Here is a 288,358-nt window from a genome sequence, read left to right as displayed (position 1 = left end):
GTTCACTTTTTGGTGTGGAGCACAGAGCTGTTGATGTCTCTTTGCACTCTGAAGACGCCTATGATTATAAAGTGCCACATTGTCTACCACATTGCCTTAAAAATTCTACTATTTTCACATAGAGAGGAAAAAGAAGAAGCTTGTTCTGAGACTGGTGAGGAGTTACATGGTGAGAAGGCACATCCTCACAGGCAGCATATCTGTGTGTTCCAGCATGAGTTTGTTTGGTCTACTGGAACCACTAATATCTGTGCTCCTAGGATAGTATATCAGTCTTGAGCTGTGTTTGTCACATTAGCTATGCAGTGTATTTCTTTATCACCTGAAAAGCAGTTTTCTGATGTAGAGACTGGACCAAAAAAAGGCTACCTCTTCCCATGACAAAGAGTTATATTAGTTTCAAGATGTTTCCTATTCCACCTGTCTAGAAACCTGCAAATTTACCTCCAAAAATTTAAAATATTTCTTTGCCAGCTCTGCTCCCCAGTGGTTATAAAACTCATCTAAGAGGAAAAAGCCCAGCTTCAATTCTCTACTCCATCCTGCTGCAGTGCCACACTTAGACCCAAGTTACTAATTTCTTGTCAGCCAGTGAACAGCTTCTCAGTGGTTCAAGTGGCAGCCACTGGGTGCTCTGGTTGTGCTCAGAAATCTCACCCAGAGCATGAATAGTTTTGCTGTGAAATGTTTCCATTTGGGGGAATCATCATGAAGAGCTGTGTTGTCACAACAATCTGCTGGCGCCTGACAAGCGACCAAGGAGCTCTTACACAAATGCCTGCAGGAGTGTGCAGGTAGGGACAGTGTCTAGTGCTGATAAACATATTCTCCTGTAAATCACACAGCAAGCTGATTAACTCTCTGAACCTACAGTGCTTGGAGTGCCCTCAGCCTCCTCTCAAGTCAAGGATAAATGGGTGCTGCCTCCACTGGGGGGACACCAGTCTGTGACTACTGATCTCTGCTCTTTGTAAATGCAAAAATAGCTGCAGGACAGTAGCTGTGGGAAAGCCACCTGAAGGTCAAGGAGTGCCTGTGGCCATACAGGCCTTCAGCCACATCCACGTTCAGCCAGGAGCTGAATCCGCCTGAAACTATAAGAGCTCTTCCTGAGCAGCACTCAAGAGCAAGATCCTGTCTCAGCTACTCAGTATTATTGTCTCCACACTGACAATTATTTTTTCTCCATTGAAACAACAGAGTCAATTGTAATGCCAAGGAGAAAAAGCACTTCTGAATGAGGCAAGGGGAAAATTACTGGACTTTAAAATTTTATTTCTTGTTCATTGAACTGGAATTCAAAATCAATCTCGGGTAGGAAGTGTTTGTATTACTAGCTGTTGTGCAATGTGGGTTTTGACATCTATTTATTAGTACTCACATGAAAATATGAGTTTCTCCTTGCAAGAGACACACAGGAAAAATCACAGGTCTACTAGGTGCTTTTTATTAAAAAAAAATTACTGCAAATATTACATATCTGAAATACATTAAAGGGAAATTTGACTTTCCCAGACTGAGTATTTAATTCTATTTTGCACAAAATTTTGAATTTACATCTCCTGTCAATAGAGGAGAAAAAGGTGGTTTAGGAATGGCAAAGCCCAGCTGGCAGTGTGACGAACATAGAGGAGACAGACGCTTCCCAAACTTGTTCCTCAGATTTTAATTTTAAGTTACTGTACCCTTAAGAGAAACAAAAAATCATTGGTTCCTGCACTAATGCTGCTCAATAGCTACCATGCAACTAGAAAAGATATGTAACTCCACTTGCTAACATGTATAGTTAGAAGAAACCCTGAATTTAGACAGCCCAAAGTCAAGCCAAGATATTGTCCTGAGTGTGGGCATTGCTGCCTTGGTAAATAGAAACTGAGACTTTTGATAACCAGGAATATTGCTAAAGTAATAAAGTTCATGGAAGCTGCAACCAGAGAGAATTTAGATACAGAATAATTAACCATGAAATTATGATCTCAGCCAAGAAAGAAGTGCCAAGATTCATTCAACTAATTTCAGAGGCTTTTTTTTCGTGGTCATTATAAAGACAGATAGGAGAAAAATGATCTTATCTTTTATTTCTCCTCCCACTGTGCAAGAGAGTGACTGCCATTATTTTTTTTAAGCTGATTCATCTGAAATTACATTCATTGGTAAAAAGATAAGACAGTTTAGGGTATAAAAAAGAAATAACAAGCCTAATTTCGTGGATGTCAGCTGTTGACAGCAATATCACAGGGACTTGTGCACAAAGATCAACGACTGGAAAGTGCCATCAGCTGTTGGCAGGGAGGCAGGTACAGCATGACATCCCTGTGACACTGCTTACCTCACGGTTGAGCCTGACTCAACTTCTGCAGAACCACCTGGAAATTTTCAGGACTTTGAATCGACCTTGATTTTTAAATTTTCATTATTTTTTGCCATCTATGTTGATCTGAAAATCACTGTGAAAAGGACTCTGTGATTAGACCTGTGGAAGCTGAACATGTGTGTGGGTGCTCCAAACTATTCACAGTGGCCGTGGGCTGGAATACAAGAGTGGGTGAAGTTTTTGCAGCAGAGGAAAAAGCATTTTAAAAATGGCAAATAACTTAAATAGACACCAAACCATCTTTGAACATTTTTTTTTTGTTTCCTGAGAAATGCATTTCAGCTTTTTATTTTGTGAAATATCTATCTTATAGATTATAATTCTTTTTCACGGCTGAATCTTATAAAGTTTAAATTAAATATGATAACACAGAAATTAAAAAGGGGGACTAGATGGAAAATCTGGGGAGGCACAAAACCACTGTGCAGTTGGTAAGAGTCAATAACAACAAAAAATAAAAGCTGGTTGACCCAGAATTGACATGTCCAAGAGCAAGAGCAGAGGCAAAGCCTGCTCTGGAGGAAAAAAAAAAAAGGAGACAAAGTCAAAGGCTGATCTATAGCTACTCCATGAAGAGGCTGTGGATAGCCTTAGGATAATAAGGGTATAAGCATTTAAGACTGAGATCAACACGCAGATGTTACTTGTTGAGGACAGAAGCTTACAAGTATAGATAGACTTTAAATATTTGTTGATATAGAACTTGGGATTTTTTACAAGAGCATGGCAAATCATGCTTAATAAACTCTGTCTCATTTGCAGTTAAATTCTGTCTCCAACTTGAAAGAAAAGAGTGTGTCTTTCACAGAATCATCAAGGGTGGAAGAAACCTTCAAGATCTTCAAGAACTGTCAGCCCAACACCACAACAATCACCTCTAAACTGTATCTCCACGTGCCACATCCAGACTCCTCTTCCAGAGACAGTGACGCCACCATCTCCCCAGGCAAGTTATTCCAATGTCTGACTGCTCTTCTAGTGAATATTTTTTTTCTTAATACATAATCCGAACCTTCCCTGACACAATTGAAGGCCATTTCCCCTCATCCTTCCAATTGAGACATGAGAGAAGAGCCTGAGCCCCACCTTCCTACAGCCTCCTTTCAGGTAATTGTAGAGCACAATCCAGTTTCCCCTGAGCCTCCTTTTCTCCAGGATGAACAATCCCAGCTCCCCTAGCTGCTCTTCACAGGACTTGTGCTCCAGACCCTTCACCAGCTCCATTGCCCTTCTCTGGATGCACACCAGCACCTCAGTGTCCTTTTTGCAGTGAGGGGCCCAAAGAACACAGTATTCAAGGTGGGACTTCACCAGCCCTTAGGGAATTTCTAAACAGAAGAGAGAAGAAAACTGCCTGCAGCTTCTGAGTGCTGTATACATTTGTGAAGCTCCAAGACATTTTGATTTTAATAAGTGATAATGGAACATGAATACAGAACATTTGCGGACCATAACTTTACCGTGACCAGAGCCTTTCCCCACTGTTTATAATTCAGGGGAAAAGACAAAATTAATCTGGTAGGGGGAAAAAATATGTACCATGTGGAATTATAATAGGGTTAGACACAAGAAGCCTTGGTTTGTGTAGCTCCCTGGATGACACACCTGGAGGCCTGGTGCTGGGAAGAGCTTTTCCAACATGCAGCTTGTGTTGGATAAATTTTGAGCTTGGTGTTCAGCAGACAAAGTGCTGTGCAGTGCTGGGAAGCTCCAGGCTGAGCTGAAGCTCCTCCAAGCTGAGGCTGAGCTCATCTGGATGCTCATTTTGTCATGGACTGGGGTGAAGGAGGCTAGCCCAAAAATCTATAAGATGCCTCGTGGGCTGGGAACTGTGATTCCTCAGGGCAGGGAGCCCACAGCAAACTGCACCCACCAGCCAAGATGACATCAGGACAAACCTACACGTGTTCTGCCACAGAATCACAAAATGGGTGTGGGACCCTCCGCACAGCCCTCACAGCCAGCAGGACCTCTGCCATCACATCCCAGTGCTCCTGCAGCCTGGATGGGTCAGTTCCTGCAGGACACTGCAAGTGGCACCCGAGTGCAGCTACCTTCAGAAAGGAAAGGCCATGGGGAAAAAAAAGGAATAAAATATTAATATAAATTGATTTTGATCAATTTTTAATATGATGAGGCCAATGAATTGAAGGCCAAATCTACTTTTATTAGAAAATGGAATTACAGTATTTTGTAAAATGAAACCAAAGCTGGGATTTTGAAGAGTAGGGATTTTTTTCTGAGCTCTACTCCAGCAGCAATACTGTGAGTCACTCATTTCAGCGAATAATAGCCCTGTGTTCCACTCCTTGGTGCTTTCACATAATTTACATTAATTTGTGAATGCAGGTCTCTTGTACTGGATAAGCTGCTTTTCAAGGTGACATACAGCCATTGTGGCTTCGCACAGAATCTGTGACAATTAGGAGATTTTCTATTTTACCCACTTTCATTCTGGGAACACTAAATATGGCAAATCAAGATAAAATATTGACCTGTCTGTGAAAATAAATGTGATTCAGTTTGAAGAATAGGGTGTTTTTCACACATGAAGAACATTACATCCCCTTTTTTAAACAGTATTTTGCAGGCCCAGGGTTAATGTGCAGTTCGAATTTGTCCCTGCTGGCAAAGGGTTTGTCAACGTACAATATATTTTCCTTCAGGTCCAGAAGACATTAATATCTTTTCCTTCAAACTGTAAGGTATATGTTAGAATAAATAAGTGACTGTTTTAGGAAGAGAGAAGCTAGTAAGTTAGAAGGACTGATGCTCTAGCAGCAACTTTTTATTATTTTTTGGGTTTTTTCTACTTGATTAGCTAGAATCAGGGAAATTGGACAAACAGATTAAATCAGAACCTATAATTTCTATTGCACGCCAGCTGCAAGAGAGAGGTCTTTTTTTTTTTTTTTGGTCTTACAGGTAATATTGTTTAAAACATCTATGTTAAAAAAGAAAAGAAAAAAAAAGAAACAACAAAAAAGCACAGGAAGACTTTGTTTGGCTTAGACATCTGTGTTATAAAACCAGGCAAAAAGCTTTGATTATGCAGCTCTTATTGAAAACACCATGGCACATACACCAACTTTCATCATGAGAGGAAAGAACAGAGATCAGACTCTGAATTTTCCAACATACAATGGTGCTTTTTCCAAACCCTAAAAGATAGTGTTTGGCCTTTGAACAAAAACAGTAGGAACCCCATCCTCTAAATATGCTTCAGTTTTCTTTAAAGCTATAAAGCATAAATGGGGCCTCCAGAAATTAAGTCAGATGGGAGCTGCATGGTAGCAATGAAGGGACGTGGGTGCAAACCTCCGCAAGTAGCTCAGAGCAAGTTCATGAAGTTTCCACAAACCTGTGGCTGTCAGGCGTGATTGCTCACCCTTTGTCTTATTCTGCACTGATGAACTTCCTACTTTATTTAATCTTTTAATTTGAACTAGAAATAATCATATGCAGACTTGTGTATGCATATGCCTGGTGTCTTAGAGTCTGCCAAGCAAGCTGCTGCTGATATATTCCCTGAAAATGGCAGGGCCCCTCCAGCTGCTTCCTCCATCCCCATACCCATAAGGGTGCATGCCCTTGGCCAGCAGCTGCTGCTGAGGCTGGGGCAGTGACTGGAAAAGCTGGGCCACAGGTTTGGAATGTGTTTTTTATAGCTTTTAAATCTTGTATCATTTTTTGATGTCAGTGGGAGTGGAGAGAGGGACATTCAAGACTGGCACCAAAATATACTCAGGATTGGCTGTGCTTTGTTATTTTATGTTTTGTGCTTTCTCAAGCTGCTGTTCATTTGTGTTTCCCTTTGAGTACTGCCTTTTGATGGGCTTCACTCAGGATCTTATGCTGGCTGGCTTGTTAATTTGTTTATCACAAAAATGTTTGCTGCAGTGGAGACTTCTGGCTGCTGAGATTCCACCAACCCACTGCGGCTCTGAGCAGCACTACCTGTGGCACTTGGCGTCTTTCTAAAGGTAATCTTTGGTTGTACAGTTTTTCCAGCTAAGTAGTACACTTGGTAGTTTATATGTACTGCTCGTCCAAGAGGCACAGACATCTTTGAAAAATAGTCAGATTTCTTCTTAGACAACTGGTTTATTTTGATTTCAATTGGAACTTAGGCTCTGAAGTAGTGCTAACATTGAACTGAACTTCTTGGTAGCTTTTAGCTTCCTTTCCCTAATTGTCTTAAAGCTCTGTTGCAGCCAGGAGCAGGGTCAGACCTAAAATGTGGAGAAGCTGCTGAGAGCATTTACAGACCCTCAGGGCTCTTGTCTGCCTAAGCCCCTGGGGTACCGATACCAAGCTGGGCACCACCCAGTCACTTTACAGCAGGAGTTGAAAGTCTTGCCAGTCCACTTTTGTGGTCCTGAGCAGACTCAGCAACTGGCTCCTTATGCATCTGCTCTGGGCATTGTCTCTGCTCCTTTCTCCTCCCTGCCTAGGATTAAAAGCTGCATGAGAGCAAAATTTACCTTAGTATTTCAAGACAGTATCTGTGCTTCTCTGACTCTGTTCCCTCAGGGAAACTCCCTGCCACCAACAAGTCCTCATGTATTGCCCTGTGCCTATGTGGGTAGGGAGACTGACCCAGGGCACCCAAAATAAAGATTGTATTCCAGCATGGCTCCCCATGCAGTTTGCTACCAGGCTACAAAAGATCTCCACTTATTTTTTTTCAGAAATATATGAATAAATTTCCCACATTTATTCCTTACCTTGATTTCTTTTCTTACTCAGGCAGTCAGTGTGTGGCTTAGCTCTTATATCCCAGTTGGCAAGGGTTTTGTTTGATGTTGTTGTTAATTTTGCAGGATTGGAAAGTGCTCCTGTGAAGGACACTGTCTGAATGAGCAGTTCTGTTATTTATTAGTGCTCACACATTTGCACACAGATCATGAAGGACAAGATGATTTCTGTCGAAGTCAGGAAAAGACAGCATGGGTATCATTTGTTCAGGCAGAAAGTAACCTTGAAAGTACCAGCAGAGAATGAAGTTGCCTCACCAGATGGGGAATAGTAGGGAAATTTGCTGTATTGAGCAGGAGTAAGCAGGATTTAGTGAATTAATAGAGAGGGGAATAAATTTCTATCTTAAGGCCATGTTGTGGTTGTATATCTCTGCTTTCAAGGCTTTGTCCTTTCCTAGAGTCAGCATAAATATTCTGCTTTTATATAAACACAGCCAGTATAACTTACATAAGAATTTTGGTCTAGGAATTGTACAACTATTATAAGCGTGTGTGTTCAGTATTTATAGTATTCTATATTTGTACATACATATTATTGTAACTATATATAGAATGCTTCATTGCAATTTTACAAATTGTTTGTGTTATAAGCCCAAAATAGAATCAAGTTGTAGTAGTTTATATTTTAACAGGTACATTCTCATTATTAGGAGTAGAATAAATCTCCTGCTCATTAGCAGTAAGGCATTAGTTAGGGCACAGCTCCAGATGCAGGACATTTTGTTATTTTGCATCTCTTTGAAGAGTAAAAACTTTTATAAAAGCACTTTTTTAAGTTTCAAAAGGTTCTGATTCGGACAAGTTAAAAACTCTTGGTTAAATTGAAACATTTTGTTTTCATATATATGATGTGGGTTTTATTTTGACATTATAGAAATATAGAGAATTTGATTAAATTGGAATGCATTATGTCAACTTTATATTTCCTGTATAATGACAGTATTATGTTGGTTCCAGACTTTTCATTTAATCAGATTTAAATGTGATTCTATTCTGTCTCATGGGAATACCAGTGTGTCTGTTTTTATGTCCTGGTTCTAGCCAAGCAAACAGAACCCAGAAAAATCAAAATTTCCTAATGGTGCCAGAACTGATTTTCACTGACCCAAATTCTCTTATACTGAGGTCCAATTTTATGAAAAACAGGCTAATAATTCTCCTAATTTCCGTGGGGTTTGCATTCAGTGTAGCAAGTGCCACACCCCTACCAATGTCCTATGACACAAAATAAGTGCAGAATGAGACTGACTTGGCAGGGTGGGTAGCAGGGGGGTGTGAGCAGCCCTGCAGGGTACAAAAGAAGCAGGCCTGGAGAGATACTCTCAGAATCACAAATTAGTTTTTCCATACTGGATCAAAATACCACAGTTCAGGAGTTTTTTTCTCCTTCTTCTTTTCTCAGGCCTCAAGGCTTGGGAGAGATATTTTGGCAGCCATCTGAACAGGTAGGGGAAAGAGAAACAATAGTTAGCAACTGGCTGCAGAGAGTCACTTGTAAAACAGAAATATAAAAGAGCTAGCTTGGATTTTCCCCCTTCCTAATTAGGTGATTTGTGACTATATTCTTATCAGTGACCTTGTTAATGCATCTGTAACCATTCTCATTAGCTTCTGAGTTATCCTTGGGATTTGTCTAATGAGAGTATGCACTATCAGGACTTCAGATGCATTGCATAGTTGGCCTTACTGGCATTGTAATTTGCAGAGAGAACAGTCTGTGTGGAACTGACTAGGAGAGAAGAAATGGGCTATGTGAAATAGATGCATCCATTGATCCCCATAACATATTTTGACATTTTCTAATTCATCAATAAACCTAAACGACTGACTCATATTCAATCTGCCATCAACACATGGTACAGATGGACCTCTGGAGAATCTCTCTGCATTACCCATTTGCAGCTCTTTACATGCTTGCAGCCCCAGCTGCAATGAGTTGAAATTTGCAATGAACTGATCTAATACAGGTCTAAAATAGTATCTTGTGGCCATAAGGGCCTATTACAACATACAAAGGCACTGCACTAAGGTGAGCTGTTGCTGATGCCCTTACCGAGTACCACAGCAACATACCCTGAGCTGTGCAATGTGCTGTGCCCTGTGCTGTGCCTGGCTGCCAAGCACATCTTGGAGGTATCTCACCCAGGTGTGTCACTCTGGTCATAGACTGTCTTCTCCAATCTTCTCTTGTGGTGTCATCTTGGGAAAACAGGAAGCAGTGATGCCAGCACCACAGGCAGCAACAACGACACTGTTGGATGCCAGACACATCGTCTTCTCCTTCACACCATTCTCAAAATGCTAAACTGTTTGACTTGTCACACTGCTCATTCTGCAGACAGCATGATGACCTTTCCACTAATGACAGCTTTTTCTATTTGCTTCAAACCTGATAGAGCTGCTGCTCTCCATGGGTTCTATGTTGGCAGTGTTACTTATATACCTCGGCCATTTCCACTCCATTGTGATTATTGAACATGGACTCTAATGTTATGAATCCATCCTGGTGCCAAGCAGCAGCTCTTTGTGCTACCTGGGGCAGCTGGGGAGGGGGAAATTTTTCTGTGTCAGAGGACAAGGTTAGAAGTAATGGCAAGGCAGCTCAGCCTTGAATTAATGAAAGTGCACTTGCTTGCTTGATCTGCAGCCAAGTTACTCCCAGCCTGAAGCAAAAGTGAGGCATGGAATGGGCACATGTCAATGAAGAAAGTTCATCTGCAAGCTGAGGATTATAGATGGAAAAATAAAACAAAAACAAACCCACAAAAAACCAAACAAAACCAACCAACCAAACAATCAAACAAAACGACAAAAACAAAACTAAAAAAACCTTTTCCCTGGATATATCTCTCTTTTTTTTGCCACCTCTTTTTCTCTTTCCTTCCATAAAGATCTTGAAATTGGCAACTTCCAATGGAAATAGCACACCATACTTCAACCAGAGCCCTGAAAGTGTATGACACACTACTGCACACTTAGCTCTTCCCATTCTTACTATGCAAATTGGCTTCTTTCTTTTGCTTTGGGTAGTTTCATGTTCATTTAATCCCAGGAGAGATAGCTGGGTCTTTCATTATGAATACATTAGCTGTATTCTTCTCCCTCTTCGTGTCAGTTTTTTTCTCTTCGTCATCAGATTCCACAGCTCCATTCCCGAATTTAACATACTCTCATCTATTATTATTAAAAAAATATCTCATTCTGAAAGTGCTGAGGCTATTCTCCCTACATTTGTAGTTCCAGAAAAGACATGCTCCAAGGGCTGGACTATTTTCAAAGTGATACATCCCCACTCTGGGACAGAGGGTTGCAGGAAGAAGCACTCCAACCTGCCTTGTGGGAATGGATTGCCTTTAGACCTTGCATTCAGACATCAGAAGGCAAGAAGAAAAAATCTTCTAGCTGCTTTTCCCCCAAGCTGGAGCACAGGGAGCAGGGCCAAAAAGCAGATTACCTCATATATGAACAAACAAGGACCAAGACCACATCATGCATCCCAGAGGTACAGTCAGTTCCTCATACACAGTCATCTTGCTCAGGGTTTGCGGCCAAGCCAAGGTGCAGCCAGCAAGTTTGGTGTTGGCAGCCGTGTATGGTACCTCCAGAGGGTAATCTAGGGCCCTAAATGTACTGTCAGGCTGTTACAAATGCTAGTTATTAGAGTGTTAGCTACATGACCACAATTGGTTCAGCTTCTCCTTTGTCTTGAGCAGGCAGTTTACCAGCTAAGCTTCCCCTGATGCCACTGTGAATTGGTTGCCCGTTGAGATTTCATGTGCAGAGAAGGAAACAGACTCCAAAATGCTCCAGGACCTGTATTCTGTGTCGTGCTTAAATTGGATTTTGGTTGCTGTGTGCCTTTTACAACTTGGATTAGAGGCATTTGCAGTTGAACATTTCCTCTGTTACAGTGTCTATGTTCCTGCCTTCCATGTGCTGTAGGGAGTGGAGGAGGAGGAGGGGAAGGATGAGCAGCAAAACTGCAGCAGCCCTGAGGAGCACAGCAATGCCAGTGCCAGCAGGCAGAGAGGGGCCGACATGCAGAGAGACCAATTGAGCCATGCTGAGCCAAGGGCTCACTTCAGCTGAAGAGAGCCAGATACAAACTTTGCTTCCCAATAAGTGCCTTTGCCTTATGCTTTCATAGCTGCTAAATAAGGGTACTCTGGCAGAGCCATTAAAGCCAGGGAGGTTTATGACTTTCAGCAGGGTTGCACACAGCTTTGACTCAAAATATATCCTTTGGCTGTGATCTTAAAACCAGTTGTATCCGTGAGAAGAGATACAATACTTTGTCTTTTTAAAAAACATATTGAAGACAGAGGCACTCAGGCAACTTTGGGGCTAAACCCCCTCATAAGAAGTGGAATGTGGTACTCAGATAAATGGCTGAAACAAAGAATTGCCATTATCTTGCCTGTAAGGTGTTAATAAGGATTCTCTCGATCATTTCAAACTGTAAGAGTTATGTAGGAAAGGTATGTCTTTATGGTGCCAGTAAAATACTGACTGCAGCCAAAAAAAGATCTGGGTATGAACACTGATTTAAAGAGAGACAGTACTGTAGTAGACACGTTTTTTAAAATTGGACTGCATTTGCTTTAGCAGGTGCAGCAGTAATGGAGCCCTGAGGGTTCTGCTTGCTTGATTTGTTCTACATGTTTTTTCTGCTGGGGAGGTATATATGAGGGAGTTGGGACCTGGAGTATTGTTGTGGGGACTTATAAAAATTATTGTTATTTCACAGATTAGCTCAGATATCATTCTGCTCACTGTGTCCTCTGTTCTTTTGGTAGAGTTGTGTATGTCAATTAACTGAAATTTCATGTGAGCTGTGTGTGCATGTCTTGTTTTTCCAATGGTCTCATCAAACCATCTGTGTTTGACCAATGGAAAGAATATTCCTCATGGAAAGCAAAGCTATATGCCAAAGCAACATGCTCATGATATTTAGTTTGGGGATCCTTCCATCAAATATATTACACTGACATGAATTTACAAAGATCTTTACCAAAAATACATACTTTCAAACCATGCTTTCAAGTCCTACCAGGAATTATGAGAGAACAACACGCATGTGAGACTTCTTTTTCTGTAACTGTTGTAATTTTATGCCTAAGAAAAAGGGATTCTCTTTTCTCTGGACACACTATTTTTCCTATTTAAGGAACAAAAGACGTATTATCAGTATTTCATTTCTTCTATCTTCTAAAAAACTCCATTAATACTTATCTCTCCACATTTCCCCTGAAACAACTGGGTTATGGAATGTTTAATAGCTTTATCTTCTTTAGTTAATTCCCTGTGATTTAGATAATTCCCAGTCTGACAGTGCCTTGAACTTTTTACAACATTCCTCATTGGAGGATCCCAGAGTTCTTTAGCAGCAAGTCTAAATACAACTTCCTATTACCTTGACTAAAAAAAGGAAAAGTAAGAAAAATTTGCATGAGGAAGAAACAAGTGACAAAAGCTAAGGAAAAGGCTGAGGTACATTATGCTTTTTTTCCCTCCATCTTCAATAGTAAGGCCATTGTTCTCTGGATACACAGTCCCCTGAGCTGGGAGGTAAATGGAGAGCAGAATGAAGCATAATCCAAGGAGAAATGGTCAGTTACCTGTCATGAGACGTAGGCACACATAAGTCTATGGGGCCAGATGGGATCCACCTGATGGTATGAAGGGAGCTGGTGGGTGTGCTCACTGAGCCACTTGCCATCATTTACCAGCAGTCCTGGCTAGTTGGTGAGATCCCAGTTGACAGGATGTGAGGAAATGTGACAGCCTTCCACAAGAAGGTTCAAAGCAGAATTCAGGGAACTCCATGCCTGGGGAAGATCATGGAGCAGGCAATAAGTGGGTGCCATCATGTGGCACATGTAAGACAACCAGGGGATGAGGTCCAGCCCAAAAGGATTTATGAAAGGCAGGTCCTGCTTGACCAACCTGATCTCCTTCTGTGATAAGGTGATCTACCTAGTGCATGAGAAAGGTTATGGATTTTTTACCCAGACTTTAATAAAGCCCTTGACACCCTTTCCCACTGCATTGTCCTGGAGAAACTGTCTGTGCATGGCTTGGACAGGTGCACTGTTCACTGGGTTAAAAACTGTCTGGATAATAGGGCCCAGAGGATAATTGGGCCCAGAGAGCAGTGCTGAATGGTGAAACATCAGTGGGTCACCAGTGCTGCTCCCTAGGACTGAGTATTGGGCCTGGTCCTGTTTAATGCTTTTATCCATGATCTGGATGAGGGCATTGAGTACACCCTCAGACAGTTTGCAGACTGCCTGGATTGGATAGGAGTGCTGATTTGCTGTCCAGGGAAGAGATCGAGTCAACATACCTGGAGGTATGCAAAAGAATGTAGATATGGTGCTGAGAGACATTGTTTAAAGCCATGTGCTTGATTTCAGGTTGAACTCACTGATTTTAAATGTTGTTTCCAATCTTAGTGACCCTATGAATCTCTGAAAAATTGTATCTTTTGAAGATCAGGAAGCCAAGGGGCTTGTTCAGTTCTGTTCTGCAGACTTCAGCTGTTCAAGTCTACAAAGGGACAATCTCTTCTTGTGAGTACATTATCTTCTTTCTTTGCTCCCATTAATGGTATTTTCAACCTAGTCAGTCCATCATTTGAGATAAAGCAGGCTTTGGAGAGCTTCTAACATGCCCCTGCCTGCAGTCTGATTAATCAAGCTTTGCGATTCTGAGTGAGAAGTTATGCAGTGCAAGCTTCTGCTACATGGAGCCGGTAATCAAACTTTCCATCTCCTGCAATCCCTTGCAGAAAAGACTCACAGAAGTTTGGGGTTCCCTTCACAAAATTTGCTAGTAAATTAGCTGGCTACATAGGGTGATAAACCAGCAAATCTCAAGCAGATGTATTCACATGAATCTACCATAATAATTAGCCAAAAAAGGGAATTAGATCAGAAGCAGGTGTGCATTTTCTGCACTTACTAGTTAAAAAATCATGAACCAAAAATCTCTGAACACTTTTTTATATGCCCCCAATGAGTCTCAGACATCTCCTCAGATGTGATTTTTACCCTTCTAACCAGTATAGATCTTGAAACATTACTTAGGGACATGCAAGTTATAGGCACTGGAAATTTCCCTCTTCTGAAGTATGAACTTCTGTAGGCTACCAGCAATTATGCTTGGTTCTGCTGGACAGTGAGACACAACCTCAACAGGAAGGTAAAAAGGATGTTTTGTGATGCCAGTTAACTGCAGCCTGGCAGTAGAGGTTCTTCTCCCCAGTTCACTGATAAAGCATTTGTAAATTAAATTGCAGTCTTAAGCACAAACTTACCTTAAACTGAAACTGGCTTTTGAGTTGGAGACCAGTGCGCTGAGATGCAACATGGCAGACAAGTTAAATCCAAGCCAATTTGCTTGTCCGTGATTGGTAATGGTCCAACCTACAGTCCAGACAGTATAACTGGATAATAATCCCTGTTTCCCTGATTCCAAACCAAGCCAGTATTGGAAAGAGTGAAACAAGAGCATAGAGTGATATCCAGGACTCCACATTATTGGGCAAAACTAGGAACAAGCTGAGGATGCCAAGATATTTGTGGCAAGCCACTATGTTTTGGTGAGTCAAGGCAGGCAGTCCTTTCCGTATCAAAAATGTAATGAAAGCTGATTTATTTTTCAGGTAACAGAAGACTCTGTTGGATACTGGACTGTAGTCTCTGCCTGGTTTCATAGCTGTGTCCTCCTTAATTAGCAGTATGTGTTGAATTAACATTTTAGGAATTCACAGAGGAATAATTAATATGCTAATGTTGTTGGTAATAATCTACATAAAAGCTTTATGACAAGTTTGTCGGTTTAGATGGGACAGAAAAACTAAAAAGAATCAAATAAGCGGTTCCTTCTCTTCAGTAAAAGATATCTGTAATAACAGTGCTATGGCAAATGAGTCTTTATAACCACCAGCAATAAAGCAAGGAAGGACATCAGATTAGTAAACTTTCAGTAGAAGAGTAGCTGCAGGGTTTTTTTACAGCCATCTTCATTGGAGAGAATTGCAAGAAGAGGAGAAGTAGCAGAGTGTGAATGGTAGAAAGTGTACAGATCCTGAAGGCAGGAGATGGTCTTCTCCTTCTGCAAGGACCATTGCCTGAAAGCTAGAGGGTATCTGCAGTCAGGCCCGGAGGTGATGCTTTCTCTGCATTGCCTTCGCTGGGTGGATTTAGCCTGAATCAGGGGTCACCATCTCTGAAAGTGAGATCCTCTCTCCCATGTTGCACTGTTTCATTATATCTCAGAGCCATAGCACCAGAGGGACAGTGGAAATTCACAGTCCATAGGGTACACAGACTTCTAAAGTCTATAAACCAGGAGTACTAGTGAACATGAACTATGGAGAAGGATGTAGCTGGAAGAGAAAAAAAACCTGAGAACATATTTCACTAGAATTAAGTAGCATTGTCCCAGGACCTCACTCAAGAGTAAGGACATGTGCATATTAAAAGAAACAAAATATATTTCTCCACTCTAAATGCTCACCTTGCAACATCCAATGGCATTTACCCCCCACGCAGAAAGGGGGATGTTAAAAGCAGTGACAAGCTGCTGTTCACTCCTCCAGAGACAGATGAATATTTCCAACCTAGTTTTGTAAATCAAAATCATCCAGGCATAGTCCTAACTGCATTTGCCCATGTGTCTCAACAGTAATCCAGCCAAGCCTCCTCATTCAGGTTTACACAGGGGGAAGGTCCCCAGGGATAAGCTATAGGGAGTGCAAGTTAAACAGGCTTGAAATCCTTAGAGAGAAAGCTTTGCAACAATGAAAACCTATTCAAAATGATAGGTGTTGCTTTCCTACTCAATACATGTTTATTAAAAAAAAATTACATAGTCAGATGCTGTAAATATAAATCACTGCTTTAGTACTCATTTAATAAAAAATAAACCAGTGCAGATATTCCGCTGGGAAAGCTAGGGAATGGTTTTCAAGATCCCCAAAGCCAAGAAATTCTCCTCTGCTTCATTTAAGAAGTAATAGTTATTTGTATTTGCTCTTGGAGGCAGAGGCATCAAATCAGAAGGGAATTAGGAGGACTCCATCTTCCAGGACTCAGGGGGATTCTGCATATGCTGCACAGAATAAACTCAAATTCAGCAGTTTGTAAGTGTTGTTTTGTGTTGTTTTCTGGCTTCACCCTGCCTTGACTGAGACACAGCTATCTTTGCAAATGGCACTCTGGGTTCTGTGCCAGGCAACAGTAATGGTAATGACAGGTCTCACTGCAAAGGCATGGTAACGTTAATCAAAAAGCAGATGACGAGTTCCTAAACTCTTTTTAAGCTGAGTTGTGCGTGTGAGGCCGCTGAGTGGCTGTTTTGCATTATGAGTGTTAATGACAGGGAAGGTCAGCAAGGGAGAGCAAGCTGATATCCTCTATAAAGACAGAATACTGTGTTAGAGCCATGCAATACAATGCTCCATCTCTTTCCACCTACTACTCTCTTCAGCTGGATTTCAGCTGTTGACAACACTAAGTAAAACCAATGGAAGTGTGTATTGGGTGTAGGTGACAAGGTGTTACCAGCACAGATGGGCCTGTTGTCTGTTGTTAAAAACACAGTAAGAAGCAGCCAGTGACTGCCCTGTGTCAGACACAGCCATGTCTGCATTGGACCCAGCTGATCCCAGCAGCCAGTGATGGGCACATCACGGACAGCTCAACTCTTTGCACTGCCTGGGGTGGGATGATGAGGAATCAGGTACAAAGGAGTGAAGCTGAGCCTAGGAAAAATGCAGGGTTTGGGTAGAGAGAAAGGGTTGTTTTCATTTTTTTTTCTTTGTTTCTCACTACTCAAATCTATTTTAATTGGAAATAAATTAGCTTGATTATCCACAGCTGTCTTTGCCTGTGATGGCAGCTGGCAAGCAATCTCCTTGTCTTTACCTCAACCTCCCAGGATTTTCATCTTTTTTTTTTTCTCCCGTGACCCTGTTGAAAAGGAGGAGCAAGAGAGTCTCTGGGTGGATGCCTGGCTGCTGGCCAAGGTTAACATAAGTGAATATCCAAGTGGTTTATTTACTTCTCATTTCAGTCTTAAACCTGACACTGTCTCCCTAGTCCATACTTCATGTTTTACCCTGGTCTCCACTGCCAGTTTTTTAGCAGTGCTGCCTCTGAGCTAGGAGGAATTGGATTTCTCAGAACTGTGTGGAGAGGTGGAATAATCTGGTCTGCCAGATTAAAGAATACATGGGAAGGAGGATAATTTTGACACAGCTGGTATTGTCATCAAATATAATTGGTATCACCAAAAATTGTTTTTCGAAATCACATGGAACACTTTTATATGGACTTATTCAGTTTCTATGTTTGGTATTCCTGGCTACATTTATTCCACTGATTCTGCATTATAATGCATTTGCACGTAATAGGTACACCTATTCTTTCTTTTTCTCTGAAAGGTCTCCATTATTAGCAATAGCTTCCTGTAAGGTATCATGTTTCTGTGGCTGGTTCATTGAAGTGCCTTTGCCAATATAGTATTTATCAAAATAGCAAATCAAGACATACTCTGAGAAAATTATATTAAGTAAATGGCAGACCCATTTCCCTGAGAGGACCTTTTTGGAAAGACTTTATTGCTGGAAATTTAGAAAAAGGTTTTAATGTATAAGCTGTTAGCTGCTTGCGTCTCCTCCCGTTTAGTTACTTTGACATGCATCCTAGAATTCCTGCTGCAGAGAAAAGTGAGAACCAGATTCTATGTCCAGGCAATTTATTGTGAAAGTTTGTAGTTGTATAGATAGTCACTCTCTGAGTGCAAATCGATTGCCAGAATCAGCTCCTGACCATCATCATTTAAGTATGGTGTGTTTTTAAGGTTTACCTCAGGAATAAATGACTGTACTGGGTAAATCTATGGCACGATAAGAGTAACATTAAGATGTACTCATCTAGGAAGGGAAGAGGAATAAGACAAACCTTGGGTAAATATTTACCCCAAGGAATGATTGATTTTATTATTAGACAGAGGAATTAGAGAAGGGTTAGCATATTGAGTTTCTACCTACATATTCCAAAAATGGGTGAGGCACATCCATTAGTATGTGGGCACCAAGATATTTTTTCCTTTACATCCTAGCATAGATGTTGTATGATTAAATGTTAGTGACGTACAAATTACAAAGCTGACCAGATGGTTAGGCTAGGCAGGTAACTAAGTGATTGAGCCATGTTCAGTGCTGTATCCTGCCAAATTCACTTGATAGACACTACAAAAATACCTTCTCTTACAAATAATCTGGCATTGCAAAGTGCTTCTGCTTCTGACTGAGCTGTGCATGTTTACTTCTCTACCTACATCTACGGAGCTACTGAAGTGAATGGTGTTTCATCAGCCGTGGAGTCTTTCTCACTCTTTGGGAATAATTTGTATAACATTAGATCTCCCTGTGCATAGCCAAGGGTTTCTACTATGGATTTGGAGTCTACAGAAGTGTAGCATAAGTTATGTCCTGGCTTTCTGTACAGGTGATTTTTTACAGACAGGCTGTCTCTTTGTTACACAGGCTGTCTTTCATACTGCAAATGGAAGCACCTGGAAAACTCAAATTGAAACTTTCAGCAGACTAATATGAGAAAAAAAGAAGACGGTTGGAGAAAAATAAAAAAAAATAAATTACAATTTACTTCTTGGAGTGACCCAAAGCCTTGATCATACTGATGGGCCAAAGTCACTTCTGTGGGTAATTCTTACACTATACCATATAGAGGTGAACTTTATCCATTACATGAAATGGGATATATTTGGCAAATGACTTTTACTCTTTTCTTTGAAAAATGGTGCACTATGAATAATCATGCCATCCTAATTCCTTGTTATCCTTACTTTAGCAATGATTATTTGGAATGTTTATTTGGGATGTTTTTATTTACTGACTTTCTTACAGAAGTACCTAGCAGACCAACATCAATCAGCAGTGTCATCTTTCCTCATAGCTTAAAGATGGGCTGAAAAGCCTTCTGGGGCTCCTACAGGCATTGAAGTTCTGTGTCAGGATTATAATTGTGGCAGAAGAGTTCCTTGTAGGCCAGATCTATTGACAAGTGTAAAACGCAAATTCTTTTTCAAGTAAAATGGCTGAACAATCAAGGGTAGTGTAAAGCATCTCACCACACTGGAATGCCAGGCACCACTCTCAGAGCTGATGAGGAATCCATATCTTCTCACAATACAGGGAGGCTGAGACTTTAAATATGCATTCACATGGCACCTGTGTGTGAGCTGAGCCACTTTACCCAGCTGGACGTGCCTCCCAGCCCTGGAACAAACAGATGCAAAACTTATTAATTCAATAGAGTTTAACTACGGACCTGAGCCCTGTGTCTCTTCTCAAAGAAGTCCATGTTGTTCAGGATCTTTTCACAATTCCATCTTCTCTACTGGTAAATAAGGAAAAACATGGAAGTCTAGAAGTTGCCCAACCCTCCACATATCTTTGTCACCTTCTAATAGTCTGGAAAACCTTAAAATCATAAGAAGCTTGCTGGGATGACCATTTTTAACAAACAGCCATCACTGTTGCTCACTAAAAGTGATTTGCATCTCAAGAAATAAAAAGTAAACTTTCAGTTTATGGATGAGTTTTTTTTAAATTAAATACTTCATATCATTCCAGGAATGCAAGATCCATTTTCGTTTCCTCATTCAAGGTCTAATCGACACTTGCAGAGACAGCATTGTGTTATTTGTGTTTGTATAGATGTGAGTGCATCTTCCTTAACTAATGGGCTGGAAGGTTTTATTCTGTTGTATTTAAAGTTGCTATTAGTGGTTATAATGAAGTTAGCAAGGTAAAGAACTTTGGACTTTCCCAAAGTATAAGGAGAGGGCTTGATTGCCTTTAAAGAGTGAGACTTCAGTTGCAACTTGTGGAAACACCAGGATTCAGGATAAAAGTGCAGCACAGAAGGGCTTATTTGCAATATTTGTCTTGCTTAAACCAGAAGATGCCTCTAATATAATTTCAAACTTCCTGAAATGAGTGTCCAGTCTAACCAAATTTTCTCTCCTACAGTAGTTTCAGTTAACAATTCTTCCTTCTGGTCTCAAGCAGCTGACAGTACCTGTCTTTGTGGAACACAGATAGAGTATAGAGACTAAAGGGGACCAGGGCAAGTAACTTATGGTTAGGTGCTGATATTTCAAACATCTGTAAGTCCAAGTGGGAAGCCCAAAACCAGAGACAGGCTTCTGAAAGAAAATTACTGGAAACAAATGTACTTTGAGTAACACAGAAAGCATTGCCTATTTCTTACATTGGAAGTAAGTTCTAGAAAGAAAGAAACAAGTAGCTGAGTAAAGTGCACTCTACAAGGCTTGGCCCCTTTTCCCACACAGATCCCGGATCATTTTAGGTATTACAAACCACCTGGTCCTCAGCTGTTTCCCCAGACTTGTGGGGGTCTCCTGAGGTTTGAGTCATGTCCTGCTAGTCTTGATAGATGGATAGTCCCATCTCTATTCAAGATGCTCTGTACCATCTGAAAAGGCAATAGGAGCCCATGTTTAAGCAATTGAAATGCATCTGCTGTATATTTTGTTAGCAAACTACCTCTTTTCCAATAGCTACAGTTCTGGGAGTCTGCGGTGTAGAATAGGAGATACACCAATTGTGTTTGAAACACAGACCCAGATGAGGCTTACAAATGACAGGCCATGGAGTATTTTGAAAGCTTCTATTATTCCAGCTCTTCAAGGAAGATGCAAACATTTTTTTTTTTTTTTTTAGACACAGGGAGCTTCTCTTTAGTTTCTGTGTCAACAGGAGATTTCTCCACAATAGTAATTGAAATCCCAGATATAGCTGCACTTTGTATTCATGTTTAGTAAGGAATTTAGGCTGTGAAGTGGAACTGCATGTAATAGTGTCTGTGCATCAGCCAGAAAAAGCCATATTGCAGCAGGATGCTGAAAATGTTATATAGTGAACAGAAAAATACAGGAAACAACATACCTCCACCACCCTTCTTAACACCCTGTCTTTCTTGATCAGTGATAGTAAATCCTCAGACATTCTGAAACCTGCAAAAGCATAAAAGAAGCAACAAGTGGTATTATCCTTTGAAGAAATTCAAAATAGGCTGTTTTCCTCTCTCAAATGCAGGAAAGAGAAGTGGTGGTTTCTTTTTCCAAGTTGCACCTTATATAGCTTGTCTTTTCTGAGACCAAACTTGCTTAAATTATTTTATAGGCAAGCTCTGCCTGCATGCAGACCTCCAAGGGTCATGATCAGCAAAGCAGAATCCAGCTGGGAGGTGTGTAGTCAGTGATGTTTCCCAGGGATCAATACTGGCTCCAGTCTTATTCAAGTTGTTTATCGATGACCTGGACAAAGGTAAGAATGTACCCTGAGCACGTTTGCTGATGGCACAAAACTGGGGAAGAGTGGCTGATGTGCCGGAAGGCTGAGATGCCATTCAGGACCTTGGGAGGATGGAAAACTGGGTGAAGAGAAACTTGAAGAGGTTCAGGAAGGGCCAGTGCAGGGTTCTGGGGAGGAATAACCCCAAGTCCAGCACAGGCTGGGGTGTGACCTTCTGGAGAGAAGCTCTGCAGAGAAGGAGCTGGGAGCCTTGCTGGGTGACAAGATGACAATGAGGCAGCAGTGCCCTTGTGGCCAGGAGGGCCAGTGGGATCCTGGGGTGCATTGGGAAGAGTGTGGCCAGAAGGTCAAGAGAGGTGATCCTGTCCCTCTACTCAGCCCTAGTGAGGCCACCTCTGGAGTGCTGTGTCCGGTTCTGGGCTCCTCAGCACAAAAAAGACAGGGAGAGGAGAGGGTCCAGTGAAGGCCACAAAGATGATTTGGAGTCTGGAGCACCTCTCTAATGAGGAGAGACTGAGGGAATTGGGGATGTTTAGTCTGGACAAGAGAAGACTTAGATGGGATCTCATTAGTGTATATAAATATCTCAGTGAGTAAAAACTGCTTTATGCTGGGTGGCACAGCACTGGAACAGTCTGCCAGGGAGGTCATATAGTCTCCTTCTTTGAAGACATTCAAAAGTCACCTGGACACATTCCCGTGTAAACTGCTCCAGGAGACCCTGCATTATCAGGGGGGTTGGACTGGATGATCTCCAGAGGGCCCTTCAAACCCTGCCAATTCTGTGATACTGTGATTTCAAAGAGAAAAAGAAGTTCACATTAAGTGACACGGGGAGTTGAGAGAAGAATAAAAGGAAAACAAAAATTATGAGACAGCTAAAACTGGAGAAAGAAGTAGCTCTGGAAGTTCACACCTGAAGCTTATATGTACTTTGGTTATACCAACACACAGACACAGGTTCCTGATCTGATGAGATGAGATGTCAGCAGAGGAAGCAAACAGAAAACTTCAGAGACTTGCTAGCAAAACCACAGGCATTGTTAAAAAAAGAAAACAAATCCAGACCTGCTATTTATCAAAAAGGGCAAGCCCATGCAGGGACTTGTCTTATATCTTGTCTTATAAAGATTGCCCTAAAATTAAAAATGTTTCTGAAATAGGAAAAGTGTCATCTACTAGTCTGTGCCAGTAAGATGTGTGGTAAAACATGTGGCTTTTCCTTATCCATCAGCTTTGCAAAGGCTGCTTCTCCAGGGTCTCCATCTGCCTTCTTCCTGCATGTCAGTCACAACCAACACCAATGGAGACACAGAGATGACACTGCAGAGGGGTCTGTGCCTCCTGATCATCCACAGTAACTCATGTTGCAGTATCAATGAATGCCAGAGCTGCCTGTGAGGAGCACACTGCAGTTCTCCTGCCCTGCAGCTGAGATGTTCTTCAGGGCTAAGCAGCAAATTGCTGCAGTTCCTCATACCAGTCACTTGGGAGCATAAGCACACATTAACACAGAGAAGTGTTAAATCTGTTGGGTTGCAGGTGATTCCAGTGTGTATCACCAGGATGCCTTCAGCATGGGAATGAAGGACAATTTTGCATTTCTGAAAGGAGCAAACCAAACCATGGATCCAATCAACCCAGAGCTATGAACGATTTGGGAGGTCTAGACACAGATTAGTGCTTAACAATTTGCCAGTTTCTAACCACTCTCCAATATCTTCTTAATTGTTTTTTTTTTTTTTTTTCCTTTTGTTTTCATTTAACCACGTGTCAAAGCACTGAAGCAGCTTGTTACTCTGCTATGGTTGCCAGCTGCTCAAGCATATATGGGACAGAAGCAGTTTTGGTGCTTGGATAGGAAAATATTGTTGGCTGTATCGGATACCAGCAGATGGCAATTTCCCTCTTTCTGTCATCACATAAGACGTTTTCAGTGAGTTGTTTCAGCCAAAAAATGAAAACCAACCATGTGTTTTAAGTAACCTGAGTTTGTTTTGACCAAACTTGACTCTCTTTTCCTGTTCTCCTTAGCCATCCTTACATCATTTCAGTTCCCAAGGAACTGGACATGGCTTCAGCCCCCACTAAGCACAGGTTATTTGGGGACAATACTGACAGCCACCTGGCAAGACCATGGTCACGTGTAGGTTCCCTGCGATTTGCCCTGTTTCCCTGTGCTTGTTTCCGTTTCTCTTTCAGTTTGGTGAAAAAAACCTTCTTACATTATTTATTCCTTCAGCAAGCAGCATTGTCTGCATGTCCTCTGCTGAGTCAGAAAATAGCAATATATAAGGTGACTGTACACAAGAGACAGTGCTAAAGGGCCATGATGCTTGCCAAGTAGAGAACTACAATGGGAGGAGGAGAGGGGCTGTCAGCCCCCGTGCACATAACAAAACCTTTTGTTGCATGACTGCAGTTCTATTCCCAGGAAACTGTGGCACACACGAGATGACAGTACCTAGTTTATGGGTAAACATAAATTTTTGTTGTTCTTTTATCATTTAATGGGCTATTTACCAAGTGCTGTACATGAAATGAGTTATTCTTTGTTTTGCGGGCCCTTATGCAGCACTTGACAAACACTTTTATTTGCCATGGTCCTTTGGTCAGAGAGGGCCCATCCTGAGTGATGCACTTTGCAGTAGTGACCCCACAGTTCATGGCCATTAAAAAAGAGCTTGGCTTGTCTTCTTCAGCAGACACAGGGAGAGAAACCAGCCCTGAGGATTTCATTCAGGAACTGTGGCCTTGAGATGGACTGGGACAGAGAGGACCACTCTCCCTGCTGCATGGCTTGCTTTGAAGGTTTCCTGCAAACTGTTTTTTATCACAGATTAGAAGCTGGCTATTAAAAGCAGCAGCTCCACAGACTGGTCCATCCCGCAGCAGAGTTCTTTGAAAAACACACGAGATGTGATAGAGACAAATCAGCAATCAGGTACATAGAAGTGAGTTAGGGAAGTGAATTACTTTTAAATTTCTCTGGTGATTTCAGTGTTAGCACAGATAAGCTTTGGTATTTCACATTGAAAGCTTTTGTTTGTTTGTTTGTTTGTTTGTTTGAATGTACAGATTAGTTCTAGCCTTTTATTTGTTACCTCATTCTAGGAGGTCTATTATATCATGTCTTAGGTTTTTAAAATATGAATGGGAAAACGCGAGGCTGTTTCTCTTCCCCCTCACCACTGAGGGATAAAACAAGGTCCTACTCACAAACATGACTCATTCAAATCCATGTGCCACAGCACTGGGCCTTAAACACAATGTCTTGGGTCTAAGTTATTAACTGAAGCCAAGGAAATGCCTCTCTGGGAAGGTGTAGGGCCATTACAACTTTTTGAGTGGGCCATCTTGTATTAGGTCAGCAATAGGGTAGGACACCCAGCAGTGAGGCAGTAGCACAGCAGCACCTGATCTGCAGCAGGATACCTGTGAAAATTGCTGCCCGTGCTGGTCACTAAAGTGAGTGAAATCCTCCAGACTAGAAGCTATGAGATCTGAGAATGGCCCAACTGATAAGTCACTCAAAAATGTCATTGCATGTTATTTCCCCTCATTTCCTTTCTTCAAGTCATTTTCTTTTCTCTCATTTAATGTTGACTGGAATAAAGAAAAGTGTTCTGTAAACATTTTGTCACATCAGACTTCAGTTTTTGCTGTAAATTTTAGTTCTAGTCATTTTTTTTCGTGATTAGTATGATTTGAAACCAGTATTTTCTTTCTGTAAAACTGATTTTTTTTCCTTCAAAGAAAGTTTCATCATTTTTCTTCTCTTTTATCCCTCTCTATGCACAGCTCTTTTCCAGTCACCCTGACAACAGCAAGGCTAAATACTGAGTATCAAAAGGCAACCTTTTTCATATTACACTGTGAAAAGTCCTCTCATGTAGCTGGAATGATTACTGTCAGGCTGATTATTGCCTGATGACCATATTGTTCTGTGTCTAACAAAAAAAAAATACAAGTAGTCTGCTACGGGCTTTCCCCTTTATGACTCCACTCAGGACACAGTTGTCATTGATGATGTTGTGCTAGCATTGAAGGGATCTGACTTGTCAAGATTTATACTTTGAAATGATTGGATTTTTCTGAGGTTTTAGCTAGATTAATGTTTTTTCACTTTCTGGCATATGGTCCTTAATTATCCCTTTCTTTCCCTTTTTCCATATGCTATGGATACATGTGGCAACTTAAGGCAAGAAAACTTAAGTTGGCAATCCATGCTGTATTCCCCATAAGTAATAAATGTCAGTCCAGACCTAGAAGAACTAAACCCATCTGTTTGATGTATGATCGGGTCGGGTTTTTTTAATCTGTGACAGAATATCCACCCAAATATGAGTAAAATAGAAATTAGGCAGTTGGATTTCTATAAATAAGACCATCCACAGTAATGGTAAATATTCAATATCACTATATTGCTATTTTATGTCGGTATATGCTTAAAATAGCAAGGCTCTCAAGACTAAACATTATACAACACCAGCAACATACACAGGATTTTGGGAAGTTACCTTTCTGCATGTAAGGAGACAAGTAATATGAGAAAAAAGTGAGAAATAATTTCCTATCTAATTTCATTTATTTCTTTAAGTCAGTTGTTTATTTGACAAAAAATAGATACTATCAATGTATAGGAATGCAGCCAAACATGCATTTAATTGCCAAAGAAGAGAAGGTTGCCTGTTTCTAGGGGAACATTATAAATGTTTGCATGAGATCAATAATGGGTTTTGAACATCTGCTTTACATTAGAAGTATGTGTGTGCAAACACACCCCCTCCTCTATTGACTTTCACAGCCTTTCTAAAAGGTATCTGAATATTCACCAGTATAGTAAGGGGGGTTTCTAGAGAAAGGCCACTTCTTTAGAAACCTTAGTCCCATTGGATTTCCAGAGATTTGGGTGGGCATTCCCCTAGCCATCTCCTGGGTAGCAGAGGTGCCAGGCTGTGAGTGAGTCACTGAAGGTGCCGGGCACACCACGCTCTGCCCTGCTGAGGTGCACCCTGTCATGCCAGCACAGCACAAAGGCTTCACAGGACCCCAGAACCCGCGACACCGTCCCATTCCTGGACAAAGAATGACCTCTTCTTTGCCCCTGGTGGCACACCCAAATCCCTGACCCTGCGCTGTCACCAGGACACCCTGTGACACAGCAGGAGACGGGACAGTGGCAATTAAGAAGAAGCAGGCCCTGTGGAGCTGTGGACCATCATCTCCTGGAGCCTCCTGAGGGCCTGGCCACCTCTCCAGTGCAGCAGCACTCTGTATTCAGGGCCAAGCCTTGTTGATGGCAGCTGCGTGGGGAGGGACAGACGTGTCCCCCGGTCCCTCTCTGACTAACCCCGGCAGCTGACGGAGGTTTGGCAATTGGGGAGCGGCGGCTGACTCACCGTGGTGCCGGGAGCGCTGGGGGAAACATGCCAGGGACAACTCAGGGTGATGGATTTTGGACCCAGCCGCTTCTCCCTGTGCCCCCGACAGTAAACCTCAGCAGCACGTCCCAGCCAGCCAGAGTGGTTTTATTACTGGTACTTATATTTTTAGAGCTTGTTCCATGACAAAGCACCAAGTCTTAACCCCCACAAACAATGCATGATTAATATGCCAGGCAGGGCAGACTGCAATAAAATTACTGCTTTTTCAGTTTGAAGATCCCAATTTACTGAGTGAAGTACCTGCTACTGAGATCCCTGGTATTCCCATCTGGACTGAGGCAGGATAACATAACCACAGAATATTTATTCTGAGTTGGAAGAAAACCACAAGGATCATCAAATCCAGTTCTGGAGTGAATGGCCCATATGGGGATCAAACCCCCAACACCAGCACTATTAGCATTGTGCTCTAACCAACTGAGCTAAGCAACAAACTCCTGAGAGAGAAAGAAAAAGTTTAGGAACTTTGATAAGAATTAATCAACTAAACAGAAAAACAACTGGAAAGGAGGTCTTTATGGCACACCAACTTTTCCCACTATTTTCTTAGGGTTCCAATGGGACTGCTGATACAGCTACACACAAAATTAGGCAAGACCAGAGTTTTGTACATGCACTAGAACAGAGATCTGATCAAGCACTATGTTTCTTCTGTATTTAAAACACAACTCATTTCTTTAGCCCTCCCCTCAGTACTTGAGTCTCTGAAACCAAACAGATTGCTGTCGTTTTCTTTTTAAAACCCAGACAGTTTCCTCTGTGTTTCTTGCTCATTTTGGCAGGAGTGTACATGCTACAGCATGACCTTAGTACAGGCCTTTCCTGCTGTTTTTGGGGAGGGGGTTATGTGTGTTTCCCTGGGACTTATGGAACACTGATGTCTTATAGGGGACCAATGCAGACTTTTCTATATCATTATAGGATAAACATATTATGATGATTTTCACAGCCGAGTAAAAGAATAAGAAGTGTGGCATCTCAAGAACTTAGAGCTCTTCATGTTCCCTCAAAAAACTTAAGCTGAAACTTCACCTGGGAAAATGAGATTGAAGGTGAACTGAGTAGGATGATTTTCTGATTCCACAAAGAAAATTTTACATGTATTATGCATTCCCCAAGCACCGAACGTGAAGCTTTGACAGTTTCTGTTAGAATTTTAGTTCATTTCTTCTGCCTTATCTTGTAATGGTGAGGGTATCTTCATTTGTTTATTCAAATAATCACTGAAACATGTACCGAGCAAAAAAAATAAATGTCTAGATTTAAATTCTGTTGTACCAATTCCGGTTTTTTTCTGTGAAAACTGTAAACAAAAGCTGACACAGCATTAATAAGCTACTGTCAGTGTAATTAATATGAAGAGGAGACACATTTCCCAAAGGAATGCCTAATCCTTTTCATTTCTATTTATCACAGCAGCTTACTAGTAAACAAATCTGTGTTTATTTTACTTCATGTAACCTATGCACTGTTATTTCCAAAACAGGGCTCACTCCAGCAAAGTCTTGCTACCATAGCTACCAGGCTACCTATACTTATAGCACGAGCTGTGTCCTCTTGTTTGCTTCTGCAGGGGGGAGTTAATCTGTGTGAGCACAAAGGAGCAAAGCCTCTGTATCTTACACGACTGAAAGAGTAAACATTTCTTTAATGTGGCAGATCACTTAAAGAATTGAGAGTAATCTCAAGATGCTTTATGATATTATTAGTAATAGCATATAAGTTTGAAACATAGGAATGTCTAATCACAGCAATCAGTGTGATTATACCTGGACATTGCTGTCCTGCTGTATGCCATGGCTTTTTGTGCAGTTAAATAACAACTGTGGGGTTGGGAAAGGGATTTTTTTTTACAACCTGAGGACTTTCATGCTGTTGCAAGAATTCTGGAGTCAGTAACACATGTCAGTCAAACCCAGCTTTTGCCTCAGTAGAGATAAGGAAGCTTAAGCAGCAAGGCTGGGAGGAGCCCTTCAGGCACCTGTGGGTACAAGGGTGGGTAATCAGTGCTCATGTGTCTTGATACTCAGCTGCAGCCTCTGCTAGCAACCTCTGAATCAGATGTGGCTGCCATTTCCCTCAGTTCAAGGGGCTAAGAATGAGAAAATTTAATGGAAAATGAAGGGTGTTTATCTGGTCATAGAATAATGGTGCTACTTATAAACACTGAAGCAGACACAGAAAGTTTAACAGCAGTATATTATAAAAAAATTTAAATGCAGACTGCTTAGACAGATTTTTTTTTTTAATATAGAAAGTCATTTTTATCAAAAAAATTGATCTGCCTACCAGTCATTCTAGATATATTCAAAATGCAATTGTAAATATATTAGATTGAGATAGTGTCTGGTATTTCCAAAATGCAATACAGGGCACAGAGCCAGTGAATTGCAGGGTTTTTATGAGGATGCAGTGCCTGCAACTAATGGATGGTCAAATCTTTTGAAGTGCTGTTCTGCCTAGAGGAGAATCACTCTCAGCCTGGCTGGGGAGGCAACAGTTTCATCTCAAGTAATTTCATACCACAAAATCATTGTGGTTATCTGCTCAAACAGTGATGTTCTTCATTCAGGTCTTTTGTTTAGAGTCTGCTATGCTGACATTACTGAAGTTAAAATTATACATATTAATTAGTAGTGTTCCATTATGTCCCATTCCAAAAGCCTGAAAGTAACAGTGATGTAATAGTTACTCATGGACTTGATTCTGCATCTGCTAAAACCCTCAGGAATCAGTAAGAGCCTGGCAGTACTGGTAGTAGAAAGAGGAAACCAGTGCCTGTGGCACCATGAACAAGCACTGTGTATCTTCTTATCACTGCACACTGCAACCTCAACTCACCCCATGGCTATCAATCTGCCAGGAAAACAGCCAGAAGGTTGAATACTACGAAGCAGCTTGTGTTAGGTGACTAATTTTTCATCTTACCAACCTGTCACACGCTGTCCATGTTTATTTCCAATACTTACTCCATCCACTATCCCAAACATGATTCATTAAGGTTAACGATTATTCTGTCTTCATGCATCAGTCATTCTAAGCTGCATTAAAGTTCAACTCCAGTGTATTTAAGGACTTATCATTAATTAAATACAGCTTGTGCTGAGATTTGTAAATGTAAAGTACTATCTAAAGACTATTAATAATTGTCACAGCCTTCTTAAAGTTATATGAGTAGATCCATATTTTGTCCCATCTGCCATCCTTGGTGGGAATACAATTTCCCCATCAAATTTTATCTGTAGAGAGATGGATGTGGGTCCTCCAGAGCAATTTGTTTCAGACATCTGTGTTCAGTTCAAGCTCAGTGTTGCACCATGTAGTCCCTCTCTCTGCCTGATGCCCCTTCCTCTGTGGATGCTCAGCAATAGTGTGCATCCTCTCAGGGAGCTAAGATTTTGCCCCCAGCTTCCTGGAAACATCAAGTGCCCTTTATCAGGGACTGAGTGTTTTCTGTGCTGTAATTGTGGCTTCAGATGTGATTTTGCCCTGCAAGATGTGGCAAAATCTCATCTGAAGAGGCAGTGTGGGGTAATTCTTCTGCTTCTTCTGTGGTCCATTTGCAAATATTCAGTCAGTCCAAATGTCTCATCTTGCTTGGACTGGACTTTGCAAACACTTGCCTGCTAGTGAAAAAGAGCAAAGATAACTGAACAACAGAGAATTCCCTCGGGGAAAAGTAGTGGTGGAGAAGAGACCAAACCTAAAGCTCATTTATAGACCATTTCTGTACTTCAGCCACAAGGTCTGCACTTGAGGATTTATTGAGATGAGACACACACTTCGGCTTTAATGATATATGTGGAGGAGCATAGCACTGTATTCCAAAGCCTTTATGATTTCTGTGGAGGTCTTATTTCTGGAAATGTTACTGCAAGGTTGAAGGACACAGTGTTGGGCAAGTCAGAGCTGCAGATTTTCACAAGTGACTGACAGAGGGTAAGATTTTGTATTTTCTTGTCAAAAAATGCAGTACTTTAAAAAACTTTAGGTCTTCAGGAAGAATGCTTCCTCCAGGGAACACTTAATTTTGCTGCGGGCTGGCAGGACACGCCCCATTTCTACCCCTTTTCCTGCTCATATTGTCCACTGGAGTGGGGAACAGACTTACACCAGGGAAGCAGACTTACTGCACGGAAGACAGTTCCACACAAAAGGCCTTAGTGGCAGATGAGTTTGCAAAGGACTAACCAGCACTAAAAACTAGGGGGAAAATGGACATTCTCAAATTTGGTTTTTCTGTTCCAAATCTTATTCCGTCGCATGTTGATGATTTGTTCAACAGTTGATGATCAGATAAGAGTGGTAAAGTTTCCTCCTCACTTGAGGAGAGTTTGGTGAAACTTTGTTTCTATGTTCAGTATTAAAATCTCTCAAATATCAGACTGCTGATCTCTGTCAGCCTTTAAAGGTTGACCCAAATTATGTCTACCAATCTGCAGGAGAATGGTAAACATCTTCTCATCAGTAACTACTGTTACTGAAATAAACCCCCAGCACTGGATACCAGATAAAAATGCACTGAGTGATTAATTGATTCAATTTACAGGATGTATAAAACCAGTTTGATCATGGGATTATTAAATATTACAAGAGTGGCATTTGCCTCTCTTGTACATTTTAGGTATATGTGCCTGTTTCAGTGAGGAATAGGCAGATTCACTTCTTAAGTAGGAAAAAATTGCCTCCTTCTGCTGTATATGGCATAAAACATAAAATATATTTGCTTCCATTTCCTGCACTGCAGGAACCTGAGCAAGAACTTTTTATGTTGTTCAACTCAAGAATAAGCATCTTATGTTTATACACATCCTAATCTTTAATTAATTCAATAAAAACCATTGACATTAAAATTTAAGTATCCTATGAGTGTTAAAATGAAGGTGAATAGTCATCTTGAGTAGCTCGTTTCAAATCCAATCTTAATGAGCCAAATACTGTTAGCAGACCTTATACTGATTTTTGGTTTTTTGAATTTTATTCTCACACGGCTGAAATAATTCTCACACTGCTGAAACAGTACATATATTCAGTAGAATAAATAAACTTTTAATGACATCTAAAGCCTCCATAGATCTTGTGAAACAATATTCAAGCACATTTAGCTTTATATTGCCACAGCTAAACTTATACCTGAATGGAAGCAGGTGATGAGACAACAGAGAAATATAATTGCTGCCACTGAGAAAGTGTTTAAGATACAAACATGGTAAGTGAAATAGTTTTGACAGATAGGAAAAATGAAATGTGGATCTACCATCAGGAAAGATAAAATATACAGTAAACAACATTTTGAGAATAGTAGAATGTAATAATCAAGTTTTAATGTGGTCTATTTGCACATTTTTCATTCTTATTTTTATTACAGACTTGCTTATGACTTAGCTTCCAGGCTATTCTTCTTCAAAATCCAGACAAACCACTTCAGAGTATTTTATAATAAATATGTCTGGGAAAAGTCTTCTGTGAACAAGTTCGTTTAAAAATATTCTTCACCAAGTATATTTGTTTTGGTTGGTTTTTACTCGTCACTTCTCAAAGCCCTGAGGAGTTCTTTAACACTTTTTTAGCTAGTGCATTTTCTCTTTCAGCAATTCATTTCTTTGTGACATAGGTATGTGTGTTTGTGGGAGTGTGCAGAGGATAAATTCTATGCACCAAAAACACTTTAAAAAGAGAAGCAAAAAGTTAATCAATTCAAATGTTCAATAGAAATGAAAAAAATTAATGCCACCCTTCCTAAAAATGTGCAATGAAAACTCAATGAATTTGCATGTAGAGATATGTTTTCTCTCTTTTTTTACTTTACCGCCACTAGTTTATAACACATCTTCTTTCTTCAGATCTATCCACAGAAGCCTTTTTCAAGTCTCATTATTTGCTTTTTATCCCCTACTTGCTCAATGAATCCCATCCAATCTTTATCTAATCTTTATGCTCTACCCCACTCTTTTCTTGGTTCTGGGACATCAGTCCTCATCTCCTGTCTACCTCCTATTCCTCCAGTTCAACAGTAAATATTTCTCTTATATCTGTCACTGTTTCTGTCCTAGGATTTCATCCCTCCAGATTATTTCTTATTATATCCTTCCTGCTTAACAAAACATTGCCAAACATTCCTGATGCTCCTGCCCCATCTCTTTCAGCTTCTCCTCCTACCTCTGTGACCAGGTACCCCCTCAGTTGTTGTGTCTTGACTTCTGCAAGTCTATCACTTGTCCCATCTTCACCTTAATAGCAACATTTCCTGCCAGGATTGTCCAGGGTACATGGAGAACTTGGAGCTTGGAGCAGACATGTGGGACAGAATGGAAAGCAAGACTTTACAATTGGTCTTGTGGAGCAGCCTTTATAACAGGAAATGGGGCAGAAATTGTATATTTATAAATTAATTTTTATAAATATTTTACTATAATGTTTCGATTGCCTCCATTTTCTTGCTGCTTGGAATAACATCACGCTGTATGTGTGCTCACTGGTTAAAAAAGAGATGGATGTTTTTGAAGGGATTTGAAATGCAGGTTGAGCACATAGGTATGTACACACAAATATGTGCATGTGCTTAGGTTAACCCTGATTTATTATCTTAAGGAAGAATTCAGTGGTTTAGATGTGAGTTTTTATGATTCATTCACAGGCTTTTTATTTATTCATGTAGTTTTACTCTACACCCTTAAGCTATCCCAGATATTTTATATGACAGTACTTAATTGTGTTCATCCACCAGAAATGCTGATTGAAAATTAAAATGTTCCTACTCATTTCTTTCTGGGGATTTGCACATTGAAGATTAATAGATTCATTTTTATTACGTACATGAAAGAAACAGGACTTGATAAGATGGTGAAATCATTAAATCGATAGTTTCATAACTAGAAAGTCTACCTGAAACAGTGAGTTTGAACTTTGATGGATGTTCCACTTCAGCCATGATCAGCTCACTAGCAGTCCTAGTACTTGAGCTTTATCTTCATTATTGGTTTAATGAACTGAAAAAAAAAGAGGACCGAGCTAAGTGCATGTAAACCTTCCATGAAAGTATGCTGAAACTCATTATAAGTGAGGTAAATTCATTAAGCAGGGGGTAAACTGCCTTTCACAGCAGATGAGGTCCATTTCTGCATTTTCCTGGGAAAGGAAGAATGGAGGAGAAATGAGGGATCCCACAACATAGCTCATTGGAAGAGTAGGTGAAGGATGTTTTCATTTCAGCATATCCCACTGCAATATGTTGGTGCCTATCTAGCGAAGTGAACAGATGGCCAGGCTGTCCTTTGTCCTCTTTCTCCTGTCCTGAGGCTGGCCTCAAGGAGTGGTGGCAGCAGTCTCTTTCTTATTGCCTATCCCCTCCAGCTCCTCTCTGGAGAGGTGAGGTTTGCACTCCCTTTCCTTACAGAAGCAGACCAAGGGGTTTGAGGGGCAAAGCCAGAGCTGAAACCCCTCGAGAAGAAAAGTCCTTTCAGGGTGTGAGTGCCCTACTCTTGCCCTGGGCTACCTGACAGCAAGCACTCCTCTGCTGCTGTCATCCTCCATGAGGTAAAGAAGGGAAGAGAAAAATTAGACTGGGCCTGAGGTCCGTAGGCCTCCCTGTTTTATCCTGGCTAAGGGAAATCACATCCCATTTTCAGTCTCAAAGAGAAATATTCATCCACCTTTCTTTCTCTGCCAAAGCTCAAGGGGACAAGCTATGACTGGGAGGGAAGACTAGAGAGGCACTGCCTAGAAGGCAAGTATATCAAAGAAATATGGTCTAAATTCATGATTTACTGAATATCTGGGGTCCTCTGAGCACCTTGATGTGGCATTTCCACTTTGTGCTATAACCCATCCTGTTCATAGAAGGTCAGACTGGGGGAAAGGAGAAATATTTGTTATGGCTTTACATTTAACCCTGGGGACAGCATGCCTTGGACCTTGAAAGGCAACAGTAGATTTTTTGCTTTTGCACTAACCCTCTCCTAGCTGGGAAATTAATGTTGGGTACCTTCAGCTGCTAATGAATCTATTTCTGCCTGAAATAAAAGGAAAAGGAGGTAATGGCCAATTTTTCTGGGCAAATGCCAGTCTAAAGGCTGGGTTCAGTATGTTGGGTATGCAATAAATGCTTGTGAAACACTTACCCTGGAAATAAATTCGCTCCCAGACATCATGTGTTTGCAAGTGTTTCAGTGCCTCACATTCTGAGACACAGGCATGTACCATCTTCTTGTGCCAAACCAGAAATATTGGTAGATAAATAGAAAGGATCATGGTTTTTTTTGGATTTCTTTAGCCCAGTTGCATAATATTAATTATTACAGTCTTACATTAAGAGATTTTTTAAGAAGAAATATACTTTGTTCATGAGATTAGGTTAATATGTATGAAATGTCTTTTTTTTGCTGCAATGTGTTCTCCTGCTGGCCACAAGCAAATAAAATTGGGAAGAGGAAACCCCCTTCTGATTTATAGGATCAAAATAGAGAACAATGTGGAAAACTGAATATGTTTTCAGATTTTATGGTTTGTCCCTTACTCCAGCACTGGGACTAGAAGAGCTGCACCACATAGAAGTGAAGAAATGGGTTTGGTGGCTTCATTAGGAATTGCACCCAACTACACAGAGTGAGTATGACACCTAATTGCAAGTGTTAAATGTTTTAGAATTCAGTGCATCACTCTTCTCTCTAAACACGTACATCATAGCCATGAAAAAGTGATGTTAGTCATAAGTTCAAGCCTCGTGCCCAACATTCCCCAACTGGCAAGCCTTTAATTACATTAACATTCACATTTGCTTGCTCCCATGTTCCTAAAATGAAGATTAATTTTCATCATGTCAAAGTTCTGAATGTCATAGGATCTCTGCAGTCATCATTCACAATACTTGCCAGGAAGCAATAGTGAAAGCAATTCCAGCTGTTGGTAAGGAAGGCTGGAGGTTGATGAGGACTAATTACACAATCATTTGAGAAGAAATATGTAGTGCTAACCCACTCCTTGATATGTATAACTTTGTTAATGCCTTGCTTAAATTTTGAAGTAGCAATGTGATTTCTACAATTTGCAATGCATGCTTTGTTCCTAGTTAGTGTCTGTAGGCAGTAGAATTGTTGGGGACATATAGTAGGTAGAGATGGTAAGTTGCTATAAATTGAAAAAAATATTTGAAAGTTCTGAGTTACGAGTAAGATGGTGTTCTGTGTTATAATTTGGGTGGAGGGGCATTCATGATTTATGTTAGCAATAAAGAAAAGAACTTATAATAATGTAGCTGCTTTATTAATGTAGTTATTAATTTATTCTTTATTACGCATATGAAGAGAGACGAATTATCTCATAAACATCCTTTCCTAAAAACTGTGCACTAAGCAAATGGCAAACAAGGCTGTGGTTGCAGCAGCAGGTAGGAATAGGAAAATTGTGGTTGTGGATTCTGCATTGCTGTTATGGCTTTCAACCTTTTTATTTGACTGCAGCTGCTTTCCTGTTTCTCCTTGTGTCTGGTAGAAGATGTATTACAGCAAAGCTTAGCAAGCTCCTGAAGCTGAAGTGACAGCAGAAGAGCAGGACAGGTAACAGAAAGCTTAACAACTTCTACAACAGCTCCACACGTTGGGGCACAAAAAGCATCTGAGCTGCTGATGCTCAGACTTCTTCCCTGGTGAAATCCTTCTGGAATATGGGTAGTTGGGGGTTTTTGAGAGGTTTTTTGTCTGTTTGTTTGGGGTTTTTTGTTGATTTTGGGGTTTGTTTGTTTGTGTTTGGTTTTGTTTTTGTTTGGTTTTGTTTTTGGTTTTGAAGGCTTTTGTGATGTCTTAAACACCCAATCTTTCCATGAGGAGAGGGCTAAAGAGGTCATGTTCTGTCAAGGCTTGGATGTGATTTCAGTTGTTCCAAAGCAAGGTTAGGCAGATAGGAACTGTCCCTGTGGTTGTATGAAAGCTCAAGTAGCCCAGGCAGCCTTCACCCCACTGAATTACTGAATTGGGATAATTCAGTATCTGAATTATGAATTCATTATCCCATGAAACTGCCCTGCACTGGCCTTTGTCCTGAGATGACAGAAAAGCAATTCAGCTACTAAATTACCTCGCCCAGATGTGCTCCAGATGAGGAGAAAGGTGCTGCAGGCCGTTCTCATGGGGCTGCTTGCACACATTAACTGAGTCCCTTGTGAAGGGAGGGTCATGGTCCCTATGCTTGTTTTGAGTGACCCTTTGCCAGGACTAAACTCCCTCCCACAAGTTCTTTCCCCTGGGGGGTGAATGCTGGGCAGAGATGCCACACAAGGAAGTCAGAAAGCAGCACGCTGAGGAATTGGAAAGACATGGCTCTGGTCTGAAGTTGGGCAGTAGAAGGGCAGAAATTAAATGTGCTTGTGGATTAGCACTTGAGAAGGAGATGGTTTGATTTCCTTCAAATATAATAATTTAACATCACATTTCCTAAGTGTGGCTGAGACTTCACCTACTGTTCTTTCCCACACTGAAAATTTCAAAGGCAAAACCACAAGATAGCTGATTTTGAGACACCAAGCTAAACCAACTCCCATTTATTGAAAGTTGAGTTCAGTGCTAATGTGCTGCTGTTGCACTTTGTTGCTCTGCCATGACATCTTCTGCCTTTGCAGCAGACTCCCACTAGACAATGCAGGAGTGCTCACTGCAGAAAGGAGATCTGTGCTACTCCTGCAGTGCATCACCTACTTTGTGCTATTAGCAGTTTGAAAGCTTCCAGTATGATTCCTCTCTGTATTTGACCAGACAGCAGGGGCTGTTCTCTCAGCCTGGCAGCCTGGCTATTGCTCTGCACCACACAAGTCCCAGTCAGAAGGAATCCCTCCCCTGCCTCCTGTTTTCTTGCCCTTTTACTTGCATTACTGCAAGTCAGGCAGAGGCACCTGAAACCACAAGTGGGAAGAGGGAATAGGACATGATTTTCAACAACAATGAACTCCTAGATCAGATTGAAGTGACATAGAAATGGCACTCTCCAGAGCAATACAAAGTTATTCCCAGACCCTTAGCAGAAGTGGTCCATTGAGGTCTGACTTTTTTTTCCAGGGAGGTCACATCCGAACAACATGAAATTAAGTTTTTATCTTTCCATTAGTGGTAAAAAGCTGGTTTATGACTGATTCACAAACTGTCTTTTATCAAGTATGTTCTGCTCATGCCTAACCAAAGTACCCAGTGTTTGATTGCCTCCACAGCACTGCAGATCCTGTTACTCTCAGGCGCTGCTCAGCAGGTGGGTATGAATAGAGTTCTTCCCAGTCCCATCTGAAATTCAACAATTCCCATGCCCAGAGGATTTGCTAGGCCTTCCCTGATCAGAGCTGGCTGTCAAAGACCACTGCTGGACTAAATTACTCTGTGCTGGAAGCAATCTCAGCTGCTGGCTGAGGATAATTTTGTGGTGCTTGCAAGGAGGAGGGGTTTTTATAGGGCAGACACGTATTTTGAACACATGGACAAAGCAGAGAGGGAGATAGTACAAGAGACACCATAAAATCATGTATTTGTTAGTCAATTAAGGAGTAATTGATTACTTTCAAGAAGAGCAATCAAACCATTTTAGGAGCATTTGTTTTCAAATTGCTTGTATCTGGCAATCAGATGGAATAATAGTTCTGTGTGGGGGCATGACTGACAGACTGACTTGCATTACAAGTTGCTGGAATAGCATAAATGTTTAATCTAGGCTTAGTTTACCTATGCTAAAACTGTGAAATAGGTGCTGACTTGTGCAATCAGTGGCAAGCACTACATACTGGTTAGACACAAACCCCCTGTACCTCAGGAGATGCACTGAAACTGAAATGGGTTTTCATTTTCCCCTCATGAAAAGGCAACAGTCTACTTGAGACAGATCTGCCCAGGTTCTCCTACGATTTCCCAGAAATGCACTTATCTCATCCCTGGAGAGTGTTTTAAGGAAATATATTTACTTAAAATGTATGCAAAGGATTTCCAAAATGTAGATAAATTATGAAATGCTCAGTAACACAAACTGGGAGAGATGGTTGCAGTATCTTTTGTATATTTTCTAAGGCATTTGGGATTCAAATACATACCTGGTGAAGTTTGCAGAGGTATCACAGTGAGCTGAAACCTGCAGAAACAAATTACAAGCTATTTAGATATTTCAGAAAATCCTCTTAAATGCATAATCATTTGCATTAGGAACCCAGTGCTTCCAGAAATCTTGCCCACTTCTCATATCTGCAAATGCCTATACAATACAGGAACACAGCTCCAAGGGAAATGAATTTACTGTAAACCAAGTCCTTCTCATAAGTGATTTGGATGAGCAGAATGAGATTTAGAATTTGAACCACTGCTGGTAAATAATTGAGCTCCAGACTTCAGGATAATGAAATGTTTTTGAAATCTTCCAGCCCATCCCTGTTTACAAGAACATTTTCAAAAATTATTTTTATATTTTTAAAAAAATCACTACATCTTTTCCTTTGCAAAAGGATCAATATTACAATAATTGCATAAATGAGACCTTGATGGTGAATGCAAATACAAAGCCACTTAAAGTGATTTTTGCTCCACTTGATTGTATTGGTTTGTTAAATTCATTACTGGTTTGCAATATTTTGGCTTAATTTCTCTCTCTTCAGTTACTGTGGCATCAAAAGGTTCCCCTCCCCTACCACAAAATCATTAGCATTCTCCTAAAACAACCGTTGTACAATCTCTACCCCAAAATTAATGTCTAGTGACAGATAATAGCAAAGAGTAGTTAGTTAGCAATTCTTTTAAATGTGGCTTGGAACACTGACTGCTGAGCCAAGCCTTCAGCTTCTAGGCCTGAAGCCATAGAGATACAGATTTCTTTGCCTCTAACAGCTGGTGAGCACTGTGCAAGACAACTACTGAAGGGATCTTCTTCTTCTGAAAGATTTCTTGCTTGTTATGCTGTGAAGTTGTCAGAAAGGTCTGCAGAATCATAGAATGGTTTGGGTTGGAAGGATCTCAAAGATGTTCTATTACCAGCCCTGTGCTGATGCCTTGAGAAGGCTGACCTGGAACAGAGGCTAGACAGAACTAAGAGAATAAAGTAGGTGTTTATTAAAAGGCCTTTAAGGATACACCTTGGGCAGGACAAGAACCTGGCCAGGGCTACACCCAAGGCAGACCCAAAATGGTCACAAAAACGGATGACCGGTCATGAGGTCTCACACTTTTGTAAGTTTTGGTCCATTTGCATATTGAGATTAATTGTCTAGTTACAGCTTCAGATTATGTAGTCCCATCCTTCTTGTTTCTCTCTTCAGTCCCCCATTGTTTATGCTTTTGGGCCTGAAAACTTGTAACAGATGTCCTTGGTGTCCGTCTGGAAAAGGATTTGTTTTGTCCACCTACTCTGTGAAGAGAGCTTATAACATTTATTATGAGGCTCAGATAGGTTCTACATACCTAGGCAGCATAGAATCTGGAAAACATGAAAACTAAAACCTAAGGCATCACTGCCATAAACATGTCTGCCACTCACTAGAGCACGGTGCTCAAAGCCCCATCCCGTCTGCCTTTGAACACTGCCAAGGATGGGACATCCACAACTTCTCTGGGCAACCTGTCCAGTGTCACCACTGCCAAAGGCTTTGCACAACTCCATGTCATTTGGTTTAGTAACTTAACTAATTGCAATAGGGAATAAAATCCTGGATTTCTCCTGGTCTTTTGTGATGATCCAGGATGGCCCTGAAGCTGAAGGTGGCACTGGGCTGACTCTCTTAGTGAGTTTCAGATCTAGCAGGATCCTCTCTGGTGCTGCAGAGAGTATCAGAAGTGGTGAGTTAATTTGGTGAGGCCCTTTCTGCTCAGCCACCAGCCAAAGCCAAACAAGCATTAAGGGGGATGGACAGCAGAGGCAGATGGTACTGCCTGAGTTAAAGGGACAGCTTTAGCTAGTGTGCCTCTAACACTGGGACTACACCATTCCCAACCCAAACTGGCCTAAGCACAGCAGAAACTGAGGAAAAGTGGGGTACAACACATTCGTGCATTGCATGTTCACCCTAATTGCAGAGGAGACAAGTCCATAGGCCTTTCTTGCTTGTTAGACTTTTAATTTATCATTTCTCATCAAAGGCTCCTCCTACCTGTCAGGTCCTCACTAGTGTTCATACAAAGAATTACTTTAGCCTTGTCTGACAGTAAATATGAGGATGAGATGTTTTTCTGCTGCAGGGATGCCTCAGACTAACCTGTTTGTGTTTACTTGTTTGAAGAAAGGAGGGACCCAATCTTAGCTGAAATGTTGGCCATTTCTAAAAGCAAGACAGAAATTTTGGAAACTTTCTCTAAAAATCTGTCATGTTAGTTCTTGTGGACCAGCTTAGTCCTGTTCACAGTGTTTGAGAGGATTTTTAATGCCTAACCTGCACAGGACTAGAGAAAAACCACTAGGTTTTTTCTAGGTGATAGGATTCTGATGTGGAGAACCACACCACCTGCATGGAACATGCCAGCAATGGTGTCACATAAGGCTTCCATCTAGAAGGTGACTTTGTGCTGTTCAGCATGACTTCACTTCTTGGCTAACTCTCCAGTTTTGCTTTGCTCTTTGATTAATGCTAAGCCATAATGACTGGTGTCTGGCTTTTTCCTCTTAGTCTTGCTTTTGCTGACTAAATGTCCAGAAGAAATGTTTCCTCCTTATTTTACCTTACTGCATTATACTCAGCCAGATGTCCTGGTTTCAGCTGGGATAGAGTTAATTTTTTTCCTCAGCAGTAGCTGCCTCAGAGCTGTGTCTTGGGTTTAGCATGAGAATAATATTGGTAGCACATTGATAACTTCTTTGTTGCTTAGCAGTGCTTAGCCTGAGTCAAGGACTATTCAGCATTCCATGGTCAGCCAGTGAGGAGGTGCACAAGAAGTTGGGAGGAACTACTTCTGATGATGGCTGATCCAAATTTCCAGAGGGATATTCTATACCATAGGACATCATTCCCAGTATATAAACTGAGGGGGTACTTGGAGGGGCTGATCATTGCTGGGGGACAGGGTCTGGCATCAGTCAGCACGTGGTAAGCAACAGTATCATGCATCAGCTGTGCTTCTTGGGGTTTATTCCTCTCTCTTCTTGTTACCTCTGTTTTCATGACATTATGATGATGATGATGAGGGTGATGATTTTTTTTTTTCATTTATTAAACTGGGTTCTTATCTCAGCTCACAGGGTTTATCCCTTTTCAAAAAAATTCTCTTCCCCATCCTACTGGAAAAAGAGCAGGGGTGGGGAATGAGAGAGCATGTTCTTAGTTGCCAGCTGGGGTTAAACTATTTAAAGTCTGATATCAGCTCAATACCTTTCCTAGAAGTCATAGAAGTGTCACTCAAGAGAGAACTGGTGGGTAAAAGTCTAGTGACACCCCATTCTAAAGTGTTGTAGACAGGGCATTTCACAGTGAGATGCCTTTGTAGTCTTTGTGCAATGCGGGTAAGTTACTCCTCTGCCTGCCTAGGTAATGGCAGCTTTGAAGTAATACAGCCCTCTCAAGGGAGACAGAAGTTTGTTTCTCTTATTTTAGTACAAATTTCCAATGTAAGTATGTTTTGTTTAGTGTAAAGTTTAACTTTTTTTTTTTTTTTTGAAGAGAAGAGATTGACACATCTTCACACCATCAAGCCTATATCTGAATTTTGTCGTGCTGAGGCTTCGTGGCACTGAAGTGTATTATCTGAATCTTGAAGATAAAAACTTGATAAAAAAAGGCAGCCTGTAGTGTAGGAAGGACACAGAAATGGAGAGTAAGAGTTGGAAAGTTACACAATAAAGAACTTTAATTTCAAAATCTCAGCTGACCTCATAGAGTGATACCATACTGCACTACTTAAAATAGTTTGCACAGAACAGGGGAGAAAATCTGATGTAAAATCCATTGTCAGTAAAGGGTTACCCTTAAAACTGTATTTTAAACTTGATTTCTGAGATAATTGCAAAACTAAAAGCGTCTATTTTTAATAGCATTCCTCCTACCAAAGAAATCCCTAAAGAATGGAAAGTAGTACCTGTTTATAGGCAAGATTGGTGCTTTTTGCAGTTATGCTGCATGCAAAAACTGCTACATAAAGATTACTCATGTCTCAGGAATTGATACCTATTTGCAATGCCTCTGTGGCCTCTGAAGGTCTCCAAAGAGACACAAAGCATTACAGCAGAATTACCAAAATGCCCTCAAATTTCTCGGCATGAGAGAAAGAAAAATATTAGATTATTCTCTGCTATGTCTGACTTATAACTTATCAGACAATAGTACGTGATTTTATTATGAAGTGCTGATTGTGAGCCAATCAAGCTGTATTATGCTGTACTGGGTGCTGGCATGTATAAGAAACTGCAGAAAAGATTCAGGATAAAGGAATGCAAACAGACATGCAAAAACAAGAGAGAAAGAGCAACGGAGCACAGAGAAACAAAATATATACAGCAGCAATTTCTAGGAATCTGCCCATCCTACAGACTTTGTAAGAGAGAATATCTTGCCACCTGTGAGGCCTGAGCCAGTGCATGTCTCTGGGTCACACTGAAAGCTGTGGCATTAAAAATCAGGCACTAGATGATTCTGTTTTTTCTATTAAGATGTAATTTTGTCAGTTAAAAGAAAACCAACCTAACCTGATTTTCCTGGGCACCTGCTGTTTTCATGGCCAGTGGCATCCTGACCTGTATCAGAAGCAGCAGGACCAGGGAAATGATTCTTCCCCTGTACTCAGCACTCAAATCCTGTCTTCTGGTTTGGGCCCTTCCCTGCAGGAAAAACATTGAAGTGCCAGAGTGTGTCCAGGGAAAGGCAACAAAGATGCTGAAGGGTCTGGAGCACATGTCTGATGGAGGTGGCTGAGGGAGTTGGGGTTCTTCAGCCTGGAGAAAAGGAAGATCAAGGGGACCTTATTGCTCTATAACTACCTGAAAGAAGGTTGTGGTCAGGTGGGGATCAGTCTCTTCTCTCCTATCTCAAGTGAAAGGATGAGAGGAAGTGGCCTCAAGTTGTGGCAGAACAGGTTTAGAATAAATATTAAGGAAAAATTCTTCACAGGAGAGTTTCTCAAGCATTGGCACAGGCTGCCCAAGGAAGAGGTTGAGTGACCATCCCTGGAGGTGTTTAGAAGGCATGTAGATATGGCACCAAGGAACATGGTACAGTGACATGGACTTGGCAGAACTGGGTTAATGGTTGAACTTGATGACTTTAGAAATCTCTTCCAAACTCAACAATTCTATTATTCCTCTGCACTAGGATTCATGTTGGAGGTGAATGCAAGGTGGAATGATGCCCAGCCACCGCCCCAGGAGCTACTGTATGCCAGCTAAGGCAGCAGAACAGTAAGCACCTCTGCCCCCATCTGCTGCAGTTTGTTGCTAAAAATATGTGAACAAGCTGAAATCAGGAGTGGTTTTGAACCGCTGGAGCTCAGGGAAAGTGGCACTGCCTCTGTCACTGGGACAGTAATGTCTAGTGGTGGTACCAATACAGCATTAAATCACAATGATCAGAAGGCAGAACCTTAATTTTCATGTGTTATACAACACAGGCACTGGGCTGAGCCCCACAGAGATCATTAGGACTGACCAGGTTGGGGTCAGGGTATGAGAAGAACACCCCAAGGTATTGTAACTAGGTTGGAAACCAAACCCCTCAGGACAGGAGCACACTGACACACACATATATTCTCCTTGCATGCTATGTGGATGTGCTGGCTTTGCCAATGAACTCTGGTCGGGAAGCCCATGCCAAGGGAAAGCAGGCAGACACAGCACAGGTTACCTGGCTGAGTGGCAAGTGCTATGCTGCTCCTGAAAGTGCCCTGCAGTCCTGTAGCAACTTCTGTTCATTTTGTTCATTTACTCTGTATTAGGCTATTAAAGTAGTGCTGCTGCCTGTAAGCAGCTGTGTATTACCACACAGATAACCTCTGAGTGTAGCTGGCATAGCAACAGAGCAGTCAGCAGGATACAGCAACAGCTGCAACAGATTAGAGAGACAGACAAGAGGGAACTGTGCTGAAGTCTTGGTTTCTTCTCCATTAGGTGCTCTAGGCAGCCACAACCCTCACAGCAAATGTGGCTGTGCTACTTGCCCTATATTTCTCCAAAACCACAAGCTGATTTTAAAGCCAGCATTTGGGAAACAACTTGTGCTCATGTGAGATTGAAAGAAACAGTAGTTTGTGCATTCGTGAATAGCAATGGCAGAGGAAAGGGTGCATGTATGCTCTGAACTGTCTTTTTCTTTTTCTTACTCTAACAGATATTAATAATTCTCTACTTGGGAAAACAAAGGAGCAAACTCTCCCAAACTGCATAGCATGGCAGTTCTAGAAGAATACTGTCTTCATGGATGGTTCTTGAACAACCCCTGGAGAACTGCGTGAGAGAGGCAGTTCTTGCAGTATATCTGAGGACAGGGTGGGAAACCTCACAAAAGATGCACTGTGCCCCCTTGATTGTGATGTGCAAAGTCTCATGGGGCTTCAGACCCTTACACCAGTGGGGTGGTCACAAATATTCTCAGCATGAAGCTGCTTATCTGTGGAGCTGTTCAATCTCTTAGTCAGCAGCACTGAAATGCTGCTTCTGCAGTCAGCTCCAAAGTGAGATTAGCAATCTGGTATGTATTGTATCCAGATGCTTTAGCACAAACTCCTCTTTTCTGTCTTCTGAAGAGGAGAGCTGAATGGAGTTACTTCATGGCACATTTTTCTGAGCTAAGAATTACCTTCAGCTTTGTTACTTTGACATTGAGTCTTTCTCTTGTGTGAGACATTTTCCAGCAACAAACAGCCAAGTGCTCCCTATGCATGAAGAAAGTAGGGCTGTGTTCCTTCCACCTACAAGCCCAAATGATTTTCATTTAATGATTCTAGGTGGACCTTAAAACAAGGACAATTTTGGAGGTAAAAATCAGCGTACAACTTCTGTTATGAAGACAGGCAAATCTCTAGCTGAATTATTTTATCATCCACAGAATATATCAATTTCTTGCAGCACAATATCTCCATCAGGGAAGAGATCTGAGGTCAACTCAGCTTAACCAGGCTGTCTTTGCCCTGGAAGCAACCGAATGGTGGTAATTCATCTCCAGCTGCTGTGGTGGAAACAAGGAGTCCTTTCATAACCTGCAGAGCTTTGCACATATATCTTCTACATATGCCTGACTCTCCTTTAGAGTCAGGTTTCTTTATATTGCTGCAATTTCCTTGCAGAGAACTTAAATTTCACTTTTAAGGTAGTACTGAGCTGCCAGAGAGGCCCCGGAGATTGGTAGCAACAGGACCAAAAGCTAAACGTGACCTTTGCAGAACCTAATTTATGAGAACCTCTCTGCCTCTGAGGAGAGACTTGCATGCCTGTTCTTCCTATACTGTTGAGTTACTAGCACTAGTTACTGGCCTGACTGGGGCGCTGGAAGTCACCTGCAATCAGCCAAATTTTCATCCTACTGCAGCAGTCAAGTGAGGCAATGCCTTAGGCACTTATCAAGGGCTACAGGGCAGAAGCTCCATCCACCATCTAAAACATTATTATGGAGGAAGATGCCACCTTATATCCATGTCTTATTAAAGAAAACTCGGACAGAGTAGAAGTTTCTCAATGGTAAGGTTTTGTTTGGTTTGGAATGTTTGCTTATTTTTGCAGCTTCTGCATAAAATCCAGTGGCAGCCTTGAGATTCCTCATGAATCAAAGGCACCTTCTCAGCTGAATGCCCCATTGACACTACAGACATTTGCATCCTCCCTGTTCTGATTAAACTCTTTTCCAGCAAGATGGCACAGCTTCCACAGGGAGATGCACCCTGCTGACTTGTTGGAAGCTGAATCTCCAACAGCAGTTGTCCCACTGCTAAGAAAACACTGCACCTTTGAAGGGTCTAGGGACATGGAAACTGAGAGCGCAACAGCTGCCATCACTGTTCCAAATGTCAGCAGCTGGACCTTGTTCTGTGCCCTGTCCCATCAGTCCAGCAGGCTCAGGCAATGATTACTGCAGGCAGCTTACCCCTTTCCATGGACAGAAGTGCCCTCATCTCCTGAATTGTACTGAGTTGTACAAAGCACATATTTGAGTTGTGCAAAGCACATGATCACTTAGCCCAGCTGGGAGAGGGACCACTTATTGCATGGGACAATGCCCAGCAATGTGCAGGTTTTCAGTCAGTCACAGTGGATCTAGGCACCTTTAAGGCAGTGACAGTCAAGCTGTGAGAGATATCATTCTGTCTGTTGCTGGAATTTTGCTGAAGCCTAAGTCTATTTTCATTTGTTGGATAAACTGCAAACCCAGTCCCACCAAAAGAACTGCAAACCCCGTCCATGCTCCATTTTGGACAAGCATGTATCAAAACACTGTCTTGTGAGTAGTCAGAATTTTAAGTGAAATGTCTTCACAAAAGACGAGTGAGTGGCAGACTGCATGCCTATGTACCAAAGCAGTGGAAGTGCCCTGTAGGCATAGCTTAAAAAGAGCTACACCACTTGCCCTCCACCAAATAATTGCTGAATGCACATAATCAGGTATTCTTCATTTTCTGTTGTGAGATTTCCCTGGTTTAATTTTATCTTTGCTGTTGAAACCTATTAAAAGAAAATGATGGAGCAAGCAACTGGAACTTATAGGTGCAATGTTCACTTGTTTCCATAATCACAAGAAAATAAAGTCAGATGGATCATGTAATTGAAAAATTTAGAAAATTTGAGCACCATCTCAAGCAATGTTTGCCTAATGAACGTAAGACACTGTTGATAACAATATTTCTTGTTGCTGGTACTTTATCATGTGATGGGGACTGCATTATGTAGCTCTAATTCTGGTTTGTGTTTTTTAATATACTTTAAGTGAAGAAAAGAAGATCTCAGAGCTCTTAATGAGTGTACTTTTTGCTAATAGGTAGAAGGAAGGGGAAGGAAATAGCTTTGGGAAAAAGAAAAAAAAATTAACATCTTTTATTAGAATAGGAAGAGAGTAAGGGGGTCTTTCATGGAATGATATATTTGGACCTTCCATGTCCTTTTCCACCAGTCACACAGATCTCTGTGTAACCAACCCAGCTGCACAAGAAAAGCACTCCCAGTCTTGAAATCCAGTTTCAAATACTTATTAGTGAGAACATATTCAGGGACTGTTGCTTTTCAAAAGGCAGTCTTACATATATTTTCACAATTGTATCATCTTTTGGTAATACTCCTGCAGACCTAGGGCTCTCATATGAATGCAGATGTCCGAGGACATTTTCATGCATAAAGTATGCATAAGCTTCTAATTTATGCCTTTGGGTTGATATAAGTGAGAAACTGAAGCAAAAAATCTTTGTTTGAATTTCTTAATAAGGTTCAGAGGGATTTTAGTTATAAATGGCATTGTGAATGTAAAACAAAAAAAACCCAAAACTTGTTCTTTTTGAGGAGCTTCTTTGTCACTGGTATGAACTGTACCACAGGGGGTAGATACACAGAAGTGGAAAATTCATAGTACATTGCCCTCTCTGCTGGAACTATTGTTTTTCATTATATAAATAACTGAAATGAAATGTTGAAGGATGGGGTGAGTAGAGAAGGATATCTTTTTCTTTTAATGTAATCCTTTTTCCTCTAGTGCCTGTTACACATCAAAACTATGTAGGTTAAAATCCTTTCTGAATCTTTTCCCAGAAACATCAATGAGAACTTGCTTTTAAGTGCTTTGGCCACCCCAGCTGTGGAATAAAGCAGAAGTTTGCTGCAATTCATATGCTCTAACTTCTTATGCTAATTAATCCCAACCCCAAACAAAGCTGAGGGGAGAGGGAGGGGGAGAAGCAATGAGATAATAGAACTAATGCTTATGTAATTAGGGAAGAATATTCCTCAGTGGTTAGCAGGGTGAGCATACAGCTCGTTTTTATCTCCTCTGCATGTCCCTTTTTGCTTCTCTGTTTTATCTATCTTCTCATTTCTTCCAGGAATCCTGGATGGAGGAGCAAAGCACAAGGTAAACCCTATGCCCCTATAGGAATACTTCATTATGCTTATGGTATGGGAGGATACATGCATATCTCAGTCAGGAAACTCCTAGCCACAAAGCTGTTTTGATACAAATAAATGTGTGAATGATCAAACCCAACCATGTCTGTGAGTCTTCCCTGGGAAGGAAAAATGAAATGCCTGTATTTACTGTATTTTTTCACTTTTACAGACCCAAGTGACCCTGAAGGTGAAATCACAAGTGACAGCACAAGCCTAGGAGATCAAACTAATGTTCCCATACCTCAGGGAGACTCCTCAACACCCTGTCTTCATGGTAATCCCATCCTGATCTCCTTCCTTCCTCCACCCTTTATGTAGGCATTTAAGGGTGTTTAGGTAGCTTATGAACACTCAGGCGATAAAATATAACTGTAAAAGCTTTCTATACTGGGATTGTTACAGTTCTTTCTCATTGTAAACTTATCCAAGGCACTGTATCTTGTGTAATATATCTCACCTGGTTAAAAAATGTGGTGACACCCTGTGGGAATGAAGGGCCACTTGTCTTAAGGATGTAGGAAACCTGGACACCAGAATTTAAAATAAATCATAGTAGAAGTGTGTAGCAATTTGAATTTTGAGTACTTCCTTTTGAATCAGACAATCCAAGACAGAAATCTAATCAGGCTTTCTTGATGCTGTGTAGCCAGGATACACTCTAACTGGAAAGGCCCTACCCTAAAAACTCCAGTGCAGACTCAGTGTCCTCGGCCCGTGAGGGTGGTGCCTGGAGCACAGGATCCCAACCACAGCTACTGGCACTGCAGCACAGCACTTGAAAACGAATTGGAGCAGGTCTCTTCTGCATAGCTCTGCTCAGCCCTGATGTGCTACCCCCATCACAGCAGATGGAAACAAGAACTAATGCTGAATTGAAGAAGCAAGTGGAGAGAAGTGATTTTTGCTGTGCAATTTTTGGGAGCACAGCACACCTTGTTTCTTCTATCTTGCAAGTGACAGACAAGACATTTTCAAATATAATGGACTTCAAATGTCAGGTGTCATCAAGAGTGAGACTGTGAATGCAAATGAACTGTTGTGATAAGTGCAATCTAAATACCAAAACCAAATTACAGCTTCCCTGTCATGGCAGTTCTGCTGTGTGAGGGGAAAGCAGCACAAAATCCTGGGATGTGAGCAGAGGATGTGCATTTTCTCACTGTATTTGGGGCACAGGCACCTCTTGAATCCTGAGGTGATTAACCAAGAAATGAGGGAAAGCTGTGACAAAAAGTGCAGGGCAGTTGAACTGGATACAAAAAAAAAAAACCCAAGAAACTTTCTGATGTTTTCTTTTATTACTGCTTCTGTCTTCCATCTGAAGGACAAATAGGCGGTTCCAAATCTTGTAAGAGGAGGTCTGCTAGAGAAGAAAGCTATCTGGTCCTTCATGTCTGTCCTGGTTTAGAGCAAATTTGGGAGGAAACTTTCGAAGGGGCCTCTCTAGAAAGCAGATTCAAGTGGCCTCTCCCCATATTGGTTTGGAGAAGAGTGGAAAAAAAACTGTTTATTTAACAAGCAAAGTAGTCACAAGCATAAAAAAATGAATAATATTAAACAATAAAACCTCTCACTGTTCTGAAGAGATGGCAAATTTAGAAAGTCCTTGTCTTGGGGTGTAGCGCGGCTCACTCAGTCTCTTATCAGTCCCTCCAGTGCTGCAAAATGCCATCCTGGGCCCTGGTGGGCCACAGGTGTGAGATCCCAGTGCTCTTCTGGGTTTTCAGTCCAGAGCAGGCTGATCAGTTCCAAGAAAAATAAAAGTTCCATAGTCCAAGGAACTTCTCTGCCTCAGCTAACTAAAATCTAACTAAAAGCAAAGGAGATGTCTGTCCTGCTGTCTGTCCGTGCTGCAGATAACACAGTCCATGAGAAGAATGCAGGGGAGCAAGGGCAGTCTCTGCAAACAAACTGCACGCTTCTTTTTTTCCCCCCCTTCACTCTCTGAACCAGTCTTAAAGGTGCAGAATTTAATATCCAGCATAAACAGAACACTAAGTCACCCTAGGACAATATCCAGTCTATTCCCTGGTATCTGCCTATTTCTTTTGGGCATCACTGAATTACTCAAATTGTGATCTGGAGACCTACCTTCTCCTCTACTACCAATCTGAAATTACTAGTACTTTATTTTACTTTAGAAAGACAATCTTTCACGAGAGCTGCGATGAAGATTTTAAATTATTCAACCACTCTATGCAAATAATAACTAATTTTTGCAATGCCCTGGTGAGATAGGCAATTACATGTTATCCTTTCTGACAGGCAGAGACATCAAGTTTGAATTGGACCTAGACCAGAGGAGATTTTTGAACTCAGTTTTCCTGGGCTGAGGTGAAATTTTGAAAAAAGCTCTAGTTTGATCAGATGCAGGTTTTCGTTTTCCATTTTTGTCTGATCAAGACACCAGGCTTGGAAGAATATCCCTTGGCTGAGTTGCCAGAATATGTTCATAAATGATTCACTTGAACCTTTTGCAGTCAAAAATGACACTGAGAGTACCATGGAAATGAATTTTTGAGGGTAGATGAGTCACCTAGGTTTCATTGCAAGTAATGACAAAAGCTGGTTCTGTTACTCACATGAGTTTTATCATCATTGCCTAAAATGCTTTTGCTGTATAGTGATCTGGCTGGATTGCTCCAGCTACCTTTCCAGTTTAGGGTCCTGTCACAGCTGAGGAAGTGTGGTTTGGTTGTGCTAAAACTGTGTAAACCTAAACAGCACCCATGTTAGGTGTCAGCCCTCAGTAATCCAGAACTGGCTTGTGGTCTGAAACAGGTTTTGTATCTCTCCCAGAATCTGCCACCTACAACAGCTCAATTATCTTAGGAATGACTCACTGAGTTCTTGTGGCAGTGAGCTCCTGTCCTAATTAAGGGAATAACCACCTGAGCTCCTTCCTTGCACAGCTTTCCTGCTCCCCTTTTATCTTCTCTCTGCCATTCCGTAACTTACTTCGCTGTGACCTGTCCCCAGCTGTTTGTGCCCATGTTAACCTTCCCCAGTCATCACATTTACATGCTCAACATCACTCTGAACCCACTCGGCATTATTTTAGGTGACCAGAAGGGTGCACAGAGCCCCAGGAGCAGCAATGAGGGTTACAGGGCAGCAGCACTATGAAAAAAGCACTGTTCTTCTCCACAATGACAACTTGCTCAGCTGCTGATCTTTAGGCCACAGGTGGGCTCTCACTGGAGATGTCAGATTGTAGTTGCTGGTGAAGACCATCAGCCATGCTGTTTGATCTCTGAGTACCCTGGGATAGCCACAGGGCTCATCCCTGAGCACATCCTACTCTGACATTCAGTTACAACTATCTACCACTATCCTCTTTAGCTTCACAAAGTTCTGAGGACATATGGAAACTAATGTAACTTGTCCTGCACAGCACAATATCTGGGTCCTGTAAAGTATTCCTAGCCCTAGCCTCACAAGAATTCCAGCACTATAGGACTCTTGAATATTTCTGAAAAACACTATTTGCATTTCTTTACGGAAATTACAGTTTTTATGTGTTTTGAATGTGCATTTTTTTAAAAAACAGTATTTTCTAATGAAGTGATATACAGACTGACAGCAAATCTTTGCCTCAAACACTCTGTAAGAGATGTATCTACCCTGATTTTTTTTAGAGAAGAATATGAGGCACAGCAGGATGAAGTTATTTGATGAAAATCACTCAAGTCTGCTATGATAAATAAGAATTTAAATGAGAACTGTGATACCCTGATTTTCTGATATGCTGTTCTTTAAGTCACTCAGTAGTCATGCCATAGTTCTGTTTGCTTATTTTAAATACAGTGTTTAGAAAGCAAAAATTAACTTCTCTGTTTATGCACGTACAAGTTGGCATGACATGTATCTCCTTAGACTTTAGTTCCATGTTAATACACTTAGAAAACTTCCACTACCTGTTATCTGGTCAGGCATATCACAGGAACTGTGATTTTTGCTACAATACAGGGTAGGATTTATGTTCACAGACTGTGTACAGTTGGACATGCTCTTGCTTTAGCATCTTTCATTCTAGATCTCTAAAATGGAGGATGGAGACTTCCACTCCAGTATAGCAAGGTTTTTTCCCCTATTCTAAAAATACAAACACAATACCGTTTCAGATGACAGTCTTATAAAACAGATCTAAGCCATTCTCTATTTTTGTTCTTTTCATTTCCCATTTTCAAAATGGGATCCAGGATCTGTTTCTGATGCAACTACCAACAAGCCAATGCAGTTAAATATTAATTTTCAAATTCAACAGATCACATGCATGATTATAATAATTCAGGGCTTTAGAAGCATATTGAAGAGAGGATCTTGAGAGAGGCACCACATAGGAGAACAGAACTCATTTATCTGGTTTTGCTGCATCCACCTCAACACAAATGGTGATTTAATAAGCACTCTTTGCTCCGGCTGGCTGGATTCAGTGTTCACCACAGGTGCTATTTACCTCTGAAATGCATGGTGACTACCAATCAGGCTCAGGGAGAGGCACATTTTTTCAATAATTAATTGGTGTCTGAACATGTCAGCAGCTCATGCCATACCTAAGTCTGGTAATGCTAACACTGAAAACAAAGGTTCAGTTCATAAGTTCAGAGGACTTAGCTAAGACAAGCAGGAGCACATCAACCAAATGCATTATTGACAGGTTAGACAAGGGATCATTATCTCTTGGAAGGTGTTTGTCCCCAGTACCGCAGGTTCTTTCTATTAATGAGTTTACTCATCTTGTTTTCAAAAGCATTGTCTCACATGTGCTACCAACACCTGGGCATCCCTGTGAGTTCACTTTCTAAAAGAGCTCTCTCTGGACATATGTCCCAGGGCCACCTGTGATATTAGGAGCATCAGATGTGGGGAAGGATTACAGAGTCCTCATTCTCATTGTCAGCAGCTTTTATTCTGGTCAGACGATAAACGGAAAGCAGGACAAAAAATTGCTGTGAGTAATGAGCAGCAAAAAGGGAGAGATCTGAAATATTATGGAAGAGACAGAAATCTCATTTCAAGCAGATTTATAAAAGATAGTTACACTGTTCAAGTTTGATAGGTCCAGGCTTGTGCAGGGGTACCTCAGCAGAATGTGGTATTCTTGTGGCTTTAGCTATTTACACAGATTTAACCTGGCTTGGTCCTGAAAAACTGGGGAGCTTTGCTTTTTCTTTAAAATTTGGGAGTCTGAAATTTCCATTCTGAACAGACTGAGAAGAAAATCACCTTGCTTAGAAAAGAGAACATAGACAAGAGAGTCCAAACAATAACCCAGAAATTACTCTGTGGAGAGAAATCAGCTGAATGTGATGGTCACAGGAGAAAATCTGCCTGATTGAGCAGCTTCTTGGACAAACAGATTTATGGAGAAATAGCTTTGCTTCCCAAATCAAACTACCATGTTTTATATATTTAGCCAAATAACTGCCAGCTTAAAAGGAGAGGTAAGAATTTCAGTTTGTGCCTCATGAATCTCAGGAGAACGCTTTAATCATTAAGTACTGGTTGGTGTGAATCTCAGTTACTTTCACCTCCCAGAATCAATCCTGGGCTTAGTAAGCCTTCTGGATCAATAAACCAAGTTAATTGAACCTTTTCATGGAAAAGTTCTGTTTCACCTTACCAACATTTTCTCTTGGGAAAGACAAAATAGCTCCATATCAGTATCACTTCATATATTGTGCATGAAAATGCTATCTATTTTAGCAGCCTATTTAACTAGAGATGATTTGGGTAGACCACAGTACTTTTTTCCAATTACTTTTTCTGATTTTGCTTAGATGCTATACACAAGGGGTGGCTGAGAAAATCTTTTTGCTATATTTCTCCTCTAGAGAGATTTGTTTTTTCCAACTCTGAGCTGCTGCTGAATTCAGATGAGCATCAAAGCCTAGAAAACACTGAAATTTTGTCATTACAAGAGAAAGATCATCTAGTAAAAAAACCCAGCCTGAAATATAGATAATCTCTCAAAATAACTATGTAGTGGCCTGATGAGTGCACCTGACTTAGCATGGCATTGGAAAATGACAAGCAGGAACAGATAGTGTCATCACTCTGTCATAAGTGACCCTACTTTGTTGCGAGCTCTGTTTTAGCGTGGTTTTGTCACATCAACCAAACAACACACTGGATGCTTTCTAACACAAAAATAAAAGTAAGGACAACCTAAATGTAATGATGGGTCTTGAAGTGGCATTCATCAATAATATGTAGGACACCTGAAAAGATGACTTCCCACCACAAATACAAAGTTTTCCCTTCTATTTATGTTTTTAATTATGGTGACCAGAAGACGGTTCCATGATCTAAAGGAAGATCATGGATCTTCTTGGGCATAATGGGAATAATAGCCGGTGGGTGCAGGTTATAAGAAACATGAGAAAGAAGAGAGGAAAATAACTGAGAAAAATAGTAGAACTTTTTAAGCAGTCAAAGTGCAAGTAGCCCTGGAAGAATAGTAAAAGTAATAAAGAACTGCAGAAATACAGAGATGTAGGCTTTGGAGTAAGCACTAAAATCCTCTTTGTCTAAAGCAGATAAAGTGCTTTAGACAGTAAAGAAGACAGTATTTCACAATATCTTTGCAGCTCTTGGTCTCAGATCTCAGGAGCAGAAGGAAGACATTCATTCACATATAAAATGAATGCAGCTGAAGGGAATGTAGTAAATAAGGAACTACTCAGCCTTGTGGAGGGATTGCTGGTCAGGAACCAAAATAAATTAAAATAGACTATCCACCACCTATGCAAGAATAGAAGTTAGGATTATTTCTTACATAGAAGTCAAGACTCAGATATTTCAACTCTGCAGCTGTGGCAAATGATGCAGAATTCGAATGTGCTGGTAGAAAAACTATTGTCAATTGCCAACCATGTCAAAGCTTTCTGTCTCCCCTTCTCTTTCATGAATTGTTCCTAATTAGACTACATTTCAAATGTGGTTACTATTTAATAAGAATCTTCAAAAGAAAAGAGACCTAAATTGACAAAGATTGTAAAAAAATGCCTAATTTCTTTGGGTTTAATCCTTTGTGACAAATAACCTGATGTTTTCTCAAATTTCATAACTTATTTTAGAAAAGTTAATTGTCTGAGAATGAGTATGTGCAGACAAACAAGAAGACAAAGTTTGGTATAAAGGCACTCACACCCAGTCAAGCTTTCATTCTCAGCCCCTCAGAGAAGGTACATTAGTGCAGGAAAATAAGCAAATCTTATGGTAACCAGAGTCCATTACTGAGCTGTAAGTATTTATCACATGTCCCTTTTTGCACACTTTCTCAATAATGCAAGTGCAGAGCTACCTTCTAACCTTGTATTTGCTCTGGAAAAGATGATGTTTTCAGTGCTCTTGCTGCCCATATAAGAATTGTTTAAATTTCTTCAAGCAGGTGTGGATTATTGACTAAAGTTCACAGAACAGTGAAAAGAAGCCATTTCCCCTGGAGACACTTTGATCAAAGGAAGCCCATGAGATATAATGATTAGGGTCACAGAAGAGGGACAGCTTCTGTCACAGGAACACACCTTAACGCAAGTGGATTTACAAGAATAAGGAGGAGAGGAGAGCAGGAAAAAAGGTAAGGTACATGACAGGAGTTAATTTTAACTGCCAATGTAAGAAGTGGCAGGGAAGAGCAGGACATCCGTGAGAAGTCAGAGAAGCCTGGAACAAACATGGTGAACTGGCAAGGTAGAGAAGAAGACAAGCACAGAAAGTTAATTGAATGCTTTGAAGTTATATTGAATATTAGATAAAGGGAAATTACTCTGTGAGCCTAAAATTATCCACAAAGTGAAATGAAAAAATCAGTGATGGGAAAGGAAAATCCTGATGCAGCTCAAATATCTGAGGAATAAAGAAGGGAAGTCAGTAGAAAAGGCCACAAGTTCCAAAAATTCATGTTCACACATGTTTCTTTGGGTATATTGGGTTTTTTCCTTCTTTCTAAAAAATCTAGATGGGGAGGGCTGTTACTATTTCACAATTCAATGTTTCTAGACTCCACCTTGGCCAAAGGTGCCGGGATCCTCCAGATTCCTGACACTGCTGAGAGCCCCATTGGTGGCACCACGTGGGAAGTTGACGTTTGCACCCCTGCTACCAAAACCTTGACACATAAACCCACCAGTGACTTGCATGGCTACTGTGCACCAGTGCAGCTGATGCAACACTTCCAGAAAACGAGAACTGGAGCCCAGCCAGCAGCAGCTCCACAGCACATGTGCTTTATTAGGTCCTAAGGGCAGTCAAGGTGGCAACTGGGAGGGCTTTGATCACAAGTAAAACAGAAGAAAAGGAGGAAGCAGGTATTACCTCATCTGTATTTGCAGCACTCTGACATTACTGCTTATATAACAATTGGGATAAAATCCAAAAGCATCACAGAGTGCATGTGTGTCACTCTCTGCCCCAAGTGGTGGGGCACAGTAATTAGGATTCTTCAAGCAACTCAAGATTTTGACTTGTTAACTTGGCTTGCAGGGGCAGGCAGTTGAGTGTTAGAGAAATTATGATGGCAAATACAGGAAGAGAAAAACACACATTAGTCATAAGGTAAGACAAATTATGTCTGTCAACTTGACGCTTTTCTTTACTTTCTTAAATATATATGTGTATACATAGATACATAAGTAACCTCTGAAATGCATGCTTAGTTATAATTCAACAATTTGTAAGAAAGTTTCTTCCCTGCATGTTTTATTCCCAAGACAAGAGAAAAGAAGTGGAAACAAAACTGTTCTCAATACAAATCTGATCAGCCCCTTCAGTTTCTTTGTTATGATAATTGGTAATTACAGGGGGAAAAAAAAATCTTCATTTAACATGAAGATTCCTTCAAATGCCTTCCCTACACATGATCTATCACATCCCACTTATGGATGACATCTCTACTGAAGGTTAGACCAGGTCACATGAACTCTCCGAACAGCTACCAGCCACTGCTCTCTGCTCCTCCATTCCCCAGCACCTAGGGAAGCAACCTGGTACTAGGGCAGCACCAAGATCTGGGTGTTTGAAATGGGCAGCTGTGTGAGATACTACATTTCCCTCCCTGTTTCGCCCAGTGGATGGGAATTTACATGGTGTACATTTTGGCTTTGGGCCCAAATCAGAAGCTTAAAGAGGATTAACCTCATTCTGAGCAGAATCACTGCCTAGTCATCCTCTGATTGGGCCAGACAGATCCTTGCTCGCTGAGGATGACTGTGGCTACAGGCATCTGGTGCTGGGTCACTGCACACCCACCCTCATGAACTGAACCTTTCAGCAAAACCTACCCAGCTTCGTGCCCATCTGCTGCACTACACCGGGATGCATCCGGAGAGATGACAGGTGAGCCCCATCCTTCGAAGGCAGCTTCTGTGCATGTCACAGAAACACAGTGTCACAGAGACACAGCACCACAGAATCACAGCACCACAGAATTACAGAATAGTCTGATTGGAAGGGACCCACGAAGATCATCAATTCCAGTGCCAGTACAGGAATCAGGCCATTGATCTTGGTGTTACTAGCACCCCTAAAAGGCACTCAGTTTCTGAGGACTTTTTGACCCGTGCTAGGTTATGGCACTCACACTAATCACCAAACTCAGACTTGGATTTCATAACCAGTTTCTGTTTACATCCTGGTTTGAACCCTTGGTCTGGGTTACCAGGTTCACTGTGGGCTTCCTGCCACAGGTCCTGACGCTGTCTCAGCCTGGAGGAGAGTTTTCCTGGCAGTCTGTGGTAGATCAGCTTTGCTCCCAGCAATGTGGGGGAACTGCTCTGACGAGTCCCCGGGGCTCTGGTGGCACTGGGGAGGGTGATGGCAAATGGCAAAACTCTGACTAAGGACAGTTAGACCCATTTTCCAGCTGCTTGATTATCCTGTTGCCTTCCTGCCCTTGTCCCCTTGCCCACACACAAGCACACCTGCAGGTCTGCACACACACCCACACCCACACCCACACACCAGAGCAGACTTTCTGAGTTCAGAGTTCTGCTATGCACAACTCGCAGTTACTCGATTTTTTTTCCTGAAGCAAACACGTGACATCTGTGATGGAGAGATCAGATCTGGATAAATTAGATGTAATATCAGGCAGCTTTCAGAGCAGAACTCAACATTTTTAACTCGTCCTGGAAAAGAGGAAAATATTAATATTTCAGAAAAGTATTTGCTAACACTGCTGAAAGGAGCTGCAATTTGATTCAAGGGTAGCCTTGTCTCTGTCTCTTTCTGAATGCTTTTGGGAGCTTGCTTTCTAGTCTTGATGAGATACATGTGCTTATGTATGCCCATTTTACACTGCTGTGCTCCTGTGGATTTTTCTGAAGTATTATAAAAAAAAGGAAACAAAGAAAAAGCCATTGATGTGAAAGAAATTTCCAGCTGAATCTGGCTGCTTGACAGTGTGTACAGGTGTGCTAAAATAAATACACAGCCTCTCAGAAAATGTAAAACAGGGATTTAAACAGTCTGTGGTACGCTGCAAACAAATCTGCCAACAGGTAATGAGCGAAAAATGTTTGTGACTACTGAACCTCAAACAAATATATTCCACTGTTATCCAGGGAATGTGTGAACTCAAATGTAGTCACAGATTGTACAATACAATTTTATGGGACGTTGTCTTTATGCATAACACCTTTAAATGTAAAGGTAGAAGGAACTGACTGTGTGTATTCAGGAAAATATACCTAGCATGCCACACCAACGGGAGGTCCTATTGTTTGGAACAAAGCAAAATCAGCTTCAAACCTTGTTTCCATTAAGAAGCTGAGCAGTATTGTATATAGATAATGCAAGAAAAGCTGACAAAATCTGTTGTCTGGGCTTTCTGGCTTGCAGCAAGCACTTCTTTGTCATTTATTGGTAATTTCTCAGTGTAATGGAGTTAAACTGGAATTACATTGGTATTATCACCAACGATTTTCAATCTGGTTTGCTTTATGAGACTTTTAAAGAGTTGTTTTGGTGTTCCTATTACTTCTTTCCTTTATCGTAAAGCCAGTTACAGGATTGCCCTCTCTCACTATAGATTTTGTATACGCCGTGTTTGTATAAATATGTTTCATCAGAACAAAGTAATGACTTGTGCTAAATGAACTCACGTGGGAACTTCTTCAAATGTGCACTGCCCATGAAAATACACCGTCTACATTAAAAATAATGTTTATGCCACAGAACCACAGCAGTTTTAAACTCTGAGTCACATGTTCCCCATTTTTTAAGCTCTTGTTCATTTGAGCCCCAGATCAGAGAAACCATCACCTGTAAACCCGAGAGCTGATTCCATTGGCACTGAACCTGGCCAAGGTTTTTGCTGGAGCCAAGGCACCCACTGTGGATGGGGAGCTCCCAAGAAGGACATAAGTATTTTCCACAGAAATAAACCTGAGGTGTTTCAGCTGCAGTTAAGAAACCAGAAGGGTTGTGCAAGTAATTGCCAACGAGGACCTTTCCTTGGGAACCCGATTTCCATGTCTTTGTCGCCTTCCTCTGTCCAGGGCTCTACTGGATACCCTGTCATTCCTGTATTTTTTTGAAATACCAAGAGCTCAGCCAACTCTGAAGGGGCAAGTTGCTGTGCTGTGCCCTGCCTGCAGAGGTCCAGAGGTGCTGGGCAGGCACCTTCTGCCTGTGCCCTTCAGCTCATAGGAATGCTGACAGCAGCTCTGGGGCATTTGGAATGCAATGTGTGCCCCCAAACTTCCCTCCAAGAATTCCCTGCTGCCCTTGACAGCAGCCCCATTTCTGTGCCTTTGCTCCCTGGATTTCCCTGTTGCAACACACCAGCCTCAATCCCTGTCGGCCTCAGCCACGTTATCTGTGCCAAGGTTTATGATGTTCTTAAGGTATAAACAAATGTCATGCATTAAATCATTACTTTTATAGACTCATTTAGTGAAAAATCACATTCACACTTCATTTACCAGATCCCAAATCTCCAGAGTAATCAGGATCATTTGTTCCTAACCAGGAGGATACAACTGAGAACAGCAATGGAGGACAGCTGCCAGGGGTATCCAGGTGGATCTTAAAGCCAGCTTACAGGTCAATAAATACAGGTATATTCATTACAGCTGTACCCAGAGGCTGCACGGAGATGAGCTCATGATTGCAGACCATAAAGCTTTCTAATGTTATTCGAGAAGGGTAACACTGCAATCGATGTTTCTCTGCACCGTGAAGGCGTGCTGTAATGAACGACAGAAGAAATCTCTACGCTTTTGCTCAGAGACACCTCGCACCTTCTAAATGGCTTCTGAACAGGTGAAGTAAACCATCTCATGCCAACAAGAGCAGAGTTAATACACACAACAGTATTTGTTTAGCTCAGGAGACTGGAATTGGAGGTGAACAAAGCAACAGCAGAGTTTGCTGGGAACCTGAATGTCTTTTATAAGGAGAATCCTGCCATTTTATACAAGGGGGAAAAAAATCCTTGTAAAGATATAAGAAAATTCAAATTTTGCATTACCCAGAATTTCTGGGTAATATTTCTGGGAAATATTGACTTGGTACTTAATACTTGGTACTTAATAATTTTTTCACGAGTCATGTGTGAGCGATTAATTTCAACATGATAAAGACCTTTCTCTTTCTTTACATTTGTGGTTAGTTTCATTTACAGCTATGACATATGAAATGTAATGTAAATTCCCATAAATCATTCAGTGAGACTTTCTTCTGCCTCGACATTGTGACTTGTTGCAAACAGTGTCTACTTAAGAAATTATCACATTCCCAAAGGCTGTACAGCAAGAGTTACACTTGGGGCTTTCTGTGTAGTTTATAGCCAGAAAGGAATCCTGCACTTGTTAGGTCGCAGTTTGGAGGGTCAGATTATTTCTCAGTTGGAGCACATCTTGGGAGAGATAGGAAAGAGTTATTGGAAAACCCTCTGTCCTCTTCATTTTTATCAGCATTAATTTGCAGCTTCCTTGGTCCCTCTTGATTCTATATTTTCTCTTTAATGAGCATGGGGAGAACTGGTCTGTTATGAAATACCAGTAAGCTACTGATGAAAGTATATCAATATGGATAGGTTTAAGCAAGACAGCAAGAAAAGCTCAAGTTCTACTCCCACTCTTCCCATATCTTAAAATCATAAGAAATTTGACAGCACTGTCACTGGAACTAAAAAGTAACTTGGTTTCTGTGAGAGGAATGAGGCCAGGCTGTACATAGGGCTGGCATATCCCAATACATTAAAAAAATGGCCAAAAAACCCAACAAAATCATTCCTGCCACACAGCTTACAAAATCTAGGTCTCTGTTGGAAATGCAGTACTAGTGAGATGCATCAGAAAACATCTCAGCAAATGAGTTTGCTATGCAGAATTCACTATATTTCCTATTCAATTGATTTCAAGTGTCTCACAATGGATACTGGTATGTTACAAAAATACATTTTATTTTTATTTCTTTATACAAACATACACAAATATATTTTTATGTCTGTGTTTATAGAAACTAAATTTAGAGTTCTGACAATATTTCATTGCATTTTTGCCCTTCATCCCTCTAATTTTAGATCCATGTTGGGATTTCTCTGAGTTTACCTTTGGGTTACTTGCCTACCATGGGGCTGGGATGCTGTTTGAGATGTTCTGTGATCTCCCACCTGGCCTCCACTGGCTGGCCCAGGGATTAGCCAGTGCTGTGCAAACTCCTCTGCAACCTGAGGGTGCCCAAAATGTGCCTAAAGAGCTGAATCCCAGTTTGCAACTCTTCCACTAAAGGAAATGGAGGGAGAGAAGCCTGAGATGCTGACATGGAAATTCATGTTTCTAACTATTGCTGCCTACATTGCTGCTCTTGCAGCCTGGCAGCTTCTTTTTAAGAGCTGCTGCAGGATGGATTTGCTTTTTCCCTCTGATTACACTGCTGTTAGAGCTGCCTGGCAGGAGCTTCAGCCCTTCTGTTTCCTGACTGAGTGTGTTTGTGTGGGGTTGGATTAAGTGAGGCTCCCTGTGGGAATGGCTTCTATGTGTTCTTGGTTCCCTTCCCAGCCTGGTTTCTCTCCATGCTGCAGACACTGAGATCCAGGTGCTGAGGGGTGGAATTATACACCCTGCAATCTATGCAGAGCAGGATTTAGGAAGTTTAATGAGGGCAAAGAGCCTTGTCTCTCCAGCTGTGCTGTTGCCTGTGCAGGAAAAGCTGTTCTGGTTGCCCAGAGCCCACCACTCAGGATGACTCCCCAGTCCTAACCCATCTCCAGCACCTTGCGTTTTTCACTTGTCTCCCTTCCCATTTGCTGCTCAGGATGAAGCTGCATTTTGTTCACCTAATTTGAGAAAGCCTAATGCTTTGGAAACACTTGTGTGCCAGAATGACATGGCCCTTTGCATTTACTTAAGAGGTAATTAGCACTGGCTCAGGCAGAAAGGTCCAAACATTTTGGGGACAGAAATGGTGTATGAACCACGGGACTTGTCAAGCTGGTTATTAACCTCTTCTCACACTTCTGCTATTTCCTGAGTCCAGTGATGAGGCATCCCAGTGATGCTAGTGCTCCTTTCCAAACAGGAAAATCCATCTTATCCTGCTCAGAAGGGGATTATTTTGTGCCCTGAAACATGAAACCTTAATTCCTCCTACAACCACATTTCATTTCTGTGAACAGTTGAGCCTTCTTCGATATTTTTTGAACCTGGAAAAAAAAGGAGAATTATTAGAAGTAAAATATGTTATTAAATGAGAGCTGACATGTGTCAGGCTTATTGATGGGAACTTGCATAAAATGTGATATTACTTCATTCCTACCTTAATTGAAGATATTTTCAGCCTAAGTGATGTGTAACTGCTCGGCGATTTAGTTCTCTTTTATGAATAATTATATTACTTGTATTCTCTCTGGGTACTTCCATTGATACATAGGATAAGTGTCTCTCAGAATAGCCTGTAAAGGGGTCAGGCAGATCTCACTTCATTGACTCCTTTTGAAAATTGCATATTTTGCCTTCTTAAGATCAATGGTTTAATTAATAAACACAATGAGAAACCTTTCAAATGAGAGGAATATTCCCTCTGCTTATGATCTAATTCCCTGGACACCCACTTACTAAAGATTTGACAGGAGTAACATGAAGCTCCAGCATTCACTATGTGGTTCATTTTTTATCAAACAAGACAGAAAGAATGAAGCCTTGTCTGTGTTTGAAAGCTGTATCATGTTTCTGCCATTTCTTTAGGCACTCTTATAGAAACCTTTCAGTTCTCCCTTTCTCATCTTCTGCAGGCTATTGTATTAGCAGCATCTTTGCAGTGATTAACAAAATAATGGTGATTTTTGCATGAAGCATAGGAAAAGCCTCATTCTTACCAGTGTACTCATGAAATAACCAACTTCAAAAGTGATGAAAACAGAAATAAAATATAAACACTTCAGAAAATAAAGAAATCTTCAAGAGCTATATTTAATATTAAACACCACACAGAAAATTTCCCAGGCAACAGGCCAAGCTGAGATTAACTGGATCTTCTTTAAGAGGTGTTTGTAATGTAAATTTAAAACCAAATAATAAAAACCACTTTGACCAACTTTTACATTATTGCCACAATCTTCACCTAGACCTAATAAAATAATAGACAGGAAAGTTGCCAGTATCCAAGCCAGGAGAATGCAAATGCCATATTCTGCAGCTCACTGATAGCAGGTGGAGAGCTGAATCTAGCAGCACTGCTTCAAAGCTTTCCCAGGAAATAATTGAAGACTTAATGGTTTTAAAGTTCCAAGATATGTCTAATGCCAAGTTGTTGTTTAAATTAATTTACCTAGCAAAGGATCTACGCATAGGTCTGGAAGATGCTTACCTCTGTGTGTGTGTTTGCAGCTCTGCAGCGATGATGTGTAGAACAAGAAATGCAGTGGGGCATGGATCTTGTCCCAGGCCACTGGGGTAAGCTGGGTCAGAAGTTGGTTCTGGATAAGGTGAAAAATCCACCTTTAGACTACAGTGTTCCTTTGATATCATTTATTTGCTGCCAACTGGGTCTGCTTCCAAGGCAAACTTTGGAGGGCATCTTTCTTCAAAATGCCTTAGAAGACTCAGACTTTCCTGGGGCAAAGAAGCAATGGCTTTTGTTTAAGGCATTTCTGTGTGATGTTGGTGTTTCAGTAACAGCTAGCTAAGTTGGCTTCTGTCAGCTTGAAGTAGAGAAGAGAGGGAGGTCAGCCAGGAAAGCCATGACAGGACAAGTACAGGAACCTCCCTCTCTGTCCCATTTCTCAGAGTACTGAGGGGCAGCCCTTGAAATGATGAGGCAGCCTACTTTTAACACAAAAAGCAATGCTATTCCACACCACTTCTAATCGAAATGTGGCCTTCATCACCATGGTATGTGCACCTGCATTACCTGAGGCCAAGGTTTTCATGTGCTCCCCTTGTTTCTGCTCACTTGCCATTACCCAGGTAAACTTCATTTGCACCACCTCTAGGTATCTGCATTACATTTGGCATGATTCTCCACCTTTGCTCATCATCCCTTTTGGCCCCAAGACTTGCTGTAACCTTGTCTTCCCTTCTACAGGTCAAGCTCGAAGTATGCTGAAGGGTTACTGCAAAGTTTTCATAGGGCCAAGGGCAAAATAGAACTTGCCTTGTGGATAAATAGGAATTTTCAGCCCTCAGGTTTCTGAATTAAAATACGTGGCCTCAAAAGGCTGTAAGATACGTTAGTGAAAAGCGCTGTGTGGAAAAATGTTTAAGAGTCTTACAGCATGAAAAGGGGAAAGAGAAACTCCAACCAGCCTGGTCTTGCAAAGGGTTTAATCCTTCTTTATAAATTAGCCTCTTTGTACCAATGAAACATGTTTGATCAGATTCCAAATCATGGTAGTGATTTGTGCCAGCTGGGAAGCTGAAGAGTAGAAGAATGTTGGATATTTAAATATTTTACCAGCCATTCATCTGGGTTAATATTATATTAGCAGCAAATATGCCTTTCTGCTAAGGAGTCTACAACTACTGCTCACCATGCTGAGGTATGAGTACCTTTGCCTTGCACAAAGGCAGTATGAAAGATAAGAGTTGGGGGAACAGTTGGTGCCACTGATTTATATTTCTAAGAAATTTCTAATTTCTTTGGGTGCACCAAATGCATCCATACCAATGAGTGTTTGTGTTCTCTGTGCCTTGATTTGCAAGCCTGAGTCTCAGAGTTTAGCATTTTTTCCATTCCCATTGCCTTCTGCAGTACACAGTTAGCACTGTGTAGCTGCATCATCCAAACCATACCAGATCCCTGGGTCTGTCTGATCAGGATGGCAGCTGGCAGGTCAGTAGGACAGAGAAGATTGCAGCATTCTCTATTAAAACTGCTCTAACCTAGTTCTGACGACTTGGTTGCCAGTGGGACAGGCCTGCCCATGACCTGTCCTCCCCAGCAGATGTGTCATGGTTGGGGTCATTGGCCTTCCCTTCTGCAGTCAGCTGTGGCAAGAGCACCGCCAGGTCTCTGGCAAGAGCAGGCATAGATATTGTCACCCAACCTGATGCCTTAAGCTTTAGCTTTCATATTTGCAGATTCTGTGCTGCTTAGGTGTAGATGTGAGCCTCATATTAAGTGTTATAAGCTCTCTTCACAGAGTAGGTAGACAAAACAAATCTTTTTCTGCTGAGGACCGAGGACAACTTTCAGCTCAACAGCATAAGCAGTGGTGGACTGAAGAGAGAAAACAAGGAGGATGGGATCTCACAACCTGAGGCTATAATTGGAGAATTAAACCCCAATATGCAAATGGACCAAAACTTATAAAAATGTAAGATCTCGTGACCAGTCAGCCATTTTGTGACCATTCTTAGTCCACCCTGGGTGTAGCCCTGGTCCGGCTCCTGTCCTGCCCAAGGTGGATCCTGGAGGCCTTTCAATAAACACCTGCTTTATACCCTGGCTGTATCCAGTCTCTGTTTCAGGTCAGCCATCCCAAGGCATCAAACCAGATGTAGGATCTTGGAAGATGGTTAGTTCAGGGCTCAGAGTGCAACAGCTAGAGCAGGATGCAGGAGCAGACTCTGTCCTGTGCTGCCACCTGATCTGGCCATGAGCAGCCATGTTCAGCATAGAAATATCTGCGTAGATAATGATTTAAAAAAAACCCAAGGCAGTTTCTCTGAGCCTCTGGAAAGGGTATCAGTGAAGTGGCAGTACAGAGGTGAGCTTGTAGGCTGGGAGCATGGGGAAGCTGCAATGTTAATTAAACCATCGACATGAAAAATTGATGTATTAAAGTATTGATATATTAGAGTGAACTTGGTGGGAATTTACCCGATTGCGTAATGCTACCAAGTCCTGAAAGTTTATTTTTTATGCATATCTAGCTAAAAAATTACACACAGTCTTGCTGGTTGGTCAGTTCATAGTGGACTATTTATTCTACCAAAAATACTAAAATTATTTTTCTCCCAGTATTTTGGTTGAGTTGTTGTGCCAGGGAATACCTGGAACTCACATTAAATTTAGTATTTGTGGAGAGGATAGAAGTAACTAGGACCACCCTGCTTTGTATTCTTCCTCCATATTCTTTCATACTATATGTCTTACTAAATTAATTTAAAAATTGGGGAGCCCTCCAGTGGCTAAAATTATAGACTCTAAACTACCAGTGTATTAAAGAAGTATCCAAACATTTAATGGTGTCATTCCACTTCACAAAAATTCATACAATTTTATTATCAAACATAACAAAATGTTATCTTTCTCTGAAGACACAATTTTTGAAAGGTCAATCTAGTCAATTACCTGTGGAGATACTTGAGGAAAAATTTCCCTAAATGTTTTCTTTTTAGAAAATATCCACAAAAACAACATATCAAATATCAACTTCAAGCTCTTAGAGATTTCCTTTCAAAGCTTAACACCAAGAATTTAAGAATGTTTTCCATTTGGTAATACAATTGTTCTCCACTGCTCCGACTCTTACTTGGTATTCTGCTTTTTATAAAAAAACCAAAACAAAACAAACAGGCCAACCATCTTCTGTGTGTGAGGGGGAAGTCATGATTCTTGGCTCTGACAATCTTTATATTGATTCCTTAAAAGTCTGTATATTGCAGGTTTATCCAGAAAATCTGCCAACACGGTGTTCTGTTAAAAGAAGAGAGAAAAGTAACCCAGATTTGCAGTCCAGCTGAGGTAAACAAAAAGTGTTGAGGGACTCTGCTCTGGATCCTCCTTGATCTCACTTCTAAAATGCTCATTGATTTCCATGAGAGGAGATTTGGACTAAAAATCCGTGGGGAGATGTTGCAAAGAAAAATACAATTTTTGTCCTTAAGGTAGTAACTATCTCCTACTACATGCTTTGGATTTCTGTTAGATCATGGAATGAATAACAGAGGGAACATAAGTAAGACTCTTATAAATGAGGAAATTTGGGATAATTTCATATGTCTCATTGCAACAAATTGGAAACCCAATGCAAAGCCCATTTAAGTCAACAGCCTTTGGCTTGGGCCCTTGGAGAAGGATAAATGGACCAAAGTAAGAAAAATGCTAAATCTCCCTTTGAGATGGGAGACAATCTTTGCATGGGAGGTGACTGCTGAACTGCTGGCTGGCTTTGGCATTGAGTGGGATGGTGATACCCAGCCCAAAGCCTGAGCTCAGTCATCTGTGGCCTGTTGTCAGCTGCACAGCAGCCATGAAGCACACCAGTCTGGTCACCAGCCCAGACGGAGACTCCTGCCCTCTAATAAGCTGTGAGCTGATGTTGCTGACTTGAAAGACCTCATAGTTTGGGGTTTTTTCCCCTTCCTCTCAAATATTGCAACAGTTCTCCATCCCCTTGCATGCTGCTCCATGGCCAAGAGGTGATCACAGCTCTTTGTAGGCTGTCTGGGACAATATCCCAGAGCCTGCACAGTGTCACAGGACAGCCAGTGGCAGTTCCATCACACAGGCTTATCTCAGGGTACAATCACCGACCTTGGCACTTCTGGGCTCCAGGGAATGACAGCCACTGTGAGAAAGCTGGAGCATCAGTTTCAGCCTGATGGAAACACCTGATTTCCAAGGATGAGGACGGCCAAATTCTGCACTGCACCGTGACCACTGCCCTGGAAGCATTGGCTGCTGCTGTTGGTGAAGGGCAATCCCAAATCTACCTCCTGACTGCCCAAGCACTATAAGTCCAAGAGATGAAGGTGCATAGTACATCCATCATCTGCAGAGGCATGAAAATAGCATGGGGTGCCTCCAAATTGAAAAAGGTCTGTGTCAAGAGCTGTCAAAAGCTGTGGTTGCCACAGGGATAATTGGTTTGTGCCAGCTGCAGTTGATGGGTACCAAGCTGATGAAAAGAGACAGGATAATATGCCTTCTGTTGTTTAATTAAGGATTTTCTAAATCTGTATAAACGGAAAGCTCTGGATGTTGAAAACCACCCAAATGCACCCCAATATTTGTAGCAATGACAGAATGCTGGGGAAACAGAGTTCCTCCTAAAAAGTGCATGCACTCCAAAAATGGAATCCCCGTGCAGGAACAGGCCATTTGGCCATGCTCTTGCCCTTTATTTCCCACTGAATTGCTCCCTTCAGATTAATGCTTTTCAGAATGTTCCCTTATCACAGGGGCTGCAATCTTTACTTAATACCCTGAGAGAGGGATATCTTGGGTTATTTTGCAAAGTGCAAGTGACTGAAATATGACAGGAAACAGTTAACATGATCCCAAAATTTCTGGCTCCTGGCCCAATATCTGTTCTACAAGCATTTCAAAGAAGGTGATTAATAGCATGTCAGAGAGCTGTGCTGTATACCAAACACTACTTGAAGGACTGTAAATAGATAAAACTGAACAATCAACAACTGTATACTGAAATAAGGCCAGCTACCCAAAGGGTTCTGAGAATCTCAGTTGTGATTTCTACTTTTATTGTTGTTAATGGTAGGTATCAAGAGGAGATGAATAGCTCTCAAATTAAATTTGCAGCTAATCTCATAGTAGGAGGCAAAAACTCTATCATAGAGGCAGCAGCCTTATCTGGAGGATAAAGTAATAAAATCCAACCTGAGCAACACAAGCTAATGCACCCAGAAGAAATGAAGAAACACGTGTAGCTGTTTGATGGGGCTGGAGGTGTTTAGAAAGTGGCAATGCTGGAAAAGTGCTGGGTGAGATGATATGCAGCAAAGCCATGAAACTTGCTGTAAGCTCCCAGGGTGGCATGGCAATTAGGCTGGGCAGCCTGTAAAAGCAAAGCTCATTGCTGTGAGTCTGGGCAACATGAAAAGGATGACATTCATTTCACAGGACTGGCGTGCTGGGGGAAAAAAGATTACTGTTATGACATCAAGAATTAAATTTGTGGGGAAAAGGCTGGTGCTCTCAGAAGTGTTTATCCTTCAAGCACCTCCCTCTCTGAATTCTCTCCCCAGCTTGCCCAGTTTTGCAGGGATCTGCTCCTGCAATCAACTCTGAACCAGGGAGAGCAGGAGAGGCACAACTGTCCTCCCCTGCCAAAATCACTGCTGGGGGCTGGCTAGTGCCCTGTAGCCTAGCTGTGCTCTGGTTCTCAACCACAGAGTCAGTTGGCATCTTCAGAAAAGTGACTAGTATTGGATAAAAGACTGGTCTCAGCAACAGAGGTAGTGCTGGCATTTCATAAATGTACCATTGCTCCCCAAAGGGCACATCTGTCCTCATCCCAAAAATAAGAGGATGGTAAAAAATTCAGAGATGGGTTAATCATGAAATTAAAAAGTGTGGAATGGCTTTTACACCAGCAGCAGCCACAGAGAACAAAACTGTCCAGCCCAGGAAAGGACATGTCTAGGGACTGATATGCTCTAGGTCCACCAAGTATCACGGAAGGATGGGTAGGGAGCGACTGTTGGCTGTCTCACATGAGTTTGATGTCCCACCAGAGGGTGGCTAGGGCAGAACAGAGACAGGACCAAAACCAACTGCGTGAATTCACAAATATCCACTACAGCTTCTAAGTACCAGAATAACTCTACTGGATCAGGAGCTTCAAATTATCAAAGCCTGGGAGATTATTCCGGGAAAACAGACCTAACCTGTTCTTGCACTCTTGCTTGCTTGTCCACTATGACTGGTCAAAGACTCAATGCTGGGTCAAATTGGCAAATAGTCTGACTCAGGATGGCCACTCTCATGTCTCCAACGGTGTGTACGTGCCACAGGTTTCCCTGTGTATTTCCTCTTGCCATAGCTCAAGAGCTGCACCAGGCCAACCCTGATGTCTCAATTCTCTCTGTATTTATTGTGGCAGTGGATATATGATCAAGCTACACATTTCTGTGCCTTCAGTAACCATCTCTTTCAGTGGTCATTATCTTCTCCAAGGCAGGACAGGAAACAACAGAGAGAAGAATCTAAACTGGGGAAGAGGGATTTTCAAAATCTTCCTGAGAAGTGATTTTTAGGTTTCTACACTGAAGTCACTTTTACCACTTTCAGACCTGGTTGGTGGTACATTTGGCTGTAGTTCTCACAGTCCCAGACTTTGCCAGGGCAAAGCAAGCAACAGCTGGATCAGTCTTCAGGGATCTCTCCACAGCTTCCAGGTGATGAGTTGCTTCAGGTCCTAGACACTCATCTTTGTCTTAAAGAAATGTCTCTTGCAGCAGCTCATCATGTACCAACCACAAAATCCCCCATCCTCAAAGCAAACATACACTGACTGCTCACTGCCACCCTGATCAGGGTATCAGGTTATGACCACTTGCCTCTGCCAGGTCCACAGGGCTTGGATAGAGCCCTTGTTACCTTACAGGTAGAATTGGCAGCTCTCCAGAGTATGCACTGCACGTTCAGCTTCTCCATTTCGGCCCTGAAATACAATCCGGCTGCTTCTGAAGAATGTAAAAGTAATCAATAATAGGTTAAACTGCACATTTTCTCCAGGCACTGGGTCTCCTTACATGTAATAAGTGTTTATGAACTGAGAAAGACATCCTAAATTTACAGAAATGCTTTGGTAATCTGAAGCTAGATTTTTTTTTTTTTTTTGATGCCTGTATGCTCTGTGATACCAATTTTATTGTGCTTAGGGGATAAATTTTTACTCACCAACACAGATGTAGATGGGTTTGCTTTTATCACATTTGAAAACAGGAGGCTATTCCACCCCCCCCCCCCCCACCTTCTTACACTACTATTTCTTAATGATGTGCTTTTGTCAGTGAAGATGAGTTGGTAAAGACATGAGGATTACACTCAGATTCAGCTGTATTTGTAGTTTAAACATGCAGGAAATGAGATGAGGGGAGGAAGAGCTTATGCTAATCCAGACAAATGGAAGAGCTTGTTTTCACATGGTTTATTTGAAGTCACAATAAATTCTGTTTATAACCAGATGCATCTGCAAAGCTGGAGCTGCCAAAATGTATATGCTTACCTGTGGTTATACAACTACTCTAGGGGTTTTAATGAACTGCCATGGGGATGCTTAAATCATGTGCTGTATATCCAAAGCACAATATAATTTATTAGACAATTAATCCACAAAGCCCTTCTTTTAATTCATTCAGGTGGGCAAATGAAGGTAGAAACATAGAAATGACCAGCCTATGGCCCCACAGAAAACCTGCCCAGAGCTGGGATAACAGTATGGGAATCTGGTGTTACCCTCCCAGGCCCCAACTCCTCCCAGGGCTATGGAGAGCCTGTACCTTGATGTCCCAAATGAGTAATTAAGCAGCATGAACAGTGTGTCTCCCAGTTCCAAAGGAGACAGTGCTTTACAGAGGAAAACAGTGCTTCCTGGGCAGCTAATTAATCACCCCTCTCATCTTTGAAAGGCAGTGTTGGCCTTCTTCCACACCACAGAAAATCTGCTCATACGTCCCTTGGGCTTGGCTATTTCTGGGAGGTGATGCTGGCTCGCTATGCCAACTGCTCCATCAGCCTTACTCATAGCTCATCCCAGGTGAATGGGATAGCTGGTCTTGGAACCATCAAGGAGATGAAGGACACAGAGCCTCTCTGCCCTGAGAAAAAGATCTGACTTTTCTAGTGGTGAGGCTGGCCAGAGCAGTGCTTCTTCAAGTGGAATTGACTGGTTCAAGCCAATTTCATCCTTCATGCACAAGGTAGAATAAAGCAGAATAAAGGTAGAATAAAGAAGGAAACACCTTGCTAGGCTTTGGTGGGGTGTCATTCTTTAACTGGTGAGCTGCTTCCAGTCAGACTCCACAGATGCTGTCCAGATCTACAGAAAGAGGACACACCCTGGAAAGATACCAACCTTTCCAATCGGTCTAACGAGGTCTGTGAAGAATTAGAGAGGGCAGCTCATGGGTGGTTTCCACTGCTCTTTGGAAAGCCACCCCAGCACAAGACACCAAAATGACACTATGCATGTGTCTCTCAGGTAGCCATTCAAACTGTGGCTCCCAAGTCCTTTTTCTGAACAGAAAGTGTATCATCTTCTCCATCAACATGTGTGTAAAACTGATTGCTTCTCTAAGAAATAGAGACATATTTGGGATTTTTGGAAACTTTCTATCCACTTTTGTTTCTATTCCTTCCCTTAACTCCGTTAAAACAGGCCTGCTTGCCTATATTTGCAATGCTGAAGAAGGTGTTAGGACATTGCCAATGTTCAATATTTTTGTTGAAACCATCTTGAGAAAATAATTTTTAATTAAACACATTTACTATTTCTCATCTCTGTATAATCTGTCTGATTTCCCAGCTCCTCAAAATGACAAAAAACATTTGTCTGTTCATAGATGCTGGCCCAAAGCCCATCACACCCACAGGCTGTAGTTTTATGATATGAAATGTTTGCCTAATTCAACGTACCATGGAATTATAACCTTAGTTTAAGGAAGAAAAAAAAAAATAAAAATCTGTTACATAAGCAATCCCACCAGAACATGGAATTAAAGGACAAATTCCAATCTAGGCAACTCAGAGGAGTGGACATGTATTTACTCACTGAGATTACCTTTTATCAAATGGTAAAATACCACAGAGAGAGGTGCTGATATGAAAATAAAACACAGATCGCTGGAACTAAAGCTCAACCTCTCCAGAGAATACCAGAAAATACCTCTGCCTATGCTTTCTAGCACTTGCTCTTAGCAGGTACCCTGCACAGCAAGGGGGCAAAAAAATACCCCACAAAGTGTCACAGCACCTTATTTTGCGAGACGCAAAATGTTCCAGGTAGATGTTAAATGACCCCAGCTCTTGATTTCAGTGAAAGCTAAACATGCTTTGCTATGCCACCAGGCAAGGCAGGAGAAGGAGGAGGATGTGCTCAGAACTTTCATCAAGAAGCTTTACACATGCCAGCTTTCTTCTCCTACGGATGGGATGAGACACAGGCAGTATTTCTTGGTGAGTTGTGTGTGTTTCTGCAAATCACTTTCATCACGTTGCAGCAATTCCAACAGATAACATGACATTTTTTTCCCCTTGTGCATGACACCTTTCTCCCCTTTCCTTTATAAAGCACACATTTGTGTCTTGTAGCTTTAGGAATATAATCATCACTCAGTCACATGGCTCAGTACAACATTATGTTTCTTACATCTTACCTAATAATGCTCAAACACTTCTTTCCATCACTGTATGTACTTTGTATTTACTGATACCACAAACTGCTCACAAACAACAGATGAACTGTTTCTGCAGCCTTCCTTTCCCCTAAAATTGATGCAGCAACTTCATTTTGAATACTATTTCCCAAACTTGCATTTTTCAGGATTGCCACACTCTGCTACTCAGCATGCCCTGACATGCTCCTGCCTTGATGATGCTGAGCAGCACAAAGGCCAGTCCCTTATCACACATCTCCCTCCCCTAGGGAGTCAGAGGCCAGGTGCTCCTCTGCCTGTCCCACCAGCAGAGCCTGATCCAAAGGCAGTGTCAAACTCCTGCCCAGGAATGTGCCACAAGGGCTGGATGTCTGCAACTGTCATTCTCCAGGAAGGCACAGGGCCCTATTTTTGCTGTTCCCCCTTGCATGGGATAAATAAAAGTTCATTGAGGGTGAGAAAGAACACAAGACTGAATTTGCCTCTGTACAGCCATGGTTACAGATGGTGAGCTTGTGCACAAGCAGGCAGGAGCTGAGATGTGCTCAGGAGAAAGGAGCACAGAGCATCCCCTCTCCCCACGGAAATGCTGAGACCAAACTGGCCATGGGCTACCTGTGATCTCTTCTGTCTTCCAGCTGGTGCTTAGCAATGCCACGGAAAGATGGACAGCACTCCCAGGAGATGCATGAGTGCCCCAAGTTGCCTCTCCCCATGTGTTACAGCCTGCAGAGGTGAGAGACATTGGCCTAAGTTGTCTTGAGCAGGGAGCAGACTCTTGTCATCTGTACGGTGAGCTGGCTGATAACACATAACACCATAATAATTTGAAAATACCAAAGAGAGGAAAACACAAGAATTTTAAGGATTAGTCTCCAGGGGACAGTAAAGACTTGCATATTTGTAAGAGAGAAGTAGCTCCCGGTACTCTCCCCGGAGATGGACATGCTTAAGGGACAACCTACCCTCAGTGTTTTCTTTGGGCCGCTTGCAAGTTCCCATGTTGGCTTGCTGATTGCTCTGACACCCTGCAGCTCCAGCACAGGTCCCCAAGCCAACCTGGGCACTACCCTGCCTGGAGCACGGACCTTTTAAAATGTGAATGACCACAGCTGCCACTCAGAGAGGATCCTAAAGTAGAGAAGAGCAGCTGACCACACAGAGATGAGCACGGGTCACGGATCCTGACCCCATGGGGCTGGCAGCTAGCACAGACAGGATGCTGCCTGGCTTTGGCCCACTTGTGCTGCCCATTTTCCAGCCTGTGGTGAGCGCAGCTGTGAGTGGGTGGCCCTGCCAGCAGCAGCAGCAAGGCGTTACACAGAAAGAGCCCATGAGCCATGCAATAGGATGTACCCTGCTGAAGGAGGAGAAATCACTGTCTCAGGTCTTTTTTCCACCTTAGCCAGCCAGTGAGTGGTGACTGCTTGGCCAGCAAGAGGCCAGGAGGGTGGTGCTTTCTGGGAGAAGGGGAAGCCCAAGCATGCAGCCAGGATGGGGTGAAGGCCTGCCCTTGGCAAAGGGTGCAGGCTAATGAGAAACAGATCCAATTTAGCAGGTCTGGTGTCTGCCACGGAGCGTGCACTGCAAGATCAGGCACTGTGTTCTGCCTCATGCAACAGCTGGCCAGAGGGCTCCTCTCTCTGCTGAGCTGCTGCTGGTGCTCCTCTTTGCTCCTGCATGGCTTCCTTCACAAACCTTATCAAGAACATACACAGCTTATGCAGTGGGTAATCAACTAATTCCCAAAGACAATTCCTGAGCCGAAACAAATTAGCTATGCTGCTACCTTTATCGCTGATTAACTTCAAGAGAGTCCATATTTTTGTCGTCTGAGGTTTGCAGGCAAAGTAGCATTGCTAGCTAGATCAACTGGTACAGTTTGAAAAGTAGCCAAAGTTTGGGACATATGGTTTCTTTTTTAGGTCTGGAGTGGAAGGACCAGAACTAATACATTTCTTTGCAGCACAATTGAATCAAAGGAGTTTCTTCTCTTGTTTTGACAAAACTTCATTTTCGCACCTGATTTTCACATCAAATAAATATCAGAAAAAAACCAACCCACAATGCTATTAGTTTTCACTAGAAATGGAATAAACATAGTCAAAAGAAACATACACAACTACCATGTATTTTGCAACAAAGACTGTGTACTTGTGACAGAAAAAAGTTCATGTTCCAGACTGGAATCAGTTAATGAAAGCTCCTTGTTCAAGGAACATGAACTCATACACTTATAACCATTTTAAGGACTATTTACCTATTAAAATCTATTGGACTATTGAAATCAGAAGTGATATAGATCCAAATGACCTTAGAATGGCTCCTTTTTACAGAGAAAAGAAAACCTGGGGTTGTCACAGTGAAGTTCTTCCTTTTCTAACTTGATTAACAATAATGATTGCAAACACTCTACTCCTTTGCATACTCTTCTTCATCGGCTTTTGCAAGGAGCAAAGCAAAAGTGACCAAGAATACTAACTCTGCATCCTAAAAGTTCAAGAGATCTGTTACCAGGTACTCCAGGTTGAACTGTAAGGGCTCCAAGCAGCTCTGGGAGAGGGATCAGAAATGCAATTGATTCTCACCCACTGCTGTAAATTCATTGTTTCTCTCCTGTCAGTCACTGTCAGAGGTAGTGTAGGAGAATGACTGAGAAGCAGATGGCTCCATCTAATAAATTTTGCAGGCTCATTTTTAAACAAGTGAGGCAGTCAGCACTGACAGTGCTTCACAAAAACCCTTCTGCCTGTCCCAATGTCAGCAGCAGCACTGAAAATGGGCTGCATGTCCCTGCTGGTTAGTAGGCTGGTCCTGCTGGGACTGGCAATAGCCTGTTTATCAGTTCCCTCAGCAGTGGCACAAGTTTCTGTCTCTCTAGCAGACGTCTCCTGGGGGTGGGGAGCTGAGTAGAAACCTGGTAGATGGAATGAAGTAGGAATACATTCTTATGTAAGGAGGACATTTTTTACAATGATGGTGGTGAAACACTGGAACAGGTTGCCCAGAGAGGTGGTTGATAGCCCATCCCTGGGAACATTTAAGGACAGGTTGTACCAGGCTCTGAGCAACCTGATTTGAAAATGTCCTTGCTCATTGAAGGGTGCTTGGACTAGGGGACTTTTAAAGGTCTCTTCCAACCCAAACTATTGTATAATTCTGATGCTATGATTCTATGACTCTTCAAACCACCAGCTTGCACCTATTTTGATGCTCACTGATACAATGGTGTGTAGGATTGTCAAGTCCTCTTCAGTACGCATGAGCAAGGAGGACTAATTGGTAGATGGTGCTGCTGGTGGTTTTGCTATTCTCAGTGGGACTCCTTTTCACTTCCTCACATCTCCAGCAGCTATTTTCAGCACCAGGTCAGCTTGGCCCGAGCTAAATGCTGAATATGCCTTCAGTAGCTCTTCCAAGCAATGGTACTTTAGCACTTGTATACTCTCACATATGCATTATCTGTGTAGGCAAAAATTAATACAGAGACTCTCTTTGCAGCTGTGCCAAGCACCTTTTCTCTGAGGGGAATGCAGCAAATCAATTCTTGTTGTTGTCAGTAGGATCAGGGAGGCGGGGGGGAGAAATTGGTCTTCATGGATTCCTGTAAGTGAAATATTTAACATATTCTGAAGCCATAAGTTAGTTTTCTCACATATCTCCCATTTTGCAGAGAAAGTAGTAGTGCATGCATATTCATGAGTATATGAAATTGATGGGGAATAATTATGCTATTCCGGGTAGTAGTAAAAATGGTTTCATTTTAGTCACTTTTAGCCTGAGAACCTCTGTGGAAATAGTTGCTCAAATATTTAGAAAATAGATTCCTAAAGAATAGAGGATTCCCAAAGTTTCTGTGTATCGCAACAGTCTCCCCTTTAAGAAGGTCAGCAGAAAGTGGATTCAATTGTCTTTATATTTTTATTTAACATGTTCTATTTTAAATAGAATCTAAAATTTACACTCAGTGGTATAGACAGAACGTTTAATTATATAGCAGACCTTACATACATGTAATAGTTTGTACTTTTCTGACAAAACTTGCACTGAAGCAGGTAAATGATTATTACACTTGTTTTACCTCAGGTCAGAAAGTCCCAAGCAGTTTTGTGTTTTGGGCTACTAAAGATGTGTTGCAGTACACTTGCCAGAATAACAAGGCAGCTGTCTTGCAGGACTTCACAGTTATTCATGGGGAAAAGGAAACATTTCAAAGAATGCTAACCAAGAAAACTGCTGCAGAGAAAAATCACTTCAAGATTTTGTCTTCAGTTCACATTGCAATTATATGAAAATTTTGATTGATATTTAAGCAATAGCTTCCTGACGAAATCTAAAATTTTCTTGGTTTAGTCTCTGTGTATATTCTTGTATAAAAGCAAACCATTTGGCTGAGTAATCTTAAAAAGCTATTTTCGGTATGTATAACTAACCACAACTTGCAAATCTTACATATAAAAATGCACCTCAGCATTTCAAACATCATTTGAATACCATCCAACATATAATCACTTCCAGGTTGCAGAATGTTCCCATGCAGTGCTAAAGGCTTTAAACAGAGAAACTTTGCTGTGAAAAACATGGCTATGTTTCCACCTGATTGGAAAGCTCATGCTCAAAGAGAGGAAGTCCAATTCACTGGCAGACAAAGCAACACTCTTGGTACAAATATAGCATCTCTCATTTTCCTAGAGAAGCCTAGACTGGTGTCAGATCTAATGGCTATAGACATAATTAATGCAAATTATGCACTGCTGACAGAAGACAGAGTTTCTAGACCACGTGTTCATTGTTGATCTCTGCTTTTTCATGCTGCAGCTATTTGGGGAAATACTAAGTATCCACTAAAAATGTCCTTTATATCATGTCATTTGTTTCTGAGCTTTCCTGTTAAAGATCAAAGGCAGATGATACCTCTCACCATCCAATAGGGATGAAATAGATGGCAATTTTAGGACATGGAAAGGGAAGACAGAGAAACCATCTTCCTCAGACTTCATTTTTTGGAACCTATTATAGTGGATTGGACACTATAATAGTGTCACAAAAGTTGTTTTGTGATAGATACCTCTACTGACAACTGACTCCCCATGCACTCTTTCCTCACACTGAGGAAGAGAATCTATAACTTCAATGACCAAAACTGCCTAATACATCCTGCATGCCCCAGCACTCTGGAGTTACAGATATAAGCACTTTCTTACATAAGTCTTCTTTCCTAACTGAAAACATTTCACCACAGATATGAAAATAATGTACATTCAAACTAATAATTTTAATAAAATAGCAGTGGGGTTCAAACCATTCTGTGTTCTCTTATAACATGTACAAAATGCCTCAGTTTTTGTGGAGAGACAATTAAGATATGCCACTGTATAATCTGCTTTCTTTCAATATACATCTTATGGACTAAGAGTTCACTTCATTACTGGTTATGGAACCATGGGATGATATATGAAAACTCTGGGAACTGGAACATTTCCAGCCTTATCCCAAGCAGAAGGCACAGGGGCTTTCCTGTTTCTTTCGTGTGTTTTTCCTACAGCAGGTATTTGGTCTATGAAAACAGAGCAGGGCATGAAAGCAGGCATGTAGGCCTTCTTCCAAGATTCAAGAAATTGGGTCTATTATTGTGGTTTCAGCACATGCAGAATATTTAATTATGCTCACAGAAATTCAGATACTCAATCCTGGCTCCAGGAGAAATATGCATCAAGGTCCTGATCCAATTTAGGGATGTGAGCAATTTTATCCTTGCAGATGATTCTATTGAAATGAGGGGAAGTTCTCTGCTGCTGCACTTTCTAGCAGCTGGTGATGTGCTTTTTGGATTCGAGCCCTTGAATATTATTTGAAACATGTTGTGATGCATTGACTTGTGGTGGGTTATACATTACTGTGCATGGACTCCCACTGACTTCGAGGAGTCTGCTCACAGTGCCAGGACACACTCAGAAGTCAAAACCTGGCCTTAGGCACAACATGTATCAACTCATCAAAAATTCATTTTGAGCTCTGTTTGGGGAAAGCCCTTTGCACCTCAGTGGGTGACAGCCATCAGTGTGTTTAGTGCTGCTTTCTAGGTATCCTTGATGCAGGAGAGAGAAAATTCATCAACTCTTCCTCTGAGGCTACATGAATCACCAAGAGCTCTGGCACAGCATTTCTCACAAGTCACTATGTTTTCTGCTCCCACCTCTCAGGGTTGCAGACTTTGGGGTTCCTACAAGCATGTCACCCTGCCCTTTTATGAGCTTTAGTGAAGTTATTTCTGTGTTTCAGTTCATTTTGGGCTCTGGAACGAGATGCCAGGGACAGCAGGATGAACCTTCTAGCACAAATAAGATCCTCACAGCTAAATTTAGGGGAAACTCCACAATACTCTACTGATTTTTTTCTTCTCAGTACTTAATAAAATTTCACTTCACTCTAGAAGTGTAACAGAATGATAGGATTGCATGTCCAATTTCCCAGGATGTCATTCCTAAACATCAAAGGCCTGCTTTTAAAAAGACACAGGTTCCCCTTGACCATTTTGTCCAAAGAGGATAGGTGCACAAAACCAGGTAAGAACTTTTGTATTGAATTTTAATGAAATACTAGTGATTATATGGCTGGTTCACTGCAGAACTGTGAACACTAAACAATGATGCTGTGTTTACAAATGCAGGAACTTCATCCTACTGAGTTATTTCTCAGCTTCTTCCAAGTATAGACAGGTATTTTTCACATCAGACATTTTCACAAAGAAATCAGGTGAGTGTTCAAAACAAGGATAGCAGAAACCAAGCAAAATATTTCCGTTGGTGAGGGAGGAGAGAAAAAGGAGCATGAGAATAAGACCCTCTGATTGCATCTTACTTATCTTGGTGAGAAATAAAAGAGTGCAGTCCCATGCCTAAGACTGAGTTATAAATAATTGTGGCTTTTGGCCTCGAGTGAAGCAGACCATATGTCTACACTGCAGCCACCCCAGGTCGCATGAGGAAACCTGAGTTAGGCTCGAGCTCTCTCCCAGGCCTGCCTTGGCAGCAGGGACATCAGTGCAAATCCACCTCTCCCATCAGCCAGCTCCTTTGGCAGCATCACTGTGGCACCTATGGTCTAAGCAGTGCCTAAGCCAGCTCATGGCTTTGTCTCTCTGATCCCCCAAAAGGTGTAGAAACAGTGAAAACAGGAAGAAAAAAGAGGGGGGTGGGGGAAAGGAACAGTGAAAGTTACAGAAGTCAGTATTCTCCAGAACAATTCATGACAGCTCCTCTGCATTAACCATTGAGCCACAGCTCAGGAGTGACTCCCTTTGCTTCCCAGGGATCTCAGACCTTTGATACAATCAGCCTTCCCTGCTTCATTCCTCCCTTCAAGCATGGCAGAGCTGGCTGCCCTAAGTGCTGTCCTCCTGCTGGTGCAGGGCAGATCAGCCGAAACCTGAGGGGGAGAGGAAAGACAGCGACAGCAACAAGGAACTCACCAGGGAGGAGTGAGCAGAGCACATTCTGGATGACTCACAGCGGGGTTTCAGTGCTCACTGGGAAATGTGGCCGCTGATTACTACGCTTTCGTTTGCAGTCTGAGGTGTAGGAGGCATGGACGCAATATGCATGAGCAAGTGGCAGTGTCTGAAGGCTGAACCACTACAGCCTTAGCATCGTACCCCTCTGTGTTTCATCCCATGGGAAGGATCCTTCATCAGCTTCCTGCCAGAAGATACCAGTGGCAGGATATCCTGGCATCGCTTTTGGCACACCCCCTTATCAGTTACATCCAGCTCCTCACTCTGCTGTCCATTGATCTCTGGGACACTCCATTTCTGGACTTCTGTCAACACTACATTTCTGTTGGTTGCCAGACAAAGGAATACTCCATATCCATGGAGTAAGTCAGTCTGTCTGGGAGGTGGGTGAAGTAACTCCTGCCCACTGTACAAAGCAAACACAGCAGAATATTTCACAGCTATGCCATACAGTTACAGGCACAACCAGATAAATGTTGCTCCAACACAGGATTATGGTGTGGTTTGTCACAACAAAGCCCAATGAGAGCCATGTTACCTCCCTCATTTGCATGGCACACACAGTTCCTGGCTTTGGTGTACGTATAATTAGTGAGAAGTGATTCAGGTGAAGTTTAGATCCTGCACTACGCATTTTTCTTCCCCCTTCCCCCAAGTCAGGGAAGTAAATATAGAAATCATTTCACGAGAAAACTTGAGTATTATGTTTCTATAAAAGAATTTCAAGAAAGTAACAGGTGACTAATATTACTGATGTAGCAAGAATATAATAGGCGAATTTCAGCAGTAAATCTCAATCACGTTACCTATGCCTTAGGGTATTAAGACGTGATGCAGACTTGAGAACTTTAGAGACCTCTGATCTGTGTTCCATTACAGAGACAGGAAAATACTGTCTCATAAAAACAAGGGGGGAAATGAAATAGCACTGGCATTTTTAAAAAGGTTGGTGAATTCTGTCACATTAAAAAATATATATTTTTATTATATTTCTGATGTAATCAGGGGCTTTCAGCTTGAGATGTTGACAGAGTGTTACTGTAATAAAATCCATACTGAAAAATTTCCATGGTCTCTTCTTTTAAAATTTAATTTAATTCTTTTTTCTTTAACAGCAGAGCTTTAAACAAAAGAAAAAAAATCTGGAAGTAGCCACAGGTGAAACAACACACTACTTTCTAGGACACCAGTCCAACTGGTTCCAACTGGATATAAGGAAAAACAAATCATCAGGAGGAAAATTAGGCATTAGAGCAGGTTGCCCAGGGTCATTGTGCAATCTCCATCCTTGGAGATTTTCAAGACACAACTGGGTAAAACACTGAGTACCCTGGTCTGATTTCAGAGCTAACCCTGCTTTGAGTAAGAAGTGGGACTAGAGACATCCTGAGGTACCTTTTGACCCAAATATTTTATGCTCAGCTGAGTAGCAGGTAATGATTCTGCTTTGTGGTGAAGCATTTTTTTAACATGTAGAATGGGGGTTTTCCTTTCTTATTAGGAAAAATAAAGCCTTCTGAATATTTACATGAAAATGGAAGGTGTAGGAGTGTCAGCTGCACACATCTGAGCCTTCTGGCTAGGGTGGTGGCTCAAAAGGTGGGAGACCCAGCTTCACATCTCTGCTGCATGACTCAAGAGTAGAAGTTCGCCCCCTGCACCACTCCAGATGGGTTGCCAATGTCACACCATTTGGATCTGTGTTTGCCTCAACTTGCTCATAGACGTCCTTGATATGCTTGTGGTCACCACTATGTTTTTGGCTCAACAAGGCAGCATGGTTTGGGGATTAAGTCCTGAGCCCTCTGGAATCCAGCAGCGGTCAAAGGTGGTACAGTGCCTGCTGTGGCTTGGCCCAGCCTCAGACTGCTCTAAATTGTTTGTGGCCCCTCTTTGTTCACAGAGCAGCCCTCTGAGACTCCACAATAGTCCAAGAAAGGTCATGTTGCTGATTTTTCTCCTTCTTAGCTCATGCTTGTCACAGCCAAGTTCTGCAAGGTGAGTTCGGGATACCAAGTGCCAGCACCCAGATCCCAGACCAGTCTCCTTTATCACCTTACAGACACTATAAAGAGATTGCAAAGGAGCCCTAGGGGGAGTGTGGTGTTTTCAGCATCTCTGAGAGCCCATTCAGTGTCCTCAGAGGCTGGCTATGCTGCACAGAGCCGAAAGTTCCCAATCCTGCTCCTAATACTGTCTCCTTCTGTGCCCTCAAGCACAGCATTTCACCTCTCTGTTGCAAGTTTTTCATCTGTAAAATTGGGATAATGACATTTTGCTAACTCACAGGACTGCTGTGAACTTTAATTAAGGTATGTTTTGTAAGATGCTGTAATGAGGGAAAGCACTAAGAACAAGTAGATTATTTAGTTAAGCCGGCTGATGTGGTGCTGCCAGACTTGCCTGAGTAACTCAGGATCTGTATGTACACACTGGAGATTGCTCATCTGTACACCTTCAAAGATAAGAATTGTAGGGCTTGAGTCTTGGGCAGGCAGGATTCATTTCGGGAGTGCCTCCTCCGAAGAATGGTGTGCAGCACTTGCCGAGAGTGACGGAATGGGTCAGACTGCAGGGACCACAGAGGGTCATCTGGTCCAACCTCCCTGCTCAAGCAGTGTCATCCTAGAGAACGTGGCACAGGACGTTTCAGATGGGTTTTCAATATCTTCAGTGAGAGAGACTCCGCAGCATCTCTGGAGAATCTGTTCCAGTGCTTGGTCACCCACACATGAAAGAGGTTCCTTATGTTCAGGTGGAACTTCCTCTGTTCCTCTGTCTGTTACCTCTTCTCCTATTGCTCAGCACCATTGAGAAGAGCCTGGATCCATCCCCATTACACCCTCCCTTCAGATAATCAGAGACATTGATGAAATCCCCTCTTAAATTCACTTCCCACTTTCTTTTTCTTTATTCTGTAGATGGTAAACAACTTTGATTTACTAAGATCCACCTTAAAATGGAGTACAAATCCAGATGGTAGGATAGTCTGTGATACCAAGGATTGAATGCACAATATACTTTCTAATGCTCTCTTTCTGTGAACAGGGATAGCCACAGGAATGTACAGATTAAAGGAAGGAAGCCAAAGAATTTCTGTACTGCAGTGGCAGGTATTATAAGGTGACAGCATTGCATCCAAACGCCTTTTCCTTAGCATGTGAACAGGAGTTTTGTGATGGAGTTGCTCTGTTTTGCTGCCACCAGGGTCTGCTGCCACAAACCCTCCTCTGCCATGGGCTATAGCTTGCATAAGGTGGCTGAGGGAAGCAAGCGGTGTGTGCACAGGGTGGTGCAGGGAGATAGAAGGGATTGCCCTGCCTGCTCATGCACTCACACTTCATGTTACTATTTTCTCTATGCTGGATAGCCAGACAGCAAGGCTTAGGGAATCTGGCAGCACTCAGCAGAGGAGTGACTATCACATAAACCTATGCAATCCCAGTGTCTCACAGGTATGTGTCCATCTGGACACTGTCTTTCATTTTGCACCTTACAGCACACAGCAGGTGATAACCATAATCCTCGCATCTTTCTTCCTTTGATACGTCCTGGGCCAGGAAAGAATTAACTGCTGTAAGCTACACTGAACAATTGAGCAAGTGAATGGAGAAAGGCAGCACCAAGACAGGGAGCACTGGGACCCAAGCTGTGCCTCTGGTCCCTCAGAGTGCTCTCTGAGTCTGGCACAGTCAAAAGGACAATGTGGGGACATCGTGCCTCTCAGTGGAGATCTTTCACTGTCCTTCTTCTACACCTGTAGAGGTAGGTGTCACCACAGCCCTGCCCAAGGAACATGGCCCTACTCTGCTCCCTCCCTGCTCACATGCTGCCTGGTTGCATCCCTTGCATGAGAAAAGACCAGTCCCTCCAGTCAATTCGTTTGGAGCAGTGGTGGGCTCTGGGACTCCATGTTCTTTTCCGAGGAAGATTTAATCTGTCTGGCTCTTAATACCACCCTGTTGCTCTTTGATCAAAGATTATTTAAGCTATTATTGAAATATTGTGCTCAGACTTCAATTATGGCTGGTATTCACAGAAACAATGCTCCTCACTAGCTGAGCAAATAATGTCGAGCTGTTTGTTTTAGACAGAATTCCACATATTCACTTTATGTTACTTTCACACTGCTGGTCATGAACAATGACACTTGTCCAGGGCTACAAATAATTACTGGGAATCATATTTCAGCAACATTTCCAGGAAGCTTCTACAGTGAAAATTCATTTGTAGCACTTCCAATTCCTAGGCATCTCTTTAAGAATCAGACATCTGATTGGCTATGGGGTTTTGTATTCTGATGAGCGCCAGACTTCCTTACTGTGTTTCCATTCTTTATATTTTAACCATGTTTGCTTGCAAAATGTCATCTAAAATATAAAAACATCTAAATCAGTTTGTCTTTTGTCAGATATGGAAGATTATTGTCTGTAATGATCAGCAGCCACTAACTGGCTGAATCCATGCTGTTTGTTGGCTAGTTCTACTATGGACACCTTGGCTCCCGGGTATTCGCAAACTTGAACATTAGCACAGTATCTTTTTTATTGCAAGATTGTTTGGAGTTGCAAATACAGAGTCAGAGAAATGACCACAGACCAAGACTAAATGTTTGATGTTCCTACTTAGTTTAGATACCTGATATGGCATATATATCCATGTATTTTCAAAGCAGAGTTACTTAGTCCAATCGCAAAATCCAAGCTATTAATGTGAGCTATAGATCAGGCTTATGAAATTAGTAGATGCTACTGACAATCCTGGAACTTTGCCAAAAAAAAGTTTCTGTCAAGGTGGTCGTTCTTTTAATTTGTTGGTTTTTTATTTTTTTCCAAGTGCTCCTGAGAATCATAGAATCATCATAGAATCATCGGATAGTTTGAGTGTGAAGGGACCTTAAAGATCATCTAGAACAATCCCCCTGCCATGGCAAGGACACCTTCCACTACAACAGGTGGTGGCTCAAAGCCCCGTCCAAGCTGGCCTTGAACACTTTCAGAGATGGTACACCCTGCTCTCCTTTTTTGTTTGTTTATTTGTTTAAATAAAGATTTCATAAAGTTGTTTCCAAGCTGTATTTTGGAACAATTAGTGCCCTTCAACTGCTGCCCCACTAAACTGAGAGAATTTGCATTGTTGAGATTCATCATGCATTTGAAAACTGTTGTATGGCAAGTATAATAATCCAAATTATTGTTTGCTAATCCAATTAGGCATTTTAATTAAACTGTGCAAAGTTCAGTGCTGCTGTGAGGTTTTCTATCTGCCTCTTGGTTCATTTTATTTTATAATTTTAAGGTGTTATCAGATGACAGAGCTCTAGCTCAGAAAAACAAAGGTGAGGTGTCTGCATATCGGCATATTGAGTGGGTAGCTCTCACTCTTTCCTGAACAGTAAAGTCAGATAAAATTGCAGATCCCATCATTAGCAAAGGCATCCCGTCCATTCCTCTACCACTGGCTCACTCCTGGCTGTATATTTCCCTCTGTTTCCTTGAGACCATCACCTAGACTTCAAATCTGCTCAGAATACTCTTATGAGATTTGGGTCCAAACTGATGTGAAAGATTTGTTACATAAACTAGCAAAGCCCAGAAATAGACTGAGGGAGTGCACATGAACTCTGTTAATTCCACCTAAAAAAGGCAAACTAAAGAATACCTAAGCTGGAGTTGCTTTGTACTTGACAAAAGAGCCCTATTGTTTAAGCACACCCTTCTTTCCACAACAGGTCTTGTTATATCTATGCTCATTCTTCTGGAACAGAAGGAAGAGGACAATGATAACTCCTCTGGGGCCAGATATGGGAATCTTTCCCTTCATATGAGAAAGAGTGACCCACACAATACTCTTTTCTTCCTAAGCAAAGCTGGAGGGAGGCAGAAAACCAACCTTCCCAAGTGGAGGGGTCTGATGAGCTGTTACATCCCACTGTGCTGCTTTCAGGGTCAGCACAAGCTTTGAGCTAGCAACCAACTCTGCCCCATGAGTGTAATCTTTCCTTTTCCCTATGCACAAATAGTGCTGATTCGGAACCAACAAAAAGTGCTGACCATCCTCTTAGGCAAGCAATGTAACAATGACTACTCCTCTGCTTGTAGATAGGAGATCAGATCCGTCCTCCACTGGGCGGATGGAAACAAAAGCAGTACAACTCACTACAAGCATAGGAGTAGGACATCTTTCCTGACATTTCTCAGGATTCTCAGGAGGAAGACTATCAGAGCTTTAACTATGCTCCATGCTTCTACAACAACACCGGTTTGACAAGAAAAAGAATAGAAAAGCAGCCCTGTATTTCTTTAATTTCATTACATGGAGCTTTATTCTTTTCTTTGCCAAGATTGTATTATCAGAATAATTCATTTGATTTTTAATTATTTTAAACACTAATTCTTTTATTTTGATTTATTTTCAGTTTGAGTGATCTTATACCTCCAAAAGTCTCCTCCAAATCTGTTTCAGGAAGACTAGAAAGGGCCATTTTCCTGCTGTGATGTAGGATGTTAGACAACTCTGCTGCTTGATGGGTGAAGAACCAGGTTCTATGCTGCAAATGGGCTTCTCATCAACTGCTGATTGTGGTTTGTAAAATTATACATTAGCTGACAGCCGAGATCTGTAATTGTGCTATTAAAATTATGACTGCCAAAGGAGGCAGTAGGAAGATTCCAGGCACAAGATTCCAGCAGGCCATCACTCTTGTTAGGATGATCATTAGCACTGTCCTGCATCAGCATTTAGGATGTGCTTTACCTGGGGCTGGACTTCAAGGCCACTCACTGCCACCAGCAGCCCAGCTATCCGTCTGTCCCCATGTATTCCTGCTGTGGGGTTGGTGTAACACAGGTTGCAGTATCTGCTTAGTCAGTGGCTTTACTTCATACTAAAGGTTATTTAAGAAGTGGAGTGTGGCTGTCCCCCTGCTCACCCCTTTCCCCCACCTCCAGCAGAAGCAGCTGGAGAGCTCTTCTCACCCTTTCTGATGCATCCTCTGAATCTCAGAACTGGAGGCACTACCCCTCCACAGCTCCCAGCTGGCTGGGCAAAACTCTAGTTTGGGATTGCAGCCAGGTTTATCTTATCTTATCTGCAGAGGTTTTTGCCTGAAACCAGGCCTGAAGGGTTTTCAGTCCTCACAAGTGAGGGGGATTTTTTTGTCTGGCTTTCACCACAGAAGGCTACACTGCTCTGGGTTTCATTCTTTTTAGGTAAACAACTCTCTAGTCTGTGTAGATGTGCCTCCAGGGCAGTATAGATACATTTTAGGAACTGAATAAATACCTCAGCTACACATTTGATCTTGGCAAGCAGGGAGTGAGTTATTTCACCATGCAGGATGAAGTTGGCCTTTGTAACATAGGTAGTTAAGAGATAACTTTCCAGAGATACACTTCTGTTCTAACTTATACATGGCAGTGTTCTTTTCTGGGCTATCTGAAGCCTCTGAAGTAATTTCTTTCTATCCAATGTGCTTTTAAAATTCATAGTTTTCACCTTTAAAAACCCCTGAATTTTCATGACTGGGTCAAAGAAAGCATAAAATGCATGCTAGTTTCAGAGTTTGGGGGAAGGGTGGTAAACATGACAGCCAGAGAGACACAGGGTGACACTAGGCACTAGGCATTGGCTGGGTACAGTTCCATTTATTCTGTTGCTCTTGGAAAATAAAATGGGATTACCCTTCTCCCCATGCCTAAGTGGGTGTTTCACAGAAACTGTCTGACTGGCTGAGGGGGCCGGCAACATTCATCCAAAACACAATTTTCTGAGAAGCTGGTCTTTGAAAGAACGTGTGCATCAACAAGTAAACACCTTCTCCATCCTACTTCATTTATTTTTTTTAACCTGAGAGGTGAGTCCTTCTCCCACAGGGAAAGAACCCTTGGTAAATTCCAGCTTGGGAGCCCAGCCACTCCTAATATTAGCTTGCGCCATTATGCAAATGCAGCCCTGGTGTTCCCACAGTCTGGGGAGCGACCCAATCCCAGCTTCCCACAGCATCCAGCAGCTGCCTACAGCCTGGGCTCTGCCCCCATTGAAGACTGCAGCATTTGTCTGCACTTCTGTTCTGACTTGGGTCTTGCCAGCTTCTGTCACCCAGTGTACTTGTTGCAGCTCTGTGCTTGAGAGTCTTCCTCTGCTCCAGTTTTCAAAGTTTTCAAATGCAATAAAACATAAACTGCTGAAAATACACAACTGCAGCTGCTAACATTTAAGAAGGATTGTGAAAGCAAGATTTCAATCATAATGCTTTATCTCAATGCTTACATGTAAACCTAATCCAGTAACTTTTTGTTCACCTTTTCTGGATAATTGTATAAACCTGCTTAGCAGTTTCAAAAGACATTGAAAAACCACAAAACACTGGGTTTTTGGTTTTGGTTATTTTTTTTTTTTTTTTCATTTTTAAATTTAATCTCCCAGCAAAGCCTGAGAAAACATTAGACCTCCTGACAAAATGTAAGCAGTCAGTTTCTCCACACTCACAAGCTATTCTAGTAGTGCAATGAAATGCTTTTTCACTCAGGTTAAGCAAACTATATTGATTCCATTTCTCCACTAGCCTGGACAGAGTGGAACTCTAATGTTACAGGGTTCCAAGCTGATAGCTGCAAGTGTTTGGCTCAATTGTTCTGGGATACGTTTCAGGCCCTGGCTGAGATGGTAACACGTTGATATGCCCCTTTGGAGAACCAGGTCCAGAAGAGTTGAAATCTCCTTTCTTCCCACCTCTCTTGAAAAGACCCCCTCACCTCCCCGCAGCACAGGGGGAAAGCAGTCAGTACCCCTCACTCTGTCACTGATTCTCTTGCATCACGAAAGGCAACTTCAATGAACAAATGTTTAGAGCCCAGTCTATTCTCCCATTTAATTTTGCACATCTATGATGGTGAGAATACTTAAACATACAAACAGAGAATACTTATGGTTGCCTGCCTGTTAGCACAATTTTTTTACGCCTGCCTCTAAAAGTGTAAACATGGGAATCAAACATCTGTTGTGCTTTCAGCAGGAAAAGAGATTACAGTGAGGTACAACTACTAACATTCTTTATTTCTGTCTCAGATTTTTTTTTAATTGCTAAGAGTTTTAACACAATGATCTTATACACAATATAAAAGAACGTACATTTAAATAGGCTTACAATTATTTTCACTACATCTTAATAATTTGAATGACACATGCCTTACTCTTTTATGAGCTGCCAGGGTAAAAAAATCCCATCTAGCCCAGCAAAATTCTCTCTGCATGGCTTCACACCAAGGAACAGGAAAGGAACACGTCACGAATCTCCAGTCTTCACCTGAAGTTGGCCAGTGACTTTCAAGTCTGGAAGCGGTCCTATTGTCAGGGTGTAAGACAGACATTCTCTGTGCTGAAAATGTTAGAAGTGTTCATACATTCAAACTTGTAAAGGAGTCAGAATCATGCCATTGCTTTTGAAAGAAATCTGCATCCAGTCAACTGAGTTCAGGTGTGGCTGAAGGCACAGCAAGTATTTTTGACAAAATAACTATGGGGATTTTTGTTCACATAAAAATGATGCTGTGTAAATTTATTTCTTCATTTCAGGCAGAATTCTCTGTATCAGTTTTTTTTTTTTTTTAGAATGACTTGATTTTTAGACAAATTTCTTCTGCGTTGTCACTTGGACTACACTTAAGGGAAATTGAGCTAAACAAAGAAATAGTTGTTTCCATCTCCTCAGCAATGTGTTGTAATATTGCCAAAGTTATCAAATTTTCTTTTGAAAATATAAAATCATTCTTTATAATTAAGCCTTAGGATACAAAAAAGGAAACTTATGATATTAATAATTTATATTTTTTTAAACTTCTCTGGCTCAAGATGTAGTAGCCAGCACTTTGCTGTGTGTTACTATGCAGCCCTGTCTTCTGAGCAGAAGTAGTCCTTCATGTTGTCATTTTAGAGGAAACATATCATTCTGCAGCACTGACTTTAGAAAGATGAGAAAAGTAAATTTATATCTCTGCATGCTTGGGATTCACTGTGTTTCCTCGTGATAAGTCTGATGGATACAAATTTTCTCCCAGTGATATAAGGAGGATCTTTCTTATCTTTCTGCATACTCCAGCCAGTCTACATGACTTGACTTTTGTTTTTGGGAAAGGGATTCTGAAAACCTGCCAGAAGTTTTTCCCAGTGATTCCAGCTGGTAAATTGTCATAGGCATGGGAATATCTCAAGATAAAGATGATATGAACCCTCTTTTCTCCCCTTCAGCACCATCACAACCCTTTCTGTGGTCTAAGTGTCTCTCCACCTTACACTGCCATCATCTGACAGATGATGCAGAGAGACTAAAAATACTGTTAAATAAAAACATCTTAATGTGACAAGAGAAAGAGAACGGACTCAGACAAACGCTGGAGTGTCCCGATGCCATGACTGCAAGGTGGCATAGGACAGTGTGTGCACAGCACAGTGCCTTGCAATAAAAAGAGGAAAATGCTGGGCAAGAAGGAGCCTCTGTTGATAGTACATGTACATTATTAATATCTGATGGAGGAAGGGAAGGAGAGAAGAAGGATTCAGAATAGATTTCCTTCAGGTGGTGCTGCAGTTCTTATGAAATGAAAACCCCCCAAACTCAATAGGAAAGTAGCACGTAAGGAAACTTAAGTGATCAAGTAGATATTAAGTTACAAAATCTCTAAAAGATTTTTTTCTCCAGGTCACATATTATGAAGAGATATTGCTTTCCAATCTTATCATAGATTTTTTTTTTTTAACTGGGATAAATTTGCATTTGTGACTGACAATCTATCTAGGAAGCTGAAGTCCATATACACCCAAGAGGGTCCATTAGAAAATAGATGGTGTTATCTCATTCAATACTCACATTATCAGACAGATAGATAACATCTTAATTAATATTTATTTCACATCTTAGAATGAGCTGTTTGCTGTTTAGGAAAATGCAGTTTCTAAAAAACGAGAGTTACATTTCTACTTTATGAAACAACTTCATAGTATGTCAACAAATTGAGTGCACATCCATGAGATTTCAGCAAAACCTCTGCTATCTAATGTAAGATTAGAAATAAAAACAGAAATTTGAAAAAAAAATATTTAAACTATTGGCACTGATGGTTCAGTCTTTCAGTTTGGATTTTTCCTTCTTGTTTTCTTGTTACTGGTAGGCACAGGACAAATAAACTGATTCAGCAGCTTTAACAGTGGCTTCATCTTTTTCTTTTTTGTTGCTTTTCCCTTTTTGCTCCCTCAGAAATACTTTTATTGACTCATCTCTCCATTTACTGACTAGTTTGCCTCCAACAAGTTCCTCCTCTTGAAGTCCATTCCCCTGGCTGCATCCTGTCCCTCGTTCCCTCAAAGAGTTCAACAGGTGAAGAGCTGAAGTCTCCAAATGAGGAGAGGATCTCCCTTCTGCCACCAGCGTAACATCCAGGCAGTGGAGTACCCAGAGGATCTGACTTAACTTCTTTTAATTAACCAAATCTAATATGATGCTTGTTCATTATAACCCCCACCTTTGTTTTATTGCTCAGTTGATTTTTAGTGTATTTTGAAGGTTTCCAGCAGTTCTCATAAGTGGTTCATTGCCCATCAGACCCATACAAGGCATCATTCAGCATTGCAGTGCCAGTCAAAAGGTATTTCTGTTGCAAATTTTTGGCCTTGTTAATTCATGCACAGGACAAGAAGCCATGGATATCTATTTTCAGTGGAGATATAATTAAAAGATGCATAATTATGGTTAGAAAATATTCCTAGAAAAAATTCCTCTTTTGGCATGTGATGTTTGCTCCTAGGTAACATTCTGAGTAGTCTTCTAGGTTCACCAAAGATTAATATCAAAACTGTTCACCAGTGGAAAGATTCCTCAATTTTTCAGCTGAGCATCTCTTATCTTTGCAATTTAACAAAGCATTGACAACTTTTTCATTAATGCTTTAAATCTGATCATAATTTTGAGTTTAAATAATATTCAATTTTATTTCTATGCATTGAAGTCAGTACAAACCTGATAAAAATCTCACTAAAGGAAAGAAAATATGATTAAGTCATATTAAACCTGATTATTAGATGGACGGGAACCATTGTAAAGTGTTCACTCATCAAGAAATATTTTGTAGATTTTCTGTAGATTTTCTAATGGAAAGGTTTTTGTTCTTACATGTTTATGAACAAACCTCTCTGGATATACAAGAACAGCTCTTTGAGTGGACACATTTATTCTTCCGTGAAGTATTATTTTATTTATTCTGATTAAAAAAAGGAATTTTGCTTCTGTATATATGGATTTACATGAACAGCAATAGCTGCCAAAATTCATGCCTACTGAAACACTGATATTCCAAATGGAGAACTATTAATTTTTTTTTTTTTTTAATGGAGGACTTTTGACACACTTGGAGTAGAACATGAAAAAGGAAAGTCCTGACTACCTGTGATCATGTGGTACCTTTTGCAGGAATTCATCCACCAGCTCCAGCATCATGGCCCTATGATTTGTGTAACTTTTTGCCTATTCAAACACATATTTCCACTGCAATTGTATGAGAGACATTTTTAGTATTTTCCTCTGCTGTTAAACAGCTGCTGCCTTTTAGTGTTGGTAAAATACTTCTACATATAGTTTTCCTTTTTTTTAAATTGAAATGCTTTGTGATTTCTCTAGCTGAGAGATGGACTAGAAATGCAAATTATCCTTAGCCACATAACTCAGAATTACCTTTGTATTTTACTCTAAATCCGTATCTGGATATATAAAAATCCTGAAAACCAGCGACATTAGATCTGCTCATATAACTGACATGCTTTTGGGGAAAATAAACAGATAGAACTGCTAGCTGCTGCATGAATGCTGTAATGGAATGAGTGCTAATGCTGAAAAGTATCTCCCTTAATTAAATTTTTAATATAAAAATTTAATATAATTTATGTGCTTAGAAAAAAAGCCACAGAAAATTAATATCCAAAAGCTCGAGTGAATTTATGTCACAACTCCTCAAGTTTCTTTTTTTGCCCAGTTTTATTAACATAGACATTTGAGTTTGCACCGATACTTGGTCTTTGAATCTGTTAATATAAGTTTCCTCCAAGTAATGACTGTAACAAAACATACCCTGGCAGAACCTTGCAAAATATAAGCCTGTTTAAGTTACTCAGTAAAGACAACATTTCTTCAAAAATGCAGAAAAAGAAACTCTAGCTGCATGTAAATTAAATTTAGAACACTCCTTTGCATAGAGTGGAAGTCAGGCAGGCCAGGAAAAATCCATAAATGTGACTGCAGTGATAGCAAGTAAAACAAGAAAGAAGTCTCTGATGTCCAGGCAGCACATGCATGCCCTGTGCAGGAGAAGTCTCTTCACAGAACTGTCAATGACTTTGCTTCCCCATCCCCATGACATGGTTACCTCCATTTCCAAGCTTTCCAAAAGCTTCCAGAAAAGATTTGAACAAAACCAAAACACTGAATGAAAGAGCAAAAATGAAGTGCCTATCAAACTTTTATGTAATTATTTAGCGACAAGCAGCAACAGGGGCTCCAATGGTTAGAGATTTCCCATCTTGCTGCTGCTTTACCAATGTCAGGAAGGATTTTGGCAAATGCCCATTTACACACTGCTCGGCACCATGGCAAAGCCATGGGTTAGACTGGTTACATGCATGGATTGCTACCAGAACTTCAATACAGTTTAGGAAAAATGGTTTGCCTAGGTCACCACCTTTCCTAATCAAATCATGGGAGTAATCAGATCATGGCTTCCAGCGGAGACTGGAGTACCCCTTGGGAGGTCAATGTTGCAGTGGAAAGCTATTTTGATAAAGATTTAAAGAAAATGCCCTTAACTGCAGTACAGATGAGGACCACGGCAGCTTCAGCTTGTGTCTCTCACTGGAAAGCAAGCAAGTAGCAGGCACTCTGAGGAGGGACTGCAGGACAGGTGCCAGCAAACCAACCCCCTTCAGGTCCTGTCCATCTGAAAATGAAGAGAGGATGTAGATGGGTGAAACATATATGCACAAATCTGAATATAAATGCTAGTCTAAATACTTCTCAAGGCATCCTCAGTACCACTGTTGCTCAAGGTTTTTGTTTCACAGCTAAAGATAGCTCTGCTGGTAACATGAGACAAAATAACGGTGGAATTGTTTTACTCCAAGAGAGGCTGGGTACTAAGGAACCAGCTTTATTTCCTCCCACCACCAGCTCCTTCTAAAAGATCCTTTACTGTGAGCATTGCCTTGTATTTCTTAACATGAGCCTTAATAGGACCTCAGCATCTCTGTGGCAGTTCTGTAAATGCAGGACTGCCTCTGGGGTATGGCCATCGGTCTGTATCAGGTGTGCTGCTAATGTAAGTCAAACAAGCCCACGTTTATGCATTTTAAAATACCAGGCTTCTGTTTCCATGACAGAAGTTGAAAGAAACAAAGGGCTGAAGTCTCACAGCTTCAGAGTGAAAAAGACTTTCAGCACGGCAAAAGATTTGCTCGTTTTTGTGCTAGTCCTGTCCCAAGTGATGCAAGACCTCTCTTCCACTCCACTCTCCTTTGCACTAGAATTGCTGTAGCTCCCTCAAGAGAAAAGAGTATTTCTGGTGAATTTCCAATCTTAAGATAATTTGTGCTGCTTGTGGTATGCAAATGAGCTTCATGGGACTGGGATATCAACACACTGTTCAAAGCAGTGAAAGAACCCCAAGGTATGCCGCACCGATCAGGATCTGAAAGAAAATTGAAATTCTGCTCCTAATTCAAGGGAAAAAAAAGCGGAAGAAACCCCCATAATCTGTAATAAGTGTAATAAGACTTTTGATTGTGAACATTAGCAGGCAGAGATTAGCACCTTTCCACTCTGTTTCTATAAAAGCTCTTTTATGCAGCCATAAAGTGCAGAAGGGCTGCGGGTAGATCTCTGCCAAAGATCACGCAGTTTTAGTGACGGTCTTGGCTGATGAGGCACTTCAAGAGCTGATCCAGGGCATTGAAGGAACATGGAAAAGGATGCAGAAGCAGCAGGCAGTTACCTAATACTATCAAGTCTCAATAAAAAATGACAAGCTGAGACATTTTGGCAGGCTTTCTGAATACCTAATAGGACAATGCTTGTGTAAACGGGCCTGGAAGTGAGGTTAAGAGAAATAAATTCACAGCAGAAAAAAACCCACTCCAACCCACACTTTAGAAGCAGCAAATTATTTCAGTTCAAAGCTCTTCAGATCACATCTGACCATAGGGGGACAGAATTAGCCTCACTGATTGTTTCTGCAAGACATGATTCATAAATCCAATATTTTATACGTAGCAATTCAGCAAAAACGCTCCCACCCGAGCCAGAATACATAAATATTTAACTTTTTGGCAGAGCGACCCTGACAGTATTTGTACTTATGGATTTGCCGTGACAGATAAACAAACCCGTACTCCTTCCTCACAGCTACAGAAGGGAAAGGGATGAAAACCTCGGGACGGCGGTGAGGGTCTGGTTTTTCTACGGGGCCAAGTTCCCACAGCGGATTCCTTAAACCACCAGACCGCGCTGATGGCAAACGCGGGGGCATTCCCACGCACCGGGCAGACGTGTCTGTGCACGGGATGTAGGCGGCGGCGGGAGAGGCGGTGCGGTGCCTTCCTCCTCCTCCTCCTCCTCCCGGCGGGATCCAGCCGGAGGGCCACCCTCACCACAGGCGAGACCCGTCCTTCCGCCCAGTTCTCCATCCCCTCGTTGTCTTTTTTTATTTCCAAGCAACTTCTCCCGTCCCTCTCCCGCCCGTCCGAAGGGGCGGAAGCGGCAGACGGGCGCGGGGCGGGGGCAGCGCGGCGAGCTCGGCGCGGAGCAGGGGCGGCCCGGCCGGGGAAAGAGGCTCCACGGCCCCGCCGCCTCTCTCCCCTCGCCGGCACGGGGGCGAGGGGCCGCCGTCGCGCAGGCACCGCCCCAGCGCCCGCCGAGCCGGGGCAGTTTCTGCAGGAGAGGAGCGGCGCGGCTCGGCCGGGCTCGGCTGATCCCCCCGTCCTCCCCCGCAGGTGGCGGCGCGCCGCCCGCCTCAGCGGCTCCCCCTGGCCGCCGCGCCGCTCGCACACCCCGGTGCGCGGCGGGAGGGGCCGCGTCCCGCCCCGCCCCGCCGTGCCGCTGCCGGGCGGCGCTGCAGAGGGCGGAGCGGGCGGCGCGGCCGGCGCCCGGCGCGGGCCGGCTCCCGGCGGGCGGCGCTGCTGCGTTGCTCTGGGAGGCGCCGCGGGGCCGGGCGCGGAGCTGCGGGCTCGGGGGTGTGAGCGGCCGGGCAGGGCGCCCCCAGGATGCTGCGGTTCCTGCGCAGGACCTTTGGCCGGCGGTCGATGCAGCGCTACGGGCGAGGAGCCGGGCGCGGAGCCGGGCGAGGTGGGCTCGGCGGCGAGGGGGACGAGCGGGACGGGGGGCTGCGAGGAGCGGCCGCCGCCGCCGTCGGCTCGGGAGGCTTCCCCTCCTCGCCGCTCCCCGGAGGGGTCGTGCACAGCGCCGGAGCGCCCGTCCACATCCCGGCGGCCGGCGGCAGCAAGCCGGTGCTGCAGTGCCGCGTCCTTCTCCTGGACGGGACCGAAGTCAACGTGGAGCTGCCGGTGAGTAGCGTGCGCTTACCTCTGCCGCCTGCAAAACGGCGCCTGCAGCTACCCTCTCCCCTCCTCCGCATCGTCCCCCCCTCCCTGGCGACGGGCACCTGCGAGTGCCCCCCCCCGGCCGCACAACAGGCGCCGTTCGCCGGGAGAGCCTCGCTAGTTTCGTCCTTCCCTCCGCGGGCGCCCTCCCCGCCCGCATGCACCTGCTGCCAGGTGCGCGGCGCGCCTCCCCGCCATGACCGCCGCCCGCCCCCGTCCTGCCGGCGGGAGCCGTCTGCCCTTCTTCCCTCTCCCCGGAGCCGGCGGGGAGGTGGGCACCCTCTCTCCTCCTCCCCTGCGCGGCCGAAAACAGCCCCTTGCAGCGCTGCCCTCCGCGGCGCCTCTCCCCGCGGTGCGGGCGCTACCTGCGCCTTTCCCCGGCCGCTGCTGGGGGGCTGCCCGCTGAGCCCGCCCGACGGCACCGCCGGCTGCGGGGGCATCGCGGCGTGCCAGGCGGGGCGGAACGGAGCCTCTGCGGGGCAGAGTGCCTTTGGCCTCGCTGCCCCGCGGCTGGCAGCCCCCGGCCCCGCAGCACCTGTGGCGCCGCGGGGACAGCGAGGCGCGGCCGCGCTGCCCCCGCCGCGCCGGGGTCTCCGGGGGTCGCCGCCTCCTTCTTCTCCTTAGCTCTCGTTTCCCAGCGCCCCCGCTGCCGGGGCGGGCGGAAGGGCGCTCCGGGATGCCCGAGGCGCTCTCCCCGTCCCGTGGAGTCCGTGTGCGGGGCCGGGGTCAGGGCTGAGCCCGGGCGGCTCCGGGGGTACAGCCAGAGCCGGGCCGCGGGTGCGGGGACGGGGCTCAACTTTCTCCCCTGCCGCCGGTGTGCAGGAGGAATGAGGAAGGGACGGTGCTGGCCTGCGGGGCTGTGCGTGTGTTGTTTGTGCCTGCTCGCTGGGCTTGGTCCACCTTTGTAGGTGTTTCAGCGTCCCCAAAGCCCGTTGTGTATCCTTATAGCTCTCTCAAAGGTAGCTGCAAGGTGTGTATCCGTAATTCGCAGTTTTGGTTTTTTCGTTCCTCACAGCTGCTAAATACTCACTGCCCATCCTTTTTTGCTGACCTTTTACCTCCCTCTTGAAACGCAAGTTTCCCATGAAATAGTATGGAAGCTTATCATGTTTGAAGAACATTTAATCTTCTTTCCATTTCAACCTAACCAGTCACCAGCCATTAAGCTTGGTCTCCAAAAACAGGTGGGAGAACTTAGTAACAGGGAACGTAACAACCTGAGAAATTGTGCACTACTTTAATCTCCAGCAGTATAAAAGAGAGGTTTTTTTCAGAGTAGACTCTTGTTAGGTGCCTTTCGTATTAGCTGTCATCTGTGTATATTGGCATCATTTCACTAAAACAGAGAATTTGGCAACCCTATTGTTTCTGCTTAAAAGAAACAGAAGAGATTGAGTAAGACTCTTACAAGTGAATACAGAAGCATGTGAACGGAGCCACCTAGAGATACTTGCTGCAGCATTATCAGGCCTCCCTTGCCTACAGACTACATCGCACATTTCCAGATATTTGAAATGCTAATGTATTTCCTCTCCTCACATCTCCTTCACAACTTGCTGCTCTCCTCCTAGCATCTCAGCACAAATCTTTTATAAAGCACACTTGATGATTGTTATCAGTGTGCTGAGGGTTTACTTATAGAGGTCTGTGTCAATACGCTTGGTAAATATTTTGTTTCAAGTTATACTCTGATTTATCAAAGGTCAGATTTTGCTGTAGAGACTGTTTAAGATGGTCTGAGGATTCGTAGGATCAGAAATTGAGGTAATGACACTCTTAGTCCTTGAGTACTGAAAACATAGACATATCTGCTTGGCCCAGTAAAGAAGCTGTGGAGCGTTCTTGCTTGAGCTGACCTCCAAATGAAGCTTAGACTTGCCAGTGCTCTCAGAACCTGAGCTGCACATCTGATGGTTGTAGCTTAGCTGTCCGAAGACAGAGTAAGTAGTTGGCGCTTTTTTTTTTTTTTTTTTTTTTTTTCCCCCGCACACAAATCCCTAGACTGATGGAGGACTTTGGAGCATGTAATAGCTGTCAGTGTTTTGAGGATTAAAAACTGTTCTGTTGAGTTACATATCTGTTCCTCATGTTTTTTTCCTTTCTTTCACGGAAAGTAACACCCACACTGAGAGTTAGAAAAACTGAAAGAGGCATTGCACCATTTATAGAAGTTGATCAGTAAAGTTTCTCTGAGCTTTGCAGGTCTAGATTTTATGGGAATAGGGCGTGAAACAGAGCATGCTTTAATACTCAAGAACTGAGGTATGGGACTGGTTAAGCTGAATGAATTGAGTAGCATCTCTTAAAAAAAAAGTGTATGATGCCTTCTTTCATTTCAGCTTAAATTTTATCAAAAGGGGGGAGTGTGGGCTTCATCCCCAATGAGCAGCTTACTCATGAAGTCAAGTACAGAGATGATTGCAGAAGATTTCACTATGCTGCTGATTGTATTTGCAAGCGCTTATTTCAGGAGATACTGGCATCTATAAAATGTGCTCTTCATGCTGACATTGCACCCCTCTTGCCTTTGTAGTTGAAAAACAAACTTGTTGATATTAGAACACAATACTCTTGCAACTACAACTTCTTAGGCTATCTCTAAGACTTTGGAAGTAATTGGAAGGTTTATTTGATTTCAAAGACTACGGGGTCTATTTGCTTGTGTGGAGGAATCACAGAAAAGATATGACTGGAGGAAAACTAGCTATATACACAGAAAAAAGGTTCAGGGTGGTGTTGTGGTGTTTTTTGTTTTGTTTTGTTTTGTTTTGTTTTTAGTTATTGTTTCATTTTTTTAATATTCCAATAAAACTGAAACCCTGAAACTTTTGCCCAAGTTAAGCATATCATGTTCTGCCACAGTGCTTTCTTATAGGTGAGGGCTGTTGGAAGAATAAATCCTACATTAGTAAGTTGATAACTGTCTTTGTGGTTGATGTTATATTTCCTGTGGTAGTGGCTGTATCAGAAAGTACATGTCAGTTTATGGTGGTAACAGATGCAGAGATCTATCCTGATCTCCAAGTTCTTCCTTAGCTCCTTCTTCTCAAGACTGTGTAGCAGCAGTGAACTAACTAAAGTCATCTTACTTCTTTATCTGCGCTTCCACACCCTCTTTCTAGTGGGGCATTTGCACTTTATTCTTTTTACTGTATGTTCTCTGCCCTTGGACTACCCCATCTGCTAGCCTACCCTTCTACGTGCTGTGTACTCTTTCATTCGTAGGTGTTCTCTGGCTTTCACAAACTTGTTTTGTACCCAGCTGCCCCCACACAAATGTCAACAGAAGATTATTCTGAGCGCTGCAGATACCCCTGGATAATGGTATCTATACTCAGCTTCTTGCATGAAATTTCAAGGATTGCTTAATGATGCTGGCTTTTTTTTTCTTCACTCTTAAGGCAGTAATACTTTAGAAGTATTCTTTCTAAACAGAATAATGCACTGGATGGCTTTTTAAACCCACAAGCTCCTCAGGGCCCTGTATTGAATGTGAGATGCTATTAAGGTTGGATCTGTTATACAGGAGTGAGTGGCAGTTGACCAATTCTGTTGCTGTGGGGTGATTTCCCATGGGAAGGGGAACATAAATGGTGTCATTACTTCTTCTTGACCTGACACCACGTGTCTGCACATCTGAAATCCAGTGATGAGAAGTGACGCAAGGAGAAAAACACTTCCATTAGAAACCATCCCTCCTCCCTCACACAGAGCTGTCTGTGTATTTCTTTTAACCATTGGGAACCTGTTTAGTATCTTTTGTGTTGCACTCTCACACAGGAGGCTATTACTTGGTCAGAGTTTGCAGCTTGGTTGTAGGTAGATGGAAGGCCACTTGCTCACTGTTGCCAAAACAATCCTGCCTCTGTTTTTCTGGAGGACTCGTGACTTTAATGAAAGAAAAACAGGTTGCAGGTGATGCTGTGTTCTTACAGGAGGAATGCAAGGAGAGAGCATTGACATTTAGGCATCAGTGATAGTGCCTGCTAGTTAATACATAGATGGCTCTCTAATAAAGCCAAAAAGCCAAATTTTTTTTTTTCTTAACTCTAAAGCGTGATGGCTGACATTTCTAAAAACTGAGTCTTTGATTTTTAATTAGGTGCATCTTATGAAAGCTTAAAGGGCAGGTATGAAAGATGACTATTCGGTGGGATTGTCCAGAGTGGCAGGAATTAATGTCACTTAATGCTGTTGAAAACGGTATTTTCTGATAAATTGTGGGAGGGAAGGAGGAGAATGAACATTTGTAGCGCATTCTTGGCTTTCTGTAGTCTTAAGTGGGATAAAAAGAGAAGCAAATGGTAAGCTTCCTCCACTGTGAAAATCCTCATCCTGCAAAGCAGATCTAAGATACCTTACGTTTTTTTATGATGTGAATCCACAGCAGTCAACATGTTGTCTGTTATAAATACTTATTTCTAAAAATCTTCTTGCTCTGATAAATTCCTCTGCTACTGTGAACACCATTACAAAGGCTTGTGTGATGTATTAGAAGTATGTAATGTTTAAGGATCAAATTAATCAAGAACTCAAATATAACTCTTCAAATCTGTGAATTATTTTCACAGATGAATGGTTTTTGCATTATTTCTTGCCTTCTTTTTTGGTGTATCTGTTTTAATAATTGTTTTGGCTGCTATGGAAACACTTCAGGATAGGAATAGTAAATGTTCTTCAATACTGTTTTCTAATCTCTGATGTGCTATGTGTTGTATTCTTTTCTTATTGGGGCAACATGAACATTGCTGCATGGCCCCTATGCTTACATCCAATATAAATGTTAATTTAACTCTTGAGCAGCCATCTCAGTTTTATTGATTAGTGTGTTTGACTTGATAAAGTTATAAATATCAGGAGGGAAGTACAACTCATTTTTTCTTTCTTTCATATCATACAAGACTTCCAAATAATGTTTCATGAATATTAACTCTAGAGAAATGCACTAATATGCATGTAGACACTTGGATTCGGGTTATGCTCTGGAGTTTCCTAACTAAGGAGGAGTTACACACACATTCACCACCCATCAACAGATATATTGCATCACACAGGTAATGGATTTTTAATAAATTCTTTAAAGCTTTTATCACTTATAAAATTTGTAATATGCCTTCTTTATGCAGAAGTTACTTTTGAACAGCATAAAATTAGAGTACACGTTGAAAAATGTTAAAAGCATCTTTGCAACACTGGAAGAGGAAAGGTCTCTCATGTTCACGAGCTCCTGTGAGTACCAGCACTCGTAATTTCCTTCATAAACTGATCAGGCTCTGTTGGTAGAAGAGGTGGGATATTTTTGCTTCTCCAGTTCACGTTGAGATGCCTTTTGAGTACCTTACAGCTTTGATTAAGCAGCTGCAGCTAGAACTCAATGTGTTGTCTACTGGTAATAACCTTTAATTATGTTATCCCTGTTCCATATGCCTTGATGCATTGCTGCAGCGTGTACTGAAGGTGTGTGAAAGGCATTCACAGTACAGTCACATACAGAATCAGGAACATGCAGAGCCCCAGAGAGAGAGAAGTGAGATGGGGTGGCTGCAGCCATGCTTCAGAAATGCAAGATGTTAGGCTCTTGAGAGAGAAGAGGGAATATTTGGCCCCTGATGTGCTTGCCCCAGTAAATCTACAGCAGATAAAAGAAACATAGTAGAAAAGGGAGTACCTAGTAGAAAAAGGAGACAAAAAAACCAGCGTTTTGGCGTAGGTAAGAGAAATTCTGCTTGTGAGTTCCATTAGTTATTAGTGAAAACCAATACAAGTTTTCAGTGTAATACGGATAGACAGGATGACAGGAGTGCTGCTGCAAAGAGCTGACAGCCAGGGAAAGGGAGAAAGCCGGTGATGAGAGCAGCGTAATGTAAAAGCAAGAGCAGAGCACCTGGTACTAATTCTCTGATGGAGAGCTTATGTGTTTGGAGAGATGAGGTGAAGATAAGATTGTTGTAAGCATTCCTTCAGAAGCCTTCTGCAGTGGACTAGAAGATAGTTCTGCTTAGGAGAGTAACCATGTGAAATGTCAGTGTGGCTCTCGTTTATTAGCACCAAAATGCATTTCATAGCAGGTGTTTGCACTGGGCTTACCTGTACAATAGCAAACCTTGGGGAAACTTTGAAGATCACCATGGATTTGAGAGGAGAGGGTCTATAAGAAGGAAACTTACAGAACAGTTTGACGACAGAGGAACTTTTTTGTCAACAGTGTACATCTAATATTTTTTGGGGTTTGTTCCAGTGGTTCTGTTCTAGCCTGTAGTGCTGGGTGGCAAGCCTGTAGCTTCAGGCTCTTAGTAGGAGTCCTGAAGAAGAAAAAGAACATCTGGCCATGTAAAAAGTTCCTATGAGGCAAGAAATAGGAGCACAGAGACTTTGGAAGTGCTGTACATGTGTAGGAGCAAGCAGAGGACTAGAAGATGGTACAGGAAGAAAAAAGGTGAAGGGGCTATATATATAAAACTATACATAAAGTAAGGGATGTATTGTTCATCTGTTTATTTTCTGAAACAGAAAGGGGACAGCTATCTCTCTACTGCTTCTCTGCACGTGCTTTGTTTTCATGCACTTCCTTGTGCTCCTCTTTGTATTTCCCCATAGAAAAGAAAATATCTTTTCTATGTAACTTTCTCTGAGAGGCTGGCCTTGTTTAGTGTCTCACCTTCTTCAAGCGTAAGTCCGTTTTGCAATTTAGGGCTTCTGTTGTTAAATTCCCAACCATTTCAACTCTCCCTTTGCATTTGCAGTGTCCTCCTTAAGCAATTATCTATACTTTTCTGTGTGGATATCGTCTGTATTGCTAGCACAATACCTAATGAATTTTCATTTTAATAAGAGCAGATTCCTTTTAATTTTCTGGGTTTTCCTTTACTGGACTCTGTTTTCCCAGTCTGTAAAAGTAGTTTTATTTTCCTCCTAGGAGCAGCCAGCTACACAAGCTGTGAGGGATCTCTTCTGGTAGGCACTTGAAAGAGCATTAGAGATCTGCTTTCTTCTAGTTTGGGGCTTGAGCGTAGTTCTCTGTCCTGTTCCCTCTTACTAGTTTAGAAAATTTCTAGGGTTTTCTGCAGTTGTCAGAAACTTGGAACGCTCCTCAGTCCTGTTCCTTCCCCAGGAAAATTCAATTTCCCTGCTGTGTCCATGAGTCTGTGGCTGGCTCAGCAGCTCATTTAGCTGGCTTGCCTCACTGAGGTGCCCTGTCTGCCAAGGCACAAATGCAGGTGGGAGAGAGCTTGTTGGGAACATCTGTAGAGCTGGCATGAGGGAAACACCAGGAGCTATCGGTGAAATAATTAATTCAAAGGGTAAACCTCCATACTTTAAGAATGTATGGTTTCACATGGGACAATAAAAATGGACCCGAATACTCAAATGATGCGGACAGGAGGTGAAGAGAGGAAGGGAGAGCATGCACATCATTGAGTTTGCAGGCTCTTTGCAAAGTAAATAGGAGGATAGGGATAAGTACAAATAATTTCTTTTTTTTTTTGCTAGAAGGATGAACTCGGCAGCTGCTAGCAGTATGTGCAGTGTTTCTGGGTTAGTGTTTTAAATACTTGAGAAACAGGGGGAGTTTAGTACTTGTTTAGTGCACTGTAGACTATGGTAAATGTTCTTTTATTTTTTCTGCGTTGGAAATAAAAGGGTTGGAAGGTAATTAAGTGTTTAGAGTGACCATCTGCTCTTCATTTGACTTACTATTTCCATTTATTTCTATGCATCAATTTAAATGTGTCCTGGACCATTAGCTATATTGTGATGAGATTATTTTGAAATATTTGTTGAAGCTACAGACTCAGACTCTGGCTATGAAGCATGAAAAATATTAAGAGTTAATTCATGTTGGCTGTTTGGTTTTGATCTGTTCAGATTCAGATTGTTTCCCTTCCTTGTTGTTATGGAACCACAGATAGTTTATCCAAACAAATACCAAATGCTGCCTTTTTTTTACCGTCCCCCCCCTCCCTTTTTTTTTTCTTCAAGTATGCTAACAAACACATTGAATTTTTTTGTATTTCATTGTCTTAATACGTGTGGTACAGTTTGTATGATAAGAGACTGGAAATAGTAATAGAAGAACCAGTGAAATCTTTGTGAAATATTACAAATAACTCTACACAAATATGTGGAGAATGTTGGTTCTTTCTTCTGAAGAACTTCACTTTATATAAACATAGTGGTATCAAATATACAGTTAGAAAAGCAGTTATTTCCTAGGACAACTTATGAGTGAACTTTTGTGACTGTTCGAAAATAATGTTTTTCTCAGTAGTTCCTTGTAGCACTAGTAATCGATTGTATGTATTATTTGTATTGGTGTGTTACATATGTATATATATCTAAAATAAATGTAGGCTTGAGAGGATTTTTTAGAATGTAGCAGTCTTGACTGGGAAAGCACCTGTTTCTTTTTTATCCTCAACTGAGACTAAACAAGGATACTGTGTCCCATTTTTAAGTTTCAAGTTTCGTGTTTTGTGCATTTCACTGTGGGGCATTGTAGGTTATGTATTGGATGATGGACAATTTCAGTTTTCTTTGTTAAGCTTTAACATTATCCCAGGTTCTGAACAAATTCTCAGTCTAATTTTGATAAATAATGTTAACAGGCTGACTGCGTCACATCTCTCTTGTTGGTATGAGGTGCAAACATTACCTGCTTTAACTGTGCAAGTGAATATTTTCCAAATTTTCTGAGAAGAGCAGCAGTCCTATGAAACTTTTTCCTTCTTCTCCCTTGTTTCCATCCAGAATTGGATTTCCATCCAGAATCTGTCATTTAAACAAATCTCTTTCATACCTCGTTAGCGGTTCCTGGATCTATGATAATGGTATGATTTTAGGTTAAGAGCTTACATTTATGTAAAAAGACCAAACTCAAGAACTCGTAAGCAGGTCTGAGGACACCAGTGTTGACTGCAATCATTGTGTTGCAATAAAGATCACTATTCAGCAGAGATGCTGATTCTCAGTGTGGAGGTTTTATATTCAAGCTACTCACTGAGTAGAAATTCTTCCCGAATAATGAACCTTCCATGAGTGCTTTGCTTTGAGAGATGATGAATGATGAGTCTGTTATCTCTTTGAATTAAGCAAGTAAGTGAAGAGCAGTGGTGTTCTTCAAAGTAGGTCGTATCACTGGGAAGGGCAGCACCCTGCGAGTATAAAGTCCAGTGGGCAGCATCCACTTTTCTCTCACTTTTTGGTCCTTGGATGCCGATGTGAATTGATGTGAATTCAGCCATCCTGCTGTAGCTCTGTGGAGGAAGGAGCCGGTTTAATAGTGTAACAATATAACTTTGTTGTGCGAAAGACTTAATTTCTTTTCCTCCCTCTTCCTGCTGTTTCATGATACTGCCTTTGATTTAGTTTCTTTCCCTGCTGTTCGGCAGTGGAGAGAGGGTGGCAGGAAATGTTCTTCTTTGTGGCTGGCACCCCGTTTCCCTGAGGAGGAGCATTCCCAGCCCTGCAGTCAGCCCACGAGTCTCGTGTGCCAAGGCCAGGCTGTGAGCTCAGGTTGGGAATACCCAGCTGCAGGGCAGCTCCATGGGCGCCCGGCATCCCTCTGGCACTATTCATTCTGCATGCAGCTCTCAGCAGCGCACTGCAGTTTTAGTCTTGACTTCCAGTTAATTAGATGTTCATTTTGATGGGTTTTCTTTTTAATGGGGGAACCTGCTTACTGAGACAGCAGAGACCACTGATTCCTTTTACAGAGGCCAGTGAAGCCATTAAATGTTGACTGTAGCACTTTTCCCTTTCTCCTTTAAGCTGTTTGCTTAAGCTGTTTTCAGCCTATATGTGTGCTCTGTCTCCCTTCATTCCCTTCTTCTCATGCAATGATATTTCACATTTGGCTTTTCTCTGTTCAATGAACTGCTTCAAAACTTATAAAATCAAACCCCTTGTTTTTAGGTATGAAAATCGGTAAGCCTTTCAGGCATCAAAACTCAAACTGTTGCAAACAGAAGGCACATGGAGAGGAATTTTTCTTTTAATTAAAGGGGTCAAGCTCGTGAAAGGTATATAGTGTATTTTTGGGGGTTAATCTATGAGGAAATAATCTAAACAACAATATTTTATATAGTATTCCAAAACATAGACTGGAAAACAAGATGAAGTTATTTACCCACTGCCTTCATCTTTTCCCTTAAATGCTCTGAGCCATCCCCTCTTTTGTTGGTATTACTTACAATTGGGTATTTTTCCCCCTGTGTAGCATGTTGATGTGCTATATGCATTAAAATTTATCCTGTAGTAAAACTTTTCTAATGTGTTATTTCTGACTTTAGAAAATAAAGATGTTTACTTTAAAGATGGAAAAATGAGGAAGGAGTTGAAGCATTTGTCTGTATATTAGCAAAAAAATAGGCCTAAGTCGATGACTGCATTTCTCAGAAGGGAGTGGGAATAGAAAAATTCAGTGCTGTGAAACAAAAACAAGAGGGTTTTGTTTGCTGCTACTGAAATTTGCCAGCAGATATTCTCATTTTACAGTTCATGTGCTTGGGTTTTGATGTATTTTCACATTAAACACCCAGTATATTTTGATCAGTGATTTGATCATAAAGCGTATTTTGTTAAAAAAAAAAAAAAAAAAAAAAAAAAAGGTTCATCTGTTCCAGCAAACATTTTGCTTTAATAACATTGTTATGGTCAGGAAAGCATACCATGATTTCATCCTCCTACATGTTATTGTATTAGCTACTTATAAAATGGTTTCTTCTTGAAGAATTTCATCTCTTTGACAAAGCAAAGCAAATCATCTGATAGCATTTCCAGCATGATCAGAATCTTGAAAAATTGTCAAACAAAGCAGAAAGATATGCTCTTTCATAAATAGAAAATACTGTTCATCCAAATTCTGTTTCAGAAAGCAGATTTTTCCCTGTAAAAGCTGCCAGTTTCTCAGCATTTGTATAATGCCAGGAGGGGAGAACTTTCCCAGCTGTTTCAGTAAGCTGCATGCTGGAAGCTTTCTAGGAAGAGAAAATAGTCTGAAGAACCTCTGTGTGCCACCTCTGTGTGAGCTTGCTGTGACTTTCAGGAGCTGTTGAGAGTGGGAAAGCTGCAGTGCAAGTGCTGGCTTGAAGGATAGCCCCCAAAATTAACTTTGTTTCTTTTGCATTCTGTAAGGCGCCTTACTGTTTACTGAAATCAAAAGTTACTTCTTAATTTAGGGCGGATAGAGCTTTTACATAATACCAAAATTTTCAGTAAGGTGTTTGGAAAAGTTGTTTCTTGCAAGCTACAGGGCGAACAACTGGTTAGGTTGTGAGAGAGATAGGGAAACATTTAAACAATATGAATTCCTCTTTATTGCGTCTGCACTAACCTCATTAACAAGATAAGGCTGTCAAGACTGGAGCAGCATTAAATGACTTGTGGGAGCCAGCAAATATAGATCCTATGAAAAGCCTCAGGCCTGAGGAGCTCTCCCTTCAGACAACAACTCACTGAGCAGTGCTACCTGCTTTCCTTGCACAAGTTTTGGATTAGACTCCAAGACCCTGTATATAGGAAGAAAGCTTTTCTCCCAGTTTTCCTTTTGAGCCTTAGAAACGACTGTTTTTTTTGTTTTGTACTGGTTTCTTGAATGGTGCAGTCATCTGTCTTCATTGCAGAGCTGATACAGGTGAGGTGGAGGGCAAAGTTCCTTTGTTTGTGTTGTCTTGTGCATGATGTGAAAGTGCATGTTGTTGACTGACCCTGTGTGATCCAACTCCAGTTTGTGGTGCTGAAAAAGTGTTGCTGAAAGCAAAACATGAATTCAGTGCAGTTCTGGAGGGACAAAATGTGACCACTTCCTCTGCTTCCAAGACTGTTGGGTGCTTTGCTTGGGAAGTATCTTCTGTGAAATGCCAAACTTGGGTAATCTCTGCCTCTGCACAGATGCAGTGGAAGCTCCCTGAGAGGTGGACCAGGGTGTGGGAGGCTGGGTGTAGGTAGGGATGATGTTCTAGGAGATCCAGAGAGACCTTACTGCTCCATAGGTGCCTGAAAGGAAGGTGTAGACAGGTGGGGGTCAGTCTCTTCTTCTGGGTAACAAGTGGTAGGACAAGAGAAAATGGCCTCAGGATTGTGCCAGGAGATGTTTAGATTTGATGTTAGGAAACCTCTCTTCGCTGAAAGGATTGTCAGTGTTGTAATGGGCTGCCTGGGGAGGTGGTGGAATCACCATCCCAGGAAGTGTTCAAAGAATGCGTAGATGTGATGCTTAGATACGTGTGCTAGTGGTGGACCTGGCAATGCTAGGTTACTGTTGGGACTTGATCTCAGAGGTCTTTTCCAACCTTCATGACTCTGTGGTTTTACAATGAAAATAAACTATTTGGAGTATACTTCTGTTTCTGTCTTGTGCATGGATATAACCCGCAGTACTAATAAACTTGGGGTGGTTTTACTGCTAAAGGATGGGTTATAAATGCAGAAGTGGAACCATAGACAAGCCTGCAGCTTTGGTTTCAGATCTAAATTAATTTATGGTGTTACTTGAAGTGCTTTTTGTATCTCAAAAGCCATTGTGAGGCTGCTGGTTCCTGGTGGCAGTAAGAAATGGAATTTATGTTTGAAGTAGTTAGGATTTATGATGCACATTTTCCTTTTGTGCTGGAATAGGGAAGGGAGACTGCTCTTAAGGCCTGATTAAAAGATTACAAACTTACGTATATTAACAGAACTCTTTGTTTTTACAAATAATTATTTTTCAAAGGTAATTATTAGAAACAAATATGTGCAGACAATCACTGATTATTGTTACCTGCTTTTCCTTCCACCCCACTCACCCCAATAAACCTGTCTACTTCCCCACCACTTCTGACCAAGCTGCTGCATTTGCTAAGAAGATTTACTTTGCATTTGTGGTTAGCAGATGTTCCAGCTGTCTCTGTTTTCATTTTTTTTTCCTTTTAACATCTTTTGTTAAGACTGGTAGGATGATGTTAAATGGAAGTCAACTGACAATTCTCCTAGTCATCGTTTCTTCTGTCACTCTTTATACTGGAGGGAGTCATGTGAATGGCTTGTAAATAAATGGGATCTGAAATGTAGATTTGTTTCAGGTCGGAAGGGGTCATTGTGAACGCTGAATCTGCTCCCCTTCCCTAATCAGCCTCTAGAACTCCTTCCAAGACTATGTTTTAAGGCTGTCACTTTTTTTACCATCAGTGCTCTCCTTGGATCTCATTAGCTTATCTATCTTTGAGTCTTTAATGAGAAGCAGTTACTTATTCATGTTGCATGTGGACTTGTCAGTATAATAATTGGTCTTTTATTGTAGCTGATATTTTTATGGTCCCTGTTATCTCCCATCTTGGTACTTGAGCAGGCAGGCAACAAAAAGTCACGGAACTATGAAGAAAAATATTCTCCATATGCAGGTATGTGAAATTCATACACATGTCACCTCTTAGTCTTGTCTTTGTCTAAGTAGATAAAAACAAAATTTATTTACAGATGCTTTTCAGGCTCAGAAATATTGTTTATAGCTTTTTTCTGACTTTGTGAGTAATGTGCATACATTTTAGCTGAGCGCAGCAATGTTGTGTTATAATGGTTTGCTGAATGTTACATGAAATGGCATTGCTTCTTACCTAATGTTCCTTTGTTTGTTTTCTTGGCTGTAACGTTACACTGAGAGGTCACAGTCCATTGTTTTTCTGTTGTTATACCAGGGTTCTTGCAGTGCTGCTGAAAGTCAGGGCACTGTCTTTGACCTAGTGAGTGTGGGTGAAACTCACGTTCCTTTCTGTGTGACCTGTGATTTCACTGAATTCAGCAACAGTGTGTTGATGCAGTTCTGCATCCCCAGGATTTGCAAATCAGTATGTACAACCAGCAAGACCCATCATCTCCTGCTACTGTGCCAGTTTTGTTCAGCAGGAGTAATTTTATTAGTTCCCTCCCAGGGCAAACTGGTGAGTGACTGTGAGCAGAACACTTCAGGGTTACGCTGACAGTGCTGCTGGCTGCTTTCCTTCTTTCCTTTCGTGATTAATTTTTTTTTAAAAAATCTGCCTCTTGTGAACTACACACATCTATTTTAGGAACTCTTGTGCTTGCTTCTGTCAGACTCATCAGCTGTGTTTTGAGAGTATGGGTGCTTTGTGGTCACTTTAATTTGAAACAGTTCTTGGCTTCTCATCCCATCATGGTGCTGTAGACAGACACCTGCCCTTTCAGCTGTTTGTGGGGCTGTGCTGAAAGCCAGGTCAGGGATCAGACCCAGGGATGTTTCATTGTGGGGGAAAAAAAAAAAAAAAAAAGACATTTGCAGCACTGAATGTCAGAAATTTGTTAAAAGTATGGCATAAGTAAAAGGCCAAGCAGTAGACAGAGGGCACAGGAGCTCTTTGAAGTGAAAGTTCTGCAACAGCCCATGTTGCTGAGTTGGGCCATGAGCCTCTAAATAATTTCTTCAGGAATGGATTGATTCATTGTACTTGGTGCTCTCATAGCTTGGTCATGTGAATGCTTGTCTGCCCCACCAAAGTAAGACAGGTTAGTGTGGAGACAAAATAAGTGCTTGGTTGCTGCAGTCATGTTGTTCAGTGACAAAAATTGAGGCAAATAGCTCAAGCTAGATCTGCAAGAGCTCATCTGCACCGAAGTCAGAGATCTTGCAGAAATTTATCTAAGGTTTCTTACTCCTGTAATCAAATAACAGTGTAGTTTTATGGAGGAAGAAGTTAAACTTGTTTTATGAGACAATTTTCTTGAGATCATGATGAGTGGTATAATTTATGCTGCTGTTATCTAATCCATTGCTGACTGGACTCAGCTGTCTCTAGTTTTTGTTTTCAGGGAGCTAGAGTTGATAAGAATAACAAAGCTAATGCTGGGATTTTTAAAGAAAGGCACCTTTGTCTAGGCTTCACCAGTGGAGTTTCAAATGGAAACAGGACTGAAGAAGTGTTAGGGTTGTTAGTCAATCTGGATATCCTGTGATGGATTGCATCCCTTATCCCTTTAAGGTTTGCTGCAGGTGTGGTGGAAGAAAACTATGCTGTTCAGGGAAAATGACTGCTGCATTGAGCAGAGCCTGGATTCCTAATCTATCAAGGATCCATAAAATTCAAGTGGTCTGAGTTTAATTGTAGATCTCTATTTGTAGATATTCCAGAAATGGGTCTTACTACTACAAATTCAGTAATTCTTTATTGTGAATAAATGTCAGTTAAATTATATCTTTCCATTTCTAATGGCTCAATTATTTTTAGTTTAGTCTCTTACTTGGAAAATAAGACTATGGATGAATTTGACTTCATGTTACATTTTCCAAATTAACCTTTTAAGGTTTACTATTAAATTACTGCATTTATGGAAGGGAGGTTTGTTTAAGAGCATGATCTAAATCAATGCTTTTTAAGAAGCAGGTGGAAGATTATTTGTCTTAAAAGAACAAATGGATGGCTCTGAATCATGCTGAAAGTGTTCCAATGGAAAATATGCTCTTACTTCCAAGTACACTAGTTACATTAGAACAGCAGGTTTCTACTAGAATGACAACTATTTTAAACATTTGAATAAACATACTACTTTTTTTTTTTTTTTTTTTTTTTTTTTTTTTTTTTAAATTGGGGGGAAAAAAACCCAGAAAAAAAATTTTGCTTCAGGATTTTCTTTCTTATGACTAAGTAGTTGTGTTCTTTTGATGGCTTAGGGGATAAATCCCGTTTTCAAAATGCTAAAGAAAACAGAGTTCCCAGGCCATCTGGTGCTTCTTTGTGTACATGCATGCCTGCATCCATTTACAGTCAGGGCTGTTGTGCTGCAGCTTCAGGGTGAGGGAGATCAACTTGGATCTGGGAAACTTCAAAAGTGATGCTGACCAGAGCTGGGAAGTGTTGGTTTTAGTGTCCATGGGGGAAGGTTTCCAATTTAATATCTGATTTTTAAAAACTATTATTTGTTTACTTTAAGGTGCAGGCATTTGCTACTCCTCTTGTCATACTTCCAAAGCATCTTTGGAGGTGTTATACTGTCTGGCTAGTAAGGTGACAATGTCTCTTATCCCCATCTGGACAGGAGACTTGAGGCTCTGATAAACTGCTGCAGAAAAGATTACCAGAGATTGCCTTTATCTGTCTCGCTGTGTGGCTAAACTGACAGAAGGGTCTGCTGAATAACATGACATGAGTTTAAACCATGAGAGACACTGAGGTAAAGGTGTATGTGTGGTGTTGTGCAGGAAATGATGACCTCCAGCAGAGTCATGGGACTATGTGGGTTTGGTAGAGTACAAATGTATTCAACAGCTTCTGTAAGGCTGCCCTGTCAGGCTTCTTGGTATGGTTCTGGATTGCTCTTTCTGCACCCACAATATTCCTCTGTGCAGATTTTTGTCTGGAAAGCCCCTGCAAACTATTGCCATTGTATTTTGGGAGTAAATGTTTGAGTTCTATACTGGCCAAAAGAGGATCTGAAACACTGCTGGAGGGATAAATGAGATTGTTAAAGTCTGGATACTTAAGGCGTATTCTGTAGATGCAAAACCCCTTGGCTCTGTGAGACTGAGGAAACAAGTTTAGCTGTAGTGCCTCTTTATTTGGACTTTGTTCTAGAAGCAGAATTTCACCTTACACAAATACTGGGAGCTGAGTAAAGGTATTGCAGTGTTACAGTACAAAGTTCTTTTTGCTTTTACATTCTTTATTGAATTGAGGTGACTGTCTTGTGATAACCTTGAAGGGTAGAAGATACGAGCTTTACTTGTGGAACACCCAATAAGCCTAAATTAAAAGCACCTCTTTTTGCATGAAACCAGCAGCATAGAATTTGTTTAAAAACAATGATAAAGCGTAGACAATGGTGATAATTTGCTAAATACGAATTGATCTGTGCTGCGCGAATCTAGACAGATTATAGGTATTATAGTTACTTATTAGTGACTTGTTACACACTTGAAATCACAGAAAAACAAATGTTTTTCATGAATTTTTTTAATTGCTGGATAAAATTTGTTTTGAAGTTCCCCCATCCCAAGTACTTTAGATTAACAGGGTGAAAGAGGGAGGTTGTGGAGGCAGTTTCAAATTTATGGAGTTACGACCTCTGATTTCTTTGAGACTCTTGTTAAACATGTCTGCTGATTCTGAGAGGGAGAGAGAACCAATTTTCCTGTGAAAAATGTATCAGGACAGAACTTGAGACTTTGAACCTGTTACCTGTTAGACTTCTTTTCTTATATAAGTTTATGACATGTCTAAACACACAAATTACTAGTTCACTGTCAGTGTAAAACAAACCAAACCCAGCTAAGTTTAAATGTGATATTCATATGTTGTGCATCATCTCAAATGCTCTAATATACTTTCTTTATAGTTTTGCCAGTCACGATGAAATTAGTATGTGCTTGTAAATTGGCAGACTTCTGTTAAATTGTTTCCACCCTTAACTGCTAGATTTATGGTTTTCTCACTGTTGTCTCTAGTTTTTTTTTTGTTTTTTTTTTTTTTTTTTTTTTTTTTTTTTTTTTTTTTTTCCTCCACGTGTTTCTGATCAGTACTTAGAAGATGTGGATGTTCTGCTTTTGCGATATATAAATACCTAAGGATCTGCCTGGTGATCACTGCAGCTTTCTCCCAACTTCATGCTGCTGATAGCGAAGGCATCTATTTTACCATGATAATCCTTTCCCATCTCATTCAATTGCCTTGGCCAATATATCAAAGATTGTACATGAATGTGCCCAGTGCTGTAGCTGAATTTTGGTGTTATTGTGCCTTTAACTGAAATTACTTGTCTCCCCCAAGGATTGTCCTTCTCAGGCCGTTCCTGTGCACTTTGTTTCATCCTCTGAATCTGAAATACTCTGTTCTTGGTGTGCCAGGCTCACAGCATATTGTTTTCCAGCCTGGTGGACAGCATGTATACTTGCGTAAGTGCTGTGGGTCATGAGTTAGTCAAGAGGTAATTATCTTCTCACATCTGCAGAAGCCTTTCTCTTTTCTCTTGATGCTTTGTTTTGAGCTTCATCTTTTGTTGGAAATGTTTCAAGGCTAGAACTTGTTTATTATGATGGGAAGTGTGGTTTTGGTGCTTGATGAGAGTGTGTTGAAGTCTTTACCACTTGTGTCTTTATTTAGATTTTGAGCAGTCTCCCTCCTTCAAAAAGTAAAGCAGTAGTGGAAGTCTCATTTCTTTGGAAGGCATACCTGGTGGCTGTCATCTGTAAAAGTATGTCTAATGAATAAGGTGTGAAAGTGATGCTGCCAATCTCAGACTGCTAATGTCATTTTAACAATAAGCGAAGTAGGACTATTGTATTTATTTTGATTAGGTGAGGAGGAATGTTGTAAACTGGCTTTTTTGGAGACCTTATAAAGGAAGTATTCCTCAGACAGTCAAACAGAGACCTTTATGATGCTCTGGAGTTCGCTGCTTCAGTGGGCAGAATTTATTTAACCTGTAGGAAAAGATTTGACAAGTTATTCTGCTTAGGCCTTCTAGTGAATAAGACCATGTCTTGTAGCTCAGTAAAAAATCACAGTCAAAAGATGGGTTAAACTGGTTTTTATAACCTTAGTGATATTTGGATTTAGTTAAATGGAATGTTAAGCATTAACACATGAAAAGATTATTAGCAAAATACTGAAGTTAGAAACTGAAGAGCTTATAGCAGTCCATTTGACTTGCATTTTTCTAAACAATGATGAACTCATATTTTTGTGTTAAAGGAGAAATTGCATTAACTATTGCAAGCCTGTGTAATTTATCATAATTTGTTTATAATAGGAAGAAGGAATGTAACAAGCCATGCAATTCAGCATAATCATTATTCTTTTTGACCTGCTGAATTTGCATGCTCATGTAACAGTTTTGACAAAAATAGTGGGTCTTCAGTTTGCTGCACATTTTTAAGGAAAAAAAAATCAACCAGAGATTGTCAAGTACAGGGTTTTCCTCACCTTTAATAATTTGAAAGCATTTGCTAACTTGCATAGAAATAGGTGCAAATATGAGATGATATGAATTGAGAAAGGGCTGGGGCTTTTTATCCCAATACACTTGGTATATTTGAATAAAATTGACTGCATTTCTCATTGATCTTAAGCTCATAGAATGAAGTAACTTGGTAGTTTTACTTTAATAGTGCTGAAGTGCACCTGGTTGTTCAAGAAAACTTCATTATGTATGCTTTGTGACTCTAATGATCTTTGTTTTGAGTAACTGTGACTCATATGGGGATGGGCTATGGTGACAAACCAAACTCATGACACTTAACAATTTTTGGATTTTGCTTCCTGAAGCTGTTGTTCTCTTCACATAATTTTTTGATGATTGTTGCCTGACTTCCCATCTCAATTGTATGTTAGTTCACTCTGCGCTTGCTTTGGGCAAAGGAAACTCAAAGTACAGCTCTGGGACCCAAAGATCTAGCGAGTGATAAAAACTTATAAATCAGTAGATAAATTTACTGGCAAGAGTACTTGGCACAGTGTTGGGAAAACTGCCATCTTGATGTAAAAGCAAACCTGAACTTGGGAAGATAAATAATGAGCTTATCAAGACAATAAAAAAATACCTGTTGCCTTTGTTCTTTCAGCATTGAGGATGTACTTGTTTAGTTTGAGGAGAGAAATGGAGGAAAAAAGAAGAGGTTTGTGGGTAAAGTCAGAATTGTATTCCTGAAGAAAATGTTTTTTTTATAAAATAGGGGAAAACCTGTATGTTGTCATTAGGATAATAATCTTCTATGGTCAAGTAGTAGTCAAATGACTGCTGGTTATTACAGAGTTTCTGTTGTAGAAAACCAAAGGATTTTTTTCTTTGTATAAATTAGGTTGAACTGTCATGCTTGCATTTTTTAGTGTTGGATTTTTTTTTCCTTAAAATTTTTATGCTGACATAGTTTTTAAAATCAGGGTTAACATAAGGTTTCTGGAAACTAATGAGACTGAAGCCTCTGCTGTGGAAGGTGTGGTGTAAAGGTTGAGAACCTTGTGTTAATTTAAAAAGTCACATGAATAAAAGAGCCGTAGAATTGAGAGGAAGGGCAAAGGCAGTAAGAATGTGACTTTGTTGCTGGCTCTGTCATGTGCACACCTTGAGCTGCTCCAGATCACAAGCTCTCTTTGTTGATAGTCATCACCTTTACATGTCTGCCAGCGTCACAGAATGGAGTAGAACTCCTGCTTCCTTACTGTACACACTGAATGTGCATGCACTGTGCTAATAACAAATGTAGGCAAGGTACACATCTGTAACATATTCCAATCCTAATTCTTGCTTTCTCCCTCCTGCCCTTGATGTTATTTATAGTAATAAATGCTTTACAAACTCTTTGTGCAATTTAAAGGTCTAGCAAACATAAAGCACAGATTATGATGTTATTTTGTTGAGAAACTGAGATGACTGTGCCATCTTTCTTCTCAAATTAAGAATTCTGGCAGCCGGAAATGAGCAAGAAGTATTCAGTAGGGTGCAATATCTGAAAAAGATCATTACTTTAAAAATACGGTTCTCCCAGAGTAATTTGGAAAAGTAGAGGAGCTTATCGAGCAAACAGCAATCACTAAATGCTGTTATTTATGTTGTCCATTTAGCATGGGTGCCAATTTTCAGATAAAGGAAGTCGATGGGACTAGATTCAGGTCAACAGAGTTGGTATTATTCCTGATGTTTAAGGGATTATGTTCTTTTAGTTCATGTTATTAGAAGCTTTTTGCCAGAAAAATGCATGAAAGATGAAATGAATCAACAGTATGAACTCTATTCAGTAGCTAAAACACCCTTGGCCACAATATTTATGTGTTAAAGTTGAATGCTTGTCTACTTTGCACAGGTCTTCAAAAGTAATTAGCATGTATATATTGCTGCATAGTAGTTTAAACAACAGTCATTTAAAAGGCTTCACTAAACCTAAAAAATGCCAGGCTCGAGGAAGCCATGTGTATGTGTGGTTGCTGGAGCGATTTGTCATTTGAATTGAGAATGAAGCCCCTATTGAAAGCAAATGAACTAGGAAAGAACTGATCCAGCTGTATTGTAAATGAGCCTTAGAAATGAATATAAGGCCAGTGTTCATTCATACTGAAAATTGTAAGATAGCTGCCTGTAACACTGGAAGGGTGTTTAACTGTTGCAGGATGATTTTATTTTCCCTATGGGTGTGATGTAAGGAGGTGGGAGGCGGGGGAATGGGGAGAGAAAAGCACTGAAGGCAAAGTTGTAGTGTGTCCCCTTAATTAAGGGCCCTAAGCAAGATGATATGGTGACATACTATCAGTCTTGGTACTAAATGTGAACTGTCTAAGTACTTATTTAAATAGGGGCTTGTGCTAAAAGTATGTCGTTGCTAATGTCAGTGAATTGTAGTAATTTGTAACTGGGTATTTTACCTGCATGGATCCATTTTTTATGATGTACACTTCAGGCATACTGAGATTGTATTCTTTTTGTCCAGTAGCGTCACAGATATAGCCTGTATATTCTTGCATTTACCTGAAGCCATGTTTCAGATCATGTTTCATTCCGGATCTTTGTCCCAGAAAGCCATTTGACTCCACAACACTGTGCTCGAAACTCAGGGAGGCACAACTGCAGTTTTTTGGAAAGAACCAGAGTAAGATGAGTATTTTTCAGTTTATTGTAGTGCCAACAAGCTGAGACCTGCTTATTCCAGTGCTCCACCCTTGTAAGGAGACAAGTAGGCAGCGCAAACAGTGATATCTCAATAGGCCTTTCACCTGCCCAGAGCAAACATTGATCGGGTAGACACTCTTGGCAGATGATACGTAGCCAGCTATGATGAATTCATCCTTCATAGTTCAGATTTGGTGCAGATCTGTTTTTCAATACAGAAAATATCATGCTTTGAAGCAGGTGTAAAACTTCAGATTGCCATTTATTTTTTTTCTCTGTATTCTCTATGCTTCTTTTTAAGCATGGTTTGCAGGGTGAGGATTTGAGAAAGCAAGAGGGTCAGTGCAGATCTAGCAGTCAACAGCATTTAGATACCCCTCAGATTTTCTGTCTTCCATTTAAGAAACTGGGGTTTTTTTAAAGAAAATAGGAGTGGTCCATCATGCACCACAAACCTTTTGCAAGGCTGCATTATTGATAAAAAGTACGTGGTTTTCACCTGAGCTAATTTCTTACATCTCATTATTTTAAAAATTCTAGTGGTGTGTTTTATGTTAGCCATAGTTCCTGTGTTTTAAACAATTTTGCTTTTGCAGTGTTACAGCCTATATCATAAGCCATTTTTTGAGCTCTGCTAATGTACTGCCTTCAGATGATTCTTGAAGCTTACTCCCTGAATCACATCACTCTGAATACCTAGACCAGCCCAACTGTGTCTGCTTTAGTTAACTTGAGCTAAGGTGCTACTGTGGTCCTCCTACCTACTTTTCCTACTCCAGTTGCTTAGCACATTGGGTTTTTTCAGCTAAACCGTAATATTAGTTCTGCTTACTTTTCCCAGAGTCACATTTACACCTGGAAGATCTTTAGGTCTATTAGTTTTGCTGGTGGGGAAAAAATAAGGACTTTGTTCCTGGTTTGCCCAAGGAGACCTCTAGGTAACAGAGATGCTCTTTTCCACTTCAAAAAGAAGTCCTGGCAGCTTCTGTCTGTGTGAAAAAGTATTTGTGTATTGGATGTCTGTAGGGCTGCTGCTTCATCCTGGGTGTTCCTTTCCCTGAAATAATTCAGCAGGTGCCCAGTTCTTTTGTTCTTATTTAGGTGGCTAAAGGTAGCTAAGACTCCGATTCTTATCTTGCAGACTTTGAGGATTTACTTTTTTGTTGCCACAAGTGGGATGAGAGCAGGCAGAATATGAGGGGATGAGGGAGCAGATCTCACACAACCTGTGGTTGTTCAGACTCTTTGTGAACCCGTGGTTCGGAGTTTTACTTGTCTTGCATTCTTCCTCAGCCCCCATCGTTGATGATGAGATGAGGCATTAGCCAGGAAAATGGGACAGGAGAGTCTAAACTGACTTTCCATAGGAACTGCACACATCTGGGGTTATTGGGAACTTCTAGAGTCTATGCTCTGCACAGGTGAGCAGTCTCCATGCACTGTGCCAGTTGGTACACACTGAAGTCTGAGGTGCTTGCCTGAGAGATCTGGAATCCACAGGGATGTATTTTCCTTATAGAAGACCAAGTTACTGAATCACAGAACCGTTTAGGTTCGAAAAGAGCCTTAAAGGGAAGTAATGCTGGAAAGTTTTTTCCTTTGTGCAAACTAGAACCATACCCTGGCCTTCCCAAGAGTGAGAGAGGGCCAAGCAGAAGCTCAGAGACATCCTCAACAGAGGAATGTTACTGGGCACTGAAATGAAAATGAGGGTTTCATTCCTTTGTCTACTGCCTGCCTTCTCATAAACATAGAAATTGCAGCTAAATTTCACAATTGTAACCTTTGGTGTAAGCCTTTTCTTGTCATATTGTAATCTGCTATTGTATGATAATTAGCCATCCAGAAGATAAGAGAAGCACATAATGATTTTTATGCTAATTCTCCTGTAGACTTAATTTTATTTTCTAGCTAACTGTGTAGTTACAGTACCTGTATAACATGCCATGAACAATATCTCCTAGGAAGAGGAAAAGAAGAAAATCAGCAGCACTGTCAACACAAATTGATATGTTGATTGCAGATATCTTTACAACCCTGCCTGGTCATCACAAAAAGACCTTTGGCAAGAACTTTTATATTTGCCAAGTTACCATCCTTGCCTGTGATATGGTTTCAGAACCTGCATGTGTACTTCAGGGAAGATTTTGCTCTTTTTCAAACTAAGGTACAGATTTCTAGTGGTGTTCTACTTCTGTTGTAGTCTGACAAAGCTCCTGTACATTTGCTCTGCATTTGTGCTGTTTTCTACTTAAAAAAGCTAAACACTTCTGTCCCTTTTTAATCTATTGCCATATAAAGAAAATTCTGCTGAAAGCACCCAGAAATGTTTTTGTTTGCTTTTGCTAGTGCATGCCTCAGTCTTGTTGTGTATAACAGGTATGTGTGTCTTGTTGTTCAGTTGCTGAATGAAAAGGTAAAAAAATTAACATTCCCTTGGACAGATAATCAGTTTTCTTGGAATAGCTGGTTAAATAAATGAGAGACTGTCTTACCCTTTCTTCCCCTCAGAAAAGGGCTGAATTAACAGATGTTTTTGAAGCAGCCTTTGGGTATTCTGAATCTTAATTTAAACGTGAATGAGGCTGGAATGTTGTTTGTTCTTGTATGTGTTTGCAATTTGAAAAAATTGCAAAACACTAGCTTTTGCTAGTGTTTTGATTGGTCTCTTTTTCTAGTCTTAAATGACATACATATCAAGAGAGATTGCTTTTTTTTTTTTTTTTTTTTTTTATGTAACTGCACAGAAAACTCAAATTTGATTAATATCTTGTTGTACCTCTCCTCCAAGATGTTAAGGAGTTATACCCTTAGGATAATGGACCCTTAATCCTATCTACAGAAACCTTTACATGTTGTCAGTTGATTTTCTGAATATAGTAAATATTTCCCTGAAAGCTGATAACATTTTAAAAAAGAAAAATAAAACCCAGGCTCTTTTGGTTGAGCTTTTTTTCTTCTTTCATATAGGAGAATGGATCAATGAGACAATTAGAGCTGTAGGAGCAATGACATAAAATATGTTTTTCCCAAAAACAAGGGCATGGAACACATTTCTGCCAGTAAAGATGTGAAAATCCCAGATAGGAGAGAATTTCAAAGTTTCAGTAAGTTAAAGCATTTTGGGTATGTAGAAACCAGCCTAATTGCTTGCAATAAAGCAGCAGTGCTTCAGGTGAAAGCTGAACCTGCGTTCCTGGATTATCTGATGTGTGTTATCAAGAACTGTTCCTCATATGTTGGAGGAAATATGAACTCCGTGCTATTAAATAGCCTTGAATAAAGCAAGCTTCTACCAGTCATAGCTTGCTTGTTGCAGAGTGCAATACAGAGGAGAAACTTGTGTAGAAAGAATCATTGCAAACCATCTCTTCATCTGAGTTTTGGGTGTTGAAACAGCTGACTGGTAACTGAGAGTTTGCTTCTGTACTTGGAAGCAAAGAGAAATGGGCAATGACCCCCAGTAAAGAACACTCTTATTAGCAATATTATTGGGAACAAATTCAGTTTTTTATAAACTGTGTTTCCAGTGAAATTACTTGGACTTTGTGCAGGCTTAATTTAAAGCAATGTCATCCTCTGCACATTGTTTACATCTCAAAACTTCACAGACAGCTGTTTAACAAATTGAAAAAACAAGGGACTGAAGCAGTAACAGGATCTAGGGAAGTCTGCCTCCCAGCTCTGAGTTATTTCTGTTGATTGCTGCCTTGATTGTTGTTGTTTGGGCTTTTGTTTTGTTTTGGTTTTTGTTTGTTTTGCCTTTTTTTTTATAATTTATTTGTTCTTTATTTTAACCTGAAGTACAGCTGAAGGTTATGTGCCTTGGAGGGTGGTGCCGTGTGCCTGAATTTCACTTCATTTTAGTTGGGTGCACACTCCTTTGGGCTGCTTTGTGAATACAAACCTCTGTGTATGTGTGTTTCTCCTTAATCTTGATGGCATTTGTTTTGTTCTGTTTGATCTTGGCATGCACATATATTAGCCCCTGGTAGAGATGAGTCACATCTGAGACATGGTATACATGTGCAGTGCTGTTTATCAAGCAGTAATTTCAGACTTCATTTAAATGTATTTCCTTTAGCTTGAAGGTGTGTGCTCCTTGAAGAACAGGCTTGACAAGGTCTTGAAGTGTAAGTAAGTAGCAAGGCAAATGTGATCTCTATGGAGTTTATAGCTCTGAATAGTTGTTGAATTGTTGGAGGAAGATTTGATAGAAGATGGGAAAATATGGAAGAATATAGGGAATAGAGAGAGTATAAAATAAGACAGTTGGGAAAGAGGTTGCTTGAATCAGTCTTGAAAGGAAGAATATAAAGTTTTGCTTTTCCGTTCCTGTCCCTTAGCAAGGGTAAGTGCCAAGTGCTGCACCAAGGGAGGAGCAAACGCAGGCATCAGCAGATGCTGGTTGGAGGAAAGCTGCTGGAAAGCAGCTTTGCACAAAAAGGCCCTGGGGGTCCTGGTGGACAGCAAGTGGAGCCTGAGCCAGCAGTGTGCCCTTGCCACAAAGGGGGCAGATGGCATCCTGGCCCACGCTAGATGGAGTGTCACCAGCTGATCCTTCCCTTCTGCTCTGCGCTGGTGATGCCACACCTGGAGTGCTGGGCCCAGTTCTGGGCTCCCCAGTACAAGAGAGACACAGAGAGAGTTGAATTAAGGGCTGCTAAAGTGATTAAGAGACTGGAGCATTTCACAGGAGGAAAGGCTGACAGAGCCGGGAATATTTAACCTCTACAAGGGAAATCTTAAGGGGTGGGTGGGAAGACACGCAGATGACACACAGAACTTACCGGTGTTTAAATACCTAAAGGGTGGGTGCAAAGATGGAGACAGGCTCTCTACAGTGGCACCCAGTGACAGGACCAGCTGTAATGGGCAGAGACTGAAACACAGGAGGCTCCATCTGAACATAGGAAAAGTTTTTTTTACTATAAGAACGACCAAGAATTAGAATAAGTTGTTCAGAAAGGTCATGGAGTCTCCATCCATGGATGGAGAAGCAGTTTGGACACAGTCCAGGACAGAGCTCTATAGCTGGCCCTGTTACACCTTCAGAGGTCACTTCCAGCCTCAACCATTCTGATTTCCATTTCTAGCATTGGCAGTTGTTAAAAAGAAAGAACAGATTTACTCTGAAGATATCATGGACCTAGTACTGCAAAGCCACTTTGTCCCACAGAAATGCGAGTGATACTGTTCACTTGCCCAGGATAATGGGGCGGGTCAAGTCTCTCTGGAGTATTTGTCAGTCCAGTTCTTGCAAATTGTCAAAGGCAAGAGATCCCACAAGATCCTTACGTATCTTCCTCCTTTGTTTTAGTGTTCTATTAAAACTTTTTTCTAGTCCAAATAAGCTCAGCTGCAAGTTGAAACTTTCTTTTTCCATGTAGAACATCAATGATTGCTGTCCTCTTCATAAAACACTTGGGTGTATTGAAGGAGTGAATATGAGGTTGGGGTGTGTTCTCAGATAGTAGCATTTTTGAGACAAACATCCAAGCAGCCTTGTTTTGTTCTATATAAGCCACATTTGCTAAAACTATTGTCCTTGCAGTTCTCTCTTGGGTACTTTCTGCTCTTTCTGTCAGCAGTTTTAAACATAGTGCTCCAAACTGAATATGGGATTCCAGTTGTGGTCTTTTATTAGCACCGAGGAACTGCTTTCCAGAGACCTCACTGATAACACTCCTGCTAGAAATCTGACCTGCTTCTTCAGGCAACAGTCTAGTATTGACTGCATGCAGCTTTTAATCCACTGTGAGCACCCCATTCTCTCTGCTCTACTGCTTTCTTGATTTTATCTTCTTTGTATGGTATCTTATGTCTAATGGATTTTTTTTTTTTTTTTGGTTAGTGTTGAAACCTCTTTTGGTTGATGGTTTCTTTACTAGTGCTGCTTTGATTTTCTTGGTTTAATCTTTAAAAAAAAAGATCTTGGTGCAGAATTGTTTTAGACACTTTCACCTAAGTTATTTGACCTATGTCTTGATAATATCTATAAATTTTAAAAGCATAACTGTTCTGTCATCCAAGCCAGCAATTAAAACCATTGGAAAGAATCACATCCAGGAAATAACATAAAATGTCCATCTCCTGGTTGTTTAGCTGCTCTCTTGTGAGTACAGTTAAACAAGGATATGAGTCCCCACATCACTGTACTTTAGACTACATTTCTCTATCTTGTTTAAGAGTGTATTTAGGAAAATTTATGTTTTGAGAACACATTAAAATAGGTTAATACTTCACCTGTGGTTTTCCTTTCAATCTTTGGGTTAATTGCTCTGCTGGAATAGAATGGGAAAGGTTTGCCATTGTATAACATCTGTCTTAGTCCTCCTCTCAGATATGTCTTCTGTGCTTTGACTTTTAAGTGGGAGATCTGGATCCCCGTGGAACCCTTGAAAGTAAAACTTCCTGTGAAAATTCTTGAAATGCCCTTGTCTGAGGGAAAGAAAAAAACAACAAAGTAGCACAACATCACCTATGAACTTGTCCCGTGAAGAGAAGCCAACTATTTTACATTGAAACCTGAAATACTGAGAATTTGCAAAACCAGCACATTCTAACTGTGGAAAGAGGGCTGTCCTCTCCTGTTCTGATACAGGCCACAAGCAGGACAAAATAGCACAAGAGGATTTGGCTTTTTATTTAAGTAAGTAGGATTGAAGAAATAGTATATAAATAGGGTCCTAGCTTGTAAATGCATTTGACTTCATACTATTTGCTATACCATTTTCTAGAGAAATCAACCACCCTCTGAGGTATACTGAGAAAAAAACCTTAAATTTTAGAAATATGTCTCCAGGATCTATGTTCTAAGTGAATGTGGTACCTGAATTGTATATTCAGAAGGATTTTTTCTTGTGGTTTTTTAATGGGAATTTACTTGCTGGAGATAGAATCCAATAGTGTGGAAGAGCTTACTTAAACTGCTATCTTGGAGTGGACAGTTTTATGTTTTGGGAGTTTTTCCCTTTATATTTTTCTTACTGAGGCCCCACTGTCTTATTATAAGGATTTATTTTGGATATTGCTCTTTTCCACTTCAGTGGTAACTTTTCTCATATAATGATTGGTTATGAAAGCAGCTTTGCTCTTCTGGTATCATATATTGACAAAAGAAAATAAATAGCTGACTTTTCCATTTTAAAAGTAGAAGTTTGGGGGAAAAAAAGGCACATGGAAAATTGGTTTGCATCAGCAGTGCAAAGCTTATTTCTGACTGCAGCCTGCTTGACAGTGGAGCTGGTTCAGGGTCCTTGACCAATCTACACCTCTGTGAGGAGAAAGCCAGCCATCTACCACAGAGATCTCTGAGCATTGTTCTCTTGGCTGCTGGTCAGTGCAGTATTTTTATTAGCCTTTATACTCTTGTCAGAAAGGGATCAGGAACTGAAAGAGTGCTCCCCCCTCTCTTAAGGGTGGAGAGATACTGTGGTCTGTGTTCTCATGTGTATTGTGTTGCAACATACTGACTGTTGCTTCTGTGCTTTTAAATACAGAAGAACTTTCACAATGCTGGAAATGCCTTCAGATGCTTTCTTCTGTCAGTAAATATAGATATTAACTCTGATTTTTTTTCACAGAAAAACCTTGAAGATTCTTAATGCTGAGAGGAATTTTCTTCCCTCTTTGAATTCAGTTTCTTTTCTTTGGTGTCATGTTACATTTAGAGGCCATGCTGAATTGTCATAAGGTGATACTTTGTAAGCTACTGAAATGTAAAAGCCTGAAGTTATAAAACCTGTGGAAGTTATACTCCAGTGGAAGAAAAAATGATCTGGTATATAAAGAGGGAAAGTCTCTGTTTAAAGCTTGTGTCTTCACAGGAACTTAAACAGAAAAATGCTTAAAACTAGAGGATATTCTTGTTGTTAGAGACCTTTCTAGATGCTTTTAGTTCATAGTCATGTGGGTTGTTCCAAGCTCTTACTCAAAGCAGAGTCAAAACTGAATTTAGACTATTTTTTTTAATTCCGACTGAGGGTATTGTATCATCTTGGAAACAGTGATGAACATGCTACAACTGCTCTGGGAAACTCAAAAGAAAAAGGTTCTCAGGACATCTAACTGGAATCTTTTCTGTTTTGATTTGTCGTGTTGTCTCACCATGCATCTCAGCAGAGACCCTTGTTCTGTCTTTGCAGTTACTTCTACTTAGCTCTCAGATTGCTCTTCTGTTCTCCAAACCTTCTTTCCTCTGGGCTAAACAATCCCAGCTCCTCCAGCCATTCTTCATGGGGAAAGTGCTGCCCTTTGCAGAACCTGCTTCACTTACCAGTGTCATTCTTGTACTTGTCCTAAAACTGGCTGCCTTCTCCCAGATATGATATAAGAAGCAACGAGTAAAGAGGATTAGTGAGTTCACTCAGTCTACTTGTAATGCTCCTGTTGCTACAGTCCAGCGTGTTTGTTGCCTTCCTTGTTACCAGGGCACGCTGCTGGTTTGCCTCAGGGTATCAGGTCCTTTCCAGCAGAGCTGCTCCCAGCTAATGAGACCCCAGCCTGTACCACTGCAGGGGGTTAGTCTGTCCCAACCGCAGAACTTTCTATTTGCCCATGTTTGAATTTCGTGAGAAATGTTGCTCTTGGCCCATTCTGCACTTGAGTGTGACTATACCCCCACTGTTCACTCTGTTCCAAATATCGGTGAGGATGCATTCTGGTTGAGGAGCTCTACTTGTAACTGCCCTCCAGGTGTAGTTTGGACTGATAACTTCTGCCTTTTGAGCCAAATGGTCCAGCCAGTGTTACATCCACTAGTGTAACTATCAATAGATAGATAGTAACTATCTATTGATATGTTAACTATCAATACAAAGACCTGGATTCAAGGGTGCTGTCAGATACGATGTTGAAAGTTCTTCAGTCAAAGTGAGTAACTTTTCTCCCTTCTCATTCACAGATTTAGTCACTCCATCACAGTGGTCAATTGTGTTACTCAAGCAGATTTATCCTCAGTAAATACATGCTAGTGTTTTTCTCCATCATCTGCTTTGTGTGCCCTATAATATTGTGATTAATGCTTTCTGAAAACAACTAAAAGTCTCCTGCCCATTGTCATCACAGTGGGTTTCAGCCATCCAGACATCTGCTAAAAAGGCCTCAAAACTGTGGGCAGATGATGTTGGAGGTTCCTAGAAGTTGTAGCTGATTAATTCCTAGCAGATGGGGCTAATGGTCTGTTTGCCTTACAACAAGGATGAAAGAGACTGGTAGATCTTGAGTGATCATGAGATGACTGACTTCAGGGTTTGGAGGAAGCTGGGCAGTAAAATTAGGCCTGTAGACTGGGCTGTTGAATATCTGAGAGTTGGTTAAATTAGAATCCCTGGCAGAGGTGTTTAATAAAGGACTTAGAAAAGGAAATTTAAAAATCTGAGCTGTTGGACAGCTCAAGAAAACAGCATCTCAGTTTCCAGGAATATCAGGATTTTGAACTGAAAAGCCCACTTGACTGAACAAGAGACTTGTTTATGAACAAAAAATCAGAGAAAAAGGACATTTAAGAAGTGGAAACATGGGCAAGCAAGAAGAGTATGAAAGCATTACTCAGGTATTTAAGGATGAAAAATGAAAGGCCAAAGCCCAGCAGAGTTAGGGCTAATGAAGATTAACAGGAATTGTTTCTACATGTATAGCAGTAGATTAGGGAAAAATTACGGGAAAAGGCTAATCATATGCTCATCTGCAAAAAAACTACAGCAAAACTCTGAAAGTAATAGCCTAGTCAGCCTTATTTCCATGCCTGGAAGGATCATGGCTTGTTTCCACATCGGTTAAGTTTGTAAATACATGGTCAAGAATTTACTGCTTAATAGTGTGCATTTAACGGGAGTGTGCTTACTCAATTGCCTTCTGTGGTGAAATGTCTGTCTGTATGAATGACAGAAGTGTCACCTTCTGAGGTTACTGAGGTTTTGAATAATGCCACCAACTGCATTCCCATTTAGAACTCTAAGGAAGTGTGGGCTGGATGAACAAGCTGCTTAATGGGTTGAGAATCAGCTGGACCATTATCAATAGCTCAGCATCCAGCTGGCAGCTGACTGAATGCAGTACGCCAGGGGTTGGTTCTGGGGTCCATATTTTTCAATATGTAGTGATTTGGATGATATATATTTGCAAATTACACTGAATCAGTGGGAGTGGCTGACACGACATATGGCAAAACATAAATCCCAGAGGATCCTGAGAGACTTAAGGCTTGGGCCATCAAAAGCTTCATGAAGTAGAACACGAAGTGCAAAGCTGTGCACCTGATGCATAACAATACCGTGAATCAGTACAGCTGGGAACTGATGGGCCAAGTGGCAGCTCTGCTCATAAGAACTGAGGATTATGGTTTAAAGCAAGTTAAATATGAGCCAGTAGTGTGCCATCATTGTCAGTAAATCTGGTGCTGTGCTTCATTAGGAATATAGCCAGCAGATTATGGGAAATCATTGTTGCTCGGTCTTTGGCGCTGAGGATCTTCTACTGGGAGCATTCCTTTTGGGCCCCCTAGAAAAGTAAATGTCAGGAAACTGCAGATGTTTCAGTGGCTGGTTGTCAGGATGGTCTGCATGACCTGCAAGGGGAAGCTGAGGGGAGTGAGCCTTGTCTGGTGTAGAGTAAGGTACTAACAGTCTGCAGCTACTTGAAGGGCATTTACAAAGATGCTGGAGCCAAGCTTGTCTTGGTAGTCACAGATGATGTAACAAGACCAAAGACCAGTTTTCAGCTTGAGAGGTTGACAGTGAACATTATGAAAAGTTACTCCACGGGGAAGGTAGTGTAGCACTAGTACAGGTTATCTCGAGATGCCATGAGATCTCTCCCCATAGAAATTTTCAGGAGGTGGGTGGATGGATATCCATTCATCTATCTATATTGTGTTTAAATATGCAAGGCAAAGGATATGCTGAAGCCTCCTGCTCTTTGATAGTTTTACATTATTTCACTGCTTTTCTTTTATTTTTCTTGAGAGTGTGTAGGTATAGCTGTGAAATGCCTCTGGATTCAATGGAGATGCTTTAACATGCCCTAGCAGCAAGGTTTGCAGTTAATGAATGTACCTCCAATGTGTAGGGAAAGAGATGGGAAAAGAAAGAGCCACAGTTGTGTCCCTTTAAACAAGAATGCTTTGTTCCAACATTGGCACCAAAAGTCTCTTGGGCTTTGTTCTAGGGAAACATGGTGATATTTCAGACTTCAAGATTGCTGTCTGACTTTTTTTTCTGTCGAGGGAGGGGAAGTCTAGGCAGAGTTCTACTAGGCAAGTTTTGTTGGTTTTTATTTTTAGGCAAGTTCTGTTGTTTTTTATTTTTATCTTTGCCATAATGATGAGACATTCCCTCCTAGTAATGGAATTCTAATAGAGCTTTTGGGGAACCCTTAGTATCCTTGTAGGCTTTGTTGATTCCAATCAGCCTCTTGACTGAAATGGGGCTGAGAAAGTGAGATCTTAAGTGTGCCAGGGCATCTTCATATGTGCACCCATGCACACTCTGCTCTGGGAAGCTGGGAGTTTCTTGGGAGCAGTTGGCTCTTGAGCTCCTTGTACTTCACTAAATCAACATCTCTTCCACAAGGGCTTTCTCTCACTCGTGGATGGCAATTCAAATTCAGCATGGCAGGAAGCAAGAAACTTGAACGCAGTAGAGAGCTTGAGAATTTAGATATGTTTATTAATCCCTATCTGTGGCTAGTAAAGACAAGGTGTATTCACACCAGAACACTGAGTTTACTCTGTGAGAATAAACATTGAACTGCTGCAGCAACATAGTCTAAGTCTGTGCCTACTATGTTTAATGTGAAATAATCCTCTATTCTCACTAGGACAATACTGATTATCCACCTACCTTCATCACAGTTGCTGCTTAATTGTTACCTTTCAGAAGTAGGATGCCATACCTCTACACTTGATAGTGTTTTCTGGAACTGACAGTAATTTTGTAAAAATCTTTAAGTCTAGCTCCTCTGTAGTGGGGAGATGTGGTGAACTGGAAGCATAATATCTGAGAGAGTTGCTCAGGAGTTTGTGTTTGAAAGCTGTAGCATGGTAGTGGGTTGTGTGAAGCTGTGTTTCCTTTCTCCTAATTTGAGGCACTGGCACTTCAGAGTTTGTTACACAATTTTCTGGATCTGTTTGTCTGGGCAATGTGTTGCTTGAGCAATCCTAGGCTGTTGATGCAGAGCCTTCTATCATCTGATTGCCCAATTCTTTTCCCTCCTGTACCTTGATTCTTGCATTGCAGTGAATTCTTCAGTACAATTATTTACACATACAATAATTTTGTTGATTTTGGAAAAATTGTGTGTAAATGTATTTTCTGCTTAGCTTTTCTAATGACATCCACTTCCCCTCTGGGCCCTCCAGTTTTGATTTTTACATTAGTTTTTGTAATTGAAGTTCTTAAGTTCTCTAAATTCTCTGAGAACTTAAAATAGCTGTATTGGGCAAAAAGTTAGCAGAATGACTCCGTACAGGTCTTGTAGCTGTGCAAGTCCTAAAGATGATGTTAATGGTGCCAACCAGGCATAATTAAGGTCGGGTTGTGCTGGGCGTTGCAGGATCACGCAGCAAGATAAATTTATGACGTTAAAATGGTCTTGTAAGGCTCAGTATGTATACCACCTATAAGAGAATGGTGTTTGTTGTTGTATTAGTGCTGGTAATCTCTATAGGTTCCTAGTAGATGACCACCAGCTGATCTCCTGCCTTTTCGCACATTGTCTCTTCTCGAGGTTGAATTTTTCAATTGTACCTCCTGTATTTCAAAATTTACATCTGCTTCTGTGGTTCTTGTTCCTTTCTTTTTTATTTTATTGCTGCCTTCTCTTGACTCTTCAATGTTGCACATAGTTGCGGCCTTCACTTTTTCTGGTCCAAGTCTTTCTCCTCTGCTTCACTGCAATGACTTTGATCCTTTGGTTTCTGGATCAGTAGTGTACAAGGTGTTAGATGTGCAGTCCAGGATGCTTTCTTTGTCAGCTAGCTGATCTGCCTACCATGTTTAATACAGAAAAAAACCCTCCTTTTGTGTTAATACTGTGATATTATATGGACAAAATATTACTTGACTCCACTAACCCCTACCCTGTCTGAAAACATCAAAATAAGATTTCATGTGTTTATAGAGATGCTGCAAAAAGAATACAGGATCTATAGCTGGGCTGCTGTGAAGTACAAAAATACAGATGCCATCTAAAGCTGTTGAGAAAAATTAAGATGTGATTTTAGTGCATGATAAAAGTATGGTATGTGATGTCTGTTCCATTACGTAGTGTTACATGTGCACCAGCTTGTTCTGACATGTAAATAAGGCAGTACTGGTTTCCCTTGTGAAGTGTTGTAAATAGTGCAGCATACCTGCTGATACCTTCCAAAGGGAGGAAGATGTTTGCAATTTTTGTAAATCCTCATGTCTAAGTATAATTCAAATGAGTGAAAAACACCACTAAGTACATACTACAGTGAGCTCTTACTCATCTTGATGGGTTATGTTCAGAACTACTTGTAGTCGTTTGGAGGTTTTTTAAGGGATTTTTTTTTTTTTTTTAATTTCAAGCAATGTCTTTGGTTTGCCCTTTAAGCCCTTTTTAGTGTTTGTTGACTCAGTCTCACTATGCAGTGGAAAATGATCTGTTTAACCTAGTTTTTAGTATTTAGACTAAACTCCATAAGCAACTTTGACATAGTAGTTCTAGCAGAGTTGTTCTGCTGTGGTTACCACGCAGACTTCCTATTCTGAAATGGGTGCTGAGCTTACTGAAGTGCAGAAATTACTCCAGAACAAATTGCTTGTGGCACAACCTCTCCATGAGGGAAGTGGAGTGTCAGGTTTCCTTACTTACTGTGAAAGCATCCACCTGTATCCTGACAGTAAACAGGCTGTAACTCTTCCTTCATCTGTGTATCCTTCCAGCGTCTTGAAGACAACTGGTGACCCTCTGGAAGATGATTTTTTTTAGTATTGACTGTTGGTTTAAAGCAAATTGGTTAGGCATATATATATCCTAAAATAGTTGTTTGATCTTATGTCCTGGGAACCAGATGTATTATGCCAATGGATTATTTTTTTTTTTAATGCTTGTTTTGAGTAGTTAGGCTTCCATTTTTCATGCAGTTATATTTGACTAAGGCTTCAGAGGAGAATAACAAAGATAATTGTTCGAGTTTGACGTCTACCCTTGTGCTTCAGCAAATCTTACAATTTAGTACTGACCCTAGGTCATGGTTTATCCTGAAAATTCAAAACAACCAGCAGCTTTAACAGTGATGAAAACTAGAAGATAACTGAAACATAACTTGAGAAAATGCTTTGCTTCTAAATGCTTCATGTAAACAAAATGGCATTAATTCAGTAAGTGTTACACACAACTTCAGGAAAGGTTTGTTACCAACAAACTGTCAATCTTATGTCTGTTCATTTGCAGGAAACTTAAATTAGGGGGTGAGAGAAAGTGGGAACATTTATGACTCACATGGATTGGGAGATAATAAATCTAAACCTGTGTTTACATTTAAAATAACATAAAGCTTTAAAATGGTTTCGAACTGTTAAATATTTGTAATATTGTAGTTTGTAAATTTTGTGTCTTCATGATTCACTGGGGAAAATTAATTCACTGGGAGTGAGAGAATAGCGCAGGCTGAAGAAGGATGGTTTCCAACACATGAGATTTCACAGCCCCTGGATGTTGTGAAAATGAAGCTGGAAAGCATTTGGCATTGCTTGCAGGCAGGTGTGTGTTCCCTGCTGACTCCCTGTGGCCCATGGAGTCTTGGCACTTCCCTTGGCGTGGAATGTCTGAGCAGAAAGCAGAGAGTGCTCTCGCATCGACATAAACTGTATTGCGTTGATCGATTGTGTTTGTATCAGTACATATATTGCATCTATTATAAGGACGGCTTTTAATTCAATGCCCTGAGTTATTGAATGATGAGTGTGGAATTATTTCCTCCTCTGAAAGTTGGGAGTGGGGAGGGAAGATGAGAGAGACAGACAAAAGAGACAGCCTAGTTCTCAGAGACTGAAAGAGTTTTTTATCCCTTGTTGAGGACGTGAATTCAGTGATTTTTTTGTCAGTAGAAAGAGTATTGCCTTTCAGTAATGATGAGTATGGCAGATCTAAGATAACCTTGTCTCGAGCTAGTACAGCAAGACTCTACCCTCCTCCTGAGCCTAGCTATTTTGACTTTCATACTGATGACCCAGTAATCTCTATGTGATGTATGAGAAGCCTACATACCAAGGTCAAGACAGTAGAGCAGAAGAGGGTAAACATATGTATTAGATTTATATGGCAGGGTTTGGTGTCAGGGAGGCTGCAGGGATGGCCTCTGTGAGAAGATGCAGAAGCTGGCCTCATGTCAGATGGAGCCAGTTCCAGCAAGTTTCAAGATGAAGTTGCCACTGGCCAAATCTGAGTCCATCAGCAGTGTTGGAGCACCTCTGTGATAACATATCTAAGAAGGTGAGAAAAGCTCTACACAGCAGCTGTGAGAGGAGTGAGAAAACTGTGAAAGAAACACCCCTGCAGACACCAAGGTCACTGGGGGAGGAGGGGCAGGAGGTGCTTCAGCTGCCGGAGCACAAATTCCCCTGCAGCCTGTGGTGAAAAGCAGGTTGAGGTAGGCTCATGGCCCTCTTACAGCCCATGGAGGTCCATGGGGGAGCAGAGATCCACCTTCAGTCCATGGAGGACACAAAGGAGGAGCAAATGGATGTCCAGAGGAGACTGTGCCCCTATGGAGAGAGGAGCCCATGCTGGAGCAGTCTGTTCCTGAAAGACTCTGCTCTATGGAATGATCCCATGCTGGAGCCAGTCCTGAAGAACTGTAGACCGTGAGAACATTGCACTCTGGAGAAGTCAGTGAAGGACTTTATCCCATGGGGCTGGACCCTATCCTGAAACAGGAGCAGTGGAGGAAGAGGAAGGAGCAGTGAAGAGATACTATCCATTTTCCCCAGTGCCATTTAGTGAGGGAAGAGGTCTGTGAGAAGAGTCTGGGGTGAAGTTGAGCCTAGGAAGAAACTAGTGGGGAAAACGTGTTTAGTTCTGATTTTGTGTCTCCCTATCCTGCTGTTGTTAACTGGCAGTGAGATTAATTAATCTTCTCCCATGTTTTGCCAATTACAGTAGTGATCTTTCTGTACTTTTGTCAGCCTGATAGGATTTATGATCCAGCCTTGTAACACTGTTGTAGCTCTTTCCTCATCTCTGGCTTGTCAGTGTCCTTGTGTACTGCCTTCATGCAGTTCACCTGCACACCCTAGCTTGGTGTCTTCTGAAAAGTGATGTGTTCCATGTCTTCCTCCATATGATAGATACAGGTGTTGAACAAGATAGGTTCCAGGATAGATGCCTAAGGGAATTATCATTGCAGCATGTCTCCAGGTAATGTTCAAACCACTACCCACTTCCCTTTGAGGCCAGTGGTCTAGACATCAATAATCGACCTATCTAGAGTGTAGTGCCCCTGTCTGGATGTGGGGATGCTGTGGGAGACCATGCTGAAAGCCTAACAATCAAGATAAACAACTTTTGTTGGTCTTACATCCAAGATGATAAAAAGGCATAATTATAAGATCGTCACTGTGTGTGATTGGTGAGTGAGCATTCAGCTTATCACTCTCTTCATCTAAATTGCTTGTTTTCCCCCAACATATGGTATTTTCTATACAGAGAGATGAAAGACAGGTCTCTCTTAGTGTACAGACTCTCTGGCTGTATCAACAGTCATATGTGCTTTGTTGCTCAGCCTGGATAAACTTCTCAACATGCTGTCTCTTTCAGAATTGGCACAGCTGAACAAGTGAGTTGACACTTGTTCTTCCTGCATCATCGGTGTGGTGTTGTATTTGGTTGCACTTAAAAGCTCTGCTGGCTACACACATATGACTTTGAAGTTATCTGAGTTGCTGGTGTCATCTAAAAGCTGTCAGGCAGCAAAGTTGTCTCTACAGCCTGAGTCTGGCTTGCAGAACTTTGCTCGGACAGAAGAGCTTGCTCTTGACTCTGTCCAGTCTGTAATTTTGGCCATGAGAAACACTGCTCATATTAATAATGTCTCCAGGATAGCAATGTATTCCCCGACATTGGACAGTTTAAAGATTGACCTGGGTGGGTGCTGGGCCATCTTGTCAAGACTGCTTTTGCCAAATGGGGTTGCACCAGATGACCCTTGAGGTCCCTTCCAACCTGGTATGCTATGTTTTTATGATTAGTTGTAGAAAACAGAATTAGGGCAACAAAATATGATCTTCCAATGAATTAGTGACTTTTTAGACTGTCATAGTGCTTGGTATTAATGCTGGTAGTTTAAGTTCTGTAGGATATTTAATTGAAGTATTGCAAGTTTGTGGGAGTTCTCTGCTCTTGCTTTCGCTTTCATTGTGAAATAAAGTACTTCTGAGATAAAGGGACTTCCCAATTTTGTTTGCTTTATAAATGAAGGTTTTTGTTAATGTCTGCAAGGAACTGATGATACAGTCTTTGCTGGAGCAATCCAAGAGTGGTTTCATTTTTAAGTAGTTCATTATCCCTCTAACTGAAACTTATTCTGTGATGTGGCTTTGTGTTGCAGGGACTTTTGGATACTTATTCATACTATGAGTATATCCTTAGTGACTATTTTTTTTTTCAGTGACCTGAAATAAAAATATTAAAAGCTTCACTTTAAAAAAATCACGTTGTTATTTTAAAGAGCTGAGGTGGTAGCAGTTCAGCCATGTGTGACTGGCCAATTTGGAGTGTTAGGTCTTGATCTGTCTTGAGATTCAGACTCTAAGAAAAAAATTTGCAGACATTGTCAAGTGTAGCAAAATATCTGTTGAGGTAAAATGCCCAGGTGAAAAGAACTGGCCACAAGGAATGCCCCATTAACCTGGCACAGTAAACTGGGAGTGTCACCAGTTTAATGAATTCTGCTGAATCTCTGGCAGTCAGTACAGCAATGGCAAAGTTTCTCTATGTTTGTGGGGTGGTCTGAATTAAACATGCAAGCTCCTATTGAGATGCTGTTAATAAACTCTTACAATAAGCCAACTGAAAAGCTGATACTGCATTTTTTTTACTCCTTTATGTTACTTGGGTTTAATTTCCATTAGAGTTTTTTGGTTCTGTTTTATTTCCCCTTGACATGCAAATGTCCAGAATCTGTTTCATAGCATGGAGCAGGCAGGGTAGCCAAGCCTCAATGTGAGGACAAAAGTAAAACCTTCTAAAAGACTAAAAGCTGCAGCGTGCTTCAAATGGATTTTCAAATCAAACCATATGTGGGGCAGCTCTCTAGCTATTGCAAGTCTGTGTATACTCTCTGGAATGTATGTACATTTACCTTTGATCACGTGTTTTCATTTATGTTTTTGCCTTAAAATTTCTGAAGGCTGCCTTTTAAAGTACATTCAGAGTACACCCCCTCCAAGTAGGCAGCAAAAACTGCAGCATGAAAGGAACCTGACAGGGAAGAAGCCTGACACTTGTGCAGATTAGTGGTTCTTCTTTTCTCTCTTCTTTGAAAACATCACTTTTCCAGAATCTGTTGAATACTGTGCTTTTCTGCATACTGACTCTGGGGTCAGAGGTCTTCATCTTTTGGAATGAAGATAAGGAGAACGTTCTGCTGCCATCCCTGTTTCAGTACAATAAGGTGGTCACTTGTCCTTCAGATCTGAATATTTTTAAGAGAGCAAGGAGCTAAATTCTTCTTTGATTGATGAGAATTTATCTTCTCTTGTAATTCCTTTGCAGTAATGAGAAAATTAGAGTGCTAAACTTCGTTATAATAAACCTAGGTCTGCCATTGGTTTTAACTGAGCAGTAGCATCATCTGAGACAGGTGCTTTCTATTAGCTTGAACTGCTGTTTATTCTTTTTTATAATTGTTCTAATGAAGTTTTTTAATAAAAACCACATGGCTTTTCCTCTTGCATATTCTGTCTTTCTTGAAGTGTAATTTGTAGTGATTGTCTTTAATTGCATATACTTGTCTAATTATGCTAGTGTTTAAAAATAATCCCGTCTTCCTGGTTGTCCACTAAATGAAATACTTTTACTGGCAAACTTCCGTGGTCTTCCTTTTTTTTTAGATCTGCAGATTATAAACCTGCAGTTTAAGAGGGTTTACTGATTTTTCTGAATCTCTGGATTTCTGGTTCTCTTCAGAGAGAAGCAAATAATTGGGGTTGATTCTTTGGAGAGGTCCTATCCTATGGCTTAGTGTATGAAAGAACAAAGAGTGAAGAGTGCTGAAGTCAGTTGACTGTCTGAATAAATAACTTCAAAAAGAGTTTCTTTGCATTTTTAAATCCATAGAGCTTCTGAGGAAAAGACCCCATTAGAAGTTTCTCCTCAATTTCCAAACTCTTTTTGGTCACTGCTTCTGTTTCACATCTTTGAACTTCTTTTACTGGCTGTAACTGTCAGAGTGATTAATAATAAATATCATTTATATGGAAGGTTTAGCACATTATAAGGTAATTAATATAGGTAATTAATGCTAATGCTAGCATGCATGTGGAATTAATTTTGTGCTATGAAAAGTGCCGCAAATAGTATATGTTATTTAAGTTTAAAAAAAAAGACATAGAAATAATTGTCTGTGAATTATATGGTGTTAACAGTGTGCAATTTTATGCTGCAAGAGAAGAGTGGTTCTAAGGAACCTTTTGTTTTATCCAGACATAAATAAAAGTAAATTCATGCAGCATACATAGTGTGAATACTACTAAAGGGATCTGCCCCTCTTTCTTTTATGGGTCAGCAGGTGGTGATGGGGATTCTGTTCTGTGCACCCAAAAGCGCTGCTCTATAAGGCATTGTGTAAGATACCAGCTCCTAGAGCAGCTCTCCTAGCTTTTGCCTTCCAGCCACAGCACAGCTCATGGCCTCCTCCTTGCCTGGGTACCAGTGTCAAGAAGCAGCTTTTGGCATATCAGGCCCATGCCAGGCTGTGCAGTGTGGTCAGTTTGTGTGGGGAGGGGGTTTGAAAGCACTATTAGGTTGAATTAGTAGTGATGTTTAACTTGCCCCTGTAGCCTGTTCATTGCGAGGCGTTCAGCTGCCCTGACAAACCTCTTGGGTAGGAGGCAGGAAGGGAAACTGTGACTTGTCTGGCTGGGAGAGCAGGAACCCTGCAGCCTTAGTTTATGTCAAGTACAACTACTTGTGTTGCTTGTGTGTCTACTGGTCTGAGCTACATTTATGCTGAAACAAGGTTGCCACTAAAGCCTTATTGGTAAACTGCTTTTTTTTGTAGACAGTCATAAAGGTGTCCCATTTAAAAGCAAGATAAAAAATTTGGAAACAGTTGAGGCACCCATACACGTGAATTGTATATGAAGGATGTGTCTCTAAGGAAAATTCTGTTTGTACAATTGCATCTGTTTAAAACTATTTCTACTCCTGGAGCATTCAAATGCAGGTGTATAAGAAAGTAAAGATGTCATTTGAAACTTCGGTACTGCATTAGCATAAGAAAGTGCAGAGTCTTTGCTAAACTCTCCCGGGATTCTCTTGTGATAGCACTTGCCTATTTCTCCTTGTTCTTTTTAATGTCATCTTATGCCAGTGTTCCATGTTATTTCTCAAATGCAGTTTAAATTCATGACCTAGAATTTTCTTTAGCTCTCCAGCAGATTGGTACCTCTATCCCATCGTGATTTGTGCAGGAGGGCAATGGGCAAGGGAAGCCTAAAGCATTGTGTTGTGTTTGATGGTGTAATCTCAAAGAGGTGGCTTCCACTTCAATGCCCATAGCTTAGCTTTACCAAATAATACTTCTTCCTCTGGGAATGCAGAACTGTAAACTATGTTTTGAGTGAAATCATGTAGGTTAAGGAGTCTCAGCACAGGTTGTTTTTTTTTTTTTTCTCTTCATCCTAGCTACTTCGTGTTTCCTCCACTTTGTGTTCAGGGGCATGTAATATTTCAAGTGGGTCAGGAGAGGGAGCTGGCATTCTAGGGGTGGAAAAGAATCTTCTTTACGTACAAGTATAACCCCTTTTTTAAATTGTGCCACTGAGTGTATAATTGTGACGGGATAACCTGTCTGTTCCTGAAATAACAGGAGTCCTGACCAACTTCCAGAATATAAAGTTGCAAGTAAGGATTTTTTTTTTTTTTTTTTTTACTGCTTTGTTCTGTGGCTGATGGTTGCTTTTATCTGTTGCCTGAGGATCTCATTTAGAAGTGCTGACAGAGCTTTTCTCTTGGGAAGAGATCTGTGTTGCCAGTAGTATGTGTAGGTGATAGGGACAATGAGCAGAACCTCACCTTCATCTGAGTCCAATAAAATAAAAATGTCACTGCTGGCAATAATGTTGACAATAATAATTGCACGTACAGGGCACCCACCATGGTAGTACTTGCTTGCCCTTCATGTGACTTTTGCAGAGATTAAAGGCTTTTCAAAGACAGCATGCCCTTTGGATGACTGATGGAAATGTGAAATTGCCCTGCATAAGGGTTTCCCTCACTGCGGTGGGTTAGCCTTAGCCATCAGCCAGGCTCCTACCCAGCCCCCTCATTCAGTCTGCAGGATAGGGGTAGGAAATATGGAGAAAAATGGGAATTAAAAGGCTCATGGGTCAAGATAAAGCTGACTCCTTCCCCCAACTCAAATCCACTCCTTCACTTGTGACTTCTGTACCCACATCTTACCCCCTACTGCCAGTGGTCAGTGGACTAAAACCATCTGTGTCCAGCCTGGGACAGTCTCATCTTCTCTGAAAAAAAAAAAAAAAAAAAAAAAAAAAAGCAAACCCAAGCAAGTGGTGAAATTGTCCCTTCCAGATAATGCAGCTCTTGAGACATGGTAGCTTCTTGCTCATTTTTTAGCAATAAAACAGGCTTCTGAGCCTCTGGATATGCTACTATAATCTGTTTTTGAAGGGCTATGCTGTAAAATTCAGCTAGTGAAAGTGCCTATTTCAAAAACAACTGCGCAAAAACAGCTTTCGGAAAAAGTTAGCATTGTTCAGATTATTTTATAAGTTTGGTTTGCTTGTCCAGTTGAGGAAGAGACAGAATGTGATTGAGAGGTGGGGAAGAAAGTGACTGGAAGCAGGGATGTGTGAAGTGGCAAAGGAAACCCTAAACTCTCCCTTCAAATCTCACCTGACTTTGCTGGATCTGCTTTATGTTTGTGTTACTGCACATAGGAATCTCTCCAATGGGTTACTTGGCATGGCTTTGGACTCTTTGGAGATTGTTTCCGTCAAGGGTCATTCCCTCTCTCCTCTATTGTCTGTGTATTCTCTATCGTGCTGTGCTGCCAGTTCAATCTTTGATTCATCTTAATGAGTTTGTACTTTATGAATATTGAAAAATCTTTTCTTTGCTCCTATTGCAGAGCTTAAAAACAGCGTATTATCCTTTCCCACCCTTAGTTCTTAGTAGTTTGGGTTTCTTGGGTTTGTTTGCTTTATTTGTTTTTATTGTTACTTTTTTGTTGTTGAGCCATTTTTTAATCAGTTTTATTTTTTATTGACAAGTGACTGCCCTAATATAGCACATAGAAAGTATAAGCTAGTGCAAGAGACTTCTCCAATGTCACACTGGCATGGTAAATGTATTGTGATCTGACTAGAAGCCCAGTGCCATTTGGGTTTGTGTAGAGACTTGGTACATATAAAATACAGTAACCAATTCATTTGTCCTTGTTCAGGTTTCTCCTCCAGTGAACACTGAATTTTCTTGCCAGTAGCTGGTAGAGAGATGAAAGTCTGGATGCTGTTAAGAAGTGCTGCTGTGCAGCAATAGTGAGATTTACTATACCCACTGTTAGGGAATTTTTTTTTTTTTTCCCTTTGATGACTGTCTACAAATTCTCATTGGCATCTTGGTTGCAGGAGCTCAGCTTGGTTGCACTGTCGGCCAGTCTGCCCACAGAGAGAATATTCTTAAGTGTTTGTGTGCTTCTCTGAGGTTCCCTCTGTCCCCCTGAAGGATGTGACTTGTGAGTCCTAGTTTTTGAGACTTTTATCATAGGCTTAGAGACCAATTTGAAGGAAGCAGCTTGGTTTGTTGGTTTGGTTTATTATTTGTGGGAGTTTTGGGTTCTTTTTGCTTGGATGTTTTGTCATTTTTGAGGGGTCTTTAACTTTGCTTCTAAGCCACTTCTGCTCAGGAAATAGCAATTTTTGTTTGGTGTCTGGACAGAAATGACTGTGAGCAAAATGTGTGTTCTTTCAAGGTTATAATAAGTAAATACCATTTATGGGATGTTTTTGTCTGCTGATGAAGGGCTGAGGACTTGGTGGTGTCTGTATGCATTTGGGATTTTTTTTGATGGTTTGAGTTTCTTATGCCAGGGGAAGTTAAGGCGATTTTGACTCTTATTTACAGCTATTTTCTCAAAGGAACTAAAATGAATTTTGTTCTTCTTCAGATAAAAGTTCAAATGAGTCATTACTTGCATTTTCTTCTGGGCACATTCAGCAAAGCTGCTTGTTTCTGTGGTCTGTACTACATTTAAACATCATTTGCATGCAGTAGCAGGCTCTGAAGCAGTACTGGTGTTATTGCCATGACAGGGTGAGAGGCTTAATGGTTATTTGAACAGTGTCACGTTTGCAAGTCAGCTTGTAGCCAGAACTGAAAATTTAAGTCAATGGTTGGCTGGTAAGAAAATAACGTGACATCTTCACTGCAGCTTGAGCAAGTTGGCCAGCTTCTTGGAAGTATTATGTGTTAGTAAATAACTTGCTTTTCTACAATTAGCACTGATTTTATGAAAATAAAGTAATATTTGCATGATTTCAAGCACAAAAAGTGCAACCCTTTCCCCACTCTTACGAATCTGCTCATCAGGCCCCCGGAGGAGGGTGGGGCAGGCACCAAGGTCATGGCTGGTTTGCAGTTTGCCTTATTCCAGGGTGTCCTCTCTGGATGGCAGCGTGCAAACGGGAATTTGAAAACGAGCCGCCAACTTTGACAATGCTGCCTACTGCTGGGATGGATAAACGTGGTTTTCAGTGCAGCTTTTGCAAGCCCAGCCATGGCCTCCAATGTGTACTTGGCTGAAGCTGTTAGATACCCTTGGTTTATAAGAATGTGGAAGAGTTGCATTTTTTGTGCTTAAAATTGTGGAACTGCTGCTTGCTTTCAGTACAGCTGAGTGTGTTTGAGCAACTGAGGGCTTGACTATCCGGAAGAAAGCAAGTTAAAGGACAGATTATAACTGAGCACCAGAAGACAAGGCTAATTAGAAGCACAGATGGCTTTTATGCATGTTTAGTCTGTCTGAAACACTTGGAGGAAGCACTGCCAGTGACTTCTAAAAGGCAAAATGAATTCTCACTGCTAAGCAGTATGGCCAACAGATAAAGCCTTAGGTTTGAAAATGAGCTTTAGGTTTGAAAATTGACTTAATAACAGTTCATATGTAAGAGGACTGAGCAGAACATACTGAGCTACTCTGTTTTCAGGAGATGCCAAGGAGAGGAAATGCTGGTGCCAACAGAGCAGGGCAGTATCAGACCTGTAGTGATGAGGCTTGCTAGATAAAAAGGTGCCTTTAATAATTTACTAGAAGCTCAGACCTCAAGTCAGTGACCATGAGACCACAGCAGCCCACTCTGCAAAAATATTTAACATATTGCAGAATACATAATCTCATACTTTCTTTCAAAACAGAAACCAAGTCTGCCCTACCTACCCATTGCTGTTGTTACTCACTGTTCAGTTTGGTATGCATTGCCTTTGACTGGAAATTTAATTGGCTTTGACTTTTCTCTTGGCAATAGCTTATTTTCCTTAATTTTGGTTGTCATTTTGTCAGCTGGCAGACTATTTCATGTACCTCTTGGCCTATTTGACAGGTTGTTTTCCCAAGCAGTGCTTCAACTGTTTCTGAAATCTGTTAATTGTTTGTAGTCCTGTAGTCTGAGCTCTCTAGCATGACTCAAGAATTTCAGCCTCTCCACTTGGGTTCAAGTAACTGCGCTTGAGTTTGGGGAAGGTGTGGGCAGAAGCTCTCCTGCTTTGCTTGTATGTGCTCTGAGCGTGATCAATAGCATCCTTGCACTGTATCTGCACTAAAATGGGACTTTCCTGGCTTGTATGTCCACTTTTCTTGCCCTTTGGCAAAAACCTTTTTAAGAACTCTGGAATGGGTAAAATCAAAACAAAACATCTTGCTTATGCAGGGATAGTTGTTGTAAAATGTCCCTGGCTGATCAATTTTCCTTTATGTCTACCAGAAGCACATTAAAACCTCTTGCCTATTTCCCTGTCAAGTCTGGAAGAGTTTCTACTTAGAGGATTTAACCTTATTTTGTCATGGTTTAGCTGACAAGAATTTCCATAGATTCCCCGAGACTGGGAGCCAAAAGTCTAGCCTACTTGAAGTGAGGGCCATGCAGCTGTCACTGTGGCTGTGCAAAGTGCTGTATACCCATCCCAACTGGAGTCCTTGTAGGATTTGCAGTGAGTCCTCATTCAACATAAGAATTCTCTCTGAATGTGATTCATGATCCCAAGGAAGATGATATCGGGGTTTATTTGAGAACGGTTTTAATGAAACAGAGTGGAGGAAATTCACATAACTGTTAAGGTGGAACAGGGATGACTGATGGGAGAAACTTCTTTTTTTTTTTCTCCTTTCTCTCAGTGATTGCTCATTATCAGGGAGGTTCCCAGTGTAATTCAGTCTGTGTGCTTCATCAAGTGCTTGCCTCATGCTAATTCAGTTTTGCCTTAGGTTGCGGCTGTACTTTTGTTTGTAAACTGAACATTTCATGCCCACCCTCCCAGTGCTTGCCTGTGTGGTTTCATGGTGCTCACACAAGTTCTCCTGAGTTCAAAGGAACACTCCACCAGAAACTGGCAGTGCTTTACTTGATGCTTCCAAACAAAACAAAAAACCCAAACAAAAACTCACAAAAAACCCAAAACAAAACAACTACCCTACCAAAACAGAAAGCAAAGACAAAAAACCCCAACAAAACCAAAAAGCAAACAAAAAAACCCAAGCCAACACAAGATTTTGCAACTTTATTGCATCACTGCTCCCAGTTACAGTAGCTTCCCTACCAACAAAATAGTAACTCTATATAATAGTATATGCATACTGTTTGTTGCCATATACTTTCATTTTGAGAGATATAAGTTATGCAGGCTATTCACATCTAATGCTTCTGAACCGTCTGTCTAGCAGGGTATGACTGTAAAATATTTTTAGTTTATGGTTGGGTTTTTTTAGTTGTATCTTCAGAAAATAAGCACCAGTCAAACATCTGTAGAGAGAGATGGATTTATTAAATTCCAGATGATTAGATCTACTATGAAAATGTTACTGTACAAAATAATTTTCTTGTCTTTATGTGGTACCAGATTTTGAAAGGTGAAATGTGTTTTTTAGCTACTGTTTTGTCTAGAAGGAGGGGAGGAGAAAAAGATGGTGAAAATAGAAAGTTTATTGTAATACAGACTTTTTTTGCTTTAGAAACCAGTGTCATGCTTATGTAATGCCTAAGGAAAAAGCCTTCTATTTTGCCTCTTCCACCCATTTCATTCTGTGCACATTAATTTATCAGTCCACAATCTGACCTGCGGGCTGTCAGTCAGTGATGAGGCAGAATAAAGAAGAACAGGTCATCCTTTACTATTAATAGAGGAAAAGAATTAGTCACTTTTATCCTCTCCTGTAGTGCAACATCTCAAAGTTTTTTGTCAGCAATTTGTTGGCTGCAGCAGCTTTATCGTTTGAGTGGTGCAAGTTGCTGGGAAAGCTCATTTAGTGACAAGGTAAATTTTACAATCTCCTGTAAGCTATGCATGTAATACTGCATTTTATAGTCTAGCCGTGCAGAGCTATTCTGCATGTAACACACGTTAAACATTAACTACTGCTTGGGTACAGAAGGTGGAGTGTGCTCTCTCTGGTTTCTATTGGGTGTGTGGCAGTGGAAGATAAACATATACTCGTAGTTAATGCCAAAAAGCAAGCAGCCATGAGCAGAGTAGGCTGTCAAGTGCATTTTTCCTACGTTTTGAATTTTTCATGTTCTCCTGTTCCTCTTTTTATTGCTTTTGAGGGTTTTCTCCTCCCTCACTTAAGCAAAATCTGTTCAGATTTTGTTGTGCTTTGGTTTGGCTTCTTTTAAAAAGGGCAGATTTTATTCCATATGAGAAAATATCTTGTGGATACTTTTTGTTCAGTTTGTAACAATTATTGTACAAGTAAAGATGATTTCTTAGCAATGTATTGTTTTAAGAAGCCATTGTATTCTCATCTGCCTTTAATAGAATGTTGAACTTTGGTTAAGAATGTCTATTATCCACCTCTTGTCCCCCTTCAAAATAGTGAATCAGTATCTTACGATGACAATTTAATGTTGGTATTAAGCTTTTATGCAGCTTGTTTTAGTGGAGCTTCTAATTCCACTCTTGAAATTTGATATGATTCCCTTTCTGTTCTTCTGTTTTGTTAGTTAAAAAAACCAGAAAAATACAACTTATATAAAATTTGCCATCCATGCCTAAGCTTGCTTGACCTTCTTGGAAAATAGAAGTGTAACTCGTCATTTTGTCTATTGCTGAAGAAAACTGATTTCAGACAGATTAGAACCCTGAAAAGGAGTTCTGCTTGTTATGATTGATGCTGCCTTTGTGCGGAAGGTCAGACTAGAGGAAGTGAATGCTTAACTCTGTGAATTTTGCTACATTTTGGGATAAAGTGGAAATGCCTAGTACGTTAGTTTTAAAAAATAAAAATTAAAAAAAAAATAATCCTTAAAGTTATAAGAGACACAGCAGTTACAAAAGTGGATCCTGATCAGTACTGCCCTGTATAAAGTACAGATGTAGCTTCAGTCTCTTACTCAGATTTATGATCATCTCACGTACTTTTGGCCAAGCAATGTTTTTGCTCAAGAACTTGAAAACTTTCTTCCCCTAGTAACTTAACAGGATTTGCATGAAAATTTGGGTTGGTTTTGCCTTTTCCTCCTACCTGCCTGTAATCTTCAAACTTTGGTTTTCTAGTGTTGAAGATTAAGTGTCTAAATTCTTGCCTTAACCTCAAAACAAGTACCCAGGCCAGTGAAGCCTACCTTTAACATCTACTAAGATTTCTACCCTTACCTATAGTCCATAGTTGGGGTTTTAGTTGTTAAGTTTTATTTCCATGCTGGCACATTTCAGATGGCATCTGAAGTAAGATTTATAGCTTTTTTGGCCCTTGTTTTTCTTCATTTAAAGGCTGTAAATATGATGGCAATTTGCAACATAAATGAAAGATTCTGATCAAATCCCATTAATTTTCTTCACAGTGGTCTTCGAATATTCAGGCTGTCCAGAACTTATTTGCAGCTTCAGTGATGGTGTGGCACTGCACAGCTGTTGATAGCCAGCAGATTTCAGGCAGTGTGTTAAGCAGCCTTTTCCTGCAGAATCTGACTTCCTAGGGTACAATGATGGCTCTGTGACTTAGGATATTTGTAGGGCATAAGCCTTCCCTTTTGCTTGTACATTTTTAATTATGATGAACTTTAAATGGGGTTTTTTTGAGAGTGAAATCTTATGCTGTTGGAATAGCTGCAGACAAGAACAACATGTCACACTCTATTTCCTGAGGAGAATAAAAAGAAATGTCAATGCAATTCTTCAGAATAAATAGAATTGCTGTTTTGGCATTTTCCTTTGTATATCTCTTTTCCCACATTTTAACTTGAAAAGAAACACACCCAAACAAACCCACACTGACCAGTTTAAAAAAAAGGCATTTTCTTTCTGTTACAGAAAAATGCAAAGGGACAGGAGTTGTTTGACCAGATTGTGTATCATTTGGACCTTGTAGAAACGGATTACTTTGGCCTGCAATTCATGGATGCTTCGCAGATTACAGTGAGTATAGCTGAAGCTGATTTTTATACTTTGCAGTAGTTTGTGTTGCCTGTCATAAATGTATTGCTGGTGCAGTTCCATGGAGAGATATCGGCACTGGGGCATGCATTGGTCAAACAGGTGGTGCCACGTCTGGTTCTTGCACATGAAGCTACATCCTCTGAATGAGTCCTGTGTCATTTTATATGACATGCATGTGACTTGTTTGCACACAAGTTAGAAAAAACAATGAATGTGGGTAAAGAAAATTTGCTTTATGGTCAGCAGACTCATGGTATTCAAAATGTTTTGCAAGTGAGGATTTTTTGTAAATTCCCTCTGCTGTTTCATGCACACATTGTGTTGTTTTGTAGGTTTAGGTTCATTTGCAAGAGCAAAAGGTTTTAGCTAAAAGTTGTCCTTCTCTTCCTTATATAAGGACCTCCTGTATCCACAGGTAAAATAAATAAATCTAAAAAAACCCTATTTACAGATCTACTGTATTACTAGGATAGGGTTAAAAGACTAGAGCATCAAGGTTACACTCTGTTGACATTTAATCTTTTATTTGTCTGTTCACTCTGCGAACAGGAAGTTTGACAAAAACCTGCACTGTGGATAGAAAATATGCATATTTGGAAAATAAGTGTTTTCTTTAGTGCTTTCTGGTCAGTTTGTAACTGTTTTTTCCATGAAGCAACAGAAGAGGTCTTCTCTAGGATAATAGATTAAAATAATGGGAAAATGTTGCTGCAATATTCTGTAGGTTTCAAGTTTATCATCCCAGAATTCTCAGCTTTATTCTCCAATAAGCTTGGGTAAAAGGATGGATCAGTGTTTTAAGCTGCTGCATTATCTTGTGTGTTTTACCAGTCACTTGAAATAACAAACAGGAAACCTATCCAGGTACTGTAATGATTTGATATTGGAAGAAGGGCATTTGTGGGTTTGAGGAGAAGTGGTATTAATCTACTTGAACATTATCCTGATATCTAAATTAATTTAAGTTTATATCACTGAAAACTGATCTTTTGATTGAAGTATGTCCATAATGGGTTTGGGATTTTTAGATGGTTTAGTATGTGTGTGCTCTTGATAAAATTTCTAATACGTAAATTGTGTTTACTTTTATGATGGATCTGCACAGCTAATAGTGCAGAGCCTGCTTATAATGGGAAAACCCCATTACATTGTCACTGATTGTCACATCATCTGGGATCAACTGAGTTCAATAGCTAGGAATAGTTACCTAGCAAGGAGTTCTATAATGTTTCGAAAGAAGGGAAGCAGAAAGGGAGAGTGAAATATCTTTTCTCAGCAAGAAGGAAGGAAGATCAGCCAAAAGCCAGGCTGAGGAAGCTGGAAAGACTAATTTTCTGGTATGTTTGCAAAACTGAAGGGCTCTTTTGACTGGTTAGAAAGATGCGGATATGCATAGCTACATCTTCTGTATGTACCTCTCTCACTGGTGTTGAGGGCAAGATGTGCCTATACATGCAAGGGTTTTAGATTTGTTGGTGTGCTATTTCTTTTTTCTATTAAGGAAGAAAGTACATGATGCATCTGAAGTTACAAGACGGATGAGAGCCATGAACTGCAGCTAGGGGGACTCTGAAAAAAGCCAACTCTGGTTTCAAGGCTTTGGTGGTAGGGTTATAATTTCCTGAATTAAGAGGAGTGTTGAGGACAAAGTTCTTTACCTTCACTGAAGTGCAAGGCCAAAAGCTCTTACTTGGCTCTTTGGGTGTTTTTTTTGGTCTGGCTCAAGATGGGCAGAGTAGAGCCTAGAGTACTTCAAGGCACAAGCTTTTATCTTGCCCAGCACTCTGTGCCAAAAGGTTCCCTGCTTTACCAGCCTTCCTTAGCCGTCCTTAGTTTTGAACTTGTGACCTGCTCTTTTCCTTTGCACAGCAATTAATGCATAGCCTTCCTGGGCTGGTGCTTAGTGCCAGCCCAGACACACAATAGTAAGTGGGGAACTGGGGATTAAAGTTGTGTAAACCCCTTTGAGGCTCTAAGCCTTTGTCTTTAGTATGTATTGTTAAGGGCTAAACATCTTTAAGCCACTATTATAAGTAAGAGAGCACAAAATAGTCTTTGAATAGCAGAGATTGCTTCTGCGTGCTCTGAGGCCAGCAGCTTTTGAGTGCCCTGTGTTTCCTGCAGTCCTGTAACTTTGCCAAAGAGTTGGGACAAGCACTGTTGATAACTGTGATTTAGAAAACAAAATCGTGATTAGAGTTTATCTGCTTTGAAAGAGAAAAAACTTTAATTGTTTGAACAGCTTATTTTTAATACAAATCTCCCCCATAAAGCTGTGAAAAGCAAGATGTCAGCAGTAATGCAGAAAATACTGTAATGCCTGTTCAGTGAACTCTGCATTAGTTTGTATCTTATGCTCTTTGAAGATCCATCAGAAGAATGTAGAAGGATGCAGAAATGATGAAAGGATGTAGATAATCATCTAATCATTTATTCAAAACCAAATCTTAGTGCACTGTTGTATTTCGAGTTACTTGCTATTAACTCTAGCAGAAATATTCTAATACAAGAAACAATTTCTTCTTCAAGCTGTTACCGAACTTCAACAAAGCAGTTGTGCTTGGGGTAATTGAAGAGTGTCACTCTGATGTAGGAGGTCTTGCAGTGGTTTAGAGAATACGCAAAGCTTACTGGGTTTTTTAGTTGCTTTTACTACAGTCTGTTTTCCAGCAAAGCAGGAGGCCTTGAAAGCTTTAGCTGAGGTTGGGAATAGCAATGATAAAATCTTGGGAGACCAAGCTATTGAAGTTCAGTTGCCATGAGGAAGTATTTTGTTGATCTTTGTAGCAACTGTTTGCGTTTAACCTGTTCTATGGTTGATTTGGGTGTTTGACACTTACTTTTGGCTGTTGGTAGCTAATGTTTATTCATTTTCGATCCAGGAGTGTCCTTTCTTTGTCTCTTATTCTAAATTATCTTAATTTTAAAAAAAAGGTGGCTAACAGCTCCTTGTGAGCTCTGTATTCTATAGGGTTTCTCAAGATTTAGGTATCTCCATTTCTACAGTTGTATTCTTTGTTCCAGTTTTCTGTCCTGTGATGCCAAAACATGGATATCCTCTCAGCCCCTTCTGTGTTTCACAAGAATTCATAACTGAAGGATTGTCCCCATTTATTGGCTTCCACCATGATTTTGTTTCTGTTTGCTAAAACAATTATAGAGTAATTGAGGAGGAAGAAAGGAAGATTTTTTAAGATAAAGATTTGATTTTTTTTGTTTGTTTGTTTTTTGTTTTGTTTTGTTTTTTGTTTATGCAGATGAGTTGCTGTCATCCCTGGGAATAGATGGAAGAAAAGAATGAAAATGCCCCTTTTCTTACATGTGTCGCTTTCTGTGATCCTCTAAGTCGTTTAAGTCCTTTATGTCTGATCTCTAATGTCACAAAGACCCCTTAGCTTAAAGAAGGCCCATATGGAACAGCCTTTCCCAGCTGTGCTCTGCAGCTAGTTGAACCATTCTAGGGATGTGTGGTTGCACCCAGTGTATCTGGAATGTTGGGAAGCACTGAATTTACAGTGTTTGTACAGCAAGACTGTTGTGTGAGGATACCCTGTGCCTCCTGCAGGCTACAGTGGGGACCAGGGTTCCCTGGGAAGATGAGTGCTAGGATCAACCTGCAGTGAATTGTCCTAGTAAACCATGTTTGCATCTGGACTTCTCAGTATTGACCAATTTATAAATTGGGTTTTTAGGCAAGAGGTGAGAAGACAGTGGAGGGGAAGGACATGGAGAAGGTTGTGCAGAAGTGAAACAGGCTTTCATGAAAGCAATTGCTCCAAGTACAAAAAAGAAGAGGGGAAAAAACAGGGCCAAAATTGTGTTGCCCAAAGTGGCCCTGAGCAGCAGTGTGTCAGGATGCACTGATTCTGACACTGAGATCCCCACCTCTGCGAAAGGCAGCCTTCTGGCCAGGTTTTTCTGGGAGAATCAGGATCACGTATTACTCATGACAAAGGATTTCAGTAGTGCTGGGGGGCAGGTAGGAAGCAAGCTGGGCAACAAATAACTAGAATTGTTCCCTCTACACATCAAGAATTAGATTCCTGGATATTTCAGGAGGTATTGGGTCAGGGACTTGTAGTGCCTTGGTTCATTATGACTGCCTCTGCAGTATCTATCTGAATTTTCCTTTAAGGGCTCATTGATCAGGTTTTTTCAGCTGCTGCTTTTGATTTTACTGTGATGACTTCTTAAGATGTGAGGGATGTGGAAAAGTGAGCAGTTCAAACCAGTCCATTAGCCTCATACTGTGATGTCTGGGAGTCTTTTTCATTTCGTACTTCTTAATACTTTAACAAGTGTTCATGAAGAAGAAAATAGGGCCTTATTTTCAATGCACTGGATGCAAGAAAGAAGGGAGACTGGTAAATATTTTGATAATGCTAAATGTTTCCTTTTCTGCTACTATTAGAAACATACTATTTTCCCCATGAATAAGCTGTGATATTCCTCTGTGACTCAGTTTCCCCTCCCTGAATCTCTTTTGTTCCTCTGGATGATGAGCATTTTGACACTGTGATTATTGCAGGATGTGTGACTGTAGATTGTAGACAAGAGCAAAAATTACCAGTCACATATGAAGGGTCCCAAAAGCTATAGAACATCCTGTAGCACTCAATGTTTCAGTTCCTAATAGTGGCAGTGATGGGAATGCCATTGCAGTAGCTGGACAAAGGCAGTGTGGCTGACTCCACAGTGATGCAGAATACCTGATGAATGTGGAACACTTCCAGCTGTGGCTGACCAAGTCTGCGCTGTGGTTTGTGAACACCTGGTGGAAGACTCAAAAACACTAACAAATTCCAGTCTTTAATCTTCCAGTAGCACCTGCTGTTTTGGGAGGACATTTTTCTGACACAGACTTGAGAAGCAGGCGTACAGGGCAGGTGGTTGTGATGCTGTCTGTCAGTGATGTTTCTGCACCTCTCTCCTGAGTGTAAAGGGTTCTCTCCAGGACAGCAAACAGTTTGTGCTGGTTTCTTTTGTTGTGTGTGGCTGGAGCATAAGCTGAAGTGATTTTCTCAGTTTTCTTCCACAGATTTAGTCAGGTTTGTTGCCCACTTGTATCCTTTCAGTTTATTTTTAAATGTTTGGACATAGGCATCAAAATTAAAAGGAAATTGCTAGAATTGATCTGGAGTGATATCAGCTTTGATTGTCTTTAAAGTACATCTAATGAGAAATATACTAGACCAGACAAGTTTTTATATAATTTTTATATAATTCTATGTTTTCTGTTGCACCAAGTCTGCAAAGCAAAATATTCTGTGGTTATCACATGGATATGAATTAGGATAGACTAATGGTCTTGAAGGATGTCTCTTTATCTCTCTATTAGTCTTGGTTAGCTTATCTGGTCTGCAGTCAAACCACACCATTTATGAGGATACTTCTGAGATGGCTCTGTGCTGACTCTGACTGGAACAGGCCAGACTTCCATGAGTGCCATATGATATGTGAAGATCGCAGGGCTGGTAAAGACCCATTAAGGCCTACCAGTGCCCTCAGAGCCCTGGAGTGGCCTTGTATCACAATCTAGAGCTTTATCACAGTTCCATCTGCCCTTCTGCTGCTGGACAGCATTGCTCACACCCTGCAATGCCTGCACGGGCTCGTGTGTCTGACTTGGGGAAGGTGGCAGCCCTCCTTCACAGGGCAGGAGAGAACTCAGCATGGGAGTTGCAGAATGGTGAAAGTTCAAGAGGGCAGCCTGACTTGTTCAGGCCAGAGAGAACTTAGAAAACTGATAAAACTTTACACCTGGATCAGGTTGGTCCTCGCACTTCCAGCGGTGTTGATGTTTTACTGTACCACTGTGCCAGGGCTCTGTTCAACAGGATACTGACAGCAGTATCCAAAGAGATTCTAAATCAAAACTGGCCAGCTGAGACTGAAACTCCTGTAAGATCCTACCAGTATTTTGTGAAAAGTTGGTCTCATTTAAGCCCAAACACAAACTGTTCACCTCATTAATCCCAGCTTGGTTTTATAATGCTATTTGAGTAGAAATGCATTCTTTTTTTCTTTCTTTCAAGTTGGGTAGGTGAGATTGTAGAGTGGCATCCTGAAAGATTCCTGCAGGTCTTGTCTGTTGAAAGGGATGTCTCTTTTCAAGCTCCTCATGGCAGCTTCAGTTGTATCTGGTATTTTTGGCTTTTGTTCAGTCATGTTTCATATCTTCAATGGTGGCTCCACAGTTGTTCTGGGCACCTGTGCTTTGTCCAAACAGCCTCATGGTGACAGTCTTTGTCTAGATGGTATTTCTCCTTAGTCTGATGCCTCTCATCCTTCTGCCATGAAAATACCTCTGAGAAGTGTAGGTTATCTTCTCTACAGCTTTTCAGTAGGCAGCTGAAGTCACCAGTCAGGTGAGCCTTCGTTTTCAAGAGGAGCATCACTTTCTAGGAGGGATTAGAGAAACATGAGAACAATAGCTCATTGTTTTAAGTTCTGAAATCTTGGGAGATTATTCTGTTTCTAAGTATATGTTTGTGTGCTCTCTGAGTTTCTACATGACTCTAGTTCTCATTTGGTTTTCTGTAATAATGTTGAAAGGTCACCTGCAAAAGAAAAGAAGACTTTTGCTCCTTTGCTTCCTTTTAAATCAGTGAATGTAGAGAAACCCCCAAACTGTGGTTTTGTGGGTAGAATTTTTATTGGCTTGATTTTTTTGGTGATTCCTTCCTCCATGTGGTACATACATTTTTGACCTCTCTGCTTTAGAAAGCTGTGTGAGTAATGGCAGGCAGCTTGGTAGGATTCAGGTGCCTAGGAAATCAGAAAGCAAGAAGACAGTTGAAGAGATAATTGACTTTTGGTTTTAAAGGTGTTGGCATTTGTTTAGCCCACCTTCTTTTCTGAACTTGAGCATGATTCTCTTTCTTGTACCTCCAGGCATGACTTGAGAAAGCCTTAAACTGATACTTATTTTTCAGAGGGCAAATAAAACTTTCAGTTAAAATGGTCTTTCTCTTACTGATAGTTAAATATATAAATAAGCATAAGGGAGACCTGTCTCTTCAAGATGTTCTTCGTGCATTTGAAACTAACAAAGAAAGAAAAACAAAAAGGGTCAAATGCATTTTTTTTCCTTTTCAGGTCACCTTTGAGGGCTATATAAATCAAGACAAGGAATTTTCATTCTTTTAGGAAGCAAGTAGAGTGGCGGTGGGATTTGCAAAGCTCAGGTGTGTGATGGGATTGTGTCAGCTTGTGGAAATCTTCCTTTCAGTCTTCATTTGGCACTCACATGGTTTTATGAGTTGACTGCTTTAGGAGCTGTAGTTATCTGCTGTATCTTGACACAAATGTATCTTTTCCATGATGTATATCTATTTTGAGAAAGTATTGGCTGCTACCATTAGGAAATGTTGAGGTACTTCTTTTTTACTCTTTCCTTCAATGAAGTGAGTAATCAACAGGAGACCATGCTGAGATAAATACATGCTTCCAGTATTTTAAGATTTTTTTTTAAGTTGTGCTTCTTTCATGTAGAATTGATTGGTGTTTGTTTTCAACACATGAATCCCAGTCAATAGCTACTGTGTTATGTCAGTTAATACCATAGGAAGCATTATTCATTTGATAGAGCAAATAAATTTTGTTGAGATTAAAGAAGAATCAATGTAGCATTTGACCTTCCAGTTTACCTGACAAAATTAAGGAAGGGACCACACTGGTCTCTGTAGCTGATGCTGGGAGAGGGAGGTGCTGAGCTCTCCTCCCTGGTATTCAGTGGAAGGATGCATGGGAATGGTTCAAAGCTGCATCAGGGGAGGTTCAGACTGGTCATTGGGAAGCATTTCTTCTTCTAGCAGGTTGTCAAACACTGGAACAGATGTCCTAGAGAGGTAATTGATGTCCCAAGCCTAAGCCTGTCAATCTTAAGATGCAATGCCCTTAATAACCTGAAATAGTCAGGTGGTAGGACTAGATGGTCCCTTCCAGCTGAACTGCTTGTTCTGTTCTAGCATAATCATAGAATTCTGATGACCTGCAATTTGGTCAGGTTTAGGTTTTTCTTCCCTTACTGCAGGTAAAGCAGCTTAGACCCTGTCTAAGCTATCATAACATAGTTGTAAAGCAATTAATCCCTTTCCTTCTCCTTGTTCTGCACGATATTTTCAAGTCCAAACAAGATAGGGGGATTATGGTGGTTGAAATTAATCTGGTCAGTCTTGGTCCTGCTCTGTGAGATCCATAGTTAAGTTTCTTTGCTGAGTCTGGATCCTGAAAAGATGAATGCTTGTTTAGCCAGAGGACAAGATAGGCAGAGCTACACTCTTAGGTGCTGAGAGAGCACGGCCGCTCTGGTTTTATTCAGCTTCCTAGTGAGACTTCAGAATTCATTGCTTTCACTTCCTCTAACTGAGTCAGCAAGCAGTGTCTAGCCAAGCCCAAACCTATTTTAGGCTTTAGCTAGAGTGCTTTGATGTTTTTTTCAGCTCAGAGGGACATTTGGAAAGCTGGTGTGGTACACAGTGTGAAGAAGCCCTCTGACATTATCTGAGGCAAAGAAATGTTAAAATTCAGCCTGATTTTTACAGAAATGGCATGAAATATCTGACTCTAAAATTGGAGTTGGTTCATAAATCTGCATGAAACCTTCCTTCCAGGGAGCTCTGGGCCAATAATACTGTCAGTCCATGCCCTTCCTCCCTCTTTGTGTTTATAATCCGTGTGGTGGCACATCACACACTTGATGTGTAGTGTAGCACGGGGGTAAAGCAGCAGCTCACTGCTGCTTCTGCAGAGAGGTGATTTTGATGCTTGCTGTGCTTTATCTCCTGGAGCTGTCTGCCTCTGGCTGCTTAGGTACAGAGAGTGATGATAGTCTCCTGCCTAAGCTGTAGTCTCCGTTAATGTTCTGCACAAGCAGTTCCTGAAATCTTGTTAGGTATTTTTTAGCCATTATTTGAAGTATTTGCACTTGCAAATAATCAGTTTGAAACTTACTCTTATTTGAGCTTTAATGTACCTTAAAGACCACATGCCAAGAAAGGGGCTATTACCTGTTTTTTCATTGGGGATTATTATAGTTCAGGTTGTGTAGTGCTTGTTCCAGAACAGGAACACTCCATGTACTAACAGGAGTTTTTGGCATGTATTATAGATGTTTTTTGCATGAAGCTAAACTTTTCTTTTAATGCATTATATTTGTCTTTGAGGGGCTTTTCTTTAGCCAGAATAAATATTGAATAGAAAGACATTTTCATAGCTAGATATTTGAAGAATAAAAAATTCATGTGCCCTGGAGCTGTGAAAGTAACAGACTTACATAATTTCAGTTTAAAAAAAAAAGGCATAGTTGTAATGTTGATATTTTTTTCCTTGTCAAAAATTTGAGATTTCACAAAGATGTAATTTTTCATAAGAGAGCAAAGTAGATACTAAGTAAATTACTTGCAACTTTTAAGGAATATATTGTTATGAGCTGCTGTAATGTTTTATTTTCATTCTGGTAGACATTTCTACCAGATTAGGGATTATAAGAATGGATTTCTTGGCAGCCTAACCTAAGAGAGTTTTGCAAGTCTCTTGCAAATAAAATCACCTTCAGAACCATTGTTCCATTTCTCTTTCTACCTCTTGTGAGATTTATTTACCTTAAGGTCATAAGCTGTCAGACTTTGGATCTGTACACATCTATACCTGTGATAAATTTTTGCCTTGGTTTAGAAAATACTTAGTAAATAAATGCCAGTATTATTAGACAACAAATAATTGTGCACATTTATTTTGCCATAGTATCATGGTGTTGGTGTAACGATGAGTAGTCATTGAGAGATTATCCTTTTTCTGAAAACATTAATGCTTTAGGAAAGAAGGAAGAGGGATTTTTTTTTATCCTAAGATTTTGTTTCATAGTACCTAGTTAATAGTTTTAGAATATATATAAAGATAGAAAAACATTTATTTCAAGGAAATCCAAAACTCTATTATCACTTTGTATGATAGAAGCATTTACATGGAGTTGCTTCAAATAAGATTGCAGCCTTCTGTAGGACATGGAGCAGAGACTGTGAAAGATTTAAGCTAAATTTATACCAGATTGTGTTTATTGCTGCCTTTCTGTAGATGCAACTTACACTGACAAGAGTGTGTAAACTTTGCTGGGAATCATATGGTTTTGTCATCATTGTTGCACTATTCCAGATCTTCTGCCTTAGTTTAAAAAGGAAGGGGTGGGGTATACATCAAATGTTTCCCAAGTGCTTTTAGTGGGGTTAAGTCTCCATCCTTACCTTGAAAAAAATCTTGGCTATGATACTGTGGAAGACAGGATAGTACAGGATCTGGAGGGTCTCCATCAAACAGAGGTTTAAAGGAGACTGAAACGCAGGGGGTTGGGGCAAAAGGATTCCTTTCCTTACACACCACTGCTTTGTGGCCTTGGATTTTGAAGAGTAGCTTCCCTGGCAGTACTGGTGAATTTAAAAATCAAGCTTTCCTGTGGGGAAGCAGGGAAGTTGTGTGAAGAATGTGCCAATAAACACTTTCATCAATGGGCAGAAGTTTAGAAAAGAAATATGGCAGTATTTCCTTATAAGAGATTATCTGTTAAATTTTATTATAATCAGTTTATGGAGTCAACAAATGGAACTTCTTTTAAGTGTGGATTTTCTTTTTTAGCACTGGTTGGACCATTCAAAATTCATTAAGAAGCAAATAAAAAGTAAGTACTATATCTCTGCCTGTTTATTTTATTACTTTGTAAAGAATTTGAATTTAGTGTATTTGAACATGATAGTGAGTGTTTAAATATGGCCTTTAATGAAATAAATATTTCTTAGGAAATAATTTTAATTTAATGGGTAACTGTCTAACTATATTATGTCTAAATCTAAGAGCACTTAAGCAGAATCCCAGCCCACAGAAGCCCTTGTTAAACCGGTGCTGTTTGTCTGAGGCAGAGTAGGTTGCCAGGTAATTTCAGTCTGATCTGTGAAATTAGGTTGCCTGGACACAGATCACAGTTCCTGTCACTGCTGCTGATCCAGAACAGATACCCTGCAATTTCTTTCAGAGAGAGAATGGAAAGTACTTCATTGTGTAATGATTAATTTTTAATTTTTTCCCCCAGATAATTATCTTAGAAGTAAAACTAACAGAAATACCTGCTGTTTTGTCAAACACAGTTTTGAAATAGCTGCTGTTTTACCAAAAGTAGTTTTGGATGGAAGGGGTTGGGTTGGGCCACTGAGTTTTCTGTGAAAATTGTCTAAGCCATAAAAGTAGCTCCAGGATTTTTTGATAATCAGGATGCAGGCTAGGGTACAGTGCAGCATTGGCATTAACACGTTTCATTACAATACTGCAGCTGGCAACAGTCATGGGCCATGAAGATATGGCTTCTGTGAGATTAAAATGTGTTTTTCAAGGAAATTTTTGACCCCCTTCCAGGGCCTCACGAAGATAGATCCTGATTGCTTCGGTGGTGCTTTGCCTTTCTTTTTGAAAAGTACCCAAATATTTAGATGGTTTTTGTAAATTGTGGAGTTCTTCAAAGGCCTTTAGGGTGGTTTGCTGTCACCCCATGGTATGTGGGTGTCAGCCTGCTAGAATCCATGGTGAAGATAGCTGCTATGGAAAAGGCTTTTGCTGTTTGATTTTCTCTCTCCTTTTCATCATGTCACAGACTGCTTTACCTTAAGTGACTAACTGATTTGCTGCTGCACTTTCTCTAATAGCTTTGTCCTTTTCTCCTGGAAAATCAGTGATTCTGCTAACATCTTCAGGCAGTTTAGTTGCATGTTTTTGTCTGTTTTTAATCTGTGAAGGGGCTGTTTTGAACAGAATTTGGTCAGTCATGGCTCTGAGGTGTGCTGAAGAGTGAAGCAATTTGTTGGGTGTTGTAAAGGTCTATTTTATGGCAGGTTACTTTCCTTAACCTTGCATTCAGCAGATGCTTTGTGAAGAGTTTCTCTTTCATGATGGGTGTTGCTCACTTCTGTCTTTTCCAAGTCATTAGCTCGCCTATGCAGACCTCACCAGTTGTGCTGAATTGTGAGCTCAGGATGCTATAACCTGACTTACAGGAGCTGTACATGGAGACAGAATCAAAGCTCTCATTATTTGACGTTAGCTGCATATCATTTAGTAGAAGGATCACTAATAGGTGCATGTTTACATGTTGATATGGTGTTACAGAAGACCTTAAAAAAGTGAGAAAAACTCATTTTTTGGTCAATGAATACATCAGCAGGCAGTTGGTCAGAAGGTAAGGGTTAGGCAGATAAGGATGCATTGGTCACAGTTTCATGGTAGCTGGATAACTTCCTATTACCTGTGTCACATGGAAAGTCGGATGTAACATTCACCTTCTGACATTAGAAAATACAATTCTTGCAATCCCATGGAATTTTTTAGCTTTCTGTGTTCATGGGTGCTTTCCAGTGTCTTCTCCAGCACTTTTTCAGTTTATTTATCTTACCTTTTCTCATTGATGAGTTTCAATTGAAAGCTGATCTCTTGGGCAGGGGTTTTCTTTTGGAGTACTGTTTGTGCCTGGTGAGAAGGAGCATCACCCTTGCCTTCCCTCCTCTTTCCATTTCCCCCTGGGCCCAGCAACAGGCAATATACCTGGAACTTACTGTCATTCACAGCATGCTGTGAGGCACCCCTCTTTGGACAAAAATGTGTTTGCCAAATGGACTATTGACTTGATAAATTAGTATCATAAAGTATGACAATAGTCTAGGTTTTTTGTTCATTGCATGTATTTTTAAATTTAAAAAACCCTGAAATATTGTCTTTGAGGAATTTGAAAAATATAATTAATTATGGGTTCCTTGGGTTGTGGGGTGGTGTGGTGACTCTTCTGCCTTAGCAAGACTGTGACAAGTATAAACTTTTTTCCCCATTTCTAATCTCTGTGTGTGCAGTTGGACCTCCGTACACGTTGCATTTTCGGATTAAGTACTACTCGTCAGAGCCGAACAACCTTCATGAAGAGTTTACAAGGTAGGAACTGTGCGTGGCTGACAGGGGAATTGAGGCATCAAGGCATGTGGGGGTACTGTAAGCAAGTGATTTGAGCTTTCTTATTAAGGGTGGTCATTTTGTCTGCCTTCTTAGGTGTTTTCCTACCATCAGGGAATCATAATGTTTTTTGTGTGCTGCCAGATGCTGTGTTTTGGTGCTTTGAAGTTGGCAGTTTTGGGTGGGGGGAGATGCAACTGGGAGACACCTGCTCTTGGTATCTGCCATCCCCTGAGAGGGTTTTCCATTATGTCCTGCTAAAATGCCAGTGGTCTGCTTTGCTCCTGATAAGGGCGATTTAGTAATGGTACCAAGAGTAGAGAATTGTAGGAATAGCCAGCTTGAGCTCTGGGTTAACAGTTCATTGAATTGCTTCTGCTTCCCCCTGGTTCTCTGTGAAGCAAAAACCTGCATTATATATAAAGTCACTCTACACATATCTGAAGTCTTTTGTTTCAGTCTCCTGGTCTGTTTTCTGTGGATCTGTACCTTGCTGGGTGCGTAGCACCTTGGTTCAGAGGATATTTGAAAGCTGGAAAGGGGCAGCTGTAGGAAAGAGTTTACTTACCTTTTGTATCTACTTACTTTGTGTCTTCTCCGTATAGTAGTCATCTATCTAAATGTTATTTTATCTTTTCATTTGTTCTGCCTCTCACCGCAGGGCACTTTCTGTGTCCTCTAATTTGCTTGGCAATAATCAGTGTACTCCTAATCAGCCTAAGGTGTTTAAAGATGGTTGATTGTTGTAGTTCATGTGCATGCGATGTTTACATTAAACTTATGCCTGCAGGCAAATGATTACTGTCTCCTTCACTGTCTGCTGTGCCAGACATGGATTTTTTTTCTCTGCCTGAGACAAGATTAAAGGGCTAATTGTCACCACCTCATGATATAGACATAGGGTCTTTAATATCCATTATCAATTTAGTCCAGCAGTGATAAAGCAATAAAAAGGCATATTACTATAGAATGTATAATTAACTTATAGAAATCCCTGCCGCGTATGTAGCTGAGTATAAGATCTTAAGAGAATCCAAAAATCTGGATGATTCATGGACATCTTTAATGAGAAAATGCAGTTAAATTAGTAGGAATAATATGTGTTTTCTGGAAATTGATGTAAGTCTTCATACACCAGGGCGCATGTCTGACAAGTATTACATTTCCCCTGTGGTCAAATTATTGCATTACTGTCTACCATAAGATTTCTTGCTTAATGCTCTGAAGCATGTGGTCCTAGTCACTGTGAGATTGGGTTTCTGAGCTATGTGATCATTTGCTGTGATCAAGTAAGACATTTTGTCTGAAAGTGTTAACCTCTGATGTCTTGTGATCTTAAATATTGCTGAAAGGTGACATTTCATAAGACTGTTTTAATTAGAAAAACACTTTCGTCAGCTAAATATTCAGTGTTGTGAACAATTTCTTTTGGTTATAAGCTTGACAGAAGACCACTGTGAAACTGTTTAAGAAAAAGTGGGATATCATCATGCCTTTTTTTTAAAGTTTTTTAATTTTTTTTTTAATCTTTTTTGTTTGTTTGTGGTTTTGGGGGGGTTGTGTTTTGTTTTGGGGGGGTGTTTTTTGGGGGGTTGTTTTGGTTTTTTTTAGGGAAAGTAATTTTTTGAATTTAAGAATTTTATAGTTCTTGAATTTTTTAATTCTTTTAATTTATGGTGGTTTTTTAAGAGTCTTTATGCTAGTTGGATCATATTTTCCCTGTAGCATGTTGAGTGAAAAGTGAAGAATAATAAACATATGCTCAAAGTCATTTCAAGTAGAAGAAAAATCATCATTAACAGTAACCATATATTTTCCAGGTGAGGGGTGTTCAAAATTCCTTCTGGAGATCGGCTTCCTTGTAGACTCCAATTTCTAGTGAAGCTATAAACACCACATTCTCATAATTAGCACAGTATTGGGAAGCATTAAAATCCTTCACCTGCTCTGTCTTTTTTTTTCAGTTTAAAAACACAGTTGAAATACAGTGCATTTTGGAAGACATTTTCTGTCACTGTTGTGTGACCTGATTAGTTAATTTAGTTAGACACAGCAGAGGAATGTGTCTGTACTTGTGTGTGTTGTGGAGAATTTTTTAAGGTTTTTTGCTGAAGTGGCAACAATTGTGATGCCAGTGTTTGTCAGCCTGTGCACAGAAAAGGAGCAGGGGTAAGCCAAACCCACCAGAGCAGGGCTGCAGCACTGCACAAGCCATCTGACACTGATAGGAGCACTGCCCAGAGTCTTCTTGCAAGTTCAGAAGAGTTCATGGGATTGTGAATCATCTGGGCTGTCAATAAGAACAGGAATTATACTTGTCTGCTCTTAATCTACGCAATCTACACATGCAAATACCCGGATTTGATTGGCAAGTCAAGTGTTAGCCAAGTATGTAATCAGAGATGTAACAGAGCTAACCTGGACAAATCTGATTCTGCTCTAGTGTTATCATGAGCAATATTAATCTTCCTTTTCATTTCTGTTTCCCTGTCTGATTCCAGCTATTTGTCCTTCACTACGTTGGCTGCACATCCTCTGTGGTTAAAAGACCCTACTTTGTCTTTCTAGCATCCTTTGTAAAGACAGGAGAGGTTTATGTTTGCATTACTGGGCTCTCAGGAGTGCTTCATGCTTTCTTCTCTTGAGTCTCTCATCTTTGCAAGCCTCACTTGCAGCGTCCAGAGCAGTGCAGAGCCTGCTGTGCCTTCCTGTCCTCTACTCACCCCTTGCATGACCCAGGGCACTTGTGCATGCCTCTGATCCCAGCTCTGAGTGATGTCAGTGAAGCATGCCTAGAACTGAAGATTAGCAAAGCAGCGGCTTAAAATACTATGGCAGTTTGGAGGCTGTAAATTCCTTCTTGGCTTACTAAATAAATATGTGAGCTCTATGGATTTTTTTTTTTTATTCATAACTTCTCTGCTATTTTTAAATGACATTTTGGCATGAACCTTTCCTTTTGCCCAATTTAGACTTTTTTCCATGTTCTGTATTTGTGTTTGAGAAGGCAGCCCTGAAGCCTAGATGTCTTTATCTGTGTTTTGTTTCTAGATACTGTAGTTTGATTCCTGCCTGAATTAGGTAAGACCCAGGTTTAGGAGAACACTGGAGTGTTAGTATAATGTAGGTTGCTGTAGTGTATGCTTAGATAGAGCACATCCTAAACAGCAAAACTTTGGACAATGTCCTGAACACAACCAGTGGACAAAAAACGTTCTTCTCTTTGATATTAGTGAAAGCTGTGGGAGCTTTGAAGCTGTCAGGGTGTATCTGTGTGACCCCAAAGGCCCTTTCTTTGTAAAGAGCAAGCTATTCAAATTGCTGTTACTACTCAATGAATTGGGGTATTCTTCCAGCTTTCAAGTTGAACTTGAAGGATGTCACTATAATAACTTTTGACTTTCTGAATTTTTATTTGTCAGGTACCTGTTTGTATTACAGCTCCGGCAAGACATTCTTTCAGGGAAGTAAGTACCTTTTTACACTTGCAGCTGTAATTTAATCTCCTAAGGCATTTTGTTTTTCTTTAGAAATAGATATATTTCTAAAGAAAATAGATGCACGCTTTGTGTGCATCACGACTATATTACTGACGAACAGAATGGGTTAAGATTTTGATGGATTGTTCAGGTGATGGAAATGTTTAAAGAGAGTGAAAACTGTCCTGGGTTTTATGACTTGAAAATGTAACGTGGGCTTGCCATGCTCAGTATGGTGGGTAAAATAGACGATGAGAAAGTTGAAGTGCAGCACTTTTTGTTTAGGTCAGCTCTGCAAAAATATTTTGTGTCTTTATAGTCTTACCCTGACCAATATTCATTGACACCTGCACTATTTTTTCTTTAATTACAGAAACAAAAATCCTCAAACCCATATATTCTGAAATACAGTGTTAGAGTGAAAATGGTTCCTTAGTTGATTTAGTGTTTTCTGTGTTTGTTCGAACTTGTGCATCATGTTTAATGTTAATCAGAATGTACCAACTTAGGAAATAATCAAATACAAATAAAAATTAATTGTAGATGTTTCATAGAGATAGTAGTTTGTGGAAGTTAATGTTTCTTGTTTTGATATCAGGCTTCTTTTTACCTTTATTGCAAGAGGAATTCTCTGACAAGCAACATGATTTTTATAGTTTCATGTTTTATTTTGTTTTTAAGACTGAAATGCCCATACGAAACTGCTGTTGAACTAGCAGCTCTGTGTCTTCAAGGTATGTGATTTTTTTAAAAGTGATTTGTCCTAATTTATTGAAAAACTCCCCTATTCATTTCTTTTCCATTGTTATTGATGCATTCTCACTGATCGTATATAAATACCATTCTTTTACCCAAGGAGAAGAATTTAAGGGAGATCATTTCTTGACTTGCCTCCATTCATAACTTCTGAACTGCATTAGCCAATATCAGCACACTTCCTATGGGGAGGGAGACTCTAAAGCATGGCTAAACAAAAAATTTGTGGAAACCCAGGGCAGATCAGGGAAGAGGCTTCCCTGCGGAGGGAGAAGCTGTGGTGCATGTACAAGTGTTACCACTTGAGCCTGAAGAGCCAGCTGGCCCTTCACAGAGTTTGTGGGAGGTGGAATTTGGGCTTCCTGCTGCCTGACAGTGCATGGGAGAGGAAGCCTCCACAATGGGGGACTCAGGAGATGGTTATAGGGCAGGAGGGAGGGAGTGGCAGGTACCAGAGAAGAGAGAATTACATGGGAGAGTAAGAACTAAGATCACTTCCGTAGCAGGAGCAAGGATTTCACTATGTAAAAGCAATTGCAGTACCCTGGGTTTCATTACATTAGTGTAGGATGATGTGCTTTTTTTGTTGCTGCAAGCATGTTAATACAAATATTTGTTCCATTTCGAGCAATTTGTTTTGCAGGTGGGGAGGAAATTTTTGTAATGAAGCTCAAATCAAGTTTATTTTCTTCTAAAAGAAAGTGCAGTGAGCTAGACTGTTCTAAGCGCATCAACAGCAAAATTAATTAAAATTAAAAATTCTCTTCCTGTTTGCCTGGTGGTTGGGCACACAGAGAGCTTGGGCAGAGTCACTTCGTTTAATACAGCAGTGGAAGTAACTCAGTGATTCTAGATGGACTTGACAGGCAAAACTGGGAATTCAGTTCCAAGCAGCAACAGGTGTAAATCTAAAGGCAGTGGATTGTTTCAGGGCACTGGTTGGCACAACTGTGATTGTCAGGTGTGCAAAGAACTGCTGCAGGCAGACCCCTTTTGTCTTTTTGAGGGGGAGGAAATGCAGAGCCCTCATTTGATTTGTTGCTTACGTTTCCACAGATAAAAACTCCAGTAACCTCATACCTGGTCCAAGCAAGGAGGACCAAGCAAAGAATAATAGGTTGATGCCTCAACATTTTGGATAGTAACAGACACCTGTGATTACTGTGTAAATACAATACAATAGCTGTCCATCATGTTTATGATGTGTCCAGCTATCTACTAAAACTAAGAGTCTTTGATGCTGTCTGTGGGAACACGCTTTTATACTTTCTTGCTGTCTTCTTTTTTCTTTTTCAATTTCAGTTTTCCACTATTTTGACATCATTACAATAAGGTTGTCCAAAATTATTTCATTATTGCAACTAATTCATTCTCTTTGCTGACATGCATAATAAGAAGCATTTTTGGTGCAAAGTCTGCTACATTTTATTGACACTGGAAACATAATTAAGCAGAGAATTATAAAGAAATATCGATTATTCCCTCCTCAGTGGGTTACATTTTCTCTGTAAAATGCAGTCTTGCTCCTTAGTGTGCTTTTCCTAAGAGTGAGGAAAAAGCTATGAATTGCTATTTAGACATTCAGAGTCTGAGCCTGCTGAAGGAAAAGTCTTTTCACAGATAAGCTTTAAATTTCATACTTTTTTTTATTATTTTTTTTAATCAAGGGAGTTTTCTGTAACAGCAGTTCCTGGTTTCCAATAGCAGTTTTCAAGGTTGTTTTTTTTCTGTGAATTATCTTTGAAACATAAAGTGTTGATTTATTGCCAGTCCCAGAAAGAAAATTCTGTAGCAAGTAAAATTGATTTGTAGTATGGGATAACATATGAAGCAGATACATAATATTATGCTTCACTTAGGGATTATCTGTGGAAACTTTGTCATCAAATGTGAGTTCTCACTGTTACAGTTAGTTTTTAAGTGCCTCATTAGTGTTGTATGGTCTTAGCATTTAACAGGATATAATTTTGAAGTTGCTAATTAAATTGAAAAGGAAAACGTTTTCTCACATCTCCAATTTTCAGTTCTAATCATAAGACATATTGATGGGATACTGCAAACTTTTTTTTCCCCTCTGTATAAAGCAATCAGCCTTGTATATGAAAACAAATATATTTTTTGAGTTTCGAGAAACTTTGTAGGAAATATCTTTTTGAAAATATCCCCCCTGGTTATTTTTTTGAAGAACACAAATAATGTATATACATGTGTTATATAACACCTGCCCCGCCTTCCACTCCCCCCCGCAAAAAAAAGAGCAGAAAAGGGGCATGCCAAAGCACATCATGAAGACACAAATGAAGAGATGAGTCCTCTGCTGTGCCCTTGCATTGTGGAATATTAGTGCTGCATTCAGGGAGTGCCCTTCCAGCCCAGCAAGCACAGCATCCTCATGGAGAGTCTTCTTCCTCTGCCCTCCAACCCTGTGCAGGGAGCTGGCAGGTCTCTTACTGACTCTTGCAGTTTGAAGACCTATTGCTCAGGGATCAAAAAGATGACACAGTTTGTTCACCTGAAAGTGAATAAACAGTGAGTGCAGCTGTGGAGAAACAAGGATATTTTTCTCCTACCTAATACTACTGCCATAGCTTCTCTGTGTGTCTTCTGTTCTACAAGCTTATGATTCTTCTCATCCCTACACATCCTATTTACAGCACTTCTCTCTCTCTCTTTCTCCCACCTTGTCTCTCAGTTACATAATAGAGAAATCTCCTGTGTTTTTCCTAATGGTTGGTAACACATCAAACTTCAGATCCTTACCTTTTTCTCTCCCCTTGAAAGGCCTCTTTGCTAGTGTTTGCTGTGGCTCCCTCTTGTATACTGGAGACTGGAGTGCCAGGAATTCTTAGTAATATGTGTTAAATAGGCTTCCAGCTTTGATGAGACAGCCACAGAGCTGAGATGTCTGTATGTCCTTTTCTTTAACAGAGATAAGAATACTGTAACTCACTGTGGAAGATTACTGTTGAGAGAAAAAAATGTATGTGACAATAATTTAAAATTAAGACCAATTGAATCAGTCTGTTTAATATCCTTAGGACTGCTAAATATTTCAGCAAAGCTTGAGTTCTCAAAACCACCTAGTAGGTGTTATCAGCCAACAGATTGGATTTTGGATATAACTTCCTATCTACTGATGGATCTTGCTAGGTATTTTTGAAGTCTGGCTGTGAATAAAATTTTTGAAGCCGTTAAGTGTAAAAGCACCCTGAAGGAATAAAACTGTTTTCTTCAAGGGATTTAGTTTCTCTCTATGCTATTTTTATTTTTATTTTGGTAGTAGTAGTAAGAGTAGTAAACAGTTAAGAAATGCTGACTGACAAAGGCCTGGTTGGGAATCACATCATATGTCAGGTGACACAGGGTATTGCTGAAGAGTCTTCTACTGATGTTTGCCACACAGTCCTGAGGCAGGGATGCTGCAGCCTCTTAGTGCAGCTGAGAGGCTCCAAGAGCAAGGCTGTCACAGACACAAGGCAGCTAAGGGTGTCGGTCACTGAAATGCTCAGCACTCAATCTCCTGCTCAGTTCAGTGGAATTGGAAAGTGTTTTGCTCCTAGAAAAGAAAACAACAGAGCCTAAGCATATAAGTAGAAAGTGACACCTTAATAATGTTAATGTTTCAGCATTTTTTTCTTAAAAATTATTATTCTGAATATTACACCACCACTTTGATTTAAAAAAAATGCACAGCTTTATCAGTGGTTTCATGAGACTAGGTATTCCCTTTGTGTTTTGACATGCACAGAAACGTAACTCCTAAATTTGTCCTAAACCAGGACAAATAAGAAAGCATGAAATAGAATGGGAAGTGTTAGGGAGTGAAAAGTATGCAATGAGAGGAAGTTTCAGAGTAACCTCTTCTAAAACAGAAGATGCATTCATGATTGTTTTTAATAGAAACTTTATTTCCTGTATGTGCTTTAAAATCCAGAGAAGAAGCTTTAGTCGAGCTGGTTCAGTCATAACATTCCTTAATGTCAGAATTCTCTGCCACAACCTTTCACTGCTCCTGCAAATGCATTTATCTGACTTCTACCGTAAAATCTGGTTTGAATTTACTGAGGCCCAGAGGGGGGGGGGATGAGGTGTTAACTCAAAACATTGACACAAGTGCATTCTGCAACATGCTTAGGAACTTGCAAACTATCCTTGTCTTTGTAGGTATAATGGAATTAAATGTTTCTAGTCATCCCAAGGTCTTTAAATTTTTAATTTCTCATTTGATTTATTTCAGCTGAGTTGGGAGAGTGTGAGCACCCTGAGCACACACCAGAGCTCGTGTCTGAATTCAGGTTTGCACCAAACCAGACGGAAGCAATGGAATTTGACATTTTTCAGAAATGGAAAGAGTGCAGGTAGAGTACCCATGTGGTAGTTGGGTCACTAGCAACAGGTTTTCTTCTCTTCCAAAGTCAAATCCTTTCAAAAGGCATGAAATGAGGATTATGTCTGTGAGTGGAGAAGTATTGTAAAAAGGCTTTGAGCACTCCCCTTCCCTAGAAATGTAGTAATTTAGGGAAGGTTGTTGGGGTGAGTTTTAATTTTTTATTGTTTTTTTCTTTAGATTATTTTGTAATAATTTAAGGTGCCAAATCTTTTTCCTGTTTATGTTAGAAATAACTCTCCTCTTTCTCTCTTTCTTTCATTCAAATATAAACTTTTTTCAGGGTGGTAGCAAACTCATTTTCCTGTCTTTTGTTTATAAATATGGTACATTTCAGTGATGCTTTCTTACCTGAACTTTCATCCTTGTTGGGAGTTTTAGACCTTTTTGCATTTTCAGTCCTCTGTTTTATTTTCATTTGGAGGGAAGAGGGTATAAACATAAGCTAAGCTTGAAATACCATTTAGATTCATTAAGATTGAAGACACAAAGACAAGTGTTAGGGGAGTGAATTTGAAAGCATTTAAAGCAGTCAAAAATTTTTTACCATGAAGTTTGAATTTTATGTTCATAGGGGAAAGAGCCCGGCGCAGGCTGAATTGTGCTACTTGAACAAAGCTAAATGGCTAGAAATGTATGGTGTAGACATGCATGTAGTTAAGGTAAGATCTGTGTGGTGGTTTATTTTATCAGTGTGAGGTCTGTGCTCTGGTATAGGTCAGTCCCTGAAGAGTGTCCTTATTAGGGTCTGGGTTGTCCTGTGGGCCATGGTCCCTCAGAAGTAATTCCCACCTTCAGCACTTCTCCCAGGGGTGTTTCTCTCTGCTCCCACAGTATCCCTTTCCACATGCCTTTTCCTGTGTCCCTCAATTTCTTCCTGTTATGTCCCTTTCCCCTAGCAGGAACTGCCTGCCCTTAAATAGGTGAGGTGAGGTGTGGGCTCCACTGGATAGACAGTTGTGTTGGTGTGGGTCCATCTCCACGCATCTCAGAGTCACTTTGAGCAGCATATGGCCTCCTCCCACAAAGGGTACCCTGCAGCCTCCTGTTGCCAAAATATGCCACTTTGCACCCAATACAGATGCATGTTCTTCTGCTCTGTAATGTTAAAAAAATATGGCAGCCTAAAATATAGGTTTAAGACCTATGGATTTTGCAATAGTACTGTTTTAAGATTTACACTACTCATGGCAGATTGATTATTTATTCTGTACTTGCTTGCAGGGGAGAGATGGCTGTGAATATGCTCTTGGACTGACACCAACAGGCATATTGATCTTTGAAGGAGCCAACAAAATAGGCTTATTCTTTTGGTAATATGCTTTTGTGTTACATTCCTTTTTGTTAAAATGCTGAAGTCTTTCTCCTTTGCATAATGGGATCTTGATTGTATTTCATAATTTTTAATTTGATCTACAAAGTCTAAAATCTGAAGGTAGATTTGTCTGGTTAGAAGTGCCACTCTCAAATGTGAACTAGTTGTTGAAATAAAATTTGTTTAATATTCTTCTAATTCTGTTCTTTTTGATTCTTGCGTTTAGGCCTAAAATCACAAAAATGGACTTTAAAAAGAGCAAACTAACACTTGTGGTTGTAGAAGATGACGAACAGGTAACTTCTTTCCCTTACTTGGGCCTGATCCAACAAAGTGTGGTGTGTGCTCAGGCTGGTAAGAACACAAGGGAGGCTCAGCACACTGTTGGCCCAGGCTGTGTTTCTCCTACCAAGGACAATAACTAATATCATGCATGCCAACTTCCAAAGCTTTTGTTTCTGCATTTAGGGCAGAGAGCAAGAGCACACATTTGTTTTCCGGTTAGACAGTGCCAAAACGTGCAAACATTTGTGGAAGTGTGCGGTGGAGCACCACGCTTTCTTCAGATTGCGAGCCCCAGCAAATAGTAAATCTAGTAGATCCGACTTCATAAGGCTGGGATCACGCTTCAGATTCAGGTATTTAGTGAAGTAACAGCAATATATTTATCTTTATTCAAAGGAGCAGGTACAGCTTCCCCGCAGAAGGCAGTAGTTTACTTTGTTCATTTCTGTATTTTAAGTGGAAGGACAGAATATCAAGCCACACACGGGACGAGATTACGCAGAACTAGTACATTTGAAAGAAGGCCCAGCAAGAGATACCCTTCTCGGAGGCATTCTACTTATAAGGGTGAGTGTTCTTACCCATCTGTTCACTGAATCAATCATGCAAGTGCCTTGTTAAATCCTATAAATGTGGCATTACAATCATGCTATCTGTACCACATTATAAAAGGAAAAATACGTCAGATCACATAAAAAAAATCAGGATGTGCACGGGGGGGTTTTTTGCCAGAGTTCGTTGTTTTCATCTTCTGTTTTTAATCTCTATCTACAATTAATTCTTCCACCCCCATCTATGGAGGAGGTACCTATGGTTTCTTTTGTTGCTCTGCTGAGGAGGAAAGAAAAGTTGCAAAAGAAAACCCACTAAGGGAAAGCATGTAATGTTTTTTTTAAGAGTTGTTCATATCGTGTGGGGTGGAGCAATGTCCAAAAGCCTCACTGACTTGCTTATCTAGCCAGACAATTTTAGGGTTACTGGGCAGTCTCATTGTGCAGTCTCATGCAGTTGTTGTGACTTTCCTGACTGTAGTGACATGTTTTTCACCTATCCAGACACTGACCTTAACTGGCTTGCACTGGGAATTGGAATGTGCTGAATTTAAATGGAATGACAAGGAATTGATTTCCCTTATGGTTTTGTAATTTGTCTGTAAAAACTTGAGCTTTTGTTCCATGTAGAAATGCCTAGGAAGGAGCACTGCAAGATAACCCTCTCCAAATTCCGTATTACTTGTGCCTGCAGGTATAGTTACTGTACAGAGCAGGGTGAGGTGACATTCCCTTAGAATGTCTTTGTGCTCATTTGCATTCCCAGAATATAAACCACAGCTCCATGAACAGCCCTTATGGTATTATGGGGACATTTTTAGGTCTCATTTACAATGGGGGTAGAAAGGGTAACAAGCATGCAGGCTCTCTAGAGGCTGTAACTCTTTCTCCTGCTTCCTTCCTTAGTACATGGACGGAGGTTATTTATCTGAAATGCAAATATAATAAACCTGTGAGACATGAGAGTCAACTATATAGAGCTGGTTATTTTATAAGTGGAAGAATGAATTCTTTACATTTTATTCTTGCCATAATAGGATCTGACAGACCTGCAGGTTGTGCCTTGAGTCTCAGTGCTTCTGTACTTGTGTGTGTGAGACAGAGGGAGAAGAGAGAAAGTGTGACTTATGCTTAATTATGTTCTCTGTCCACTGCAGTCAGTCAGAACTTCTTCAAACCCAAGTGATATCCTCCTAGAGAGCTCAACAGCATGTTTGTTAAGTTAATGCTGAAACACTCTGTAGGTTATCATCTTTCATGCATCTTTTGGCCATTAAGACCTGTACCTAAATGCAGCCCACAAGGGTTGGGTTCTCTCCTAGCTCTCTCACTTTTGAGGCTTCTGCAGTGTGTCATTAACTTCCCACATATGGCAGTCAGTTGGATTTCTACTTTATCACTGAGAAGTTTTTCAGTTCTCTTGAAACACACACAGTAATGAAAAAGGTGTGATACACCCCAGTTACTTGGCTGCCACCTTCACCATTCTTTCCAGCCTGTCCAAAGCACAAGCCAAGACCTTGTTACTCAGGATTACTCAGTGTCTCCCAGGATTCCTGTCTCATGGGCTATTTTGGCTACCATTGTACCCTGTAAAAAGACACAGGCCATTACCAGCTTTGTGAATACTTCGGTTTCTATAAGATAGTGAAAATTTCTGCAAGGGGTAGTTTCTGATTTCCAAGGGACATGATGGCATTGACATGGTACACAGTGAGGTGAGGGAAAAAAGTGTTCTGGTTGTGCAGAACATACTCTTCCAAAAGTCCTGTTGTGGAATTTGGGAAGGATATGCTTCTCTGCTGTCATTTCTAAAGGGCTTTCACTCTTGCAGACCAGAGGGAGATTTGTGTCTGCCTCATGCTTTATGATGTCACACAGGATTGCTAGAAAGCAGAGGGCTGCACTTGAAACTCAGACACTTCTGTGCAAATATGTCTGTATAAGGATTCACTTTAGCCATAACGTAACAGTCTAACAACAGCGTGGCTGATATTTCACTTGTCTTAAGGTTTTGTTTGTTTCTTTTTAAGCAAACAATCCTGTGAAAGCAGCACAACTGTGGTAAGTGACTGCCTAAGTTCTCTCTACCTCTCAGTTGCTGTTCTTGGGCTAAAAGGATTCTGAAGACATTAGCTGCATTAGGATTAGTAGAAACGATTCTATGGTGTGGGATGAATTGCTTTGGCATGTCTCATTATGCATCCCCAGATTCTTCTTGAGGTCTGCCTGCTTTCATTGTTTAATCTATATTTTAAAATTATTTTTATATATGAAATCAGACTAAAGTAAAACATACTTCTTTTTTGCTCACTGCTCTTATGCTAGCTTATCAAGCTTAATTTGTTCATGTTTTTTTAAATGTAAAGCAAAGAAAACCATTTTACACCCCTCCTTCACATGTTAACTGTTATGGTGTGTATCTTGAATAAAACAATGATGTCCTTAGGATTGTGAATTTTACTTCTCTGTCATACTTCCCTGAACTAAAAGACATTATGATGTAGATGTATTAATTACATACAAGCCATTTTTTTTTCCCTCTTAGTGCTAAAAATACTCCTGAAGTCCATAACTACCAGGTAAGAGCATACCAGTTGGAGAGGAAAATATTGTCATTTTCATATTTTGTGGTAAATATTTTTGCTCTTTATAATTTGTACAGCTGTTTACTCCCCTTTCATTATTCTGGGATGAGATTTTTCTGATGTGTCAGAAATAAGTGGCCCTGCATTGGGTTTAAGGAGAAAGTGGAGGGACTCTCTTCTCCTCTGTGTTTGTGAATGCTCTGCAAGCTGAGTACACTCAATTTGCCATCTTCTTTCCCTTCCCTTTACTTTCTGTGAAAGTTAAATCCTTTGGGACTGTGAATATGATGGGCCCCAGGAGACTGCTCTATGAGCAAGCTTTTGTCTAGAGCAGCTTCTCACAGTGGATGATTGTGACAATTTCAAAGTTGCAATTACCTTCCTCATCACAGCACTTACAGAGTTGCTGGTCAAATGCTTGTTGGGTTTTTTTTATATGTACTCCAGGGAAAACATTACCTGGTTTTGTCTGTGCTACTGACAGTCAGTGAACAGGTACTGAGAAAAAGCAAGCTTCCAAACTCTGTATGTGCATGAGAACTTAGTCTTAACACTTTTATTAAAACTCTCACCAGTGATCTTGTTTTACTGTTTCTCTTCAAGATCCTGTGGATATGAGAAGGAAGTGCTGTCACTAAAGATAGGTGACCTTCTGAAGCCTGCTCTTATAACAGTAACCTTTATTATTCCTCCACCTTTGATCAAGTTGATGCTTTTTTGATGTGCTTCTTACAAGAAGCACTAGATGTGCCAGGTTGTCTGTCAAACAGGAGAGCAATTTTCTTTGCTTTTTCTCATGGGTGTGTGTCCTAATGAGCAGACTCATCACCAAGAGGCTTCATGGGTGTGCTCAGTGGCGTGGGAGAAGGTCTGAAGCATTAGGATTTGTAGGGTTCACCAGGAATGTATTCCTCATGACCCCAGGAGAATAAAAGTTGAAAGTTAATAGGGAGCTTTTATATGATTTCATTAACTAGGTTCAACCTTTCCATTTGCAGCCACAGTATCATCCTAATATACATCCTGCTCAGCCACACTGGCATCCACACACACCTGTGAATGTAAGGTAAGCAATCTTCCCTTTGGGAAAAAAATATGATTACTTCTTTCTTTATGTTATTCGGTATGAAGTTTTGGTGGCTGTATTGGGCAGTTCTCTGCACATGAAAAGCAAACAGAAGTTAGAAGTATGGACTGTGGAGACGTATTAAATAACTTCTAAGTTATGCTTTGGAATATGATTTTTTTTTTCCTAATTGATTTCTAATTCAAAATAGAATGTTGGTGATTTCCTGTAGGGAATATGCTGGATAGGGAGCTGCTTTGTTGCTTAATTGCAAATTGATCAGTATTTGTTTGCATTTAATTTCCTAAGACAGAGAAGAAACTCATTTTAGTGTAAAGTTCAGTTATTAAGAATTATATTCTTGCAGTGGAGCATTGTTTTCATCTTTTGCAGAAATGTATAGGGCAAAATGACAAGTGCATGCAACAATTTATCAAGAACTTTACAGATAATGAGTTAAATTTTAGCACTGAGTTCTTGAGAACTGTTTCACAAAAATACTCCTGTGTGTGCTGTTGTGCTATCTTCTCGCATACTTTTTTGTTTGTAGCTAGTGATGAGAGACATGGAGTGAAAAGAAATTTTGGAAGAAATTCAGTCCATTTGCAACCCGCTTGGTGGAATGCATGACAAGGGCATGCACCTGCTAGTGGATAGATGTCTATATGTGTACACATAATAAAAACCAGCCACTTTTCTTATCCTAATCAAAAGTAACCTTTTTAGATGACTCAGTTTTTTAGACAAATAATTACTGTCTTCAGTGAAAAATCCAATACCTTTATCTTTGTTTCTCCTTATCTAAGGAGATATTCTTACATCTTTATAGTCTTACATCACAATAGGTAGACTTTGGTTTTAATATGGGCAGGCTCTGGGGATGAGGCTGAGCTTATTAAAATGAATGAAAAGACAATTTGGTGTGAGTTTGAGTCTGAGAATGCAGGAAAAAGGCAAGTATGCTATTAGAAATACTAGACAGAGAGGCAGACAGGCAGTGTCATCTCAAAATTCCTAGCACACAGCAGTAAAGCAGATACTTAATTTATGTTAGAAGCAGGAGGCTTCAAGTTGTGTAATGAACTTTGCCTGTATTTCAGGCTTGGGAGTCTTCCTGGTTTTAAGGTTTCTTTATCCAGTTTATTATAAGCACTTTAAAATGTACAATTTCACATTATGAAAGAGTGGTTGCCAAGAGACCCTAATGATTTTATAAATCATTTGAGGTTTTGCTGAAATTTTTCTAAAGATTTCATCACTTACAATACCAGTCCGTGACATTTTAAAGCCAAATAGTTCACCCTGGAGCAGAGTGATATTGAAATAAGCACAATAATGTATTGTAGTGTGTATAGACAACCTCCCCCTTCAGCCCCTCGACTGCCTGGGCAAGGACTAAGGTCAGTGAAAAATGAACAATGGCTTTTTTTTATAGCAGGGGTTGTAAGGCTAAAAAAAAAACCAACCCAAACTTAAAAGCTAAGTCATAGAAGCTTGGTAGAAAAGGTGCTCAAAACTTTTGTCCCATTACGGTAGAAGCATTTAAATGTTCAGTTAAAGTGGAAGTTTCAAGTTATTCTAACTTGGATTCAAAGTGAAAGAATTGGACATTTAAGATCTTGGATAGCTTGATTCGAAAAAGCTTATTCCATTCAACTGTGAACTTGAGATCACAACTACAGATGCATAAAATTCTTTCTGCTAGGCATGAAAGTCTGGAATGGGCATAGGCTGAAATTAAGAGACTGTGTAATATGTTTTATATATGGAGCTTTTGTTGAATAATTTGTGAAATAGTATGTGGAAGTGTGTTTCAGTTTTCTTAGTAAAATTCTTTCACTGAAATTGTTTGCAGATTCTTTCAGTGGATTTGTTTGCAGTTGGCTTAATATTTAACCATCTGGAAAAAAAAATCCAATTAACAGCTTTCATTATATAACTTTAGAATATATATTTTTTTAAAAAAGGTAAAATTTAAACATTGCCTGTGTTTGTGCTACTAAAAAACTTACCAGAATCATAGAATGTCTTGGGTTGGAAGAGACCTTAAAGATCATCTGGTTCCAACCCCCTGCCATGGCCAGGGACACCTTCCACTAGAGCAGGTGGCCCAAAGCCCCATCCAACCTGGCTTTGAACACTTCCAGGGATGGAGCATCCACAGCTTCTCTGTGCAACCTGTTTCAGTGCCTCACCACCCTCACAGAAAAGAATTTCTTCCGTATATATAATAATTGCAGCTTCAATTTGGTAATAAGGTAATGTTAAATGTTGTGGTTTCCTACATAGTGTTCAAAATTGTTGTTTTATTTATCCCCCACTCCGCTGCAATGATTCAGGGGACACTAGGAATGGTTGAAGTTAGTATCTCTAAGCAGCAATAATTAATGAAAAAGTAAGGAAAAAGATTTTTCCTTGTAGTACTTTTGCAAGTCTCGGAGAATTACCTGTACTAACTGTAGACTGGGGGTGTTCTTAAGAAAATGCAACTCTGTAAATTACAGGCTGCTTTAGTGTTAATTAGCTGCACCCATGCCAAAAGAATGGCAACAACTACAGAAGAGCAATTTTCATTCATAATAGGATTGCCTTTCTTAACCCTTTGCACTTTAAGGATGTACTTTCATGAGCTCAGCATTTTGCATGATACGTTTTATTTTACTTGTTTGTTACACAAATTTAATTTTCCTGTAGCCTCCTTCTCCTTCCCCACCACCCCTTTGGAATTCCGGAGCGTAGATGCACTATGCTTGTCTATAATATGGCAGACAGAGAGGGTTTGTAATGTTTGAGCTCTGACTGAAAGCCTTTTCAAATCAGCTGAAAGATTCTCAGTTGCTTCAGCAGCTTCAGCATCAGACCTATAGATAGGTCTGTCCCCATCTCCTTCCCGTGCCGTAGCTCCATGTGCATGCTTAGCACTTGCGGGATGAGCTCATGTTACTGTGTAGCGCTCTTAAGTTGACTTCCATTCTTCACTAACCAATAACTGTGCAAATGGTGCAGGCCACCCTATCATGATGACAGGCCCTATTGGAAACCCCCCACAAGTGGAGAGGACAGCAATTTACGGTATATCCAGGAACAGAACCAGAAGAATTTAGGAGGAGTCCAAAGCATGGTGTACCAAGATAAACTCATGACGACTCTCTGAAAAAGAGCCATCTTCATTTCACCTGCCATCTTAGACATCATTGCATTCCATGGTCCTTGTCTGTCTGCAGTATGTTCAAAGTGTATTGTGCATAAAGTGTGTGTTTTTGTATGTACATCCATCCTTGTTTAGTGTTTGTGGACATTCTTGGGAAAAGTGTTTTCCATATCTTTGTTAAAAAAAAAATATTGAAAAACATTTTTTGAATTCTGATAAGAATTTTCAGTGCCTCGAGACCAGAAATATTGCTGGGGGTTTTCATTCTACCCTGGTTTCAAATCTGTGACCCTCTGCCTGCTGTTGAAGATCAGACACTTGTGCCTTAGTTATTTTTATTACCTTGTTTCTTTTGAGTCAAATTAATAGATGAAGAGTGAGAACCTTGTTTTTTAGTTGGCATACAAATAGGAGATTGGAGGGAGGAAAAAACAGAATTCATACTGGCAATCAAATTGGTTTGTGGATCACCAACAAAGGGAGCCTACTGAGGCAGTCCTAGGTTTGGATGTCATTTGTTTCTAATTTTTGTGTTCTGCAGAAGAAAATAGACATGCTTACCTAACTTTGAAAACAAGTATAGGGAAAAAAACACTAATAAATTTCACAGAGTCCCTGATTTTTTTTTTTTACTTACTAATTATGTTGATGGCATTCCCCAAAACCATACCTGCTGCTATAAAGGCAAGAATTCTAAAAATTAATCCTTGCTGAAAGGGTGCTGCTGCCGTCTTATTTTTAATGTGATTATGGAAGTGAACATTATTATTACATGAAGCTACCTACTGATAACTTTTCTCTGACTGAATTCAAAAACACAACATATGATCAGTACCTTAAAAAATGAGGACATTCCAGTGGAATAGCTCTATTTTTTTAAAGTTAGACATTTGTGAAGTTGAATGTATATTTTACAGACCTAGGACTTTGAATTGGACTGGCTGGTATTTTGATCGCTTGCAGACTTTTTTGTTATCTTTAAACCAAAAATCACAGTGCCATCTTCACTTGTGCTTTTGTTTTAGTTAGGCCTTACATCTGTGGTCTCTGAAGTTGTTGGAATGAATGAATCTTCATTTGGGATGTTTTCAAAATGAAGTAGTTTTTAACTTGATTTTGATAAATACATGTTTATAAATGGCTATAAAGAATTTTTTCAGAGCAAATTTGATAGTTTATAACTTTTTTGTGAAATACATTTGTTTACAAATGCTATCTTTTATTATTTGTTTTGATCTTTCCTGTATGTGCTAAGTACAAATAAAAAATGTCAATCTTGTTGATCTGGTTATGATGCGTTATTTATTTTTGAAAGCTTTTGGGGGAGGGTGAGTAGATATGCTTGAACCTGATTTCCCCTGTAGTTACTAATGCTGTAGTGGATCGATATTTCCAGTACAATCTGTAGAGAGGGGAAAACAATAAAGCAATTGTGCACTGAGATGTGAAAATACCAGAGTAAGCCTAAGATGTGTAGTCACAGAGGCTGACTTTGCTTTCCCCAGACTAGGTTTCCTCTATTTCAGCAGCATTTTATTTAAGAAAGAAAGAAAGAAAAACTTCGTTGGAGCCACTGGAACAAACGTCTAGTTTAGCTGCTGCTCTGAAAGCACTCTGGAGGAGGGTTTTTTGAATACTCACATTAAAGTGTGGGACAATGATGCTTTATTATTTACACACGTACATTCATAATACAGTGTCATTCTTGTCATATAACTTTGTCAGCTTCCATGTGGTTTGTTGCCAGTGTTCCACCTCATCCTGTGTTGTTATGTGTGGTTTGGTTTGTTGCTGAAGGTGCACTGAAGGAGGGATCCATTCCCTGACAGACTGCAAGAAAAGACAACACAAGGCCCAGCTGGTCCTGTAAGTGTTAAAAAGCCTCAGGCACACTGATGAAGAACCTGTGGGTCTTGTGTGTTCTGCAGTTTGTGTGTGTCGCCTCGAGGGAAGCACTTGTCATTCTGCTTCTCTGGAGAAGAAGCCCACACATTCTGCACTCCTTTTTCACTTGTTCAGCCCTCATCCTCCCTGCTGTCTGTAGAAATCGGAACCAGCCAAGTTATGGAGCGAGCAGCTGGGTAAGAAGAGATCTGTCCTTCCTTCCTCTAGACATAGCTGACTTCCTGTAGCAAATGGGCTAGGATGCAGTTGGGAAAAGGGAGCATATCTGCCTGTTTCCTCTGACCCCAGTTCTGCTCTCACCTGTGAAGCTTAGACCTCCTGAACAAAGGTGGATATGGGTGGTATCTGTCTGAACAGGATAGTATAAAAGAGTTGCTTTAAATATTAAAAAGCACATTGGTGGTTTTTTTTTCCTAAAATTAGCAGTCGTAACTCACAACAGTTAGTTTTATAAGTAATAGAAGTCTTGTGATGTTGGGATTACAGTTTTTTGTTTGAAGCAAAACAAAACACTGCAGCTGAAACCAGATCACATGTAGAGAGGGGAGAGAGAAGAAAAGTCAAGTCTGGAAAATGGTCAAGACTGTTGTTAAACACAGCAGCAATTTTTATTTAAAATATTGAGAAAGCTCTGTCAGAGAAAATCAATGCTACATCCTAAATTTGTGCTGCTACAGGAATATTCTGGTATTTTATAGGCACAAACTCAATATAGGAACTTGATGGCCCTGGTATGTGAGTGTTTATACACTGAATGACTGAATTACTTTACCTAGAAGTTCTTCATGAGGAAATGCTGCACAGTTTTTATCTAAGAGCATGTTACTCAGTCATTCTGAATCAACATATTTTAAATGTGTTCTAGATATACACAGGGAAGTTTTTTTTATTTTTAAAAGCCGTGAAATTTGCTTACAGGAGGTAACACCTTAATCCCAATGAAACATGTTCTCAGGGGTACCCACTGAACTACATGTGCAAGCTTTCTCCATCCTGTTCTGAAGTGTGTTGTGTGAAACCTTCTTTTTACAAGTCCAGCATACACTTAGAAACTTCTGTAATCTGATTACAGGTGATAAACACTATCATTGCATCAACTTGGTGGGGGGGATGGAGGGGAAGTCTGAGTATAGTGATAGGCTTTGGAGAATTTACACTGATCTGAAGTCCAACATGGAATAGCTTCTTCCATGTGCTGGAGAATTAATTGCTACAGCTTGGCTGAGGGTATCTTTTGATCATCTCTCTGCACACCTTCCTCCTGTGCTTAATAAAGCTGGAAATCAGGTCTTCCCTAGAAGGCTCAGGCCTGGCTCTACACTGCGTATTTGGATTTGCAGGGGGATTACCTTTGCCTTGTAATGACTGTAATCCCATGTCCTGTCCCCCAGGAACTGCTGGGGGAATTGAAAAGCTGGTGACACTGTGACACCATGTCTGAAATACATCGCTTTTCAGCCCCAGCCAGGACCTGGCATGCAAACTAATGACTAATATTGAACACTGAAATATGATACCTGAAATACAATACTGAAAGTGTTGTCACTTTGAATATATTGTTTTAGTGTGGGCTTTTCTTCAAACTTTCATTTTCAGCTATTTTTTCTCTAGTTGATGTGAGTCACAGGCAAAGTGAACAAAGGGATCAGGTTTTATAATGCATTTCTAAAGCTGGCAGTCAGGGGTTTGCATACTTAAAGGAAAGAATTAAGTCTTTCTGGACCATGTTATCATTGAACCCAGGTACAAACTGACCAAGAGGAGGATGTTTTTTCACATTGTGGATGGCAACAAAGCATATATTATGGCCTAGTAAAATGTGATTTTCTATTCCTCTGGATGAGGGCTGCAGAAGATGTCTCTTCTGTAATAGAAAGAGTGTTGGAGTTTGCAAGTAATTTTTAAAATGCAACTTAAAGTGCTTGGGAACATCAAAGATGGCAGGAGAAAATGAAACTGAGTATATCACCTGCTTCTCAGGCATCAAAGTTGGTGAGATGAGGCTCTTTGAGAGAGAAGACGATTCAGCACTGCAATCATCTCTTTGCAGGGGAGGAATATTTTCAGTTTGTGTATCAAGCAGGCAGGCTTCTTCGACCTACCTCAAAGGAGAGAAGTTTTGATGCACATCCATCTAACCTGACACTGCAGATCTCTGGAATGACTGTTGACAATGAGTGGTCTATTACTCTACAACAGAGAACCAAGGAAAACAGACTTCTAGCAGTAATGCTGTCCTTGCAGCATTGCTAATGGCAGCTAAAGAGACTGCTGGTGCCAGAGCTGCTACAGACCAGCATTAATGGACATAAATTAGGAAATGTATTTTTTAATTGATCTCAGACTCTCTTGTTGTTCTTTGAAGGGGCACTGATCCACCAGGACCCTGGCTTCTTCTGTTAAGACCAAAATTTTGTGTGCTAGCCATGCAACCTTGAAGTCCAGCTTAAACTAACACTCTGCACCCTAACCAAACTTTTGCTACAATGTGAGGATGGAGATTTTGAACTGTTTCAGAATAAATAGAAGGTTTTTCCTACATTCCAGTCAAACTGCAAATTCTTGGAAAAAAATCACAGTGTTCTTATGCTGCTCCCAAGTTTTAGTGTCAAAGAGCCTGCGGGAAAATCAGCCTGTCTTCCTCAGCAGGAAAATAGAAGGATGTAGCTTTTGGAAAAAAAGATCCTAGTCAAATCAGATCAGAATAAACATATAGAGAGGTGGGCCACACTTTTCTGTCTATTTCCTGCAGTACATGGCAAAGCAGTGTGTGGCAATCATGAAGACATTGTTCAGCTTTCCTTGTTTTGTGCCTGCTGTTGTACCTTGAAGTGACTGGCCAAAGAGTTTCCCTTCCTCAGTATATGTGCTGTTGCCCTTGTTGCCACTGGATCACCAAAGGAAACCACAACAAACAAAGAAAAACAACAAAAAAACTCCCAACAGATAATTCAGTTGGAGTTCTTCCATTGATACGAATCATTTCCAGTAATAAAGCTGCAGAGTAAATGCTGTTCTCAAGCACTAACGACTCTTTCATGACTGTACTTTAAAGCAAAACAACTTAGTTTCACAGAGCTGATTTCATGTGTGTTAATCTGAATTTTATTGTAAAGTTCATGGGTCAGGCCTCCCTGTGTGCTGTTCACTGCAGATATGAGTATCTTGCTACAGAAAGTACAAGGAGGTCTGTAATAACTTGCATATTGCTTTAAATTTATGCATGTAATATACTTTCAGTTTTGAACAGGAAGAAGAGATTAAAAAAAAACCCCAACACTTTATCTTCTTTCTAGCTTTTTTTAAAGATGATATTTTCCCCTTCAGTTAGAATCTTGGCAGACTTGGCACACAGATTGGTGGAGATAAGAAGTTCCACCACCCTACCCCAATGTTACTTCACTGGTTTGCATTTTTTTGTGTAACTGCTTTCTAATGACTGTGGGATACTCCTTTGAGTTTGGTGGCACCTTATCTTCTATGATCTGTTGCCTGTATCTCTTCAGAAGAAATCTAGTTTCTCACTAGCAGAAGAAGCATTCATGATGACTCCCTTAATCATCATGCCCTCTCAGAACTGAGGAATCTGCCAATTTAAAATTAAGATAAATGTTCAGCTGTGGCTATGGGAACCAGTGGAAGTGCCCCTAGGGTTCTGTTTTCAAATTGCCACCACAATAATATTTCCACTATGAATGTACTATCTTTGTAATGTGCTTGGGCTTTTTTTCTTTTCCATTTTCATCTTTATTTTCCTCTTTCCTTTCCTCTTCCTTTTCCTTTCATAGCATTAATAGTATGACCTTTATCAAACAGCAAAATCTGCAGCTCATCGTACGAAAGATGATGTTTTGGATTACACAAGAACAGATGTTTCATAGAGGAACAGTTTGGAAAACCTCTAGTTCCTGGCTTACCAATGTCTCATGTTGATGGATTAAAAAAACCCCACTATTTCTTTTTTATTTTTAATTGAGGCAATGAAAAACATCTTCTGCTTTCTGAGCCACAATGAAAATGAAAGAATTAGCCACACCTAATTAGAAGTAGGAAGTACTGATCTAATGCAATTAAACTCTGGATAAGAAGCTAATTATTTATAAGTTACTTTTTCCTCGCTAAACCCATAGCACACTGTGGTGGAGTTATAATCAAAGTAGCTTACCTGCCATTACCAATTCCTGCAATTTTGTCTTCCTTAGAAAAGTAGAAATACAAATCATTAATGAATCTCCAGTGCTCTCTGAATTGTGTAATTGCATAGTAATGATCTCAGTACCTAAACAGATGACAGAGGGGCTGTTCCTTTTCATCTCCAGGGTCCAAGGCCCTGAATATTAAGGCCTTGCTGGCAAGCAGCAGAGCAGCATCATGGTGCCTCCGAGACCAGTCTTTCTCATCAGTAGGAATATAGGAGTCAAACAGGAAGGAAGAGCTCAGGAAAAAAATGGGTCAGGTAAACAAAAAGCTCAAGTAGGGGGTTTAAGAGAAGAGGACGTTTACAGTGTGATGTGCAAAAGAAAGGAACTAGAAAATGGAAAGCAGCGGATTCTGCTGGAAAGTCTGAGAATGGGGAAGAAGAATGAAAGTGGCAAGGGACCTTTGTGATTTCAGCATCTATGTCTTCAGGACCTAGGGTTCTCTGAATCAGTAGCAAGGCTAATTTGAAGCAAAATTTAAGGAACATGAATGTAAAATTGGATGCTGCTTCTGTATCAAAATTTTGAACCCAGGAGGCCTTTGTTTGTTATTACTCATTTTCAGTTTCGATGGTTGCATTTAATGGGTCTCATTCTCAATTTCTGACTTAAAAAACAACTGTGAAAATGGCTTTAAAGATAAAATGAACAGTTTCCTTCTGTAAGTTAGATGAGTTGCCGAAGTACTGAAGTGAGAACCTGCCCAGAGTTAGGGCAGAGGTTGCAAGTATGTAATTAAGAGAGGCCTTGCTGTGCTGAGTGATTGATTTTGTAATTTTACCTGTTAATACTGTCTTTTAAAAAGAGAAAAAATCTATAACCTAAAAAGAAGTAACTTGTGTGGCAATTGAGTAGGTTGTGTTCACGCTGGACTTTAAAGTTATGGCAAATTATGGAAAATTCACAAGACAACATATTTTTTGTAAAGCATTAGCAGAATTCAAAATCATTTAGAAACATAAAAATTACACACTTTGGTTAATTTCTTTTAAAACAAGTTTTTTCCCAAGGAATTTCTGCTTAGTAAGGATGGAGACAGAAAGGAGATTTTGTAAGATGGGAGCATATTGTTAAGGGAAGCCAAATCCAGTGGATTGGCTTTAATGCTAAAGGGATTACACTTTTCTAATCTGCTAGATGCAAGGCTGCAGTAGTTCCTGGCTTCACAGCCTGGGATGAGAGGCTGAGCATTCATTCCAGAGATGTAAATGCTCAGCAAGCACCCACTCAGCCAGCCTTGCTGAGGAGCAGAAGAGGTGAAGGGCAGCACCTTGAGCAGCACCTGCATATACAAATAGCAGTCACAAATGTGGGGCAGCACAGAGAGCTCCGTCCTCGATGCATACACCTCCACAGAAAATAGAACTACAGTTGAGAAGATGCCCTGGACTGGTGATCCGAGCTGGACCAGCCAAGCTGACTGACCAGCAGCTTGCTTGCATGGAGCTGGTCACTTTTCTCACCTTTCTCTTGTGCATCCTAAATGAAATTCATCCTGCACATGAATTCACCTCTTTCCTTTCTCATCTCCTCACGGTTATCTCTGCTTTTTCCTTGCATTGCTCCTGGTTTTGCTAAGTCTGTACTCAAATATCTCAAGGCTACCACAGTACTTTGGACCTTACACAGAGTTACTGATACTGTTTCCTAGACAGTGCTGGCCTTGTGAAGTTGTTCTTACCCAAGAGACTCTGATACTCTCCCTTCAAAGATCTGTGGCGTTTGGCCATTGCTCATGTATCCCTAGCATAAGTACCTGTGAATTCCAGCAATCCTTCTGGGCATGCTCTATAACATTTTTGGCTGTTTCTGCCTTCATCTTTTATGTCCAGCAACTTCTGTTGCATCCTGTGATTTCTTGTGTTCTCCTCTTAGCTAAGCCTCAGGCCTGTGCCTGCTTCTCTCTGCATCTTTTGGCAGCAATGTGATACTGAGCGCAGTAGAGATGGGACAGGGATGTACTTAGCTCACAGGACCTGAGTTATTTAATTGAGTTAAGTGGTGGAAAAAGCTGCACCATGGCTAGCAATCTGAGATCAGCTGCAGGCTACTTCAGAGGCCACAGTTCCTTGCTTGGCTTTGCTCCTGTTTTAATCTGAGCTAGTTTGCTTGGATTAGACACCCCAAGTTTTTTTATTTCCTAAAGACAAGAATACATTGCCTCTGTCTGAAAGGGGAAGGTAGTAGACTTGAGGAAGGATTTTGTTGGTCTTAGAAAATTTTATGTCTGCTTTTCAGAGTTTTCTCATCTACAAGGACATCTGGGACAATGAATTTTTTTTGACAGGTGATTAAATATCATTAGCTATTGTTAGTGTTAATTAAAAGCATTTGTAAATGAAGAAGAGCAAGCTTAGTTCCCCAGTGGGCATATTTTGCATGACAGTTTTGCAAGACAGTATTTTTTTAATGATCTTTATGCAGATGAGGTAAAATCTATGAGGACAGTGTCTTTATCAAGTCAAGATTTGTTCCTTGGTATTTTATTAGAACATGCTTTGCTGCAGGCTTTATCCTTCTTGTCGAGAATTCCAGATTAGTCTTGCTTCAAAACTTAGTTCAGCATCTTGTATCCTACAGCAGGCTTCCATCACCATTTATTAATATATTTTCCCTATTACAATTTTCTCTTTAATTTCAAGGTTGTCTGGGAGAAGGCCGCTGGCTGCCTTGCTCTGCTTTCTAAGGTCTCCCTAGGAGTTGATGGAGACTGTGGATCATCCCTGGCAGCGGGGAAGGGAAGGAACATAATTTTCCATGCCTTCCCTGAAGGAAGCAAATGGGCCAGCTCTGATGTCCAGGTGTCAGAGCAGAGCATGGAAGTGTAAACCGCACTGCTAGCTTTAGTTACACTTCACACAGCTCAGGAAGCCAGTTCTGGCCAGCAAAGAGATCTTGGTTACGTGGGGCAGGACAAAAACAAACAAACATGGGTTTGGTTTTAGTGATCCCAGTTTTCCTTTACTTAGGAATACTCATTGTTCTTATATGTCCCAGTCCTTGGCTGTAAAATGTAAGTTTACCCTCTCATTGTTGCAGTCATCCTGCTGTGGTCTGTGTTCCCTTCTCATGTAATGCTGGGTCAAGTCTTTTGCTTCAGTCGAATAGCCCTGGCCATCAAGTGATACTCATATGTATTGCCTTCTTCCTATCCTCTCAGTTCCTCTTCTTTCCTCTCCATGGGGACATTTTCAGAGAATACAAAATTCCTTCTCTCTCTCTCTCTGTGCCACTTGCCATGCTTTAGTGAACCAAGTGATATGTGAGATTCTAAATATCATTAAAGGAAATTTAGATAAAAGTTCATTTTGCTTTATTTGTTGGTTTTGGGGTTTTTTAACTTTTTTGAATCATGAGCAGGGAATTAACCCAGAGTCTACTCTCCTTCCTCCCAATAAAGGGAGATACTAGACCCAAAAATGAATGTTTGGCTTAGCATAGCTGTTAAGTCTCCTACCGTAGGCTGCCACACTGACGTTTCAAATGCAATGGCTGCTTTCATTACATACGCATTAATACACATAAATATTAACAGGCACTGCAACACTTCCCCTGGCTGCCATTTGGGGGCACATCTAAAGCCCGTTTTGATGTTGGAGAAGGTATTGTAATGATACGACGGTGGGTGATACATCGCCCAGCACATTCAGTACAATGCCAGCAGTGTGAAGTTTTGCTGCCAAAACCTGTGCAAATCGCCAGCAGGCTTGTTCTGAGCTAAAGATGGGGGAGGTTTGAGAGCGGTCCTAAAGATGTTTGGGGAAAGTTTGAGATTTTTTTAAATACTGGAAAATTGCAGTGGTTTGGTGCAGGAGGAATGTTCAAAGCAAATAGAGATGGGTGTGGTAATTGTCAAAGGTTACTTATCACAACCAGACCTAGAAGCCTGGGATTTTTTTTAAACCACTGCTCAGCTGTAGTAGGGAAGGTCTAAGCTCTTAGAGAATACACAAGGCACGATAATTTGAGCCTGCTTTCTGCCATTGCCCCAACAGCCTCTCCATGGCAAGGAGAGAGGAAAGCCCCACCATTTGCTCTCCGAGTGTAACTTCAGACAGGTGGAAAATGCCTAGAGGAAGAGTGAGGAAAGAGGGACATGGGCAGGGTGCAGGAGTCAGCCTGCTCTGGGATGCAGGTGGAAGATGTTTCTGCAGGGCTACAGGGTTATTTTCTGTAGGAGGCTGAGGAAAGCAACTAAGAAGATGGCATGGAAAGGCAGTTATGTTTTTAAAAAGAACCCTTATCACTCACAGATTACTCCCAGAAAATGGGAGTCCTTGCATACTGGGCCTGTCATGGATGAGAGAAAAGTCCTGATCAGGTATTGATCTTAGTACATCAGAAAGATTAGGACATAGCTCAGGCGGAATTTTTATACTGTAAGGTAGGAGTAATGTGTCACAGCTGAGGTTGTGGGCCTGGAAACCTGGCCAGTTTAGGAAAGGATCTGATGTTCTTGAGGATCACCAGTTAAACATGAATCAGCAATCCCAGACTATATAGAAAAATGTCATGTTCTAGTGTATAAATAGGAGTAGATCCAGTAGGACACGGGAAGCAACCCTTCCTCTTTGGAACGTGTTTGCAAGGCCTCACCTGGAATGGGGTGTCCAGTTCTTAGCACCATGTGCTGGAAGCAGAGCAAGGGGAAGCTGGGTGGACAGGGATGGCAAGATGTCACAGAGCTGTTGAGAATGTGCGACCTGCAAGGTGCAACTGAGGAATTCAGAGCTCTTCAGATCCTAAGTGGACATGTAAAGGGCCATTTTCAAAAACACAGGCTACTGTAGCAAGAAATAAGCTTCTCACTGTGTCTGTGATGGATGGGAGATAAAATAGTGGCTTAAATTGCAGTAAAAGAGACAGAATAAACAAAGAAATAAGTGTAAACGTGCTGAGACACCGAAATTGATTGCACAGGAGGGTCATGGAGTCTCTGCTAGTGAAGATGCTGGAGGTTCAGTTAAGGTAACACAGGCCCACGTACTTTGGTTTTGAAGACTTTCAAAAACTTTTCTTCTCCTCATTTTCCTGTGTCCTCTTAACACTGTTGCTGTGTGTGTAAATTGTATACTGCATAGTTTGGTAAAGCAGTAGGTGACTGGAGCACATGACATCTAAGAATGTCAACTGAAAATAGCTTTTAGAGTAAACATTTTAGAGGAGGGTAAAACTGAGACAGAGGACTAGTAATGTAAATTAAAATTGTAACATAGAAAAGGAAATTAGTAGATAGATGTTATTTGCCTTGTTCCTCAATGTGCTGCCTTTTTGGTCAGAAGGAAGTAACTAATGTGAATTTGAGGGTAAAGGCAGTACTAACCTTCTTGTGAACACTGAGTGGCTTTTTTGAAGGTTCAGCCTCCAGAAACTGAATCCTCAGGAGTGCTTTTTCCTGAATGAGGGACAAAGAAGAAAGCAATGTTTGCTCTCTTTTCACACTTGCCTGTAGGGCCCTGCCACATTTTCCTTGAAGGACAGGAGCTGTCTGTATGGGAAACAGCTGGAGCTTGTTGAGAAAGCCACAGAGGTAAATAACAGCGGATAAAGAGGAAACCTGCAGGACAGCAAATTGATGTTTAAAAAGTAAATCGAAGGTGTGACATTGGCATAATAAGATGGCCAGAGGGCTGGTGCATGGGAAAGGATGAAAACTACTGCCTGTCCACATAATGCACATAGTCTGAGAGCATTACTTGGTGTCTGGGGAACAAGTGTGAATTCCTGGAGGTCAGAAGTATGAATACTTTAGAATATGGTCAAAAAGTTGGTTTACTGAAAGCAGTGATTTATTTACATCCATAGATTGGGAATGATACATGAGCATGTTTTCGATTCAGGTAAACCAGATAGAAGCAAGCAATAGAAAGCAAAGTCAGCGACAAAAGGATGCATTGAGTGGAAAAGTGTCAAGTCTATATTTAAGACAGTGGAAAAACAGAAAAATGAAAAACATGCAATATAATAATAATAATGATAGCACCTTGTAGAAGCTACAGTAAGATACCTAATATGCCCCTAAAATATATATGAGAGAGTACACAGAAAAGGGATTTGTATTATTTATGATATTTTTCTTTGGGTACTGTCAACTTTTCTAGTTTGCAGGCTCTAGGGCTGCTGCAAGGCCTGTTGTTTCCAATTGTTTAGTAACTCCTTGGTAGTGAGGGTATCTGTGCACATGTCCGACCTCATATGCACAGAAGTGCAAGAGTTGGCTGACCCTAAGATGAGTTTGCCTTGACATCTGTCAGTTGCTGTCAGCCCTGGAAGAGTGCAGCTTTTGCATGGGCTAGCAGTTTGAACATGGGATTTCACATCGGAGTGTTCTGCCTGGGTAGTGACACCCCATCTGGAGCTCTGTGACCTGAGTCTTCAAGGATTTCAGTGCATAGCTGAGCGTCAGCTTTGCTGGGATAGCTCTTTACTTCTTTGATGTAAAGGTCTCCCTGCATTTTACATTTTATATGTTACTCTCCTCCCTGGACAGTCAAGAAATACATCTGGAGAATTTGGTGCACATTTGCCCTCATGCCAGAGGTCAATTCAGTTGGCTTGTTCAGTTGCTCAGCTCCTTTTTATTTCAGCATGGAAGATACCTTGGGCCCATAGCAGTATGAGGAGTCAGTGTAAGGATTTGGTGTGATTAATTTTGAAAAGACCATCTGAAAATGTGCTAAACCAGCCTGCCAGTGGGTGAAATGAAACTCCCAAAACACAGGTTTTTGTGTCTTGAAAAAAAAAAAAAAATTGAATCAGATGGGGGAAAAAAAGTATGAGGCTCCAGCCCCAAACTTATTTCCCAGCAGAGTTTTAACCATGTGACCAAAACCACCTATCCTCTCAGTCAAAAAATGTCACACTAATCCAAAGCCCTTGAAGGGAAAGTACGGGAGAGCTGCTACAATTAGTGTGCAATTTCATTAGGCTGTACCATTTCTCCCCCATAGACACTTGCTGATTTGATTATAGCAGTGAAGATATAGTGCAGTTTGAAAAGACAGACCAGACCTGGATTATCTGAGCTCACAAAAGCTGTCCCCTGTGGATCAGACACCTATTTGTATAATTTGTTAAAGAAAAAAAAGGCATCAGAAGGGCCTTTATTGGCAGTGGTTGCCTCATGCTAGGAACCTGCCAAGATTAATATGTATGTCATTCCCCTCCCCGCCTTCTGCTTTCAAAAAGTAACCAGCATAAAAGCATGATTCAATTAGAACCCAGTCAGAAACCTCATGTGTGAAGTTGTTACCAAGAAGACAGTGGTTATTAATGATGTAGCAAGTTGCGTGTTTCAGTATAAATTTGGAAGTGATACAGATGTGTTTATTTGCAGATGACTGGTTAACTTTGCTTTGAATCACTAAGTAATCTGCAGAGAACATATGTAGCAAGTATCTTAGGTATAATTTATTCATCGTTCCTTTAATTGTTCAGTTTGCCTTCATTTCATGTTGTCAGGTTTTTGGCTGCTGTTATTAATACAAGTAAACTGAAAACCCATGCAGCTGAAGATATAATTTCTTTAGCATATTTCAGATAGGCAGGGGATTCATCTTTTGTTGAAATGAATTGATTTACTGCAACTACTGTCTAATGCACTACTATAGAATAAGTTAAAACCTTACAAAAATTTAACCACTCCTCTGAGGAACACTCATTCAAGTAATTTGCAATATCTATCTAGAATTACCTCAGTCTTCTTTGGTTGCTGGAATGGAGAGAAAAATATCACTAGAAAGTCATTGTAGTTTCAGACAATAAACTTAAACAGCATCAGTTAAAGCTAATGATGAAAAGCAGCAGTGTCATTTGTCACCTCCAAGAGATGATGAGTTAAAATGTCAATGTGTCCCTGTTTGCTAGCTATTGTAGACTGACGATAGTTAATCTCCTAACTAAACACCCCCACCAAAAACCCAAACTGTGTTAAACCAGTTATACCAGCACAGGTACAATTCCTTTTTAACCAAGTGCTATTTTGTATGTTGTTAAGTGTAAAATGTTTCATTTCTCAATTTTTTTCCCTAAGTCAGATTTATTTTTTTTTAATAGCTGTTTTGCGCCATAAATTTAGAGACCTGAACATTCTCAGGAATGTAGTGTTAATCTGAGACTGTTCCTTGGTCTGCTCTTTGGACAATTTCACTTTATAGGAGTTATTGTTTTTTGCTGGGTGACTTTCTGATCCCAGGAAAGATTCTAGCAGAGATTGTGTAGTGTATAAAATCAAAAGTAGTTCTGATCTTAAAGTCATACCAACAAGCAGAGGCATTCTTTTTCCTTATCAGATAAATCTCGCAGAGATAGAAAACTGTAATGATTTGGCATATACCTCATTAAAATTTTTATTTACAAAAAATCTGTGCATTTTTTCCCAAGAAAGTTTTCACCCTGTCTCTCCAAAAGTACAATTGGTGCTACTGTTTACTGCTCTAATTTGAACTGAATTTATTTTGTAGCTATCCGTTGAACAACAGCGATCTGCATCCGTTCAACATCGAGGAGAATGGTGGAACTCCATACACCACAAAAATGGCTGCAAGGCACCACCACCACCATCGGCATCACCACCACCACGCCAATTATGGTGCCCTTGCTCCAGAAAGCAAGGACATTGTTTCTGCAGTTCCAAACCCAACCAGTAAGTCCACTGCAGTGGTTGTTATTTCAGTGACTGTGCTGCTTTCAGGTTTGTCTCGGGCAAGGAGGCAAAGGAAAGGAAAACAGTGTGGATTTTGGTTTTCCTCCTTGAAGAATGTGCTTCCTGTTATTGTTTGCTAGCTTTGTAGCATGTGCATGCAAATGAGACAAGATTTGCAATTTCCTTGGTTTGCTACAGGGTTGTGGGATTAGGTGTTATATGGCTGTTCCATAGCTGAACAAATACCCCATTAGTCACAGATATAGACTCTAACCACTTGGCACAGCCTCCTTTTTTGTTGTTACTATTTGTTTGTATGGTTTCAAAAACCTACCCTCATCTGCTATTGTCTTTTACTGATCTGTCCAGCTGGCTCTCAGCCCTCATTGTTTGGATCTTATTTTCATGTCTGGGCACAGGCAGCAGAAATTTTGGAGCACTGGACATACAGCATCTTGGTCTTAGTTTAGGTACTTGGAACAATTAAAAGCTTTAGCTACCAAGACTGGGATATTCTTGCTTCCTCAGTGGAGAAATTATTGGCTCATAGAAAGCAATGAGGAGATAAGCCTATCCATTCCTGACGCAGTCTTGGGGAGTTTGGGTGGAAGTCTCTGCTGCTGAACGTGTACAGGCATTTTTAAGGGTACGGGGCTTGGTCAAATATTTGTAGGTTTACACAGGAAGTGGAAGAGAAACATCACTGTAATTTAGCAGTCCTACTTCTTGCTCTCCAGATTTACAATCTCTGCACGCTGCAGTGTGTCAGATGCTGAAGCTGTGTGAGAATGTCAGATGATGGGCAAAACAAGACATGATCTATTATATTCCTTGTCTCTAGGAAACGATGAGTTCTTCCCTTGCACAGTTTTTGCCTTCATAACTGTAAATGACCGTGAGATAGCTATCCATTATGGAATCTTTCACCCTGGTCAGGTTATCTGACAATTTTCAAATTCCTGGAACCAGGCTCTTGGACTGTACTAGGTGACCCTGACTGTAAGCTGTCCCACCTCAGCGGTATTGCACAGGCATCTATCTGGACTAGAACTTTAATCAGACTTTGTTTCAGAAGATCAGAAACATTTTCTTTAATTTTCTTTCCCCATGAGAGCGTGATAGTTTTTAGGAGAGAAGCTCAAGAAGTAAAATGGAAGGCGCCGTAGACATTTAAGGAAGAAATCCTATGCAACAATATGACTCACTTGCTGGGGCTTTTAATGAAGCTGACTCCCATAGGTGGAACCTTCAGAAGATGTGTTGTTCTCCTCTGGACTCCAGTGTGCCTCCATGCTGGGGAGCACACGGGGCTGACATGGAGCACGGCCACCCCTGCCTGGCACAGCGATACAGGCTCAGAGCAGGCTGCTGGATGGACGCTCCTGCGCCACGGACAGGGGCTCACACCTTGTCCCTGCAGCCGCGGGCCGTGCAGAGGGGAGCGCAGGCCGGGCGCCATGGCCTGCCCTGGCTCCATGGCCTGCCCCTGCTCCATGGGCCTGCCCTGGCTCCATGGCCTGCCCCGGCTCCATGGCCTGCCCTGGCTCCATGGGCCTGCCCTGGCTCCATGGCCTGCCCCGGCTCCATGGGCCTGCCCCGGCTCCATGGGCCTCCCCTGGCTCCATGGCCTGCCCTGGCCTCATGGGCCTGCCCTGGCTCCATGGGCCTGCCCTGGCTCCATGGCCTGCCCCAGCTCCATGGGCCTGCCCCGGCTCCATGGGCCTCCCCCGGCTCCATGGCCTGCCCTGGCCTCATGGGCCTGCCCTGGCTCCATGGGCCTGCCCTGGCTCCATGGGCCTGCCCCGGCCGCCATGGCCTGCCCCAGCTCCATGGGCCTGCCCCGGCTCCATGGCCTGCCCCGGCTCCATGGCCTGCCCCGGCTCCATGGCCTGCCCCGGCTCCATGGCCTGCCCCGGCTCCATGGGCCTGTCCTGGCTCCATGGGCCTGCCCTGGCTCCATGGGCCTGCCCCAGCTCCATGGCCTGCCCCGGCTCCATGGGCCTGTCGGCGCCGCTGCCACCCTGGGGCCGGGCCGGGTGCAGGTGTGGGGCCGTGGTGCCAAGGCTGCGCTGGAAAACCTCTCCGGGCTGCCAGCCTGGCACAGTGGGAGGCCGTGACCTTTCTGGGGGGTGTGCCAGCCCATATTTTCCTTTCCCAAATTAGAGCTGAAGCATGCCAGGAAATTCATTCAGAGCCAGCTATGCTGCTGCCGAGTGTCCTGACCCAGAGGGCACTGCTGGCCCTGCTTCCCCCAACCCCCTTCCCGGGGCTCCCCACATCCAGCCCACAACTCCGTGTCAGATTCCCGGTGCCCCGGCTCCAGCCCCAGCTCCCCCCAACCCTGCCATGGGCCACCTGCAGGACAGGAGGTAATTAAAGAAACAGCAAAAACCACACAGCACAGGGTGTTTATTCCAGCACTCGGTCTCCTCTCAGGTCACACAGCTTTCCTGATGCTCCTTATTGCAGAAATAACCTTAGAAAAAGCCTGTAAGAGCACAAGGGCGAATATCAGGAGCAGTTCTCTTCATGCACAGTGAGTGTTACCTGTGGGAGGAAACTGGGGCCCAGGAGGATCCATGTCCTCCCCCAGACACAGGGAGAGTGAGCCCTCTCCCCCAAAACTGTTCCCTGAGGTGGGGAGCAGCTCCATGGTCTGTCTGGCAGCTGCCATGCTCTGAAGGGGACTTGAGAAACCAAGGCATGTATGGCACCTATTGCTGGAGACAGATTTACCTTTCTTTTCACTATGTCTGCTGAAGACTGGTCAACAATAACTATTTGATGCAGGAGAAGAGAATCAGTGCTGGTTCCTGCCCAATGCCAGTAGCACTGAATGCCAATTCCCAGTTTCTCTAAGGGAGTGGAAGGGGATAGGATGCCTTCAAGGGGAGGCTGTGGTGCAGGTTCCAGCTAAGCTGTTTAGGCAGCTGTGCATGCTGTGTGCTGGGTGTCTTAATGCTGCCCCACTGCAACCCATTGCTGTTCCTCTGTGGCACCTGTGCATCCAGCTGGAGGTGCAAAGCTGATTTCCCTTGAGACGCCAGTCCATGGTTATATCTGGCATGTTTATGCTGAGAGAGCAGTGGCAGCCTGGGTAGGAGCACTTCCCTTAAAACAGAATCAGACTTACTCATTTGCAGCTTGGGGTGACAGGTCTAAGTGCTTTTTCAAGGTTGGTGCTCAGGGGACGAGGGCTGGTTTGTTTTTAATGGTTTCATTAAAATGCTGCTCAGGCTGTTTCAGCTGGCAGAACTCTTGTAGAGAGCCTGTGGGAAAGGTTCACATCGCATGTACTGAAATGGTTAGGAGCGTGCTGGCCATTGGCCTTTTATCGGGGACATGGCACAGTGTGTGGGACAAGAAAAAAAAATCAGGCAGAGAGAAACACTATCTGCAGTCTGCCTCAGGAATGTGAGGACATGGAGGACTGATGTCTGGCTCCAGGGTGTGTGGAAAGGCCCATGCTGGGAAAGTGCTTCTAGGAAGTAAGTGGTCACTAAACTGGGGACACTCTCAGGAAAGATGGTGCTTGTGACCAAAATATCTCAAGTGGAAATGCCTGAAGAGCAAAAAGGTCTCATGGGGCAAATATGCTATCTTAGCAGAAACTTCCCCATAGGGCTGACTGAGGTGACACCAGCACTCAACCTACCTTGTGCTTTTCTGTGGGACAACAGGTGTTTTGTGACTTGTTCCAGTTGCTAAGGACTGGACTCATCACTGAGCTCTGAGATGCTTTTGATTTCATCTGAAGTGGAACACAGAGTGACCCACTGATATGTATCCACCATCAGGCTGAGAGAGGGAGAAAGCATCTGCCTTTCTTCCACTTACATCTATTCTGAGAAATGCCAGAATTCCAATGCAATTAGCGGGACATGGGCAGGAGAGAGGGAAACAACAATGTGCCCAGCCAGGGTTCCTTTAAATACTAGTTCATGTTTCCCAGCAAACACACAGCACAGGACTTTGTTACAGAAACAAACAGAAAACAAACCTGGGCCAGACCTGCCTGATTTTTCACATTCCAAGTAATTTGTCTGCTTCAATTACTGGAGGAAGTGAAATCCAGTGAAACAAATCTGATGTGTGTGTTTATGAAGGCAGCTCAGTAGAAGATGTTGTTTTCCTGCATTCAGCCTGATTCTTGTACTTGCAAAGCTACTCTTCACCTCAAAGCTAATGAACACAGATCACATCTTGTGGTGCAGCACATCTTCCCCCAGCATATCCCAGAACCCCTTTCCCACTCTAGGCAACAGCAGTTGGCCTTACAGGGAAGAGAGGGTGAGCCACTTCCTGAGCCTAATTGGCATGGCAAGGTCGTGCATGGATTACCAGGTGCACTTGTGCAGATTCACTGGCAGCAGCTGGGGCTGTCACTGGGAGCAGATGCTGACATGTATGCAGTGCACCTCACAGAATTTTTGTGACAGAAAATGAGGATTGGGAGGAGGGGACCTGAGTTGCCTCTTGAACTCTGGGCTGAGCTTGCAGATTATCAGCTAAAAAAAAAAAAAAAAAAAAAAGGCATCCTTTATTCCTGGGCAGCTTCCTACAGAAGACCTTGCATAACCCTGAGCAGAGAATGGTCTAACACAGACTGAATTTCAGGCTGAAAACAGTCCTTTGAAAAACCTCGGTGCTGCCAGATACTTTCTTGGAATGAAAGCCTGGGTTTACCAAGACAAAATGCTGACTCAGGAAATTTATGCCTTTTGAGGAATTGAGTTTTTTGCCCTTTGTTTTGTTTGTTTTTGAGGTTGAGTAAAAAGCCTAAACTGGCCTGCTTGTTTTCCAGAGCTCTCCCTTTAAACAACCGAAATAATGTCCCAGCTTAAAAATCAGTTTCAAGTAATAGGAAACTTGAATAATTTAAATAAGGCACTTTCCGCCCCTTTATTTTCTTTCTTAGGAGAAAAGTAGAATGATTGTGTCTCTTAAAAACTCCCCATCATCACGTCTGATTTTATGGCTTTGGTAATTTATTCCCAGGGTATCAGGCAGTTTCACCATCTCATATGCACAGAAGCAACTGTGATGTGAGAAATGCTGAACTCTGGCAACACTAACTCGTGATGAGTGACCACCAAGAGGAGGTCAATGCTGATATTGTAACCCTTTATAGGACATTATTACCTCAGGGTCTGATAATGTTTCACTAATGCCAGAACCAGCTTTTTTCTTATATCCCTATAAGCTGATTTTAGCAATTTGTCTCTAGTCAGCAAAGCCCTTAATGTATATTTAAACAGCTGTAGAGTTAGATCTTGAGTGAGTAATATCTAATATTCTTAGGACAGCTTAAGAACCTGATCCAAACCAAACTGCAGTCAGTGCAAGATTTTTATTGATTTCAGTAGGCTTTGAATCAGACTCCACAGAACTGGATTTTTCCCAACTGTTATTATCTAGAATCCATGGCAAAAAGAAATACAAGAGGACACAAAGATTTCTTAAGTCATCACATGACAAAGTTTATGTTTCTCAGAGTACTTACAAATATGTATATATATGCCACACCATACCCAAGATGATGACGGAGACCTTTCAGGGCTGTCTGCAAAAGTAAATTTTTTTCTTTACTTTCTGTGTCAGTGGCTTACTCAAAATCTCTGTTGACAAAGCAGAGCAAATTCCTGACAACAGTCTTAAAGAGGCTGGCATATAAATAAAGATGTCTGAGAGAAGCCAAAAGCTATACTCTGATCTCTTTACACATCACATGTTTTGAGAGTGGCACCTTGGCTGCATAAATAATCCCTCTGGTGTCAACTAAGTTTTAGAATATAGAGGAGGTAGAGGCGGTAGGGAGGTAAGGAGAGAAATATCTAGCCTAAAGCTGGCAAAAGCTTTGCTGAAATGAAAGGATGGGTGAGAAGGAGGAGGGGGAGGAATTGTTTGCTAAATAGAAAATGGCAAAATGACCCAACAGGCATAATTATGAAACATTTTAAAGGGTCTTACAGAGAAGATGCTTTGCCGACCATTGTCTCTTCAAACGAAGTTGAGTGTCTTGCTCTGCAGTTCTTCTGTAGCCTCCCTTCAGATGGTGTTTTTTCTTTCTTTCCTTTGGGCATCCTTTTAGAACTGAGCTCAGGACTTCCCCTTCTTTATGATGAAACTTCTCATCTGAAGAAAATAGAAACGGAGAATGTGAAGGTAGTTGGACCATGGCCAGCCCTGCACGTCAGCATGAACAAGGTATAGCATATACTTTTGCATATATATGCCAGACCACCTTTGTCACTTCATATTCAAAAGCTGTTGCTTTTTCACCTCCAGTTCAAATCAACATTCATTTTCAACTGGCTTGCTTTTTAATCACCTCTCACCATCTTCTTATGGGGCTGGGATTTGGTTTTTAGATTTAGCATTTCAATCAGCTTTGCCTTATAAAATTTCAGAAGCTGCTGCAACAACGTTATGATATAGTTTTAGTTTAGTTGTGAAGAGTTAGTCATCTAGTCAGCCCAGATCTGTAAAAAAATAACAACACTTTAAGTGATAAAAAAAATCTTGTTTTTCTACATGAGGAGTCCGTGTTATGCCATAAACTCCCCCTGACATCTGATGTTAGTGGGTGTTTTATGAGACAGTTTTTGCAGGGGTGGCCAAACAGCCATGTCCTGCTGTTCCTGCCAGAGATCAACAAGTCTGTGGCTCTTTGTATCCATGTGAGGCTAAATCCATGGTGCCTGAACTGTGGGATTGCTTGATCTGAATCTGGACCAGGATCTCTCGTTTGCAGTCACATAGGTCCTGAGCTGGACCCTGTGAAGTCAATGGGAACATGGCCACTGTCTTCAAAAGAGGTGGGTCTGGGCCCCCAGTGAATCTGTTAAAAGAAAAGTGGTGTTTTGAGTATTTTTTGTCAGCTTAAGGAAGAACTCAACTAAATTACTTTACTTTGGTTTTACAAACAGCCTATTATTATTGATACTACTTCAAAAAGCATTAGGGAAATTAAAATCCAAGGGGACATGACCATGTGTACCAAAAATACAAGCACAAAGGGACTATATATCTATATAGCAGAATCTTTCTCTTCTCTGGATGAGAGATTTCAGGAGATGGAAGTCAAGGCTAAAAATCAGTGAGCCAGAGGTTTCTAATGAGAAAACTAAATATGGGATTTTTTTTCCAACATTACAGTTAATTGAATTTATTTCATAATGCAGTGGATTTACTGTCATTAAGATTTCTTTGAACGATGTTCAGTGTTTGTCATAGGATTGTGGCGTAGTTCAGATATGGACTGTAGTCCTTATGCCTTGTTAATGTAGTCATTAGGTAATGACCTGTGTCATGATTTTTGGAGATTTCTGAATGAACAGAGGAAGATGGAATATTTTTGACTTTCTCCCAAATCTATTTGGTTTTCACCTATGAGGAGTTCTGATTTTGTCTAGCTTAGGTGGGAATTGGAAAGATAAATCATAGAGTCAACAAACTGGGGTGAAACGGGAAAGAAGTCACCTTTTATTCCTATGTACATTTCTCAAGTTCATCTTCTAGAAACTCTGAACTGGTAATAAGTACAGCCTTTTATAGGCAAATTTGTTAAACACTGACATAGTTTGCCAAAGGAAAATTCTCCATCTCAAGACTTATCCAGTGAACACCCAGGTCTCATGAGAGGACTTGTGCAGTTCAGATGTGATTACTGATACTTTATCTGAACCCCAGCAAAGAACATTTCCTCAGGTGCAATGTCCAAAACGTGCTTTAAAGGACTGTCCTACACTATTGAGCTCACTGAGAGCTGACTTAGGCATATTTAAAGGGCCAAAGTGAAGAAGTGAGAGGGGTCCCTCCGCACTGACCACAGCGCACAATTGGCTAAACCACTCTGACCTGTGTTGCAGAAAAGATTCAAAGGTGTGACCTTAATGGCCCCCCTGTGATTTCAAACTTAGTAGATTTATGTTCTGTATTCTTTCTTAAACTGAAAGCTTAAAACACTTTGGTCCTATATTGCACCATACTGTGCAAGTAATGCAAATATTGTACCTGCAACTTCTGCCTGATCTCTGCTCCTCTTGCTCGTTCAAATTCACTGCAAGTCTGTGGAGGGAGGACTCAACTCTTCTATAATTAAAGGTTTTCTTTGGCTTGTCCTGACAGCTCTAGAATCTTGTCCACAGTCAGATGGATTATTTATTTAAGGACTAATTAGCACAACCCAGTATCATAACAAGTCAGAGCTTCACAATAAATGCAGCTGCACGGTAAATGCAGCCTGTGTCTGCTGTGATGAGTCTGCCATCAGTCAAAGTTTAGCTGATGAAAAAGTCTTGTAATGAGCACCAAGAGCTGCTAAATGCTTCTGTTTCTGGCAGAAGCTCAGCAAAAGGCAAGGCTAGAGACATGGGCTGTCTAATGAAAACCCTCCCCTGGCAGTCATAGAGGCTTTGGGCTTAAGAACTGGGCAGCATTCCCACGAACAGCAGCTACCATGTGAATGCAAAAGAGGCCAATCCTTCAAAATTTATTAAAATTACTGTTTTTAGCGATCTGAAAATTGTAAATACTCTTGAAACTGGCACAGTCACCACTGGAAAGCGTTTCAGTGATCCAGCCCTCACATTACAGTCTGTGGGTTGTGAACAACAAATCATCCTGAAGTTCTTTTGGCCTTTTGCTTGTGGTTTCTTCAAGCACCATTGTCTGACCTAGATCCTGGTGTATAAAGAGCTCACAGAGGTAAAACAAACAAACCAGGTCTTTGAGCTCTGAGCAGAGCCTGGAGTTGCCTCAGCAGATGATTTCTCCAGTGAAAGGGAGGGACATTCTGCAAATATTGGGCTAACCCTGGGCTGAAATGCCATAGAGCACTACCCAGCAGAAAGGCAACAAGGCAGGTTAGACTGGATTGAACAACACCAAAATGTGACAAGAATTTTTGACTGAAAGTAGTGCCTTTAAAGTTCCTTTGGTTATGGTGGTTAAGAAGCTACTCAGTCCAGCAGCAAACAGATTTTAATCAGTGTTCACTGTGTCTAGTTTCTGGCAAAAAAATGAAGTATTAACTCCTCTCCTGCACCACTACATTGATTTCTGGTCTGGTGTTTTTTATGGCCTACTCTTGCATCCTCCAAAATATTATGCTTAAATAAAACCAGTGAAGCTTTTACAAAGCTGTTTAATTTACTCTATTTCGGAATAAAAGGAAAAAAAAAAACCACACACACAAAAAAACCACAACCATATCCACATCTGTTGTGGAGTCCTAGTTTTTACTCCCTCCCTCCCTTCCTGCTGGTAATTGTTATTTTTTTCAAGCAAAGTGCTTTCAGGCTGGAATTTGTCAGGCTTAATAATCGACCCATAGGAGAATTAGCAAGAAATTGGGTAAATTAGATTCTGCAGTTAATTAATTTGATTGTCTGCTACAGCAAACTTTGTCTCATGGGAATGATGAATGGATATGTCCAACCTCTTTTCCAGAGCTGTTTGGTATGGTGTACATGTCTGTCCACCTACTGAATGATGAAAGTCTGTTTAAACTTGTGTTTCATGCCCTTTGGTTCTACCAGACTCCTTAATCTGCAAGACAGACAATCCTAAGTATTGTAGCTGTGAATGTACTTCTGATTTTCTTCTTGGAAGCCTTTCATTAGAAAAAAATATGTTCTCCCATCCTCCATTGCTTTGTGTGTGTGTGTGTATATAATATATGGCCAAGAATATATTGTTAGCATTTCTGAAATCTTGGGAGTCTAGTAATTATTAGCCCAGCTGTAATTATTGCATTAAAAGAATGAATAACAATACATTTCCAATTGTTTCTATCTCTTTTCCTGGTGTTATGCTCACCCTTTCCCTACATCTCTGGGTCCTAAGATTGGTGATTTCATTCTCGTGGGTTCAGAGGGGGAATTACAATGATCATAGAATCATGGAATCATTTAGGTTGGAAAAGACCTTTCAGACCATCATGTCCAACTGTTAAGCCAGCAGTGCCAAGTCCAGCACTAAACCTTGTCCCTCAGTGCCACATCTATAAGTCTTTTAAATACCTTTGGGGATAGTGACTCAACAACTTCCCTGGGCAGCCTGTTACAATGTTCTATCCAGCCATGTTCATGTTTTCTTCTTTTTACTCACTCTACAATATATTTTGGGTCCTTTTGTATGTTTTCAAATAAGTCCTTACATGTTGTTCTTTCTTAATTGATCTACATCTTTGCATTATACCCGAATTTACTGTAAGTGGTAGCTTTTACATATATACGCTATACATTATGTCTTCACTTTCTCTATTTCCCCTAAACCCAATTTTGTCCAGGTTCAGGTCTGCGCTTTAACTGGCCATTGACAAGCTGTTTATAGCCATTGATCCCCAGTGCCAGACTGTGCCCTTTGCACTATCACTCCGTGTCCCGTGTCTTCCCTTCTCAAGGTCCCTGTTTTCATATCAGCCTTTAAACTACATGTCTATGTTAGTCATAAATACCTTATTCTACAAAGAATACTGGTCTTATTGTTTTCAGTATAAAATTATGCTGCTACAGCTAAACTTAGTAGAACAAAGCTCCAGAAAGATTGAGGAAGTTTCAAAGAGAACCAGCTTGATGAGCCTCAACATCTTTGCAAACTCTGCTCAGAAACTTATGGCCTATTGTTAGCAGGGCAAAACTATATTATAGGATTGCCTTGTTACACATATTGTCTGCTTCCAAGTGATAACAGTTCCCTGCATAACAGCAATGCCTAAAGCCACTGGGGTTCCAAAAATCATTTGTAGTTTAATAGAACCCACAAAACAAACTCACCTTGTTGACATACCTGAGATCCTTCTGTGTGAAACACAGATCAGAGGGTATATTCCAGGAAACGTGGCAATCATGGTCTGCTAAGACTGTCATGAAGCTCACAGTGACAGAGGTAGGATTTAATAATGTTGAGCAATAGCATTTTATTAAATAAATTTGATACCAAGAATTAGAGGTTTTCTCTGAGAATATAAGCATAACGAGATTTATTGGGAGTTATATCTTTCATTAGACAAACTAATAGCTAACCTGAGGAAAATATTCTGTGTCTGACAATTTAATGAGTGGTTTGTTTGTTTGTTTGTTTTTCAATTGTACTTTTTTCCTAATAAGGAAGATGCAATTTCTACTTGTAAACTTTGCCTCAAATAAGAATAACACATAATTGTACAGGTCTTATTATTGTGATATCTGTTCATAATTGGTGTTAGCTGTCACATGGTTAAAAGCAATAAATTTCCTGGTGAAAAAGGGGCAAAAGAGTCTGTAGATTTTCATGCACATTTGCAGATGTAGTTGAGTTAGGTAATGGGCTTTTAGAACCTATATATTTTTGTTGTCTTTGTTAAAATTTTACCTCCCACTAGTAGGGATGACTTGCGACAAAAATAGACCTGCATTCCTAAAGAAAATATTCATTCTATTCTTCTGTTAACTCCTGTCAAATACGTGTTTTAAACATGGCTGAGAAGAGGCTATCAATAAATTCACAGAAGCACAAGATCATGAATCTTGCTCTTGTACAAAGTCTGATGTGGAACAAAGCATGAACCTTTTAAAGCACAGCTTGGAAATGTTATGTACAGGAGTGGTATTGCAGTGTTTCGTGCAACTATTTTTATATTCTGTATGTGTACTGAATATTCACTTAGCTTTGCAAACCAAAGTCAGTGTCATCATTATCTAACACTCTACAAATCTGTCTTCACTTCTAGTATCAGCAAACGTAATTGAATTTAAAGTAAATGTTTGGGAGGAGAAAAAGCAAATGTAAGACCTCAGTTACAAAAAGAAAAAAATGCCTTCAATTTTATATGTGTATATATCTGAGGTTGAGTTTTTCATTCAAATGCAATTCTCCAGTGTTCTCCTTCTCTGGAAAAATAATATTCTGCATTAATGGTGAAAAAAATGTAAACACATTGCTATTACTGAGTTCAGCAGAATTGGACATGGAAAACTGAAGTGTTATCAGGTATCCTAAGGGTTTTTTTCTTAAGTTCTAAACCTTTTAGCATAAGTTTAAATTGCAGTTCTAAGCAAGACTATTATCTCTTTTAAATGCAAGTTTGACTCTAGGATTTTCACTTGAAAGGGGCAGCTAATATTCTTTTGAATTGCATCATAAAAAGTGATAAAATAAGAAGTTTCATTAACATCCTACCATGTTTAGCATTCTAATCACTTCCAAATAGAATACTCTGAGTTTATAAATTAAAACAAAATATTAATAACTGGCAGCTTGGCTCAACAGATGAATACTTAGCTGCTGTCCTTACGCTGAGAGCAGTGAGGATTCTGGAAATAAAAAAAAAATCTTTATTATACAGCAAAGTAAAGTAGAATACAGCTTTCATTCTTGTAGCAATAGTATGTGGAGATTCCTAATGCAGAAGGGTTTTAGATCTTTGATTTTCTTATACACTAGTGAAATACAGAGGATTCCGCATGTGTTTTTGTAGCCATGAAATATTTTATTTTCTTTTGCATTCTTTATGACAGTTATACTTTAGGAGTTAAAGATGGGGATGAACGAGCTTGTATGTAAAGATTAGTGGCGTTAAGGAAAAATAGGAACTCACATAGATGCTTAGAAGTGCTAATATTCTGCAATAAGGAGGTACTGCTTTGTTCTGTGGTTAAAGTTTACTTTTCATCTGGATCCTCAGGGCCACTGACTCTGTGTGTAATAGTCTCAGCTAATCAGCAGTGGGAGAGCAGAATTCCGGAACGATTCAGGATTTGCTGCTCTGCAGCAGTAAAGACTGCCACTGCCAAGGCAGGCTGGCAAAGAAGCCTTTGACACACGTTCAGAAGCTAAAGAAGGCCTGGGTCAGGCCGAGCACTGCCAAGCCCCATGTGCGGTTTGTGTGCTGTCCACATTTCCACAGGGCCAGGGGACGTGGTGGCCTTTGGCTGTTGGCTCAGCAGCTGCTGCAGCAGGACGAGGCCGAGTAGCAATTGCAGCAATGTCTGCTCTTCACGTGTGACCAGTCACTAAAGGTGCTGCTGCTCCTGTTGCACTGCAAGCAAAGCAAGTGTTGCTTGCTTGAAGGTGAAACCCTTGAAGCGTGACCCAAGCGTGACTAAAGCAGAACTGAATACCCAGGATTGGCTTCTAACAGCAGCTTTCTCTTCCAGCCAAGTCAGCCACTGTCAGTATTTGGACCTCTCAGGAATCTCAGTGTGAGACTTGCACTTCAGATCTCACATTGGCGATCTTGGTTAAATGAAGTTATCTGCACAATAATGAATCAGCAGGAGATTTAGATCTTTTGAGGATTCCCTGCCCCAGGACAGCCCTGGCAGCTTTTATCTTCCTCTTGGTCAATGTGAGAAAATTAGGCAGTGGAGGAAGAACAATAGACTGAAAAATACCTATATCCATCTGAATAACAGAGGGATGGGACTTGGGAATATTTCTTGTTATGAAATATTGTCTCCTAAACAAGCTTGATTGTCTTTCTATAGCAAGTAAAATACAATTGTTTAAAATTGCTTGATTGAAGTGTTATTTAATTAGTGTACAGTGTTAAAACAAAGGTGGGATTTGGCATGACCTTTAGAAATATCAGTGCTTAGTGTGTTTTTTTCTGCTGCTAGAAATCAATACACATGAAAGTTGACAGTAATAACAGCCCTTTTAAAATGTGCTCACTTTGTCTACCAAGAATATCGGTGAAATAAAAGCTGTGCTTTCTTTACAAATAATTTTGTCCTTTTAATTATCTCCACTTCTGAGCTTCATGAGTATCCCAGAGAAGACACCACTGGCAGTCAAATATATAATGTATGGGTTTGGTGGTTTGGTGGGGTTTTTTTTTCATATACTTGCCTAACTATTATTATATTCAAGACTTAACAGATGACTACAGCTCCATAAGTTGCTCCAGCTAGACACTGTCACTTTTCATTTTACGTATTTTCTTTTTCCCTTAGGAGGAGACTGGGGAGAATGGGAAGTCCAAATATATCATCCTCTAAAAAAAAGTAAATGTAGCTTGACAAATAAACATGTAAGAATTATTAGAAATTTGGCAGAGAAAAAACATCTCCTGATGAGCAGTCCTTAAACAGACAGTTGTTCAAAATCATACCTGGCAGCTATGGCATTTTGGATGAAGAGGGCTGCTAGACCAACCTTGCTTGCACATAAATATCTTGCAGTCTCAACAGAGTTCTGCTAAGGTCTGGCTCTTTCCCTCCCCAGTGTTTGCTGAACAGTTTCCTCAGGCGACACAACTGCTTTTGTGACTTGCTCCACTTGCAGAAAGTGTCCCCCAAGTCTTGATATTCCCATTTGTCTGTTCTTGCTCAAGGACCTGAGAAAAGAGTCAGTAAGACTGTAGTTACCATCAGCCAGTGGGATGCCATGGGGGAGGGCAGAAGGAAGGATAAAGGAGATAGATTTTTGAAGTTAAAGGCCTAATCATATGGTAATTTCAATGGCAAAAAAAGATTGGTTCTGTCTTGAAAGACTTGACAGAGGTGAACCTCAGGGATCATTGGACCTGGTGTACTGATGCATTGTACCTGTTTTGGCTGAAATTTGAATGACAGCATTACATATCTGTTCTGTCTGGATGTATGCAACCACTCACCCTTCTCAGCAATGAGAGCAGAAAATAAATCCTCAATCTAGGCTGTTACTCATCTGTAATTCAGATGTCACTTCCAGGGAAGTTTGCAATGGCTCTGTGCTATTGCCCAATTATTCTCTAAAAATATGTGACATATTACACTTTGACTGTTTAAGAGTTCATGTTTACAATCCTGGTCTCATCATAATCTCTTTGTTGATACATTAGTATTACATTGTTTTTCTTTTTGTTATCCTTTTCTGCACGAGAAGTTTGTTAATGTGGCATTTCTGCAGGATATAGTTTGTTTAAGGCACAAAACCTTTAGGTCACGTTTGACCAGGGCACTACACTAGCTGTCCTGAAGCAAAAATTTCTAATTCAGATCACTGTGTAGGTAAAGGATTGATATCAAGTGGAAACAGTGATGTTTAATGTTCCTTGATTTTTCTTTTCCGTCTGATGAAGGAGATTCTGCTTGTCTTGCAATTAAGTGGAGATTCCTTCACATTTTTCTGGATGAACTTGCCAAGCTTTGCATTTTAAGGTGGTGTAAAAAGCCAGTGTTCACTAGAGTTGTGCTGTTCAGTCTTCTGCCTTCTGTGGAATATTTTGAGACAATCTTTTGTTTCCTCAGTGTGATCACAGGTTTAAGCAACCACTCCAGGGCCTGGCTGGGCTTTTTTAATGTATCTTCATTCCACATCATTTTCTTGCTTCTCTTACTCAGGCTTCCCTGGGGCTATTCTTGTCTTGAACATAGTACCAAGTCATTAAATATTTTGAAAGCTTCTAAGATGTATCTATCAGGGTATGAATATGGAAATTTTAGCCAGTATTGCTGAATCAAGTTATTACAAGTGAAAAATTTAACCTTTGATATTTTTATGAACTTATCTTTCTAATGTATGTCACTGCTTTTTTAATAAATACAGGCTGAAGAAAAGAAGGTACCAGAAAAGACTCTTCATGCCCCTGTGTCACCTTCATCTGTACCCGACCATTTGAAGTGCAACATCCTCAAAGCTCAAGTGGAAGCTGCTTTTAGAGTAGGTGCCCAGGTAATCTGTGTTTAATACTCTGCTTTTTTAGTTTTGGCATAGCTTTCACCAGTTTTCTAAAATCCCATTGTTCCTCCTGAGGAAACACCTCATTTTTAGTCAAGTATGTACATTGACACAGCATTCTCTAGCTGCTCTGCAGTTTCTTCAGGTAACTCAAAATGATTGCTATGGTGGAAGAAGAAAATTTATCCTAACTAATATGATTAATGAAGCCAAGAGAGGCTGAGAAAATAGAAAAGATGGCAGCAGGAAATCTCTGTTTTGTCACCGTAATTTTTGCTTACTTTGTAGCTTAGGAAGAGTAACCTCTGGAGTTTTCTGAGGCTACCCCCTACTGATGGAAACTGGGGTTGAGATTGTTCTAATGATAGTGTCTATATATCCAAATTCAATCTTTATTTCAGGGGATTAGTCGAGTGTGAAATATTAGCTAGTATTTTGTTTTCTTACTTGTTTGTGTACTTTTAACTCAATTTAAAGCTTCTATTTTCACTGCTTGGTTAATGTTTATATTAGATATATCCTGTTTCAAAAATACTCTTTTAATGATGCCATACAACTGAAAACTGCTGCTAAATAGCATGACTGTAAAAAGTTGTTTTCCCAGTCAGAGGTTGAAACCTAAAATGTGAAATTTGTGGACAAAAGATAATGCCATCTGTAACAAAAAATAAAGCCAAATACAAAGCTTTAGGAACAAAAATAGAGGTGGAAAGATTGTTATAATGTAATCCCAAGTTCCTGTGGTATTCTTGAGCACACCATTCTCTTTGAATACAAATTATGTTGGTATTTCCATTGCTTTGTTTCTTTTCACAGTAACATACCAGGTCAACTTGCCCTGAAAAGGACTTTGTTAACCATCAGCTTTGTGTATTTGTTGTTCCCTGGCAGATCTTTAATTTGAGAGCTATATTACATCTCGTCTAGCTAGATCTAAGGAAGCATTGAAATTTGGTTTTTCTGACTGCCTTAGATTTCAATAGCAGAAACCATAAATCTGACAGCACAAGGAGGAAGGAGTTGTTTGGGTGATTTTTTCTTTTAGTTTTTGCTTAAAGCAGATCTCTCACCTCTCTGAACTCTGTGTTGTATCAACTATGTTTTATGCAGCATATTTCTGCCCTTGGGTTTACCTTCTGTTTTTCTTGTGTGTCTTTTCTACAGGATGTCATGGTATTCTCCTCATATTTGTATTTTCTCCTAAATATGTTTAATGGTCATGTTTGACTGGATAGTTAAAGGCTGGAAGCAGTGTGTGCTGCTACATTCAGAATACATTATTAAGGCGAGATAGGAAATATACTTAATCTATGCATCTCTCAATTAACCTGTTCTGCCTTAATTTTTCAGTCTGAGGCTTTCCAAGAGAAAGCATCCTGGGTTGCTTTTTCTGCCATAACCATTTTTTTAAGCTGTTGCTTGTTGTAAATAATTTTCAGAGCAAACTGAGCATTCCTCTTTTCTTTCTTGCCTGTGTCGTTTTCCACAAGGCTTTAAAAGTCACCTTGGATCAAGTAGATGTCTGTGGACTTGGACTCAATGAGCAAAATCTTAATATTTCAGGGGAAGGAAGGTAAAGAAGACTGTTGCAGTACATCATATATTGTGGAAAAAAATGGCATGAAATTCAGTTTGAAATCCTTGAAACTTTCACTGCTAACAACGTATGGTGTAAGATTGATAGCCAGTAAATTAGGAAGTCACCCGAATCTTAGCAATCCTCATTCAACTACCTGCTTAGCCACAAAATTGCCTCTGTAACTAGAGATGAGGTCTGCACTTGAGCTCCCCTCCTGTCAATTATGAAAGATCACCCTTCTCAGAAACATTGCAAAAATAAGCAGGCAGAGGCCAGCCAATGATTAGCTGTTACAGTAAGAAGGTGTGGCTACACAAGCACTGAAAAGGGTAGAAAAAATGGTCATGGTGAAGTTATCAGTGGAAACAAAACATTTATAATCTAGAAGATGGAGAAAGGAAGGCAGCTGCAGGAGGGCCTGATAAACCACTGTATTAGATACCATAAACCCACCCAGTTATCTTCTCTACCTGCCTCCAGCCTCTCAGACAACTAGCTGAATACCAATAGCTAAGCCATTTCCCAGTGACAGTTTAGTCATCTTCTGGGAAAATGGGCTGGGATGGAATTACGCTGCTGAAAGACACAGCATCCTTTCCAGGGAGCAGATAAGGAATAATTTTGTTCATGGAAGATAACCGTTTAACTCTGTGTATTCCCCCAGGGCAATCCCCAGTGATCCTGCCCCTCTTTGACCCCATCTGACATATCTTGCTGCTCAGTATATCTGGAGGACTAATGACATTGTCCTCTGCCCAATTCTATCTTTTGAAGACAGTTCTATATTATATCCCTGAGAAGTCTTGCCTTCTGGCCTTACTAGTAACACTCCAGTTTCTCATCTCTTCTTTTTGTACTGTCGTATTTCAATTTACTAGGCAGCCAGAGCAAGAGGTATATCTAGGGTCTATGAGGCACAGCCTATCTTCCTTGAGTTAAAAAGTAAGACAGCCTTTCTTTTCCTTATGTAGAGAACATTTATTCCCATATTTTATGATGGCACAAAAAATAAAAAAGAAGGGAAAAAAAAAAGAGAATTTGCTCCTCTAGTTTGTAAAAGGAGGAAAAAGAAACACTCTGTGTTATGCACATTTGTGTTTGAAAGGAAATATTCCTCTAAGAGCCCCAAAAATTCTATGGTCTAATTTGTTCTCTTTGAAACTTCATGGGGCACCTTCACTATATGGTAAGGTTTAAAAGCATGAGAAAAATGTTGGTGCACTGTAGGATCGCATCCAAAATTAACAAACTGTTGCTTGAAGTATTTGTAACAGCTCACCCTTCAAGCAGTAGGAATATTTTCAATACCATATGCTACTAACATCAGGATGTGACAAGTTTATGAAAGCACCTTCTGCATGTAGTAGAAGAAGAAGCTGTTCCTTGTTAATTCAGAGAATGGAGTAAATGTTTGGAAATGGAAAATATAATCTAGGTCAGAAATTTTTTGTAGTTTACTTTGGTTTTATGGCATATAACTAGGCATAAACACAAGAGAGAGCCTTAGCAATGGATGACTCCAGTCCTTATGATTTAAAATATGAAACCAGGGGAAATGTTGCTAGATGTTTGAAAATATATCCTGCAATATGCTCTCTGTGCTTTTTCATTTCAGAATTGTGCCGAAGGTCTGTTTATCACATTCCTAGGGGACAATTCCCAGTTTTAGCCCTGACTTAGAGACAAAAAAATTGTAAGGTTATGGTGCTGATCACTTAGCCCTGCTTGTGGTTTAGAGTCATAGAGCAGCAGAAAATTAACATGAGGGAGGGTTATTTTTTTTATTATTATTTGGTGAAGGTAAGAATATTTATGTGCTACTCATCTAAATGTAGAATCAAACTGCAGTTGGCACAGGGATGCTGGAAGCCTGGTCTAGGAGCTCACTGCCATGGACACACAGGTGAGAAACGTGAGGAACCCACAGGCAGCTGTGGGAACCTGTGGTTTGCATAGGGCATGCCACACAGTTACCTGCAGGGCGAGAGCAAATGAGTAATGTTTCACAACACACCTCTCAAACTGTGCCACAGGGATCTGCCACCTTTTCGCTGACAGACTACATGTCACAGTTCCCACATAATTAAGCTCCAGGAGAGCCCTAAACACTGTGAAGCAACTGACTTTTTTTTTTTTTTTTTTTTTTTTTTCATATATTCCAGGCTCTTCATTTGAGAGGTACCCCTATGAAGCAGCAAAAAGAAGCTGTCAGAATACAAAAGACCAACTCTCCCTAGCATTTAAAACCCCTTTGCAGCTTGCATGAGTCAGTGCTGATGTGCTGTGATTGAGCAGACATGACTTGTTAGTATCACAAGGAGTCCCTTTTGCCAAAAAGTTCATGGCTCAAGTGATGAAGGGAAGATACTTGCAGGTTTCAGTTGCTATTTATATCCATTTTGGCTTTGGACAAATCCTAATTATCCTTAAATAATGCACAGGGTCCTGAGCAAATGTACAGCTACCTCAGCAGGGCTTTTTATTTTGGCAGGCAGTGTGTGCTGTGTGGTAGCAGTTTGTCATCCACAAGTGGTGCCTGTATTCTTCACCTGTTACCCAGGCTTCCCTAAATCCCTGGGTTGATGTGTGTCTAGCAGGTTAGCACAGGGAAGGATCCCGTTTCTCACAGATTTCTACTGCAGCTGATTTTTGCATCACTCACATCTTCCCCTTGTCTGCAGACAAGAGAAGGCCAAGCTCATTCTGCATGTACATTTTTGCAGTGCAGTTTATAGAAGACAATTAGAGGTGACATTACTACTGAGCTATATTATGGGTTGTTTGCTGAGAAAAAAAAAAAAAAAAAAAGTGGTGGGAAAAGGTGGTTTGGAGCTGCACATCCTTACAAAAGAGCACACATAATCCCATTTGTTTCTCCCTTTTCAACCCCAATGGAAACTCTTGGCCAGGGAGAGGTATCTTCAATCAGCCAGGTTTGAGTTCTCCAGCCACTGATTCCCCTGCTTTGGTTCTCAGTAAACAAAGGGACATTTAGGCTGAACAAAGGGACGTTCAGTCCTCTAACTCTTTGCACACACTAACTTTCTTGACAAGCCTATACACATGTAAATTTTTAGGCCAGGTCGATAGCCATCTCTCTTTTTTTGTCTCCCTTTCCTAGGAACAAGTACAGGCAGAACATCTTTGCCTTAAGTATTGCAAATATGTGGGTAGGTGCAGGTTGCCTGTGTTGTTTAGAGTTGTCTTGAGGAAGGGACTGGTCTGTGGTACAGAAAATACCTCAGGTCATACAGAATACCAGTGTCATCCTGTGCTCTCTAACTAAATGCAAGCCATGGCTGCAATGAAAATGAGACGGCATCTTTGCATTATTTATGGTAGAAAAGGTGCATAAGTGAGGTGATCCACAGCGCTAGTCTGTCATGGCTACATTTTTGACAATTCTTTGTCTCTTTTAGTGTTCTGCCTCCTTTAAGGAAAGATTCAAGTCTAAGGACTTGTCATCTTCAAAGTCCAGACGCTTTTGCCATGTATTTCTAGAAAATATTCACTGTCTTTATGTAAGCTGGGTCTTTGGAGCTTTATTCACTTAAGGAGATCTGGATTCAAACCCTAATCAGGTCATGAATGAAAATAGAGTAGGTGAGGGGAAGACACTTGAGGATTTATAATCATATGCAATCTTTCTTATAATAGGACTTAAACAAATCCTTCTGGATACACAGAGGAATTCTCAGCTTTCACTAGATGTTGACTTAAGTGCCTTGAAAGGACCAGCTTTTCCAACATTTCTGGCTCCTTCCATCATGAATTAGTTGCTGTTTGCTTCCCTCTCCTTTCCTCCCTCCCTCCATCCGTCCTTATTCACAGCACCGAGCTACTGCACAATTTGACAGTCTTTGCACAGAGATCAGAACTGAAATTATGTGAGCATAACAGGTCGCAGCTGAGGTGTTCAGGCTGTGGGGGAAGCTTCCACAGCTCCTTATGTACACTGTGCCTTCCTTGCTAAAGCTGTTGCTGTTAGTCACCCACTTGGATGAGCAATAACCTCACTGTCAAGTTTCAGGCTAGGTAAAAAGAAGCAACTGCACTGGGATTCTCAACTGGAATAGCAGCAAGTGCAACATCACATCGGTTATAATTGTTCATAACAATGGAATTTAAAAATGGCTCAGCTTCAATTTCTCTGTGTTCAGTTGCTATGTAGAAACAGGTTTGCTTAGCTTAAAAAGTGAGGCTACAGGAATTTGATGGTCCCACAGGTATAAAAATACAAGATTTTGATTGTGTGTGATGAATATATGATGCAAGGCAGCTCATTGGAAGTGTGTCAGCAATGATACCTCAAAATCAGGGAGGGAACTGAGGAATTGATGTGGCAGCTTTGCTGGAGGTACAGAAGTAGAGAGAAGATTTACATAAACAGAATGTGGAAACTGATGAGATCTTCAGTTTGTTCTCTAGATAATGGAGGCAAATGGGGCAGTGGTGTCACAAGACTCCGAGAGCTGTGGGTATGTCAGCTCTGTCTCCTCTCTGGCGTGTCTCTAAGTGCCAGGACATGATGAGACAAGTACTGTAAATTGCCTTGATGTGTAAGAGCCCCACCAAAACCCATAGTGCTAGGCCTCATTCAGAGGGAAAAAACAGAGTAGTCTGTTCCCAAGAGACAGAAACATCATAGTTTTCTGCCTGAAAAGTTACATTTGACATATTAAATCACCAAGGTAAGTTTACCTTGGCAGAACATTCTTCCTGATGACATGTTCTTTAGCCTGCATTATCTAATGAGATCAGCCAACACTTGGCGTGGCTGACAAAAGATAAAAATGTTGATAAAGAGCTGAAAAATCAAATATGATTCAGGCCTCCGTACCATCATTACAGATTCAGAAAGAGCCAAGATAGAGAAGTATTTCCAGGCCACTGCAGTGAGAGTCATTCCTTCCTTACCTTTAAAGATCTCCAAACATGTGAAAGCTGTGTTGCTCTCCCTTCCTTTCTGCAACTGACAACTTTATGAAATTGCTAAATAAGAGCCATCATATGTTTCCTATGAGCCTTCTAGACCCTTGTCTTTCTCAGATGAGAACCTGACCCTCCCCCTCAGGTGCAGTGATCTGGTTCTTCATGCAGTTTTTTGCTTACCCAAGGTAGCCTTATTTTGGATCAGTAGAGGTGGGAGCCACAGCAATTCCCCTTGTGATGGAGAGACACAGATGGCACTAGACCCCCATGGTGCTTGCTTGAGACCTGAAGAACACAGACTGCCTTGCACAGTGCTCCACTGGCCAAAAACATGGGAGGCTGCACCCAAAGTTCTGTCTTTACTGCGTTTTCTCTCTTGGTACCTGCTTGGTGCAGCCAATTCCCATTTCAAACTTGAGTCCTCCATTATCCTGCGGCTATCTCTTTCTTCAGAAGAAAATTGAAGGAGCTGCCGTTTACTCGGCAAATCCAGCCACCAGGACTTATGAAGTCATGCATGAGATTGCTCTCATGGGCCAGAAAGTGTTCCCTCTAGAAAGCTCATCCCTGGAGTATCCACCCCCTCTCTAAGGCTCCAAAGGACCTGACTGCCAAGACAGCAGCAGGGATTAGCGGTGCTTAGGAGTTGACTGAAAAGCAGTCTGAGAACTCCCAGGCTGCCCATAGGTAGATGGCTTAGAGACCTATGGGCAAATTTGATATTATTCAGGTACTTTTTTCCTCTTTTCATCCTTTGGTGAAACTATTTCTTAGCAATCATCTGTGAATAGAGCTTGTACAATGGCATTGCTGGCAAGTCATGTTTCTTGTCTCTAAATAGTATAAAATAATGCTTAAAATGATAAAATAATTCTTTGTTTCTAACATCATCCAGAAAGTTAATGGCATATGAAATCAGAACATTAATGATTTTTTTTTTCCTCTGGGCCTGATGCAGATAAAAAAGAGAATGGCATTGTGTGGATGGATTATATGGATCAACTTTTAATTTGGTTTGCAGTCTGGTAGCCAGAAGAGTAGCATGTTTCTCTTAGGGTAATTATTAAATGATTATGCTTCTGTATAAATTTGGCTTCCAGGTCTTCTATGCCCCAAAATCTCTCCCTCAGAGCAGCAACCTCTGTGGGAGGGGAGAATCTGCCTTAGTTAAAATCTAAGCAGTTCCATGCTTTGCTCCTGCCTCTGTCATTCTTACATAGTTCAGTGCTGAGCTTTCAGAGGGTGAGAGCCACTGCCCAGCCCTCTGTGTGCATTCCCTACCAGGCACCTCCTGCTACACTTGGCTAAACCCCTTTGCTCCATTGCTGGAAGGCATCCTGCAATGGAAACCCAAATCCTTGGCCCCAGCAGGTGCACTTGTTTTCAAATGAAGGCAAACCATCTGGGAATTATATTGTAAGGGTTGTCTACAAGCATAACCCTTGTTCTACAGTTGTGTCCTTTCAGTAAGGTTGAGAAAATTCTTCTATGATTAGTGAATGTGATTTGAAGTGTTAAGAAGAAAAACAAAAGCAACAGGCTGCCAGTTGATGACTTACTGACCTCTTTCTGAAACAAACAACCCAAAAGCCGATAAGCCCTCAAGTGAAGCAAGGATGGTAGATTTTGTGATGGCTGAAGCCCTTTGCAGAAGGGTTTGCAAGTATAACGTTTTCCTGTGTCTGTTCATCCACAGGTAGGGAGGAGAGACATAAGATGAGAAGAATGAGCCCATCCTTGTTAATCTGTACTTGCCGATGCACACCCCATGGCACCCTGAGGACACGCCTCATCACCTGAGGCTGTTCAGGCATCCTCATTTCTTTGCATGCTCTCTCTCTCCTTACAATTCAGAGTGAGTTTACTTGCTCACTGGTGTGCAGTGCTTCCTTGTGGGTACAGGATTCTTTTCTGATCTCTAAAACATGAGTAATAACTGAGAAATACTAGTACCAAGAGAAATTCCTTATTGATGGAGACTGCTGATCATGCTGCATAGGAATATATGACTTCTTGAGATGCAGGCTTAGCTTTCCAATGCAGAGAAGACAAAAGAGAGAAATAATGTAGTCACAGAGCTGAGAAGCAACCAAGGGTCTAACACAGTGAACTCTCAACTGGCTAATGAGATCCATGGCTTACAGTGTTTAAGTAGGTGGAATTTTAATAATTTCATTACCGGTCACAACCGCTGCATTGCATTCTTGATCTCTGAAATCTCTTTTCTATTGTTGTGTTCAAGCATATCTTAAAATGCAGATCAAATAATTTGGTGAAATTGGAATGAACTAAAATTTATACTTTTAAAAAGTAACCAATTTGATACATAATAAGCAGCTAGCTTGACAGGCTTAACAATAAAATTTTGCTAAGACATCAGTGTGGAAGAAGAGACTTTGCATTAAGTTTCTGACAGCTGGATTCATGTTTACAGATTTCAGAAACCAAACAGCTTTTTAAAAAGCACTATAATTTCTGTAGAACAAAGAAATATTCCTTCCACTGCTCATCTATGCCAGCAAAGAATGATTTTCAGTGCTTTCTCTCAAGTCCTTAATTTTTTTCTTTCCTTTCAAGAAAGCAATTGATTTTGAATAAACATTTTGCTAGACAGAGCTACTGGAAGACCAGTAAAACAAGTTTTTTAAAGCTGAGCTGAATTCCTCAAAGCTAAAAATTTATTAAAATTTTAAAAATTGCACTCCTGATCCCCAAATGATTTATGACATGACATCAATTCACTGAAAACCTGAGCAGCAAAACATTTGGTGGCTGAGTTACAGGGATGGTGGTGTTGTGATTATGTCCCACATTTGTCTGGTTCCTTAATTTCTGGAGTATTTGTGCATGACTGAGGAAACCTCCTTCTCTGAAGTAGCTCAAACCCAAATATGTAAGGGCACTACATTGGAGTGGAGCTTCTCCAGTAGCTACTGCTGATCCTGTTCTCCAAGTAACCTAGCTGTAAACCAGCTTCCTCTGTGTAAACTAGCCCCTTAGGAGAGGGATAAACCTGCTGATGAGGGTCAGAGGGTCCCCCCTCTGAGCTGGTGGGTTTGGTGTCAAATGTACAAGGCTCCACAATTCTAATAGGAAGGCATGAACTTCCTACTAAAGGACTTGTCTCGAAATGCCCTCTAACCCATCACCTCAGGTACTTGCCTGGGCTGGAGAAGACCCAAAACAGAGTTCACTTTCTGTCAGGCTCCCAGTGGCTCCACTGTAATTGCCCATACAATTAATTATGTGTACAAGATAGAACAGTCCCTTCCCATCTTCCCATCATGGCTGATGATCGGGTAAATAACAATCTGGGAATGAAGGTCCTGTTCCCTCTAGCACAAGGGGAAAACAAACTGCAAACTGTCACAACTTGGGCAATTTCCCCAAGCATTGAGTATCCCTACTGATATTTTTATTTTAGTTTATCGCTAAGGTATAGAAGAAACTCAGCTTTGATTTTGCTTCCTTTTCTTATGAGTACCCTCAAATGGAATATATAAATTTTTATTGAGTGGAAGGTCTTACATAACATTACAATATTTTTACATGTCTGTAAAATCCTTTGATTTGGATTTGATGGATTTGAAGAAATCTGTTTCATCCTTTTTTAAGAGGATTAGACTGACACATTTAATTTAATTTGATCTGGACCTATGGCCTCAAATTACTGTGGTTCAGATACTGAACACTGAAAAATCACTCTGTTGTGGGACTATTTCGGTCCCCTTCTGTTTATGTAGCGAGGTGCAAATGTCACAGTCTGAGAATTCCCTGACTAGTTTGGAGATACTCATGTCTCTGTAGTCATCTTCTGTAGTGGGGGGCAGTGTTGTCCTCACACTGGCATTTACACATGGATTGTGGAATACTGCATCTCAGATGCATCTCAACACCTGCCCGGATTGGGCATTTCCTGGGTGATAAAGCAAATTTCCATGTATGTTATTTTGCAATACTAGTATTTTCAACTTGACAGACAAATGGCATATGAGAGACAGGACTCTGTAATTTAGCAGAGAGCAGTAGTGGGTGAGATTTTCTGTGAATTGTGCATACAGTGTGAATGTATGTAGGGGATCACATTTTTCATTTAGATTTTCAGAGTCTGAATGAAAAGTTGGCATCATTATTTCAGTTAGGCTACATAAATATTTATTCTACTCCAATTGAAAGGACAGCTCAACTACAGTATGTTTGTCTGTGTAGATTTGGTATGATTTCTGCTCAAGTGCTCTCTGGAGGAACCACAAATGACAGTGTTCCTTTCTTCATCCTCTCTTCCTTACATTATTGCCCTGCACTTTGTACATTGTTGCTCATCGCAGTGAATCTCAGCTGTAGGAGATGAAAACTCAAAAAGATCATGTCTTTTAAATACAGACAGGGCAGGCATTTTGGGTACTGCAGTTTTCTGAAGTGCTTACAGGAATATTTTTTTAATAAACAGTTGTATTATCCTAAGGTCATGGACGATGTACTAAACTTTGGCTCCTTCTTTTAACAGGCTGTGAAAGAAGAGACCTCTTTTGTAAATCCCAGTAAGGCCTCCAGTCTGCAGGACCCTAATGTAAGGTCTGTTGCTTCTTGTCTGTAGGGGAAGCGTAAAATTAATGTGTGATGTAATGAGGCATTTCCCAAACATTATATCAACCTGTTGTTACAGTTCAATTTGCTCATCTCCAGGTTGCTGTATAAAGTTCACTATGCAATGACCTGAGGAGAAGGTGGCTGTCAGAACAGTGTTTATTTTATAAATATATATCAGATACAGTTTAAGAATTGATAAAAGCTCAGCTTTAAAGATCAGACTGAGTGTAGCTGTTTAAACAAATGACAAAAGCTCTGGGTGAGAAATAAGGTCTAGTGACAATTTTAGAAAAGCTTATATAAAAATAAGTCAGTTTTCATAACTTTTCTATCAGAAACATGCTAGGTGTCCAAACTGGAATATCCCTGTATCTGCATTTTTCTGACTTGCGCAAGGTCTTTTCTTCACAGAAGAAGAGGAATTTGGTACACAGACTTCAGAAAAATGGCTCATTTGCAGACAGTAGTGACTGTTTCAATTGTACTTTTCTTCTGTTGATAGAGGATAATAGTCTTTATTGGAGTGGCCATTTTGAAGAGGCATATTAATTGTAAACATTATTTGAGTGGCACAGTATGCTGTCTTCCAGCAGGTGATTAGAGAGGAGGTTACAGCAGGAGCATTTGGAAATTGCCTGCCTCTGTGTTTTACTCTGGACATCTTCAGTGTTGAAATCTGAGGGGAGAGTTTGAGGGAAATATATTACAGATTTACAGCATGGCTGTTAATCAGCTAATTACACCAGTGTATCTGCTTTTTATATATGTTCATGTTCATATATAATAATATATAAATAGAATTTATATATATATATAAATAATATATAAATATATATATATACTAAGGTACTGGAGCACTAGTCTTCTCATATATATACTAAGGTAATATACTTATATATAATAAGTTACTATATAATATACTAAGGCACTGGATATACTAAAATATATATATAAGGTACTGGAGCACTTGTCATCTCATGATTTTATTTTATAACTTTTGGGTGATTCTTGCAACAGAAAGCAGACATTTAATCACCCTGTAGAAAAGTCTAGTTGAGAGGGGTACTGAATTATATTTGAAAAATTAAGTAACTCTGAACTCAAGAAAACCACTAATCGTTGGGAAAATTTGTCAACTTTTATTTCAAATGTGCATCTTTCCTGCAATATGATACATCTGTGCTAGCCTTTAAAAACAACTTCATTCAGAAATTAATTTCTGTCCAGATTGGGCTAGCAGAGTTGCTGTGTTTGCTCAATGAAAGCAGCTACCTAGAGAAGAATGGTGGGGGTGGTTGGTGTTGCAGAGGCAGAAGGAGACACGAGAGGCGATGCTGTTGCCTCCCGTGGCAGCACCTGGCTTGCTTGCAGTGCAGCTGTGATCCCAGTTTCCCAGTCTCTTATCTTGGGATACTCTGTGCAGCTGAAATGTCTCACCTGATAGGCCATGATTTTCTCATTTGTTTATCCAAGAAGCTGTAAACTCTGTTTGATAGAGAATCATCCATTTTTCTTCTGTGCTGTTGTTCTTCCTAGACCTCCACAAAACTTTCTTAAGAAAATTCTTTTCTTTCTTAAGAAAATTCATCACATACTTTGGACAGTGACCTATTTCTTTGTTTAATTGAAATGGGTTTCATGTTGTCTCTGCCACCACACCCTTTGTTAGTTTGCTGTCACTTCCAGAAGCAGTTCAGGAAGCCCTAATTTGTATATCCCTGTGTGGCTGGGAATGTGGCTGCAGATTTGTTTTCCTCAATCACTTCTGCTGAACTTCTGCATAACATCTGTAGAAAAGCCTTTTTACTCCACATTTTGGAATAGGTTCTTTCCTGCTGCATCACGTTGAACTGTAAATGAGTGGTGTGCTTTGTGATGTAAAGTACTATTCAGCAGGAGGTAAGGTTGCTAACCCGCCTGCAAAGCGAATTTCACTGTTTTCTTTTGCAGACATCCAAGCTTATAAAATTGTAAAAGTCACTTTGGAGTTCTTGGTATGCAGCATTCTGGCGTATATTCATCTAATATTTATTTTTATCTGTGTTATGTCAAGCATCATTTCCTCTACAGTGAGTTGTTCCCAAATGAAATGGCACAACTTTTACTGCTGTGTCCCAAAGGTGCACATATACAAGTAATCAATGCTCAGGGATAGACCAGTTTTAAGGGATAGACCAATTTTAACAGCCTGTAGTCAAAACTCATAGAAAAATGCAAAATAAATCCAGTGTCTAACCATTCTCTTTCTCCTTCAAGAAGCTACCCTTTCTGCAGGGATATATGCACCTTTGCAGCCAGCCAGCATGTGACCTATTTGCCAGTAACATCCTCTGTAACCTCTATCTTGTGGAATTTGATGGACATAAATGAGCTTTTGCTCTGCTAGGAATTGCATTTGAATAGAGCCAAGAGTTAGTTCATACCGGGAGACAAATTGTCTTGGAGCTTTTCTCTTCTCTTTAGCAGAGACAAGCAAAAGAACCCTTGGTAAAAAACCCTTCCACATGGAATTTTTTTTTTTCCCTGCAAGAACCCATATAGACATTTCTGTGAACAATACCTCTGTGATTCTTTAAAGACTCTTTGTTTGCTGAAATATCTTGATGGTTGAAACCAGTGAGAGCTTTTTTACAATACTCCACTCTTTTCATGCAAGGGATTTATAGCAGGGAAAATGACTTTGTGTATTTTTCACATTGATGACTGCACAAAAGACTACAAAATGCTTTGTTTTTTTCCGAACCCAAGGCATAGGGAAATTCGTTCAGGCCAGCTAGTAAGCAAACATATGCAGTTTTGAGCAGTAACTGAAGCATGAATTGCTCATATAAATAGGGAACTAGAGGATGTCAGAGGAGGGTAGTAGTGCTTGTTTGATTAAAAAACTGTGCTCTCTTTGCTACCATTTTGTCTCCTCTTCCATTGCCATTCTGAATATTACACTTCTAATGAATTAACTGCTTGGATATGGCCTGTAATCTCCCTGAGCAATTATTTTAGCATCTGCCATGACAGACTCAATTTGGCTAACAATTGCTACAGCTCTTTGTAGAATTAGTTCTGGTTCAACTGGTAATTACTCATATGTATGTGTGGTATAGCCACTTTTCCTACAAGTAGGTCTCCAGTCATTTTCTTGGGCATGGCCTGGGGGTAATGTTGTACTTATGCAAAGTTGTCATGTATCAGGCAGTTTATCCACCTGTTTTCCATGTCTTCTGGCAAACTCCAAACACTTCTTTATGTAAGTAATTTTACATATGAAGAAGGGGGAATCAGAGCTGAAGCTTAAATGGTACTAATTAGTCAGCTTTCAGGAGGGGAAGCCTTGTTAAATTTGCTCTGTCATTTGTCATATGCAGGCTGGAAGTGCAAGGTTGTCTCCTAATCTTGCTGCTAATAGGTAACCTGTACACACCAGATTAAACTGCAGGAGGATGTGGGATCACAGCAGACTACAGTCCTCTCTCACTCCCTGCTTTCAGAGAGCAGTCCTGCATGCTTCTATAGGTTTTCCTCCTCTGGATAGGATTTTTTTCATGAGGAAAAACTCGTGACTCAGTAACCCAATATGCTCTGCAGTGTTCTAGCTTACATCCTCTTTAATCCTCAGAGAAGACTGATAGAGTGCACTATGAATTGGGACATAGTTGTGCATTCCCCTTGCTGACCCTGCTGCTTTGCTGATAACCTGTAACAGACCTGCAGATTTGGACAGTGGCTACAGGGAAGTTGGATGGTTGCCTCAGCTGAATCCATCCCAGCTTCATGTGACAGCTCTCAGCTGAACAAAGTCAAATGAGAGCAGCCAACAGGAGGGGAATTTCTTTAGCAAGTTACCTTGATAAGACACACGAATACTCTGAAGAAGAGTCAGACCTTTCTTTATTACAGCTCTGTTGTGACAGATCTAAAAGCACACACATTTTCTTCAGCACCAAATAATATGTACTCTATAACTATATAACTGGGCTGTATCCATTTTGGACAAGGCAGAAGAGAACATTGGTTTTTGGAAGAAGAAACAACTGGGGGAAAATGTTATTTGTGTATTTGTGCTGCCTTTTTTTTTTTTTTTTTTTTTTTGCTTTTTTTTAAATACTGTCTGTGTTGAATCAAAAAGAGATGCAATTAGTTTGGAATTACCACTTCACGTGGTGAGCCATGCTTTGTTAAGGCATGTAGTAAAAATGTGTTTATATCAATACTGGATTAGTTTGGAATTTGTAATGGCAGCCATTTTGCAAGGACTTTTAATGGTACTTCTTTTGGGATGTAGACCCCAAGTGTACAAGAAGTTATAGTTTCAGTCCTCTTAAAGGCCAACAAGAGGAATTCATCTTAAAACAGAGCTAAAAAAGTCTTTCTAACAGATCGGTTTCTTCTTTAGCATCATAAAAGAACCTGCCATGGTGGCAAATGATCCAGAAGGGATTATGAGGAAGCAGAAGAGGTATTTTCCCATCTATTAGAGAATTCCTTACACTCAGATATCTGTCAAGATGGAAGTGTTGTGGGAGAATTTTCTGATTAGATATCTAATTTAATTCAGGTCTGAGATTACTGAATGTTTTTAAGTATAGTTTTTATAAGGCTCTCATCCCCTGCCTCCACCAGCTAGTATTTTTGCATTTGATTCTTTTAGCTTTGAGAGAACAAGGTTCCAGCTGTCTGCCAGAAACAATGAAGGAAGTAGTGTTGTGCAAAATAGAAAAAACCTTTTCCCCTTTTTATAAACCTCACCCATTTCTCAGTAAAGGGATGGATGCTAGAAAGATAAACTCATGACCTTTCTTTGCAGAAAATTATTGCTTAATTGCCAGCCTGTTTAATATATTAAATATAAGGAAAACATGGCTAACCACAGAACCCCATGAAGAGAATTTGTTTTCTTATTCAAAACTTTGCCAGACAGAAGCACCATCTGTACAATCTCCCAGAGCCTATACACGAATTTCTACTGAAAGTTCTTTGAAATGTATTTTCTTTCTGGCTATGACCACCTGGACAAGCCTATAGCACGGATACCTGTATGCTTGTGCATGCAGGTTCACACATACAGATTTGGACTGTATTTAAGATAAAATTCTGCACTTTTTAAAATTTTGTTGTTTCTTCAAACGTATCTGAATGCAAGCCGAGGTATAATTCTGCTGTACTGGCTTAAGGAATTCTAGAGTTAAGAATTACGCCAAAATAGTCCAGATGTTAGGAATTGCAGTTACTTAGGACAAAGCAAAATAGTGGCTGTCTTTGGGCACAGCCTGTTTGCCAAACTAAATTTTAATCCTGAGATTCCAACAGTAGAAATGATGGTAAAAATGCCCAAAGTTAAACAAATTGGGTAAGGAACTGAACTAAAATTTGTAAGACAGGAATTACCTAGCAACAGGATTTGCTGATAATATACACTTCTCTTCAAGTTCTTGTGCTGCTCGGGAAAGCTTAGAGATGATATGTTTGGTACATGTAAACACTAATACCTTCTTCATCTGCCACGTTAGTCTTCATTTTGTGAGGGCTCAAGGCAGGACTGTCACCAACACTAGATCTAGTCAGCTATGGCTTTTTCCACCTGAATTTTGAAAACCTCCAAATACAGGATGGAGATTAGACAACCTCTTACTAAAATAGTGGTCAAAACTGTAAACATAAATTCAGTTGTCAGTCAGAAACCCTCCTCAGCTGAAGCCCTCAAGCTGGCTGGTCAGTTATTACTGTTCTTGTTGCTGTTGCCACTCGCTGTCATGCACCATGTGGTACATTGATGCACTGCAATATTTATTTCCCTTAAAATATGCTTTTGGATTACTGCCAGCTTTGGCAGGCTTTATATCCCACATGGTTCAAGATTTGTCTGTGGATTTCTTTCTGTTTAGACCAACTGCTGCATCACCCTTTGTTGATCCTTGTTATCCAAATTATCTCATCTTTCATAGGATTGCAAATAGCAATATTCTTCTTATGTGGGAGTAGGTATAAGCACCAGCTGGTACTTTGTGCATTCATTTATTCTAATTTTCTTTGTAAATCTTCCCATCCAAAACCAAATTACGCCATTACATTGATTCTAATTGCATTAGGAGCTGCTCAACATGTAATGTAAAACTTAATGTTATCTCATAGAGCTTGATGATGCTGCACACCAGAAAAGAAGGGTGGAAAACATTAAATTATATCAAGTTTTACGGGGTGCAGATGATTCAGAAGTAATCTCAGGTGCTCTTCTGGATGCCCACTGCAGAATAAGCTTTGCTCATGCAGATTGTCAGAATGTGATTAACCTGCTGTGTGGCTTGTGCCTCTGAGGTGCACTGGCTGCCTTTCAATTTCTGGGAAAATGTCTGACACCTTTTGCAATCAAAGTGGTGCTTCCAAAATGTAACTTCCATGTAAGATCAAGGAAGGAGTGTCTCTCAAAGAAATGCATGCACCCTTGTGCTTTTCCCTCTCTGTTCCCACCTGCACAAACTATATTAACATTTAAATTGTCATCTTTTGCTCTCTGAGCTAACATCCTGCTGACATACCACTGCAGTCTGAACCTGAACAATGTTTTTCAGAGAACTGTGACTCTCTGCAGGTGCTCTCAAAATATGACTGTATAAGCAAGGTGCAAAGTGTAGTGATGTTTGCCTAATTTGTACACAGTTCAATCTGAAATTAGCACCTCAGTATCTGTTTATATACATGTACTTCCATTGAGTGTCAGGGTAGCTTTCATGCTACCTGATGTCATCACCTGGATGATTATGGGCAGCTCGTTTCCTTAAGGTGAAGACTTCAGTTCCTTAGAAAACTAGATATATTCAAAAGAACCTTCAGGAAATTCCGAAGCAAAGCTGATCAAGAATTATGTGCTTAGTCTTACCTAGCATGAACTTCAATGAATTCAAGCATGATGCTTTTTCTTAAACTCAAAATGGACTTACCTTTGTGAGGCAGAGTCAGAAATATTACATTTAAATATATCCTTCTAAATATATTGTAAAATATTGTAGGTAAACTAAAATCATTATCTATCCTGTCTTCCTCCTAAGAAATTTGAATTGCTTTTAAAAAGCTCCTTTGCTTATTCAGTGTTTACCTTAAAGAAATAAGAATAAAGAATCTATCTCCAACTGAAAAATTTCAACCAGCATTTCCAAAAATAAAGCCAATATCTAAATACACATCACCCTGGCCTCAATACATGGGTAGATTAATGCATCTACTGCTCAAGCTTTTTGCAGGAACTTCACACAGTAATTTCTGCAACAAAATCATAACTTGAAGCTGAACTCTTGATTAGCCTTTGCATGTCAGTCTGCATTAAAGATTGTAGATAGAAATAGATAGCACACCTAGGTATGTTCTTTGACTTCATTCTGAGTCTTAAAGACCTCTTTGACCTGCTGCCTGAAGCCAAATGCTGATGAATTGTTTGTAATTTTATTGTTAACCTCCAAACTACAGAGAAAGGACCTGTACTCAGACCTTTCAGATGAGGTTAAGCTGATGAAATATCCCACTCAATGTGCATTTCTTTGGCTCTCTCGTGTGTCCTCTAAACTGTGCCTAGGCTCCTTGGAAAGCACAGAATTCATAATGGCTGTCCTGGTTGCTGGGAGGAGGGATAGGATTTGTAGCTCAGTTTGACCTTAGATACCAGGTGTTTAGCTCCTGCATAACCTCAAGCTGTGAGAGAAGAGCAGTTCCTGTATCATCATTATGTTGGACCACAGGAGCACCGTATTTTTGTCCAGACTGCACATGCATTTTCATTTTAAGGGCAATGGAGGGGGAGGACTTTTTTCCTTTACAAGGAACAGAACTCAATTTGTAAGTAAGAAAAGCACATAAACTGTATCAAGGATCTTTGTTATCCATCTGCAATCTATAGGGAGGCAAAAAGAAGAAAAAAAAAACTTTATTCAGAAATTTTGATATGGGCAGTAGCTTTAAAATGTCCAAGCAATATTTCGAAGAGCTAACCTGTCTTCTGAGAAAAGCTACCTTATCAAAGTGAAAAAGAACATACTGTTTCTTAACTTCAGATGACCTTTGGAAAACAAATGTGTGAAATCCCCAGAGCACAAGCTTAGAAAAGATTTTAGTGTTTGCCTGTTTGCTTAGCTTGTTAGGCTATGTCTTTGATATACAAGAGAATGCATCTATCAAATATTTTTCCTTTTTCCTTGCTTTTTGCTTGTCCTTCCCAAGTTTTCACTATCATGTTCCCACTCAAAGGGAATTCTGAAGCCAAAATCAGCCTCTGGGGCTTTTTTTTTCCCCTTTTCCATGAGTCAGCACCTGAAAGCAGGTCAACTTTTCATGCAGCTGGCTGTATCCTCGTAAATCACAGGGCTTTTATCCTTTATCTCTTGGCATCAGTTTGGGAAGACACAGGGAGAGGGATTGTTCCAGATGACAAAATAGGCCCAAACAGAAGCAAAGAGGATAAAATCTGTTAAAGACAAATGCAGGAAGTGTGTTCCCCCAGCATACTTCAGTAGTTTTAAAATCCTGAACTGGACCCTCCAAGGTAAGAGATGCTAATAATTGCCGTTCAGTTTATTAGGTGGATAGTCATTTGATCTCACATGGCCCAATTGCCACGTTTCAAACAAGCAAGGAGGTCTGCCCAGAGCCACCTAAGCAGGGGACAAGGAAGCCATGGCACACAGAGGGTGGGTGCAGGAGCAGTGCAGCTTCAGCCCTGCAAACTGAACCAAGGTGGGGTGGGACACCCTAAATCCCTCAGCATGAGCACATGCATTCCGCCCCCAAGGAGGGTTCAAACTAAATGAGTGTACATCTGTGGTCACTTGAAATGTTCCACAGGGTAATTTATTTTATTCTTTTTTTTTGGTGAGCAGTTTTGGTTTCAGTCACCTTCATGGCTTCTAGTCTGAGAACAAAACAAATTCCTTGGCTTTTGGGGGGCATCTCTCTCTGGGTTGTGTTTGTGTTGCTGTGCAGGCTTGTGAAACAGGCTGATGCTAGTTCAGGAGAGCGTGCTGGCTGTGGCTCAGGAGTGTGCTGGGGCTCTCAGTGCACAGGCAGTTTCTGATGACCTGCCACTGCATGCTGACAGGTTGTTATTGTCATTCTCACCAGGAAGTGACAGATTTTTATGTAAGGTGCCAGGTCATTAAGTAACTCTGCCTTGGTTCAGTACCTTCATTTGTATGCAGTAGTGGTTGGCTACTGTTACAGAAAAAAGGTTTCTTATGAATTAATGACATTGAAAAAGAGCCTTTTAAAAGAACTGTAATACACTGTACATTTTCTTTTTCATTTTAATTCTGAGTCCCACTGATCCTTTAACACTTTCAGTTTTCCTCAAGCTATATACTTTGTACAGGACTACAGTAGTTTATATAGCTGTGTAATTTATATAGGACTACAAACTTGAAATGGTGATATCTGCATGTAATCACTCTATTTAAATAATTGAAATAATTACAGGGCTTCTCTTCAAAAATCATATCTTTCCATATAAGAATTCTGGCTGTAGAAATCAAAGGATAATAACAGAAGTTATTCTGCTACTTCTTCCGGAATAACAATGAGATTTTTTTAAAAGAGTTTCTGTGATATTAAAAGCCTGCCATTTTTAAACCACAGATCAAGCACTGGGTTGATCAAGCTGGGCACTTCTTGCATTTAGTTGCTGTTGAGAGAGTAGCAACAGTTTTGAGCAGGTTCAGACTGAGGAAGAGTGTTTGGAGATGAAACAGGGGCTGTCATGGAATTTTTAGTCTGGTGTGGAAAGAGGTAACCTAGCAAGATTTTAATGAGGACAAAAATCCAGCTCTGCAGTTGGTAGGACTAGTCTAAGATTTCATCTTGTGCTAATGGCCTCTTTGGGTAGAGGAATTACCACAGCTCCTTTTCATTGAGGGGTAACTTCAATTTACATCCTAGCTAACCTGCAGCTTCTCAAAATGTGCAATAAATGGTGCTTGTGTCTCCCCCAGAGGCCTGATAAATATCAGGGGAAAGGTAGTTGCTGCTGCCAGCCTCTACAAAAATTATGGCAAAATTTTATCATAATGGGAAAGAAGATTTTGCTTTTAAAATGGTATTGATTTTTCAACGTGAATGGAATATTTTACTAGTGTGATACAAAACGTAAGTAAACTTTATCTGAGCAATTACAATGACTGAAAAAGGAGTAGGTGTGTCTGATGTTTACTTGAATTTTTTTCCTACTTGAAAATTTGCACCATTCAAAGGAAAATAATCTTTTCATCTTTTTACTGGGTTAGAAAGTAGGTGCTGTTTGTGTCTCAAACATTTTATTTACTGTTGAATGAAATTTTGCATGTTAAACACTTTTTCAGCGTTATTTCAGACTTAGAATTTTAAATTTTATATATGTATAAGTGAGTTTTATAACTTGCTTTGAAATCATTGTAAACTGTTTTAGTTACAAAATTGCATTACATCTTTTCAAACAAAAATTTGATTGTGACAATTGAAATAACTGCTTCAAAAGCTCCGCCTCTTCCTCTTTTTTTCTTTAAATTACAAGCCATGGTATTCCAAAGGAGATACACAGGCTTTGTAAAATGAAACATGATAAAAGAGCTGAAATTATCCCTTCAAATCTTCCTTTGTCTGAAAGTATTTGACTTACATCACAGGTTATAATGCTGTCCTGAGAAATTTGAAGCACCCATGAACTGGAAGTAGATTTGCAACCAGCTTTCCTGTTCTACACTTTGCTGTTTCTTGAACCCCTTCTTAGCATTAGTGCATCACTTGCTATAATTTTGAGGAAATGTTATTCAACTCATGTACGTTATACCACTATATTTGTTTTCACTCTCACTGAGTTGATGAAAAGGTTTAAAAATTGTAAGCTACCCTCTTGCAAAACTACTGGAAAGCTGGGAGGACGACTCATACAGAACAAGAATGTCAGCTAATATATTTGAGCTGAAAATAATGGCATAATAATTACATTCATTTACATGCCTTCAGAATTTGACTATCCGTTGTTTAATGTGTCATAACATGTTCATCCTGCTTATGTCAGACTTCAATTGGAAATCATTTTGCGTAAATTGGACAAGTAATTTTTTTCAGTAGCCAAAAGCTGCCTTTACTTCAGCAAAAGAAGAGCTAGTGTTGTCTTCCAATCTCAAGTCTTGATAAAAACAATCTTGGGAGCTTCCATAATGATGTTGATTCACAGATTTTTCAGGTCAGATATATTGAATTCAAGACTAAAACAGATTATTTGGCCTTTTTTTTTTTCTTTTCCTTTACTTATCTTCTCTTTATTTGCCAGCCTAATAGCCTAACAAACTCAGTGAAAGGTCTTCAGATTTGGCTGGCTTGTTCTGCATCAATGTCATTGAGAAATCCGTGGTATAAATGACTGGCACTGAAATTTGAACAGGGAAAGGAAATACATCTGATATAGATATCTTGCTGCTATCTATACTAACTTCTTGAAATTAATGGGAACAAGTAAGAGGTAAATAATTGACAGAAGTTGTTTCATGGGAAGGGGAACTACTAGTCAGGTTTATGATTTATTTGTGTCCATTGTAGTTCATTACTTTCCATTGTTCCATCTTATGCTCTGTGACCTCTCCAAAAACTAAAAAAAATTTAGGAAAATTGAATATATAATCTGAAGGCTGTGCCATCTCAGTAGATTCTGTAGCTCTACATCAAGTTCAGAAGTTATCAAAGAGAGTTAACGAAGCTTAAAACACACAGGGGCATCAGAGGGATCTGCAACTGTGAAGATTAAACATGTGTGTCTTATTAAGGCTTTGGAAGGCTAATACAATGCAAGTAGACTGGAAAAATGTTTTCCATTTGTGAAATGTACCTCATTCCATGAGCAGTTCCATCAGCAATCCGTAGGGCTGCTCAAGTTACTAATTTAGAATCTGACTTCAGATTAGATGGCAGAATACCATTTCACAAATTGTTAATCAGGGCTTTCAAATTTTTTTAATGTTTGACCTATTTATTATCTTTATAGTACATATATATTGTATTTAATCATAACCTGTTGCTTAAATAAAAGCAATATTTAAGATGTTTCACATGTCTTCATGCCCCTCAAGCTCATGGTCGAAATGGTTTCCTTCCAAGATCATGAGGATCTTTTATTTAATATTTATGATTTTTTTATTAAAGCCTGAGTTAATTCTACTGATAAATGGTTAAAGAGAAGAGTCTTTCATGTGGACCTGCACATTGCCATATCTGTCCTTTGCTGGAGTTCTGCAGATGTATTTCACATCAATGAGCATCTGAAATATGTCTGAGTTTTGCTTTTTTCTAGAAAGTTAAAAAAATTTTGATAATTTTTCTTGGATCAAATCCATTAGCTCCTTGACCTGCTTTTTCAACTTTAAAGGATAATGTTTAATTTCAAATAAAAAAGTATTTAAAGCAGAACAGGTTTCACAATTCATAAAATAGTTTTTGTTAAACATATGTTTTGTAAAAATAGTTCTGATGTGACTGAACTGCTGGTCCGTTATTAAAATATGGTATTTTGGAGACAGTGACATTTCCACATGATCTTTCACATAGGCTCTGTGTTTGTAACCAGTGGCTGCTTCTATAAATGGTATGTCCAGCAGAGGAGGGTGAGTTCACACATCTTTTTCTGTACACGCACACACACTGGCCTGTGAAGTATAAATAGAACAAAAGGATGAGCTTCAATGGGCACTTGCCACTTTGCAAGATAAATAAGTGTTTATGAGTTAGAACTTTGTTGATATGTCTGAAGTAGTTTAAATAGAGCCTGTATGACATATGTTTTTCTTGCTATTTTTAGAAGTCCAGCTCCAGTGAGACCTGAAACTACACCAACAACTGTCCCTACAGAAAAGCAGGAGGTTAAAGCTCCTCGTGTGAGGAAGTTAACGAGGCAATACAGTTTGTGAGTAACATACAGCACTATCTTTGTGGTTTTGCCTACTACAGCTGAAAATGAAAAGGGATGCTAATTATTGCTCGAGCTATGCCTTCTGAAAGGCATGAGTGCAATTACATGATAATGATCTTATACCCATACCACTCCTTTCATCCCTGAGAATCTTCATGCTTTTAATACAAAATTAACTTGTCTTTCCTATGCAGTGGCTCACCCTTTGAATTGCAGGCCATCCACCTTTTCTCAAGCTTATGGGTTAGGAATTAAAAACCACTTTACCACATGAAATGTCAAAGACCTGGTGTGAGCTGGAGCAAGCTGCTCTGTTGGCTTCATTACAACCCCATTTGCAAAATGAGGAAAACAGTCTTTAGTTGTTTGGGCATCAAGCTGTGCTGTGAGCCATTCCCTCTCAGAGAGCACACCCTCCCTCTCTGTGATTTGTCACATGAAGAAATTGCTGAGCCTGCTACAGCTACAGCCAGCAGAACTAATTCTCTTAGTCCTGGAAAGAGGGATCTGTGCCTACAGGCCTTTGGCATCCCATTTACACGTAATTCATTCCACTTGAAAGTCTCTAGAGATGGGAGGTACTGAGGAGAAGTGAAAGTCGGTGTTGATTTGTCCTCCCATGAAAAGACAGACAAGGCCACCAGAAATTAAGGGGAAAAAGGGATAAAGTCAGCATATTGGTACAAGAATACCAATGCCCTAATAAAGAAAAAATATGTATGCTTTCTGTGTGGAATGGCAACTGTTAGTCCATCCAGGATTTCAACATTCTAATGTCAGTAAATATATATCAACATTAGAAAACTCTTCTGTCTCTTCTAGGTTTCTAATAAATATCAATACATCATTGTTTTTTGTTTCACTGTTAAGAACATTGTCGTTTTGCAATCTGCATTGCCAAAACTGAAAAATTATGTAGGACAAAAAAGAGAAGAACTAGTCAAATTGAAGCTAGGAGGAAAATGAGCTATTAGCCAAATTTGTATTTGTCCAAGAGACCAAGAGTTGCATGTGGAAACACACAATCAATTTTGATTGATGAGGTTTTGAGGAACAGTTTTGAAATGTCTTGCTCCCATGTGAATTTTCAGTTGTCCACTATTGGGTGTGAGGAACAGCAGATGAGCACATCTAACCACAGGTGTCACTTGTGCTGTGGCCATGTGTAGGGCCAAAGACTTCCTAGTTAAAAATATGGGCTGCAATTTTTTTTCTTTTTGTAAACTCAAATTCTGTTCAATTTAAATTTTTTAGTATCTAGAACGCAAATATGGGAAATGTGAAGAAACAGTGAAGGATTGTCGTGAAAGTAATACAGTGAAGGCCAATTCTCAATGTTACAGCTAGTGTGCTGATGGCTTGATGGCTGATAAATCTTATTTTATCTAAGTCTTATTTTTCCACTTCCTTGTGTACATCAGAGTAGCTTTACCCAGCGAGGATGGGGAGGGTGCCAGTGATTTCCTGCTGAGAGGGGGGAGCAAGGACTGGGAAAATGTCAGCTGCATGTTTCTGAAAGAGAGATTAACTAGGTCAACAGCCCAGCTCTGGACTTTATTATTACATTAATAAAACGTCTATTCAACAGGTCCAAAAGATTTCACATTTTCTTTCCAGCATAAAACCTGTGTACTGTGCATGCTGTGGTGTTGAATTCTATCCTTACCCAGAAGAAATAAAAAAAATGAAGTTTGAAAAAGATAATATTATTCACCAAAATTTTATATCATAATTAAAAAAAACATTGCTAGGCAACCCAGGATAAGGCTGTGTAACCTTAGTTTGAAGTTTTGAAGTTTGCTGTGTTTCCCAGGCATGCTGCTTTCAAGTGGCACTAAATTAAGTGTAGTTTTGTTCTGGAAGTATCTGTCAAGCTGGCATGGCAGGCTTCTGTGCACTGTGAGTATGTAATTGGTAGTCAAAATTAGTGCTGTTTTATGAGCAGAAGTAATTTTTCTCATTATTTTTCGCTGTGCATTAAACTGTCAATCTGTAGTCTTTCCTTTTCACACATTATTCCCAGTAATAAGGCTTCCGAAGGCCAAATTATGACTCTGTTTACCTCCATCCAATTCCAATTAACAACTGGAAACATCCTGACTCAGGGCTGACTGATTCCAGTGATCTGTAGTCAATGGGGTTCAGCAAAAGTAAATGAAGGTATAACCAAATTCTTTACTGGTTTTATTCAGTAGTGACAGAAGGTGAGATGGAAAGAGTTCAGCTAGATGCCCTAAAGCCCAGGGGAAGTATGCAACCTGATCTTAAATAAAATATTTTCTCTCTAAAGGGAATAAGCGGGACAAGAAAAAGATACCCTCACAAGAATGTCTTTAAAGAGATCCTTTTTGGAGTCAGTCAAATTCCTTTAAAAACAGTTTGAAAATAGCAGCACAGACTAGCTCCGTAATGGATGTCAAATCTACCGTTGTTTGAAGCCAATGAAGCAGTCAGATCCATGGATGGATATCACCATACCTGTTCTTATCAATGCTGCCAGCCTCCACAGAAGAGAATAAACATTAAAGTGGAGTAATATTTAGTCAGTTTATTTATGCATATATACATAATCCGTAGAAACACTACTTGCACCTAATAACCATAAGATTCCCATTTGCATATGAGAAGTACCTAGCCAACTGATTTTTAAGGAATCTTTAAAGGTTAAAAAAAAAATCTAATTTACTTGAAAAGGTAGCTGCATTTCAGAGGGAAGAGTAAATGGATCTTCACTTCAAAGCACTACAGCAGACATACAGGTTACCAGTGCCTCCTCTGAAACAAGTGCAGTCAAAAGTCCGGTGGCATTTTCTAATGAGAACATCTGTCTGTTTTTATCAATGGCAGTGATGAAGACGACCTTCCTCCAGCACTGGCAGCAGCAGCAGCAGCATCAACACCCGTGTCTTCACCATCTCCTGGGTCTCAGAAAACGTGTACGCCACAAACATCAGAAGGACAAACACAGGTTTCACCTGGTGGCAAGGTAACACACAAAAAGATGAGCTTATGTCACTTGGGAGAGGGCTCAGGAAGGGTAGGAGGGAACTGTGAGTAAAAAGCTTTCCCTAGATGGAGTAATTCTACATTTAAGAGTAGCTTTTAATGCAGAGTTATAGTAATATGTTTAACTTGTTGTGCAAGGAAGTATTTAGAGCCTGCTCCAAGACTCAGATAAAATCCATAACAGTTTTTCATCAGCATTAGTGAGCAGTGGATCAGGATTACTCACTTGGATTTCAAAGGTGTATAATTATGTTCTCCAACTTTCCTGAGTAGCCATACCTGAAAAACATAGTGTGAAATTTTGAATCCATCTGGCAATCTGTGCTTTAAGGAATTAAAAAATTGGCAACAAAATTACAGAAATTAAATGGCTCTTTTATTCCAATGCTGGATTTCTTTCTTTCTTTTTTTTTTTTTTTTTTTTTTTTTTTTTTTTTTTTTTTTTTTTTTTTTTTTTCCTTTAGAGTTCCACAGATGCTGGGAGTACATTTGCTTTGGAGCCAGGTGACCTCCTAATGGATTTCACAGAGGCCACACCAATGGTAAACAATTTTAGTTTGTAACCAGGAAAATGTAGAAGTTTTCAATTATTTGTCTGCAGCTAAAATGAATGGGATACTATGCAGTGTGTTAGAGAGTGCACAGGAATAAAGTAAGTTTCCTTGATATTCAGTGATCCTGAGCCTTCATCAAATTCAGCTCAGAATTTCTGAAAATTAGTCCACATCAACAAGTGTTATGGCTGATCTTCTGAAAGCATTTATTGTTGTATAACTACTTATTTCTCTCACCTATCTTTACAAATTGCTGCACTGGTTTCACAAGCTTCTTTGTCCCTTTAACACAGATTCCTAATGTGATCATAGCTTTGCTTTTGGGAGTTGTCTGAAAAGTAATTTCTTTTTGCCACAGTTTTTACCTAATAGCTTACAGAGCTTACCTAATAGCCAATCCCAAGATGTGTACCTGCACTTTCATGTTTCATTAGCAGAGTTCTCTTCCTCACTTTAGATAAAATTGCCTAAAATATGTTGATTATGAATTTATTTTTATGGAGCTACTTGATTTTATTTTTGCTTGAAAGCCAGGGAGAGATGCTGGTCCCACTGAAATCAAAATGCCTCTTGACTTCAGTGATCTCAACATTTTCATCTCAGATTCTCAGTAGATTTCTTGCATAATCATAATGCGATCCTTAACTTCCTCTAGGTCATCTTGCATTGCAAATAACTCTAATGCCAGATAGAGTCCTCTGCTGTCCAAAGGCATTTTTGCTGTCTACTAGAAATCACAGTTAAAGCATTTAAAAGGCATGACAAGGACAGCACTACATTTTGGGCATAAATGTTTTTGTATGAAGGTAATTCTGTCCTGGGCATTGCTTTCACTACATGATTAGGTCCTAGTTTACGGTATTGGAAAGGTGCTGTGCTTCTGCCTTTTGCTTCTGAGACAGTATTGTAGTTGTCTGTAAATAACTGCTTGTGTCCTGTTACCACTGGATGAGAGCTGTGGGGCTTGGCAAGACACAGGCAGACTGAAACCGAAACTACCAGAAAGGAGGTTGTAGTGAGGTAGGTATTGGTCTTTTCCCAAGTCAGAAGTGACAGGACATGAAGAAATGGCCTCAAATTACTTGTTGAATTGCATATTAGTAACAGTTTGTTCACTGAAAGGTTTGTAAAGCATTGGCACAGGCTGCCCAGGGAAGTGGTTGAGTTGACAGCCCTGGAGGTATTTAAAAGACTTGTAGAGGTTGCACTGAGGGACATGGTTCAAGGGGGGACATGGCAGTGCTGAGTTGTGGTTGGACTTGATGATCTGAAGGGCCTTTTTCAACACAAGTGATTCCATGATTCTATCTAGGTTAGATTGTCTTTTTCTATGTTTGTAGCGCATTTGTGGCTAAATTGTAGTTATCTGTTGGACTTTACAAATAGATTTCTTATTCTAAAAACATACCATGTCTTAGTGTGTTAATTAGAATTTAATAAAATGAGTCTTGGAGACTCCAGCAACTGACCTGCTCTAGATAACATAGTTTTGGGGGGTTTTTTTCCCATTTAGCAGAAGTCAGCATTGCACACTTTTTTCCTTCTTTAGCTGAGGATACAGGCATTTTGCCCTAAAAATTTTACCAAATTGGGCTTTCCCCATCCCTACCCCACCACACACTGACACAATTTAGCACACTGTATGTTCATGAACTAACCTTCCATTGACTTTCTTGGTTTTAATATTTTGGAGAGCAGGTACTGCCCAGCATCAATCAACCCTTTTTGTTTTGTTTAACATCTATAAAGGTCAGCTTGTTCTCTACAGAGCAGGTATTGTTTACAGACCTTTTTCTGCAGTTTCACTGACTACAGGCTGCTCTCAGCTGAGGTTTGAATGAAAAGTTTACTCTTCAGGGAGAGAGGCTCCAAGCAAAGACAAGCTAAGGGCAAATGTGTAGCTTTGAGACAGTCTGATTATTTAATAGTTCTGTTGTGATAGAATGTGCTGTCTGTTATTTAAGGGTCAAGGGAATGTACAGCTTAGCATTGTGTTACTGTCAAGTCTGTGGCCATGTGCTGGTTTTGCATGCTGTGACCTGGCCCTTGGGAACTTGTTTGTTAATTGCACCCATTTTTCTCACATTCAGTGGCAGGTACAGTATCTGAAGGGGTCATTCATGTTGTCTTATTTGGGGTATTTGCCTGAGGCAGTAGAGATGGAAGTTGAGGTTCCTGTGTAGTCAAGGTTTTCCTGCAGAGGGTCATTCAAACAGTTGTCTTGTCTTTGTTGTCTGGACTAGAAAGACAAAGGCACCTGATACACTGGTCATCCAAAATTAGGTTTTGTAATTTGTTTTGGTCATGATATATGCTGCCAAACTTCTCCAGTTTACTGGAGAGCTGTTAACTTGAAGCAGCTTCAGATATCCTCCCTTCTTTTCTGTGACAGTACTGGTAGAGAATGATTAATAGTCACTGACTGAGCTGCATGATCTTCATTGTTCAGTTCCTAACCATTGATGCTTCCTGATGACCTTGGGTTTTGTTCATGTTTTGCTGCTGTTGCCAGCAAAACAGTGGAAGATACCAAATACAGTGAAATACATGCTGAGAATTACACTTTGAAATGGAGCTTGGAAGCAAATTAACTTATAAAAATGTAAAGATTACTGAATGGATTGAATTAATAGAAATCATCAAGGCTGTCATGCAGGGATGAGAGCAATCAAATTTGTCTACTCGGTCAGCCTGGAGGAGGCATTGTGATATATACAAGAATCAGCTGAGCTCTAGTGGTCACTTAGTCATCAATACTTAGACTGCCAGTAACAGCAGGGCAATTATGAGGCAGACTGATTTCAGGAAATCATTTTGCAGGAAAAAATAATGCACATTTATTGATGGAGATTGCCTAGAGGGAAAGGTATCCTTTTGTGCTCTGCAGTCCTAAAACCCTGTGGGTTTTGCACACTTCTATTAATTTTTCAATTAGATCTTACTCAGTTCACTGCAACATATTACTTGGTGTTCTGAAAATAATTATAACATGGGTAGAAGAAAATCTTTATCTTTTTTTTTTACCACTCCATTGTGACTTTTAGCACTGTATCCATTTAGCTTGTATGTAAAGAAGATTCAATCCCTCCTGCTTTTGTGTTTTGGAAAAAGCAAATGGATTAAAAAATGCAGCATCATAAATGAAGAATTATATTATCACATTTAGAGCACCCTTAATAAGGTGTATTAGCATAACTTTTGTCAATTGTAGTAGGCTCTTTCTCCTCCTGCACTTCCTCCTTGTGTTTCTAGCTTTTCTGGAACTGGAAATCAAAGTGTGAGCTTTAAGCTATTCTGTTGTGGTTTATAATCTGTGTGATTCCTGACATGTGTATGAATGCAGAGCTTTTCTTGTTTAGATAGAGAAAGCTCAGTCTTAAGACCTTGAATGAATGTAACAGCTTCTACATCACACGAACAATGCCTTCTCAACCAAGAGAGAAAGCCAGTGTGCACAAACTTCAGTTTGACCTAATGGAGTAGGACAGAAGAAATAAGAGTTTTACATACAACATGGAGCTATTCCTAAACTTAGAACAAGGTTTATAATCCAAGGTGGATAGGCTAGGACTAAGTCATGATTACATTTAAAGAGGTATCAGAGAGCAGTAATTTACAGCTGGCTATGTACTTTCAAATTATAGGTTATCTCATGCTGTATCAAGTGAATAACTTTCTAGAGCTTCACCTGCCATCTATTGGTGGAAAACAGGAAGTAGAAAATTATTTGCCTATTTAAGCTTGAGATATAACATTTAAAATGTATAAATTACCAGTATGATAGTTTAAAAATTAAAAACTAATTCTTTCAGTGTAGTACAAGGTATTTTTATTTAGGATTAGTTGGAAATAAGTATGTTTATTTTAGTGATAGCATTACTAGGGTATGCAATCCAAAGGGATCTCACTTAGTCTGAAAGTGAACAGAATTTGATGCATTAACATCCACTGTTTTGGAAATAAAATGAAGCTAACCAGGTCAACAGCTCAGGTGGAAACTGGGAGAAGTTTTTGTATCCTGATAGAGGTAATAAAACATCCCTGCAAACTCTCAGTAGGTAGTAAATAGTGAGCAAGTGGTAGTGAATAGAGCAAAATAAGGAATGTACCTTTTCATTCCACTCCCCTTTAATGTTTGTTATATTAATAAAGAAGAGGTAATTTAATTTTTAGTTGCTAAATTTTTATGGCAATTTTGCAAGGTTACAATAAGCCAGATAAGAGATTGGAAGTGAGTTTGGTACTTCTTGCCTTCATTTTGAAAACCTTTTCACTTTCTGTGCAAAGCAATTTTTCAGTGGAAAACAGGCAAACATATCAAACTCTAATACCTCTATAACCAGTCCTTTTGGCATTGAATTCTAAACAAGAGTGACTATAATGTAATTCAAGACTGATATTCGATAAGAACATTAGCATGTATCTACTATCTAACTGGCTGAAAGTATAGATCAAGTATCTCTGCATGCCCCCAAGATCTTTAAAACAGCTCAGTCAGAGACAAATTTATAAATACTTTACTTTACTTATGATGAACTGCATACTGAAGGAAAAACAAGACTCTTGAAGACTGGGTGATATATTTAAAAATTAGAAGCTTTCTACTTTTACATCTTCATCACAAAGACAACAACAATAAAAAGTTTCTTAGTATAAGATGAATTGGATGTAATAAACTATGCAATGGATTCAAAGGAGGATATTAAAAATGCTATTTCCCAAGCCAGCTTCTCAATTAACAGTATTTGCACACTCAAACTTACATGCAATGACCAATTATGAGCAAAAGAATTTTGAAAAGAAACAGTTTGTCTGTTACACATAGAAGTAAGAAAGAAAAGCAGCAAGCAGTATGTCAAATGCACATTTATTCCCAGTTTCAAGTTCATGCCCTTTAACTCCATATTAAACTAAGAAAAAGCAAAAACCAGCAATTGCTAAAGCAAACAACTTCAATACAACAAACTTGCAGCAACAGGCAATAAATCTAGTTCCATGTGAACTCAAGGAATATTCGGAATTTACTCATATTGCAAAAGACCGTTCTTCTCTGCTGCAAGAAAAGGGCATCAGCTGGATGAGAACACATTGCAAAGGGGTGCACCGTAAGGCTCAGTCAAACTGAGCACAACACATTTCATTGGGGATTTGCAGGAAGTGCTCTAGGGCCCATGCAGTGTAAGGCTCCTGGGAGCCCACAGCCGGAATCGAGCAAATGCAGGTTATCTGAGCATCATTTAGGCAGGTTATATAAGGCAAGTCAGTAACTAGGGAGGGAATTAGAACATTTTAGAATCATAGTCTTTGGGCAGCCAGATAAATGGATGAATACAAAAAGCATTATAAATAGGACTTGTGACTAATATGTAGCTCTGCAAAGTACAGGGCTTTATTGGTGGATGCCACTTTCATAAGCAGTCTGTTGAATCACTAACAGGCAAGATAACTGAGTGCCAGGCTCAGAGACAGCCCCTTGAATCTTAGTTTAAAATTCACTAAAATGCCTAAAACTGTTTGACTGCTACTTAGCTATTTAGGAATTTGCTCCTATTCATCCATTAAAGAATTAGTCAGTGAAGTAAAACAGAGACAGTTCTAAAAGACGGACTGTAAGCTTCTACATTTACTTTTGATTTTTCTTCTGCTTTAAGTGATTTAAATTCATTGGCTCAATATATTTCCCCCATTATCTGTATGCTGAGCAGAACGATTTGGTGCACTCTGTAGATATATGACAGATGATTCAACACTTCTCTATTTCTTTAACTAATTGAAAGTGAATTCTCCGAAAAATAAAAAGATCCACAAAGGGAAACCCATTGCTGACTTTGCATCTGCAGACCCTATGACAAATTGGATATGGTGTGTATATGAGTAAGAAAAGCTTCCAAAAATAGGGAAAGGTTAAACAGAAAAAAGTTCAGGCATGTATCACCTAATTCAGGGATTTTAAATAATCAATGGCCGACTGGCTAACATTTTATAAAACTGAGAGAAGGTAAGATACAATGTCAGAAGACAGTTTGGATCAAGAGGGCGGAAGCTTTTTCCTGAAGAGATGATAAATTCTGCCAAGTACAATTATTTTTTGTCATCTTTTGTGCTTTTTAAGATGCTGTCCTGACCATTCTCTGGCATTTCATGTGCCTGCTTCATGGTTGTAGAAGTTATAAAATGTTCAAATGCCTATCAGTAAATCTAGTTTCTGCCAGATCATGCAAACAGAGCTGGTCCTGGAACTTAAGACTTTGGCTGAACTCCATGGGAGGCCTGAGCAGATGGGATCCCATTTGAGAAGATATTTACTCCAGACAACTGGGGCATCCTGTACAACCTGTGTGACTGCAGAGAGATAGAATCAGAAAAATGCTCTGTAGCTAATGACTGTGAGATTGTTGCACAGTGGTGAGATGTTTGCTGTGCCTGTGTGATGAGTAGTTCAGTGGCCATTTCCAGACTTGACTATGAAGCTGGAGGACTGAGATTGTGGTGTCACAGCTGCACACGTAACTACTTCTGTAGATGGGTGCTGGGTGGTTTCATTTGTCCCAGCTTCCTTAGTGGGGCTGAATACTAACCCCACAAACAAAATTACTTAGTTTTAGGTCAAATCATCCACTAAATCCTGTGGTTTCACAGATGGCTCTCTTGAAGACAGTGGGAGTGATGAAGAACATTTGCAAGCAGTGTAGTTTCTGGATTAATACTCCAAAAGGAAGTACTGTGGTTGTTGAAATTACTTTAGGATGGGCTTGACTGCAGTAAGGCAAATTTGAGGCCAACTGACAGGCAAGGTCCCAGGGAGTCTGCTACCTGATGATGGAGAACATCTGCTAAACAGCACAGACAAGGCAGTGCAAGGCTGTGTGCTTCTCCTTTTGTGCAATTAGTGCATTTTTAGTCTGGAGCTTTTCTCAGTACCTCTGAAGTGATACAGATTGCCACCACTTCAGCAGTGTTTAGGAAGATCAGAAAACTTGAGGGTCATAAGCATTATTGAAGCTTTAAAAAGAAAAAAAGAAAAAAAAAAAAAAAAAAAAAAGAAAAGTACCTAAAATCCCTTTCTCCTGCCTCCTCAGAAAAAAAGACAAAGGGATCATTCCATGGGAGTAGCAGCTTTTTGCTTTTTCTTTTTCTTGAAATCAACATGAGAGTAAGTGAAAGGAATCAAGTAAATGCAAGCAAACAGATTTTAAACCAGCTGGCATCTACCTCCTACAGCAAGCGGAAAAGATAAATCTTTAGCAAAGCTTTTATAACCTGTGTATTGTTATAAATCAGGTCTGATATGTTCAATCATACTTTTTCTCAGCATGTTTTTTATTTAAGATTATTGCTTTACTTTTCAAGCGATTATGTTCCATGTTCTGAGTAGCAATAAGCAGGTGTAACATCTGCCTAAGAAGAATAAAAGTGAACAATACATAGACAGGACTTTTCAGACATAGAGCATAAAACATCATCTTTTTGTACTGGCTGAGTCTCCTCTTTCACTCTACAATCATTAATATGATACAAAAATGCTCAGCTTCTGTGCAAAGAATGAAACCAGGTATGGCTTTTTACATTTGCCCTCAATGAGACAAGTACAGTGATAAAGCTATTATGTCACAAAGACTTTTGAAAGAGGCATATTGATCACTTTTCTTTTGGCCTGAGAAGTACATGATTCCTTTTGTCTCAGCAGCTGCTAAGTTCCTAATTTCTCTTCTTCACTGTGATTAGTGACAATTGCATTTAGATTTCAGTGAGTATCTATTGTGTGTTTGTTTTCTTTCCAGCCATCTAATGAATTGATATATGTGTAATTCTAATTCACATTTTTCCAGTGTGATAACAAGTGTGATACTAACAGCTTGGCTGCTCTGTGGAATTTCAATTGAATGTCTCCAAGCTTCAGCAGAAAATGGAAACATCTGCTTTCTGAACTGTTTTTTGACTGGCTGGGTGACTCAACTTGTAAACCAGCAAAAAGATCAAGTAAACTTTCTTTTTATTTGCCGCACAATTGAATAATCAGAACTGATAGGAAATATTTTTTCTTCTTTGATTAAAGTAAAATTTGGTTGTCTACATTTTCCTTTCAAAAGCCTGTATTTTGGAAAATATCCTGAACTGAATGCCAGAGAGTAGTAAGAGAGGTAGATAGAAAGATCAGGCCAATTTGAAATTAAATAGTGCTTTATTTTCAAATAACGTTGGGTTAATAATTTCAATGAACTCATGTTTCCAACCAAAATGTCATTTCTGAATTAGGCACTAAAAACTGCACTGACAAAGGACTGACTGAAACCTTTTAAAATTTACTTTTTAAGTATAGAGAAAATCGGATCAGCACCATTTCTTTTGTAACCATTCAGTTTGAATAATTAGGCATTTTCTGATGAGAATTCTGAAGCAGTAGCAGTCCTTTTTTGGGATGAACCATGAGTGGTACATAAGAGACCAAAGATTTTATCTTCTGGCCTATTCTGATTTTTGCTGTTATTCACAGTACGTAGGTAAGTACTTCTACTGAAGCATAATTTATATTTAAATTTCTGTAGTCTGTCTACTAGCAAGCAAAACCGAAACAGAAATACAATCATTACCTTGTGAGATTTACATCCAGACAGATCTTTTGCTATGACTTTATACAGAGCTTAGAACAAATCTTATAACTCAGAGGAATGGCAATAGTAGAATAACCAGTAAGTCAAACTGATAAAATTGAAATTTGCAAAACCTCAGCACACCTATGGTAATTCCATGGTTCTGTGCCTTGTCTCAGACATTGTATAATATAGGAGAAAATTGTAGTTTAGTTGTGGGAGGAAGAAAACAGGAGTTCTCTATTTCTAGCTTATTAACTATCATGGGTAACTGAATTGCAAACCAATGAACCTATTAGGAAGGAGTCCCTTCTGTTCATTATCCCTTATACGACCCTTTGACAAAAAGCTAACTTGTTTTGAGCTGAGGAAGAAAAATTCTGCAGAGGTAGATATTCTATACAACCATTTTAAGCCTGATTAATAGAAAGCAGTTCTTGCATACTTCTCAGAATTATTCCCTGGAACTTGTCCACAAAACCTTCACTGTGGAAGAACTATGGATTCATAGCTTGCTTTATGGTGTGGCATTCTTCGCATTTTCAGCAAACCAAGACCAAATGCCCCTAGTCTCTAGGAGATACAGCTGGTGAGTTCAGGAAAGTGAACCTCTATAAAACTTATTTAGGAAGTTAATGTCATTTATTGGTCCTTTGTCAAAAGTTTGACTAGAATCTTGCAAATGCTCCAGTGCAGTGGAATGTCATGTAGCCTCTTCTGGCGAGATATTGCCAGGATGGATTGTGATGAAGGAGCTGGCCCTGCCATCTGGCATACACACCCAGCCATGTGCCCATGCTCTGCAGAGAGCCCTGTTGGCAGTGCTGGAGATGGGAAGTCATGTGCCAACACAGTGGGCTTCCCACCACCTGAATTTGTGCATGATTTATTTCATGCTGCATCAAGTTGAGCAAACTGTCAAAATTTATAACCATGAAGCTCAAGTGCTCACATACAGATAGAATCCATGTGCTTGCATCAGTGGCTGAGCTGCCCAGACTTCAGACAAATCTTGTTCTCTTCAAAATACCTGTGGTGAGGAGAGCCCATGTTTGCATGTGCCTCTAAAGCAATTTTGGCTTTCAGATCTCTCCTGTCTTGCTGCCACTGGTTTGGAGTAAGGGTTGAAGAAACTGTGCCTTCTCTTTTCTCCCTCACCGAGAGCAGGGGTGGTGAGGCAGTGTGGATAAAGGCTTTTTTTTACGTCTGTAGTGTGGCTCAAGTTGGGCATATTCCTGCACCAGGAACAGTTAGTTCCCAAGCTCATAGAGGGCACACTCAAAAAGCACCAGGCATAGAGAGACAGGCAAAAGAAACCCCAAAACCAAACCAAGAACCAAAATCCAACAAATCAGAACAACACCCTGATTTCACTCTTCTGCAAGAAAAGGGTGTATCCTGGGTCTTAGCCTGCAGCTATCCCAGGGCTCTTGGGAAGAAATTTAAAAGTAAATGCTGTAGGCCCCTCATTGTTCTCCAGTTATGAAGTTGACTGGACCAGGTTTTCTCATCTTACATTTTAGAAGACTTTCAATTCCTTCTGAATTGAAAGATTTAACTATAATCTTCCCAGGAACCACAACATCAGCAGAAGTTGGCAGACAATAATATTTTGGCCTCCTCTATCACCACATGGTGCTGGGAAGGGATCTTTGAAACAGTGAGGTTGGAAACATGCCTCACAGGAAATTTCCAGCCCCAGTTTGGTTTGCCTGTGAGCTCCTGTTAGGATGGACAGGAAGTCAGTGACTGGGACCAGGATCTACCTGTGACAAGTCATTCATAGTGTATTTCTTCCCTTGAAGAGATGCCACAAGCAGACCTCTGAGGAGAGGACTGTATTGTTTGGCCTCTATCTCACTTCTATTTTTTCTTGCTCCCTGCAACATTATAATGTTCTTCAGTTGCCTTCATAATAATGAGTCCTCTGAACCTTTTGCTCAATAAACAAAATATGGGGAAGCAAAGCTCTGCTCAAATGATAGAACAGCCTTCTGGCATTGAAACAACTGTCATTCCTGGGCCAAGCAGAAGAGTTCTGTACTTATGCTCTTGGTCCAAAGAAGATATTCCTTTTGTACTGAGGATGGGCAAGAGTGAGTTATGTGCTAATAGCCCTAATTGATTTGGATTATCCCTTGGCTGGGACTAATCTCTTTAGACATGGGACATACCTGAGTGCAGTCTCAGACAGGGAGACTGGCTTTTAGGGTAACATCCCACAGACACAGAGGCAACTGCTGTGTTTCATGGCACTGAATTGGCAAAGTATTACAATGCAGGTGTTTGAATCTATACATGCCTAATGAGCTCTTTTGTTTGAACACAACTAGATTTTACTTGCAGTCAAGTATCTTTGTGTTTATTTAATGCTTGATGTCTGGCAATATGAATGATTCATAGTCAAGGGTGTGACGTCATGAATAAATAGGTCTTTATTTATAACATTTATCACAAAAGATTTACTAATTATGAGATTGAGTTTGTTCATGCACAGATCTTAAACCATGCAACACATTGCTCCTTATAGACTTTCAGCTTCTACTCCAGCTGGTCTTGTTGATAGGATCAAATAATTTTGTATCCACTACATTTAAAGAAGCAATGCTCTGCTTCCTTTATGCCTGTTGGAAAAGGTGACATATTATGATGGGAAATTACTATTGTCTTATAGACGCTTTATTCACTCAAAAAAGTAGGCTTTTAGAGTAGTGAGACAGCTGCAGCACAGCACAGCTGTCAGCACTCTTATGTGTACTTGAGATCATATTTTATGAGAGGTCACTGAAATTTGTAGGCACGTGCATAGATTAGGGCTGCGGTAGTCCCTGGAACTGGTCACATGCTGAAGTTGAAAATACACTCAAGTGTCCTTCTGTATAGATATATAAATAGTGCACCAGTTTGTAATTTTAACACTTTTTCTGCAGCTCCACTGACTTTAATCTACCTGTGCTATTCTTTTCCTTTATAATGAACTGTATAAACTCCTGGGGATTTTATCAGAGCTCAATAGCCCAGAAAACTAGGACAGAAAATTAGTGCAAAGTATTTCTTACTATCCTGACATTCAAGGAGACTGTGATGGGTTGAGTTTCTGGACACTTAAGGACTTTCAGCCAGCTTTTGCTCTTACACAAGTAGACATTGATTACAGCAGAGAGACAAACTACTTGTGTTGGACTAAGGTCAAGCAGTACACTGTTTGTGCCAATCTATCATAACTTTTCAAGAAAGGAATGTGATCCTGAGGGTTCTAAAAAAGGGCAGGTGTGTTAATGGTTATTAATCAGCCTTTGAGGGAATGTTCCTGGGTTCAAAGTCTCCGTGTTAATAAGTTGTGGTGAACTAACAGATATTGGGTGATGAGCCATCAGTGTTTATAGTTAGAAATAATCAGGTGTGGTGGGGGGGGAGATTTTCCATCTGGTACAAAGTACAGTCTGCTTGCTGGCAGTGAAATTGGGAAGTATATGGTTTACCTGGGGCACTCTCAGGCGGCAGGAATCACAACACTCATTTCCTCCTGTTCATGTTATCCATCTTTAGTGACTTTCTTCTGTGAAAACAGCCTCCTTCTGCAGAGATGCCACTAGATTTTGTTGGCTGTGCACACGGTGCAGGCACCTGCCACTGGATCACCATTGATTTCTTTGGTAAAAGCCAAGGGACAGCAAAGGTAACTTTGCATTAGCTGTCTCAGAAATGCAACTAATGCAGCAACTGTTGGAGACCAACCATATACAGTGGGTACCTACTGCTTTCTGTTTGCTTCATTTCTGTGTTTTAAACAAAGACCAAGCAAATGCTGCAATCTTTAGTCTGCATTTTAGCCAACACACCAAGACTGTGACATCATTTGGCCTTGCCACGTTTTCCTCAGGGGCTGGTGACTGGGCTGACAGCCCATTCTGTGGTTATGTTCTGCTTAAGCTTGCTCGCCTTCACAGCACAGTGAAAAAGTTCTGAAAATCCTGAAGACTGTGAGAGCACGGACACTGTCTTGGTTTGTCACATCTGAATTGTTCTTGTTCTGTATTCTTTTGAAGAATGTCTTCTCAAAAATATTCACAAGGCAGAGTTATGTTGTAAAAATGATCCAGGACATGCATTTTCTTCCAATGTGATGCAGAGATGCTGGACTGATTTAATAATTTTATTACTGTTGTCCCTCATGCTCTCCCAATACTTCTGGAATCCCTTTGCTAGCAATCCATAATTACAATCCTTAGAGTGAAAATCTAGAGTACTTGAGCCCTAAAGGCAGCAGAAAATATACTAGCACCATCAAAATTTGTGGAGCTGTCCTTGCAAACTGTTACAGAAGTTGACATGGAGATTCAGGATTATATCCAGGGCATCTTTACTACTGTGATTTAGGTAGACCTGCTTGCAAATAGTGTGTCATTTATACTCCAGCCACAAACTACTATGCATAAAGTATCTCTGAAATGCTATAACTGCAGCAAATTCAAGCTTTAGCAGAGACTGAACCTTCTACATACTCTATTCCCTTGAACTCTCTTGACATCTGTTTCGGAGACAGAAGTCACTGGAGCATTGTCAAGGAGCCACGTAGCCACCTCCTGACAATGTATCTGTGTTAGGAAAGATTCCAGAAAGTCCTTCTAAGATGGAGGAAAATACATGATGGAGAGGAAGGTACAAGCAGCTGGTGAGACATCAAGGAAGTGTATGCTGCCAGGTCATGTTCTGGGACAGGTGGACTCCGCCTGCAGCAAGGTTCAAAAAGGGCTGGTGCACATCAGTGAGCAGAGGAATGGCAAGTTCACCATTTGAGGGGGACCCAAGAAAACTCGACTCATCAAAGAAACTGTGAGATCAACATGGAGCTTTCAAAGTGGAGCCTTTTCGGTTTACAGAAGGAATTGAGCAGTACCTGTGGGGAGGAGGACTTGGATTGAAAGACTTGGATTCACTTATGTTGGTTCTTAGGAATCAATGAATCTTCTTGAAAGTATTTCCTTGAACACCAGACTCCTCTTGTGTTTTTGCAAGATGAGTAAGGGAGACCCAAATACCAGGTGGAACAATGAGGGAGATTTTCCAGTGTTGCCTCCTCAGAGAAAGTAACAGGGCAGGGAGGTTCTTCCTCCCTTGCTTAGTGGCTTGTGCAGAAACCCATCCTCTTTAGAAACTTCTCATTTGGTGCCTCAGGGTGTTTTCAATAGGGCATTTCTGCAGAAGTGCCCTCTTTAATGAGTGGGAACAAAATCTATCTTCTGACACCACCACCTGGATATCAATTCAAAAACCAGAAACAATCCTACATCCCATGAAAAGAAGGTGGCCTGTGATGCAATGTGCGTGGGATTTGCACCAAATATGGTTCATCAGGGCATTTAGTTCACACAGTTTTTTCCAAGACTAATTAGTCAATAGTATTGCTGATTTATGTTTCTGTCCTGTTGCAAATTTGCTGCACTGTTTTGGTCTGATTTTCAGCCTGTGCATCCTGGCAAGGATTATGCCTGTCATTCTGGTTATGTTGCCACATGAGAAGAACATGAACTGGGGTTGAAACAATCCTAATGTTTGATCATTTGAGTCTGGAACTGCTCCGACTCAAAAGAATTTGTTTGTCCAGGTAGATATTGCATGTGAAAAATACCAGAAACACTTTGGGTTTACGTTTTCTGCCTCAGTATTCATTTCAGCCACTGAAATGGTATGACAGCAGACAAGGAGCTTTACTGAAAAATTCTGGAGTCTAGAATCTTCACATTGGTTTTGGAAACCAGGCCTAATGGCTAACTGGTATTTTTAAAGTCATATCACATGTCAGGACTGGGAAATGCTAGTGCAATATCCTCTAGACATTTCAGCTGATGTAATTTTCTAATTTGATGAGTAGAAACAAGTCTCTGCTGTTTAGATATGATGGTATTTAACCTACACTCTGTATTTTGAAATAAAGCACAACAGAATACACCCCTGGCTCTATGTGTATCCTGAGGGCCTTATTTATGACACTGCTTCAGGTGTTAGCAGCTCTGCCTCTTCTTGCTGCAATGCATGGGCATCCAGTGAAGTGTTTGGCCTGAAGTCTGCCTTCCATTTGGTCAGTATATAAAGTGACAGTGCAAACCCACTGATATCACATCTTCCCCATAATGTTACAAATGCCTCCAGTCAAAGTGCGGGGAATGGCAGTGAAGAAAAGTGTCAATGAAAATGTTACTGGATCTTTGTGGAAGGATAGTTGTGCCAGAGCAGTGAATATACTATTCCAAAGGCAAGGCAACATATCCAAATTATGCCCACTTCCATCAAAGGTAGTATTTTTTTTGCCAGAGTGAGGACATTTGTAATATTCCATTCTGATAGAAATACCAAAGTAACTGATTTTATATCAATTAACACAGTACCCTTTCTTTATCTCCTTCCACTTTAATTTATTTTTATGAGAAAGTTACGGGTTTTTTTCTCCTAATTCATCTAGAAGGTATTTCAGGAATGTGGAATTGTTTTTACTGAGACTTGAAATTTCATCCAGAAGAACTCTTTGCACAAATGCAAAGAAAAGGGGAAGATTCTTGTCCTTTTGTCTTTTTTTTTTCCTTCACTCTTCTTCTTTCTCCCGTGCTACATACATATCAAGGAAAATCAGTGCTGTTAATTTTTTCTGGTGTGGCAAAGATTTCTCCAAAATATGTTACTCAAATGGACAGCAATAATGCAAAAAAAATCTTTGAGTACTAGCAGAAAATTATCCACAGAGGAATAAGTTTTTGCTCCCCGCCCCCACAAAAAGCACTGTGACTGTTATATCTGACTGGATTTCAGATTTTTCACCTTAAAGATTACTCAACCACTAGACCTCTTGAGAGACTATGCTGAGCTTTTTTTTTTTTTTTTTTTTTTTTTTTTTTTATGAGAGTCAACTGTTCTTTTAAGCTTAGTAAATTCTCAAGTTGCACAGCTAAATATTCCAGACAAGGAGCTACTTGTCCAACGTAGTTCTGCTATGGTAATGCACCTGACCTTTCAAGCAAAGGGCATTTCAGGTTATGAAACAAGCCCTCAGCATGTGAGATGCTGCTGGAATGCCAACCTTCTTCACTCCCCTTTCATGCCATGCCCCTGCGACCTGACAGTTACTGATGGGGCCTGCCTTAAAGGTTGTTTTATGGCTGTGACTGTGGCTGCAAGACTGTTGGCACTCCTGCAGAGAGAGCAAGTGTGCTTGAAATCAAGTTCTGTACTTAAAAGCCTGTCTGGGCTGTTAAGGACAGCGCAGCTCTAACCTCTTGTTGCTCATGATATTTCTGTAGCCCCTGTGACAAGAGTTAGTACCTTTTGCTCCCGTGGAAGAGTCTGGCTGTACCAGAAAATGCCCACCTGAGCAATGTGGATGAAATTGCTGCTCCATCTGCCACAACAGGAATTGTGCCCAGCTGTAGACTTTAAAGATGTTACTTGTTTTGTTTCATACCAAAACAGACAGAAAAGCTCACTCTGGTCTATAGGCAACCTAAGCTACTGTGTTTTACTGCTCTGAGCAGCTAGAGTTCAGCTTCATGAGATGTACGGGCCCTTGGAACTGGCCACTTCCTCTTCCCTCTTCCTTTTCCCTTCATGTGTGTCACCCCAGGTAAAGCCTGGAAGCTGCTGAGGGTCTCCAGATTCTTGGGAAACTGCAGCTTTGAAGTAAATTGTAGAGCTGGCTCTGCCCATCTTCCATTCTCGGTTCCCAGGTGGCATCTTTCAACTGATGCTGCCACGACTGGGAGAAGAAAGCACCCTTGAAAATGTAAGAGTCTGCTTCTTCCATGTGAGTTAGGAGCTATTTAGAGGTATGATATGTCTTCTTCCTAGGACAGGGAGAGAGGCTGTGTGGGGAAGGCATAACATTTAGTTCTAGTCAGGGAGTTGTTTTGCTTTCTGAGTTACTATGAGATTTTTGACTTCACGCAATAAACTCAACTCCAGTGCAAGGTAAGGAAGAGACTCATCCATAACGTTGCTTTCCTTGTGTGGTAGAGTGGGAACCACAGGCTTTTCTTCCTCCTTCCAGGTCCTGGAAACTGCTACTGCTGGCCATGGTGAACATGCAGGACAGTTAGGTCAGAGTAGACAAAGTATATTCCTGGCTGAAGAGACCTTTCAAATTTCCAAATCAAGTTTCACATAAACCAGTTTCTAAAGAGATGCTTTCCACACTGCTGTCTCCCCATCCTGCATATCCTCTGTCTGAACAGTATTCTTCAATATATTTTTTTTCTGCTATTGTATGGATTAGGACGTTGTACCAACTTCCTACTCAGAGGAGCCAAGCCATTAATAGTTAAGAACTTCTTGCCAATGCTGAAGAGGCAACAACAGTGTTGTCTCTCTGCCTTGTCTATGGAAGCTGGCAGCAATAATTTAATCAAGTCCTGAACCAAACTAATAAACTCTGTTGTGCCTTTTGAGTAACAGTGGCCTATTCTCAGAGACAAAAAAAAAAAAATATGGGTAAACAACGAGTAAATACTAAAGGCTAAGCAGGATGGTTTCTGTTTGTCACTCTTAAATTAAACACAGGTATGGGTTTTTTCCTCTATTCCCTATTTTCTCCTTTCACTTCATTTAAAAGGCCAGAAATGGATGGGTTTATAATCCACAGAGCCTTTAATTTGTTGACGTTGTCCTATTCTCAAGATTTAAAAAGCACAGCTCTCCGAGAAAGGGACTCGCACTGATAACTAAACCAGATTAACCATTTCTTGCCCTGTTTTGATACATAAGCTGGTCTCACACACATCCACAGACTGAAGTGCTGGTTTTACAAAAGGATGTTCTGCATGGCTGTGGGTCACAGCATGTGATCAGGCTGACTCCTGTTATGTGCCTCCACTTCCAAATCTCAGTGTACTCTCCAGTATTCTGCATAATTTTTCTCTCCTGCGTTCAGTAACTGTGCTTCATCTCCTGAATGAGACCAACCACCAAAATTGGAGAGATTTTAGCTGTGGGATATCAAACTCATCACACACAAGCAACCTGCTTCCCATCCCTGTTTGGCTTTGGCTCAAAGATTTTATTTGTAACTGAGTACACTTGTACTTTGTACTGTAACTTCATATTGTGAACCCTTCATAACCTGAGAATGTCAGCCTGGGCTCATGGGTATTTACTGTCTCAGAAGAGTGAGACATGCTACAGCTGTCCAGATTTGGCTCTGGGTATAATGTAACATAACAAACTTGTGAGGAGCTATTGTGTCAGTTTAATTAGTTAGGTTCAATCAGCAATGCAGCAATACTTTGCTTACAGACATGAATATTGGACTGTGAAAATTTCTTTAATAAGTTTGCATAGAAAATTGCAATTTGAAATAATTTCTCCTTTGCAGAGTTGTTGGTTCATTTACGCCTGTGTAATTGATTTATAAACACCTTTACTCTGTTAAAAAGTTATTTACATGCTTGACAGTATCTTTGCTATCCATACTCCTCATGTGTAAGAAGCCTGACAATTAATGCTAAGCTTAATTCCAAATGTTTGCAGAAGCAAGCCCACAGATAGCTGTTAATTTCCCTTGGTACCCTTATAAGCCAGTATGTTTCTGCTATATTTCTTGCCAATATGTTTTACAAAATAAACACTGCATATTTACTTAATTATATTTGATGTCATAATTCCAGGTTTTTCTTTGGTCTGCAGAGGCTCAGGGCCCTCAAGGTAGCTTTCCTCATTATTAAACAACAGTTGTATAGCTGGAGTTAGTAAATTATAATTGCGTAACAAATCAATGCACAGCAGCTTCTGTAATAAAGTGAACAACACACCTTTACAGTGAAAGAATGTAATTTTCCAAAGGAAAAGCATGAAGTGCAGTTCAAAACTCAAATGTTTATTTACTATTTTGTCCTCTCTGAATGAATGAATAATGATATCTGCATTCTAAAAAGGAAAATAATGAGAAACAGCATTCACAATTAAGTGGGACAGAGATTGTTGCTGCTTTTAATATATTTCTAATTTCAGCTAATATTTGAAACTACTTTAAGGGCAGAAGTTACTTCCAGCAGGGTCTGCTCACACCAGTGACTATCCTCATGGACCAAGCCCCCTCAGCAGATGGATATGTTGGTCTCTCTTCTCCTTGTCTCCATGCACTTTTCAAAAAACCTACAAGGGTCATCCTTTATCCACAGCCCTCCATTTAATACAGGGCCTCCTAGCAGCCTGATACAAACAGTTGTCCCTGTAGTTTTTTAATATATGATTTTCTTTTGATCTCACCTTGCATAATTGTTTGTCTTTGGTAGTGACTGTGTAAGTGAAAATTTGGAAGTCTAAAATATTTGAAGCACAAGTACTGTAGACAAAGTTCCTGTACAGCAAAATTTGCTCTTGCACATCATATTGCATACCTTAACATGTAGTGCTGGCTGAAAGAATCACATAAAAATACTGATGACAGAATTGGAAGACACATTGTATGCAATCAGCTCTGTATTTGCTCAACATATTTAATTATATGGTAAAATTAATTTATCAAGTTTTCATACTTATGCTTTGACTATTCATCATCAGGTTTCTGTATGCATTTTTGGAAGCGTCTTTTTTGGGTGTGGTCCAAGCACTGCTGAACTGCTCTGATTTGTTGGATATGTCACTGTAGTTGCAATGCTTTGCTGCTTTTTTTTTTTTCTTTTGCATTTTTATGCTCTGAAAGTAACATCTTTTTCTTTATCTTTTTTAAAGATAAAGACATTCCCTGCTGATACATCTAATCCTTTTTTCGATCCCTTTACAACAGTACCACAGTTTACTGTAAGTAGAACATGCAACTAAAAAACTGTGTTTTAACACAATTCCAACTGATTTTTTTAAGTGTCAGAAATCTATGCACTAAGCAGTCCTCAAAAAAATTTAAAAATATCCAAGTAGAAGTTAAGACTACAAAGCAGTTAAATATTCCCATTATACAAAATGTTGCCTGCGTTGAGACATTGCTGCTTACTAGACAGAGGACTAAAAGTTAAAGGTCAAGGTTCACCACTAATGAAGTCGGTCCCAAAATGTTCATTTCAGGACTGTAAAGGATGCTTGTGAAGCTCCGTAACATCTTTACAGGGAGCAGTAAGGGAATGGGAAGACTTAGTCCTCTGTCTAGCAATTGCATGGCCTCCTGCCTGAAACCGCCTGCTGTGCCATCACAAAGAGGGCCCTGATTTTCAATGAATTTACAGCTGAATTTTAAAGAATTATAGTTAGTGTGTGAATGACTACAACGGTGTCCTTGTACAAACTCCTGTGTTTACCCACAAATTTGAATCCAATATTGAACTTCATTCTTGTTAAATTTTCACAGAAGATGTGACTTAGGGATTTTGGTGAGGTAAACTGGATACAAACAGAAAACAATTATCTGACAATTTAAAAAGTAAGTATGATTGAAATCTTGCTTTGGTGGCAGAGGCTTTTTGTAATAAGTACAACAAAAAACTCTGACAAAATTAACTACTCTTTAAGAAACACTGCTTATAAACACCATGTAAAACGACTTAAAATTTTAAACTTGCATTTGCAAAATGAAGCATTTCAGGCTTTGATGTCAAATTTTACTGGTTGCAGCAATCTATGTCTGGCATATAATCTAAAATAATCTTCATTCACTATTGGGTCACGTGAATGTTCTGTCTGTATTTAATGATTTAAAGAAAGAGGTTTTCTTTCACAATAAACCTCATCATGGGCTTGTATGTAAATGTGTTTTTTTCTCCAAATAGATACTTTAAAGCCAGTGTTAGTTAGCCTCTCCAAGCTGTTTAAGTGCCACAGCTGAGCTCTAAATGTATTTGAAAGTACACAGAAATGCCACAGCAATGCTTCATTATGTCAGCCAAGTCTAGATGGTACAACTGTGATAAAAGCTAACCCAAAGTTACAGTGCTTGTGTCTTTCACAGTACTTCTTTATTTAAGCAAAACTATGTGCCCCCCAAAATAGGTTTCCTACTAATTAGCACTGAATGCCAGATGTTATTTTCCTGTCTCTGACAGTTAGGATAAAAGCAAAATTTAGGAGGGCTATATAACATCCATTTTCATGACTCGGGGGTCAGAAGTCTAAAATACAAACAGAAGTTATACCAATATACTTACCCTCAGAAATTTCCATATTGCAGAAAATGGCTATTTCATGGCAAATTCAAATGTTGAATTTTTGTTTTGTCAGGAGAAAGAAAGCAAAACAGAATTCAAACTTCAAATTTCTGAAATTCCATCTTCTCCTCATAGATTTCCATTTTTCTGGGCAGGGTGGAGGGCAAGCTCAAGATCACAAATATTTAAAATACCATTACAATAAAAAACGAATGATATATGATCCATTGCATGATCCCATACATTCCTTTTAGTGAGTTATGTACAAATATCTGTGGCAAACAAGCAGCTACCTACGGAACTGCACAGAGATGGGAAAACAATTGGGAGGGTTAGGTGGCTTTGGTCCTGTGTTTCATGGAGTGTCCCTGTGTCCCAGCCCAAAGGGCTGTGCCCAAAGGGAGGTGTCTCTCCACAACAGCATTTCAGATCATCCTGATGCACTGTTGAGGGCTTGAAGAGAGCTACACCCCAGGCAGGAACTGTAAGGGAGGGGTAGCTAGGACTTGGAGGCAAATCTAACTCTGAATGGTCTCCAGTCACACATAGACCCAGATGGTGATGTCTGTTAATTGTTTTCTTTTGATGATGTTTCCTTTCCTTGTTTGCCCCTCCCCTTCACCTTTTTTTTAAATTATTTTTTTTTCTTGGAAGAAAATATTGAAATGCTATTAAGCAGGAAAAGGATTTTGAATAGTGATTTTTAGAAAGCTTTAACTTTCAGCTTCAAATTTGGTGCTTTATATGCAGTTGCATTGCTTTGATCTAATGAAAAATTAGATGACTTACCTGGAATGTTTAAATATAAGCTTTAAGACAGGAACCATCTGAATTTCAGAGATTCCCACAGAAAAATGGCAGACATGATGGCCATATTCTCAGGCAGGTGTATGTCACAAAGATTTTAATTAATGAAATTATGTCTGTTTAGACCAGTTAAATATTTGGCTTAAGCCTAGTGCGCAATCAGACATATATACAAAAAGATGCTTTGGATATCTACTGAAAAATAATCATCCAGAGCAAACATACTATGGAATTCAAGGCAATTTTTTAGCAAGTGTAAAATCTGCTGATTTCAGTGAGGAGAATTTATATGAGAATTTATATGAGAATTTATATGAGAATTTATATGAGCTTCAGAGTGATGTCTTCTTCTCATACCACAGGGTAAGATCTGGCAGTCCTTGGAGCACAGAGATCCTGTATGAGGAACACCAAATTTCATAGCCCTGCAGCTTGTAGAGGTTGAGTTTTAAAAGTTGAATGACAGAGAATTTTGAACAGATTCTATTAGCTATTATTTACACATAGGAGAGTTTCTTTAGTTTTACATTTTACAATGTAAAAATTTTACAGTGATTTTTCATTATACTAATTTTGTGGAATTATTGAAATTCCTTTTGCTTCAAAAATTATTTTAGATCATTAGAGATGTGTTTAGAGATGTTAAAATGTCGCAATAAGCAAGCAAACCTAACACAGCCAGCCTTTCTTGGGCTCAAATAGTTTCCTCTTTGTTTAAATTAAGTTTGTGAATCACTTGCAAAGGCTTGCAGAATCTGAGAAATTATTAGACAAAAAAAAAAAAAAAAGTTTCTCTTCAAATAGCAGCTTTCTTATGATGGTGACTTTTCTTCCTCCCTGCCTTAGACTCTGAACCAGGTTCAGAAGAAATAGTCATCAAGGAAGAAAGGTAGCTGATACCAGTAGGAGTGTGTTTTAATGATCCTGACACACTGACAACTGCAGTTGCTCTGTATTCTTCCCAGGTCAGGGTCAGACATGCACCACAGCCACTAGCTGTTGTGGTTTGGCATGAGAAACAGCCCATGCCAAAAAGCAAGACAGGAATGTTTGATTTTAGGGATCCTCCCCCTCTGGTGGTTAAAATAGCCCAGTTTTTGCTATAATACTGTGCTGAAATACCTCACCTAAGAGGGAGGAGATGGTTGCTTGCTGTTTGTCTTAAATCTACACTTCCAATATTGCTTTAACATTGCCTTTCACTGGATATTGCAAGAATATATCTCTTGAGGCATGTTCTAGTTAGCAAAAGTGGGAAAGGGATGGAGATTTTGAAACCTGGACTCCTAAAAGCCTAGACTCCCAGCTGTTAACAAAACACAGAGTAGTTAGTAGACCCATCAGAAAACTGTAGAGCATTACTGAAGAATATTCCAGAAATCTCATGTTCTCAACATTCTGCATAGTTTTTTAGGGAAAATGCAATAATGATGTGTCATTCTCCAAACGGATCATGTTTTTTTACCTGAATGCTGTCAGTCTCATACATGCAGTGTCATCTCACCTGGTGCATGTTACAATCAGGCTTGTCCCTGAGGCATCAAAACAGGTGGCTGTCCAGCATCTGCAGAGGCTGCACTGAGAGGTTATACCACAGCCTCCCACTTGTTCTCATTCTTAGCTGCTGTTACTGAGTGTTTGGCAATGAATTGGATTGCGAAGGATGACAAGACCAGCAGAAGCTAATCTACAATATTTTTCTTTCTGTGTGTGTATACATTCCTTTTTTTTTGTAGGCAGAATTTGCAGACAGCAAAATACAGTGCTGTGGGGTGCAGTCATCTCCTAAGATCACACTGGTGTCTCCATCACCCGTCCTGAGGTCTCTGGCAGAGACTATACCGACCCCAACAGTCCAGACAGTATATACATCGCATAAGCCCATTTCGCTGGCCGACAGGTACTGTGCAGTTCTTTCACAGAAATACTATGATGCTTTCTGCATTAAAGGAGTCAGCTTGATTTCCCTTTTTCTGCCATAAATACCATAAAGTGTCATTTTCTCTTATACCGAAAGATTATTGCTTGACTACTAATTAGGTGGGTTATGTAAAGAAATATCTGTAAAGTCATACTCTCATGCTCTGAGATAAAAAAAAGCGCTTACCTTAATTAACTGCAGCCAGCGGTGTACCATTTCTGTGGCCAGTAGCCTGGAGAGAACCACTTGTGCAGACTTTCTTCAGGCAAGTAATTTTGTCTGAACCACAAAGGTTTTGTTTCAATAATTGCTATTACAATTTCTTTTTTGAAATTAGATGTCCATAGGGGAAAGCTGAGGTTGAGAAATGTCTGTTCTTCTAAAAGAAAAACAGGCATTGGTTTTCTTTCTTGTTCTTCTTTTTTTTTTTTTTTTTCTTTTTCTTTTCTATTAATGTCAAGCTACAGTGGTCTTGTAATTTCTCAGAGAAACAATAAGCTGTACCACCTTTCCACAGGCAGACTCTTTTCAGATTTCTATTCTTTCATCCTACTGGTTTTGTATGCTGGCTTCTTCTTCTATAATTTAATCAAAGCTGAACTTCACAAGCTGATAATTTACTGAATATAAATGTAGCAGTGGATATACTCAGTACTTCTGGAGCACAAATAGTCCAGGGCTTATGAAAAGTATATCTTTGGCATAATAATGAATTAGTCTGTTTTACTTTTGGATTCATAGTCAATTCCCATTTTTGAATGTTAATTATTTTTTGCAGATGTTGGTTAATTGCACCTGCACATTTGCTCAATGTTGCTAACTCATCTAAAAATTTATCATTCCAGTAAAAATGTAATTCTGAAGCTGTAGTGCTGAACTTAGCTTCTGTAAGACGTCTTGAACACAAGTGGGTGATTCTACCCCTGCTTGTTCACAAAGCGGCTGCAAGGTTTCTGCAATGTAGTTTAAATCTCCAAACTGTGTTACAAGTGTGAGATATATAATTTTCAGAAAAGCATGGTAAACAGTTTCAGAAATGGAATGGCTAACCCAGGGCATTCCCAGTGTTACAAAGCCTCTGGGCTCTGGAGTGAATTCGTGAGAGCAAGGACCTCAGGCTCTGATTGTAGCATCGTGATATGTGCAGGACTATATATATATATATTATAGCATATGTGATATGTGGTAAATTCAGAATATCTATATACCTACATATATAGATATCCCTCAATATCAGATTACACCAAGGAGCTCAGGCTGTAACAGTGTTCTTTCATAATGGCATTTGCTGTAGCTGCTCCATTTTTGAAGTCCTTGTCCAACTCCCTTTGAAATCAGTAGCCTTTAATGGGGTAGATGAAATTATAAACTGTTTTGCCATGTGGATCTTTTTTTATCCTTCTTCTTGACTCTGTTTGCTCTTCAGAAATATCAAACGATACTTGTTTTTGAATCAACCATCAGCTATCAGTTTTTCCACTGAATTGAGTCTGACCTTTTTTTCCCCTCCTTTGGTATTTTGAAAATGTTAATTATTTTAAATTGAAATTTGAGACTTATTGTTGTTCCCATAATTGGCTGTTTGTGCATTAATTACACAGCGCTGAGACTCTGAGGCGTGAACTTGAGAGAGAGAAAATGATGAAAAGACTCTTGATGACAGAATTATGAAATTCGCACTTCCATCAGATGGAGAATGGATTGGGGCCTTTCATGTGCCTTCTGTCTGTTTACATTCCTCTGCTTCTGTGTACTCAACATAATGCATTGGGAAATGTGTGATATTCCTGGCTCGCCTGGATTCACCACGGTTGGTTAAAATTATGTCTCAGCTAGACTTTGAAGGAGTTCCTTTATTCATTTGCTGCTGGGAAATAAACCTTCAAACCTTTATCTCTCCTGAGATTTTATACTATTAACACAATTAATTTCTGGTTTGGTTTTGGTAAACCTAGGGCAAAGAGGATCAGCAAGGAGCATACTGATTTCTATTGGGAAACACTGTTCTGTACATATGTTAATAAGTGCACAGAAATTAATGTTATGCAGACTATTTTGATAGTAACATAGAAAATATGTCATTTTGTACAACTGAAAATTGCAATGAGCTACTGCTATTTGTGAAGAGAACCATTTTTAAAGCAGAAGAATGATTATTACATCCTAACCCCAGGACTGTTAGTCTCCACAGAATAAGCGGCTGTCTTATTAAATTCCTAACCTTAACCTCCCCACTCAGTGATATAAATAGCTGCAAGGGGGAGAGACACCCCACTATACAGATATACACACCTAATACTCCCTAAAGCTTATCACCTTGACCTAAACCTTCAACTAAATCTTACCGTGTTTCCATTAATGGATGAAAAAAATTCTGTTGTTTAAAGTAATTTGCTACTGACTTTCTAGCTTGATACTGACTTTTTTAAAATAAGTGAGGAGTTTTACCTTCTCCAGTTTGCCTAGGCTTTAAGGCTAGCCCACGCTTAGACATCTTCTGCCCCAGCACTGAAGGTTGTAGAGCCTCAGCGGTGTGGACATAGCTCACGTAAGAATTTTTTTCCTTCCTGGGTAAATAAACCACCTTCCTGACTGACATGAATTGATTGGTCCCTTTCAAGAACAAGAACAATGATAGTTCATGGCATAGCTGTGCCTGTACCCGTATTTTTAACTCCACCGATCAGCAAGTATGTCCTGGCAAACCTGTGGAGGATGCACCTGGCTAAACATCACATCCACCTCCAACATCCAAGCAGCCTCTACATCCAGTGGAGCTATCTCAGGCATGAGGTGGGGTGGGTGATCCAGCACTAGCAGAGCCGCAGGAAGGGAATTAATGGTGTGCAGGTAATGCTACCAACTATCTCCTAAGGAAATAAAGGGGTTTTGTTTCCCCTTGTTCAGTAGTGCAGGGTCATCTGGAAAACTAACAACATCTGACTGTCAGCTACAAGGTACTCTTTCAACAGGAAAGCTTTTGTGCATTTTGTATGGCTGAAGATGTATATTTTTCTGTTACTCTGTACACTATGTTCTCTTTGTATTAAGATAAAAGATTGCCCATCATTTGGCACTGATTACGATGGCTTTATCTCAGCTTAAGCAGTTTGTTTGTGTGGAGGCTGGGAAGTGATTGCTGTGAGACTGGGTTTCCTTCAGAGTTAGCTTCTGCTGTTTTTCTAAAATGAGAGCTCTGGAGAGCTTTGTAAGACTGTGGATGGCAGTGTGAAGATATAAAACGACTTGCCTATTTTATATTTGCTGGGACAAAAAATTAGCGTTGGGCTTCCCAAAACCCAAAACTTTCTGGTTTCCATAAATGGGGTCAAAATACACAGCACAACTGTTAGGTAGAAAATCACATTATAAAATTTAATCAAGTGGCTCAACATGAGCAGTGGGCACAAGAAGCCACAAAACCACACCTGGACTGTAAATTTAAGAGCATTCCAGTGACTTTTCTGAGTAATAAGATGTGACTTGTATGCTGTCCACCCTCTAGCTGCAGTATCGGGACACTTCTTTTCCTTATGTTTTGATGCCCCACTCAATCAATCCATAGTTCTTAAAAAATTGTTAAGAACATTAAATCTTTGTGAGGAAATCAGAAAGGAAGGGGAAATGCACAGGCACAAAAGAATGCAATTTCCTGTTACTCTTTTCTCACCACTTCCCAGAAAGTATTGGTGGGGGAGAAGCAGCAGCACATTTTGCCTGTGTCCAAGAGAGAGTGAGCATTTTGAAGAAGAAATTACGGAAAATTTTAACTAGAAATGCTGGTTTGGGAGAGGAAAATGAAGTAAGGTTGAGAATGGCAGAGTATTGACTAGCTGAATCTGGTTTTCTGCCTGTTAGGTAACCCCCAATTGTGTTTGAACTGGCAACAGTTTCACAAAGTCATTGTCAAGGAAAACCTAGAAAAAAAAAACAAACCAAAAAACCTAACAGAAAAAAAAAATCGGAACACATCCTTCAGTCATACTGATTGCCATGGAGTGGAATTTAGGAACCCCACAATATGCCTTCAGGTTTGAGGGCAAAACAGATCCACGTTAGGACAGTCTGATGACTTAAGCAAAAGCCTTTACCAAAACTGAATGACTGAGTCAGACTAGCCCATAAGATGTTCTGGCTCATAAACAGTCTATTAATTTATTGGTTTTAATGCATCATTTTTGCTCCCATTGTATAGTTTTTTCAGCTGAAAATAGTCAGAACCAGAAAACAAGTAACATGAAGCAAAGTTACTTTATATGGCCAAGGGCTTATGACTGAGGCATGCTCTGGGATAGCTGAAGAAGGGCAGAGATTCCTCCTTCTTTGGTTCCCACCAGGAGAAGAGGGAAAGGCTCATGTGGCTGCTTAGTTTCTGTGGGACATTTTCTACAGAACAACTCCAAGTACGTTGCCTTGTCGTGTTTTAGTGTCTTATCCACTGGCTGCCACCGTTTCCTATTCTGCAGTCTAATGGAGCTTTATTAAAACTGTTTTACTGATATCAAACTAAACTTTTAACTGTGGAATGTCATCATCTTGTTCTTTCTTACTACGTACCTTCTTCAGCCATGCTTCAGTATCTCAGTTTTCACATCCTCTGAAGAAACACTTCTGCCTCACCTCTGGTTGGGAATGACAATGTTAGGACACCTGTTACCCAAAACTACTATGAACAAGACAATGTCAACATGAACATGTTGCAGAGGGGCAGATATTGCAGATTTGCCCCTACAATTTAACTTTACAGGTGTTAAAGGATACTCTGCCTGAAGGTATGTCTGTATAATAGTGCAGAAGTATCTGAGCTAGCTTTAAGCTTGCATATCTAGTTGTGGCAGCATGAAGCCCAGCACAGGCTATCATCATCATGTACATTGACATGTGTAAAGATAAAGCATTCGAACAGCAGCCTTCTGAAGCATGGTCTCCAGAACTGGTGACAGGAAAGAGTGGCTGAAAGGATTTTGTCTCTTCAGCTCTTCTGGGAAAGGGTTCATCTCATCTAACATTAAAATGCCCAGCTCTCACCTGATGAGAGATCAAAGGAACTGTCTTCCGGAGGTGCCTCTGACTTAAGTGTCTACCTTTATACTGATGAAAGTTAAGTGAGATGAATCCTGCTTTCTGTCCCTCTGGCTAGGTCGACATTGCAAACCCGTGCTGACTCAGCTGCATCATCCAGGGCTCAGCCGCGAGGTACGATTTGTGATTGGCGTAACTCGCCAGCAAAAGCCTTGCACGTTAGGTGTAAATAAACTGCCAGAAGTATCCTTTTGTCAGAACAGTTTTTATCCCTCATGGGAGAGCAGAGAGCTGGGATAACAACTTACAGTGACATAAGCACAGAGGCTTTGCTGTAGCCGTGCTCCATCCAGGAGTAGCTGGTTGATGAAACCTCCTGCTACAGCCACACTGGCAAAGCCAATCAGGGGTGGCCCTGGCTTTTGGCAGTGCCCCGAGTGATGCTCTGACCCCGTCAGCAGATCCCAGCTTCTCGGTGTCAGGTCTCTAAGCAGCGGAATGCAATGTTGTCATGTTTGAGTGATTCCAGCAAAATTTATTGGCCATTTTAATAGCTATGCAAGGAGTTAAATATTTTCTCATTTTGCAGTCTCTTATGGAAGCCAACCAATTGTGCTTTGTTTTTGTGTGGCTCAGCTGTTTCCACGATTTTATTTTAAAGGGAATAACTGGGTTTTCTTTAGAAATGTTGGTTGAGATTCCACACCTCTCTCAGATCCCACCGTATATGCAGACTTTTCATGTTTCATAGACCCTGGAAGTGCAAAATTTGAAAATTAACTCCTCCAAAGTTTTAGTTCATCGCTTCACTCTCTTGCAACAGGATGCCTATGTGCCCATTTGAAACAGAGCTGGCAATGCAGTGAAATGTTTCATTGGAGGCAGCATCATGTTTTGTTTGAATTGTTTACAAATAGCCTTTGCTTTTATTTATTTATTTTTCTCTGAATACATTTCTGTTCATTTGCTACAAAAAAACCTACTTGTAATTATGCAATGGAATTTTTTTTCTTCTTTATTTTCTTTTTTTTTCTTTTTTTTTTTCTTTTTTCTTTTTTTTTAATGTCCTGATGTTCAAAGAGTTTGCAATAAATATACTGAGACTGATCTGTAATTGCATGCAAGATTAGCCTCACAACTGTGTTTTGTAAAGTTAAATGCCGTAAAAGAAGCTGTAGATGATGTGGAGAAGGAGGGAAGATAGAGAGTAGTAAAGGAGAAGGCTTCCTTGGCAGCTGCAGCATTGAGTGGTGGGTAGCAGCTTTAAAGCAAGACTGCTCACACCATTTTGTTTCACCTGAGTAGCAGCATGTATCATCAGACAGTGTATGACGGCATTTTGTTGAAAACATGCCTAAAGAGAAACTTTTACGGCTCAGCTGTTTACCTGTTCCTGTATTCATGCCTGCAATAAAAGAGATGAAAAATAAATCACAGAGTCTGAGCAATTTGTTGTCAAACCAGTCATTTAGGAGGCAAGGGGTGACATGCCAATTAAAGGAACTATTTGCTTGCTAAGAAAGTGGATCTACCATCATAAAAATACTACAACACAAAGAAAAAATGGAGAGATAATTTCTTCATAAATCCCAGAGGGTTTCCTCCAGCTTAAAGTTTTAGTCTAGTGTTGCTGGATGCCAACCATTTGTGGGGTCATTAGGTGGGGCACACTGAATACCGGAGCCAGAAAAACACTGGCAGGATCAAGGTAAAAAAACACAAAACTTGGCTCAAAAGGCAGCAAAAGTATTACTAGAGTGGAAGGGGTGGGGAGGAATGTTCCATATCGGGCTGAGAGACACCAGGTTGTTAAACTTCGCCATCGAGGAAAGTTTAAAAATATACCCAGCAAAAAACCCAAAACAAACAAAGCCTATTCACTCTAATTTTTTTTCAAAAACAGTTAAAACATTTCACTCAGATTTTTGCCCTTGATTTTGCCTTTGTTTCAATGTCTAAATGAACAGTTGCTTCAGAATAAAACATTTCCCTTTCCTTCAAAGATCTCTAAATCAGGACATTTTGACATTAACTTTCCCAGTACACTTATGACATTAAATCCCAGCAATATTCACCCCATTTTCTCAGGTTGCCAAAACTCTGTATTCAGGAGGAATCTGATCCCAACCCAATTTCTCCATCTGGATCGTCTTCTATTTTTATTCTCTGTGCGGGGAAATCAGAGGAGCAACAGATCAGCATTCTTCCAACTCTACTCAATTTACACCAAGAAAATTGATTATCCAGACAGCAAACCTAGTTAATTAATTCTCCTTAATAAAGATCTTTGCTAAAGAACAGCGTTCTGAGGTGCAGTGTAATGAGAAGCTGTGCACTAAAAGGTCGGCAAATACTCTTCTAGAATTCGGCGGCAATGGAGAAGCATGGGGACTTCTGAGATGTAAATCTGAACAATCTTTTGGTTCGTTATCAGATGACTGATCTATGAGGCTGACTGTGAAGTCATTAATTCTGTATCTCTGGGGATATGCTTTCTCAAGCAGAAAACAAACTGCATACAGGCACTGTGAAGTTGAGGCAGGGAGACAATAAGGCAATGGTCTCAGCCTGGCTGTGGTGCAAAAATCCTATGGGAGAGGAAGGTAGGAAGGCACCCACCAGGGTGCAGACACAGGCAACGGGAGGGAAGCCCAAGCTCCACAAAAGACAATGGCCATGCCTTTGCCCAGCACAGTGAAGCCTTTGGGGCTGGTCAGCACTTGTGCCCAAGTGCAACTTGATCCGAAAGGGCAACCCTGCAGCAAACCCAGAGTCAGGTCTGGTTGTGACCAGACGTGTGGGAGGATACACCAGGGAATGAGGGAAATAAAAGATCAACTATTGTCCTTTCCCAGCCACCCCAGGACAGGTTCATGGGAGCATCCCAGCTTCTGGTGTCAGATGAGGAGAGCAGGCTTGCCCTTTTTGTGAGAAGCTGGAAATAGGAGTGGTTTAGCCATGGCATCAGATGTGTTTGACAACCCTGACCATTGCAACTATATCTTATGTGCTCCCAGTGGTGCATATGGTCTGTGAGGCGTCTCCTCACCAGTCTTTAGGGTCTATGATGGTCAGGAGAACAGGGAAAACAACAACAAAAAGGAGAGCAGCAAATAACCCACACTGTCATCTACTGGGCAGCCTGATGGCAAAGTACTGCCTGCAACATTATTTGCCTTTTTGCTTTATTTTAAAATTACAAATATAAAATTGCCTCATTACATAAGCAATATGCATTTGTTACTAATTATGTTATTTTTTAATGAATATTTCTACAGTGTGTGTGTTTGCTTTATAATACCAGTGAGTGCTCAGCTGTGTCATCAGAGTGGCATAAAAGCCACATGGATCTTTATTGTTTCATGCAGTGATCATTCAGTTCTTCAAGCAGGAAGCAAGTTAACCCTCCTGCATTGTTCTTTCTCTGCCTTTTATTAGCAAAATCTTCTGGAAATCCAAGAAAACCACGGCAAAAATTATTTTCTTAAAAGATATTTGGTCAGTCAGCTTAGCATCCCAGGGTCTCCATGATGTGAAGAACTCAAATATCTTATTTTTTAAATTAGTTGCCTTGCTGCTCTGAAAAACATCGACAAAAATACATGATTTCTGTGCTAATTGTCTCATGCTCTGCTCTGGCTGCTGGTCCCCCTCCAGCAATGCCAGGCTTGGCAAGGGCACAGGGTGGTTTGGCATGAGACAGCAAAGGTTGGGTGGGGTTCTTTTGGAGGGAGGAGTGCTAATAGCACCCAGCACTTCTGTCCTTCTTGGGGTACATTTCTTGCTGTAGCTGACTTAACCTCTTCATTCTACAAGGTGAGATGTGCACTCCTTGCTGGAAGCTGGGATATTTGCAGCTTCATGTCCACCCAGTGAAGGTTTGGGGCTGTTGAGGCTGAGAGCTGTGGTGCTTGTGTATGTAAGAGGCACCCATAAGAGCTGAGGCTCTGAAGTTCTGGAGGCTGCCTTGGTGCCAATGTTGAGAGGCCACAAGTAGATGCATGAGGCTCTGAGGAGAAAGGTCAGTGTGAGCTGTCCTCTACCTGAGTGTGCAAAATTAGGGATTTAGTGGTAGCAGCATCACTGTGAGACTGATTACTCCTCCCTCCTGCAAAGACATTTCCAACTTGTGCCCTCCAAAGCTGACTAAACCCACAGGACCAATCTTTGCTCAAGGAACAGAACAAGGTCTGCAGCAGAGCTGCAGCCAGTGCCTTTGGCAGTACACGTGATTGCTGTGAATGAGAACGGCAGTGCCCTTGTCACACTGGCTCACAGCTCCTTTGTGACAAGACAGGGATGACAGCCCCTGAGAAGCACCTTCACCAAGGCTGCCTATGAAGACAGGGATGGGAAGTGCTGGAGCTGACTTAGCTCTGCAGCCTAAGAGCACTCCCATTTTCCCACTTCCAGCTCAACATGGCAAGGCTCAGTGTAGATCCCTGACAATTTTCCCTGGTTATTGTGAGCCACAAGGAACAGAAGGTGCCTCCTCTAACGACCTGCCTCACAGCCCCTTAGTGCCTTTCTATGCCACTTCCCTCCTCTGCTTGGCACTCACTCACAGACTGGTTCATGGATGCCTGCTTCCTTTTCCCTTGTGAGCACTCCTCCCACAGAAGCACCCCTGGCTTTGTTGACTTTCCAGTTGAAAATCTTTTGCCTTTTTGAAGGTCCTTGCCAGCTCTTGCTTCCCCTCACCTCAGAAGGTGCTCCTCCATCTGCACTTTTCTACCTTTCCTCTGTGTCTCACTCATCTGTTATCTCCCCTTCTGCTGTCCTGGGTCCAGTGTCTAACAGACATCACAGCACAACAAGTTTTCTTGCCAACCAGGAAACCTCCATGAGATGATCACTCATAAGAGACCAGCTGCCTAGTGGGGGTCTGCCATCAGCCAGGGCTGCAGGAGCTCCCATCAAGTCTGGTAGATTTCTGTGGGAACACAGCTCAGCCTCAGTGACTCTCCTGCCTATTCCATGGCACCAGAGAAGGACAGAGAAGAGTAGTGCCGAAATTATCATTTGCCCTATCCTTGAAGTGAATGATTTTGCTCTCGTACTTTGGATGGTTAACCTCCATTTTGTCAGTGAGGCTTTAGTGAATGGAGGCACCTCAAAGAAGTGTGACAAATGTCATCTTCCTTCCCTAACTCCCTCCCTCTCTTTCTCCTTCCCTCCTTCTCTTTCTCCTTCCCTCCTTCCCACACTTCCTCCCCTCTTCTCTCCTTTCTTTCTTCTTGCTTCAGACAGGGTATTTTTGCAGCCTCCCTGTCCTCACCACAATCCTACATGGTAGCAATGACCACTCTTTTATCCCTTCCTACCACTGAGGTCTTTGGCTCTGCTGCTCCATATTGCTGTGCTAAACTTTGAAGCACTGGAAAGAAATGGGAGATGTGGTGGGAGATGGAGAGGTCTTCTTTCTTCACCCTCATTCTACCCTTGATTTCTATCTCATCCTTCCACATCAAGATGATTTAGGCTCCTTCTCTGGGAAGACTGGGTTAGTGCAGTGGCCCATCCTTGGTGCCTTGAAACATCTTCCCACACATGAGTGGTCCCCAGCACAGGTGTGCTGTGGCCTGCCAGCCCAGCAGACCCAGGCACTGCACTGCACCCAACAGATCCCATCACAGACTGTGGGGAGCTGAGCAATGAGTTTGGCAGAGAAGAACATGCCATGGTGAGTCTCAGCAGCCTGCTTCTCAGAGATGACACATGTCCTAGATGTGTGCAAATTCACTGGCAAAAGGGCCAGGCTCCACTTTCTAGGGACACCCTTCTCCTGCATGAAATCTTTGTGCAGCACTGAGGGGTCTCACCTAGTGTCCAAGGGCCACCTCGGTCAATCCCAAACCACTGTTCCCACCAGCCTGTTGACCCCTGCTAGCACATCCCTGGCTGCACTGCAGCTTGAACAAAGCTGCTGCAGGACAGATTTGCTTGCTTGAAAACACTTCTAAGAACACTATATCCAAGCCACAGAGAGGAGCTTTAGGACATGCAAGACTTGTTCCGTGCAGCTGTGGGTCAGCTCAGGGTAGCTTCTATCTCCCTCAGTGGCCCTTGGGCATCCCTGTTCTGGTGCTGCTCTCTCCAGTGGGGACAGCCTGGAACAGCTCTGTGTCTCCTTTGTCACATCTACTCCTAAAGTCCAATTAGTGTTTATGCTCATATTGTAACTAAAGGAAAAAAAAAAAAAGGTGATGCTTCAGTAGGTGAAAGGGTGTGAAGAGATAAATGTAATTGCAATAAATGTAATTGCAGTAAATTCAATATATGGAAAGATGTTACCATTTAATTAAAAGTATATGAATTATGCATGTATCTCTTCCACAGCCTTACTGTGTGGGCTTGAGCAGTAACTGAGTACATTCAGCTCTAGCTGCCACATGAAACCCACGGCTGCTTAATTTCTCCCTCACACACCTAACACTGCCAGCTGAACTTTTGCTAGGAGTAAACAATCACATACATGGGGGTTATTTGAAGTCACCTTTACCTTTCCATACTCTTGGGCACCTAAGAAGGGACATAAATCTTACCCCACCAGTTTCTCCCCCAGAGGGTAGAGACTGAGTTTTGGGCAAATTTTACAATACCAGGTTTACAAATCACATTATTTAGGGATGCAGAATTGCCCTGAAGGAAAGCAATGGATTGGGCTACCCACCCCTGTCTGCTGTGGGACTATGCAGGCAGCAGCATCCTGCAGTCCTGGGGCATAAAATGTGGGGCCCCTGGGCTGGCCGAGAGCTCCAGCAGCCTGGCGAGGATGGGGCAGGAGAACAGGGCTTGGTGGTGGAAAAATCACAGCACTTGCAGCTCCCCAGAGCATACCATGGCTGGCACTGCCACCCCCACCCTCAGGTGCTTAATGTCACCATCAGGTGCCTGGTGCTCAGCTTAACTATACGCCCACTCGGTGCAAACCATTTCATTAATATGGAAGAGTGACTTTTTATAAATGCTGTGCTGTCTTTCTGGGTACAGAAAATCTTCCCCATCGGGGCAGACTTGCCCTTTGCAGCCCTGTCAAGTCCATCCTGGCAGCCTGTGCCCAGGGCTGTGCCAACAATCTTTTGCTAAAGGCTGCTACCTTGTCATATTTTTGATTATCAAAGGAGATGGAGTGAACTCTCATGAGGGAAAACAGATCCCATTAGTGTTTGTGGAAATTTCAAACTGGCTATTATGAAATTAAAACAGGAAACAAAGTGATTGGGGGAGGAGGGAGACACTTCTCCCTAATCACTTAATAGAGGCCCATACGTCTCCTCAGAGCTTGCAATAAATCATGCCTCATTTTAACCAGATGTGCAAGTTAATGAAATCTGAATCCAAATGTTCAGCTCTAGTTAATTCACTGTAGATTTGCTCCTCATTTCCATGCCTTATGGAAATGAGAGTAAAGATTTTTTGCTGTTATGTTGATTTTCATGCTTATACAAGCTCTGCCTTTTTCTTCTAGGGAAATTTTGGCCATGGTTCAGCAAGACACTCACACATGACCAGTTTCAGGGTGAGACTGGTCCCCCTGGCCTCCTTCCAAAATAACCAGGAAAATTCAAACAGTTGCAGAGGAAGAACTTGCCTGTGCTGTGCTTTAAACCACAAGATATTCTTACCAGGCACATTTGATAAGCTAGGCTTGGCTGTTTTCCTGCATGCTTTTTGACTGATGACAAGAGTAATACATAACAAAGGCATGAAGCTGCAGCCTGCTCCGAAAAAGATAGCAGAGTTATTTTCTTCTCTGTACCTGGCATGATCAGGGCTTGACAAATCCTTAGGGCTGAGCTTTTGGCTTGCAGTGACTCAGGAAATGCACAGACCTCATCCGCTGTGCCAGGGACCTGGAGACAGGATGTGGGGCAGAAGTCCTGGGGAAGAGGTTTTTCAAGCACCATGGTGAAGGACAGCTCAGCTAGAAGACAAAAGAAGAGGAGTCCTAGGACAGGCCTAGGGATGGAGGGATGGATGGGGGAGTTAGGTGTTTTCAGGGACCAGGCTTCGGGGGAAGGAAGAGCCAAAAGCAGCTAAAGCCCAAAAGAGATTATCTTCACATTGACCTTTTGCTAGGGTGTGCTATGGGGTGTGTGTCCTGTTCTCTGCACTCTGAAGGCAGACAAAGCTGCAGAAAGGCAGAGAAGGACTGGAAGCTGTGATGAAGCTGCTGTTTTTATTTGATAGTGTCCCTGTCCTGGTTACATCTGTGTCTCATGTGCCAGTACCAGACTGGGTCCACTGTGAGTTCTGGCCCTTCTAAGTTTGAGGCTGCCTGCAGGTACATCTGGACTTGGATACATGGCAAGAGGCTTTTAAGGATAGTCTGGGATATCTTTTTGAGCATTAAATAGATAATCAAGATCAAGGTTGGATCTTCCTCAGGTGAGGAAGAGGAGACATGGAGAGAAGTCTGAGTATGGGATGCATTTTACAAACTAAATCTGTGGGTTCTTCCCATGCAAACATGAGCCACATGAAAATGTATCTGTGGCCCCTGGCCTGCAAAGACTGGGGTGATCCAGCTATTTTCATTCCCTTTCCTCCTTGGAGCAGGAGCTCTAGCATGGCAGCTATGTCTGCTTTCCAGCAAGGGAACAGTGGGGAATGGTTGAGTGGGGAGTGGTTGAGAGCTGTCTTGAAATATCTCAAGGAGACTTGAGCCACTAAAATTGAGCATTTCTGAGTGGCAATAAGAGAGTCAGATGAAACCCTCAGAAATGGCTGAGCAAAGCCCCACAGTCAGGGCAGCCCTACTGAATGGGCTTTCCTTGCCCTTTGGGCTCTTGAGAGGCAGGCAGAGGGCTCACCACTGAAAACACTCTCAGACAAACAGAAACTCATGGTAGCATGGGTAACTGCATAGGAACCTACCATCTCTGGGGGACTGAGCCATCTCAGCTGAAAGGCTCCAAGGGCATGGAGACTGATGTAAATCCCTCTGCTGTGGGGACAAGATACGTCAAGCTTGTTCAGGGTCTGAGAAGAATCAAGCATTGCCTCCACTCTGAAGAAACTCCACCACTCAAAACTGAAAGAGTTCTCACTTCTGCTCAGAAAAAGGACCTGAGGGCTGGCAAATCTTGAATAATGAGGGAGACTCCACAGCCTCTCTGGACAACTGCTTCCAGTGGATGGTCACCTGCACAGAAAAGAAGTTCTTATATTCAGGGGGATCTTCCTGTGCATCAGTTTCTGCCCACTGCCTCTTGTCCTATTGCCTTTCACCACCAAGAAGAGCCTGGATCCATCCTCTTGGCACCCTCCCTTTAGATACTCACAGACATTAATGAGGTTCTCTGGCTGTTATCTTTTCTCCAGGCTAAACAACAAGACCCAGAACAGAGTCAGTGAGACCGCAGTAAGGCCTTGCTATATCTTGAGTAGTTTCCTTACTCTGCGAAGGATGAAGTGATGGTGGTGATGGGATTTGGGATCTTAAAATCCATTGTCATTCAAAAGTGGCATTTGAGGAAGTGCAGTTTTTAATGACACCAAGGTCTCTCTGTATTAGCACTGGTTTATGTGCCAGCTAGACCATAGGTTAGTGGAGAAATAATGTTGGCTGATGCTCATTACTGAAGTGCTACAGCTCATTTCTTATTACCTTCTAAAACAAAGAAATGCAAAAACCCCTTTAATCTGTTTTTTTACAAACTGTCAAAAGAGCTGTTCTTCCTGTTCCATTTGGCTTTGGGTTTTTTTGTTTGTTTGTTTGGTTTGTTTTTTTGTTTTGTTTTGTTTGTTGTTTGGTTGGGTTTTGTTGTTGTTTGGTTGTTTTTTTGTGAAAGCCCAGAAGTATTTATTGCCTCTAAACATATACTCAGAGAAAGGGAAGCCATGTGCTGGTGGAATGGCTGCCCCGCTGTGATCTGTGACAGTTTCAGGCATCCTGGAGGAAGAGTGAAGTAGCCGAGGGCATCCCGCAGACTGTCCTGGCCAGCAAGGAGAGAAACTGAGGCTGCTGATACATGCTGGATGACAACTGCCTGCCTCTGCTTGGTTTAACTCAAGCAAGCTCACAAATATGGGCCCTGGTGAGCTTAAAGGCACCAGCACAAGGCTGAAGGGCAGAGCTGCAGCTGGACAGTGGACACAGCCCCCAGGAGGTGAACAAGAAGAATGGGCACCTCGGACACACAGACAGGACAGATCTTTTCACCAGGCAAGGATTTTTTTCATCTTGTCTTCTCAATGCACTTGGAAAGGACTACAATAAAATAAAAATGGGACCAGGAAAGGTAGTTGGAAGAAAATAGATGAATTTAGGAGAAATAATGTTTTTTTAGGGCATTTAGACAATTCTGAGTAGCAGCTGGCTGAACCCAAATGATTTAATGCTGTTTTTTCTCAGCATCATCTGATCAGGTCACGTGCAACATTTCATTTGGCACTGGTGAAAAAAGAATACAGATTCTAACAAGCTCATATTTTGTTCTGAAAATCAGCACCACAAACAGCTCTCGGTTTGTAGTTCTGTTCCTTTTGAGTCCATTATAACCATGATAAATGGTGCACAGCCATTTGTGTGAACCTTGACAGGGGAGGGGGTGACTCACAGCAATTTTATGCCACAATGCCATATCACAGCAACAGAACTGGATGAGTAATCTCAGATCTTGCCTTCAGGCAGCTTACTGGCTTATCTCACAGATCTCACTGCAACAAATGTCAATGTTTTAATATCTTTGACATTTCTTTAGGTTCAAAGACAATAATGAATTTCTCTCGGTTACTTACTGAGAGAAGATTATATCAGCAAAAGCAGCTAATTCTTCTTATCCAAAGAGACAATATTGGAAATAATCTCTTTTTTCCACTAAATGTAAGAGTAACCAGTATTAAATAAGAGCCTTTTAATTAACTAAAGTCATCAAACAGCCCTCAAATAGATTTAGTTTCAAGCAGTGACTAAATATATTTGATGCCTAGGAACCATCCAAGCACCTCAGGTGGATCCTGCTTTTCTGTTCCTTCAGACATGCACACTCAAGGAAAGGCTGCCTTTAATGCACAAGGCAGAACATGGCAGTGCTCAAGGCTTAGTAAGCAAGTCCTAGCACAGCTGATGCCTGCTGCCATAAGCTGGCACAGCTCTATTCATCTTGTGGCCTGCCCAGATGCCTTCTAGAGAACCAGGAACAAATAGAGCCTGGTGGAAATGAGCATATTTCTTCAAGTTTCTGAAGGGTGAAGGTAGAGGACTAAGCTGCCAAGGAAAGAAGATGATATCTGTGATTTAGACCTGCTTGGAAAAGCTGATATGAAGTTTTTATTATAAATAGATATGGTAAGGCAGATGCTCCTTACTTGTAAAAAGGTAGATGCTGCCCTGAGCCCATACGGATCCATAGGACAGAATACACATACCTAATATTTTTAGTGAAGGGAGATCTTGATCTTTGAAGAGCCCTGTCAGGCAGCAATCTCATGGTAGTTGCTATTCAGCATATGTTCTCTGGCTCAGGCAGGGCACCTGCACCAGGGCTGTACAGATGGGTGCTTGCCTGGGGATGTTCCACCTTATCCAGCAGGTTCTTGGTGCATTATGAAGCAGCTTCAGCGTTTTCAGTTCAGGTAAGGAGATGTTTGATCACTTTCAACACCATGAAAGGGTAAGATGAACCTTGAAATTACACTGCTCAAGACATCATGAAGAACATGGGGCATTTTCAAATTCATTTTCAGGTTTTGAAAAACAAGAAGGACTTTTTGCAGAAGCTGGTCAGCCAAGTTCCATGGACATAACAATGGAGCTGAGCTAGCACACAGCTGTGCTATAAACCACAGGTAGCACTGAGCTGATGTATACAATATATTGTGATATATGTGTCTTCTGGATCTTCCAGTTTAGTCAGTATCAGTTTGAAATGAAGAAGGATTCACAGCAAAGTCATTTTCTAAAAATCTGAGCAGTGTAAAGCAATAGGAGCATGACAAACAAAGGACCCTGCAACACCTTTGGGTCTAGTAAGATCAACAGGATACATCCTCAGATTCACCACAGCTGTACCACTGAACGGCTTCTCAGCTAGTGAGAAATTCTGCTTCACACCGGCAAAGCTCTGTCAGATGGTGATATTCTCCCTGCCCAGGACTGGGTTCTTAGCTAGCTGGCTTAGCACTGCGTGGGAGGCTCAGGGATGTTTCACGCATGTCCCATATGCTGTTCTTCCTCTGTAACCCCTCAGGTCTGCAAATCTGCCTGAAAACAAAGTGAACAGCAACCCTTGTCCTGCTAAGGACTGCCTGTTTCCATTCAGATGCCATGTTTCTGTGTGAAGCATCCCTGCTGTGGCTGCTTTGCGAAAAGTTTCTCTTGTCCTATTAATTTTTATTCACTTCTTCATCATTGTGAGCTAAATAGTCAACAGCTATCTTAGAGGGAAGAAGGGATTCCCCCAGCAGATAGGACTTAGAGCTCCTAAATTAGGAAAGGAGAGAGATGCATTGGAAGCACTCAGTAACTCCTGAAGTGTCATCTTTCCTTTCTGGTGCTCACTTACGTGCCTTGCTGAATACAGGTGCATGGTACTATTTTGTCTGCTTGGCCTTCTGCAAAGTAGGTAGGCTTCTTTTAAGGTGACTTACTTCCAAATGCACAAAAATAATAATAAAAAAAAAACCAAAACAACCAACCAACCGAAACAAAACAAAACAAAACAAAACAAAACAAAACAAAACAAAAGTGTGTTTTCTGCATGAGCTGACATTGCTTCCTACAGCATCTTTTGAGATATCAGGAAATATGTGAGAAGAAAAATTTTCCTTTTAAATTCTCTCATTATTGCTTATGGTCAGAAAATTAAATACTTGGAAAGTAAAAATGTAGGCTTTCTACCTTTTTTGTTGAAATATGAGTACAACAGTTCACTGCTAAAATATGAGCAACAGAATAGATTAAATGAATTTTCTCGCAAAGATAATTTTAATGACAGTGTGATTCTCTGAAAGGAAAAAATATTTTTGCTGTTCTTTTATAAGGGATTCAAATAGAAAAATAAATTACATTTTTTATCACTTTCCCTTTAAGGTGATTGAATAGAGGATTTTTTAATTACAACAAAAATCTCCATGTTAATAGTCTTGATTAAAGGGGCTTTTAAATAGCTTATCTGCCTGGCTACGTTTCATCCTAAAGCTCTGCAGAGGAAGATGTCTTTCATGTTGAATTTAAATGCTTATTATCCCTTTGAACTCTGCCAGTCCACTTATTTGAAGTTCTATTCTTCCCTTCCAGCCTGTGGAGTTGGCTCACCAAGAGATTTTGGTAATGTCACTCTCTGGGGAACTGTGCTGGTTAATTTGAACCTTGAGGTAGCAGCTGGGGCTGGTATTTCAGAGCTTGTTGTGACCTGCTGCCTCATTTCAGGGCCAGCACTACAGCAGGGACCTGCCACATCCTTATGGATCCATCAGCTGGAGAAATGATGCCTTGATCTCACCTGTGGGCCTCCCATGACAATAACCACTGAGAGCTAATGAACAGAGGTCTCAGTTAAGGACTGCTTTACCCCCGTGCTACCTACTGAGCAGAAATCCACAGGAGGGGAAATGGAGGCAAGATGGGCAGCCCCTGAAAAAAAACACACTTAGATGTAAATGTGAATAATATCTGGAGAAGAGATTTTCTATAAAGGCTTCCACTCTTTTTCCCAGTGATAACTACTGTAAATGTTGTCTTCACTTTCTTTCCTTTGCCTCACACTGAAAGCAGAGCAGCGTGCAGTGCAGCTGGAGTCACTGTACATGGCTGCATCCAGAAATGCTTTCCTTTTTACTCACCTGCAACACAGTTCAGGCATCTGACAAGGTCAGGTTAGGGGAGCATCTCCCCTGAGGGATACACAGCTGTACAAGTAGGAACTGCAGGTGCTTCCATGTGTTGGGAAATGATCCAGCCTGCTCAGTCCTCATGCCAGGGAAAGCAATGTCTCTGGTCATGGATAAGGAATGACAGTCAGCTGTGGCAAATCACTCCTCTACTGCCTGGTCATGGAGGTTTGAGGAACTAATCTGTAAAAAGGGACTGATGTAAGCAGATGGGAACCATTGTTCCACAGCGCACAAAGCCAAAGGTCCCTGAATGGCCATCCTATTTGCTCCTCCTGGTAAGTGGAAAAATGAAAGTTCTTGACAAATGGATTGAAATACTCATGCTCGTGTCTGTGCAAGCATCACACCTAGCAAAGGTTTCACTGTGGGTTTCTTATGCTGGAAGGGCATGTACTTTGCTATCTCTGCTGGCCGAGCACAGCCGATGAGCTGGAGCTGGCAGACAGGTGTGCTGCTGCCTGTCATGGTTGTGCACACACAGGGGAAGTTCTTCTGCCTGCAAACCTCCAGTGGAAGTGGGTGGGTTTCCAGGGGAGGAGCAGCCAGGACTGCAGAGAAAAATTTGGGCTAAGAGAAGGTTCTGAGGCTTGATATCTGTTCAGGCTCTCTGCCAGTCCTTTCTTGGGTTGGGTACCTCTCAAACCCTCCCAGTATGGGAACAGATAGAAGGAAAACAGCACAAGGAAATGAGACTTCTGATGATAGAGGACAACCACTGAAGAAAAGGGAAAGTGCTGTGAGCACCAATTGTTTAAACAAGGAACAAGGAAGCACAAGAAATGTTTATTTTTGCAGTTGTGCCTACATGCTTTTTAAGCTAGTGGTGGTTGATACAGCTCGCATTGTCCATGTGAGCATCCCTCAGGCCCATGGCCAGCTGTCCTGCTTAATATTTGATATGCAATACCTGGAGTAGCATTCCTGTGTGGAATGGGGCAGGATGACTCTCTCTATTAAAACTACAGTGCTGTGGAAGAGCTGGAAGAGCTCCATTTTTCCCCCCCAAAGATGAAATCTTCCCTAATGAGAAATGCAAAATGCTGCTGGGTCTCTTCTTTAATCAGAAAAGCAAAGTAAAATTGTCTTCTACTAGGAAACTGTGACTTTACTTAGCTGTAGTTTTGAAGGACAATTTTATAAGCACGGGGATGCAATTGGAAGGATGCATGCAAGTCTTTAAAAGTAAGTGGTTAAATATGCTTTTGACAGTTGTCCCCAAAGCAGAGCTCAAATAGAAAAGAGAAGATAAAAATAAACATTGCTCAACCCTTTCATTCATTACAGGCTGTCAAACGGGACAGGTGCTGTGGAAAAACCCATGTGTGACTGTGTCATTAGAAGTTGAGTCATCATGCGAGGGCAGGGAGAGAGGTGGAGGGGCTGGGGTGACTGCAGCAACCTGAACCTAGCATGGACTGATCTTTAGAGAACAGCTGGTCAGAAGCAGGAGTTTCTTGTGCTTTGAGAACTTTCTTCAAACTGAGAACCAAAGGTAAAACTTTCCCGTGGATAAACATTAAGCAAAGTATCCAAATAACAGCATTTCTGATGCTGTTAAACACTTTGTGGCACTAAAAAAAAAATACGAATACAATAAGCAACAGTATGATGTTATGCATTTGAACAAAATGGTAGAACAAAGAACTATGATTCCCAAAAAATATTTGAAAACTAAAGCCTTGTTCTTGACTTTCACTTTGAAAACACTGTCAATATTAACACTTCACTACTAATGACAGTTCTGATGAGCTTGAGGTCTTTTCTTTCTGTTGTTTTAGCAAATGTGAATACTTCTAAATATACTCCAACTAAATGCTGAAGCATTTCATGAGAAGAAGCATTGTTTACTATGGATGGAAAAAGCTGTGCTGTTTTGCAATCCCTAGTGCCACACACCATTAACTCTATCCTTGAGGGATGCCTGGAGCTGGGACTATAGCAGCGTCTGGCCCTGCCTGAAAGTTACCATTTTGCCTGGAGCCTGCACAATTAAATCACATCACCTCCTCAGCCAATTGCATACTCCATCCACTTGCAATGTCTTCCTTCAGCGTGTGGTCAGGACACAAAAGACCTAAGGGAGTGGAAAAACTAATTTCTCATGGTCAAAAAGAATACTCAGAGGGAAGATTTAAACTGTCTATATCACACAGTAAATAATGTTCAACTGCTCTTTCTATGTCTGGGTTCAGAGTTTGTGCTCATCAAATCTTATGGAGAAAAATGTCGCTGTCCCAGTGTGGCCTGAGCTTGGAAAAGCTGTTGGGTGTCAACTCAGCAGCACTGTGACTGCTTGTGAGGAGTGGCAAGAAAGCCTCTTTTTAGTGCTCTTTTGCTCTCCACTGCTACATTTTTGGGTGGTTGACATATGTGAATATTTCACAATGGCAGGGAGAGGGCTCTGCGTACATGTGGGAGAACAGGTTGTCAGAACAGGGGAGTTTGTGTTTCTCTTCATGTACCAGATTAATGTCTGGATTTTTTCCCTGTTTTCTTTTTTTCCAATTGATGAGCAATGTTTTCAGTAAATGCTTAGAGACTGTTTTCCTGTCTCAAATTGGCATAGCAACAGCATCAGAACAAAACTCAAAAGCATCAGCTTAATGACATACTGAAATGGTTTCAGAATTCATAACATGCTCTGCTTTTTTTGAAGTGTAAGGGAAGGGACTATTGCACAGCATGGGGAAGGGGCTACTGCACAGCATGGGCTGTTGGAAACCTTTCCCCCAGGCACATTTTGAATGCCAAATGAAGATAAGCCAGTTAAATACTTATTTTTAATTATTTTTATCCTTGTAAACATCTCTATAAAAACCACTGAATTAACCCTAGGCTACATTACATACCTGCACAATAGAAACAAGAAGACAAGTTCGGTATCCTTTATGGCTTGGGTCACATGAAGATCTTAACTAGACAATCCCAACGATTTATCAATGCTACAATTTTTTTCAGTTGGTAGAAAAAAGAGGTGTAAAAGTTGCTAGAGATCCCCAAGTTCACCTCAAACAACCATCAAATATGATGTTTTTATCCCCGCACTAAACGGTATGTGTTTCTTGATCTTGTCTTTTGAAAAATGTTGTGCTCTGTTCAGTAACACTGTTTCCTTAACATTCCCATATTCTAGAATGTCGGGATAAATAAACCACACTGACTCTCAGTTCACTGATTTTGTGAGGAGTAAATCTGACTTTGCTAATTTAAATATTAGTAGCGATTTACATAAATAGCAATGTTAAAAATGTCTCTCTTTTTAGCAGAGTTTGCAAGCACTTCAAAACAATATATCCAAACTCTCCAAAGTTGTTGCTGTATCATTAGCTGATGTATGGGATCTCTTCTACATCAGAGTAACTTGTTCTATGTTTCGTTTGTCCCTGCATCCATGGTTCAAAAACTCCTATGCACCTTGTAGATGTTTACCAAAGCCTGCAGTGAGGTTTTTGAGAGATATAAATCTTCTCCATTAGTGTGGATTTCTTTGGTACCCAAAGCCTTCGGTATAGCTAATTTTCCCTTGTTTTATGTGAACAAAAGAACAGACTTTTTTTTAGTCAGTGAAGCCACTTGTGTACCGGACTGGCTTCACTATCTACGGACATGCATGTAGATAGTGACATGCAAGGAGGGAAGCTTCAGACAAAAGCTGGAATTTGGGTTGGAATTTCCCTTCCTAGCTGTGTAACCCACCCTACCGCTCCAGAAACCTTTTCCTTGCAATTGCTTAAGAACTGAGGAGGCTGGCTTGCAGTTCTATTAGTTTTCCAGTCGTTTGCGTGTGTGCCTTGGTCAGGATGATGAGCAGGGATGATGAGCAGGGATGATGAGCAGGGATGATGAGCAGGGATGATCCCGGCTGCCTCAAGCTCCCCAGGCTGGCTCTAAGGGGCACCCCCGGCAGCATCCCCCTCCTGCCTCGTTTCCTGCCGCCTTGCCGGGGGTGTGTTTTTCGGGGCGTCCCTCGGTGCCTTGGTGCCGCTCGGCGGCGGGCGGGTGCCATTGCCAGCCCCGGTTCCGTGCGGCCCGGCCGGGGCGCGGCTCCGGGGATGGAGTCCCGGCGTCATCTCTGCATCGTCCCCCGCGGAAACCGCCTGTCTCCTGGGCACCTTCATATCTGTCTCCTCGATTTCTTCTCTCTCCTCTGCCCCCCCTTTCCCCAAAAACACCCCAAAGCTGCACTTGCCGCTGTAAAGCAACGAGTTATTGCATTTGCGGGGAGGAAGAGAGAAAACGCCTGTCCTGCAGCCCAAGCCCAAAAATTAGTGTAGACAGCGCTGGGTGTGTTTGGGCAGGGGGTCAGCAGCACCAGGAGCAGAAGGGGGTGACCGGGATGCTCCATCCCTAAGCCAGACTTGGAGCATGTTCCCGTAGCCTGGGGGCTGCTCTTCACCTGCATTCGATTCCAAGAGAACGAGAAAACTGTCCTAATCCCGGCATTTATCCACGGGTTATTTAAAACAAAGCATACCCTCCAGCAGCCTGTACCAAGGAGGGGCCAAGGCATATGTCCTTCTGATCCCCTGGCTTGAAGGTGCCTCGCACCTTCACCGCAGAGGAGTGAGCCAAAAGAACTCCTCTGCTGCTTTCTCTCATCCACTAATATCCACCTAGAAGACTAGGGCACTATTATTACTATTATTTATTCATTTATTTATTTATGTATTTATTTGACTCAGAGATATCTATATTCGGACCAGGGAAAGGCTGTTTTAAATGTTTATTTTCCAACAGGCAAACTTACAGGACTTTTATTGTAACCCTTCAGATGAAGTCTCATGAGGGAACAGAGTTTCTCTTTTTCTTCCCCCACCTCATTTCTGAATTTTTAAATAATTAGGATAAAATGACATTGTCACATGTGGAATTAATTGAATTAACACTGCTTAAACTCTTTAAAACATTCCTACCTAAATGAATTCTTTGCTAATACAAGCTGAATTTTTCTGGTCTCCAGGCCAACTTTTGCACAGTGAGTAAGTGGTATTTATGCACAGGGAGGCCTCAGTGTAATGCCCTTTATTGCAAGTTCTAATAAAAGGCTGCTCTGTTTTGGCTCCTTATTAGGATAACACTATAAATAACCTCTTTGTAATGAGGACTTTTTTAAAAAAAAAGTGAAACATTTTGCTCCAGAACCTCCTGGTGCAGATTGTGCCACCATCTGGTAGATCTGGCTTTCAGGGTAGATACACCTCCCAGAACTGCATTCCAGCTGGGGTAGCAAAGAGTGCCAGAAGGTAAAAAAATTCAGTCTTGGGAGAAAAGTTATAAACAACCTGATGTAAACCAACACACACATAAACACCCAAACAAACAGACAAACAAAAAAAAAGCTGCAGCTTTAATATACCTTGGGATGGGTCCATATTGCTTACTGAAGCAAAACCCATGCTGATTTAGTTCTGGATTTACTCTTTAGATTGGTGTATGTTATGCTTGCGGAAAAGATCTTGAGGTATTGTTTTTTCCTGCATTAGATTCATTTTACAGAAAGAGTGCTGTTGTGGGCAGTAATAGCTGCAAAGGCACGATCACTCTTGAAGTAAGGTACATAACTCAGTGACAGCAGAAAAAGAAAAATTCACCAGTGCTGAGAAAAATATGATCTAAGGATCTAATGCAGTTTTTATCTGGATGATAACATATTTAGAGTTTATATTTCCTTGCCTTTCTCCGGAAGATCTGAAGCAATACCAGGCCTCCAAAGAGGCCTCTTTCGTGAGCTGCTTTCAGAAACAGCACACATCTTTTTCCTTTGTAATGCTTTGGTTTTTCTAAGGCAGTCACATAGTTTTCACTTTTCTCATAGGAGATGTACTTCATCTATTCATATTTGACATATTTTTCATCATCATTCTGTTTTGTATGCTGTGCAAAAGCTCTGCTTGCAAGAAATTCCGAGCATTTTTTCCTCTCATGTTTTAGTCTGAGTAACTAACACCACAAGCATGCTTCTGTGAAGTCCCAGGTGATTAACTAGAGCACGGGATAAATGACTACTAGTGAAAACTTACGATTCAACAATTTCTCAATTTATTGTTGTTTAATAAAGAAAAGCCCAAGATAAATTACTCGTAGAGTAGATACATTTCCCACAATGAACAAGAGCATCGTTATGAGTTTGAGAAAACTGCATATGAATTACAAACTCTGGTTCAGGTTACTACAGATTTACTGTAAGAAAACTGCAGTCTCAGGAGCTGTTTTCTCAGTCAACACTGATAGATACCTACTAATTTTTCAGTATGTGTTGATTGGATGGAAATGACTAGAAGAACTAGACAAGATTTTTTTTCTGAATGTCTGTTATATAAACCGTGACTTATCCCCGAAACTTTAATTTCTAGTCCAAAGGCCCCAAAAAGCATGAGCCCTCAGGGGAAAGGTATACTTTGAATGACAAAAAACAGCCAAGAAAGAAGGCATGGTGGGTCTCAAGGACAGGCCTGGAGATAAATCCTGTCTCCAGTCCTGGGAAGACACCCACAGACTGAGTGCTAGCGCCGCAGAATTGCCCAGCTAGAGCGATTAATCATCCAAAGAATTTGACTGCTAGATTCCCCTGAGGCAGGAGGCGATGGCGCAAGTGGTGGAAATGCTCTTATCTCGAATTCAGCAAAAGCAAGAGGACTCCTGCTGCCAGAGGATGGCAATGCCTTCCAACCTGTGGTCCTCACACTGCTTGTTTGTGTCTCCTCAAAGAAAGGTGTTACAAGCACGTGCAAGCTGAGAAATACGGCATTCAGAGAGTTCAGGCATTTGAGGGTTAAGGCTGCTGATGCAATTGCAGTTGGGGCTCTTTCTGCTAATGTTTTATTACAACCTCAATTACTTAATCAGATAAGGATCATTTCTGCAGTATTGCTGGCAGTGCTGTTAGTTGCAGTCTAGACCTTTCTGTCTGGTGAAAACTATCCATTAGAGCTCCACCTCTCTCAGAGTGATGTTGCTTCCCATGAGCAGTCCATTTTTGAGATAGGGAGAACCTTCAGCCAAGTACAAGATATTCTACTAAGCAATAAAAAAAATCAGGAGTATTTTAATTTTTAAGGATTGTTTAGGAGGAAGGTCAGTCTCTCAGCCATAGCTTCACTTTAGAAAAATCAGTGCAGCTCCACTGTAATCACAGTTAGTTATCTCAGCTGTCAGATTTAAAATGATAGGTGTCATGTAGGCACAAACAATACATGACAAATATCCTAAGTGTTTACAATAACTGTGAAGCATTGCCCATATCACAGTGCGCTAAAGCCTGTTCCCAGGGAGGAAAAACCAGCATGCAGCTGACAGCTGCTCCCTCGCTGAGCAATTGCTTCTTCACAGGCACCACAACCCTCGGCTAGCTATTTCAGAAAAGGAGATGGGGGGGCCTTCATCAGAGTTAATTATTGCCAGAAAGAATAAGCTGCAGCCTTACTTTCCTGTTAGCCTGATTCATAAGGGCTTTTCTATTGCCATTTGTTTGCTTGTTTTCCACTAGCCTGCTAAAGTTTGCCAAGCTCAGTGAGGTAGGAAGAAAGGACTCAGTATTTTGCAGTTGAGCTTGCTGTGGCTTTCCTATAGCTTTTTCCATATGCTACTGTGGAACATGTTGAATTTGCATGCAACTGGTATTATTTTCGTAACTTATGTTCTTTCCTCTGTGCAGCTATTCCTCTATTTGCAGTGAGAAATAGCACGCTACTCCACCAGATCAAACCATGGAGATGTGAATTAACATCCTCCACTTGATACAGCTGAGCCCACTCCGGTAAGGCAAGCAACCACTCAGTCCAAGGGAATGAACTTATCCCTAATGCAGCTTAGGTCTTGGGCAGTCTCAGTGCCCCACTAAAAGTAACTCAGTACAGTCAGTGATACTAAAAAAAGAAAATATTAAAATTGAGGGTTATTTTAATTTCCAGAAGATTACTGGCCGCTGTGTCTTCTTCTCTCTCCCTCCCACTCCCCTGATGTTTTGCTGCATTTTATTCCAGACTCTCAGAGAAGGAAGTGTGACCATGCGTAACAATATAAAAATGAAACTATAGGCATAACCAAAAGACAGCAATCCAAATCCAAGGAAAAAAAGCTGCTTTTACAAATGCAAGGGATGAAAGGCCGTGGTTCCTCCATCAACTCGTGGATACCACAGCACAGCAAGAATTCAGTTCTATGCCTAATGTCTAGTTACAGTCCAGCATCAGACATCAGAGGCCAAGACAACGTTGGGGGCAACCTGGGATCTCCTTCAGTCCTGCCGGGTTTGGAGTATATTGGTATTTCTGCAGTTATATTGTATAAGATACAAAGCAAGAACATGCAATCAGATAGCGAACGCTCACTGCCATGGGGTTTTACCTGAAAAGAACGTTAAGTCGCGCTGTGCCTCCAGTCCCACCTCAGAAGTCAATAAAAATAATATTACTACTACTAATAATAAAATAAAATGAAAAAAAAAAAAAAAAGTAGGAAGAC

General features: G+C 40.8%; 1 protein-coding gene across 2 annotated transcripts; it reads left to right on the top strand.

Moving 5' to 3' along the window:
* Positions 1 to 98,270: 98,270 nt before the first annotated feature.
* Positions 98,271 to 267,484, top strand: EPB41L4B (erythrocyte membrane protein band 4.1 like 4B). Of its 2 annotated transcripts, XM_066327134.1 has the most exons (25): positions 98,271 to 98,589; positions 148,942 to 149,046; positions 159,700 to 159,742; positions 161,952 to 162,030; positions 165,471 to 165,515; positions 166,209 to 166,261; positions 170,521 to 170,641; positions 171,245 to 171,332; positions 171,895 to 171,983; positions 172,212 to 172,281; positions 172,454 to 172,623; positions 172,728 to 172,837; positions 174,855 to 174,885; positions 175,370 to 175,403; positions 176,408 to 176,475; positions 194,193 to 194,374; positions 200,466 to 200,581; positions 209,891 to 210,016; positions 221,041 to 221,108; positions 233,923 to 234,027; positions 236,881 to 237,019; positions 237,504 to 237,581; positions 256,901 to 256,969; positions 260,847 to 261,010; positions 262,633 to 267,484. In XM_066327134.1, the coding sequence occupies exons 1-25, from the start codon at positions 98,290 to 98,292 to the stop codon at positions 262,700 to 262,702; spliced, it is 2,523 nt and encodes an 840-aa protein (XP_066183231.1). In that variant the 5' UTR covers positions 98,271 to 98,289; the 3' UTR covers positions 262,703 to 267,484. The 2 variants fall into 2 exon arrangements, with proteins under 2 accessions (XP_066183231.1, XP_066183241.1); XM_066327144.1 differs by lacking the exons at positions 194,193 to 194,374; positions 200,466 to 200,581; positions 209,891 to 210,016; ... (5 more) ...; positions 260,847 to 261,010; positions 262,633 to 267,484 and adding an exon at positions 179,482 to 180,907.
* The last annotated feature ends 20,874 nt before the right edge of the window (positions 267,485 to 288,358 follow it).

Source organism: Sylvia atricapilla, chromosome 1 (assembly GCF_009819655.1).
Source record: "Sylvia atricapilla isolate bSylAtr1 chromosome 1, bSylAtr1.pri, whole genome shotgun sequence".
Classification (NCBI taxonomy): Eukaryota; Metazoa; Chordata; class Aves; order Passeriformes; family Sylviidae; genus Sylvia; species Sylvia atricapilla.
The sequence above is the reverse complement of the archived record's forward strand: the minus strand, read 5'-3'. Positions and strand labels throughout refer to the sequence as shown.

Coding starts and splice junctions, on each gene's coding strand:
- EPB41L4B (XM_066327134.1), top strand. CDS start 98,290: ATGCTGCGGTTCCTGCGCAGGACCTTTGGCCGGCGGTCGATGCAGCGC. Junction 159,743..161,951: donor CATTAAGAAGCAAATAAAAA/GTAAGTACTATA, acceptor CTGTGTGTGCAG/TTGGACCTCCGTACACGTTG. Junction 172,282..172,453: donor TTGTAGAAGATGACGAACAG/GTAACTTCTTTC, acceptor TTCTGCATTTAG/GGCAGAGAGCAAGAGCACAC.